This window comes from Narcine bancroftii, chromosome 1 (assembly GCF_036971445.1).
Source record: "Narcine bancroftii isolate sNarBan1 chromosome 1, sNarBan1.hap1, whole genome shotgun sequence".
In the NCBI taxonomy this organism is placed as follows: domain Eukaryota; kingdom Metazoa; phylum Chordata; class Chondrichthyes; order Torpediniformes; family Narcinidae; genus Narcine; species Narcine bancroftii.
The window spans coordinates 405,702,758-405,932,627 of NC_091469.1; the positions used below are offsets into that span (position 1 = coordinate 405,702,758).

The 229,870-nt window shown below is 39.6% G+C and overlaps 2 protein-coding genes, 1 long non-coding RNA gene and 1 pseudogene across 17 annotated transcripts; 2 read left to right on the top strand and 2 right to left on the bottom strand.

Annotated features, from left to right (window-relative positions):
* The first annotated feature begins 1,272 nt into the window (after positions 1-1,272).
* LOC138753220 (uncharacterized) lies at positions 1,273-4,395 on the top strand. The gene is made up of 3 exons (XR_011351040.1): positions 1,273-1,357; positions 2,073-2,216; positions 2,827-4,395. It is a non-coding gene; the product is annotated as an uncharacterized lncRNA (long non-coding RNA).
* Positions 4,396-10,853: 6,458 nt separating this feature from the next.
* LOC138751511 (ATP-dependent translocase ABCB1-like) lies at positions 10,854-146,538 on the top strand. 15 transcript variants are annotated; one of them, XM_069913846.1, is made up of 29 exons: positions 10,854-10,910; positions 43,311-43,453; positions 45,377-45,502; positions 61,735-61,792; positions 63,233-63,383; positions 70,876-70,924; positions 71,165-71,356; positions 71,463-71,634; positions 75,674-75,798; positions 76,020-76,194; positions 78,508-78,621; positions 83,611-83,721; positions 86,697-86,822; positions 89,829-90,032; positions 91,151-91,321; positions 92,069-92,230; positions 94,965-95,120; positions 95,791-95,937; positions 96,094-96,198; positions 103,910-103,987; positions 106,653-106,736; positions 112,875-113,078; positions 117,953-118,053; positions 121,222-121,362; positions 123,149-123,305; positions 124,854-125,051; positions 130,626-130,832; positions 131,897-132,043; positions 145,640-146,538. In XM_069913846.1, exons 3-29 carry the CDS (start codon positions 45,405-45,407, stop codon positions 145,835-145,837), a joined length of 3,831 nt encoding a protein of 1,276 aa, XP_069769947.1. In that variant the 5' UTR covers positions 10,854-10,910; positions 43,311-43,453; positions 45,377-45,404; the 3' UTR covers positions 145,838-146,538. The 15 variants fall into 15 exon arrangements, 14 of the variants coding, with proteins under 14 accessions (XP_069769947.1, XP_069769956.1, XP_069769952.1 ...); XM_069913855.1 differs by having other exon boundaries at positions 71,243-71,356; XM_069913851.1 differs by having other exon boundaries at positions 45,390-45,502.
* LOC138754204 (insulin-like growth factor-binding protein 5 pseudogene) lies at positions 57,395-58,205 on the bottom strand (annotated as a pseudogene).
* Positions 146,539-222,243: 75,705 nt separating the features above from the next.
* Positions 222,244-225,604, bottom strand: sp8b (sp8 transcription factor b). The gene is made up of 2 exons (XM_069915919.1): positions 224,161-225,604; positions 222,244-222,319 (listed from the first exon to the last, which is right to left on the bottom strand). The coding sequence occupies exon 1, from the start codon at positions 225,577-225,579 to the stop codon at positions 224,227-224,229; it is 1,353 nt and encodes a 450-aa protein (XP_069772020.1). The 5' UTR covers positions 225,580-225,604; the 3' UTR covers positions 222,244-222,319; positions 224,161-224,226.
* Between the last annotated feature and the right edge of the window lie 4,266 nt (positions 225,605-229,870).

Below are 229,870 nucleotides of genomic sequence, written 5' to 3' on the forward strand. Positions count from 1 at the left end.
CGCTTTACCAGGTGGTTGGAAGCAGTCCGGCTGGCAGACATATCCACAACCTCATGCACCAGGACCTTCATCTCGTCCTGGGTAGCATGGTTCAGCTTACCATTCCACATCACATCGGACAGAGAGGCCCAGTTCACCACACAACTGCCTACCATCCACAGTCAAATGGACTGGTGGAGCACATCCACAGGCACCTCAACCACTCTCATGTCCAGACTCCAAAGACCTAACTGGGTGGATGAGCTACCCTGGGCTCTGTTGGGTATCTTCATGGCACTCAAGGAAGACCTCAACATCCTCTTTGGATGAACTCATCTACAAAGCTCCACTGGTGGTCCCAGGGGTATTTGTTCTGTCCCCAGGTGGACAGCAGGACGATGCGGCAGCTGAGGGAAAGAGTCGGTAACCTGGCCCTGACTCCACCTTCCAGGCACGAGCATGCAAGGACCAACGTACCCAAAGACCTACAGGATTGTGAGTATGTTTTCATTCGCAGAGTTCCGCATCTTCTACCACTGCAGAAGACCTTATGAAGGCCCATTCTGGGTCGTTCATAACAATGGAGCCATGTTTGAGCTGGAGGTCAGAGGAAAGATGGAGGTTTTCACCATGGACAAACTAATGCCAGCACATCTGGTCCCTGCATGCCCAGTCGATCCACCAGCACCAAGCAAAAGAGGCAGGCCATCAAAGCCTGCAGAGACTCCTTCTCCGGGCACCAAAGAAAATACTGCCAGTTCTTGGGGGCGGGGGGAGGGGGGTTATGTGGCGGCCTGCCACCACAGTGATCAAACTGGTGCTTCAAGCAGCGAGCGAAACTAAAAGCCAGCAGAACGTGGAGCAGCACGGGCCCTAGCAAGCGAACTGGCAGACAAACGGCAAGGACAGATTAAAGGCCAGCAACTCCATAATGGCGTTGGCCCCGCTGCACAGCCAACAGACAGGGACAGCACGCAGGGGAAGAAGAGATTGTTATGCAAGAGAGTACTTGCGCATGGGGAAACCCACTTTTGTTATGCGGGTCGTTGCATTAGGAAAAGGGGAAAACAGCAGGAACGTGAGCTGTATAAAAACCAGGTCTGAGCCCCCAATAAAACACAGAGCTTAACCTGACTACACTCGTGCGTGTGTGTGCGTGTGTGTGTGTGTGTGTGTGTGTGTGTGTGTGTGTGTGTGTGTGTGTGTGTGTGTGTGTGTGTGTGTGTGTGTGTGTGTGTGTGTGTGTGTGTGTGTGTGTGTGTGTGTGTGTTTCTTTTGAGTAGTACGCGGCTACAACACCTAAGCTGTAACTTGAGAAGAAATTGAAGAAGCAGCAAAAGCAGACAATATTCACCGCTTCATTGAAAGTCTACCTGAAGTAAGTCATCATTGTTCATTTCTCTTTTTAATAGGGAAATACTTTATGTCTCATTTGCAAGTGGTTATTTTGTGATAATTAGATGTAGAAACATTCATATATATGAAATATGTGAGCATATTTAAGATCGAAAACAAAAATTCTGTGTAATGCTTTTACTCGATCAGTTGTTTTATACTTTCAAAAATATTTTGTATCAAACTGTTTGAAAACTGATTTTTATGAATAGAAACTGGTGCAGGCTGTACCAGCATTAATATGAGCTGCTTGGCCATCTTTGAGGAAATATTATACACAATGACAAGCTTTCATGGTTTAGATTATGATTAACTACTAAAAGTGCTTTTACAGGGTCAATAAAAAGATAATTAATGGAATGGAAAGAATAAATGTGGACTATATTTAACTCACCTATATAAAATGAAAGAACACAATTTAAAACAATAAATAGCACATTTCGAACTGATATCATTAAACCTACACACAAAGAGTGATCAACATTTGGAATAGATTTCAAGAGATATTGATTGAGACAGGTTTTGCAATGAATTGAAAACAATTTATTACACTGAGGTTCAACCATATGAATAAATTGTTGGGCATCATGACTTTCTTCATCTATAAGTATCTTGTATCAAACAAGAATAAATTTTGAAAGCAATAATTGGTAGGATTGTTCTTATGTTCAGTACATTTAACCCACATTTCTACATAGGGGTACAACACAAAGGTCGATAAAGGAACGCAGCTTTCTGGTGGTCAGGGATAGAGAATAGCCATTGCCCGAGCACGTGTATGGAAGCCAAAGGTTCTGATCCTTGACGAAGTGACTTCTGCCCTAGACAGTGAACGTGAAAAGGTTACAAATCTTGATCTTACACTTGTGTTAAGTAAATAATATAACATTTTTGTAACATTTTCAACTGTATACAATTTGATCTAATTATGTAAGCCCAGGAAGCTTACAATCTCTTTGACATCAAGATTTGATGTTAAATTATTGTTTATATTTCAAAGATATCGTATGCAAAGTTTTATCACAGCATTTTAAAAAAACTTCATGTTGACTTTTATGTTTCCGAATTTAATGCTAAAATGGCAACATTCAGTAGAGGAAAGAAACTTCACTCTGGGCCAGATATCTGGTGATTAAAATCAGGGTTCTGATCCATAAATTGTATTGTTAAGTTAGTACATTTATGTTATGAATAAATTAAATAGTATTAAATATTACTAAAACTGCTGTTTGCCATATATTTGGTGCTGTGCTCATTTTGAATATTGACCCTCAATTTATCATATTTACACCTAAGTGTTTCACTTTATTGGATACTATACTCTTTGAAATGTGAAATACCATATTTATTAATATATATTTTGGAGCTGATAATATTGAGGATGCATATTGTAAAACATGTTTGCTCTTCTCACCTACAAATTTAACATTTAGTTTCTTTGCCTTTTTACAGATTGCACAGAGCACCTTGGATGAAGCTTGCTGGGACCGAATTATTATCACTGATTATCAACAATCCAAAATGCTGGCATCATAGTTGGTATACAGAATAGTAGCATTTCAGAAAAGGGAACTCACAACCAGCTCCTGGCAAAAGAAGGAGTCTATCATGCTCTGGTCTATGTACAGGTTCAAATTAATGTGAACTTGAACAGATTTACTTTTAACAGCATTGACATTGAAACAGAGAGGCTGCACAGAGTTAGATAGATTAAGAGAATGAGCAAAGAAATGGCAAATGAAGTAAAATGTTGGAAAGTGTACCATCATGCATTTCAGTGGAATGAGTAAAAGTGCAGACTAATATTTCGATATGGAGAAAATTCAAATTTGGTACTGCACAGAGACTTGGGAGTCCCTGTGTGCAGGATACCTTAAAGGTTCACGTAAAAAATACATGCACTGCCCAATTCTCCATCCTACCCCAGATCCACAAGCCCAATTTTTCCAGAAGACACATCATGTTTGCGTGGTCCTGCAAGACTGAACAGGTATTTGCTTACCTCACTTTGTGTTGCCCCCACTTATCCGGTCCCTTCCCATCTACATGCACGATACTTCATGTGCCCTTCATCAATTCAACAAATTCCAGTTTCCCTGAACTTGACCATCTCATCTTTACCATTAGCATCTAATCACTAAACACCTCCATCCTCTACACCGAAGGCCTCAGAGCCATTTGCTTCTTTCTCGACAACAGACCCAAACAATCCCCCCTCAACCACCACCCTCCTCTGGCTGGAAGAACTTGTTTTCACTCTCAATAATTTCTTCTTCCCACTTACTCCAAGCCAAAGGGGTAACCAGGGGAATTCACATGGGCTCCAGCTATGCCTGCCTTTTTGTTGGCAGTGTGGAGCAGTCCATGCTACAAGGCTACACAGGCAAGGCTTTTCAACTCTTCCTCTGCTACATTGAAATCTACTTTGGTGCTCCCTCATGAATCCACGATGAGTTCATCAAGTTTATCCACTTTGCTGCCAGCTTCCACCCTGAACTCAAATTCACTTGGTCCATCTCTGGCAACACTCTCCATTTTCTCACTCTCTCTATCTCAGGAGGCAAACACTCAACAGACATCTTCTCCAAGCCCACCAACTCCCACAGCGACCTCGACAACCCCTCTTCACAGCCCGTCCCCTGTAAGGATTCCATTCCTTTTTCTAAATTCCTCTGTCTGCTCCCTGGACAAGGTCTTCTATGCCAGATCATCAGAGATGTCCTCCTTTTTCAAACAATGTGGCCTCCTTGCTACCACCATCAACTTGGCCCTAACTGCATATTCTCCATTACTCACACTTCTGCCCTGGCCACCTCTCCTACACAGACAATAAGGACAGTCTTCTCCTACCACCTCCCCAGTCGCCACATCCATCATATTCTCTGCCATTTCCACCACCTACTATGTGATCCATTTACATCTTCTCTTCTCCTCCTCTGACTGACTTAACATACACATGTAAACAAATAAAAAATGTAAACAAACTGACTGTGTAATACAGAGAAAAATAAAAATCAATAAAGTGCAAAAGTAAGAGTTCTTAAATAAGTTCCTGATTGAGTTTATTATTGAGTCTGATGGTGCAGGGGTTGCAGTTGTTCCTAAACCTAGCAGTGCATCTTGTGGCACCTATACCTCTTTCCTGATTCCTGATGGTAACAGAAGAACAGAGCATGCGCTGGGTGGTGTGGATCCTTGATGATAGCTGCTGCTCTCTTACTTCAGTGTTTCCTGTCGACGTTTTCGATGGTGGGGAAGGTTTTCCCTGTGATGTACTGGGCTGTATCCACTACCTTTTTCAGGGCTTTCCACTCAGAGGTATTGGTGCCCCCATTCCGGGCTGAGATGCAGACGGTCAGCATCTTTCCATCACACATCTGTAGAATTTTGCCTGGATTTCTGACACTGTGCAAAACCTCTGCAAACTTTCTTCACAATACCATTGGTGTGTTGGGTCCAGGAAAGATCCTCCAAGATAGTGACTCACAAGAACTTAAGTTTGCTCACCCGCTCCACCTCTGATCCCCCAATGATCATTGGATTATTTACCTCTGGTTTTCCCTTCTTGAAGTCACAAAACAGCTCCTTGGTTTTGCAAGCTCGTTGTTGGTGCCCCATTTAGCCAAGTTTATTATCTCCCTGACTCATCGACCCTTTTGATGCAACCACTACCATGGCATCATCAGCAAATTTACATATAGTGTTGCTCTCATACCGAGGCAAACAGTCAAAGGTATAAAGTGAGTAGAGCAGGGGTTTAACAGCACAGCCATGAGGTGCTCCAGTATTGGTGGAGATTGTAGAGGAGATATTCTTACCAATTCTCACTGATTGTGGTCTGGAGGAAAGGAAATCCAGGATCCATTTACAGAATGGGGTGTTGAATCCCAGGTCTTGTAGTCTTTACCTCCTCCTCTGGATGCTGAGTTCTTCCAGCTTTTCTGTGTTTTTACTACAATCACAGTTCTGCCAGCCAGAGGAGGGTGGTGGTCGAGGGGGGATTGTTTGGGTCTGTTGTCGAGAAAGAAGCAAATGGCTTTGAGGCCCTAGAGGATGGAGGTGTTTAGTGATTGGATGTTAAGGGTAAAAATGAGATGGTCAAGTTCAGGGAAACTGGAGTTGTTGAATTGATGAAGGGCACATGAAGTATCGTGCATGTAGATGGGAAGGAACTGGATAAGTGGGGGAAACACGAAGTGAGGTAAGCAAATACCTGTTCAGTCTTGTCATCTTTACCTCCTCCTCTGGATGCTGCAACATGTGCTGAGTTCCTCCAGTTTTTCTGTGTTTTTACTACAATCACAGCATCTGGAGACTTTTGTGTTTTACACCTTAAAGGTTAACCTCCAAGTTGAGCTGGTGGTGAAGAAGGCAAATGCAATTTTGTCATTCGTATCTCAATGAGTGGAATATAAGAGCAGGGATGTGATGTCAAGGCTTTGTAAGGCAATGGTGAGACTTCACTTGAAGTTTGGAATACAGTTTTGGGCTGATTTAAGAAAGGATGTGCTAATATTGGAGAGGGTTCAGAGAAGATACACAAGAATGATTCCTGCAATAAAGGGATCAGAATAGGAGGAACATTTGGTGGCTCTTGGAGTTAAGAGAATGAGAGGGGAGCTCATAGAAGCATTTTTAATGTTGAAAAGCCTGGACCAGAGGTGTCCAAAGTGGTCGATATAGACCTCTTGGGTGAGAGGGGGTTAATGGGACCATCCAAGGGGACAATAAGTCCCAGGGGGTTGAATGTGGGTCAATATCACCAGGGAGAGGAGTCAATTGAACTTTTGTGGTGAAAGCAGGGGCAGATGAACAGAAAATAGAGCCTATGGCAGTGGTAACACCTCCCACCCCACCCCCCCCCCCAGGTCTGGCACTGCCATCCCATTGTCTGCCCCCCATCCCCTGTCCAGCACTGGGATTCGATGCCTTGGAGTCGATGAAGGACCAAGTATTCCATAAAGGGGTCGATAGTCTAAAAGGTTTGAGGACCCCTGGCCTGGATAGAGTAAACATGGCAAAGTTCTTTCCCATGGTAGGGGAGTCTTGGACAAAAAGGTACAATTTCAGGATAAAAACAGAGATGCATCAAAATTTCTTTAGCTGAAGAGTGGTAAACCTTGGGAATTTGCTAGCATGTCAACTGTAGCCATTAAAAAAAATGGCAGCATTGCCAGTGCGAACCCATGGAGAATGGGAAGCAGAGACACAGCACATGGGGTTCAACTGCCCAGTTCTCCTGCCGTCAGCTCCATACAGGCTTAAATGGCCTACCAAAGGAGCCGACAGTGGTTTTAATTAAAATACCACAACTGCAGGGTCTTCACCCAAGACGGCAGCACCTGCGATCAGCAGTAGCCACAAGGGGTTGCAGACTCCAGGGAAGTGGAGGACTGGTGAAGGGCACCAAAAAAACATGGAGACCACCCACACCCCATCTAAGAAGGAAAAGCAGAGGAGAAGGCCCATGGGATGAAGGCCATGGGACAAAATTGGCTGAAGGGATACCAGGTATTGGAACTGGGATGTGGGAGGGTGCTGAGGGCACTAATGGTTCTTAATCATATCAGAGATTTGGATCTGGAGCTCAGGTTGCCGATGGTTTGGATGGTGATTCTGTGGAGGTTGCGGGAGTGTTGGAGGCAATTCCATGGAAAATCGGTGATTCTGGAGTGACTCCCTTTTGCTTCTCTTTCTCTGATTGTAAAAGGCGCTTCAGGCAATTTCTGGCATTTCAAATCTGCCTATTTACAACCAACAAAAAGCAATTGTGAATAAAATGACACAGTTTTTATTACCTGACAACTTGAATCTTGAATATTGGTCATTGGATGTATTTAATGCAGGGATTGAGAGGTACCTGAATAATCAAGGTATCAATGGTTATGGGGAGAATGCAGGGTAGTAGGGCTGGGTGAGACAATGGATCAGCTCATGATGGAATGACAGAGTGACTCAATAAGCTGAATGGCCTACTTCTGCTCCTGTTTCTTATAATGTTATAGTCATGGATTTCCTCAAAGTTTCATCCATTGCACTACTGAAACCAAATCAAGTTCTCTGGAAAATGAACCATTTTATCATTTGAAGATATTAAAACTTCAATCTGGGTATTTAATCAGAGTTCGCTAGTATTTAAATAAATTACAATCTGATCACCTGGACTATTTGATTGCATGCTTTGAAACATCAATTAAAAGGCTCCAATATATTGTTTTCTTTTGCCTTGTAATGTTCTTGATTCACAGTCAGATGAGAAAGGAAGGTACAGGAATTAAGGCTGAATTTATAGATTATGCACCGCTGGGAAAGATTAAAAACTTTACTATATCTGGCCCAGTTTGTTCTGAATGATGGAGTCTGGGGTCTTATCATCCACATGCTGCCTGACTATATGAAACTGAACAGACAATGAGAAGCCAGAAGGATTCAATGGGTCAGGCTACATCTATGGAGAGAAATGGCCAGTCAAAATTTCAGATCAGGACTTGAATCAAGACTCAGTAAAATCCCAATCCAAAGTATTGACTGATTATTTCTTTCCATGGATGCTGACTCCCCAATGGAGTCTCTCCAGTTTTTCATTACTTGCTCAAGATTCAAGCAAATGCATTTTTTTAGTTCATTTGGAACTGAGACCTGAAGGGGTGGCATCATTAGCCTATTGGTTAGCACAACACTGTTACAGTGCCAGCAATCAGGACTGGGGTTCAAATCCCATGCTGTCTGTAAGGATTTTGTACATTTCCTCCATGTCTGCATGGGTTTTCCCTGGGGGCTCTGGTTTCCTTTCACAATTCAAAACATATCAGAGGTTGTAGGTCAATTGGGTGGCTCAGGTACGTGGGCTGAAAGGGCCTGAGCCATGCTGTATGTCTAAATCTAAAAATAAGATTTAATGAACCTTATCTTGAATCCATTGTATTCAATTGCTTTATTATAAACATCCTTCCTATGTAAAGTACGGTAGCTGGGTGTTTGACAGTTGGCATGAAATTGGTGGGCTGAGGAACATGCTGTATTACACTATAATTCCTCTGTCATGAACTCAAATAAATATTTTAAATATTTAAATTTTAAGTTAGACATGCAGCACGATAACAAGCTCTTCTGGCCGATGAACCTGTGCCACCCAAATACACAAATTTGTGTATTTGAAGTGTGGGAGGAAATGAGAACCTGCGCCAGATTTGAACCCAGTTTGCTGTCACTGTCATAGGGTTGTGCTAACCACTACACTAACCATTCCACCCTCTTTTCTTTTTTTTTTAAATTTTTTATTTTTCACACCATAAATCACATTAGCCATGATATACACTATTTCTTTTTCACACATATACAGTGACTTTTTCTCCCCCCCCACCTCCTCCCAAGCCACCCCCCACCCCCCCCTCTCATCCATTTTAGGTATACAATCTAGGTTGCATTAAGCCAGTCAGACAATGTTGTCATTCAACAAAAATACACCAGAAATTCTACTGAGTCCATTCTTTTCTTTCCTTCTCCTTCCATCAACTCCACCCTCTTGATGTTTATTGAGATATCACTTCTATTCACATGCCCAGCATCGGTTTGATGTGGATTTCTTTCTCACTGAATGTCCAACCACATGAATGGCATGTCTTTGACAATTTTGGCTCCTTTCAATTGTCTTCCCAAAGATGTTGGTGTTTCTGTTTCTCCCGGCATTTCAGTTGTTGGGACTAGAGTGCTAATTTGTCCACAGAACAGATGTTTGAAATAGCACATAAGTTAAACAATATGTTAAGCGTTGATCTTTGGGGATATCTTGTCAATTTAATAATTGATGTAATTATTCTACATTTCTATCTGAAAGAAACAATGCTATTCATATTACACTCTTAATATACATATACATTGGTATCATGTGAATTTATTTTATGTATTTACTGTTATAAGAAGTTCTTCAGAGGCTATAGAATACAAAACATCACTCAGTAAATGTTCCTTACAGAAATAAATACAGTGGAGGGTCAAGTGTGATGACTTGGCACATTGAGATTGACCAATTATATTTGTAAGAAATCAAATTCGTTTATTATCATCTGTACATATACAACCCAGCGAAACAGCATCTCTCCATAAACACACAATACATTCAACATAATGATCAAAATTATATATATATAATATTTGGGATGAATTTCAAGGTTATTATCAGTCTCAAAGCCTGTGGCAAGAAAAAAGCTATTCCACTTCTGTCATCCTCTTTCTCTCCTGAATCTTTCCCTCCGTTGTGTCCCATTTCTTCCACCTTTCCTCTCTTTCATTGCATTCTTTGGTCTCACCCTTGCCTCTTTCCCCAGTCCTTCTGTCAACATCTTCCTCTTCTCTAATGGTATGTGCATAAATGGGAACTAAATTGGATGAAGAAGTGGAGGGGAGGTTCAGGAGATTTGCAAATGATACAAAGATTGGAGGTGTTGTGGATAATGTGGAAGGTTGTCGTAGATTACAATAGGATATAGACATGATGCAGAGTTGGGCGGAAAAGTGGCAGATAGAGTTAAATCTGGAAAAGTATAACATGATACACTTTGGAACTAAAAGGCAGAGTATGTGGTATGATTTTTATCATTGTGGAGCGTCAAAGGGATCTGGAGTCAAAGTCTACCAATCCCTCAAGGTTGCTGCACAAGTTGTTAGGGTGGTTTAGAAGGCGTATGATGTGCTGGCCTCCATTAGTCAGGGGGTTGAGTTCAAGAATCATAACATAATATTGCAGCTCTATAAAACTCTCGTTATACTGCATTGTGAGTATTGTATTTATTTCTGGTCACCTTATTACATGAAGGATCAGAAGCTTTAGAATGGTTGCAGAGGAGATTCACCAGGTTGTTGACTGGATTGAAGAAACTGTCTTATGAGGCAAGTTTAATAGATCTAGGGCTTTTCTTTTTGAAGAGACCGTGGATGAAAGTCGAATTAATAAGTAAATATAAAATTATGAGAGGCATCTATTTCACAGAGCAGCAATGGCCAATATTAGAGGGCACCTATTTTGGGTGAGTGGAGGAATATTTAGAGAAGTTATCAGAAGTAGGTATTATACACAAGAGTGGAGAGTATCTGAAATACATTCTGTGGGGTGGTGCTAGAGGCTGATATGTCAGGGACGTTTAAATGCACAGAAAGCCACACAACTATAAACAAAAGGAGGATCATAGGCTGTGAGAAAGGAATAATGTAAAGTAAATTTACATAGATTGGCAGAACATCATGGGCCAAATGTAATATGTTTTAAATTAAAGACCAGTTTAACAACAGATTGCATTTGATTTTGTCATTTGTCTATCAGAATAGTACCAGGTTAATCATTGACAAGGAGTATATGCAACTGTAACATTTACTTACATTTTTATTGCAACTTGTCAGATTAGATCCTGTACATTTCATCATATGTAATAAGCTATGACACAGAGAGATCAGAAGTTTCTTATTGACTTTAAGTAAATAAGTAACAAAACTATTGTAAAACTGGGGAAGTGATACTAGCTGTGTAGTATGGTGAAAAGGTAAGTGAATTTTGCTCCGTTTGTACAGAAATGTTTGTATTATGGAGAGGCAGGAGAAACAATAATAGTTCCACAGAGCCAAGAAGACAAAAAGGTTTATTATTATTATTTAAAATTATGAAGGACTTGAGTACATAGAAAGTATTCTATTGGAGAAAGGCTTATAATCAGAGGATACGATCAGAGGTCATTGTCAAAGAGGCAGAAAAGAGATATGAATGTGTGTTTTATGATGCAGAAGTCTGTGATAAGAACATAAAAATAGGAGGAAGCCATCCGACCATCGAGCCTGCTTTGCCATTCAATGTGGTCATGGCTCATCTCTACCTACACGCCTTTCCCCCATATCCCTTAATTCTCCTACTGTGAAGAAATCTATCCAACATTGTCTTAAATATATTTATTGAGGTCACCTCCTCTGCTTCAATGGGCAATTTACTACCTTGAATCTTGACACTATGCTCCCTAGTTTTAATCTCACATACTAATGGCAACAATTTACCTTCCTCAATCTTATCTATACCTTTCATAATTTTATGTTTCTATAATATTCCCCTCTCATTCTTCTAAATTCCAGTGAGTACAGTCCAAGACAACTCAATCTCTCCTCATAGGCCAACCCCCTTCATCCCTGGAACCAACCTGGTGAACCTCCTCTGCACCACCCCCAAGCCAATATACCTTTCCTTATGTAAGGGGACCAGAACTGCACACATACTCAAGACGTGGTTTCACCAATACTTCGTACAGTTGCAGCATAACACTCCTCCTCTTAAATTCAATCCCTCTAGCAATGAAGGCCAACATTCCATTTGCCTTCTTGGTAGCCTGCTGCACCTGCAAAACAACCTTTTGTGATTCATGCACAAGCATTCCCAAGTCCTTCGGCACATCAGAATGGTTCAATCATTTGCCATTTAAATAATATTCTGATTTTCAATATTTCCTTCCAAAGTGGATAACCTCACATTTGCCATAATTGTTCTTTATCTTGCCAGACCTTGCCCACTCACTTAACCTCTCTATATCTCTCTGCAGACTCTCCGTATTGTGACAGATTATGTTATATTTTACATTGTATGTTTTAAAGAAAATAAATTGTGGCAGGTTTTTTTTATTGTAGGTCACATACAAACACATCAAAAGAGATCTCATTTAAAATGTCAGAGCTCTTCTTAAGCCATACAGTTCAGACTCTGAGTGCCTTTGTAAAAACTTTGAAGAATGCCTATAAGGACTTCACAAGTAGGTGCTTATTGGACCTGCTGTGGAATAATGGATTATTGTTTTGGAAAGCAACAGATGAACGAACTCAGAAGATTAGGTACGGAGCCGCAGTCTGTCTTAATGCAGTTGGCTATTCTCAGAGGGTCATGTAGTTTTCTGTGAATGAGAGAGAGAGAGAGAGAGAGAGAGAATTCAGTTCTACAGCTCAGCACCAGCAGCTGGGACTGGAACATGACAAGCTGGAAAGCTTGTGGAAAAATGCCATTTTGAAGATGGCTTGTGAGTTCAAAGCCCTTATGGTCCATACAAGAGTAGATGACTCTCTGGATAATGTTTTGCCTGAGATAAGGGAAACAGAAAAGGAACTCTGTGGTCACTTGAAAGAAAGAGATTATCATCTGGAAATCCCTGATGGGGCAATTTTCTTTGGCAAGACACTGGCTGATCAGAAGGAATCCGTTTGTGTATGTGCAACAAGCAACAAATCTCTCTGAAAACTGACAAAAACCTTCCTGAGCAGTTACCATTGACCTTTCAAGCACCAAAGCCTGGTGAAAATTCATAAATGTTAAATTCTGTGCACAGTATAAGAATTGCCTGATACCAATTAACTTGGAGGAGTGAGAAGTGAGATTGGACTGTGAATCAAAGAACTTTTCTGAATTTACACACAAATTACATATATGTGCGCTTAGAATTAGAAGGGGGTTAAGTTAATAGTAATAAATTAAAGTTTGATCCTGTTTTCATGTTTAAAGATCATTAAAAGCAACTTTTGTTTCAGTAACATTTTGTCTTGGTGAATTTTTATTGCTGGTGGGATTTTGGGTCCTCTGGGGCCATAACAGTATCCTCTACATAATTTGTTTTTCCACTCAATTTAGTGTCAACAGAAAACCTAGTAATATGTTGATTAATTGGAGTTTATATTTAATGGTATTAATATTAATTGATATTTTACCAAGCTATGAGTAGATTGCTTATAAAGTAATTAATGTGATTTTCATTCTTAATCTTAAAAAATAATTAATAATGAAAATGGGAAACTGTTAATCAGAGCATTTTTATCAGTTATGTGTACATTCTGATATTTCCTTCTGTTGTGTCAATGCAACATGTATATGAGATTATATTGAAGTCAATAAATATATTTTAGAAAGAAAATAAAACTTAGTTACACTACAAATTGTCCCCTCTTCCAGATAATTTATGTATAGATGAATAGTTCCGGGCCCTGCAATACCCCGCTCATGACCGACAACCAACCAGAAAAACATCCCTGTACCCTAGCTTATGCAGCACCTTATTGAACACCTTTGAAAATCGAGGTAAACAAAGTCCATCTGCTCCCTTCTATCTATCGCGTGCGTTATATCCTCAACTCCAGTAAATTTGTCAAACAGTACCTGTATTTGCTGCATCTGCCTGATGGATCCATTTCACTCCAGATGCCTGGCTATTTATTCTTTAATGACAGCTTCAAGCATTTTCCAACTACAGGTGTTAAATTAACTGTCCTGTAGGTCCTTGCCTTTTGCCAACATCCATTTTTGAATAATGGTATTACATCTTCTGATCCATCAGGACCTGCCCAATCCAGAGAATTTTGGTAAATTATAACCAAAGTCTTGACTATAAGTTATGCTATTTCTTTCAGTACCCTGGGATGAATTCCATCAGGGACAGGGGATCTATCTATTTTTTGACCCTCAATTTTTCGACCCTCTTTTTTTCTGAGTATGACACATTTAGTGATAGCTATTACATCCACATCTGCACTTCCCATCCCATCCATAATGTCTGTCTTTGGCGTGTTTGATGTGTCATCCACCGTGAATACTGACACAAAATAGTCATTCAAAGCCTTAGCCATTTCCTCATTATCCAATCTTCCAAGGGTCTAAATATCTCTATCGCCAGCCTTTTGCACTTTATAGAATTATAATAATGTTTACTCTCTGTTTTTATATTTTGTGCTCATAGTATCTCATAGTCTACCTTCCCTTTATTTATTGCCAGCTTTGCAGTTCTTTATTGCCTCTTAAATGTTTCCAATCTTCTGGTTTCTCACTGCACCTGGCGACTTTTACCACACAAGCTTTAGTTTGATATCTTACTTGATCTTAGTTATCCAAGGCTGTCTGCCCCCACCCTTACTCTCCTTGCTTTTATCTGGAATTTACTTTTGTTGAGCACCATGAAAAATTTATTTGAAAGTCCTCCACTGTTCCTCAACTGTCCCTCCATATAGCCTGTGTACCCAGTCTACCCTCGCCAACTCCTCCCTCATTCCCTTGTAGTTTTCCTGGTTTAGGCATAACACACTAGTTTTAGATCAAACTATTGTAGCCTCCATTTGTATGACAAACTCAACCATACTGTGATCACTCTTCCCAAGAGGATCCCTCACTGCAAGATTGCTAATTTTACCTGCATTATTGTGTAGGACCTGATCCAAGATAACATGTTCCCTTGTAGGTTCAGTTACATGCTCTTCAAGAAAGCAATACCATATGCATTCTATGATGTGCTTCTCAAGGTTTGCTTGAACAACCTGATTCACCCAATCCATATGATTTACACCTACAAAGATTAGGGAAGCTGTTTTAAGAGTAATATTTAAAATATAATTAAATAATTGAAAAGAATGGAAAAGACCTAGCGTTTGACAAAATTCACCATGGTAGGCTTATTCAGAAAGTCATGAACCATGGGATCCAAGTAACCTTGACTGATTGGATAAGGATCTGAAAAATTGCACCAAGGCTGTCACAGATTTTATCAAAACAGCTGTGGATGAGTGTATCCCCACCAAATTGTTTAGGGATTTCCCCAACCAGAAGCACTGGATGAACAATGAAATTCAAAACCTGCTGAGAGCCAGATCACAGGCATTTAAGTCCGAAGAACTAGATCAATATAAAATGACCTGCAAAAACCTATCTCCCTGGCACAGTGGAGATTATGGATGAAAATGGAAAAAAAAACAAGGGACACTTGACAACTGTGTCAGGGCCTAAATTCTATAACCTGCTATGAAACCAAATCTGGTGAAGTAGCAGACCGCAAAGCTTTGCTCCCAGAGGAACTCAATGTCTTCCACACCCAATTTGATGACAGTAACAGTGAAAAACCATCCTTTCGTACCACCACATCTCCTGATGATCCCATTTTGTCTGTGTCTGAGGATGACATGCGTACTGCTTCAGAATAGTGAATCCAAGGAAAGCATCTGGCCTGGATGGAGTTCCTGGTTGAGTATTAAAATTCTGTGCTGACCAACTTACCAATGATTCACTGATATCTTCAATATCTCGTTCCAGCAGGGCCTGGTACCCACCTATTTCAAACAGGTGCCCAAGAAACATGTAATAACCTATCTTAAACACTATATGCCAGTACTTACATTAACAGTGATGAATTGTTTTGAAAGGCTGGTGTTGAAGCATATCAGCTCCTGTCAAAGCAGTTACATGGAGATGGTCCAGTTTACCTATCTCACTGGTTCTATACAAAGCTCTGCAATACCTGGACAGAAAAGGTGAAGATTGTCTTTATTGGCATTTAATACCATCATCCCTAAAAACTGATCTGCAAGCTTCAAGACCTAGGACTCAACATCCCACTGTGTAATTGAATCATGGATTTACTCACCTCCAGGCCACAATCAATAAGGACTGGCAAGAACATTTCCTCTACAATCTCCATCAGTACTGGACCACCACAGGGTTGATACGACAATAATACCATCTACAAATTTGCTGACGATACCACTGTAGTGGGTTGTATAAGGAAAAGTGATGTGCCAGCATACAGGAGGGAAATTGAAAACTTGACTGAATGGTGCACCAACAACAACCTTGCACTTAATGTCACCAAAGCTAAGGAGCTGATTGTTGCCTTCAGGAAAGGAAAGCCAGAGGTATACGATCCAGTGATCAGTGGGGGATCAGAGGTGGAGAGGGTGAGCAAATTGGGAGTCTTTATCTCAGATGATATTTGCTGGACCCAACACACTAATGGCATCATGAAAAAAACACATCAGCACCTGCACTTCCTCAGGTGTTTGCAGAGGTTTGGAATGACACCAGAATCTCTCGCAAAATTCTACAGATATGTGGAGGACAGTGTGCTGACAGGCTGCATGACAATCTTGAATAGGGACACCAATGCCTTGAGTGAAAAGGTAGTGGACGCAGCCCAGGACATCACAGGCAAAACCCTCCCCACTATCAAGAACATCTACAGAGAAAGCTGCTGTTAGTGAATCTACACCACCCAGTACACGGTCTGTTCTCGCTGCTGACATCAGGTAAGAAGTATAGGTGCCACAAGACACGCACCACCAGGTTGAGGAATAGCTGCTACCCCTCCAGACTTCTCAACCACAAACTCAATCAGGGACTCATTTAAGGACTCTTACTTTATGAACTTTATTGATTTTTTTTATTCTCTCTGTATTGCACAGTTGTTTTTTTTTAAAATATTTATTATTTGTTTATAGTTCTTTATTTGTTTACATGTATATGCTTTTTACTGTTTTTTTTCTTGCACTACCAATAAGTGGTAATTCTCTTTCATCCACAGAAAGAAGAATCTCAGAGTTTTAAGTGATGTCATGTGGGTATTCTGACAATAAATCTGAAATCTAAGTCTGAATCTGCCTTAATAGCACTGTCAAATACTGCCTCAATATCAAGAAAGTCATTTTCATCTCACCTCTGGAATTTAGCTCTTTAGCTATGTTTGATCGAATGCAATGATGAAGTTTGAATTTGCGTAATCCTGGCAAAGCCCAAATCCTGGGAGGATAAAACTGTTAATAATAGCTCTGTCAGTTTGCAGATAACTGAGAGTTGGATGCTAATTAGCCAAATTGGACTGGATACTGTACCTGATCAAATCCACAAACTGCTATGTGAATGCCAGTGTTGTCCCTGAATTGGTAGAAGGACTCGGCCTGAAGTGTGGCTTTTTCATCATGTCCTGGGTGGTGTGGATCCTTGACAAATGTTGCTGCTGTTCTCCAACAGCAGTGCTCCATGTAGATTTTCATGATGGTGGGAAGAGTTTGCTGTGATGTACTGGGCTGTGTCGATTACCATTTGCAATACTTTTGTTCAGAGGTATTGGTGACCTCATACCACCCTCTGATGTAGCTGATCAGCACGCTTTCCACCTCTAGCATTGACCTTTTCGATTTTTCATGTCTTATTCTTATTCTGATCCATTTCCCAGGGCCTAGCACATCCTTAAATGTTTTGGCAATGATAAATTAACTGAGATTTTGATATTAATTCTATGGGCATTACCATATATGCTATTGCCTAGGACGATACCAAAACTTAAACTTTTCTCCTTAAAATTGGGGTCGTCCTATACAAAGGGTATACAATTCTTAACTTGATGATGAAGTTTCAACACCACTGCCATCGACGACACAATCTCACACATGCCCCAGTGCTTCTCCATGGGGTCCATCCACCCAATCCAAATGCAGTTGGCTCTGTACAGGCTTTAAAAGGCTAACAGTGGTTTGTTTCAAAATATCCAAATAAAATTTAAACCTTAAAATTATAATTTATTAAAATATTGGTATTTTCTTTTAATAGTATCCATTGGTCAGCAGTAATTGCCAGATTTGGGAGGGTCATCTTATTCAAAGTGTATCGCTCAAAACCAACATTTTAGGTGGAAATTCCAGGGTCATCCTATACAAAAGTCATCCTATATAATGGCCTCTATAGTACATTAAGTTGATAAAGTATGAATTCTTGTAAATTTCTTTCTTTATTGTAAATTTTACATTAGGTTAAATTTTGAACAGACAAAATAATGTCACCATAGGTTTGGAAAAATTCCTTTCTTCAAATCAAATTAATTATGAAATATAAAATACTTTGATTTGTTTTTTAGCTTTTTGTGTGATACATGGACTAAAATAGTCCAGTTATTCCATGTTGTGTATCTGCAGATCAACTCAAAGTTTAGATTTATTGTCAGAGTACATAAATGACATCTCATACAATGGCAGCACGGTTGGCATAGTGGTTAGTGGAATGCCTTTACAGCACCATCGATCAGGACTGGGGTTCGAATCCCACACTGTCTGCAAGGAGTACGTACATTCTCTCCATGTCTGCCTGGGTTTTCCCGGGGGCTCTGGGTTCTTCCACCATTTGAAACATACCCAGGGTTTAGGTTAATTGGGGGTACATTTGGCAGCACGAGCTTATGGACTGAAATTCCCTGCTATTATACTATATATCTAAATTTACAAATTTACAAAAAAAAATTACAACCCTGAGATTCTTTTTCCTGTGGGTGAGGCAGAATTAGCTCTTATTGATAGTGCAAAAAAAAATTGTATTCAACATACACAATAAAGAGAGAAAAAAAATCAAAAAAATGCAAAGGTAAGAGTCCCTAAATGAGCCCCTGGTTGAGTTTGTGGTTGAGGAGTCTGATGTTGGAGGGATAGCAGCTGGTGGTTCAAGTTTTGTGGCACCTATACCTCTTTCCTCATGGTAGTTGTGAGAACAGAGCGTGTGCTGGGTGGTGTGGATCTTTGATGATGACTGCTGCTCTCTGACAGCAGAATTCTCTGTAGATGTTCTCAATAGTGGGGAGGGTTTTGCCTGTAATGACCTTGGCTGTGTCCACTACCTTTTGCAGGGCTTTATGCTTGGGGATATTGGTTTCCCTAAACCAGACGTGATGCAGCTGGTCAGCACACTTTCTACCACATATCTGTAGAAACTTACCAGGGTTTCCAATGTCATAACCAAACCTCTGGAAACTCCTGCAGAATTAGAGGTGCTAATGATCTTTTAATCATAATACCATTAGTGTGTTGGGTCCAAGCAAGATGCTCTGAGATAGTGACTCCCAATAACTTAAATTCAGTCACCCACACCACCTCTGACCCCCCAGTGATCCCTAAATCGCGTACCTCTGGTTTTCCCTTCCTGAAGTCAACAATCAGATCCTTGGCTTTGGTGACATTGAGTGCAAGGTTGTTGTTGGTGCATCATTCAGCCAAGTTTTCAATCCCCCTCATGTTTTCTGACTCATATTTTTTTATACAATCCACTAACATGGTATAGTTGGTCACACAGTCATAGGTGTAAATTGAGAAGAACACTGGACTAAGAACACAGCACTGTGGTGCTCCAGTACTGATGGAGTACTGCGCTGGGTGGGTCACATCTCCAGAATGGAGGACCATCACCTTCCCAAGATCGTGTTATATGGCGAGCTCTCCACTGGCCACCGTGACAGAGGTGCACCAAAGAAAAGGTACAAAGACTGCCTAAAGAAATCTCTTGGTGCCTGCCACATTGACCACTGAGAGTGGGCTGATCTCGCCTCAAACCGTGCATCTTGGCGCCTCACAGTTCGGCGGGCAGCAACCTCCTTTGAAGAAGACCGCAGAGCCCACCTCACTGACAAAAGGCAAAGGAGGAAAAACCCAACACCCAACCCCAACCAACCAATTTTCCCCTGCAACCGCTGCAACCGTGTCTGCCTGTCCCGCATCAGACTTGTCAGCCACCAACGAGCCTGCAGCTGACGTGGACATTTACCCCCTCCATTAATCTTCATCCGCGAAGCCAAGCCAAAGAAAAGAAGAGTCTGGGTCTTTATTCATTGGAGCGTAGAAGGTTGAGGGGGGATTTGATAGAGGCATTTAAAATTATGAGGGGGATAGACAGAGTAGATGTGAATAGACTCTTCCCCTTGAGGGTAGGTGAGATTGGAACAAGGGGTCATAAGTTAAGGGTTAGGGGCCAAAAGTTTAGAAGTAATATTAGAGGAAGCTTCTTCACTCAGAGAGTGGTGGCTGAGTGGAATGATCTTCTGGAAGAGGTGGTTGCAGCAGGGTCAGTTTTGTCATTTAAGAGAAGGTTGGATAAGTGCATGGATGTGAGGGGATTGGAGGGTTATGGACAGGGAGCAGGTAGGTAGCACTAGAGGAGATCACTTAAATCGATGTGGACAAGAGAGGTCAGCCTGTTTCTGTACTGTACTTGTTATATGGTTTTATGGTTTATTAAATGAATATAAAAAAAGCTTAAACTGACTTAATAGATTTTACCAGTTCATTATGAAGATAAAGGGTTCTGACCCAAAACACTGACAGACCATCTTTACCCATAGATGCTGCCTGACTTACTGAGCAGCACATTGTTTCACATACTGCAGCTACCCATTTCAATATAAATCCAAAATTTAAAGACGTGAGATTGCAGTGGTCACACTATTTAAGAGTAGAACAAATCACTAAAAGGCATCTTCAGGAAATGAGGATGTGCATAATGATTCAAGGTTTCTTTGCAATATAAATCTGTGATTTAAGTGAAGCACAATCTCTTTTAGAAATTGTGAATAAACTAAAAGAGTGGAGGGAAGGAAGGACATGTCTGAAACTACCCATAATAGTTGGTCTGAGAAGAATGTTTAATAACTTTGTTTAATTTTTTTTGTCCTTACACTTCAATAAGTTAATGCTGATAAACTGGGATTAAAATTATAATGTAACTCTGTACATTGGGGTAAATCATCAGTTTCCAGGATAATGCTGCTGTAATGCTGTATTTGATGGCATATAGGACCTATAAGACACCCACTGCCCCCCCCCTCTCATTTTTAGTGCGAAATTTTAAGAAAAATTAGTTTTAGTGTATTTACAGGTAAAACCTGGACTGAACATGCAGCTAGGACATCAGTAAAACTTGCTTTAATAATAATGCTGCAGTAAATAACAAGAGAAAGCCTTTCATAAGAGGACATTAAAACAAGTAACTATCCTAAACAAAAATGCGATAAAACATCAATGTTCTGTAACAAAGACTTTAATCGTCTTCAGTGCCTAAACATCCATCAGCACCGTCACGGTCAAAGCCCAAAAACTCAGCATCACTACTGCTGGAATCACTGTCTTCTAATTATGTAACTCACCAAGCAATTCACATTTGGACTAATGTTCCTGAGAACATTGCTAAGAATCTGGCATCAGTAAAGTGAGAGAAGAAATGTGAGTCATGTTATTTTAAACTGAGTGATAAGTACATGAACGTGCTGCCAGGGAAGGTGGTCAAAGCATGTATGATAGCAATTTTTAAAAGGCATTTAGGCAGACATAAGAACAGGCAGGAAACAATGCTGGAGGAACTCAGTAGGTGGGGCAGCATTGATGGAAGGCAAAAGAGAGTCGACGATTCAGACCAAAACAGAGGGATGCAGAGCATGTGCAGGCCTATGGACTTACAGTTGGTGCAGTCATAATGAGTCAAGAGGCCTGTTCTTGTCCTTACTATGTTTGAAAACACCAACACCATCATTTTGGAAAGATACCTGTAGTTAAAAGAGAATGTTCAGTAGGGATTCATAAATTTTGGCGTGATAAACAAATTAGTGTTCAAAAATTGAAGTTGTATGGAACTGTTAATTAATAATTTGTTGTTATATCATACGTGATATTCACAAGGAGAATAAAGTAGTTAATCCATTTCATGAGTCATACTTATCTATTTAACATTCCTTTGTCAAGTAAGGTGATACATGTATGTACTTGGTTAGAGATCAGAAAACCCTTAAAGTACATACTGGCAACAAGGAAAAGATGTCAAAGAATCCCAGAATGGACATTGAGGTAGAGGGATCTTGATGTACAAGTCCATTGCTCCCTGAAAGTAGAAATATACAAGTGTATAGATTAATAAACAAAGCAACCAGCATTATTGGTTTCATCAGTTGGCACCAGCGTAAATATCGGGAAGTCATGTTGAGGCTGAATAAAACTATTTTTAAAATATTTTAATTTTCATAGACTCGTAAAATTTCAACGAACCGTGTATTTTTTTTTACATTCATGTAGCATACAGAGTCTATATTTATCACCCTCTCCCCACCTTCGTAGAACTGCAAGTACAGTCAATTAAATTACATTGATACAATGAATTTTTTTTAACTCAAAATGAAACAGAAAGAAACATGTCGTTTGCGCCTTGTCCCACTTTAACTTTTTTAATTTTTAAAAATTTTTCACACTATAAACCATCTCTGACCAAAATACATGCAGACATTTTTCTCTTGAATATATACAGTGTCATTTTCTCCCCTTTGTCCCCCCTCCCTTCCCTCCCTCCCTCTCCCCCCTTCCCATTTATTAAAAGTTGAATCTATAAGATACATTAAACCCATTAAACAATGTCATCACTTAATAAAAATAAACAAGAAATTTTTATCTTTTACTTTTATATACTGAGTCAGTTCATTTTGTTGTCTTCTCCTTCTGTCATTTTAGGCAGTGGAGGTCCATGGTAGGATTTCTCTATTGTATTTCATGTACAGTTCCCATATTTGTTTGAATATTGTGATGTTATTTCTTAAATTATATGTTATTTTTTCTAATGGAATACATTTATTTATTTCTATGTACCATTGTTGTATTCTCAAATTGTCTTCTAATTTCCAGGTTGACATTATACATTTTTTTGCTATAGCTAGGGCTATCATAATAAATCTATTTTGTGCTCCATCAAAATCGAGTCCAAATTCTTTATTTCTTATATTACTTAGGAGGAAGCTCTCTGGATTTTTTGGTATATTGCTTTTTGTGATTTTATTTAATATCTGGTTTAGATCTTCCCTTCTCACATGTCCAAATTGCATGTATTGCTGTTCCTGTTTCCTTTTTACAGCAAAAACATCTGTCTGATACTGTTAGGTCCCATTTATTTAACTTTTGGGGTATGATGTATAGCCTGTGTAACCAAATATATTGTATCATGCGTAACCTCGTGTTTATTGTATTCATAGTTCCGGAGCATAGCTTTTCCCATGTTTCATTCTTTATCTTTATGTTTAGATCTTGTTCCCATTTTTGTTTAGGTTTACAGTTTGTTTCCTCGTTCTCCTTTTCTTGCAGTTTGATGTACATGTTTGTTATAATTTTTTAAAATTATCATTGTGTCTGTAATCACATATTCAAAATTGCTTCCTTCTGGTAACCTCAGACTGTTTCCCAATTTGTCCTTCAAGTAGGTTTTCAGTTGGTGATATGCAAACCTTGTATCGTGAGTTACATTATATTTGTCCTTCATTTGTTCAAAAGATAATAATTTATTTCCTGAAAAACAATTTTCTATTCTTTTGATCCCTTTTCTCTCCCATTCTCTGAAGGAAAGGTTATTTATTGTGAAAGGGATTAGTTGATTTTGTGTGAATATTAATTTTGGTAGTTGATAATTTATTTTATTCCTTTCTATGTGAATCTTCTTCCAAATGTTGAGCAGATGGTGCAATACTGGTGAATTCCTACGTTGCACCAATTTTTCATCCCACTTATATAGTATATGTTCAGGTATCTTCTCCCCTATTTTATCTAGCTCTAATCTGGTTTTTCCCTTGTTTGATAAAAATCTAATAGGTATCTTAATTGTGCTGCTCTATAATAATTCTTAAAGCTTGGTAGTTGTAACCTCCTTGTTTGTACCGTTCTGTTAATTTATTTAGTGTTATCCTCGGTTTCCCCCCTTCCCATAAGAATTTCCTTATTATTTTCTTTAGCTCCTTGAAGAATTTCTCTGTTAGGTGAATTGGTAATGATTGAAATAGGTATTGTATCCTTGGGAAGATGTTCATTTTAATGCAGTTTATCCTTCCTATCAGTGTTAGTGGTAAGTCTTTCCAGTGCTCTACGTTGTCTTGTAATTTTTTTCAATAATGGCTGATAATTTAGTTCATATAGATGGCCGAGATTATTATTTATTTGTATACCAAGGCATCGAATTGCTTGTGTTTGCCATCTAAATGGTGATTCTTCCTTAAACTTTGTGAAATCCGCATTATTCATTGGCATTGCTTCACTTTTATTTGCATTGATCTTGTACCCTGATACTTCTCCATATTCCTTCAATTTCTTATGTAATTCTTTTATTGATATTTCTGGTTCTGTTAAGTATATTATAACACATTATATAGGTTTGCATAGCACCAACTGAAAACCTACTTGAAGGACAAATTGGGAAACAGTCTGAGGTTACCAGAAGGAAGCAATTTTGAATATGTGATTACAGACACAATGATAATTTAAAAATGTATAACAAACATGTACATCAAACTGCAAGAAAAGGAGAACGAGGAAACAAACTGTAAACCTATCTGCAAATAGACTGATTTTATATTCCTTCACTTTTATTTTCTGTTCTTATCAGTTCTGCTAGTGGTTCTACAGCTAACGTGAACAATGAGGGAGATAGTGGAATCCCTGCCTTGTTGATCTGCTTAATTTACATTGGTTTGATATATATCCATTTACTGTCACTTTCGCCAATGGTCCCTTATATAATGCTTTAATCCAATTAATATATTTCTCTGGTAGGTTGAATTTTTGTAGTACTTTGAATAAATAATTCCATTTTACTCTGTCAAAGGCTTTCTCTGCATCTAAAGCAACTGCTACTGTTAGAGTTTTGTTTCCTTGTACTGCATGGATTAAGTTAATGAATTTACAGATATTGTCCGTTGTTCGTCTTTTTTTAATAAATCCAGTGTGATCTAGTTTTACTATTTTTGGTACACAGTCAGCCAATCTGTTTGCTAATAGTTTAGCTATTATCTTATAATCTGTGTTAAGTAGAGATATTGGTCTATATGATGCTGGTGTTAGTGGATCTTTCCCCGTCTTTGGTATTACTGTAATTATTGCTGTTTTGCAAGAATCTGGTATGTTTTGTGTTTTTTCAATCTGGTTCATTATTTCCAGGAGAGGAGGAATTAATAAGTCTTTAAATATCTTATAGAATTCTACTGGGAGTCCATCCTCTCCCGGTGTTTTATTGTTTGGTAGTTTTTTAAATATCTCTAGAATGTGTTAGGTGCTTGGAACATGCTTCCAGGGGAAGTGGTGAAAACACATAAGATAATATTTAAAAGGCATTTTCACAGACACATGAAAAGACAGAGAATCGAGGGATATAGACCATGTGTAAACAGATATTTAAATTAGTTTGATAGTTAAAATTTTCTACTAGGTGATGTGTCAGCGTACAGGAGGGAAATTGAAAGTTTAGCTGAATGGTGTACCAATAGCAACCTTGCACTCAATGTCACCAAAGCTAAGGAGCTGATTGTTGACTTCAGGAAGGGAAAGCCAGAGATGTACAATCCAGTGATCATTCGGGGATCAGAGGTGGAGAGCGTGAGCAAATTTAAGTTCTTGGGAATCACTATCTCGGAGTATTTTCCTGGGCTCAACAAACTAATGGTATAATGAAGAAAGCATATCAACACCTCTACTTCCTCAGGAGTTTGCAGAGGTTTGGTCTGGCATCTGAAACCTTGGGAAATTTCTACAGATGTGTGGAGGACAGTGTGCTGGCTGGCTGCATCACCATCTGGTATGAGGACACCAATATCTATGAGCGTAAAGCCCTCTAAAAGGTAGTAGACACAGCCCAGGACATCACAGGCAAAACCTTCCCCACTATTGAGAACAGGGAATGCTGCTGTTGGAGAGCAGCAGTAATCATCAAGGATCCACACCATTAAGTTCTCTCTTTCTGCTGCCCTCAGGAAAGACTTATAGGTGCCACAAGACACACACGATCAGCTTGATGAACAGCTGCCTCCCCTATACCAACAGCCTTCTCAACCACAAACTTGACCAGGAACTCATTTAAGGACTTCAGTGCACTTTATTAATATTCTCTATATTGCATAATCAGCTTGTATCTCCTTACAGTTTTTATTTGTTTACATGTATATGCTGAGTACAGATTTTTTTTTTGCATTACTAATAAGTGGTAATTCTGTCTGGACCACAGGAAAAAGAATCTCAAGGTTGTATGTGATGTCATGCATATACTCTGACAATAAATCGGAAATCTGGTCAGCATAGACATCATAGACCTAAGAATTATATTGTTCCATATTCTATTTGAGAATTCTATCTTATGAGAAATGAAAACTTCCTACTGCGTGCAGCTTTTAGTTTTCTATCCAGAATGGAGACTGCACACAATTTTGATCGGGATGTTGTTAAATTGAAGTTCAATGCTGATTGGATGTATCTTTTTTTATGGGGTGCATAGATTTATTAGACTGCAAATCCAACTTTAAAATATACTAAATAAAGATGTGTTAGATTTGTATTTTTTCTATTGCACTTTTAACAAAAGTTAAATGATTTGGAAAGTACTTCAGTATATTCTAATATGAGGGGATTATTATTCTGTTCTGCTCACAATCTATGTCAGTGATGTGAATTAAGGGAGCAAATCTAACATCTGAATCATAAAATACTGCACAGAAGGAAAGAGAGTCCATTCAGTCCACACAAGCATAATGTGAAAGAAATATAGTTAACCTCACCACTTCCCTCTCCAAATGCTCTGGAAATCCTTTCCTTTCTCATACCAATCAGTTCCCTTTTGTATGTGACAATTGAATCTGCTTTCCTTCTGAAATACTGCATTCTAAATACCAACCATTTCCTTTGGGGGAAAAAAAAAAGATCTCCTTATCACTTTTAGTTCATTTGAGTGTCACCCTCATTTCCTGTCCTCCAGGTTCTTGATTTTTATTTCAATTAGAGCAATTTTTCTCTGGTATCTGTATTTTCCATGATCTTTATACCTTTAGGAGATGTTCTCAACCTCTTCTGTCTCAAGGAACAATCTCTACTTTTTCATTTTTCACATAACTACATTAATGATCTTCAAAATAACTTTAGTAAATCTTTCCTGTATTCTGTCCGAGGATTATGTGGAACCCAGATCTGGCCAATTGTGATCTCTACAGTTTCATCAGAACTTCCTACTCCGGCCCTCTATTCGTCCATTTGTATAACCCTGAACTAAATTTTCATCTATTTTGCAATCTTCCCTGCCACTTTCAATGACTGAGACACAAATTCCCTCAGATCTCACTGACTCTACAGTCCTCTCATTTAAATTTTCTCTCATATTTTGTAAACCAAAATGTATGACTTCACAATTCATGGCATTAAAGTTTAACTGCCACCTTTCTGATAATTTCACCAGCTTCTGTGTTTCTCCCCAGGTCCTTTTTTATTAGCACACATTTCACTGCACCTCCAAATTTTGTGTCATCTGCAAATTTGAAAATTATGAAAAGTAGTGTGCCTGGTACCAATCCCTGGGGAATTCCAAAAATTCTGAGAAATCTTTCCCGTTGCAGGTCAATATTTCCATGCTTGTGGTTACAGCCTCTTTTATTCTCCGACCATCAGCTTGATAAACCTATTGCAAGACTACTGATAAAATGCCTTTTCTAACTCCATATATAATCACATCAACTGAACTTCCCTTTCTCATTGATTTGGCTTTATCAAATCTGAATGGGGTTGTTAATAATAAATTTGCATTTCGTGTTACATTAAAAATTTCAAATCTCAAGGGCATGACCCTGCATTATAGATGTTTGATTATTTTAGGTGTTTACCATGGTATCCCCTCCTCTCAGCACCCCTGAATGCATCATGTTATAGCAGCTACTACAGTAGATGCTACTAAACAAAGGCAAGCACACACAAATGTAGTCAACTCAACTGGTTTATTGCAGACATACACAGTCCTTTTATTCCCTGCTTATTAATGAGCTCGTTAGTGAACAGCTGCTGGTCCACAGTACCAGAAGGTTAAAGCTATGAACCATTAGCCCCCCCCCCAACCCCTTTAGGCAGGGGTTTCATCTGATCCACTCGCTGTACTTTGGCACCCAGCACTGCTAGCCCATGATGTGTCAGGTAAGTCTGTGAATTCACGATGGTGGTTCGCAATACTGCGCTGTGCGCCTGCTACACCACCCCCCCCCCCCCAAGAATCGTCACAATAACTTAAGATGCCAGATATGCTTGACTTAGGTGGATGTCCACGTCGCCTGGGTTGAGGGCACTGAACTGGTGAAGTATGGGCGGGTTTAAGTATGTCTACGCAGAATAGCTGTGGATGCCCTCTGATGTCTAATGTAAATACCACTCCATCTTTCTTAATCACACGAAATGATCCTTCATATGGTTTTAGTAACGGTGCCCCTGCAACCTGTCTTCGTACAAATACAATTCAGTGTTTAATAGTGATTGGGGGACTAGTTGCCTAGGTTTGCCATGCCAGTTGGTAGAGGATAGTTTGCTGTTAGCAATATCCTTGCGGAGTTGTTGCAGGACATCCATGTCTGAATTGCTTGTGAAGTGAATATCTCCTGGAACCATAAGGGCTGTACCATACATCAATTCTGCAGATAATGCAGACAGATCTTTTGGAGCTGTTTGTGTTCCTAGTAGAACCCAAGCAGGTTCATTGACTCAGTTGGGGCCAGTGAGTCAGGCCTTCAGTGAAGATTTAAGTTGTCGATGGAAACATTCCACCAGGCCGTTGGACTGTGGATGGTATGCAGTAGTGTGGTGCAACTGTGTACCACAAAAACAAGCCGAGGAAGCCCATAACGCCAAAGTGAACTGTGGTCCACAGTCCAAAGTTATGTGTTTAGGTACTCCAAATCTAGCAATCCAATTTAAGATGAACGCTCAAACATATGCGTCAATATCACTGACTAGTAATGGAATGGCCTCTGGCCAGTATGTGAAGCGGTCTACTACCATGAGAATATACCTCATGTCCTGTGATACCAGATGGTCCAACCAGATCCATGCGCACATGCTCAAATCTTCTGCGTTTTGACGGGAAAGACTGCAGGGGTGCTTTGGTGTGGTGTTGAATTTTCACAGATTGGCAGGATATACATGTTCGAGCCCATTGCGCAACATATTTTTTCAGCCTTTGCCATATGTACTTGTTTGACATTATTTTGACTGAAGTCCTGATGGATGGGTGTGATAGATTATGAATGTCATCAAAAAGACACCGTCTCCAAGATAATGGGACCAATGGTCGAGGATAGCCCAACGATATATGACAAAGGAGTTCTGGACTACCTTGTTGTGGTGCCACCTGTTGAATGTCAAGTCTAGTAATAGCTATACTGTATACCTGTATATCCGGATCTGTGGATTGTGCCGCAGCTAGTTCTACCTTGAATATGGCACACACTTGATCTAGAGAGCACATCTGTGACCAGATTATCCTTTCCCAAAATATGACATATGTCTGTAGTAAACTCCAAAATGTACGACAAATGTCATTGTTGTCTTGCCAACCAAAGATCTGTGATTTTGTTAAAGGCAAAAATGAGCAGTTTATGGTCTGTTAATATGGTGAAATGTCGACATTCCAAGATATAATGAAAGTGTCTTATAGCCAGATAAAGTGCTAATAGTTCTCGATCAAAGGTGCTGCACTTCATTTCTGCTGGTCTTAGATGATGACTAAAGAAGGCAAGGGACTGATAATGGCCATTGACGTATTGTTCCAGAACTGCACCCACAGCTGTTCCTGAGGCATCTGTGCTGTGCGTCAAAGCAGCTTCAGGATTTGGATGCAGAAGCATTGCTGCTTTGGCTAATGCCTCTTTGGTGATCCAGGTAATATTTTTGTTTGGAGCAGAGATTATGTCAAACAGGGGTCGCAGGATGTCAGCAATCCAAGGAATAAATCTGTGATAAAAATTTATCATTCCCAAAAACTTCTGTAGCCCTTTGACGGTGACAGGTCTGGAGAATGTACAGATGTCATCTACCTTGCCTGATAACAGAGATATGGCGTCTGCTGTAATTTTATGCCCTAAGAATTCTATAATTGACTTGCCAAATTGACACTTGTCAAGGTTAATTGTCAGACCAAAGTCTTGGAGCCGTTGGAAAAGGTGGCGCAAATGCAGGCAGTGATCTTGCTCATTTTGACTTGCTACAAGGATGTCGTCCAAGTAAATATACGTAAAGTCCAAATCTCTGCCTAGAGCATCCATAAACTGCTGAAAAGTTTGTGTGGCATTCTTTAAGCCAAATGGCATTCTGAGGAATTCAAAAAGACCAAACGGCATAATAATTGTTGTCTTGTGTATAACATTCTCATGAATCGCTATCTGATGATATTGAAAATATGCCTCAATGATGCAGATGGGCAGTAAAATCCTGTATGTTTGGAATTGGGTATCTGTCAGGTGTAGTGACATCATTAAGCCTATGGTAGTTGCTGCAGGGTCTCCATCAGTCTGTTTTCTTGGGTACCTTGTGCAAAGGTAAGGCCCAAGGGCTGTTTGAGTGTCGGATGATACCCAATTCTTCCATTGCTTTAGATTCTGCCTTTGCTTGCCGCAATTTATCAGGCACCAGATGACGAGCCCTGGCATGGACCGGTGGGCCTGATGTGTCTAAGTAATGAGACACACCATGGCCTGTTCTTGAGGCATTGAAGTTAGGGGTGAGAATATGGGGACATTTGTTGAGTAGAACAGTATATGCTTCCTTGTGTAATGTATGTACTCCGAGCTGTGAAACTCTCCCCTTGATGCACGCCAGTGGATAGGTCTTAAAGGTGGTGGCGTGATCTAATTTTCTGTGTTTTACATCTACCAATAAGTTGTGGGAACGTAAAACATCTGCACCCAAAATAGGTTGAGCGACAGAGCGAGGACACAATTCCAATGGAACATGGTTCCACCTATTCCGATTGTGACTCATCTAGTGGCGAAACTTGGAATGGCAGTTCCATTCATTGCTCCCAGGTTCAAGTGGTATTTTTTTATGTGTCCTTTCAAAATAAGGCGGTGGGAGTAAACCAAGTTCAGCACCTGTGTCTACAAGGAATTTGCGCTTACCCACATCGTCCTGAAGATACAATAGGCCTGTATGTACGCCAGTTGCCAAGGACACTGCTGGCAGCCGGCTCTCTCATTTCCCGACTTCTTTTTGTAGTAGGTACATGGCTGGACACTATTATGGGCATTTGTTTCCCTAGCGGCAATGGTAAAAACACCACTCTCTATGTTCCTCTTTTTTTGATTGGACTGCAGATACAGGATGCGGGAGATGCTTCTTCTGCAAAAACTGGATGTATTCGGGCAGACTCTAGTGTAGGAGTACGATAGAGCCTGTCAGCCTCTCGAGCCACGTCGTGGGGATGGCGGAAATCCATGTTACCAATGGGTATGGCAAAGTGAGCTGGAAGATTTGACAGAAATAAGGGTTTGAAAAGCAGACAATGGGAATGACCATCAGACAATGCCAGCATCTCATTCATCAAGTCTGATAGATTCTTGTCACATAGGCCTTCCATGTTCAAAAGATGCATGCCACGCTCATGCCTAGTAAGTTCCAATGTGGCAAGAAGAAACTGTCAGAAACTGGTGTACTGGTCTTCTGCTGGAGGATGAGCAATAAATTTGCTTACTCGTGATGCAATGACCGTGTACAATATACTCACGACATGCCAGAATTTTGTGTCTTCTGCCATTATACCCCAAAGACGAAACTGGTTTCAGCTTGAGGAAACCAAATTTGAGGCTGATGTGTTCAGAAAGGAGACAAATGAACCCCAATTGCATTAACTGCCATGGTGGCAGCAGTTGTCGCTGTTGTTGAAATTTCCTCCTTCTCCATAATGATTCAAATTCATTAAATCTTAACTTCAGGGTCACCAATTTATAGCAGATACTACTAAATAAAGACAAAGATAGTCAACTCAAGACTGGTTTATTGCAGACCTTTTATTCCCTGCCTTTTAATGAGCTCGTTAGTGAACAACTGCTGGTCCACAGGACCAGAAGGTTAAAGCTATGAACCATTAGCCCCCCCACCCCTTTAGGCAGGGGTTTATCTGATCCACTCACTGTACTTTAGTGCCCAGCACTGCTTGCCCACGATGTGTCAGGTAAGTCTGAGAACTGACGGTGGCAGTTCGCAATACCGCGCCGTGCACCCGCTACAACGTGATGTATTTAATTTAAATATCATTTCATCTTGTATTCATGTGCATCACATGGATGAAGGTAAAGGTTCTTTACTTTAAAATTGTTGTAAGCAGCACCATGAGGTTGCAAGTCTCCAATACAAATCTGCATACATTGAGTCATCCTCCTGCTGGCAGCCAAGTCTAATCAAACAGTAAAGCATTGCTAGTTGCATTGCAACCATGATCTCCCTTTCAATCATTACATCTCCCTTTCTTAAAACAAAAGTAGTTTACTTTTAACTAAAATATTTTCTTTGTATAACTCTGCAATTTTAACTTTAACACCAAGAACTTACATTTTCATTATTATCAACATTCTTAAACTTCTTTTGTGTGTTCACATTTACATACACTAAAACTTGAAGAGCAAATAAGATAGCACTACTTCATTCTATAACAGGAATCTTTAAATTTGCTTAATGAGACTCTTAGGAGGATTGACGTGTCTTGACAATCTCCTGATTGATAGACCTTGAATCTGAGTTGTTGCCTCAGACAATGTCTTCTTCGATGTACATTCAGGTTGTTCAACAATATCTGTATTTCCATCTACTGTGGCTGGTCCCATTTGAAGATCTCAACCATTTCTTCGTAGAACAGCACCTTCATCTGTCTGAATTGTGTATGATCTTGGCTAAACTTCACTAAGGAAAGTTCTCTTCTGAGTCTATAAGTTTGTTTCATCTTTTAGCCTTACTTGGTCACCAGTATTGAGTTCTGGTAGTTTTTTTGTTCCTCTGTCAAAGAAATACTTTTGCTTTTCTTTCTGTTGTTCTTTGAACTTCATCACTTTCTCCCCTTCTTTTGTTTTTAGAAGGTTCTCATGAATGGGTAGGTTTAATCTTAGGTTACGTCCCATAAGGAGTTGTGCTGGTGACATACCACACTCGAGTGGCATTGCGCGGTATACTAGCATGCTCTGGTAGAAGTCTGTTCCACTGTCTTTTGCCTTGTTCATCAGTCTTTTCACTGTCTGTACTGATTTTTCCACTAGACCATTGGACTGTGGAAAATGAGGCCTTGATGTGGTGTGTACGAAGTTCCATTCTTTGGCAAACTGTCGGAACTTTAAATTGCAAAACTGGGGTCCATTGTCTGTGAAGACCTCGCTTGCCACACCATGTCTGGAGAATATGGCTTTTGTAAATGTTATTACAGCATTTGCAGTGGTGGTGTTCAGTCTACACTCCTCTGGATACAGGGAGTCTGTGACTACAAGATAGTCCTTCCCTTGACATTCGAATAGGTCAGCGCCTACCTTCTAGTAAGGTCTGTATGGTGCTGGGGGTGGCATTAGTGGTTCTTCAGGATTTCTTGCTTGATATTTCCAGCATATTGTACAGTTTGACACTTCATTTATTATATCATTGTTGATTCTTGGCCAGTACATCACCTCTCATGCTCTTTTCTTACACTTTTCTATTCCGAGATATCCTCCATGAATCCTTTTTAGCATTTCTTTTCTCAGACTCTTTGGGATAAGGATTTTACTTCTTTGTAGATCATGTCTTCAACCACTGATAGTTCCGCCCTGCAGTTCCAGTACTCTGAAACATCAGGTGAGCAGTCCTGCTTCATGTTGGGCCATCCATCCAAGATGATTTTTCTCAGTTGTCTCACTGTTTCATTTTTGTTTGTCTCTGAGTTTATGAGCTCCATTTTTGCATCTGATATGGATAGTGCACTTGTGATCATGTCCACGAAGGCATTCACGTCTTCATCCATTTTGGTGTTTGTGGGCTCTCTCTCATGTCAACAGCTCTAGACATCATGTCTGCTGTGTACATTAGCTTACACAGAGTGTACATCACATTCAGTGTATAGCTTTGCAGCCTAACCATCATTCTTTGTATTCTAAGTGGACATTCATTAAATAGCTTTTGGAACAATGCAATCAAGGTCTTATGGTCAGACTCTGCACTGACTGCTTGTCATGACAAAAAATAATGAAATCTTTCACAGGCGTATGTGATGCTGAGCACCTCATTTTCAATTTGAGTGTATTGCGTTTCCGCATCTGTCATTGAGCATGATGCAAATGCAATGGGTTGCCAGTCATCATATTTTTGCAGAAGAACTGCACCAAGCCCACTATGTGATGCATCTGATGATATCTCGATGGGTCTCGCTGGGTCGTAAAACCTCAGAACTGGTTCCTCTGTGAGCAGTTTCTTTAGTTCCCTCCATGACTTTTCATGCTCATGATTCCACTCCCATTCAATGTTCTTTTCTGTTTGTCTTCTCAATGGAGCCATCTTTTCTGAGAGGTTAAATTGAATATACCTGTAGAATTTATCATTCCATTAAACCTCTGTACATCCTTTTTACATTGTGGCCTTGGCATGTTCCCAATGGTGGACATCTTTCTGGGATCTGGTTTGATGCCCTCACTAGAAAAATAATATCTCCTACAAATGTTAGTACTGTCACCCTGAGCTGGCATTTTTCTCTATTCAGCTTCAAGTTTGATTTCCTTCTTCTTGCTAGGACTTTCCTTAGTCTTTCATCATGCTCCATACTCATGGTTCCCCATACTATAATGTCATCCATTGAGGTATCAATTCTGTCCAGGTGCTCATACACCATATGGATAGTTTTGTGATGCATTTCAGGAGCTGAGGTAATTCCAAATGGTAACCTTAGGAACCTGTATCTGCCAAACGGACTATTGAATGTGCACAGTCTTGAACTTGCTTCATCCAACTTTAACTGCCAAAATCCTGATGATGCATCTAACTTGCTGAAAAACTTTGCATTTGCAAACTGTGACATGATTTATTCATGCGTTGGAGGCTTAAAGTGTTCTCTCTTTATGGCTCTGTTTAGATCTCTTGGATCCAGGCAAATTCTAAGCTCTCCATTCTTTTTGTCCACAACAATGAGTGAACTCCCCCACTCTGTTGGCTCATCTATCTTCTGAATCACATTCAGACTTTCCAACCTGTCCAACTCTGCTTTTAGTTGCTTTTGAAGCACAAATGGAACTTTTCTGCATGGATGTATTATCTGTGGCACACGTTTATCCACTCTGATCATATGTTCTCCTGGAAGGCAGCTTAGACCCTGAAATAGGTCATTATACACTTTCATGAGTTCATCATAGACTGTCTCTCCTTCACTTTCCACAATGAAGACTCTTTTTACCAGGCTGTTATACCTAGTATGGCCTGTAGATCCTTTGGTACCTCGATGAATACTAGCATGTGCTCTTTGTCCTTGTGTTTCATTTTGACTATGCATTCTCTTTACACTGGTATATCAGTCCCAGAATATCCGGTCACCTTCACTTTTGTTCCATATATCTTTGGTCTGGGTCTAATCTTCTTAAAATCAGTCTCTGATATTACATTAATTTGTGCTCCAGTATCCAATTTAACTGAAATGTATATGTCATTCACTTTTAATCTCCGCATCCAGTCTCTGTTTTCTTTCTTGTTTTCAATCCCAACATCTACATAGAATTCCTCTATCTCCCTTTCATCTACTGGATGAACCTTGCTTTGTTGCACTTGGTTCCGACAACAATGGGCATAATGGTTGTTTTTGTTGCCCATATAGCATGTTTTACCAAATGCTGGACACTTTTTTTGGTAGGTGTTGTGTACTGCATTGATGACATGGCTTTCGATTGTCCTTTTCATTTTTGTTTGTTGACCACACTTCTCTTTCCACTTTGGCATGCTTTTAGTTAAATTGTTTACGTCTGTTTTTTCTCACTGCATCCACATTGCAGCTAGTTTCACTGAACAGTTCTTTTGCCTGCAAGTTTACAGTTTCTGCAGTTCTACATGGCTTTTCCCAGGTCTAGATTTTACACTCTTAGCAATCTTACCCTTTGACTATTATCTGGAATACCACACATAAATCTGTCTTTTATCAGCGAGTCAGTCAATCCACCAAATTCATGCATTTTGCTTCTGTTTTCTGTACACATGTGAAAAATCTGTGCCTCTCAAACATCATGTTACATTTAGGTATACAGTATACCTTAAACTGTTCCATTATTTTTTCCAATTTCATTTTGTCTCCTTCTGCAGCAAATGTGAAGTTATTATACACATCCAAGGCTTCATCACCCATGACATGTAAGGAAACTGTCACTTTTACTTTATCATTTTTTCTTATCGGCTCCAACTGTTTAAATCTCTTCCAATTTTCAGCAACATTACCTGTCAGCTGAAGTTTCACTGGTGGATGTAATCCTTCCATTTTTCACTGTGTTAACTCCTCTTCACTGATCAGTTGTGGAATTTAGATTTTACTTTTTAAAGTATTTCCTTCTAATTTCCTTTATCCCACTTCTGACACCATGTTTTATCTTGTATTCGTATGTGTGTGTTCTTAAGACAACACATGGATGAAGGAAAAGTTTCTTTACTTTAAAGTTGATGTAAATAGTGCCATGAGGCAGGCCGTGAGGCTGCAAACCTCCATAACAGATAGTGCATACTGTGTGTCAGCCCCCTGCTGGCTACCAAGTCTAATCAAACAGTAAGGCATTGTTAGTTGCATTACAACTATCATTGCAAATATTAGCTGTTCTGATACTTCCTCTTCCTCAATTTCTAGCTCATCTGGAATCTCAACTCCATTTTTTTCTTCACGACAACTTCAGTAAGCATCTTTCTTCTCTGCTCTTTCCTCTCTTCCTGTTTCTATGCCAAAAAAATATTTATGTTGTTGTGTTTAGATTTGCTGGTCATTTTTTTCATGCTATCAGTTTGTCTCTCATTTATCTTTTCTTCCTCACTTTGAAATTTTTATAATCAGTCTATTGTTATCAACTTGGTAACTGTCAATTGCTCTGAATTTATCTCAGTCTTTTTGAGCATCCATTTTAGTTAATACTTATTGTCAGAATACATATGACATCATCTAAAGCCCTGAGATTCTTTTTTCCTGCGGGCAATGTGGAATTACTATTTATTGGACGTGCAAAAAAACTGTACTTGATTTACACATGTAAACAAATAAATAAAATGTAACAAACCAAATGTGCAATGCAGAGAGAAAAAAAAAATAAAGTGCAAAAATAAGAGTCCATAAATTAGTCCTTGATTGAGTTTGTTGTTGAGGAGTCTGATGATGAAGGGGTAGCAGCTGTTACTGAACCTGGTGGTGCAGATCTTGAGGCATCTATACCTCCTTCCTGATGGCAGTCGCAAGAACAGTGCGTGTGCAGGGTCATGTGGATCCTTGATCTATGCTGGCTGCTTTCTGATGGCAGTGTTCCCTGTAGATGTTCTCCAAGATAGGGAGGGTGCTGCCTGTGATGTCCTAGGCTATGTTCACTATCTTTTTCAGGGCTTTCCACTCAGTGGTATGGCATTCCCACACCAGACTGTGATGCAGCACATTTTCCACTACCCATCTGTAAAAATTTGCCAGGGTTTCCTATATCATAACACCTGAGGAAGTTGAGGTGCTGACTTGCTTTCTTCATGATGCCATTGGTGTGTTGGGTCCAGAAAAGATCCTCCAAGATAGTGACACCCAAGATCTTAAATTTGCTCACCTTCTCCACCTCTGATCCCCAATGATCACTGGGTTATACACTGTTGTGTTCCGAATAGGTTCAACGGGTTCAAAGAGAATAAAATCTGGATATGTAATGAACAAACCGTGTTATTTTTTTTTTACACACGCAGGGGAATTCACAAAAAAGCACACATTAACATAGCACATGTCACACAAGCATGTTATACGAAGATATGATGGGTTTAACTTCTTCAGCATCCATGACCCATAGACATTGTGCATTGTATAACTAAACAGGTACATACACATGAACCTGATTTCAGTGTCACCGTTGCTCAGGATGAAGGATGTGACCATTGCAGTCATCCCTCCAGAGTTGCCTATGGCTCACAGCCTGGAGGTCAGCAATGGTAATGCTAACAAACACATATACAGCAATAATACAGAAATAACTGCACATCAGGTGTGAATAAATCGTTTCTAAACATTCTCAACTCCCGATTGGGAGTTCGAAGGTTAAACACATTATCTCTATCTCTAGCAGGTACAGCACTCTAACAAACAGGAAATTAATTACGTCTAACAAGTATAGCAAATGAACATGGTCTCTAGGATTGCCCAAGGCTCAGGATCCAGGACAAGCACACTGCCCATGGAGCTGCCCATGGCCTGGAGTTCAGTGATGATCTCCATGCAGCAGGAAGATCAGAGAGAGGCTGAGCTAGTGACTGAACTTGCTCAGCTTTTTCAGTGCAGGACCTGTGCACATGGCCGCCTCACCTATAGGCAGATCTAACCCATGATTGGCACCTGGAGGGCAAATCACACATCAGCCGTACAGGTGGGCAGATCTAATTCTTGATTGGCAGGTGAGGTGACCTCTGAATAGGCTCCAGCTGGAGAGGTCACATGACTATCCATAATCCACATTCCAACCATATTCCAGATGGAGAGGCTACATGATCCTCCACAATCTACATTACATACACTTCTGTCTTTCCCTTCCTGAAGTCAACAATCAGGTCCTTAGTATTAGTGGCATTTAGTATGGGGTGTTGTTGGTGTCAGCCATGTTTTTAATCTCCCTGGTGAATGCTGACTCATCACCCCTTTTTATACAACTGTGAGGACCCCATAAATAGAGTGACCCCACCATTGCCAGGGGTGGGTGTTATCGGTTCTTGGGACTTGAGCCATCAATCAACTAATCCTGTCATATGTATGCGAGATGCTTCGCGAGAGTTCCCTAGGGACCAAGGGAATTGTAAATACTATAAAGAGTTCTCTAATTTTAAATAAAAGGGTTCATTCATTGGATTTGGGAAAATACTGGACTCTGGAATGAGGTGGAAGCTTGATTTCCATACAATGTGTACACAGCACAATCAATCAGCACATTTACAATATTTTGGCAATGAGGTAACAATGTCAGTGACAATGGAACAGCAGTAGGTTGTCCTCAAGCAGCAGCAGTAAAACTTTGAAGAAATACCAATGAGGCTTATTGACCTGTTGGTAGAGAAAAGTCCATTTGGGACTCAGCCGATGTAGAAGGTTGGTTTTCTTTCTGTTCAATCAATTTCAAAGATGCCTTAATGAGCTCTATCATCGAGTTATCATTTGATCCAGAGTCAAGTGCATTAGAAATTTGGTTCAAAAAGTATGAAGACTTATTTGCGGTCGACTTTGCCAAGTTCACTGATGCGTGGAAAATTTGGCTGTTGTTGTAGAAGTTAGGCACTTGAGGACACCAATACAACACAAACTTCATTCTGCCAAAACTTCCCCATGAGATCAGGGAAACACTTAGCATGTTGGTAGAGATATTCGGTGAGCAAACATCACTGTTCAACATTCAGTATCAATACCTCAAAATGACTAAGAAAGATACCGAAGATTTAGTGATATACACAGGTATGATGAATCGAGAGTGTGAGCATTTTAAATTCCCTACACTGATTGAAGATCAGTTTAAGGGCATAGTCTTTGTAGTGAGAATGCAGTCACATGAAGATACTGACCTCAGAACGTGTTTGCTATCGAAGATTGAGTAGGAGTTAAATATGACTCTTCAAAGATTAACAGCTGAATGCCAATGCTTAATTAATCTGAAACATGAGAGCAAAATGGTGGAAGCATCACACCCATCTTCAAGCAGTTGTGTCCAGTCAAATCAGCAGACCCCATTAGACAAAAATGTGTCCCACCCAGCCAAACTGCCTAGCACCTGTTGGAACTGCAATGAGTGGCACTAAGATCGTGACTGCCTGTACAGACATGAACGCTGCAGTAAATGCAAGTGCCTGTGGCATAAAGCAGAATACGGTAGAGCCAAATACAAGAAATATGTGAAAGTGCACATTAACGGCATCCCAGTGAGGCTTCAAATTGATAAAAGGTCAGACATTATCCTTATATCAAAGAAACTGTGGAAACTAATTGGGCAGCCACAGGTGACTCCAATCAAAAATACACATGGAACACTTCCGGGGGGATTAGGTTCAGCTGACTGTTCTATCAGCTTAAATGGTGCAGAAGAAAATGGAACATGTTATCTGGTAAAATGTCCTAACCTCGACCTCATGGGTCTTGACTGGATTGAAAGGTTGAATCTTCTTGACCTGCCTCTCAATAATATTTGCCACAAGTTGCAAGTGGCACAGACCTAACAAGCAGAAAATACCCCACAAATGTTGCTGGTACAGCTAAAGCAATGCCATGCAATGGTACTTCCCGAAGGCCTTGGATGTTGCAGTAAAACTATGGCAAAACTCTGTCCTCTCCCGACTTTCAAGCCAAAACAACCTGTCCCATGCACAGTACTGCAAGAAGTGGAGCAAGATTTGGAATAGCTGCAACATGAAAGAGTAATTGAACAGGTCAACTACTCATCATAGGCTGCAACTTTCATGGTGGTGAAAAAATTGAATGGCTCCATACGTCTGTATGCTGATTCTCAACTAATCTCAATGCAACATTGGACACCCATCAATACCCACTGCCATTGCCTGATGACCTCTTTGCTAAGCTGAATGGTGGCAAATGCTTTGCAAAGGTCGACTTAGCAGAGGCATATCTAGAGGTGGAAGTTGATGACAAATCTAAAGAGTTGCTAACCATCAACTTGCACCGTGGACTGTTCAGATACACGTCTACCATTCGGAGTGAAGACTGCTCCATCTTTTCCAGCCTTCAACTAATTAAGGCCATTGCTGAGTGCCTAAACACTCTGCCTTTCATTTCATCCTGCTCAAGACACACTCTCAGTCTGAACTACTACCATTGAAGGGCCCACTGGTTTTCTATTATAAATATCAATTTAAAATAATGAATGAACAATTTAAATACTTAGGTATTATTATAACCAAGAACATTAAAAAATCTTTTCAAATAAAATTTTGCAGTCTGGATAAATTCAAGCAAGTTTTAGATATCAACTCACTCTGTGATAAATGTAAAATGTGCGACGCCTCTTTGATACCAATGTTTCGATCATGCCCTAACTTGCAAAAGTATTGGACTGAAATTTTTAGAGCTTTTTCGACCATTTTTGGGATTACTTTGGATCCATGTCCGGTAATTGCAATGTTTGGCTTTTCCAGAGACAGAAAAATAAACTCTCCTCTAATTAAAGACAGGTTTTAGCATTCTCCACCCTACTAGGAAGAAGCACAATATTATTAAATTGGAAAGAGTAGTTTCTACCCACTCACAGACAATGGCTATTAGACATTACGTCCATTATAAATTTGGAGAAAATTAGGCATAATGGCACGCAAATCAATATTTCCTTTGATAGGACCTGGAGTCCATTTATTAATTACTTTCACAATTGGACTAATTCGGCGTGATGATGGTTGTTACAGGGCGTGCTTTGTTCGGATCTCCTGAGGCTGTTGGTTGATGTTATCTCTATTACAATATGAATTACTACCTTGGTTGGCATTGGGTTAGATTTTTTTTTCCTTTTCCTTTTTTCTTTTTCTTTACCTCTGATTTAACTCTATGTATAAATACATAATGGATTAGGATTTAAGTCCAAGTACTGTTGTCACTATAGTATATGCTATTATCTTAAATGTGCAAGCCAAAGAAAAGTAATAGTTTCAATGCAATGGATTTTCTAAACATTTGTTTTCTCTTCCAATAAAACAATAAAAATAACTTTAAAAGAAACACCAGGAAATTTGATTGAATGTGGATTTTTAAGAAAGCTACTTTTTTTTTTTAAATTTTTTATTTTTCACACCATAAATCACATTAGCCATGATACACACTTTTTCTTTTTCACACATTTACAGTGACTTTCCCCCCCCCCCTCCCTCCTCCCAAGCCAACCCCCCACCCCCCCCCCCCTCTCATCCATTTTAGGTATACAATCTAGGTTGCATTAATTCAGTCAGACAATGTTGTCATTCAACAAAGATACACCAGAAATTCTACAGAGTTGATGAATGATCTCAGGCATCTTATTTGGCAAATGAAAGCAAATGGAATGAGAGTCAGCAGCAAGTATGGAATTAGTACTGATTAATTAAAAGTATAAGTGAAAGAAAGAGTGTTTAAAGTGATTTGTTCTGTAAGTTAATGCTAGATCCATTTTTGGTCTAAATATATAGAGGTAATAGGGTTCTTGTTATATGAATCACAGAATTATACTGACTGCTACCAGTGTATCTGATTCAGCAATTGGTGTTCAGTCTATGAAGCTGCAGTGACTCCTGACCCTGTGAAATGTGGTCGTCCTAGACCCATTGATAGATTTGTCAGGCTGCAGACCAATTTGCTCCATTGCTGGATTCCTCACAAAAGTCCAGTCTTGTTGAGATTCTCCAGTTTAAATATCTTATTACTGTGTTGCCGGAGAATCTGTGCTATTCAGACCTTAAAGAATTGTGATGGGTGGGAGGGATAAGGCGGTGGGTGTGATGGGCATGAGATAGGCCCTCCGCAGTGTGAGGATGACATGCAATGATTCTGGACAAGAATTAGGGCCATTGTGAACTAGCCCAATTTAAACATTTTCTGAAGATACAAAAATATCTTTAGTAGTTGAATAGGGCACAGTTAGCATGGAGGTTAGCCCAATGCTATTATAGTGCCAGTGACCCATGTTCGAATCCAGTGCTGTCTTTAAGGGGTTTGCACACTTTCCCCATGTCTGCACAGGCTTCTTCGGGTGCTCTGTTTCCTCCCACCCTTCAAAAGGGTATGGGGTTTGTAGGTTAATTGGTGTATTTACATGGCACGGGCTTGTGGGTTGGAAGGCCTGGTTACCAGGTTGTATGTCTACATTTTAAAAAAAAAATTAAAAAGCTGTAAGCGATTTCAAGAGAAAATTAATTTTAAAAATTAGAATGTGTAGAAAGTTGATACATTTGTTCAATGTGGATAGGTGCAGAGTGATCCATTTTGGAGACAAAATGTACTTAATAGATGCAAAGGCAAGAGCAAATATATTTTCATAAATTATGATTATTCTGACTCTGTCTCCTGTAGAATACATCTATACTTTTTATATCAGCCACTTTTACTCTGCAATTTAGCTACGCCTTCTCATGACTGTACTGTCCAGTTAAATTCTTTATGAACTAATTTTTTGTTGATGGTTTCAATTTATTCCTCCTGACAAGTTAAAACACTCTTGCTTAGTTCATCCCCATTCAGCAGTGTTTAAAATGCCACATGATAGCTTCCGAAACAGAAAGTTGCCTTCAATTGAACCACTAAAGTGTGTTTTCAGTACTACAATTGAAAATAAATATTAACCCAGTTTGTTCATCCTTTTCTTATTGAATGTTTTTCTTTGATTCCAAAGTCTAAACTACAGACAGCAGTTCATGAGTAGTTTTTGCATTTGACCTTGGACTCTCTTCTACCAACTCCCACACTAAATTCCTGGCTTTTGCTGCCATTTCAAGGTACAAATTCAAGTCAGCAGAGTGGTAAACGTATTAAAATGTGAGTAGTGTGTTGTGTTTCGTATACACAAAATATTTAACAGTGATTAACAGGAAAATTTTCATAGTAACCTGTTTCTGCTGCATTCAGAAAGCCATGTACATTTTTTTGTGTGGCCATTACATAAATAACATTAAAACCATACACTTTCTACACCATTGATAGAAACTAAGGATGAAGAAAGCATAAGATCCAAGGGTATTTTCTATGGAACAAAGAAGCCAATGAGATTTAAAGGAAATTTTTTAAATGACTTGAATGTCTTGTGGAATATGAAATTTTTTGCCAGGTGGAGACAATGGAATTTCTAAGGCATTTTTTTTTAAACCATGGAAGTTAAAAGGCTACGGGAAGAGAATGTATTGGTTGGATGAGATTTAGGCTGCCCAACTGGCATAATCAAGGGATTACTTGAGGGATGACAAAGTGGGACATCTACTCACACTACCTGTGCAGTCTTTGTGGAGTTTGCACATTTTCCCTGTAACTGTATGGGTTTCTTCTTTTAAATTTATAATTTTTAGACTTCCAGCACAGTAACAGGCCCTTTCCGCACATGAGCCCATGCTTCCCAATTACACCGAATTGACCTACAACCTCCAGTAAGTTTTTGAATGGTGGAGGACATGGGGAGAATGTTTAAACTCCTTACCGACAGTGTGGGATTTGAACCCTGGTTCCATTGACTGGCACTGAAATAGTATTGTTCTAACCACTATGCTAACCATTCTGCCTTTCTAAGTATTCTGATTTACTCCCATGTCCCAAAGACATGCAAACTTATAGGTTCATTTGGTATTGTATATTGTCCCTATTATGTAGATGACTGGAAGAATGTAGGAGATTTAATTGGGTAGGAGAATAAAATGGGATTTGTAGCAGACAAGTGTTTGCTGGTTAGTGTTGACGAGATGATCTGAAGTCAACATTAGGCAGAAACTATTTATAAGCCTTTGATTTACCTTGTCATTATCCCGTAAAATTAAATTTCATCAATCTCTGACGTTAAAAGTCTTAGGTTCATTATACATTTATAATGTATAACAGCATAGTATAATATTAATGCTTGGATTAACCTTGATCTGGGTGTGGCTATAATTGCAAAAGCAGATAAAATGATTGGATTGCATGACAATAATTAAGTTCCAGTTATGGTGTGTCATGTGATTTTATATTACAATTCACAAAGAGGAATTGTCAGGTTCAACTACCTGTGATACATCAAAGACCAATATTCTACAGAGTTCCTGTTATTTGGGCTGTATTTTGCTGAACAGAACATTCTGAGAAGTAAGTCGTAATGTTTTATTCTGCTTAAACAATTTTTGTACTTTAATTTGCTGGAAGTATGGATTGATTATGGGAGGAAAATAGAGCTTCTGGGGCCTTGGTGAAAGCTGAGATAAGCAACATATTTCCAAGAATTGCCAAAGAAACAGAGAAAGTGGAAGAAGGACAAATAAAGGATTAGGAATAAGAGAATTCAGAATTTGAAACTTTTTCATAATTTCCTATAACAAATAGATAATATAGAGCATTTAAATAAACTCAGGAACTGAAATTGATTGCATTCCTGAAGTTTTAGCCAAAACATTACATTTCTAAGTTTCTTAGAGAATTTTGTGGGGAACTAATGTAAAAGTTTGGGTAGATCTTTACCTGTAACTTCTGATAATTTTCTTGCACATGACACATCAATAACTCTAAAGAGTCATTGAGGACTTTGAAGCTATCTTATTAAAAGAAACAAATAGTGTATTTGAGGATAAAGCAGGCAATATTAAAAAGGATAACAAACCCTAAAATAGAATCTATGCTATAATTTAGAGTTTATATTTTTTCAAATGTAAATTTAATCTTGTTTATCACTTCAAGAAGTTAAAATGTTAAGGAATATAAAATGTTTACTGACATAAATCACAGTTTTGTTTTCTAGTTATTTCACTTTACAATGGAATTGAATGGTTCAAATGTGAGCAAAGGTGATTTTAACAAAGGGAAATACAATGAATCACCCTTGGAAGAGCCATCAGAGATTGAAGTACAAAGGTAGGTGGGAATGATGCTATGATTGTAGTAATAACACAAAAATGCTGGAGGAACTTAACAGATCTCTCAGTATCCGCAGGAGGTAAATATATTATTTTTCACTAAAAAATAGATTTTATTCACAATAAATTATTTACAAAAGGAAAACCTTTCAAAGTCTCTTGCCACCCTTTGTTCCATATCCATACATTTCCATCACTATACATTGTTACATTCATTTCTATTCACACCATTACCAACACTGTGGCATGTTATCTGTTGTTTGAGGGGCTTCCCCTTGGTCTCAATGTCCAGATTTAAGGAGAAGTAATGCAGTGTCCCAAAACAGAGACCACGTGACCAATAGATTAAGACTGAGTATGCAAATTTGCTAAGGGGCCATTTTAAGGAGACCGCACAGGAGCAAACGATGCTTGGAAGAAATATTGTGTTCAATTGGCCTCATGTGTGGATATAGACAAACTGTCTGATTTCCACCTGTCTGTTACAGAGGAATGAGAATAGAGACCATCTGTCTGAATACCACCTGTCTGTGCTAAAGCAATGAGAATACTTCTCTGTGACCAAAAGAGTGAAGGTCACCTTTGTTTGACTGACCCACAGAAAGGGTTCTGAAGGCAGAAGATACACTGTGCTTGGCTGGTGATCAGAGTGAGAGTCACTTGAGTTTGGTTGATCCATGGAAAGGGTTCTAGAAGTTTTGTGAACATCACTTGCATCATGTCCCTGATGCCAAAGAAGAGGAGAGTTTTGGTTGGCACTCGTCTAAAGAGAACATTTCACTGGAAGCACCTCAAGAAGGGTTTCATGAGTTGTACACATTCTGTCAGCCCTGGTCTCTTTCACTCCCTTCGTGAACTGCTAATTTTATATAAAGCCTGTGTGTCTCACCCATCTGAGGCCTGAATGCCTCATCAATTTCAAGCCTAATGCCAACACTGAATTTCCAAAACAACTTTGAATTGGGTTTTGAGCTGTAGTGGCTTGGAGTATTCCGTATATACACACCAGTATATTTGCAAATAGTTGGGGGTTAAGTTAGAGAAGTGTAGATAAGTTTAGATAAATGTAAATAAGTTAGATAAGGTGTTATATCATTGTTTATTAATAATTAAAAATGTTATTTTAAACATAACACCATCTGGACTGATTTCTATTGCTGCTGCCTGGTATGTAACACCTAGCCAGAACCATGCAAGTTTGATCTGGGGGATCATATGCTCCAGAGCAGACAATGCGATTGTCAGTGGTTTTGGACAGCATTTTGTTGTCAATGTTTGACAATGATAAGGGTGTCTAATTCCCGATATCCTCTGTTTGAAGATGAGGCTGATGATGCCCTTCCTCGTGGACTCTTTCATACTGAATGCTGGGAGCATAACATTGAATACTTCAGGAAAGTCTGGACCATTCCGGTACCACAGAGTTATGTGGGACTCAGACCATAAGCCGTCACTCCTGGGAGCTTTAACCGATCTAAAGGAATGGATGGAGTCCATCAGCTGCCCAAAGGTAATTGGCTGGTTCTGAGTTTCCCACTTGCTGTTGTCTAAAACCTCCATGATAGAAGACAGGAAGATTTTGGAGGCCATTCACTCTGTAGCTTTCATGTCATACAGTTCATCATGAAAGGATTTGCTGATCCTCTTTAAGCCCATCTGCAGGGACATGACTGAGCCATCATCTTGAGACTGTGCATCACAGAGCTCCCTCTGTGGACCTTTTGAAATAAGAAGCATGAGCTCGTCTCATCCTGCTCCACTCTGAAGACTGGATTGGAAGATGACCTTAGAGAAGTGTGAGGTGAATAGCACAGGTTGCTGGCTCCTCACCTCTTGGAGTTCCTATCTTACATCCATCCCTCTTGACTGCAGAAGGATTCGCTACTGCAGGCCAGTTTGATGTTGGCTTAGTTCCCTCTGCCTTGCTCTCAAAATACCCTTGAGGATTAAAAAAAAACCTTATTTATTGTTCATACATGACATCACATGTAACCCTGAGATTCCTTTTCCTGAAGGTGTGGCCAAATTATCATTAATTAACAATGCAAAAAAATAAACTGTACAGAGCGTAAAACATATAAACAAAGAACTGTAAACAAACTGACTATGGAGTACAGAAAGGACACAAAGAAAATCAATAAAGTGCAAAAATAAGAGTCCTTAAATGTCTCTGAGCTTGTCATTGAGGAGTCTAATGGTGCTGGGCTACCAGCTGTTTCTGAACCTGGTGGTGTGAGTCTTGTGGCACCTATGTCTCTTTTCTGACGGCAGCAGCAAGAACAGAGCATGTGCTGGGTAGTGTAGATCTTTGATGATGGCTGCTACTCTCCAATAGCAGCGCTCCCTGTAGATGTGCTCAATAGATGGAGGGTTTTAACTGTGATGTCCTAGGCTGTGTCCATTACTTTTTGGGGGGGCTTCACACTCAGAGGCAGCCGATCAGCACACCTCTGTAGAAATTTGCCAGGGTTTCTGATGTCATACCAAACCTCCACAAACCCCTGAGGAAGTAGAGGTGCTGATGTGCTTTCTTCACAATGCCATTGGTGTGTTGAGTCCAGGAAAGATCCTCCAAGATGGTGACTCCCAAGAATTTAAATTTACTCACCCCCTCCACCTCCGATACTTCCTGAGGTGTGATAGCAAACATTCTTGTATGAAAGTCACATCTGCCTTGACTTTAGAAAGGCATTACAAGGTGTTTGCACATCACATTATGTGTTTGCAATTTTAATTTCCATTGTTGTTCAATGGAGACCCCAGTGTCGATCAGCCTGTCCTCATTACCCACTGCTTTGGTGCATTGCAGTGCTGATTTTGGGCTCATGAACAGGGGGTGATCTTCCTCTGGGAGGGGAATATCCTTGATAAAAGCTGATGATGTCATGGGGGGTGGAGGGGAATCCAGCAGTGCTCTTGATTTTCCATCCTCCTTGCTGGCTTGTAGTCTTCTCCCTTAATTGGCTAGCAATGGCCTCTATACTACTCCTGGTATCCATAGCATTCTCCATTGGCCATCAAAATAGATCCACCCATGCATCAACATGCCACCTCACACCAGATGATCTCTTCTGCTCCAATAATCCTCTCAAGGGCCTTCCTCTTCTTTCCACTTCCTTCTTGATGCTACAGCCTCTCATGGATCCAGTTGATCAGCTCAAAGTAGATCTTGATCTTAAGCCAAAAGGCTGAGTAGCAATCAACATTTCAGGCCTGAACCTTTTGTCAAGCAGGCAGGCATCTGAGTAAAAAGGCTGGAGGAGGAAGGAAGAAAGAGCAGGGGAAGAACCACAAGCCAACAGACAAAAGGTGGTAATTGGACATTGAAAGGCAGACAGGAGAGGAATGGTAAGAATTGATTGGGGGAGTGGTGGCTTAATAAATGCAGAGCTGGAGGAAAGGCAACAGAGGGAAAGAGACAATCATAGCTAAAGGAGCTGCATTTCCACCATTTGGGACCCTAAACAACCCTTTCAAGTTAAACAACTCTTCACGTGAATCTGCAGAAGTCATCGACCTCCATTGTAGTCTCCTCTACATTGGAGAGACTGGATGCAGACTGGGAGATCACTTCATTCAGCATCTTAGCTCTATCCACCGCAATAGCGGGGATCTGCCTGTACTAACCTATTTCAGTTCCCTGCCCCATTCACATGCTGACATGTCTGTCCAGGGTCTTATGCACTGCCAGACAAATTGAAGGATCAACACCTCGTATTTCTTCTATGAACCTCCCAACTGGATGGCATTAATATTGGTTTCTCTGTTTTTTTGTTACCTCCCCCCCCCCCCTTTGCCATTTCTATTTCTCTTTTCCTCTAGCTCTGTCTCTTGTATTTTCCCTTTCCCTCTCTGTCCTTTCCTCCAGATCTGCATTCACAGAGTCAGTTCCCTCCCCAAATCAATTCTTACTTTCCTCTCCTGTCCAATTATCACTTTTGATCAGGCACAAAACTTTTGTAATATACCCAATGAGACCTGCTGTGTTCCTCCAGTCGTTCTGTGTTTTTATTATCACCTTTTGTCTATTGGCCTGTGCTGCTCCCCTATCTTTCTCCCCCTTATCCCCTTGCCTTTAATTCAGACACATGCCTGAATTTGCTCATATCTTGATGGCGGGCTCAGCCCTGAAATGTTGGTTGTATATCTTTACCTTCTATGGACACTGCAAGAACTGGTGACTTCCTCCATCATTTTTGTATTTTTACTGAAGGTGGGTGAGATGTTAGTTAAATATTAAAATTATACAAAGAATCCAAATTTATGGATATAAAAGGAATGCATTGCTCTGACAAAACATTAACATCCTTAACATCACAGACATTTTTAATACAACATACAGGACTTTATAATCTATGATCAACTATTATTCTACCTAGCCTCACTGACCTGTACCCAGACTATATCCCCTCATACTCCTTCAAACCATCTACCTATCCAATTTTTTTTAAATTTCAGAATTCACCAATTCACCTGGCAACTCATTCCACACTCCCACCACTGTGTGAAGAAATTCCCCTTAATGTACACTTTAAAATTTTCCCCTTCAGCTCTTAACCCGTGTCCTCTAATTTTTAACTCACCTAATCTCAGTGGAAAGGCCTGCTTGCATTTACTCAATCTATACCCATCATAATTTTGTATACTTCTATTAAATCTCCCTCATTCTTCTACTTGCAAAGGAATAAAGTCCTAACCTGTTTAACTTTTGGTACTCAGTCTTCAAGACCCAGCAACATCCTTGTGAATCCCCTCTGCACACTTTCAATCTTATTGATATCTTTCCTGTGGTTAGGTGAATAAAATTGCTAATAAAATTTATGACGCTATCTACCTGTGATGTCACTTTCAGGGAATTATATACCTGTATTCCCAGATCCCTCTGTTCAGCCATCATCCTCAGTATCTACTATTATGTATGTCCTACTTTGATTTGTCCTTCCAAAGTGTAAAACCTCACACTTGTCTGCATTAAATTCCATCTCCCATTTACAACCCATTTTCCAGCTGTTCTAGATCCCTCAGCAGTTTTTGTAATCCTTCTTGTTACGTACCAGGACAGCAGCAATAGAAATTAGCCAAGACAGTATTATATTTAAAATAATATTTTAATTATGAATTAACAATAATATAACACCTTATCTAATTTATCTAAAATAATCTACTTAACTCCAAAATATGGACAAGGGTATGTGTGTGTGGAATACCCCAAGCCACTACAGCTCAGGCATAATTCTCGAAAGGTAGATAAAGTTCAGTCTCAGAAAATCCAGTGTTGACACGTACGCTTTAAATTGATGCAAAGAAGTTCACAAGGTAGGTGGGCGAGACCAGGGTGTCAGACTGCTTATAAACTCACAAAATCCTTGTTGAGTGCTTCCAGAGAAATGAACTTTTCAGACAAGTGGCACACAAAGCTCCCCTTCTCTTTTCCTAGGGGACAAGAAGCATGATTCCCACAAAGCTTCCAGAATCCTTTTGTGGGTTAGCTGAAATGCAGTATTTCTTCTGCTTGCACACTTTCATGGGTCAGCCATTCCAAGTGACATTCACAATGGTCACAATCCAACTGTAAAATTCCTCTGCTTCCAGAAACCTTTCATGGGTCAGCCATTGAAAGTGACCTTCCCTTTTTGGTCACAGTGTGGCATACTCATTCCCCTATAACACAGAGAAATCAGACAAATTGTCTTACCATGAGGCCACTTCAACACTGCATTACTTTTAAGAGCTTTGCTCCAAAGTGCTGTCACCTTAAAATGGCCCCTGAGCAAATAGTGCACTGTTGCTTTATTCTGTTGGTCTTATGGTCTCTGCACCTGTGTTCTTGGAACCTCCTCTCTCTTGAGAAGTATTGAATTGAGTACTCGATGTCCTAGACTGTTAGCTCACACTCTCTCAAACTTGCAGCTTGAATTGTTCTCTTAAATAGGAGCATGTAATATTTCCTCAATTTCCATAATGCCTCAAATCTTGGTGTCATCTGCAAACTTGCTGATCCAATTATCATCCAGATCATTGATAGAGATGACAAAGAACAGTAGATCCAGCACCAGTCATTGAGGCATACCATTAATCATAGGCTTCCATTCAGAAAGGCAATCGTCCACTACCGCTCTCTTGCTTCTTCTGTAAAGCCAACATCTTATCAAATTTACTAACATACCATGAATACTGAGTGGCTGAACCTTCTTGACTAACCTTCCATTCAGAACCTTGTCATAGGCCTTACTAAAGACCAGGTATGCTACATCAATGGCTTTTATTTCATCAACTTTTCTGGTAACCTTTTGAACAACTCGATAAAATTAGTTAAACAAAACGTGCCTTGCATAATATGAAATCAGTCCTCAACTATCAAAATACTTGCATATCCTGAAATAGGTTAGAACACCATGCAACATTTTGTTCTACTCCTGCCTTCAGGTTCAATGGCATATCATTTCCCAGATTACTTTTAGATTTTTTTTGAGCTACTTTCCAATCTTCCAGCACCTCACCTGTGGATAAGGATGTTTTATCTTGTATTTGTATGTGTGAGACAAAACATGGATGATGGAAAAGGTTCTTTACTTTAAAGTTGTTGTAAACAACACCATGAGGCATGCAATGAGGCTGCAAGCCTCCATTACAGATCTTCTTTCTGCAGCCTCTTGCTCTGGTCAGCCCCCTGCTGGCAGCCAAGCCTAATCAAACAGGAACTATAATCAAGGCCTTGCTAGTGGCCATGCAAACTTTATCTGTAAGGGGCCCTGCAATTTCTCTACTAGGCTCCATCAAGATTCAAGGGAATACCTTGTCAGGGCCTGGGATTAATCCACCATTATTTGCCTGAAGAGGCAAGCATCTCCTCCTCTTTAATTTATATAGTTACCATGACATCACTGTGTTTGCATCACTTGCATAGACTCTGTCCCAGTTTCCTGAGTAAATGCAGATGCACAAAAAAACAATTTAAGATCTACTCCATCTCTTTTCGCTCCATACATAGCCAACCACTCTGATCTTCAAGAGGACCAAATTATCCCTTACTGTCCTTTTGTATGCCAAAGCAAACTCGTGTCTTCTTTTATCCCTCCTTAAGTATTTTCTTGGGTTTTTTTTTCATTTGCTCCTTGTTGCCTAAACCTGCTATCCACCTCTCTTCTTCTTAACCAGATCCCCAATATCCCACCAAATCTAAGTTCCCTATGCCTGCTAATTTTGCCTTTAATCCTGACAGGAACATACAAACTCTGTTCTCTCAAGATTTGAAATCCTCCCACTTACCAAGTACATCCTTGCCAGAAAGCAACCTGTCCACAAATCCACACTTTCTAGATCCTTTCTCATTTTTTTCAAAATTAGGCATTCTCCAATTTAGAAAGTCAACCTGAGAACCAGATATTTCTTTGTCCATGATTATCTTAAAACTAATGGGATTATGATAGCTGGGCCCAAAAGTTTCTCCTATACACACTTCCGTCAACTGTTCTTTTTTATTCCCGTACTCTCTCGTTGGCAGCTCTATAAATTGATTTAGGAAAACTTTTCTAAACATATATGGTAAACACTACTCCATCTAGCCCTTTTACTGTATGAGAGTCCCAATTATGTGCAAAGTTGAAATCACCTGCTATCACAACTTTGTTTCCTGCAGCTGTCTGCTATCTCTCTGCAGATGTGCTCCTCCAATTCTTGCTGACTATTGGATAGTTTATAGTATAATCCCATTAATGTGGTCATTCCTTTTCCATTCCTCAGATCCACCCATACAGCGTAAATAGAAGACGCTTTTCGACTAACCTGTCTGAGCACTGCCTTGATGTGTTTCATCACTTAGCAATGCCACACCACCCCTTTTCATCCCTCCATCTTTATCCCTTTAAATTGGAGACCCGTGGCCAGTGTTGTGCCCCAGGGATTTTTACTGGATTTATTAATGATGACCATATATATTAGTGATGTGGAATGGAATATAGGTGGCATTTTTAATAAGTTTACAGATGACACCAAATTCAGTGGTGTTAGAGAGTAATGAAGTAGTTTGTATAAATTTATAACAGTAGGTGGACCAGCTAGGAAAATGCACAAAGAAATAGCAGATGGAATTTAACTTAGACAAGTGTGAAATAATATTATTGGGAAGTTAAGACAAGTCAGGACATACAAAGTGAATGGCAGGCACCAGGAGAGTGTTATTGAACAGTGTAGAGCTCGTCGAAAGAACCAAAGACTTGTTGATCCAAACCAAGGCTTTTATTAGCAAAAGACAGGAGCTCTTCACAGGTGCCCGACCAGTCCGGAATGATCCGACCTGGCTAGGGACACAACCCTTTAAGGCCCAGACAATAGGCGTGGCTTAGCTCTCAGCCAATCGTTGTAAGCACAGTCTAGATACAGTAACTATATACACTATGTACATTGGTAATAGATCTGTACTATCACAAACAGTGAGATCTTGGGGCACAGATGCATAGTACCTTGAAAACTAGAACTCAGGGTGACAGAATGGAGTGGAAGGTATATGACATACTTGTCTTCATTGGCTGTGGCACTGAGTACAAGAGTTGGGACATCATACTGAAGTTGCCAAACCTTTGATTAGGGTCAGATTTGCATGTAATTCTGATCACCACACTGCAGAACAATGAGATTAAATGAGAGAGAGGGCAGAAAAGTTTCACAAGAATGTTGTCTGGGTTGGGAAACTGCTTCATTATCTGTTTTCCTAGAGTGAAGGAGAATGTGACTGATGGATATAAAATTATGAGGGTAACAGATAGGGTAGATAACCAGTGTCCGTTTCCTGCAATAAAGGTATCTAAAGGGTGTTAACATTAAAATGAGAGGAAAAAGTTTTACAGAGGAACTGAGGAGCAATAATTTTCACACAAAGATTAGTTAGTATCTAGAATAAGCTGCCAGAGGAGTTGGTGGTGACTAAAACAGCAAAAATATTTAAGAATCAGAATTCGAATTAAAACACGTCATGAAATTTGATGTTTTGTGGCAGCATCATAGCGCAAACATTCATTTTATAACCATCTTACAACATACTAGAATTTTTTTTAAAGTACACAAAAGTAAGGCAGTGGCTTTGGTTTATTGATTATTCAGGAATCTGGTGGCAGCAGGGAAGAAGCTGTCCTTGTGCCGCTGAGTGCTCGTCTTTAGGCTCCTGTACTTTTTCTCCCAATGGTAGCAGAGTGAAGAGGGCATGGCCTGGGTGGTGGAGGTCTTTGAGGATAGATGCTGCTTTTTTAAGTCACCGCTTCGTGTAGATAACTTCGATGGAGTGGTCTGGTGCCTGTGATGTCTCAGGCTGAGTTAACAACCCTCTGGAGTTTATTCTTGGCCTGAGACTTGGCTCCTCCATACCTGGCAGTGATGTAACCAGCTAGAATGCTCTCCACAGCACACCTGTAGAAGCCTTCAAGAGCTTTTTGTGGCCTACTAAATCTCCTCAGACTCCTGAGGAGAGCCTTCTTTGAAATTGTATCAACATGGAGGCTCCAGGACAGATTCTTGGAGATACTGACACTAAGGAATTTGTAGTTGTTGACACTTTCAACTACTGAGCCCTCAATGAGGACTGGGTCGTGTTCCCCTGAATTCCTTCTGAAGTCCACAATCATCTCTTTAGCTTTGCTATCATTGAGCATAATGTTGTTGTCGGTACACCATTCAATGAGCTGATGAATCCCCCTCCTGTTCACTTCCTCATTGCTGTTTCTGATTATGGCAACAACTGTGGTGTCATTTTCCAACTTGTAGATGGCATTGGAATTGTGCCTGGATGCATAATGAGTAGAGCAGTTTGCTAAGCACACATCCTTGGGGCGCTTCTGTGTTGATGATCAGTGAGGCGGAGACGTTGTTTCCAATTTGAACTGACTGTGGTCTTTTGGCGAGAAAGTCAAGGATCCCATTGCAGAGGGGTACAGAGGCCTAGAGTTTGTAGCTTCTTGACGCGCACTGAGGGAAAATTGGTATTGAAGGCTGAGCCATAATCAATTAAAAAGCAGCCACATACATGAATCTTGATAAGCATTTGAATGAGCAGGGCGGAGAGGGATATAGAATTCATACAGACACCTGTAGTTAATATAGAAAAGCATAATCCTGGGAATAGGCACAGTAGGCCAAAGGATCTTTTTCTCTGTGGTATTTCTCTATGATTCTGAGGGGAGTTAAAGCCAGCACAAATTGGCCTTGATAGAATACTCCTGCTCCTAGTTATTTTGGTTGTGTCTTCCTGTGTTTTGAAATGATGAAGATCGTAAAACTTTAAAAGGAGGAATTTGTGAGAGACAATCTGGGAGAGAGGAAAGAGAAATGAAAGCTTTGGAAAGGAGAGTGAAGAGTATCAACTGTTAACTGAAGAATATAGACAAGAAAGATACTAATATTATCCAGATTTTAGACTTCATATTTCAGATTTATTGTCAGAGTACATACACGATGTCACATACAACCCTGAGATTCTTTTTTTCTGTGAGTGAGGCAGAGTTACCACCTATGGGCAGTGCAAAAAGAACTGTACACAATGTACACATGAGAAAAAAAATAAAGAAATGTAAAGAATTGTGCAATACAGAGAGGAAAAAAGCACCAAACAATCTTGTAGAAAAGTAAGAGTTCTTCAGTGGGTCCCTGATTGAGTTTTTGGTGGAGTTTTTGCTGTTCCTGAACATGGTCTAGGTTCTGTGGCACCTAGACCACTTTCCTCATGGCAACAGCAAGAACAGAGCATGTGCTTTTGTGTGGGTCTTTGATGATTGCTGCTGCTTTCTGATGGCAGTGTTCCCCATAGATTTTTTTCATTGGTGGGGAGGGTTTTGCCAGTGATCTTATGAGCCTTGTCCGCTACCTTCTGGAGGGCTTTGTGCTCAAGGGTACCTGTGTCCCCATACCAGATCTTGATGCAGCTGGTCAGCACATCTTTGTAGAAATTTGCCAGAGTTCTTGGTGTCATGCCAAACTACTGAGGAAGTAGAGCTGCTGATGGTCTTTCTTCACAATGCCATTAGTGCGTTGGGAAAATTAATCCAAGGGAAAAGTAGAAAGAATTGTAACTGATGTCAATTGAGGCAGCAAATATTTGGATGAATTGTAAATAGAGGGACATCTAATTCATAAATTAGATCAGCCATGATCGTATTGAATGGCGGAGCAGGCTCAATGGGCCATTTTTGGCCTACTTCTGTTCCTACTTCCTATGTTCCTACGTTCCTATGACAAAGAGAGGAAGGAAAAAAAAATTGGGAAGTGGAACTGGCTTGAGTTCAAAGAGAAGAAAACTGCAACTGGAATCTGGGATTTGATTGCAAGCAGGAGAGGAAGACAGAATGGGGAGGAAGCTTCACAGGGGTTCTTTGCTGGTCGGCCACAGTGAAGGAGTTAGAGACTTGCTGAAAAACTTTGCAAACAGTGTGATAGTACAGATCTACCACCAATGTACATAGTGTATATAGTTACTGTATCTAGACTGTGCTTACAGCGATTGGCTGAGAGCTAAGCCACGCCTATTGTCTCGGCCTTAAAGGGTTGTGTCCCTAGCCAGGTCGGATCATTCCGGACTGGTCGGCCACCTGTGAAGAGCTCCTGTCTTTTGCTAATAAAAAGCCTTGGTTTGGATCAACAAGTCTTTGGTTCTTTCGACGAGCTCTACAATTTTATTAGCAAAAGGTTCTTTTGTGGAGAACTAAAGGGAAACAAAACCACCTGTGGTAGTCGGCCAAATCTGCCATCCCAAAAAGTAACATAGCATACTAGTTTGTAAAATTATTATACCTTAGGTTTTTTGCTGCACTCATGGTCAAACTGTTTAGAGTCTTTAAGTTGGCCAACAGCTCAGAAGTGCCTGGTGGGATGGTGGGCGTAGCAGGCGCTACGTGCAGGGTGCTGGTCAGTTACTCCAGGCGTGGTGGGTGTAATCCGAGCCAGGCAGCTTGAAGCCATACTTGTCCATGCACCAACACAGGCCTCTCCGCTTCCCCTTCGAGGGCTTGCACTGCTTGCTTTTATAGAGTCCCTTGCGGTCACAGTTGGGGATGTACAAGTCGAGGGGGCTGAGAAAGACCGCCTTGTTCAGGCTCTGGAGCACCACGTCCATCTGTCTGCAGCACGGACCCAGCTCGGACTCGTGCTTGTGACCGGTCTGATGCCGATCGTGGGCCGTGTTCTCCGAGAATGAGATGACCTTGGACACCCGCAGTCTCTTCTCCCGGTCCTTCTTCAGTGCCTCCACCTTGTGGTTGGACAGACACATGTGCTTCTTCACCATGGGGATGTAAACATCCTCTGGTGCTTCTGGTGTTGCCAGCTCATCAAACGCTGGAGGTCCCTTCCTTGGCATGGGCTCGGGGTTGGGTGGGGTCTTGGCCGTGCTACACACACCGCGGCCATGGAGCAAGGCGTGTAGCGGCTTCTCCTCCTGTAGCTTCGGCAGACACTTGAGTCCCGCGGCGCAAAGCTCGGTGTAAACGCCGCAGCTCCAACCCTCGTCCAGGGCGCACGTCAGGCAGCAGCCGCAGCCCAGCTCCTTGACCAGCTGACAGCCGCCCGGAGGGGCCGAGCACACCAAGGTGACCTTGACATCGCACGGCGGGCAGTGGACCTGTGGACCCAGCGCCAGGCAGTAGAAGCCCCCTGACAACAGCAGCAGAGCTGGAAGGCAGCCCACCATGTTGAGAGGGTCTGGAGAACCCGCCTCCTCCCGCGGCTTGGACACTACACCAATTGCTTATTTGACTCTGGGTCAACTGATAGTTTGATCCAGCCAGATCTGGCCCTCCGTTGGGGACTTGACATTATCCCCACTACCCAGAGGATCTCATTAGCGACGAGGTCGCACTCGACCGGGATAAAGGGGTATTGCATCGCCACACTGGAAGTACAGGGCGTAACGGTCACCCACTTCAAATTATTCGTCTTTCCCCATTTGAGCGCCCCAGTGTTGCTGGGTTTAGACTTTGTGTCAGTTCCGAATGGTGTCCCTGCACTTTGGGGGACCCCACGCCCCCCTCTCGGTCTGCCATTGCCCCACCCCCGAAGCACCCGTGCAACCCGCCCCCGTGCCCCGGGGCCAATCCTGCGGCCTTTCCACACTCCGGATTGCGCCGCCAGCACTCTTCGCAAACCTCACCCCTGGCTGGAAGCCTGTGGCCACCAAAAGTCGGCAATATAGTTACAAAAACAGGCAATTCATTAGGAGTGAGGTGCGTAGATTGCTGGATGAGGGCATCATCGAACCCAGTTCAAGCCCCTGGAGAGCCCAGGTGGTGGTTGTCAAGAATGGGGAAAAACTACGGATGGTGGTCGACTATAGCCAGACCATTAACCGCTTCACCCTCCTGGATGCGTACCCCCTGCCATGCATCACGGATGTGGTGAACCAGATCACCCAATACCGCATATTCTCCACCATTGACCTACGTTCGGCCTACCACCAGCTCCCGATCTGCTGCAAGGACTGACCATTCACAGCCTTTGAAGTGAATGGGCGGCTATATCAATTTCTTAGAGTACTATTCGGGGTCACGAATGGTGTCGCGGTCTTCCAGCGGGAAATGGACCGGATGGTGGACCAGAACGGGCTAACTGCTACCTTCCTGTATCTGGACAATATCACCATCTGCGGCCATGACACGCAGGACCACAACGCCAACCTAGACAAATTTCTTCAAACTGCCCGTCAGCTGAACCTGACTTACAATTTGGACAAGTGTGTCTTCCGGACCACACGACTCGCTATTCTAGATTGCGTGGTGGAGAACGGGATAGTCATGCCAGATCCTGACCACATGCATCCCCTAATGGACTTACCCTCCCCCGGTACCCAGAAAGCTCTCAAATGCTACCTGGGCCTTTTCTCGTATTTCGCCCAATAGGTTCCACACTACGCCAACAAGGCGCGTTCTCTTATCAAGACCACCTCCTTTCCCCTCTCGACCGAAGCCAGAGAGGCTTTCGATCGAATCAAATCCGACATTGCTGCTGCGACGCTGCACGCGATCGATGAGTCTGTCCCATTTCAAGTCAAGAGCGATGCATCCGACTTCGCCCTGGCAGCCACCTTGAACCAGGCGGGTCGGCCTGCAGCCTTCTTCTCCAGAACCCTCCAGGGTCCGGAGAGTAGACACTCCTCGATCGAGAGAGGAGGCCCAGGCCATAGTTGAAGCGGTGCGTCGTTAGAGACATTACCTCGCTGGGAGGCGCTTTACACTGTTGACTGATCAATGCGCGGTCTCCTTCATGTTCAGCAACATCCAGCGTGGTAAGATAAAAAACGACAAAATCGCCAGATGGAGAATCGAACTCTCCACCTTTAACTATGACATCCTGTACCAGCCTGGTAAGCTCAACGACCCACCTGACGCGCTCTCCAGGGGGACATGCGCCAGCATACAGATGGACAGACTACAGAAACTCCATGAGGCGCTCTGACATCCAGGGGTCACTAAGTTTGCCCACTTTGTGAAGGCGCACAACCTACCCTACACAGTCGAGGAGATCCGCTCCATGACCCGAGCCTGTTCGGTGTGCGCTGAATGCAAGCCCAACTTCTTCCATCTGGATAACTCCCATGTTATCAAAGCCACCCGCACCTTCGAGCGTCTTAGCGTAGACTTTAAGGGGCCCCTACTGTCGACCAATCGTAATACCTATATCCTTACGGCCATCGACGAGTACTCCCGCTTCCCGTTCACTGTGCCCTGCCCAGACACCACTGCCACCTCAGTGATACAGGCCCTTCACAGTATTTTCGCCATCTTCGGATACCCCAATTCCATCCACAGTGATAGGAGGTCCTCATTCATGAGCGCAGAGCTGCAACAGTACCTTCTGGAGTGTGGTATCACTTCAAGCAGGACCACGAGCTATAACCCACGCGGTAACGGCCAGGTCAAGAGGGAAAATGCCACCATATGGAGAGCGGTTACACTGGCTCTCCAGTCTAAAGGTCTCCCCACCTCTCACTGGCAGGAGGTTCTCACTAGTGCCTTACACTTCATCTGCTCCCTCCTATGTACTGCAACAAATGCCACCCCCCACGAAAGGATGTTCCTTTTCCTGAGGAAATCCGAATCAGGAACCACTGTACCGGCATGGCTCACCGTCCCTGGCCCCGTCCTTTTGCGATGCCACGTCCGGCACTCAAAGAATGACCCCTTGGTCGACTGAGTGACTCTACTCCACGCGAACCCACATTATGCCTACGTTGAGTTCCCAGACGGGTGGGAGGACACTGTTTTGGTGCGGGATCTAGCTTAGGACACAGTAAACCCAGCAAACCCCCCCCAACCCAACCTTCCCCAACTCTTTATTCCCCAGGCCTCGTGCCGCAAAAGAAGGACCAACAGCACCCCAACGACCCGGGCCACCCTGCCGATAACACGACTGGGGAATTGAGCGACGGAGCAGTCGCACCTGATGAGCCCGCTGGCGACACCACCCCAGCGACCCCAATCCTGGCACCACGGCGGTCATGCCGGATGGTCAGACCCCCTGACTGCTACAGTCCTTGACCTACCCCTTCCTTTCATTCTCTCCCTCATTTTTTGTTTTTTTTTCCAGGGTCAGTTCTCCAAGAAGGGTTGAATGTGATAGTACAGATCTATCACCAATGTACATAGTGTATATAGTTATTGTATCTAGACTGTGCTTACAGCGATTGGCTGAGAGCTAAGCCACGCCTATTGTCTGGGCCTTAAAGGGTTGTGTCCCTAGCCAGGTCGGATCATTTCGGACTGGTCGGCCACCTGTGAAGAGCTCCTGTCTTTTGCTAATAAAAGCCTTGGTTTGGATCAACAAGTCTTTGGTTCTTTCGACGAGCTCTACAAACAGCATCTATAGTAAATCAGTCTGATTGTATTGATCAATAGTCGCTTGGCATTTTTCCATGCTGCAACCTGTTGATGAAATTATGTCAGATTGTCTATAGTTTATTGAGAGCAGGTGGAGTGCTGATCATTTGAAAACATTTCAAGTTGGTGAAAGCAAAGACAGAGGCTGTTTTTTTTTTAAGCACCTTTTCCAAATTCCTTTAGTATCCAATTACAAAATATATTGTTCACCCAAATTATAAAATTACTTTAATAAATATGATTTCACTCCCACAATGATACCCTTAAATTTGTCAGGCAATGAAATTGTAATTATCAGTCACATTTTGTGGGCTAAAAGTGTTGCCTGTGGCAAGTACAGTAGCATTCCTTTCCTCTAACATAAGAATTATTTTTTTAGGAAGCACAAAGATAAAAAGAAATCTCAAAAAATGTCATCAGTTGGCTCTCTTCAGATGGTATGTGAATTATTTTTGAAAATGAAAGTTCATTGCTCCATAGTTTCCAGGTGAGACAAAATTTGAGTTTTGCAAAATAGCAGCAAATGTTTGCAAAGTGGCATTGGCCTTCAGGACTAGAGACTGTACACAAAGGCTTGATGCGTTTTCAGAATTGTTTCCCTCTAATTACTTGATCGTGTTGTAAAAGATAAATTTATGTTCTACACTTGGGAACTTTATTTTCTTTACTCAAATTGTGAACAAAATGATATACTGTCTGCCTTTTGGGAGTCTTTCCAATTTTGACCAAGGTGACAAAATATTTATGTTAATCAATATATTTACCTTTTTCTGGCCAACATTATGAACTCTCATCATCAAAAGGGAGAGGAAAAAAAGCAACACATCGCAGTAGCAATTATTTTAAGTAGGGAAGCACATTGAGAAAGTAGTGGGATAAATGGATAAAGTACAGGTCTGATAATCCAACTGAATTTTTTGGTGAACTGGTCATTTGTTTAAAAAAAACAGCCCAGTAGCAACAGCAAATCACTTGCATCAATCTTTAAACAACAACAAACAACAAGGGAAGGCTTTATAAGCATTAAAATGTTTAATTCTCACCAAAAAATTGCTGGCCACCACCAACCCCCAACACGTCCCCAACGTCGCCGCTGATCACCAAAACCTCACAACCGCTGCTGCAATTCCCCAACAATGTACCCACCTCAGCCGTTGATCCCCAGGGAGGCTTCCAGGGCCAGTGAAACACTTAATGGAAAGTTGGCAGGCTCCTGCCTTCCTGTCGGCTTGTTCCAGCATGGGCTGTTCCAGTTTCTCACCCTGTTTCTTGATGTTGGAGGCTGACACAGACCCAGTCTTCACCTACACACACTCCCTCTCCCAACCGCCACCGTTGATCACTGACACCTCCCCGCCAATGTCACGCTCCTGCCCTGGAGCCCGAGGTCCTGCTCCTGCCCATGAGACTGCTCTCCTTGATGACGCCGACTTGCGGCTGGGAGATAGTGGCACACAGTTTGAAAGGCAAAGTTGGAAAGAAAAGGCAATAGGGGTAGGTAAAGAAGAAATTGAAAGAGAGAGAGGAGGGAGTTACCTGAAACAAGAACAATCGTTCTAATTTCATGTTGGATTAAATTCATTTCAACCTGTGAGGATTTTGGATAACTGAGGATTTCTGATTGTTTTGGATATTCTCATTTATCCAAATTTTTCTGAGGCAAATAATTGTCACTTCCTGGTCCAAAAAAATTTCAGATAAATGAGGATTTTTAATAATCCTATTTTAGATAAATGGATCTGTACTCTAGTTATACCTTCCTGCACTTCTGTTTGACATAATATGCCTGCATTTCATTTTGGTATTTTGCCTGACTGTTTTTACATAACTTAAACAAGGAAAAATTGAAAACTCATCTCTTTCACATGTCTTCTCAGTTTCGTTTTGCAGATAGCAAGGACATTTTATTAATGATAGTTGGACTCATAGCTGCAGTGGCTCATGGAATGTGCCTTCCACTATTATCAATTGTTTTTGGTGATATGACAAATGGCTTTATATGCCAGGCACAGTCTGCCAATACATCATGTGAGTAGATGGTCCTTTTTGTGGGTTTCTTGGGTGGTGCTGTCTTTGTTGTCAATCATAAGATTAGAAATAATTAAAGAAAATTAAGTGTTGAACGAAAAGCGGGTCAAATGATATAACTACTATGTTTACAACCCTGTTAACTTAGTGGTAAAGTCATTACTACAAAATGAGTAGTTAATTATTTCAAATATGCTAAATTAAAATTCAGAATGCTACCAAAAAAAATTAATTGGATAGGACTTCAAACTCCAAAAGAACAATGGACATGAATAATTTACTGAGGAAAAAAATGTTTTAAGAATGAAATAGAATATTGGATGTACTAACACAAAGAGAATTGAGAGTCCCTGGGATTAGTTTATCATTGAGGATGAATAAGTTATGTTCTTCAATCTTGAAATTTCACTTTAAAATTCCAATGCTGAATTATATCAGCTTCACCCCATTTACTGTATAATTATGGCATGTTAGATAACAAGCAGTATATTATTTGTACAAAAGCATGACAGGTTTATTCCATGAGGTGTTTTCTGCAATAAACATCAAATTGATTAATCATGAACATTTTCTCTTTAAAATATTTTAATTCAGTTTAACATATAAACTTACATACAAAGTTTTAAGGAAAACACAAAGCAAGTCATTTCATATACATACAAGGACAAAAAAAGGTGGATGGAACTACATGAGACAATTCCTTGATCCTCATGAGAAACAAGAAATTGACAATGTTTAACAATGTTAAATCCATATTTGCCAAATTAATCCAAATAAAGATTGATAAAAAGAAAAAAAGAGAAGAAAACAAACAAAAAAAACCCTAAAAACTAAATCTAATTTACCCCCCTCCCTCTAATCAAGGTAACCTTTGTAAAAGAAAAGGGATATTGTGGAACAGATAGTGACCTCTAGACATCGGACAGAGAATCTCCAAAACATTCAAAATTCTTAATTCTTAATTCTTCCAAACATGAATAGCCCCACATCTTTACAAATTGAAACTTTCTATCTTTAACATTGAATCTAATTTAATCCAAGCTTAAATAGCATATTGCATAATGTAAACACTGTGTATGAGTAGGAAGGATCTTTCCATTTCAATAAAATTGCTTGTCTGGCTATCAGTGTGGTAAAAGCTAAAACTTTCTCTTGAGTTTTAGGTAGAGGTATATCTGACTCATGTAAAAAACCAAACAAAGCAATTAATGAACATGGTTCTATTTTAATCTTAAAAATAGTTGTTAAAGTTTTGAAAATGTCTTTCCAAAATCTTTCTAGATTTGGGCACTCCCAAAATATATGGATCAGTGAAGCTTCAAAAATTTTATATTTTTCACATAGTGGATCAATATCTGCTTTAAAAAATAAGATTGTTTAAGTTTGGATGTATGTGTTCTATATACCACTTTAAATTGTAATAAGCATTACCTTGCACAAAATGAGGAATCATTAACCAAGCTAAGAGGAGAGTACCAATCTTCCTCTGGAAAATGCTATGTTCAAATCTCGTTCCCAGTTGTTCTTAATCCCAGCCATTGAGTCTGATCTTAAATCCAATAAATCATTATAAATATTTGATATTAATCCACTGTGGGGAAAAAAAAACATGTTAAATAATGAATCAAGAATATTAGTATTTGAGATTCAAAGAAAATCAGAAAGCTTGGACTGAACAAAATGTCTAATTTGTAAATATCTAAAAATTATCTGTTAGAAAGATTAAATTTGGCTGATAATTGTTCAAAATAGGCAAAGTTATCTCGAATACAAAGATCCTTATAACTTTGGATACCTAATCTATACTATTCCTAGAAATCTACGTCCAGCAGCAACGGCTGAAAAAGATGATTATCTGTAATGGGAATAGCCAGGGAAAAACTAATAAACCCCAAGAATTTTCTAAATTGAGTCCATATTCTCAATCTATTTCTTATTAATGGATTATGTGTTAATTTAGAAAAGGAAAATGGTAAAACAAAATGCTAAAGTTGCCAACATAGAAGTTTTTTTAAGCCTAAACATTTTTGATTGTTGTAAATTACATCAAATTGAAGCCATAGGGCATGAATATAACAATTTAATCCATTTAATGAAGTCTGGACGAAAATTACATTTTTCTTAGATAGCAAATAGATATTCCCATTTCTCCTGATCGAACACATTATCAGCATCTAATGAAAGAACACATTCTGTCACTGGGGTGGAGAATAAATATAAAATATTCAATGGTCGATGTTCGTGATGATAAGAATAGCAATTTACCCAATTAAAATCAATAGTCATTGATTTTGGGAGGCAATTTTAACAGTTGTTTGGATTCAGTTTTAGACTGTTCTTCTTCTAGATTAGCAACCCTTTCTAAATCTGCAGCTGTAATGCATTCCTTTCTAGCAAATTTTAGTATTACAGATGTTTGGTGCTTTTTAAATCCTACCAGCAGAGAATAATCTTTTTTAAATCTAATGTGCATTATTCTTATACCAGGATTGATTATTTTTTTAATTGGCAACCAATTAACCTCCTTGACCAAATCATGTGAACACTGAGGAATAGTTATATCTAATCATCCCCCAGTCATCTTATCTTTGAATTCTTATGACATTCTGTTTACAAAAAATGGTAATGGAAATTTAATACTACTCTCCTTGCAGATAAAGAATTTTTTAAATTTTCTGTAGAAACAAATACAGTTTTTCTTTTCTACTAACTCCTCCAACTTGATTGTTTGGGACACAATTAAAGCAAATTATTTCTTACACTGCTAACATTAAGAAGACTAACAAAGAAAGGTTAGAATGAATCAATCAGATCAAGCAAATTGATTTACAATTTTCTTAAAATAAAAATCAGGAATGACACAAAAGAAAAGTAGAACTTCACACTAAATTTGATCTTCTTTCGACCTATCCAATTGAACAGCAATTGTTAAGAAGTAAAGTCTTCTTTATATGCATGGAGGAAAAAAATCTAGTAAGTTATTAGCTGGACAATTAAAAGGAATTTCATCTTTAAAAAAAAACAAATAAATAAGATTTGGAAGAGAGATAATAAAATTTCAACAGATTATTTCAAAATAAATGATCCTATAAGAGAATTTTACTCTTGTAGCGACTACTCCAGTAGAACTACTTAATGAATACAGCATACAAAGTGTTGGTCAACAAAGAACCTTTATTTAAATTTGCCTCCTCTTTTGAATCCCTTCCGGCCCGGACACCCGGGACTGGAAGTGACATCACTCCATGCCTGCCACTCACCTGCAGGGTGCATGTCTCAAAGTAAAGACGACATGAGCCCTGCGCCATCTTGAAGGTGAGCACCCAACTCTCCAATGCACCGTGATCCACCCCGCAGCACCGCACGCATCCCCTCCCCCGGCCAGGTGACTGAGCGGTAACCAGGCCCGCGGCGCTGCATAGCTGCTCAGTGAGCTGCACAGGCGACAGTTGAGCCCACTGCAATACGTGGCTGCTCACCCCATTACATTTTAACCTTTATACCTCTGAATTTGACAATGATTTTGTTTCAATGTCAGAATTCCTAAATCAGTTGAATTTACCTGTGCTTTCTCAAGACAGACATGCAAGTCTGGAGAAACCTATTTCACAGGATGATATAGCTATGGCTATTTCCTCATTATAGTCTGGTAAATCTCCAGGACAAAATGGGTTTCCTGCTGAATTTTATAAATCTCTCTCCAAATGGCTTTTACCCACTTAAGCTTGGTGTTGGCAACTCAGTTAAAGATGAGAAGTTTCCCTTATTTAATGTGGCTTGTATTTTCCTTATCCTAAAAAAAAGAGAGCCAATGGAAAGAACATCTTTTTTATTACTTAATGTTGATATGAAAATTGTATCTAAAATTTTAGTGTATAGATTAGAAAATATTCTACCAGTAATTATCAACTCTGACCCAAGTGGTTTGATTATAAATTAAAAACTTTATCAAACATTCATCAAACAGAACATGACATTTATGTCTGGCTGTAAATATATTATAGCATGTGTGGTAAACAGTGTGACGTAAGAATCACACACACACACAAATTTGAGTCAAAGTCAAAGACTGATTTATTGCTCTTCCAACTCTGCTTATATTGACTCCCTGACTCTGATGACAGGAGTGACGTAATTGCAGTGCCGGCGTCCAACTGGCCAGCGTTCCTATGGGATGGAAGGTCACGCGGGACGATGGCCATTGATCCCAGTGGAGCCCTCGTGATTACCGCATTCTCCAGCCATTTTGTGAACCGGGTTGTGACTTGGTTTGAGGGTTATGTGCCAGACGAATCTGGTGCCCACCATCTTTACCATAGTCTCGATGGCTGGATGCACCAGGTTGCCATGTTGCCAGTAGGATCAGGTGGGGTTTGCTAGTGAAGACATCGCAGAGGAGCATCTGGTTTCTGCAGGTGATGACAAAATCCTCCAGCTGCAGCCTGGAACACGCCATCTTGTATACCAGGATCTCAAAGTCTTCATGTTTCCCTTGCAAGGGCTTAATAGTCTATGCCTTACGATAGGGCATGGAAGTACTCGAAGGCAGGACAAGAGGGTGCATTGGCCACCATGTCATTCTTGCCAGTTATGTGTTGGATGTTCATTGTGAATTTGGACACATAGGAAAGGTGCCTCTGCTGCCAGGACGACCACAGGCCAGACACTTTATGGAAGGTGAAGGTTAGTGGTCTGAACGGACCTTGAATTGCCTGCCTTCCAGGAAGTATCGGAAGTGCCTGACCACCAGGTACAGCACAAATAGCTCCCAGTCAAAAGTGCCGTATTTAAGTTCAGAAGGCCAAAGGTGCCTGCTAAATAAGGCCAGGGGCTGTCACTGTCTGTCGATTAGCTGTTTGAGGTCCCCTCTGACTGCTGTGCTGGAGGTGTCCACCATGAGGGCAGTCGGCGTCTCCAGTGTGGGGTGAATCAAAAGGGTGGCATTAGCCAGAGTATCCTTCGCCTTCTGGAATGCCTCCAAGCCCTTCTTGTCCCAGGCAGCATCTTTATTTTTCCCCACTGTGAGCATTATCCAAGCTGCTGCCAGTATGAATCAATGGTAGAAATTAATCATACTGGTGAATCGCTGCAGTCCCTTCATGATGCAAGGTTTTGTGAACATCCAAAGGACTTCCACCTTCTCGGGGAGTGGTTTTACCCTGTACCTGTCCATCAGATGCCCTATGAGTTAATCATGTCCTGCCCGAAGTGACACTTGGCAGGGTTGATGATCAGCCCGAACTCCTGCTGGTGGGTGAATAGTTGTCTGAGGTGAACCGTATGCACTGAATGGTTGTGGCTGGCAATAAGAATATCATCCAAGTAGATGAATACGAATAGGATGTCCCCACCACCATGTCCATCAGCTGCTGAAATGTCTGAGCAGCATTCTTAAGGCTGAAAGTTATTCTCATGAATTCGAACAAGCCAAAGGGGGTGAAATTGGCGGTTTTGGATGCGTCCTTGGGGTACACTGGGATTTGATAATGACCCCTGATTAAATTGACCTTTGAAAACACCCATGCCCCTTGTAAGTTGGGGATCAAGCCCTGGATATGGGGCACAGGGTATTTGTCCACTGTGGTGGTCTCATGAGGCATTGGTAATCACCAAATGGCCTCCACCCTCCTACTGACTTTGGGTCCATGTGCAGGGGGGAAAGCTCAGGGGCTGTCCAACCACACTATCCCCAACACTTCAACACATGTTCTGACATGTACCAAGTGCTGCCCTTTTAAGTCTGCCTGCAGGCAATGGGCACACAGGAAATTGGCTCCCAGGAGTGGTTGTGCCACTGCCACAACAGTGAAAGTCCACTTAACCCAATGGCCAGTAGACCATAGGGGATGGCGCAGGTGCCATAAGTTTGTATTGAGGTGCTGTTCACTGTCCTCAGTGCTGGGCCTGGCTTGGCGTTCCAGGTGTCGTAGGCCATGGGGGTGGGGGGGGCGGGGAGGACACTTATTTTGGCACCGCTGTCCATGAGGAACTGCCTTTCTGACAGAGAGTCTGAAACATGGAGGAGGCTGTCACAATGGCCAACCACCACAGCCATTAATGACGGCTGGCTGTGGCATTTCCCAGAAACGAGCAGAGTGGGCAGGATCGACGGGCTGCTGCACCCCATCATTGATGGTAATAACAATATGGCTGGGTAGGGGGTGTCCACTTGCCTCTCTGTCTGCTGTGCCCTTGTTGCCAGCTGGGGTCAGTGCTTGGCGAGCTGTTCCACTGAGGTGCCATTTTCTTTCTTCACTCCACAGCACCACCACCTGGGCTGCGACTTTCCTCGGGTCACTGAAGTCCTTGTCAGTGAGCAAGAGTCAGATATCCTCGGGCAGCTGCTCCAAGAAGATCTGCTCAAAGAGCAGGCAAGGCTTGTAGCCCTCGGCGAGTGCAAGCATTTCGCTTATGAGGGTGGAAGAGGCCCTTCCCCCAAACTGTCTACATGCAGCAAATGGGTGGTATGTTGGTGTCGTGATAGCCTGAAAGTGCAGGTTAGTAGCTCTTTGAGGACACCATATTTGCCATATTTGCCTTGTTCTGGAGGCTGCCGTAGGAAATTGACAACTCTCGCTCCCATGTCCTGGTCAAATGAGCTCACTATGTAGTAGTAGCAGATGTCATCATCAGTGATCTGTCGAAGGTGGAACTGGGCCTCACCCTGTTCGAACCACGTGTATGGCTGTGTCACTCAAAATGTTGGTAGCTTGAGTGAGTCTGCATGGAGAGCTGCTTGGTTTGTCAGTTGGACCAGCTGGCATCACCATTGTAGTGGTGATGACATGTGCGCTATGCGAAGTGTGGAGTAAGAACAACACATACACAGTCAATTCGAGGTTGAAGACTGATTTATTGCACTGCCAGCTCTGCTTATATTCACTCCCTGCCTCTGACGACAGGAGAGACGATATTGCAGTGCCGGCCTCCGACTGTCCGGCATTCCCATTGTTTCCCACCGTGTGGGAAGTCACATGGGGCGACGGCTGTTGGTCCATGTGGGGTCCTCCCAATCACCGCATTCTCCAGCCATTTTGTTGAGCCAGGTCGCAACTCAGTTGCAGGCTACTACAATATGACTCATTGATGAGTAACAAAATGCTCAGTGAACTACGATTCATGAAATGGCAAATATTATAAAAATGAAAAAATAAATGTGTTTTATAACATTTTATTGAAATAGGTTTTGTGATTCCTGATGCCTTTCCATGAGTAGATGTCGGAACATTTACTTACAATGGATGGATTGTTTATTTTCTAGCCTGCAATACTTTAACCTTCTCCAATCTCCTCCAAGCTGATTGATTCCATTCCTTGAACTTTTATTTTGGCTTCAGTTTGCCCTTGATTTCTAATTTCTGAATCCAAAGTTCAATTGTACTTTTGGTCCTTGACCACTACTTCACCAATTCTATGGGTAATATCAGTGTGAATAAGCAAAATAAAATAGCTTCTCTGCAATAATAATGTTTTTCTTAATGATTTATTACAGTAAATCAAACAAACTGTGATGAGACACCCTTTGAACAACAAATGGCTGTGTAAGTATCATCACAGGAATTTCACATTCAAATGATTGCATAGTGGGCAGATACATCATTTCCTCAATTATTGCATAAAACCTTCAAAGCTGTTCTGAGAGATTCGTTTACACTCATTATCAAAGATTACATCCTCACTCCACAAGATAGCAAGATTAAAAAAACACTTTGCATACTACTATCTCTATAAATGAGAATCTTTAGCTGATATGGAAATAATATTAATTGTTTCCTTTCTAGATTTTCCTATTACTATGTCATAATTGGAGCAGGTGCACTGCTGTGCGCTTACATTCAAGTTTCCTTTTGGGTTCTCAGTTCAGCAAGGCAGACACGAAAACTCCGAAAAACATTCTTTCATGCTCTACTGAGAAAGGATATTGGCTGGTTTGATGTTAATCCAGTTGGACAACTCAGCACACGTCTAACAGCGTGAGAATGATATATTTTTAGACTGTTTTTTTATTTGTTGTGAAGTGCCTTCTTGTAATTCACATTTTAACTGGAATGCAATATATTGTGCTCTTTCATTGATCAGTGACATCAACAAGATAAATGAAGGAATCGGTGATAAGATTGGACTATTGTTCCAGTATCTGGCAACATTTGTAGGAGGCATCATCGTGGGTTTTGCTAAAGGATGGAAGCTGACTCTAGTAATTCTGGCCGCCAGTCCCCTCCTTGCATTATCAGCTGTGCTGTGGTCCAAGGTTGGTTTGAAATGACAAAATAATTTTTTTAAATGTTTTGTATAAAGAGTGCTGTACAGAAGGCAAATAAAATATTTTGAATCTACTTATGATATGATACAAACAATAAATAAATACTCAGTTTGTTACTTTCATGGCTTCTCACCTTTTTGATTTTTTTAATTTTTAGTATCAGCATCTTCTCTAAGGGGGGACACCACAACTCCTATAATAAGGATGATTATTATTTTGCATTTCTTCTCCACGTATACTTCTGTAGATTCAATATTTTTCCAGGGAATCATTACTCCCTCTATTGGTCCCAATATTATACCGTGCAATTTGTGTTGAACTTCCCTTCCTCTCCATACTTAGTAAATCTATATTTAGATTAGTCTTCAGTCTCCCCTAAGTACAACGTATGTCATTGCCACAGAGGGCAGTAGAGGCAGGTTCATTAAATATATTTAAGAGGGAATTAGATATATTTCTTCAGTATAAGGGTATTAAAGGTTATGGAGAGAAGGCGGGGACCGGGTACTGAACTTTAAGATCAGCATTGATCTCGTTGAATGGCGGAGCAGGCTCGAAGGGTCGAATGACCTACTCCTGCTCCTATCTTCTATGTTTCTATGTTTGAGTCAGATAACCTATTTCCATTGATTAATCAGTAACACAAAACTCTAGCATATGAAGCACCACTCCTATCTCAAATAGCTCCCAATCAATGTTATTGTTTCAGCAATGGGCCATCTTTTACTGTGTGACTGCATGTTTTCTGCACGTTATTTGACAGGCAATAGGATTAAATAAATTAAATAGGGTCAAAAATTCAGCAAGCTGTTCAAAAAGTTCTGAGGAGCAATATTGCCCTATTTTAAAATAGATTTGCAAACAAATTACTAATTGAGAAGAATAAAGCAATTTAAAATATATATATTTGAGTTAAAGAAGAAAAAAAGTCACAAATTAAGAAGAATGTACATTTATATGGAGTGTTCAGGTCCTGAGGATATCTGAGAATTTATAGCCAAACCGAGTGAGGAAATTGGAGCTGGAGTTGGATCAGCTCCAGATCATTTGGGAGGCAGAGGGGGTGATAGACAGGAGTTACAGGAATGATGTCACACCTAGGAGGCAGGAGGAAGATAGATGGGTGACAGTCAGGAAAGGGAACAGGAACCTACAGTCAGTGCATGGCACCTCTGTGGCCAGTTCCCTCAAATCCCAAGACTAGTGAGTTTAACATCAGTAGTAAATAAGTTATTGGATGGTGTTCTAAGAGATTGGATATACAGGTATTAGGATAGCCAGGGACTGATTAGATATAATTAATATGGAAGGTTGAGTTTAACTAAAATTATAGACTTTTTTCAAGGAGGTTACCAGGAAAATAGATGAAAGAAAAGCTGTGGATGTTGTCTACTTGGACTTTAGTAAGGCCATTGACAAGGTCCCACAGGGGAGTTTAGTCAGAAAGGTTCAGTTACTAGGTATTTATGGGGAGGTAGTCAACTAGATTTGACATTGATGACATGGGAGAAGCCAGAGAGTAGTGGTGGATGATTGCTTCTCAGACTAGAGGCCTGTGAATAGTGGTGTGCCTCAGGGATGGCTGGGACTGGGACTGTTATTATTTGTCATCTATATCAATAATCTGTATGATAATATGGTAAATTGGACAAATTTTTAGATGACAAAAAAGATAGGATGTGTTGTGGACAGTGAGGAGGGCTTTCAAATCTTGTGAAGGGATCTGGACTAGCTGGAAAAATAGGCTGCAAAAATGGCAGATGGAATTTAATGCAGACAAGTGTGAGGTGTTGCATTTTTTTTTTGAAGGACAAGTCAAGAAAGGCCATACACAGTAAATGGTAGGGTACTGAGTAGTGTAATAAAACAGGGATTTGGAATACAGATACATACTTCTCTGAAAGTAGTGTCATAGATGGATAAGGTTGTAAAGAGAGCTTTTGGCATATTGGCCTACATAAATCAAAGTATTAGGCACTGGAATTGGGATGCTATGGTAAAAGTTGTATAAGTCTTTAATGAGGCCAAATTTGGACCATTGTGTGAAGTTTTGGTTACCCAACTACAGGAAAGATATCAAAAAGAGAAGATTAACTAGGATGTTCTCCAAACTTCAGGAACTGAGTTACAGTGAAAGATTAAACAGGTTAGGACTTTATTTCCTGGAGTGCATAAGAATGAAGGAAGACTTGAATGAGGCATTTAAAATTGTGAGGGGTATAGACAGAGTAAATGTAGGTAGATTTTTTCCATTGAGGGTAGGTGAGATACAAACTAGAGGTCATGGATTCAGGGTGAAAGGGGAAAAGTTTAGGGGGAACATTAGGGGAAACTTCATCACACAGAGAGTGGTTGGAATATAAAATGTGCTGCAGCTGAAGTGGTGAATATGGGCTTAATTTTAATATTCAAAAAGAATTTGGACAGGTACCTGGATGGAAGAGATATGGAGGACTATGACTGGGTGCAGGTCAGTGGGACCAGGTTTGGCATGGACTAGAAAGACTTAAGGGATTGCTTCTGGGCTGCAATGTTCTATGGTTCTAATTAACTCTATCAAAATAGTCATTGTTAAAATATAAGCAAACTTAACACTAACTTTGTGCAAAGCACTGATGCAAAAATATTGAAATAAAAATAACTAATTAGTCATGGTAATATTAGATTAGAGTTATGTGTAATGCACTAAAAGTGTCCCCTGCTCTTTATTTAAAAATGGGCATGGATCTTTTACAATTGAATAGGGAAGATGAAACCAGGATAGACATGTCCTTGAACTAAAATGGGTCTTCATACTAGATAAGGAGCTCCAAACAAACTCACACTTCTGCTTCTCAGCAGTGGGGCCCAATTATTAGTTTGATCATTAAAACAAATTTTCCATTCTTCATCCATCATTTTGCTGCAGTTTGATGTTATGCTTGGAGAATAAGCACACCTCTGACAACTCTTAATAAGTATGTGCTTTCCTCTCCTGGGATAGGTAGTCATTATGAAATGTCATTGTTTGTCCGCTTTGAGCAAATGTGGGTTTTTAAAAAAAAAAAAAATTCCTGTTGGGGTGCCTGATGTAATCTAACGTATCTATTCATTTGAAACATTAAATAATGACAACACTTTGTAAAATGAAAATATTTATTTATTAATATAGATGACTTAACTTCTTAAATGAAACAGGTAGATGTCAAATGAACAGTTATCCATTCATATTTTCCAATTATTATAAGGTATGATTTGTATTGCTGCACAGTGTTCATACATGGTCTGTATATTGGGTACCACATTCACCTCGGGTGATGTAGATTGGACATGAAGGGGATTCTATGAATTTATTAGAATTATATTAAGCTTTAAACTTTAGTTAATTAAACTGTAAGGACAGGTTAAATAGATTAGATTGTGTTTGTTTTTTTTTCTTTTCTTTTTTTCTTTTTTTTTAAAGGGATGGGATAGATCTAAGATTAGATTGTATTTGTGATGAGAAAATCAAACCATATTTTACATGAGATATTTCATAAAATTGATTGATTTGTGAAGATAGATACTATTGATCTGATGGGGAGCAAAGAAGAAGAAAGCGTCACTTTTAATCTGAGGACCTGACTTTTCAGGATGATGACCAGAACCAGTTCTGCACACAAATCTTTCAGATGAAGAAATGTTTTAATTTAAATATTTAGATTGACAGGTTTTATTTGTGAAGGATTTAAGAGGAAGCTGGCAAGGGAGTAATTTGATAAAACTGATTAGCTCTGAACACCTAAAATGGCAAGAAATAGTGACAGTTGAGGCCCGATGCTGTCCATCTATGTACTGAAATTTTAAACATTTTGAATATTGGAGCAGTGAAGTTGTTTTCAATGATCCAATCCTGTTCCTTAAATTTGGAAGGATGGTGTTCAGATTGTTAGCATGCAGGTTATCAATTTGATTATTTCAATATAACATTATCTTCAGAATTATTTACAATTTATGACAAGATGAATATTGTCAGACAAAAGCTAGTTTCAATATTTTCTATGTTCAGCTCACAGTCTCATTCACTAACCTGGAGATGTCAGCTTATGCAAAAGCCGGAGAAGTTGCAGAAGAAGTGTTGGGGGCGATCAGAACAGTAGTTGCCTTTGGAGGCCAAAAGAAAGAAACTGAAAGGTTTGCACAATGAACACTGATAGCTATCAAGCCTGAAATGTTGGTGATGTATCTTTACCTTTGCTACATAAAGCCACTGCTGAGTTTCTCCAGTATTTGTGTGTTTTTTCACTTAATCATGGTGTCAACAGAATCCTGTGTTTTACCTTTGACAGCTATCAAGGGGTATTAATGGTTCAGTTCTTGAATAAATCATTTCCTGTTCTTGATATATTTTAAAGGTACTATAAGAATTTAGGAGAAGCCAAAAAAATTGGAATAAAGAAGGCCATTGCATCCAATCTCTCAGTTGGGTTTGCTTACTTTATAATATTTGGATCATATGGAATTGGATTTTGGTATGGATCTACATTGGTCCTTCAGAACTCTGGATATACCATTGGAACTGTCCTGACTGTAAGCTCAATAATTATCAAAAGCAACTTTACAGTTTGATAAATATCTTTATAAGCTTATTCTAAATGTTGCTTATTCAGTTGTTTGACTTAACTTATTCTAAATTAAAAAGATAGATGTCAAATGAACAGTTATCCATTCATATTTTCCAATTAATGTGAAAATATTTTTAAGTGCTTTTGCTTTTCCATGTCCTAATGTTGATGGTAGATGCTGTTCTACAAATACCAGGATGTATGCATTAGGAAGAAATGTTTGTAGGTCATCCTTGTATGTCTGCAATTGCTATGTGGCTCATAAACAGTCAGATAAGGGAAAGAGGTAGACCCCACTTACACTTCAATTTAAAATTCAGTAAATTTAATTTTATTTTTGTGCGAGTACAAAATGGTCAATGAAGAATCAGCAGCTTTGTACACACCATTTTTTATTTCCATGTCTCCAAACTCCACTGATCAGCTTGCTAATTTATGTTGTATGAAAAGTACATGGTCGTCAGGTACATTTTTCGAACTTATCCATGTAATTTTACTTCATTAATGAGCCGACTAAGCTACCGGTTCAACTGGAAGGAGTATTATGAACAAAACTGAACATGTCTGTATATTCACATGGGCTCCATTAAGTATTTCAATACCACCCAAATGAGGATCATTGCCTTAACCTTAACGGGAGGGTGGAGATGGCAATCTCAACTCTTGGGAATGGCAGCCTTTCATTTTAACGTGCTTTACAAAAATTGAAAAAGTGTTGACTGAACCAAGATTTTTAAACTTTAGAAAAGTTATTTTTCATAATTAAAATTGTTTACAAATATCTGCTTGGATAATTAACAGGAAGCAGAGATTCCATCAATTCCACACTCTGCCACATAAGCTCTCGTTCATTTAAGTAAAGGAAAATTGACAGAGTGAATAATTCATACAATAGTCCAATGTGGTGATACGACCACCAACCTACTGCAGGGGGGGGGGGCGATCACTGTACCTGCAGGAAGACCACCTAATGGGCTGACTCCACCTGGCCGGCTGTCATTCAGCCAACCTGAATATAGATCTGAGCCGGCCCCTCCTGAGCCAGTCACATGGTGATCTACCAAGTCTGAAGTTCAGACTTTTACTGGAATAAAGACTGTTGTACAGTCTTTTGAGTTTTGTGCTTGCCTGCTGTTACCGCAGTGCATCACATCCAGCATTGCCAGTTTTCTATCTCCTACAAAGTTGCAAGTTACCCCCAATATTTTCACTTTTCCCAAATTGTAATAACCCTACCTCTCCTTCAAAATTATATCATTTACATTGATGACTTGGAGGAGGGGACAAAATGTGGTGTAGCCAAGTTTGCGGATGACACCAAATTGAGTGGAAGAGCAAATTATAATGAGGATGTGGAGAGTCTGCAGAGGGATATAGTTAAGCTGGATGAGTGGGCAAAGGTCTGGCAGATGGAGTACAATGTAAGTAAGTGTGAGGTTATCCACTTTGGCAAGAAAAATAAAAGAGCTGAATATTATTTAAAGGGTGAAGATCTACAGCATGCTGTTGTGCAGAGGGACTTGGGAGTGCTTGTGCATGAATCGCAAAAGGTTAGGTTGCAGGTGCAGCAGGTTATTAAGAAGGCAAATGGAATGTTGGCCTTCATCGCTAGAGGAATTGAATTCAGGAGTAGGGAGGTAATGTTACAACTGTATAAGGTACTGGTGAGACCACACCTGGAGTACTGTGTCCAGTTCTGGTCTCCATATTTGAGGAAGGATATACTGGCTTTGGAGATGGTCCAGAGGAGGTTTACTAGGTTGATCCCTGGAATGAAGGGGTTGACTTATGATGAAAGATTAAATCGTCTAGGATTGTATTTGCTCGAGTTCAGAAGAATGAGAGGAAATCTTATAGAAACATATAGGATTATGAAGGGTATGGATAGGATTGATGTAGGAAGGTTTTTTGAGCTGGCCGGGGAAACTAAAACGAGAGGACACAGTGTCAAGATTCAGGGGAGTAGATTTAGGACAGAGATGAGGAAAAATAGTTTTTCCCAGAGAGTAGTGAATGTTTGGAATTTTCTAACCAGGGAAGTGGTTGAGGCTGCCTCATTAAACATATTTAAAATTTGGTTAGATAAATTTTTACATGATAGAGGAATTAGGGGATATGGGGAGAAGGCAGGTAGGTGGAGTTAGGTCATAAATTAGATCAGCCACGATCGTATTGAATGGCGGAGCAGGCTCGATGGGCCATTTTTGGCCTACTGCTGTTCCTATGTTCCTAAATGTATATGCCGTGCTTCTGAAGAATTTCATATGTATGCTTTCAGATATTTTTTTGCGTCACCTTTGGAACATTTTCTGTTGGTCAAACCGCACCATATATTGAAGCATTCTCTAATGCAAGAGGAGCTGCATTTGAAATCTATAAAATTCTCGAAGAGGTAAGAAGAAAATAATAAATTTTGTTTCTCTGTGCTGCATGCTAAGACATTCCATATTAAATGACAGCAGCTTAAAAAGATTTTACAGCACTCTTAATGTGACTGATGAGAAAGCATTTGTGTATTTTTGGTCATAATGCAGAACCACAATGCATATTAGAGTATTTGTTTCTTTTTAATTTCCATCTGACAGATTTGTTGGTTTAAGCATGTTCGTTTATTGAGCTCCAGTTTTCTGTGAAAGATATGCAGGATGAAAATTTTATTTCATGATTTTATAAAGAGTGATGGAAACACTGAAGGGACCATGAAATTTAAACACCAGAAATTGATTCAAATATAGAACATGGAACATGTCAGCAAAGTACCGGCCCTTCAGCCCATGATGTTGTGCCATTCTATCGGTAGGAGCCAAAAGTGCTCTACTTACCTCTCTTGGGGGTTGATGCTGCCGGTCTGCGCCATGTTGCATCCGTGCATGTGCTTTTCTCCTCTGATGATCCTGACTGGGGACGGTTGGTGGATTCATGGGGGTTTGGGCACGACTGTCTCTTAGTTTGTTAGCCTGTCGACTGGGGTGGTGGGTTGTACAAGGAGGGTGAGTGAGGTTCGCATATTTTTTTATTGACCATTACTACCTTTAATTATAAACATTTCTAGAACGTTAAAGAAGATTGTTACAACAGTCGTTATTATTGGAATGTTACCTTATTATAGATCACTACAAGTATTTTGTGTGATAATCAATAGACCATTTAAAACTCATCTAGACTTTGTGATGAATCAATCAAAACGGGTCGTGAACAATAGCCCCACCAAGCCTCCAAAAGGCATTTTATGGATAGTACTCACTACGCTATCTTTTCCTCCTTCACAACCATCTAATTTTTATTTACCTCACGTCCATATTTTGCTTACATCTATGTGCCTATCTAAGATTCTTTTGAATGTCCGCATTGTACTAGCCTCCACCACCACCCCTAGCAATGCATTCTAGAAAGACAAATGGCATTGAATCTTACTATTAAATTTTATATCAGAGTGTGGCGACGCACCTGCTTGTAGTGGCGAGACAGCCCCGCTTGTCACGCGCAGTCGGCGGGGCAGCCACGGCAAGGATGGCATCACAGGATCTATTTCATCTTGTATTCGTATGTGTGAGTTCTCGAGACAATACATGGATGAAAGAAAAGGTTCTTTACTTTAAAATTGATATGAGGCTGCAAGTCTCCATTACAGCTCTGCATACTGTGTATCTCCTGCCCTGTGTCAGTCCCTGGCGGCAGCCAAGTATAATCAAACAGTAAGGAATTGCTAGTTGCCTTGCAACCACGATTACTATCATTACAAGGCTGTCTCTTCCGGTCACTTATGCACTTGTGTCATTGGGACGCAAACGTCAAGATGTTGGGGGAAGAACGGAATAAGGCTTAAAGGCTACAGTGCGAGATTCAAATAAAAGCAGTTGTGACACCAAAGCTCACAGCCCGTTGACTCAGTCTCTTCACTGCGCTCACTCACAACACGCTACATTGGTGACCCCAATGAGTCTCCACGCCCTGAAGTCTCAAAACAATGGAACAAGCAGCTGTAGGTGCCATTGCATTGAAACTGCCGACTTGCTGGATGAACAGGTCCCGCACTTGGTTCGGCCAAGTAGGGCCCAGTTCCAGATCAAACAGAATACCTCCGATTCTACAAGATACGTCTATGTCGTCAGTTCGCACGATCAGGATGCTGCCTCACGAGTCAATGACCTCATTCAGGAGCCGCCAGAGGAAAGTAAATACATGGCTTGGAGAAACCTCATTAGAACGTTCAGCTTCTCACGGCACGAGTGAGCAGCCAGGCTCCTGCACTTGGATGGCCTAGGCAATAGAAACCCCTGTCCTCGTAGACAAGATGCTCACACTAGTGGAAGGGCATAAGCCCTGCCTCATAGTCAAGCAGGTGTTCCTTGAGCAGATGCTCAAGGACATCGGGCTCCTCTTCGCCAACTTCAGTGACCCACTCAAAGTTGCAGTGCGGGCGGAAGTTCTCTACTGTTTGAAATGCGAAGCCTTAGACTCTGTCAACAATGTTTCACGGTCACCACCAAGAACAACGCCAAAGACTAGTTCACCACATGAGCAGGCCCAACCCTGTCAGAGGATGGAGAAGTCCGATTCCAAATTGTGTTTCTATCACCAACGTTGGAGGGTATCCACCCACAGATTCTGCCAGCCATGTTCGTTCCTGGGAAATGATGTGGCCAGCCACCATTAGTGGTGGCAGCGGGTGGCCAACCAAATAGCCTTCTCCATATCTGGGGCAGCATCTCAGGCCACAGGTTCCTCATGAACACAGGGACGGAGATTAGCATCATACCCCCTGTGGTGATTGAGACAAGCAAGAAACCCCATGGCCCTTCCCTTTGGGCTGCCAATTACATTGCCATCCAAATCTTTGGAAAAAGACGGATTCTGTAAGTTTTGGTGACAGCACATTCCAGTGGTCCTTCACCTTTACTTCGGTGGACAAACTCTAGAGCGGTATCTATTTCCTCTGGGCCCACTCCGTACTCGTTGTTCTTCAGGGCAAGCAACTATTCCACACTCAGACTTTCCACACGGTGCCCCTCAGCAGATCAAATGAACCATCCACCCAGCTTGCTTCATTGGAGACCAAAGACTGCCAGTACTGCAACCTCCTTTCAGACTTTCCCTCCATTCTATGCCCACTGTTCAAGGCAGCCATGCCCAAACATGGTGTCCAACCCCATATTTGCTACCACTGGCCCACCATCTCATTCACGTGCCCACTGCCTGGCCCCAGACAAACTCAACATCGTCAAAGAAGAGTTTAGGCACATTGAGGAGCTGGGCATCGTCCATCGTTCCGATAGTCCATGGGTCTCACCCTTCCACTTGGTGCTTTGGTATCAGGAGGCCCTGCGGCAATTACAGATGTCTAAATGATGCAACAACACTGGACCATGACCCAATTCCCCATATCCAGGATTTTTCAGCGAATCTTCATGGCGCAAAGCTTTTCTCCAAAGTTGACTTAATCCAGGGATACCATCAGATCCCCATACCCGCAGACGATATCCAAAAGACCGCTATCATCACCCTGTTTGGCCTACACATGCTGTTTGGTTTGAAAAATGCAGCACAGATCTTTCAGCGCCTTATGGACACGGTCGGGAGAGACCTGCCTTTCCTATTCATCTATCTTGATGACAAGGATGAGTCATGGGACTGTCTCTTCTGATCAGGCCGGAAGGTCGTGTACGTGCTTGTGTCGTTGGGATGTAAGGGGGAGAACGGAATAAGGCTGAAAGGCTGCAGCACAAGATTCAAATAAAAGCAGTTGTGATACTGGAGCTCACAGCCTGTTGTCTCAGTCTCTTCACTGCATTCGCTCACAACACACTACAAGAGATGAAAATATACAAATGTAAACATTATTATTAGATTTACAGTAATAATTCTTGAAAATAAAATTGTTTGGTTATTAATTCTTCACAAGGAAAGATTGACTGATGTTGGAGAGGGATCAGAGGAGGTTTACCAGAATGATCCCAGGGATAAGAAGATGAACATATGAAAGCATTTGATGGCTTTGGGCTTGTACTCACTGGGATTTAAAAGAATGGAGGGTGGCTGTCTTATTGAAATGTACAAAATATTGAAATGGCTTGATAAAGAAGGTTTGAATAGATGTTTCCAGTCATGAGAGAGTCTAAGGCAAGAGGGCACAGCCTTAGGGGAAAAAATAACATCCCTTTAGGACAGAAATGAGGAGTATGTTCTTTGGCCAGAGAGTGTTTTTTTTCCCCACAGACAGCTGTGGAGGCCAGGTCACTGAGCATATTTAATGTGTAAGTTGCTATGTTTTTGATTAGAAAGGGTGGCAAGGTTTACCAAGAATGGGTTTGAGAGGGAAGAATAAGTCAGCCATCATCGAATGGCAGAGAAGACTCAATGTGCCAAATGGGCACATATAAATGAAATATATTGGCTCTGAGCATCAAGAAAAGTCTTGGAAATTCTAGGTAAATATGATTATTTTAATTCTCCAAATGCCATTAAAACACATCACTCAAGTTTGTGCATCTGTCTTTTTATTTAAATATTAATGTTTTGAATGGATAAACTAACATAAATTGTACTGGATTACCCAAAACTCTAAAATAGCTAAACTAAAGGTTGCTTAAGAAAAGAACATCCCAATTTCAGCTTTAACTATGGCTGGAAAGTAATGAACTTTCAGATGGAACAATTCTTGGAGTTATTGAAGGGAGCTGCTATTTTAAAATGTGGCAGGCATTGCGGTCAAGCTTTTGAAAATCTAACTTCGAGTATTTAAAAAAAAAACTCTCATCTTCCCCATATTTTGTGTTTTTTTTATATATATATAAATAAAAGATACTGAGAGAAAAACTAAGGATTACAGACATGGTCTTGACAGAATGGAAAGGATAAAAGTAAAACTAAGTTAAATTGGTGATTAGGGATGACAGGATTAAAATTCAAATTCTGTAGATTGTAGAATAATTCAATGGTTCCACAGAACTGAGGACCTAGCAAGAATTTTATTGTTGTCTTGAGCCTGCAAAGTACTGGCAGATAAACCATAAACATAAATGTTTCCCCGCTGGTGAACTAGAGAGAAACTTCAGAGCATGTCATTTTGGTGATATATCGAAGAGTGTAAGATAAAGAATACCTCTATTAAGCAGTGCTACAGATCTAAGCAGCTGTGGACACTAAGAAAAAAATAGATGTTAAAGTATACAGTTTGGCAGCAATACAAGTACATTGGTTGTTTATTTTTCTCTCCGCTGTCTGCACTACTCTCTTGAAGTGCAATTCTGCTTTGATTTTTCTAAAAAAAAATCTATAATATTTTTAAGCTATAAATTTCTATTCCACAATAAAAAAGAAAGTCAAACATACAGACTTTGTACAATATTGCATTCCAATCTTGTTTTGGTTTTTCTCTTAGAAACCTGCTATAGACAATTTCTCAGAGGAAGGATACAAGCCTGATCAAATTAAAGGGATAGTGGAATTTAAGGATGTGCATTTTGACTACCCATCAAGACCAGATGTTAAGGTAGACGAACGTGTGAATATTTTGGATTGATAAGCGACATGAAACAGTTAATGGGTTTATAAAAATACTTGATTGGAGAAAACTCTTTCATAAGTTACCAGCATGGAAAAAATATATATGTATAGCTTGTCTGATATTTTTTTAAAAAACCCAGTGAATTACCCCCAAAGATTATAGATATACTACTGATTGTATTTCAACTATTCAGCAAATATCTCAAATACCATTCCACAACACACCAGGCTAAAGATACTTTCTTGTTTTATAGTTGTTGTGTTTATTTAGCTTATTTAGCTTATAACTGTCTCTCTTACTTTTCACATTCCCCCATGTCGCATATATATATTGGATTGTAATTGATTAAGTAATCATTAGACAGTGGAATGAGCAATTGGAGAGATAATAGCCAAGGCCACTCTCATTTTCAGTAAGTTTCATGTAAGTTTAATCAATATAACAAAACTGTAAAAGTGGCCCCACTCATTTTTAAAAAATATTATTCACAGTTAAAGCTCTGTCTCAGAAAACCATCAACCGTGCAGAATTTGCATTTTCATCTATTTTTGCTTTAAAACTATGAAGTGAGCAGAGCAAAAACTTATATTCAGAAACTTTTCTTGAGAAAATGCAGAAACTCATCTGACTCCAAGGAACCTCTGGAAACTTCAAAGTAGATGAGGAAAATTAAAGATTGTATTTGAAGCCAGGAGTCCATTCACTGGGAGCTCACAGAGTTTTGCTTAAGCTACAGAAGGAATGCACCACCTGTCTGCCCTATCAGGCTTTTCCTGTGAGAGTTTCCATATATAGTTTCCATATTTGCAATGTAAGTTACTAAGGGCCCAGAAAATGAGAGTTGAAACAATTTCTCCTCTACTTTGACATACTTATAAAATCTAATTGAGATTATCCTTAATATTATCTGCAAGATTGATTTCCTGTCCCCTTTTTGTCCTCCGGATTTCCTTTTATACTTTGTTCCTCAGTCCCTGAAACTCCTCCAGATATGCTGTCATCCTAGCTGCTTATACCTGCTCCATGTTTCCTTCTTGCTCTTGGCCAAAGCATGAATTTTCCTTATTATCCAATACTTGCATCTCTTCCCTTTAAGAGATAAAAACATCCATTTGAATCCACTGCCATCTATAAGAGTTTGAACATTCTCCCTGTGTCTGTGTGGGTTTCCTCTGGGTGCTCTGGTTTCTTCCCATCTTCCAAACACGTGGGGTTTACAAGTTAATTGATGTATTCGGGCAGCATGGGCTCATGGGCCAGAAGGGCCTGTTACCATGCTGTATGTCTGAATTATTTTTTTATCTTCTATTTTTTTAATGCTCCTTCAAGCAACCTGTTCTAATTAACTTGAGCTAGTTCTTGCCTTATACCGTCAAAGATAGCCTTCCCCAATTCTGAACTTTATTTTGTGATTCCACGCTGTCTCTCTTTATAACTATTGCTGGTCTCCAAATCCTCATCCAAAAATACTTCATCCCTTCTGAATTTCACAAGATGAATTAAGACCCTCTTCTATGTAAGACCCTCTACATAATGCCAGAGGAAACTTTCAAGATTCAAATTATTTATTGTCAAGTAATAAAGACAGAGCAATATTACACAAAATTTGTTTTGTCTGCTGTAAGGCAGATAGATTTGCCATCAGCAGAAATTGCCTGAAACACCTCTTACAGTCAGAGAAAGAGAAGCAAAAGAGTTTCCTGGACTATTTTCACCCCATCAAAACCTTTCACATGATGACTTTCCCAGTCAATATTTGGGAAATGAAAATTCCCTACCATGACAACCTAATTTGACTAACAGTTAGCAGCAATCTCCTAGCATATTTGCTCTTCAAGTTTCTGTATTGAGGTGCCTGTAGTACACTCTAAGAATGTGCTCATGCCTTTCTTATTCCTCAGCTAATCCACATCACCTAATTAACTGACATTAACTGTAATGTCATCTTTGATCATTGGTATGACATCATCCTTAAATAACGCAACACCTCATCCTCTTTTACCACCATCTCTGTCCATCCTGAAGCACCTGTACCCTGTCATGTTGAACTGCCTGTCCTGCCCCTCTCTTAACCAGGTCTCTTTAATGACTATCACTTCCCAGTCACATAGGCTTATCCATGCCCTAAGTTCATCCACCTTACCTGACAAGCATTTAGCATTAAAATATTTAAACCAACTGTTCTTCCTCGCTCTATGGATTTCTCCAGTCCACTAAATTTTCTCTCGTCACCCTCCATACCAAGTTCTAACCTCTCACCTGCCTCTATCCTCCATAGGAACCCAACAGCCACCAATCTAGTTTAAACCCACCTATGCAAATCTGCCCCACACTTGTTTTATGGAGAATAATTTTTTGTTGAAGTTTGCTAGTTCTACTGCTTGGGAATACATCATCAGTTCAAGAAAATGTAATTGATAAATTGAAAATTCCATCAAATAGGCATTATGTTGAAAGCAGAGTGAAAGTATGTGCTGAGGCATTACCATACAAACTGGACTACTGTGCCACAATCTCTTGGTGCCTGCCACATTGACCACCGCCAGTGGGGTGATATCGCCTCAAACTGTGCATCTTGGCGCCTCACAGTTCGGCGGGCAGCAACCTCCTTTGAAGAAGACCACAGAGCCCACCTCACTGACAAAAGACAAAGGAGGAAAAACCCAACACCCAACCCCAACCAACCAATTTTCCCTTGCAACCACTGCAACCGTGTCTGCCTGTCCCGCATCGGACTTGTCAGCCGCAAACGAGCCTGCAGCTGACGTGGACATTACCCCTCCATAAATCTTCGTCCGCGAAGCCAAGCAAGCCAAAAAAATTAAAATTAAAGGTGTTGAAGCAACTTCATTTACAAGCTCAATCAGCAATACTGCAACATTATTGTGATTCCGACACCTGCTTTACAGCTACTATCAATTTAAAAATCTTGAATATCTATGCTGTAATTCTTTCTGTAGATTTTAAAAGGTCTAAATTTGAAGATTAACAGTGGACAGACTTTGGCCCTGGTGGGAAGCAGTGGCTGTGGAAAAAGCACCACCATTCAGCTGCTACAGAGATTTTATGATCCACAACAAGGAACGGTGAGAATTTTGGCCATGGCTGTGTTCTCTAACTGTGAAAAGCCTACTTCAAATTAAACCTGAAAAAGAATTAAGTAATCTATCGTATTAAATTATTTGGAAATTACCCTAACTTGTTACATCTCAATTGTAATTTTTAGGGCGTAGTTAATGCACAGAAGTATAACAGTTCAGCAGTTCATCGCAGTAGTTCATTTCTTTGGGCTGTGTTTTTGAAATCAAATTTTCTTAATGTAAGCAACAATTATGTAGCTTAGCAGCTCAAGTCACACCACTATATATGTTGGATCAAGTGCATCGTTGTGAAATACCTTGGAGGTACAGATGAGCCATTTCCTGCATTGCACAAGCATGTACTGATATCAGTCCTAAAGTAACATTTTCACTGCATTGACCTGAGAACTTGGGTCATATTGATCCAAAGTGCATCTTTCATTCGTTACTTGCAGCCCAACACCAGCCTTGAAACTGCCCTATTGAAAGTAATGTCTCGCTGAGTAAGTCCTCACCCAGCACTTGGAAATAATCTCAGAAAGAAATGCCTTTAATGTATTTACTTGTCACCTCTACAGACGTTCTCCCTACTGTAGAGGCTCCCATTGCCTGTCAGGCTCACAACACTCAAGTAAACCCCATCTCCTGTTGATCACATGAACCACCTGATACCCTCACCCCTCATCTACCTGATCCTTTGATGCACTAGTTAAAAATGCAACAAACATCTGAAATTCTTTCATTATGTTAGAAGCATTAAAATAAATGGCTTAACACTTGTCATTCAATGATGTTACCATTATTGAGCCTTTCATACATGTCCTATGGTCACCACTGATCAGAGAATCATCTGGACCAGGCACATAAATACTGTTGCCGCAAGAGTAGATCAGAGTGAGTAACTCATCATTCAACATCATTAAGCCTCATCATTCAACATCATTAAGCCTCATCATTCAACATCATTAAGCCTCATCATTCAACATCATTAAGCCTCAGTCTAACTCAGCTGCAGCAACTCAAGCTCAACACAATCCAGGACAAAGCTTGATTGATATCAACCTGAACATTCATTCCATTTACCATACCTCACAGTATGTACCATCTACATCATTGGTTCTCAGCCTTTTTATTTCTATTCACATACCACTTTAAATATTCCCCATGCCATAGGTGCTCTATGATTAGTAAGGGATTGCTTAAGGTGGTATGTGGGTGTAAAGTAAAAGTTTGAAAACCTCTGTTTTAATTGTACCTAATTGACTCATTATGTACACAGTTTCATAACACCAAAGGAAATTACAATTTTTCTCAAGCAAAATATTTCAATAACAATTGGATCTAGAGCAGTAATTTTCAACCTTCCCTTCCCACTCACATACTACCTTAAGCCATCCCTTACTAATCACAGAGCACCAATGGCATAAGGATTAAAGTGGTATGTGAGCGGAAGGAAAAGGTTGAGAACCATTAGTGCACATAATTTCAATTTAGAAATATATCACTAATGCTTATCAACCTAGTTTTAAATCTCACCTCTTTCCACAACTCAGTTTCCTTTCTTTTTAAAATATTTTTATTGAGTTTAACATAATAATCAGATATACATGTTGTACTAATGTACAAAGGAATATCATAACATTTGCATATCACAATTAATATAAATACACTTTACAACAACTTTCATCCATAATTGTTAATGTGACATTATTTGTTAAAATAATTATGAATATCAACCACTTGAGTTACATTATACCAACACCCATTATTACTTGGTATAATATCTAAGTAATTGTTATGGTCTAGGACAATCATAATTAGACCATATATGATCAACTTATCTAAAAAACACTAAAACTAATATTAATCTAACTCCTCCCTCTGCCTTACTTTTTGTGGACTATTATTGTTTTTATTATTTTATTTTATATAATATGAAGGTTTGCATCATAATGTTGCCAAAAAACACTGAAATTCATGACTTGTTCAGGTCAATAAATTTTGATTCTGAAGCGAGCCCTCAGCAGCCCAAGGACAGCTTCTTCCCCGCTGCCATCAGCTCTTGAATAATCAATGCCTTACTTTTCGTGCACTATTTTTTAAAATTTATGTTGTAAGGAGGTTAATACGAATGTTTGCACTATGACGCTGCCAAAAAAACCACTGAATTTCATGACTTGTTCATGACAATAAATTCTGATTCTAATCACAACTCAGTTTCCAACAGCGCAGTTGAGCACCTTTGCCAGAAGGACCGCCACAGATTACCACAACCTTCTTTCTCAATGCCAGTTAGGAATGCCCAGTTAGTGCTTAACCTGCAGTAGAGCCCAGATTTTTTTTTCAGGATTGATTTTTAATTTATTTTTTGTCCTGGATAGCCTGGACCTGAGTCCAAATGATGAGTTTTTTTTTATATCTGGAAATTGCAGAACACCCTGGAGGACTGGAAACCCTACCTATTAGCATGACATTAAAGATTCCTGATAAAGAACAGTTCTATAGATTCAGAAACATTTTAAACACAGTGAAACCTCAATCTAACCCAGGTTTCGGGGAATAATTCTAAGCCCATTTTATAAGATAACTGCAATTTAAGAGAAACTAATTCTGTATTCTTTAATCTTTATCATTGGTCAAATAATAATTCCCTTGGGATATCCAAAGCTGCACATTATTTTGAGGTTTTTCTGTAATTTAAAATATGACTTGCATTCTGTCAAAACAAAAATGTGAAACAGATATAAACTGTGGTCATAATTTTCTATAAACTGTCTTATACAATAATGCAAAGTTGAGATTCACCTCAAATTTAAAAAAAATTATGCCTACCAATTCAATTCTTCCCCAGAAGAGTTGAAAGATTATGATAAAAGCCATGACCACAATCACAAACTAAGAGCAAAAATAAGCCAAATATATGGACTCTCATCCATTAACTCACAATGTTGTATCTAGTCTTGTAATTCAGTAAAGAAATGTCATTATTTTGTTTGTCTTCTTTGTTGCCAGATTACAGTTGATGGTCATGATATTCGGTTACTAAATATCAAACATCTGCGAAAATTCATAGGTGTGGTCAGCCAAGAGCCTGTACTTTTTGCTACAACAATTGCTGAAAACATACGATTTGGACAAGAAGATGTTTCAGATGCAGAAATTGAGAGGGCTGCAAAAGAAGCAAATGCGTATGATTTTATTATGAAACTTCCTGAGGTAAGGACAATAATACCATCTTTAAAGAAATATCTTCCACATCAAAACATGTTTATGTTTCCTTGTGTGTTTTTATATGTGAAGAATAATATAAAATATGGAGAAAGTTCTTCTTGAATGAACATGAGACTATTAGTCTTTGGTTTTTGTGTAAAATCATTTGGTATGCTTTCAATTGGCATTCCTGTTCATGTCATATGTGATGTAGCAGTGATTGATTTTGTGGTGCTATCATGTCATGTTAACAGTAAAGAGAAGCAGCTAGCATTCACACTTGTTAAGTCATCAGAAGATACCTGGCATAAATATTCCACCGCTATAGCTAATGTGATCCAGAAAGCCATGCAATAAGTCCTCTACCATCTTAACGAAAATTACCATAAAGCATGACTTCAAGTGGGGGAAGGTTAATTCCAGTAAAAAGTTTTGAGTTCTTCCCTCCATTCGGAACAGGAGTAGCTCTGGGCTGACTATTTGGTAGTGCTGTGGTCATTTTTAGCTCCATGAATTTCACCAATATCAGGCAGAGAAGCCACTAGTAAATGGAAAGTTTTGCTCCACCACTGTCAGGTGGCAGAATGGTTGTCTTGTGCTTGGAAAATGAATATACAGTATGTATCTAATGATGGATTTTTTTCATGTGCACAAATGGATAGGGAAAAGGGACTGTTAGACCCAGAAAAATTAATTAAGAGGGACGAAGGAGATGGTAAAATTCCCTAATTTTGCATCTGCAGGATGAATTACGATAGAAAATTTGAGAATTGTGATTCATAAAAATTTATACCAAGTCATAGTGTTATTTAGAATATTTATTTTAATTCTCTGATCTTGAATATCCCAGACCTCAATGAAATTGATCTTTCGGTTGGAAAATACTCAACTTCTGCTGAGCATGTCTTTTTTAATGATATCAGTGAATTGAGAAACTTTAATGAAAAATATTTCTAGACTGAATCCCAATCCAGACAGCCTTACAACTTGCACTTATTTTCTTGATCTCTTCTTGCCAAGGTGACTAGATGACATTTTGGCCCACCAGTAGTGAATTGTGTGAAGCAAAGAATTTTGCACAGTGAAGAACCATTTTTGTTTTTTTACTTTGTGCTTTTTTACAGAGATTCAATACCCTTGTTGGGCAAAGAGGTTCACAACTAAGTGGAGGACAGAAACAAAGAGTTGCAATTGCTCGGGCTCTGGTGCGCAATCCTAAAATCCTGCTGTTAGATGAAGCCACTTCTGCCTTGGATACTGAGAGTGAAGCTGTGGTTCAAGCTGCATTAGATAAGGTACAAGCCAATTTTAAATAAATGCAGCAGCTGATCATATCAAGTAAAAAAAAGAAAAACATTTGTGAGTTTGTTCAATATTACTGTTAATTAATATTTAATCTTGTGCATACGGGTTGTAAGAAATACCTGTGGAAGAGACAGGAGTGTTTACGACTGAACATAATGAAATAGGTTCTAGAAAACAATGTGCAAGGACAGATAAACAGTTAGTCCATCTCCTGAAAAATCTCACATGGTTTATTTTTTGTTCAATTCCCCTCCTTTTATTCACATTATAATTTTGAGGAAGAGACAATAAAAAAGATGTGTCTGAGTGGGTTTTCTCTGGGGGCTCCAGTTTCCTCCCACCCTTCAAAATGCACCAGGGGTGTAGGTTAATGGGGTGTGAATTGGGTGGCATGGACTTGTAGAGCCGAATTGGCCTGTTACAGTGCTGTATATCTAACTATATTTTTTTTAAATATATGTACCCTGTTTGTGCAAAATTTTGGCTGATAAGCAGAAGAACATCCTATGAAAATTCATTTAATTTGCTTTGTTGTCATTTTCTCTAAGAATGTGGTTAATGTAGACAAGGGTCCATCTTTTTGTTTTCCTGAAAATGACATGGAAACAATTAATTGTCATTTTTCTTGCATGTACAACTTTTAAAATCAAATTATAAAATTTAACATGAGCAATTATGTTTTAAGAAATAATGAAAATCTTGTAATTGTCACCATGATGCTTTGCTAACTTCCTCAGGCAAGTAAAGGACGTACTACAATCATCATTGCTCACCGCCTGTCCACAATTAGGACTGCAGATACGATAGCAAGCTTTCAAAATGGAGTTCTCGTAGAACAGGGGACACATGAAGAACTGATGCAAAATGATGGAATTTACCATTCACTTGTAGAAGCACAGGTACTATTTATTTGCTAAAGGACTCATCTCGTATTATTATAAGTTACAAACTAAGCAAATAAATCAAAGGGCAAGGTCCATCACGACCATTTCAAAACTATCAAAAATCCAAAATTAATTTAGTATTACTAGACAATTCTGCTCAAATGCAGATTTAAACAAATAAGTGGAATAAATATAACTGAGTGAGCAAAGAAGAATTTGGAAATACTAGAAATTGAGTATGATTTCAACATAAACATGGAAAAGAATAATAATCCACCAAAGTTACAATTGCTCAATAGAATAGTCGGGTTTAGTGAGTTAAGCAAAGGGTCTGGGACAGAATTACTGAACAGAAAGTTCAGAAACATTGATCAGATACAAAATGGATTAGGTAGAGAATTTCTAGAATCAAAAGATGTTCTGAATTCATAAAGGCATTAACAATAAATCACAATTTATTCTTGCATATTCTGAAAATATGAAATATGTAGGGGCCAATCCAAAGAATATACCAAATTATTATTTAATGAACATATGGGTTTTTGTAAAAATATAAAATGTTTGTTATAGTATTCAAGGAAGTCAAGACTATTAAGAAAATAGAGAAATATCTGGATCGTTAATGAAGTAGGTCTGGCAAAATACCTGGCCAGATCTTCCTGAGAGCAATAGCAGTTCGATGCTCAGAATTTGATACAACTTGCTTGATAGTCGATAAGATTTTTCTAAAAACACTCTACCACGAGACTCCATTTGAGATACAATTGGGAATTTTGACAGCAAATTTGTGGCAGGTTAGACCTGGCACAGGTTCAGTCATTCTATTAATTTTGCTGAAGAAAACTTCTGCATGTTACCCAAGATGCATATTAATGAGAACAGTACTTGTTGACATGTTTTAAATTGTTGCAACTTTCTTAGGAGTTACAATTTTTAATGTTTAATATTTTAAATGTAACAATTCAATTGCTTTATAAATTGTTTTTAAATGTTTCTGAATCCCAGGAAGTTTCAAAAATAATTATAATAATTTTGAAATCTTGTAATTTTGGGAGATGTGATTATCTAACTGACAACACTTCATCAGCATTTATTGGGCAAAACTTTATTTTCAGTTGGTCTTTTCAAGAGCATTATCATAGATAGATCCCAGACCTGATGGGATGTATCCCAAGTTATTGAACTGAGGCAAGAGAGGAAATTGCTGGTGCCTTGATGAAGATTTTTGCATCCTCAGTAGCAACAGACAAGATCCCAGAGAACTGGTTGAGTAGCTAATATGTTTCCTTTGTTCAAGAAAGGAAATAGGAATGATCTCATAAATAATAGACTGGTGAGCCTCACACCACTGGTTGGGAACTATTCAAAAGGATACTAAGGGAGAGGAATACAGACATTTAGAAAGGTATGGTCAGATTATGGGAAGACAGCATGGCTTTGTGTGGTACAACTCGTATCTTACAATTATGATTGAGTTTTTGTTGAAGTGATTGATCATGGTAGAGTAGAGGATGTTGCCCATATGTACTTCAGTAAGGCATTTGAAAGGTTGATTCAGAAGATAAAGATGCATAGGATCCACAGTGAATTGATGGTTGGATTCAGAATTGGCTTGTCCATAGAAGACAAAGGGTGTTATTATAGCTAAATGTCCATGATCAGTGGTCTGCAGAGATCAATATTGGGTCCTCTGTTGTTTGTGATATATTATATATAAATGACTTGAATAAAACAGTGGGTGGATGGTAAGATTTCAGATAACACAGAGATTGCTAGAGTTGTGGATGGTGTAGAGGCTATCAAAGAATACACCAGAATATAGACCTGTTACAAATAAATTTGCAGTGAAATGACAAATGGAACTTAATCCAGATAAGTGTGAGTTGCTGCTCTTTGGGTGGTCAAATGGATGGGGAATGTATACCTTAAAAGTATTGGTGTGCAAAGGGATTTGGGAGTCCAAATCCATAGCTCTTTGAACATGTCCACACATAGCATGATAATTAAAAAAATATATATGACATGCTTGTCTTCACTTATCAGGGCACAGAATATAACAGTAAAGCATTGCAACTATGTCAAACTTAGTTCAGTGACACATGGAATATTGTGTATAATTCTGGACACCCACTACAGGAAGGATGTGAAGGCTTTGGAATGAGTACAGAAGAGATTCACCAGCATTCTGCCTAGATAAGAAGGTATGAGATATAGAGAGAGTTGGACTGTTTTCTCTAGAGCATCTGAGGCTGAGTGGAGACCTGACAGATTATAAGAGCCATGGATAGTTTAGACATTCAGGTTAAAAATGTTATGTACTGGAGGACTAGCACTTAAAGTGAGGCAGAGGGAAAAGTTTAAAGCATATATTTGGGACAGAGCATCGCAGGTTCCTGGAATGGACTGTCAGGGGTACTGGTGGAAGCAAATGAAACAGTAACATGCAATATAAGAGGCTTCATGATATGCACATCGACATGCAAGGAAAAGAGCGTCATGTGTAAGCAGAAGTGTTTTATTTTAATTTGGGCATCATGTTCAGTCCAGACATCTTGGGTTGATCTGTCCTGTACTGTTCTATGTTTGAGAATTATGTCATTGTAATGTCCTAATGAACTTAGTTTTTTTAAATGGCCTCTGTTCAGAAAAAAAGTGTAAAACCCAATTGGCAGTTAACAAGGCCACAATTAATTAATTGATTAGTGTCATAATTAATTATAACTACTTTGTTTGTTTGATATATGGGAAGAAATTTAAAAGTACAGAGAAAGATGAAAAAGAATCAGATGATGTAACAGCAGCAAATGAAAATGAATATCCTCCCTGCAAGCGAACATTATCCAACTCGTCAAGTACAAAGAGTATATCCCATAATGAAACTAAATTGGAGGAAAGTAAGATGGAGGTAATACATATTTAATGTTACATATTCTTGCTGTCATATCATTTTATAATGTTGATTATAATTGATTTTTAAAATATTCATGAGTTGTTTTTGGTCAGGTAGTTATGCAATAACTATACTCACCTGGAAAGCTTCAGTTTGCCCTTCCTAAAATGTATGCTCTTTGGCCACATGGTTAAAAACCACCAAGGTTTCACTGCTGGAAATGCCTTGGCAGCTCCAAGAGAAGGACATGCTATTGATTGCCAACAAATTTTCTGGGCTTAAAATCTTGGCATTCTTTCATAGATCATTCATTTTAGGTTCCATTTGTAGCTATAAAGTTCTCATATTTACAAATTTAAGGAATAGAAGAAAGAGAAGGCCACTTACCTAAAACAAAACCCGCTTTATCGTCATCAAGGTCATCGAGGTTTGACCTGCCCTTCAGGAATTGGTTGCATTGAAGAAAGTGCAGAAGGAGTTTTATCCATGTTCCCTGGATGAATCAGTGGGCAGAGACAGTATTTAGAAGAATCAGAGGAGATTTCTTTGAAATGTAAATTTATCAAAGGGTTGACAGGTTAGATGCCAGAAGGTCATTCCAAATTGTAGGATATAGATTATTGCAGTTTACAGTATAGATACGGTATAAGTCAGATTGTGTTATTTTTGTCATTTTTCATAAAAGGAAGTTAAGCTCCGAGAAGTTTCACTTCTAAAACTATTCAAGCTGAATAAGACCGAATGGCCAGCCATAACTGTGGGAGTCCTAGCTGCAACTATCAATGGAGGAACTCACCCTGCCTTTTGCATTATATTTGCAAAGATCATTAGTGTAAGTGTGGAAATTTTTAAATCAGTTGCTCAACAATAGATTATAATGATAAATCATAAACCCTTAGCCCCTCAAGATCTATCTCCTGCATCTTGCTTATCTCTTAAAGTCCAATTTAATCTCTCAAAGTTCACTGATTTTGTTTCATTCTCCTAGGTCTTCACTAAAACTGACCCTAATGTGATCAGGAAAGAAGCTGATCTTTATTCCCTCCTGTTCTTTATCATTGGTGTAATTTCGTTTGTTACATATTTCTTACAAGTAAGTATCTCACTACACAAGTAATAAAGCTTTAAGGGAAATAATGTTTCACAATAAAATAATTGTTATACATGCAAAAATAATACAGTAAATGAATGTCTACAAGAAGTGATGGACAACTTCCACAAAGGGAAAGCGTTTATTTGGTGCATTAGATATACTTAAAACTTGTGTGGGGTACACCATTGCATCAACATGCTTGTCCCAAGTCAGGTCATTAAAGATATTTATTCCCAAGAACTTGAAGCTATCTACTCTATCAATTTCAGTGCTGTTGATGTGGTCTCTTCCCTCTCACCTGAAGTCACCTTGGCACCATGCCGGTTGACTTTTAATCTCTTTCCTTTATTTAATCTCATCATTTTTTAAAATTTCAATGTTATTGTTCTTTTTTAAAAAAAAAACTTTCCCAAAACCTTTTTTTTCCCCAAAAGAAAAGGGTTAATCAGAAATCAGGCAACTCTGCCAGATCCGTCTCCTGAACGTTGAAGGCAAAATCATCTTTAGTGTGGTGGCTCATAGGCTGCCAAGATATCTGCAAAGGAACTATCTGATCGATAAATCAATCCAGAAAGCAGGGATCTCAAGCTTCTCTGGCTATCTGGAACATGCTTGCACTATCTGGCATCAGATCAAGGTGACCAAGAAGGAGGGAACAGATCTGCATGTGGTGTTCCTGGACCTCTCCAATGCCTTTGGCTGTGTCCCTCATAACCTCCTCAAGACTGCTTTTGACTTCTTTGGGGTTCTAGTGGCCCTCACAAGCCTTGTCATAACCTACTTCCAGATGTACAGATATGTTTGAAAACAGCAGACTACACCACAGCTTGTCAATATCTGGAGATGGGAATCATGGCAGATTGTACCATCTCCCTGCTAGGCCTTCACCATGGCCATAGAGATGATCATTAGTACATCTCGATGGGTAGTCAGAGGGCAGCACATAAAATCTGCTATCAGAGCATATATAGACAATCTCAAAACACTGACCACAACCAAGCCATGGTACGCCTGTTGAGGAAGCTTCAAGAGAGCATCAAGCAGGTTTGGTTGAAGATCAGGTCAAGCAAATTCAGAGCATCTCCATGGTCAAGAGGAAGCTGATAAATCAACACTTCTTCATGGGCAATGAGACGATTCCAACAGTCTTTGAGAAACCAGTGATAAACTTAAGTCAGTGGCATAACACATCCCTCAAAGATAGAGCAGATACATCAGTGGCCTTAAGAGCATCAACAGAACCCTATTCCCTGGCAAGTTGAAGCTTTGGTGAATACAGTTTGGGCTATTTCCACACCTTGTGTGGCCACTAACCCTGTATGAGATTCCAGTCTCAAGCATGGAAAAGATGGAGAGACTGATCAACTCATACATAAGAAAGTGGCTTGATCTTCCCAGATTCCTCAGCAGCAAAGGGCTCTACAGCAAATGGGTCCTAGAGCTACCCATTTCCAGTCTTTCAGAGGAGTATAAGTGCACCAAAATAAGACTAGAGATGATATTAACAGGGGTGAGTGATCCATTTGTATCTCAGGCTGGCGTCATCCTGGATGAAATGGATTCCATCAGAAGCAACTAAGCAAGCAAAGGTGGCACTCAAGCATAGGGATGTCATGGGACAAGTGCAGCAAGGGAGGAATGGTCTTTGTCTAGGGGCCAGTACACTAGCCTGGAATAAGGCTTCTCCATCTCAGAGATGCTGCCTTGTGATGGAGGAGATACGTTGGCAGGAAGCGGCAGAAAAGTACACAAAGGTCATCACTCAGGCAAAGCAACGGCAATGGATGAGATGGGAGGGTGTGGAGAAAAGGACAATCTCTTGGAAAGAGCTGTGGGAGATGGAGACATTCAGAGTGAGCTTCACCATCAGGGCTGCATACGATGTCTTGCTATCTACCATGAATTTCAGCCAGTGGCATGGAAAAGACCACACATGCTCTCTCTGCCTGATCTCAGTAACACTAAAACATATTTTGGTTGGCTGCAAGACCAGCCTCATTCAAGGCTGATACACCTGGTGTCACAACCAGGTGCTAAGGTGTATTGAAGCAATGATGGAAAATGATCCTAAGGAACTGTTGAGCAGGCTAAGGGAGACCATAGTAAAATTGACCCCTAAACCACCATTGCCGGAGTCTGATCTTGATGTGGTGATTTTGGCTTGACCCTCATCTTCCTGGACAAAGGCTGTTAATGGCCAGTGGAATGAAGGGGGAGGTAGAGTGCTTACACTCATCTGCTAATTTTCCATCATTGCTTCAATACAATGCTCTGTACATGAGCTTCGCAGATGAAGCTTGGAGGTCCTCCTTTGGAGTTGTTCTAATGCCCAGTAATACCCAGGGCAGCTCATCAGCCAGTTCAGGCCCTCTAACTGAGCCATCAAGGCTGACTTGAGATGTCGATGAAATCTTTCTACCATTCCATTAGCCTGGGGATGATACGTATTCATATTATGAGTTGTTGTACTGAGCAAGCAAGTCAAGTCCATCCACAGCAAGGAAGTAAATTCTGGTCCTCTATCTGAAGTAACATACACCAGTAAAACAAAACGAGAGATCCAGGAGCTGAGAAACACCTGAGCGCAAGTGTTTGCAGTAGCATCTACCATAGACACGGCCTCAGGCCACTGTGTAAATCTGTCTATAAAAAGATAATGGTATCCTCATGAAACAGGAAGTGGACCAACAATGTCCACATGGACATGAGCAAAACACTGAATAACTGCCGGGAAGGACTGCACTGGTGAATTGGTACACCACTGAACTTTTGCTTTCTGGCAGGCAATGCAGGATCTCGCCATTTGTGCAACGTCTTTTTTAAGACTGTGCCACACAAACCTGTCCAAAACCATTTGAATGGTCAATCTAATTGATTGATGTGAGAGACCATGCACAGAGTCAAATACTGGGTGTGGCTGTCCCATTGATATATCACAGAGGAGTAGTTTGCCATGAAGTCCAAACTGGACATCTTTCAATTACAGGTTCATGTTTGCTGTCGAATAAGCATTCATCTCATAGTCATGTTCTTGGTCTGTGGCCAAAGCTGTGTAGTCAATACCTTGATCTACAGACGAAACCTCGAGTGGAACAGAGATGGAAAGTGCATCAACTACTACATTGTGTTTTCCAGAAATATGTAGTATTTTTGTGGAAAATTCTGAAATGATTGATAACTGCCATTGTTGTCGAGTTGACCAGGGGTCTGCAAACTTGGAAAATGCAAATGTTAAGGGCTTGTAGTTGGTGTACACAGTAAAATCTCTGCCCTCCAATAAATAACAGAAGTGTTGTATAGACAAGTAAATGGCCAAAAGCTCAGTATCAAAAGCATTGTATTTCTTTTCTGCTTCATGAAGACGGTGGCTGAAGAATGCTAACAGATTCCATTGCCCATTGATATATTGATGAAGTGCATCTCCTACAGCCATACTGGAAGCATCTGTAGAAAGGGCAGTGGCTGCATTTAAATCTGGGTAGTTGAGCCTAGTGGCATGAGCCAGCAAATCTTTCATCTACAAGAAGGCATTGTTTCCTTCTTCAGTTCAATGGATGGTTCTGGCGTTTCTGGACAGTAAATCGAAAAGAGACTTCATGATATGAGCTGCTCCCAGAAGAAACCACAGTAAAAATTTACCATTCCCAACAATTCCTGCAGGCTTTTAACCATAGCAGGTCTTGAGCACTTGGTAATGGCCTGAACTTTGGATGGCTGTGGAGTCATGCCTTGCTGAGTAATCCTATACCCCAAGAGGTCAATAATTTCTTGTCCAAAAACATATTTATCTGGATTTATGGTCAGTCCAAAGTTTTGAAGATGAATAAAAAGTGTACAGTGATGTTCCAAATGTTCTTCCTTAGTCCCACTGGCCACTAAAATGTTATCGAGGTAAATAAAGACATTGGTCATACCACATCCTAAAGCATCCATCACCTGTTGAAATGACTGAGCAGCATTTTTTAATCTGATGGGGTAATTATTGCAGTTTTTGGAAAGTCTTCTGGCATTACTGGTACATGGTGATAGACACACACCATCTATTATGGAGAAGATCTTTGCTTCATGTAAATTAGCCAAGAAATCCTGAATATGAGGTATCGGATAATGATCCGGGATGGTGGTGTTGTTAAACCACTTGTAATCTCCATGTGGTCGCCAACCTCCATTGTGTTTCAGGACCATACGTAATGGAGATGCTCATGGACTGTCGGGTCTACGAATTATGTCTAGTTCCTCCATCTTGGCAAACTCTTCCTTAACTAAATGCAGCTTCTCTGGAGGCAAGTGGCACACTTTAGCATGGATAGGAGAGCCCTTAGTACAAATGTGGTGAGTATCACCGTGCTTTGCAGTGAAGGCAGAAAATTGTAAAGTAGTAATCTCAGGGAAATCTTCCAACAGCTTGGAGAATTCATCCACTGGTTTACTTTCATTTTGAAGGCGCAGAGCAGGGGTATAGGCATCTGTCAGAGGAATAGTCTGAAAAGTAGTTCCATCTATTAGCCAACACCCTTTTGAGTTGATGAGGAATGAAGGAGCCCAAAGAAAATCTGCACCAAGCAAAGGTTGGGATACTGCTATTATAATAAATGGCCAAGTGTAGAGATGATTCTCGAACTTAACATTTATCTTCCTGGTGCTAAAGGTCGGAATGTTGGAACTCTTAACTGCTTGTAGTTGCAGGTCCAGGGTAGGATGGCATGTGTCAAAACAGATGGGTGGAAATATACTACTTTTGAACCCGTGTCCATCAGAAATTTTCGCTGGGACAACAGGTTTCTCGCTAACAGCTGCAGCCCTTACTGGCAGTTGGCCTGGGTGTTTCCCGGAAACTATCCGGGTGGAAGGCACTTGCGGGCATTTACTCCCCACACATTGGCTTGGCTTCGCGGACGAAGATTTATGGAGGGGGTAAATGTCCACGTCAGCTGCAGGCTCGTTTGTGGTTGACAAGTCCGATGCAGGACAGGCAGACACGGTTGCAGGGGAAAATTGGTTGGTTGGGGTTGGGTGTTGGGTTTTTCCTCCTTTGCCTTTTGTCAGTGAGGTGGGCTCTGCAGTCTTCTTCAAAGGAGGTTGCTGCCCGCCGAACTGTGAGGCGCCAAGATGCACGGTTTGAGGCGATATCAGCCCACTGGCGGTGGTCAATGTGGCAGGCACCATGAGATTTCTTTAGGCAGTCCTTGTACCTTTTCTTTGGTGCACCTCTGTCACAGTAGCCAGTGGAGAGCTCACCATATAACACGTTCTTGGGAAGGTGATGGTCCTTCATTCTGGAGACGTGACCCACCCAGCGCAGCTGGATCTTCAGCAGCGTGGACTCGATGCTGTCGACCTCTGCCATCTCGAGTACTTCGACGTTAGGGATGAAAGCGCTCCAATGAATGTTGAGGATGGAGCGGAGACAACGCTGGTGGAAGCGTTCTAGGAGCCGTAGGTGATGCCGGTAGAGGACCCATGATTCGGAGCCGAACAAGAGTGTGGGTATGACAACGGCTCTGTATACGCTTATCTTTGTGAGGATTTTCAGTTGATTGTTTTTCCAGACTCTTTTGTGTAGTCTTCCAAAGGCGCTATTTGCCTTGGCGAGTCTGTTGTCTATCTTGTCTGTGATAATAACACTAAGATGAGGTGTCCACAGACTGCTTGGGGTGTTGGCTGCTTGTAGGGAGTGATGTGCTAACAGCACTAGAGTGTGACACGGTGTCAATATTGAAGGGGTTGTTTGTGTAGACTTGTCTTTCGTTGCTGTGCTTTTTAGCCAGCCATAAAATGTCTGTCTCCATCACTACAGCCCTTGGGTCTTCAAATGAACACTTGAATAACAAGAGCCTAATATCATCTGGCATTCACTCTAAAAAGAGCTGCACAAATAACATATTGGGACTTTGCCAGCTGCCAGGAACAGCATTTCATCCGTTAGTTCTGAAGGAGCGTGGTCTCCCAACCAATCAAAATATAATAGTTTGACTGCCCTTTCCCTATGGGACATACCATATACATGTAATAAAAGTGCTTTTAAAGTGTTATACTTGCTGGTATATGTTGGATCCTGTAGGAAGTCACTGACCCTCTTAGTGACAGCTTGGTCCAGGGCACTGACAAGATGGTAATAATGAGTGGTGTCCAACTCGACTTTGCAAAGGTGAAATTGTGCTTCAGCCTGTTGGAACCACAGTTCAGACTCAGCTGTCCAGAAAGGTGGTAGCTTCACAGCAACAGCTGCAGAGTCCATGTTTGTCCAAAAATACATTTTTGGACTCATCGGTGTCACTAACTGTGGCCACTGGAATCACAATGGACACAACAAAATAACCACACAAGGCATTTCTGAAGTGAATCAAATGGATTTATTCTTCATCACCTGTGCAACCTTTTAAAAGCCCGAATCACACGCTCAACTTCTGTTGACATCATCAGGCATGGTTCGATGCTTTCTGGGAGTTGTAGTGCTGCCATAGCGCCACTATGCACTCATTATTGTCAGACATTTTGTTTTCTAATTGCCAATGAAATAGTCAATCAAACACTGCAGGCAGTGAAACATTTTGCCAATTGATATCCAAAACAGTTGTCAATTGGAGAAGTTCGAATGCTTAAAACTGCTATCACTTTATGTATTGTGTGTGCCTGGTTTTCTGTAAATACTCCAGGGTACACCAGCATCAAAAATCTAGGCTATTATTTCACCATTGTTCATGTCACATTAATGCATCATTAGGTCCTCGAGCCTAGAAATACCTACAATATTTGGTTGGACACACTTCACACCTCAGCCAGATTGATCCTCAGTCTATATGTGAAATGTTCAAGCACAAAATAGGCATTTATCCTTAGTCATGTGCAACAAGGTTATGCGTGCATACAGCATTCCTCTGCTGGAATTTGGTTCAAATGTCAACAGAACTTAATATTTGAATGGTGCGCAGAGTAAGGTAAAAACATCATGAGATGGGACCGGAGAAGGAGTCACCCAGTACTAAGGAGTAACAGAATGCAGATGTGACCTTGTACACTCAAGATAAGCTTGGCACTAACAAGAATGATGTGCAGCAGACTAACAGAGAAGGGTAGCAACAGTTTATTCATTGGACAATGTAATGGTATGATCATTTACTAAGTACGTATCCTGAGGTATAAAAAAAACACCACTTCCTGATAACGGCAGAATGCGCCTTCTCCAACTAACACTGTTAGTTGCAAGTGTTACAATCCGGCAATAAAGAACAAAGAACCTTGATTTCGACTCAGTCTGGTGTTTGACTCACTCATTCATGAACAAAGCACACCTAACAGCAGCCATTTCTATATTTCACATTAAGCACGTTATTATGTACAAATGGTGTAAAATTCAAGAAATATGAAAAAAATGAATGGTGCTTTGCATTCTGTCCTGTATGGAAAGGTCAGTCTTCATTGATTTAAATAAATACTGCCGGTAGATATGTTGTACTGATACCAATTCCAATCCAGGCAGCATTAAACAAACTATTTAAAATATGGAGTTCTGGTAATTGTCATTCTCTTTGTAGCAGTATTATTAATAAATATGTTGTATGAATGCAGAGCTTAAATAATGTCATACTTGCACCTTAAAATGTAAGAAATGCAGCCCCACTCCTGTCATTTCATTAATTAAGAATTTTCAACAACTTTTCAGAGTTTTTCTTTTTGGTAATTATAAATGGGTTTGTATTGTTATCTTCAGGGCTTTATGTTTGGGAAATCTGGAGAGACCCTCACAATGAAACTAAGACACATGGCATTCAAGGCAATGTTACGTCAGGTAAGTAAATATGACAAATGCATTTGTTAGTCCTGGAACCTATCAAATACATAATTGCAAAGAAGAAAGAACATGGAGAAGAAGGAAAAGAAATCTTGGCAAGAAGGTGGTTCCTTACCTTCATCTTCTGGTTGAGAAAGAAATTGTAATTACGACCCATTGATGGGCGCAGCTAAAGGACACAAAAGGGATGAAAGCTGTGGCTAATTATAATTTATGTCTTTATTATGATAAATCTCCTCAGCACCTCTCCAGTGCAATCACATCCTTTCAAAAGTGTGGTGACTAGAACTGCACATAATACTTCATCTGTGGTCTAACCATTGTTTTATAACTTTGTATCATAACCTTCTTGCTCTTAGATTCTGTGCCCAAGAGAATAAATGTAAATATTCTGCATCCCTTCTTAACCATTGTGTTGTCTGCAATGTCATCAAGATCCCTTTGTCTTAGCATTCCTTACCTCAGAGCCTATCTACACTCCACACTGTCACCCCTTATGCAGGGTCCCAACATGAAACATTGGCCATTCCTTCGGTTCCACAGGTAATGTTTGATGCACTAAATTGATCCAGCAGTTTGCCATTTGCTCCAGATTCCAGTCTCTGTAGTCTTTTAAGTCTCTGTTCCTCAATACTTCCTCACATTCATTGTATATTTCCCATACTTCTAGTCCTCCAAGATTTATCCATCTTTGTTTATGAAAAAAATGTTTAAAACTAACTCTTTAGTTGTAATTTGTTTCCATCTTCAACCTTTCTGATTGTCCAAGTATAATATCCTTCTCCAATGAGTCTTGTTTCCATTCTGTAATGTTCTATGGTTCTAAAATGGATACTGTATAGGTGAGAAGTATTTAAGAACTTCACCTACATCCTTGAGTTCCTTGGACACCTTTGTGCCCTTTCCCAGTTTATCTTCTCAACTTTGATCTGAAATGCTTTGGTATCTTGCTTAAATTTATTTCCTGGCCCCCTTAGCCATCCTAACTAAATACCGCTAATACTTTCTATGTTTTGCAGGTCCTCTCCTGTTTAAGTTCTCTAAACATTTCAAAAACAACCATTTTTTATTCAACCCTTGACATCCAGAAGAGTTACCAGAGCTTGTTGATTGGACCTTTCACCCTTCCACGATTACATTAACCGAAACCTATTGCTTTTATATTTTTTAATAACTCCATAATTTGGTAACAGTTTTATTCAACAGTAATTCCATTGAATGTATCACTCAGAAGAAATAGAGATCTAATTAGAAGTTATATATTTTATGGGAAGACAAAACAGCAAAAGTCTCCATAAAAGAATGTTGAGACATTTGTGTTAATGAAGTGAAAACAATGGTGTCTGGAGGACACAGAATACAGATTAACAGCCACCAGCCATATTACATTAGGTGACATACAGCTAATGAAAAGCTTTCCAACAATATTTTTGGGATACTTTCCTGGAATTTCATTGCCAGTCCAAAGTGTTAAGTAGGCTTCTCACTGATGATCTTGCATTTTATTCTGCCTTCAATAAGCTGCCACTATTATTTGGCATGTATAGCTGATACTGTCAAAGGAGATGAATTTCCAGGCAGTGTATCAAATATGACTGTTGTATACTGAAAAGGAACATACACAAATACAGCAAGATTGTTGACTATAGGGAAACAATTAAAAAATTCACAATTTACAGTAAAATTCCCATTACCTGCCACCTGCGGGGATCACGGATATCGGATATACAAATTTTCTGGTGTCTAACTAATACACCTGCATTAAGAATACACCATTTAAAAGATTAAAGAGAGTGCAAAATGTAAAGTAATTTGAAAAAAAAATCTATATTGCAGTGTTTAATTATGTAAAGTTCACTTTAATCAAATAATTCCCATTACACAAAATCTTAATTCGAATCCCGGTCGCTGGTACTGTAATAATTTTGCAGTACTGTAACTGCTACACTGACCATTTCACCATTATAATTAACCCCCTCCCCCAAGTTTACAGATAAAGCCTTACTAATATGCTTAATACAAATAAAAATAAAGACCTTTACTAGGCAGAAACGGGAGACACTTTGGGAGAGTTGCCCCAGCCACGAGTGGGACCAGCCAGCTCTTCATTCAGATGGCATAGACAGGCCCTCGGTGCAACTGACTGACTTCCACAAAAGTGTCCTGGTCAGACCTTTAGTCAAGCCGACTCACCTCCATGCAAGTGTCCCACTCAAGCTCTCGGTGCACCGTCCTCACGCTGACAACCCAGCTTACCTCCGCACAAGGTTCTCAGTAATGCCCTCGGCACCCTATCCACGTGCTAACAATCTGGTTCACCTCCACGCAAGTTGCGACAGCAAAAAGAATGTGCATGTATTGCCCATTCAGTAGGGCGAACCTGTGCACGTCCAACAAAGTCTCAACACTCCACTATGGGGTCCATCCATCCAGTCACATTTATCTATCGATCTATTTATTTATGTCCTATCTTTTTTGCCAGTTGTTTTAGTTTCCACTTGATTGAATGTCAGATAATGGAAATTTTACTGCATTTTGAATTTGACATTCAATATATTTTCATTGGATGTTAACTGTCCTGCACCAACTATTCTGTGAGAGTTTCATTTTGGAGATCGACTTCTCCCATATTGTCTGCCTCTCTCTCTCTTTCTCTTTCTAGGAGATTGCTTGGTTTGATGATAAGAAAAACAACACCGGAGCTCTAACTACAAGACTAGCAACAGAGGCATCATTTGTACAAACAGTGAGTAATGCATCTTTTAGCTGCATCGGATTTCTAAATCATGGGCTTCCAATGTTATTGAGATAATGATGAAAAATTGCTATCCCATTCGTTCCTGATTTTAACAAACAAAAGATAGATTTGATACAAATCCAAGAAGGTGCATCTTTCTGACGAAGTGCAACAGGAGTGGGGGGCGTGGCAAGATGGCGTAAGGATCAGACGTGCCTTCCAGTCCTCTCCTGACTCTATCTTATTGTTTTGTCTAGAAATGCCCGTTAAAATTCTTTAAAAGTTTAGATAACTTCAGTGCTGTTAATTTAACTTATGATGGTACAATTGGTGGAAAAGAGCAAAAAAAAACGACAACAGATAATCAAAAAACTACATTTTCCAAAAGTTCAAGTTTTGGAGTCTACCTACAGGAAAGACATCGAGAGTCAGCCTGAAATGGATCCCAGGAGAAAGGTATAGCTTTCGGATGTAGAGTTCAATATTACATCGGTAGAGCCCTCTAAAGAGGGCGCCAAACAGCCTTTAGAACAAAGAGTTACTCAGGTTCGCACAAGTGCAGTAGCATCTGAAGGCAATGTTATGAATGAACCACTTGTAGTAACATCAGTTGAAGTACCGGCTGGGGAAAGGCATTTGTCAACTGTAGCGGTGGCACTGCAAACTGCACCTCTTGAGATAAAAGAACCTATGATGTACTGGGAGAAATTAACACATTATGGACTGGGGAAAATCCCGGCCGGCGTCCTCCAGTCATTGCTGGAGAGGCTGTGGCTGGGGTTTCCACACGCAGCTATACTACAAGGAAGGCAACTGGAATGAAGGAAGCAACAGAAGACCCTTTGGTTATGCAGAAGAAGCAGGAATCTGTTGAGCCAGAATCTCTTCCAATTGAAAAGATTCTTGTGAATCTTGAATCTAAATTATCTTATACAATGCAGGGATTATCTAAGATTATGACTGAACTTGGTACTAGGTTCAATACTCTGATGGAAATAAATTCTCAACAGATGGCTGAGTTTGGAGCTTTTAAGCTTGAAGTGAGAGATAAATTTAATTCGTGTGAAGAAGATATAGACGAAATACGAGATCAAGTTTCAGATGTGACCAAAATGGTCGAAGACTTACAAACTCAAAATAAAAATTTGGTGAAAAAGATTGATTATTTGGAAAACCAATCCAGATTGAACAATATAAAGATTATTGGTTTGCCGGAAGGAATGGAGGGACCAGACCCAAGAAAAATTTTTACTGAATGGATTCCGCAGGTGCTGGGTCAAGAACATTTCCCGGAAGGTATAATACTGGAACGTGCTCACAGAGCCTTACGTAGAAGACCTATTTCAGGTCAAAGTCCAAGACCTGTTTTGGTTCGTTGCTTGAATTATTACGACAGAGAAATAATTTTACGAGTGGCTATTAGAAATGCACAACAGAGAAAATCACCCTTGATGATTCAAAATAATCGAGTTTTCTTCTATGCGGATTTGAGTCAAGAAGTTATGTTCCAATGACGGGAATTCAACTCTGCTAAAGAGTTGTTGTGGAAGAAAGGTTATAAGGCAACCTTTAGATATCCAGCTGTTTTGAAGGTTTTACAAGATGGTTACCAACCAAAGTTCTTTGATTCTCCAAAGGAAACTATAGCATTTGCTCAAGAGCTCCCAATAACTCAGTTTCAACAGAGACATAGTCCGCCGCGATCTCTAAGGAGACAAGAGATGGAAGAAAAGAGCTGTGCTCCAAGAAGGAATGGTTGTAATGGTGACTTGGCAGTTGGAGCTGATTAAAAGAAGAGTTGTTTTTTTTTTCTAATGTTTTTTTTTAAAAAAAGGAATATTAAATAATGATGATGTTAGTTTAAGATGAAGTGAGAGTTGGGGGAGAGAACTGGATGGGCACTATTTCCTGAAAGTCATCTGCTACGTGTGAGTTATCTCTCACCCATTTTTTTTTTGGGAGTTACCGCATTGCGTGGTTTAGACGGGAGGGGGTATTTTTAACCTCCTACCCATTTTTTTTTTCCTTTTTTTTGTATTATTAGATTAAAGAGTGAAGGGTTTTTTTTGTGTTTATAAAAAAAAAGCATAAGAAAGTATTTGATTGTTTAAAAAAACTAAAAATTGATGTGGTTTTTTTTGTAAAGTTTATTCAGTAGATAAGGAATATTTGAAATTTAAATGTGAATGGGATGGATAAGTTTTTTTTAATATTTTTTCTTTAACTTTAAGGTGAAAGGAGTGGTAATTCTGGTGTATATTATTTTGCTATTTTAGTTATAGAACGAAGGGAACAATGGTGAAAGTTATAAATTGAATTGTACAATTCTTAATGAGGCTTGAATTTTGTTTGTGGTTTATGCTCCATTTGTTGAAGATATAGATTTCGTTGTAGATGTGTTTTTATTATTTGGATATCTGAATTTTAATGTAATGATTGGGGATATTTAAATGTGGTATTGGAGCTTTTATTGGATAATTATTCAAGAGTAAAAGGGAAAAATGGTGGAAGAGTACTAAAATTGAATTGTACAATGTTTAATGAGGTTTGAATTTTGTTTTAAGATGGTGGTTTATGTGACTAATATGATGATAGATGTGAAATTAGTTGATATTTGGTGAAGGTTTATCTCTATAGAGAAAGTTATTTTTTCATCTTTTTTTCTCATGCTACAATTTTTTTTAAAGAATTGATTATTGTTTAAGAATTTTTGATAAACAATGTTACTAACTTTACTAATTTTTTATATTAAGTTTGAGTTAAATATATGTTTCATCTTAACTCTGTTTGTTAAATATATGCATTTAAGTTTGATTTAAATATGTTTTTTAAGTCTGATATCTTAGTATTAATTACTTTTCTTTTTGTTAGTATTTTAATCGGTTATGTTTTTGTATTTTTTTTGTAAGTGGTTTTTTTCTCACATATATTATTAACTTTATTAATTCTTCACTCTTTATTTTGGGGGGAAAGGGGGGTTGGACTAATTTGAGTTGGGTTATTAATGTGTAATAATTATTGGGGAGCGTATAGTTTATTTAGATTACTGATACTGTATTGTAATTTTATTATTTTGTTCTTAATTTTTTTAATGTAATTCTATATGTTATTCATGTTATAAAATCTTAAATAAAGTTTAAAAAAAAATAAGAGCAACAGGACCCTCTGCATACCATTTTCCCTCTCACTCTCGACATATCATTTTCTCTTGTACTCAACACCGTTTAGACCTCACCTGACAAATCTTCCCCCATACTGATTCTTCTCCAATGTAATGATGCTGTTCTTTCCTCACAAGCCATAATTCCAACTATGTTCTTCCATGAGAGTCTCTCTGTTCCCACTACCCAAAGCCAAGTTCTCTGGCCTTCCTCAGCATGATGGATTCTTCTTCTCCCCTCCCCTATTCTTGTCCTCCACTCTACAAAAACTCAACTCCTCACACACTAAAGATCTCTTCCTGCATTTTCCTGATGCCACCAGCCAATCGATCAACTGCAAGATAACAAATAGAGGCATTTGGACCTCTGCATTACTGCCTTTGATATGTCCCTCATAAATGTGAGGAACACTTTCTAGTTTGTGACCCTATGGGACTAGGGTTCTGCTACCTTAAAATTTTAAAGAAGCCTAATTTATGCAGATAAGCTGAATAATGAGCAAACATGTAATCAGAGCATGAATGGAATTTTATTAATGTGACCAATGAATTAAAGAAATCAGTCCAGGAACCATGTGCAAAACTCTTAACTCTGCCTTAATGTGAAAAGAACTTTCCTTTGCTAAATACTATTGCTTTTCTTTGATAAATTACCCTTCTTTGGTTGCATGAATTCAAAGTCCTGACTGCTGGCGACTAGCATCAAATCACACGAAGCAGAATGCAGATAAAATGCTAGTTTTAATAGGCTAATATATACAGCTAGGTCTTGAGGTCTTGCCTCTGTGCAAGCCTGGGCCTCAATGAGGGGGGTTGGTCTCCACCGGTTTATATTTGCAAGGTCACCAGGTGAGCCATCTGGTGACCTAGTGGTGTAATAACATTCCACCACACTCACCATTATCTTTGAGGCTTCACCCCTTCACCACTTCACAAAAATGGCTGCATAAAACGAGGAACTGTTGAATTTGGGCCTTGATGGGATTTATGGGTCTGCAGTGTGTGCTTTTTTTTCATACCATACTACTTCAACAAGTTCAGCCCTGCATCCTGTCCTCTGTGCCTCCTGTGCTTAGAATTGGTTGAGTTCTTCCTCTACTATTCGCTACTTCCTGACTCTCACCTTTTTACCAGTTCCATTCAGCTGTATTCAGAGAGTGGACTCTCAATCTATTCCTCAGGCAGAACATCCAGCCATGTTGCTGCAGAGATGGAAGTGAGGCTTGAGAGAAATCTGCCCTTTTTGACTGCATATGTCTTGTGAGGGATTATAAGGGGTGTAGTGTGCAGATGATTTTCAATTTTGTTTGAATGATAATGAAAATCACATGACTTTTGTAGGATCTGCCTCGTTCTGACCTAATTGAAAGCACTGACAAGGAAATCAATATTGTCTTAATGATTAATAAGCTAAATAGGTCAGTCAAATAGTGAACTAAGAGTTGCCTTCAATAGCCCTGAAAAAAGGCAAAAGGATCAAAATATCTAAATTGCTGTCTGCATTATATTAAATTAAATCTTGCACACATTCCTTAAAGCTGCCCAACATTTTTGAAAGTTAGTCTGACATGCCATTACATACTCTATTGCAGAAAAGGAATACCAGACAGGCAAATTAATAATTAAAAGGAAGTGCATAAAATCTCCTGGAAAAAAATATGACATGCTCACTGCTTCATGGGAACATCTGGCCAATGACCATTTCAAGTGGAAAAGATGTGTTCAGTATGTTATTGAGAACCTGAAATCTATGAATTGGAAGCCCTGCATAAATGACACTGGTTCATCTATTTATCCTGCCAGACATTTCCTGCTGCTTTTGTGAGAGGTCTGCAGATCCCCATTTACCTCTTTAGACACATTAGAACTCATAAAACCAAAGGAGAAGCAAATCATCCTCAAGTCCAAAGGACTACCTAAAATAAAAAAAATTCTCTAATAATGTGCAATAACGTAACAAGTGTGGATGGTTGCATAAAGGAGTCAGAAGTTATGATATCTCTGGATAATCCCTTGTCTCCAAGCATTTTTTCATGGTTAATTGTGGTGACTCAAATGTGAACAGCAGTGGATACTGCCACAGAAATTAGAGATCCCGATAGATGTTTGGATACCAGCGGTAGACAAGCATGACATGATAACCATGATTAGTCTCCAACTGGACATTGAAGAAATTAAATCCCTCCCCTTCAGCTGCAGAAAATTGCAAGATGAGCATTTGGAACTCCCAAAGGATTATATGAAACCTCACATACTTGTGAAGGCATGTGTTTGATCAATCCTGCTACTTTCAGAGCTAAGAAATTGAAATTCAATCAGACATTGTTGGTTGGACAGCATCAATGAGCGCAAGACAAGGCAGTGGAAGAACGCCATCTTATTATTCTTGGGTAGTTTACAGTTCATCGATATGAACATTGAATGTTCAAGTTTCAGATAATCCACATTCCTGGTGGTCTCTTCCCCACACACTCACCCATTCACCTAGTATTCTTCTCTCTTTGCTCAACTCTCCCATCCCCTTCTCTATTTCACATTGTTCCATCTGCCCATCCATCAGCTTCCATCTATTACCTATCACCTACAAGCTTCTATTGCAACCACTCCTACTCAGCCACCTCTGGCCACATATTGCTATATACTGGTGACCTTTCCTCTCCCCTCTCAGCTTACATCACTTGCTTCCACGATTGCTGTTCGAACTAGCGCTCTCTTTGTTGTTCCTGATTCAAGCATCTGTAGTCTCTTTTGTCTTCAAACATTTCTACCACACAATAATATTTCAGGATTATGCAAGAGAAAGGAAAGGTAGAGAGCAAGAGGCAAGAAGTCGAAAAAGTTGATTGATTGGTAGGGTTGATGAGAAAAAATACTGATGGAAGTATCAATAAATCCTGTGATTTGTGTACATCATTTCAACTTGCTTGTCCTATTGATTTTTAAAACAAAGGCAATGGAGAAATGGGATGCTTTTTTTTTAATTCCAGGCAGTAGGATCAAGACTAGGCCTGATAGCACAAAATGTGGCAAGCATGGGAGCTGCAGTTATTATTTCATTCATATTTGGATGGAAGATGAGTTTGTTAGTCCTTGCTATAGTGCCCATCCTTGCTGTGGCTGGAATGGTTGAGATGAAATCTCTAACTGGATATGCAAACCGTGATAAAGAAGAACTTGAAGCCGCTGGAAAGGTAAAATCGTCATATTCTGGATGGTACTAAATGACTTGATCGCAAGTTTTTTTTTTGATATGTGACTTTGATTTATTTACTTCTCCCTCGTGTACATGATGTACCTGCACATTTAGATACTCAGCCAACCATACATTGATGCTCATATAAAAATGGGAGATTAACAGCTCTGCATCTGGCTGCGGAAGGAGCTGGGGAATTCATGACCACTGATGATTTTATGAAGGTGGTAACAAATAATCAAAACTATAATTTCTGATCTAGATTAAGTGTACTTGGAAGCACAGAATTTTAAAATTATTTTCTTTAAATCTAATCATTACCATTATTCTAGCATTAAATTTTAAACCAAAATGTTAACAATTAAAGCCAAAATTATATTAAGAAGGGGTTTGCTGAAAATCATTCTTTGATTTTTGTTTTGGTCAATATTGCAAGCATGACTTCAGAATTCCTTTCATCTACTTTTTATGAAAAAAATTGCTTTCAAATATATATCAGATTTAGGAGGAAATGTTGGAGTTGTGAGGCAGAAATAGTCAGCATGGCTTTGCATCTCACAAATTTAATTGAGTTATTTGGAACTTAGCAAGATGATTGGTAAAGTGGGTGGCAGAAGTTGTCTAACTTTACTTTACCAAGGCCTTTGACGTGATCTAGCATGGTAAAGTGATCATGACGGTCAAATTACATGAGATCCCGGGTAAACTGGCCAAGTGGATACAGAATTGGATTGATGGTACGAGTCAGAAGGTGATACTGGATTGTTGTGGCGCGATCAATGACCATTTGCAGACACAAAGCAAGAGTCAAAGGCTTTATCGATCAAAAGACCTAGACTTGCCTCTACATGCTACTGGCTCACGCACAGGTATGAGGGAGGAGACTTGGTCTCTCGGCCTTTATTAGGGGATCTTATGGGGAGGGGCTACATGTACAGAAGGCGGGCCAGGCTGCCTAGACCAGTGAGGGAATGCCTGGACATGCCCGCAGTACCTTGTTCCACCACAAGAGTATTACTCTGATTAGAGTCCTGGGACTAGTTGTGTGCCATAAGGATTCGTTCTAGGTCTACTGTTATTTTTCAGCCATAATAAGGATGTGGATAACAATCCAGTTGGCATGGATAGTACGTTTCAGAATGGTACTAGAATTGATGGTGTAGTGGACAGAGAAGGTTATATCAGAATAACAATGTGATCTAAATGAATTGGGAAGATCTTTATGGAAGTAACAAGGAGGATAGATATATGAGAGCCAGTGGATGTACTGCACTTGGAATTTTAGAAGGATTTTGACAAAGAAGCACTTAAGAAGCTGATAAACAAGGTGGGAGCATTATTAAAAGATTGGCTGACTGGCAGAAAGCAATGAGTGTGAATGAAGTCGGCCTTTACATACAGGCTGTGGATGATGTGGTATTCCGCAAGATGCAGTGTTGGATCTGCTACTTTGTACATAAATCATTTAGAATCCTTGGCTTTTGCCAGATTTGCAAATGATACAGATTGGTGAAGGGGTGAGTAGTGTTAAGGAAGTAGGAATTCTGCAGAGGGTTTTGGATAGGTTTGGAAAATGGGCAAATAAATGGCAGATGGAATACTGTATGGGGAATGTTAGGTCATGCAATCTGGAAGAAGGAATAAAGAAGTTGGCTATTTTCCAAATGGAAGAGAATTCAGAACGTGAAGGTCCAAGAGAACTTGAGAATCCTCATGCAGGATTCCATACAAGTTAACTTTCATGTTGATTTGGTAGTAAGGAAGGTATTTGCAAAGTGTCAAGAGGACAAGAATATAAAAGCAAGGATATAATGCTTAGTCAAAACACATTTTGGAGTATTATGAGTAGTTTTAGCTCCCATGTCTAAGGAACAATGTGGTGGAATTGAAGAAGGTCCAGAGGAGGTTTATGAGAATGATCACAGAGATGAGAGTTTTAACATACAAGGAGCGATTGGTGGCTCTGTGATTCCCCCTCCCTTGGGTCATCTTATTAAAATAAGGCTTTAATTTGATAGTAAGAAAAAAAATAGTATTTGAAGATATCATATTTCTCTTTCATTCTTTGAAAATAAATAAATAAAATATCCTGCTTCCTCACAATCTTCCACCAATTTAATATCCTTTTGATTCCATAACTTCAAAAATTAATTATTAAGTGTAAAGGGGAAAATCTTAGTTTGATACAATGGAGTTTTACCTGAAATCTTGCCTTGAGTAGCTATGACTTCATTTTTTTTTACACCCCAAATCCATTAAATGTTTCAAACAGGTAAAGAATAATTACTCAATAATTCAGGATTTCATCTATAAATAAACTGATCCATCTTCTTCTCACCAATCTGAGATAATTCAATATTAGCCCATATCAAAGGTTTATCCACTTCAAACATCCTATTAATAAAATTGAACTGTGCTGATTCATCATAATTTTGAAAATTAGGAAGTTGCAAGCCTCCATATTTCCAAGTTAATTTCTCTAATTATATCCTTACCATTTTATCTTTCCATAAAAATTTCCTCACCAAAGTATTTAAATCCTTTAAAAAAATTTGAGGAATCTTACAAGGAATAGACAGAAAAAAATATTGAATTCAAGGAAAAATATTAATCTTAATAAAATTAACTTGTCCTATTAATGTAATCACTTAATCTTTCCATCAATTCAAATCATATTTAATTTCAGACAATAAAAAACAAATAATTCAATTCATATAAATGACTATAATCTGATCTGACCATTTAAATTTCACAATATGCCTACACAAAGAATAATCCATTTCAGATAAAGGCATAAACTCACTCTTTATCCAATTAATTTTATATTAATTGGAAAAAGAACCATAATCTTCCAATCTATCATGTAAGTTCCTCAAAGAGTTCTGAGGTTCTGTTAAATATATCAAAACATCATCTGCAAACAAATTAATTTTAAGTTCATCAGATTTCACCTTAATACCTTTAATATTACTATCTTTTCTAATTGCCTGAGCTAAAGGTTCAATAACTAATGCAAATAGAGCTGGTGACAAAGGACAGCCTTGTCTAGTCGATCTGGTCAACATAAAAGATGAAAATAACTGTCCATTTGTCACAACTCTAAAATAAAGCCTTAATCCAACCAGCCAGAGGGTTGAAGCCATTGCCATAGATGACTGTGGAGTCCAAGTCATTAATGAATTTCATGGCATTAATAAATTCCGATTCTGATAGAGTATAATTAAATAGAATCCTTGATTAGTAAGTGTGTGAAAGGTTATAAGACAGGTGAATGGGATAGAGATGAAAAATATTTCAGCCATGATTGGAATAGCAGCACAGACTCAATGGGTCAAATAGGCTTATTCTGCTCCTACATCTTAGGAATGGCAGATGAAATTTAATTCAGACAAGTGCAAGGGGTTGCACTTTGGAATATTAAACTAGGACAGGATTTAAGTGGTGAATGGTAGAACCCTGGAGATTATTGTAGGGCAAAGAGACTTGATGAATAGTTACATGAAAGTAATGGCACATGTTGAGGGAAGCATTCAGCACGCTTGCCTTCATTGGTCAGGACAATGAATACTAGAGCATGAACATCATGTCATAACTGTACAGGACATTGGTGAGATCACATTTGGGCGTATTGTAACCTGATTTGATCTCCGAACTATAGGGTATATATTATCTGATTTATGAAAATGCTACAGGGACTGATAGGCTTGAATTATAAAATGAGGCACGATAAGGCTGGAACTTTTTCCCTGGACTGTAGAAGGATTATAAAATTATGACGAACATAGGCAAGATAAGTATTTCAAACCTTTATTTCTCTAGGCTCATGAAATCTAATGTAAGAGGGCATGGATTTAATTCAAGAGGGTGCACCTTCTTCACATTGATGGTGGTGGATAATCACAATGAGCTGCCAGAGGAAGTGGTAGATCCGGCTACAAATGTGATGGTCAAATGAAAATTAGACAAGTATAGGGATAGGAAAGGTTTCAAAGGAAATGGGATGAACACAAGTAAAATGGGACTTGTCTGATTGGTGTGGACAAGTTGGGCTGAAGGGCATGTTTCTGTGCTGTGGATCTGACCTGATAATTATTCTTGTCCCCTTGAAGCCTTTTTTACTTTTGTTCATCAACAGGATGTGGATGTTGGTTTCTACAATGACATTTATTGTTCATCCCTAATGCCCATAATTGAGGAAGCATTGAAACTGAAATAGATTTTTGTGGGTCTGAGTTCATGTATTGGCCACATGAAAGAGAAGAGAAAACTCCTCAGAGGGTAAAACATGGAAGTCTGTAGACACTGTGGTTGAAGTAAAAACACAAAGTTGGAGAAACTCAGCAGGTCAAACAGTCTCTTTTATGAAGCAAAGATAATAATACATAACCGACATTTCAGGCTTGAGCTCTTCATCATGATATCATCAAGACTTCTGAGAGAATTATCTTCAATAGTTTTGTGGTATCTGTTGATGGAACTGTCATTTATTTTTAAAATTCCATGTATATTTAATCAGTTGAGTATAAATTTCCTAGTTGCCAAGGTAGGATTGAAACCCATGTCTCTGTTAGTCCAGAACTTTAACCTCTATCACAGTCACTTCATCATTCCAATGCTATATCCATTAATCACACCTCTGTAATCTGAAGAGTATTATAAAAAAAACTGGATTGACCTCCAATAGAAAAAGCAATGTTGTTGTTTAGATTAAAAGAAGAGGCTTGAAAACAAAGAGGATATAGATTCAAAAAGTAAAGCTGAAGAATATTAATAAATTTAGTAAAAATGGAAAAATTTTCTTAATTGGAGATAATAAACTTGAACTTCAAGAAATTATCTATTCTTAATTTCAATTTTTCTTTAAACATTAAGATAGCAACGGAGGCTGTGGACAATATCCGCACTGTTGCTTCGCTCTCCATCGAGTCAACTTTTGAAAGGCTGTACAATGAAAATCTCGATAAACCATACAGGTATGTAAATCAGAGAATAAAAGTAAATCTAATGGAGTCAGGAGAAATAGTTATTGAATCGTCTGAGAATACATGTCTAAAGCTTACTTTCAGAAGGATGTCAGTTTGAATTAAGACATTGTATAGCACACCACACAAATTTGGATGCACAACGTTTTTATCAGTAAAATTCTGCCTCATCCAGGCAAGCTGCATATGTCATATTTTTTTAAAGCTCAGTTCCTCAAGTCTGGCTTTATTGAGAGACCAATATTTCAAATAATCTCAGCTGTTTTAGCTATTATTAAGATCTTACATAATTGCAAGTGTGAATTATTTTGTAGTGAAACATCATCGTGTGTTCAGTCATCAGAATTCATTATCAGAATTAAACAACTAATGAATATAGAAAGTCCACTAATTATTTCTTTAAATTTAATATTGTTTTATAATATACTGATATTAGGCATTGAAGAAACAAAGTATTTTCCATCACATTCTCACATGTTGACAGTATCAAAAGATAGTTTAAGAACACACTGTAATCTCAATGCAAATATCCCCACAAGTTGAACTGTAATAGATCTCATTTTGTGCAGAATATCATGAATCACTATACAGGTAGTCCCTGGGTTGAAGATGTCCAATTTATGTACAACCCATAGTTATGAACTGGCAAGCCGAATGGAAGTAGAATGGCATCAGCTTCCGGTTCAAGCGTGGTTGAGTCTAATTTAACTTAAATTCTTTTTCTTAAACAGTAAGAAATCTGATTTCAATCTCATTTTTCAAAAGTGGTGCCTACCCCTCACCCCCCGCCCCCACTCACTTCGGCATGGTCCGCCCCCACACGCTCTGATGTTGTTCCCCCCCACCTCTCTGATGCAGCTGCCACCCCCGCACCCACTCCAATGTTGTCCTCCCACTCACTCCAACGTGGTTGCCACTCTTCTCCCCGCACCCATTCCAATGTTGTCCTCCCACTCACTCCAACGTGGTTGCCACTCTTCTCCCTGCACCCATTCCAATGTTGTCCTCCCACTCACTCCAATGTGGTTGCCACTCTTCTCGCTCCAATGTGGTTAAGTCTCCCTCCACACAAATGGAGCAAGCGAGCGGGAGGGAGGGTGGGAGCAAGAGGGATGAAGGGAGAGTGAGCGAGGGATGGGGAAGCAAGTGAGAGGGAGTGAGGGCAGAGCAAGCAAGCAAGGGGGGCAAGATGGAGGGGGAGAAAGTGAGTGAGAGGAAGGGAGGGGGAATCACAAAATCCACAGAGAGTGAGCAAAACTCATTCCTGCTGTCATTTTACCTACAATGCATAAAACGGGTCCAGCCAAACAAACAAGTAATAGTTAATACTTCAGGACGTTATGACCATATGTAGTTACTTTTATTGTTGTGTACAGTACTGTACAATTACCTGTATTATTATAATGTAATGTATTATTATGTTTAAGATGTTTTAGTGTATTGGGAAGTGTGTTATAGGCATAGAAAAGTAAAATATATACTGTATATACTAAGATAAATTTTGACTAACTGACCCTAAATAAGGACTTATTCTGACTTATATACAAATTTGAATTAAAGACAGACCTAGGTAATGGAACTAATTTTTAACACGGAGACTGCCTGTAATCTTTACCAGCAACAAGACTTTCAGTTTGGAATTTGGAATTGTCAAAGACGCTGCACATTAATACATAATTGTTGCAGTATTGATGTGTCCCATTTTGGGAGGCTTTATCTTCAAGTGAATATATACAGTAGTTACGATCATGGTTTCCCACTCTTTGATAAATTATGCTGGCAGTTAACAAAGTAACATTTTAAAATTCTCACATGAATGTACAGTAGAATTTCAAAAATTTCTGGAGTCTACTTGCTAAAATTCCGCAATATTTGCACATGGGAACTTGCAGGATCCTTGAGACAAGTTATTTGAATGCAGTTTCTAAGCCTATTTAAGCAGTCTGAAAGACTATTAGGGGTTCAGGAATGCACAAGAGATAAATCAAAAGGGCAAAATGAGGACATGAGATAGATCTTGCAGGCAAATTAAAGGAAAATCCTGAGATTTGCCAGGAATATTAAGATAAAGCGTGGCTTGGGAGGAAATTTGTCCTATTAAAAATGGCTGAATGTTTAAATGAATGTTTCACATTAGTCCTTACCAGGGAAAACATCATGAACACTAAGCAAGAAAGTTGGAAGGGATGCACAGGATATTCACTAGGATGTTGCTGGGACTTGAGGGCTTGAATTACAGAGGGAGTTTCAATAGGCTGGGTCTTTATTGCTTGGAGCATAGGAGGCTGAATGGTGATCTTACAGTGATGTATAAACTATTGAGGGGCACAGAAAAAAAAGAATGCTCACAGTTTATTTCCAAAGCTAGCCAATTCTAGAGCTTGAGGGCATTGCTTTGAGGCAAGGGGAAGAAATTTAAGAGAGACCTGAGGGGTAACATTTTTACTCAGAGGATGATCTACATTTTGAACAAGCTTCCAGAGGAAGCTATAGAAGTGGGTATAATTACAACATTCAAAAAGAATTTGGACAGATATCTGTATAGGCTGAGAAGAATATGAACCAAACTCAGGCAAATGGAACTATTCCTGAATATTAACTTGGCCAGTATGGATGAGTTGGATCGAAGGGCCTGTTCTCTGGTGTATGACTACATGACATGAATATCCCTGGACTAGAAGATATACCTGTATAGCATGTGCAAACAACAGGGATTTAGTTCACTTTGGTTTCATACTTGGTGCAGATATGTAGGCCAACAGCATGTTCCTGTACAATATTGTTCTGGGTACGGGTCATTTGGAAATATTGAATAACTTTGAAAGGTTTGCTGACTGTTGCAGGCTAACAAAGTAATATTAGGTATCGGTTTCATTCTGACCAGATAGGTCACCACTCAGAGCCTTGGCACTCAATCCATTAAGATACAGGTATCCGTACCAAGACAAAGTAACTTTAGGGAAATGCAGAACTCGGGAAAATATAGGTCAGTCCTCTGACCTTCCATCATTCTCTTTTACTCCATCCACCCATCCAATTTGATCGTGATTGTCTTACTGTTGTATAGCCTAGACTTGAAAAGAGTAAGCTAAATATCTATTTATTTAATGCTCGTTTCATTTTGAATTATGACAACACAGCATTGTATGTAAATTGCAGAAATGCGATAAAGAAGTCCCAGGTATATGGTTGGGCCTTTGCACTTAGCCAAGCTATCCAGTACTTCAGCTATGCTGCCAGTTTTCGATTTGGCGCTTACTTAATATCAAGAAATGAAATGGATGTAGAAAGTGTTTTTCTGTAAGTAATTTATTTTGCATCATATCCTTGTGTCTTTTAGGTCATGAGATTTTAAATTTTGCAAGTATCATTGTTTACATAATCTTTACAAATTTTGGAAATAGGTCTGATCGTTTTGTGAAATTTTCACCATTGGGAGGAGAATGGATGAACGATTACTGGAATAATGGAGCGACATCTAACTCTTGAGATGGAGCCAGATTCTTGAGCACAGAGTAGAATTAACATTCAATTGTGCAATTTATCTATGTTTTTATATGTATATAGTATTTCTGTTGGAAAAGCTCTGATGTACACACACAGTCCCAGTTATTGGTTGATTTGCTATTTGCAAGTCTACATACTTGCAGAATTAACGTTGGGTTCATTCTCATTTTTAAAAAAAATACATGTATCTAAATACTTACACATGCAATCATTCAAAAACAAATTATTGTCTGCATAAATAAAGTTACCTGTATCCAAATAATAGGTGTTGACCATTTTCCTGATAAATACTTAAAAGCAGATTATAGGCCTCCCGATTCCCCAGACAATGAACAGATTCCATTTTTACTGCTATCATTCAACTATGGGAAGAGAAATATATATTAAAAAAAAAATTACTTGGCACGGTAACTATGTTGCCACACGATTGTAAAGAATGGCATCAAAAACACACGAGACTGATAAGAAAGAACAATTCTGAAAAGTTAAGAGGGAGAAAACCAGTTTTGCAATTTGCAGGACCATACAATTGTAATACAGTAGACTTTTGATTATGGGACATCGTTCATATATGGAGGTGTCCATAGATATGGCATTCATAACCTGGGGACATCCTGTACTACTTGTAAATTAAACCTCATGTATTTCCTCCTTAAGTACACCCTCCCCCCACCTCCAGTTTAAATTCCATACAGAATATTTTTTAGGATCAACAACCAAGAAACCAAAAAATAATTTGTTACACAATATTATTTAATTTTAAGTAGTTAAATATTATAATGTGATTATTAATGCATGTTAATGCTTTTTTAACATTAAGTAGTACATTTATGATTATTTAGGGGATTAATTCAGTGCAAAGGAGAAGGTCTTCGTTGTATCTACATGTTTTGTTATCGATGGCATGTTTATATCCTTATTCCATAATCTGACAATGCCTTGCAATACATTGGGCCTGTGAACTATCAATAATTCTTTAAGAGCTGTCTCAGCCCACCCTTCCAGCTGAGTAAAACGATTTCACATCTCTGATATCTCCATTTTGGGGAACTCTAAACATGCACTTGCAAGTTGAAACTATTGTGGGAAGCTTATTGCTGGTACTCTCAAATATATTTCAGCCTCATTCCTAATAAAGCATCCTAACTAATTTGCTAAATTGTGGCAGGATTTGTGGGGCATTGAGCACTGACATTGGGATCAATGGTACAATCAGCTTGATGGTGTGCCCACTGTCTCATGGGCTTGCCATATGTGATTTCAGTTCACTAGATTCAAAAGATGGTTATTTATAATCATTTTGTTGTGAGACAAAAGCTAGTTTAGTATAAATAAATATTGCATAGAGTTTAAACCAGTGAGGCATATGCAAACCACTCCATTTTCAAAGGCTGGTATCTCAAACTCGGCATCTTCATTAAGTAACCCATTATTTCTTGCTGTTTTCTAAACTCTTGTGCTGGTAATTTCTATGAATGGCCATAATAACCCACTCTTAAAGCTTTAAATAAATATTTAAATAAATAAATAGAAAATTTTACTTTTTAATTTAGTTATTTTCTAAACTCTTGTTCTGCAGTGTTTTTAATGCTATTGTGTATGGCGCCGTGGCAATTGGGCAAAGCAGTTCCTTTTCTCCTGACTATGCAAAAGCAAAGGTTGCTGCAAACAATCTGTTTGCACTGTTTGAACGTGTTCCATCCATAGACAACTACAGCACGGAAGGACAAACTTTGGTTGGTATTCTATTTGCAAACATTAAACTGGAAACAAATTGATTTAGAATTTGAGAGTCAAACCAGGATCAGATTGCATAGATGAGTTACAAACTAGCTTTATGTAGCATTGAATCAGCGCTAATTTGAACTGTTGGTATCTAAAACTGCCTCTTCGTGGAATGATCCATTTTTTTTTGTTCCAAAGGATCACGGAGAGAATGCTAAAGATCCATGAAACATAGGTCATCAGATTTCTCCCTCATTGTATTGTGCAGGTATTGGTTGGGTTTCATGGGAGCCTATGTTATAGAATTCACAAAACTGCAAAAAAAACTTCACTTTACCATTCAGTCCAATAGTGTAAGGTTGCTATTGTTTACATTATGATCATACTAATTTATTTGTTTATGTTAATAAAATGGAAATTAACTTGGTCAGGATTTCCAGACATCATAATGTTTCCTTCAGGGATTTTTTTTAACTTTTATAAGAGGATCTTAATAGATTGTTTTTCTTTTATCTTAGGAAACTGATAGAAAATATATATACCATCTAAATTATGAATGAACATTTAAAAGATCTATTGAATTAAATCCTGGCACAGATTCCTTTGTTGTAGTTCAGAGCTTTATTCTGAGGATTAAGACAAGCATTGATAGTGTTTAAATAAATAGTAAAAATATCTATTCAATCATAACTGTTGATCTATTAAAATGTTCAGAAATTAAACAGTCTTCTTGCAATTCTTTAAATTTTAAATTTAGACATACAGCACGGTAACAGGCCATTTCGGCCCACAAGTCCATGCCTCCCAATTTACACCCAATTAATCTGCACCCCCAGTACATTTTGAATGGTGGGAGGAAACTAGAGCCCCTGGGGAAAACTCACGCAGACACGAGGAGAAGATACAAACTCCTTGCAGAGAGTGCAGGATTCGAATCCCTGTTCCTCTCGCTGGCACTGTAAAGGCATTGCGCTAACTGCTACACCAACTGAGCTGCCCTTAATTTTTAATTTCTATTTATTGAAAATAGTAAACAATTGGACACTAGTCTTGTATATGAGACTGGGTAGTGGCAAATCAACTCCTGATTTAGATGTGCTACATCAGTTTTCATATTATTGATGATAACTGTTTGCTCTAGATGGGTAACAATCATAAGATATTGTTTCATTGTGCTTTGAGGGCTGCAAACTCTGCAAATTTTCTGTTTCTGTGTTTATCCTGGGATCATTACTCCTCTTTTGCAATTGTACACCTTGCTAAGCAGCTCTAAAAATGTGTTAGCACTAAGTTGCTAATCAACTGTGGTCTCAGATATATATATTTCTTTCTGATTTTTACATTTTTTTGCACTTTAATAATTTTATCTGTCATAAACCTGGATTTAGTAAAGTATAAAATATATTTAATAGGTAGCAGAGAATGAATGTGGATTTGTTTCAACGAATTTTGAAGACTTTTCAATTTGATTGCATAATTTTTTGCAGGGCAAAAAGCCCACAACACTTTGCATGGGGCAACTTAATCATGATAATCATCTTGGTTTGTGTTTATCACAGGACAAATTCAATGGTGAACTGCAATTCTCCAATGTTTACTTCAGATATGAGAGTCGGCCAGATGTATCAGTGCTTGAAAAGTTGTCAATCAAGGTTGGAAAAGGACAAACATTAGCACTAGTTGGCAGTAGTGGATGTGGTAAAAGCACCTCAGTGCAACTCATTGAAAGATTCTATGACCCATTGAAGGGACAGGTGGTAAGGTCATACTCTTTTTGTGCTTTTAAGTGGAAAAGAAGCTTTAAACACTCTATTCTCTTTGTTCCTTATTTGTATTTAAGTGAAATAATAAAGATAATTTGGAATGTGTTACCACCGAAATGTCTGCACCTTAACAGTCGATAGCCCCCTCTTGTGGTGCTGAGTATAAAAATGTACACTCCAAAATGGGCAACACAAAACTGCATACGCTGGAATCTTCAGGGCCAGATTAAGCTAGTGAGGGGCGAGTTGCATATGCTATAAAGGGACCCTAAATTTTAAAAGAATACACAAAAACATTAAAACGTATAAACCCATGCCTGTGCTTTTTATAACAACAAGAAATAATCTATACTTGTGCAAAGCAATTTTTTTAAATGTATTTTCACACGGTCATGTTTCATACACACAGGCGAGGGATATCTTGTGAGTGAACAGATTATTGAAATGAATTTATAATCAAAGTGTGTACATTGGATACAAGAAAATAGAATTGAAAAGACAAAAAAAAAGTTGTATTTTAGAATTCAAAGGATTCTGTCAATAATTTTTAATTTTACAATTGGAATGTTCACATACCTCTGGGAATGGGCAAATTGAGCTGTGAAGATTCACTGCTTAAAATATACAGGACCGCTTCGGCACCTTGTGGCAGTGGGAGGGAACAACGCAGGAGTAATGGCCATCCTCATTACCCATAATCCCCCACACAGCTGGAACTGTTCTGCCAGCACCAGGGAAATGCAGAGCAGTTCCAGCTGCATGGGGGGTTATGGGTAATGAAGATGGTCATTGACACCACACTCCCTTTAATTACTGAGTTAAAATAATAACCCAGATTAAAGGTGATAATTGGTTAAAATCGCTCCCTTAAACACCCAGCCGTTCATAAAAGTTGAAGGTAATATAGCACTATAGTAATAAATTAAGTGCATTACTAGAGTAATAGAGCAAGTATTTAGTGCCGGGCCTCTGAAAATGTGGGACCCGTAGCATATGCTACTTTTGCTACTATGTTAATCTGCGACTGGGAATCATATAATGCCTGGGAAGGCATATAATCGCAGGAGGAATTCAGCAGGGCACTTAGCTTCCATGGGTAGAAATGTTCAGTCAATACTTTGGGTAGAGTCCTTTCATCAAAAGTCCAAAATTATACCAATAACTTGTGCCCAAAAATGTATCATAAGATTGTTATCTTACTGCATCTGTCTAAAATTTTCTTTGCACAATTTTATTGGAGGTGTCAATCTGAATTAAATAAAACATACCATTACTGCAATGCTGATGAGGCAGTTTCAGATAAAAATCCATAAATCCATCTTTCATTTTCATATTTTTAAAGTTACTTTTACTTATCTGGTAAAATATATTTTTTGTTCTGTACTTATACAAAAAGAAGTAGTTCAGGTTAAAATCATACAATGATCAGTATCACTTTGGAGCATTAGATAGTTTTGAAGTCAAAATGGCATTTTGCCATTTTACAATGAGTCAACATCAGAAAGGTAACAACGTTATGAAGAAAGATGTTAACTTCCAAAACTGCAACACATGCTTGTCAAACATGGAAGTCTCACTCTAAGTCAGTTCTGCCATATTCAGTCATGATGATGGACATGTAACTACCATATATATGGGTGTAATACTCACATTTTGAGAACAAATTTTTAAGGTAAAATTTAGGGAGATGACTTTTACATTCATACTATTTTTGACCACAGTAAGTATCTGCATTGTTTGGGGCATCAGGAGCTCAAATGGGTGGGCAACCAGAGCCTAGGTCAGGATCTCCAGTGGGTGGGTGGTCTGAGCAGTGGGAACTTTGGTGGGTGGGTGGCTGGCTGAGGTCTAGGCAAGAGTCCATGGTCGAGGCATTGGGAGCACTGGTGGCCAGGCTAAAAATGGTGGGGGTGGCCACTTTTACATGCGATTATATAAAAAGACTAGATTTTTGAGTCAAAAATATGGTGGTCGTATTTTATATGGTATCGACTACATACACATATACAGTAATCAAAATAACATTTTGTATTCTGTCATCCTCAGTTTTGATGCTGTCCGATATTTGAGCATAAGTTCAAATAGGGACACGGATGTAAGAAAAATATAGGGTTAAGGCTGTGCTTGGGAAGGTTTAGATTGTTGTGCAGTAGGTTCTCTTACAGGTTATATTAGTATGGTTATGAATAAATATGTCTTTAAAAGAGATAGATTGTGGGGGGTTACAAACAGAGTTAAAACTTCACAAAAGACATCTCATTTAAAATGCAAGAGCTTTGCTGCAGATAGATGTTGAGGCTCCAGTTGATTTTGCAGAGACAATGGAACTACTTTGGAAAGAATTTCAAAAGGAGGTGTAAATGGAACAGTCCAGGCTCAAATACTGATAAGATTTTTTAAAGATTGGGTTTGAGCCTTGGGTGAGGTCATTTGGTTTTTACAAGCAGAAAGAGCAAAAAATAAACAGGCTACAAAATGGCAAGCTGACAGGCTTGTTGAAAACCCCATTTTGAAGAACGGTTGTGAGTTCTGAGTTCAGCCTGTTCAAAACCCTTGTAGTCCTTACAAGAGGAAATGGTTGGCTAGAGTGTTTCTCCTCAAATAAGGGAAACAAGAGGAACTCTGGTGACCTGGAAGAAGAGGCTATCATTTGGAAAACCCATGATGGGGAAAGTTGCTTCGGCAAGACACTAAAATGACTGATTGGATGAAATCAGTTTGTGTGTGTCCAATGAGCAACAAATATCTCAATGAAACCAACAAGAATCTTCTTGAGCAGTAACCATTTAAGCACCAGAGCCTAGTAAAGTTTCATAAATGTTAAATTCTATGCACAGCATAAGAATTGCCTGATATGGGTAAACTTAGAGAAGTGAAATATTGCAGATTAGTATTAAGAACTTTCCTGAAAATATACACATTACATTCACATCCACTTAGACTTAGAAGGGGTTAAGTTAATAGTAATAAGTTAAAGTTTAATCTTGTTATTATGTTTAAAGAAAATTAGAAGCAACTTTTGTTTAAGTAACCATTGACTTAGTGAATTTCTATTTCTGCTGGGTTTTGGGGTCCTCTGGGCTCGTAAGAATTTACTGAAGTCAGCACAATATTGTGGGCTGAAGGGTCTGTTCTATGCTGTGATGTACTATGTTCCATGCTCCATGTTCTATGATCATGCATAACTATCTTCAAAGAGCAATACTTTATCCGCAATTTGTTTTCAGCCAATTTTTTATATTATTTGGGCTGAATGTAACTAATGATATTGATCAAGGGTTCAGGAAGAAACCAAGACAAATCATTTATAAGAGTAGTTTTCTGAAGACAGTTGCACATGATTCAGTCTTGTGTCTTATGCTCAGTTATTGGACTGCATCCCCACTGAGAATATATATTTTGTTTTTAACTGTGCAGCACGATCTTGACTGAATTTGACGGAACTGACTGAGAAATTGTTTGACTTTTATAGAGTGCTACTCTCTATGTTTGACATGCATGTAATTAAGCTATTCCAACACAAATATTAAACAACAGCATCTTCTTGATAAGGTGAAAAATTGCCCATGTTTATACTATTCGCAAAAAGCAGAACAATTCCAACTTTATGTAATTGCAACCCCAGTGTGGCATAAAACAGCGTCAGTAATATTAAAATTAGTGGAAGTCAGTGGGATGATTCCATTTGCTAGAAGCATATTTATTATAAAGAAGGTCAACAAGAAAATTTGCAGTTACTGGGATCTAGTGCAGTACATTTTGGGCTTAGTTCAGGAATTCCAAAAATCAGCTAGATGTTGAATAAAAAGTGGGGGAGGGGAAGGGGTAAGAGCACAGAGCGACAGGTAAGAGGAAAAAGGTGGATACAGGTGGGAGAGTAGAAAAGAAAAGAAACTGAGAAGTGATATGGGGAGAGGGGGAGAAGATTAAGAACAGTAGCTTTCTGATATTAGAAGGAAGGAAAGGAGGTGGGGAGCAAGAGGAGAGAAGACAGGGGTAGATAAAGAAGAGAACAGGTGAGGGGATTTTTTTTAGCATTTAAGAATTTAAAAAAATCATGTATACAATCAATAAAGCTAAAAAGAATAATATAAATGTGGTATATATATATATATATATATATATATATATATATATATATATATAAATAAAACTATCATCCCTCCCACTGACCAACCCTCAAAGAAAGAAAAAAAATTTTTAAAAAAGTTGGGAGGATGGCAAAAAGAAATATAAATCTCAATACAAATAATAATGGAATTGAGGATTACCAACTAGACGGACTTTCAGAGAGTCCTAACCAGGCGAGGGGGGTGAACAGAAATTGGAGAGGTTGATGTTGATGCCACCTGGTGGAATATAAGTTGTTGTTCCTCCAATTTCTAGGTGTCCTCAACTTGCAGTATATAAGACCTTGTTCAGACAGGGTGACAAAGGGGTGTGAAATTTAAGGGATTGGCCTCAGGGAGGCCCTTGCTTTTGCAGTGGACAGAGCAAAAGTGGTGAACAAAGAAATTTGCTTCTTGTTGGACTTTCTTCCCAAGAGAGCACCCATGCCTAAGCATTTTTAGTTGTTTCATAATTAACCTTCCCTCCACCACTTCCCCAAATCTGCATAAAGATCAGCTCCATTTAGCAGCATCCCTGGTAATAAAGTTTGTGACTATTTGAAGCAAGGTTCAGCCTTCTGTCAATTAGTAAGGGAGATAATCAGCCAATAATCATCTCCCAAAGATAGAATCTAACCCTAATTAATAGCATTAGTTCCATTGCAAGAATCTATTCACCATTTAACTAGAAATTCAACATTGACTAGAAATTTAACTGTGTTTTCCTTGTAAGCATTGCAGCTGTAAGAAGGGATTGGTTTTCTGAGGCCATAATTTTTTCATCTTCTCCATGGTGGGAGTGTGATAAATCACTCTCAGTGCACTTAGAGAAAAAGAGTTCCAACATCACTCAAGAAGCACAAAAGAAACCAAAGAGCCAAGAACCAAAGTAATATTCATTCTCTCCACTGCTGGTGGCTGGTGTAAGTGACAACTTTTACCACCATCTAGAAGATCTACACAGTTACCCAGCAAAATCTCAACAGCACATCTCAAATTTCTACACTTGCTCGACAGGGCAGGAAAGCAAGTGTTTGGGACTACTAGTAATTCTAAGTCAAACACTATCCTGCCTTAGACTTTTTTTGTGTTTCATTAATTTTAGTTAGGCTTTTGAACTCCCTATATAACAACAGAGTGGGAATATCAACACAGCATATATTATTACCATTCAAAGCAACCATCTAATACCTTCCAAAGACGATGTAGAAAGGCAGCAATGAATATATCCCATGAATGAAAATAATTCCAAATTTGGTCTTATTCACATTAATTAAACATTATTTTCTTTACCATAAGAATTGCTATTAAAGATAACATTGTTTATTATCTAAATGGAAGATAGATCCAGCAAATGTGTTGATATACCAAGAGAAACGGTGACTTATTATTCAGTCATGTCAATATAAAATAAATAAATGATAAAGAAGCTGATAACAATTTTTTATTTTAATTTTAGTTTCTAGAAGGAATTAATATCAGAAACTTGAACATCCAATGGCTTCGATCACAGATTGGAATTGTATCCCAGGAGCCCATGCTCTTCAATTGTAGCATTGCTGAGAATATTGCCTATGGTGACAACAGCAGGATTGTGCTACAGGAGGAAATTGAGATGGCAGCAAAATCAGCAAATATTCACTCTTTTATCCAACAGCTCCCTGATGTAAGTTCATCTATTTTCGAACAACAAAAATCATAAATATCTGACAATCATGTATGTAAACTGCAGTTGCTGTGTCAAAGCTTTATCCTGTTTCTTTTGCTAAATAATTGTTTGAATGCTGCAGTAATATTATTTTCCTTTTGTGACTTTTTCTTGCTATTTTAGATCATGGAACAGCTGTCATTAGCCTGTGCCAAATCTTACACGACCATATCAGCCACCAGAAAGGCTCACTGGAGCAGATGTGTGCTAGTGGTAGCTCTATAATAATGTATTTTCATGGGCCACTTGATCTTGTTCTTAATAAAAGCACTCAGAAACATTTTTTTTTAATCAAATACTTGGTCAGAGTGTGACAACTATCATGTTGCCTATTATATTGCTGGATATTACCATTTATGGATGATATTTATTGATTTTATTTAAACAAAACAACAAAATTGCATCATTATTTTATGTTATGTACTCATGCTGGAAGAAATTATGTAAAGAAAGCACTCAAGAATCTATTGTGATCCCACCCATGTAAAATGCAAGTTTCCGAAGCTGAATGTATGGAGCCGCAATAAAACTGACAGTAAATCTCGGAATCAAAAGCTCATCTGACTCCGAGCTGAACCCCTGAATCCTATTGTCAAGTCTAATTTAAAGTCTCTTTGGGTTTTTCAGCAGTGTTTGCAATCTATAAGTCATCATCCATCTGCAGAGCTATCTGCTGGGCTAAAAATGATGAAACTGTAAATAAATGGTGGAGATGAACCTCCACTGTTATAACTTGTTCAAATTTATTCAGACTTTTGTCACTTTTATTATGACAATATGGTTTTGTTTCCAAATTGCTAAGGTGGACTCTTTGGCTTAAATCAGCAATTTAAAATAGTCTTATCTGTTACAAAATTGAAATTTAAAAAAATGAGTGAAGCTTACTCTATTCCAGTAAAAGAAAATGAAACATGGTTATTGAAGTGTATGGAAAGACAAGTGCTGTTAAACATATCTGGCATATCTTTTGGAGTATTATGCAATTTGGATTAATATTTTATTGAAATTATTTTCATATGCAGATGTACAACACCAGAGTTGGAGAGAAAGGAACTCAATTATCAGGTGGACAAAAACAACGTATAGCAATTGCACGAGCCCTCATACGCAATCCAAAAATTCTACTGCTTGATGAAGCAACATCTGCACTTGATTCAGAGAGTGAACAGGTAAGATAATTTCTTAGAGCAAAAACTAAAATTCATTTGCGATCTCGGGACCATCAGGGTAGGAAGAGGGACTCAAAGGATCGAGGGACACATTAAGAGGAGGGAGTGGAGAAAATCAGCTGAGGTGAGTGAGTGAGGTTTAAAAAGCATGCATAAGGCAGCTGAAGGGTTAATCAGAGTGTTGATTTGTGGGAGTGAGTACTTCAGATAATTAGCAGGGACAAATAAAAGGAGGGGAAGCTGAAGAAGAGTGCCCAGTGTGTGAGTGGTCCAGAGTAGGAGTGGAACTTTGAGGCTTTGGCTTGAGAGGCTTCAGAGATCAGAGGCTGAGGAAGAGCTTGCTCCCAATGAGGTAAGCCTGGTAAGATTCTTTAATTTAATTAACTTGGGAGTAGATAATGGAGACAGTAGTTAGAGAAGTCCAGTGCTCCGATTGAAGGATGTGGGAATTCAGGGACAGCACAATTCCTCCTGAAAACTACACCTGCAAAAGGTGCATCAAGCTGCAGGTCCTAACAAACCAAGCTAAGGAACTGCAGCTGGAGCTGGATGAATTTTGGATCTTAAGGGAAGCAGCGGTAGTGATAGACAGCAGTTTCAGCAAGGCTGTCACCCCTAAAAGTCAGGAGACAGGTGACCAGGAAACTGTCAGGACAGGGAAGGAGGAGAGGCCAATAGTGCAGAGCACCCCTGTGGCCATTCCCCTCAACAAGTATACTGCTTTAGATTCTATTTGGGGGGGATGGTTACATCTCCAACACAGAGGCTGGCACCTGGCTCAGAAGGGAAGGGGGGAAGAAGAGGAGAGCTATGGTAAATGGGACTCACTGGTTAGGAAGGTAGATAGGAGTACCTAAGATCAAAGCTCCGGATGGTATGTTGCCTCCCAGGTGCCAGGGTCAGGAAGGTCTCTGATCAAGTTCATAGCATTCTGGAGGAGGAGGGTGAGCAGTAGGATGTTGGGGTCCATGTGGGAACCATTGGCATAGGTAGGAGTAGGGATGAGGTCTTGAGGAGGGAATATAGGGAATAAGGAAAGAAGTTAAAAAGCAAGACCTCAAGAGTGATAATCTCAGGATTGCTGCTTATGCCACGCGAAAGAGAGGATAGGAACAGAAAGTTATGGCAGATGAATGGGTGGCTGAAGAGTTGGTGCCAGGAGCAGGGGTTCCGATTTGTGAAACATTGGGAACTCTTTTAGGGAAGATCTGTCCTGTATAAAAAGGATGGTCTTCACCTCAACTGGAGGTCACTAATATCCTGTTTGGCAGGTTTGCTAGGACTGTTGGAAAGAGTTTGGCAGTGGGGTGGGAATCAGAATGTGAGGACAGAGACTAGGGTAGAAGTTCAAAAGCATGATGCTATCTGCTCTGAGTATGTGGAAGGATAGCAGGGGTAAAAACAAATGTAGCCAGTTAGAGGCTTTCAAATGTGTCATTTTCAATGTTAGGAGTATTAGGAATAAAGGAGATGAACTTAGAACATGGATCAGTATGTGGAACTACAATGTTGTGGCTGTTACTGAAACTTGGCTGGAGAAAGGGCAAGATTGGCTGATTCAGGAACTGGGGTTTAGTTGTTTTAAAAAGAAAAGGATGGGAGGTAGAAAAGGTGGGGGGGGGAGGGGTAACATTACTGGTCAGGATAGTATCATGGCTACAGAAAGAGAGGATGCTGCAGAGGGAGTGTTCACTGAGTCGGTGTGGGTGGAAGTCAGAAATAGGAAGGGAGCTATCACTGTGCTGGAAGTAGTCTGTAGCCTAACAAATAGCCTATGGGACACTGAGGAGTAGATAAGCAGATAGATTTTGCAATGGTGCTGGAAATAAAGTGTTGTAGTTATGGCTGTCTTCAACTTCCCTGATATTGACTTGGCACCTCATGAATGCAAGAGGGGTGGATGGGGCTGAATTTGTCAGGTGTGTACAAGAATGACTCCTGACACTGTATGTGGACCGGCCACCTAGAGGAGACCAGACTGGATCTGGTTCTGGGAATGAGCTGGTCAGGTGGAGGACCTCTTGATGGGGGACCATTTTGGTGAGAGTGACCACAACACCCTCAGCTTCAGCATAGCAATGGAAAAGGATATAAACCAATGGTTCTCAACCTTTCTTTTTCCACTCACATACCATTATAAGTATTCCCTATGCCATAGGTGCTCTGTGATTAGTAAGGGATTGTTTAAGGTAGTATGTGAATGGGAAGAAAAAAGTTTGAAAACCATTGTTTTAAATGCACCTAATTGACTCATTATGTGCAAGGTTTCATAACTCTAAAGGAAATGGGTCAATGACAATTTTTCTCAAGCAAAATATTTCAGTAACAATTGGGTCTATAGCAGTAGTTCTCAACTGTCCCTTCCCTCTCACAATGTCCCTTCCCTCTCACATACCACCTTAAGCAATCTCCTTCTAATCACAGAGCACTTGTGGCATCGGGATTACTTAAAGTGGTATGTGAGAATGACTGACAGAAGTAGTCAAAGTAGGAATGTGCTTAACTAGGGAAGGGCTAATTATGAAGGGATGAGGCACAAACTAGCAAGAATAAAATGAACACAAATGTTTAAGGGTGAAAGCACAGAAGTAATGTGGAATAAGTTTAGGGATCACTTGTACTGTTTTATCCCACTGGGACAAGGAAAAGATGGTAGGAAAGGAGAACCATGGCTGATGAAACAGGTGAGGCAACTAGTCAAGAGGAAGAAGGAAGCATACACTTTAGATACAGGAAGCAGGAAATAGGTAGGGCTCATGAGAAGTAGCCAGGAAGGACTTAGGAGAGCTCGAAGGGGGCCATGAGAAGGCATTGGCATGTAGAATTAAGGAGAACCCCAAAATGTTCTATGTGTATGTGAAGAACAGGATGACGATATTGAAGGTGGGGCCACAAAAGGATAAGGGAGGATGTGCGTGGAGAAAGAGGAGGTTGGGGAGGTCCTAAATGAATACTTTGCATCAGTATTCACAAGAGAAAAAGACCTTAATCATGGTGAAGTTGAAATTGAACAGGCCTGTGTGCTGGACAATGTGGAGATTAAGGAAGAGGAAGTGTTAGATCTTCTTAAAAGCAACATGATTGATAAGTTCCCGGAACCAGACTCGATATATCGCAGGCTGCTGGTTTTTTTCCCTCTAAAAAAATTTTTTTTAGCCTTTTTGTTATTTAGCCATCCTGGTTGTTTTCTTTTCCTAGGTTTCTGTAGGAGTCTATAACCCCACCGGAATTTGTATCTGTACAATTTAATTGACTGTTTTTTCAGTAGGGTAAGGGTGGGGGGTGGGGGGATGGGGTGATGGGGAGGTTTGGAAGTAGATAAACACAGACTCTGTATATTCTATGAGTGTTGAATGATTAGACTGTTTGTGTGAATTTTGCAAGTTTATGAAAAACAAAACAAAATATTTTTTTTAAACTGGCTTGTAGGAAGAAAGCAGAGGGTAGTAGTGGAAGGAAAGTATTCTGCCTGAGTGGAGTGCCGTAAGGATCTGTTCTGGGACTCCTGCTCTTTGTGATTTTTTTAAAATAAATGACCTGGTTTAAGAGGCTGAAGGATGGGTCAGTAAGTTTGTGGATGACACCAAGGATGGAGGAGTTGTGAATGGAGCTGAAGGTTGTAGAATGTAACAAGAGGATGTAGACAGGATGCAGAGTTTGGCAGAAAAGTGGCAGATGGAGTTCAATCTGGAGAAATGTGAGGTGATGCATTTGGGAAAGACCAACCTGAAGGCTGAGTACAGGGTTAATGGGTGATTACTCAAGAGTGTGGATGAACAGAAGGACCTTGGGGTTTAAATCTATATATGCCTCAAGGTTGCCGCACAGGTTGATGGGATAGTTAAGAAGGCCTATGGCATACTGAGATTCATTAATAGGGGGACTGAATTCAGGAGTAGAAAGGTTATGTTACAACTCTACAAATCTCTGGTAAGACCACACTTAGAATATTGTGTTCAGTTCTGGTCACCTCTTTATAGGAAATTTGTGGAAACTATAGAGAGGGTGCAGAGGAGATTTACCAGGATGTTGCCCAAATTGGAAAGCAAGTCTTTAGAGTGTAGAAGGATGAGAGGAGACTTGATAGAGGTCTATAAGATTATGAGACGTATAGATAGGGTGGACAGCCAGCACCTGTTTCCCAGGACAGAATCAGCAAACACTAGAGGTCATACATACAAAGTAAAGGGAGGAAAGTTTAGGGGAGATATCAAAAGTAAGTTTTTTTTACACAGAGTTGTGGGTGCCTGGAATGCCTTGTCAGTGATGGTGGTGGTGTCTGAAACATTGAGAACATTTAAGAGTCTCTTAGACAGACACATGGATGAAAGAAAAATAGAGGGTTGTGGAGTAAGGAGGGTTTAATATTTTTTTAAAGGAAGAAATATATGGGTCGGCACAACATCGAGGGCCAAAGTTGTAGTGTTCTATGTCTATGTAGGAAATTTGACTCAGAAACACAAAATAGGAAGAATACTTTGCCAACCAGTCAGATAGAGTAAGAGGGAAGCTAATTTTAGGAGTAGGCTCTTCATTAGATTTACACCAATGGTTCTCAACCTTTTTCTTTCCACTCACATACCACTTTAAGTAATCCCTAAGACATCGGTGCTCTGTGATTAGTAAAAGATTGCTTAAGATGGTATGTGAGTGCAAAGGGAAGGATGAGAACCACTGCTGTAGACCCAATTGTTATTAAAAAAAAATTCATTAGCCCTTTTCCTTTGATTCGTTATGTGCACCATTTCATAACTCCAATTAAAACAGCGGTTCTCAACCTTTTTCTTTACACTCAGATACCACTTTAAGTATTCCCTATGCAATAGGTGCTCTGTGATTAGTCAGGGATTGCTTAAGGTGGTATGCGGGTGCAAAGAAAATGGTTGAAAACCACTGTTTTAATCGTACCCAATTGACTCGTTATGTGCACGGTTTCATAACTCCAAAGGAAATGGGCCAATGACAATTTTCTCAAGCAAAATATTTCAGTAACAATTTGATTCTAAACTTTCTCTTCCCACTCATGTACTGCCTTAAGCAATCCCTTACTAATCACAGAGCACTGATGGCACAGGGATGACTTAAAGTGGTATGTGAGTAGAAAGAAAAAGGTTGAGAACCACTGTTTTACACCCAACATCTTAATCTCACTTTTGCTTCCCAGATGTTGATTGGTCTGCCAAATATTTGTAATATTTTGTCACTTAATTTACAAGTCCACTCTGATCAGCATATCTCAACCCAGCATTGCTTCTGATCTACCTCCCCGGATGTCTGATATCAAATCTGAGTACAAATGTCCTCTAATTAAATACTGAAAAGAGTAAACAGAAAGAAATTTGCCCTCAAATTGTTGCATTTTGCTTATAAAGAAGTAACTCTGCATTCTTCTCCCCTTCTGAAATTAGGTTCCATTAACTTTGAATTGCAGAAGCAGGATACAACTTCAGTAAATCCTCAAGTTACATTTTAGACTAAGCTTTTGGTTGTGTCTCATAATGTCTTAATGCAAGTCCAAGTGTCTAATGTTTTCAGATAATATTTCTGAGAAGTGCCAGGAGCATGCCGTACTTCATGAAAGGCACTATTTAAATGTCAATCTTTAGTTACCTGTTTGATTAATTTCACTCTAGTTGCCTTTCTATCATTGGGCATTCGTGCTGCTAACCTCCTGGCAACCAGGTTAATGGATGAGGCAACATTTGCATTACATGGGACCTCCATTAGTACTGCTAGATCTGGAAGTTTTGTTTTCTGCAACCAGCTGCAAACCAGATGTTAAATTGCTAGAACTTATAAGCTGTTACACAGGAAGTTCAGTTTTACCCTGACAATTTTACATTGAGCTCGAAGTTGCTTGGAGACCCATATCATGTAAAAATAGATTCCTATACAACTTTGGAGGTCGTTTACAAGGCAATTTTTCATTCTAACAAAAATTAAGAAATAGTTTGTCTCAAGGGCATCTTCAAAAATAAATATTTCCACAGACTACATGATTTAAGCAGACTACTTGATTTACACAGGGACTTCAAATTTACATGGTGTACCAATACATATCATTCAGGAATGACAACTGACATTGATTGTAATCTGATAGATCTGTTTTGTTAAATGTACTCGATTGTTGATGACATAATAGTCACAACATTCCTATGGATTCATGGAACTCATAGAAGGTGAGATGAGCAAGAGGTTGGTACACAGAAGTACAGTTAGTTAGTATCGCTATGTTTCCAGGATTGTTCTGGTGTCTCACGATTAGCACATGAGAAAAGTAGTAGAGTCTTTTAAATAACCCAGGTACTGTCCTCTGTCTGTCTCTTCAGTAATTTGTTTATTCAGTAGGAGCATCGGGGCAGATCTTCAATTGCCCCAAGGTACTGGTCACCTACTGCTAACAGTGATTTTCCTTCCTCCAATGTCCAAGATATAACCTTTCACAGGGATTATAGCTCCCCACACATCAGCACGACTCAGTACTTTGTTGAGTAGATTTTGATGAGGGCTTTCTTTAGCAGTTGAGTGTTGACAGTCACTGAAAACACCCCCAGACTCACTGACTGTCAAAGCTGCCATTGTTTTTGAATATTTGTCTTTTTGTTTGTAAGTATTTAAAAACAATCAAGACACATTACAGATATATGTACATATATATCTATCTATATAGATATATATATATAGATAGATATATCTATATCTATATAGATATAGATATAGATATATACATATCTATATCTATATCTATATAGATATAGATATAGATATATACATATCTATATAGATATAGATAGATATATATATATATTTATATATATATCTATCTATATAGATATAGATATATATATCTATATATATATCTATCTATATAGATATAGACATATATCTATATCTATATCTATATATCTATCTATATATATAGATATAGATATATATATATCTATATCTATCTATATATCTATCTATATATATAGATATAGATATATATCTATATCTATATCTATATATCTATATCTATATCTATCTATATATCTATCTATATATATATATCTATATCTATATAGATATAGATAGATAGATATATATATATATATATGCAGGTACACGATCCTTTATTCAGAACCCTTGGGGGACAGTAAGTTCCGAATTTTGGATTTTTCCGGATTTCGGAAAGCCCACCCAAATTGTGCTGCTGTATCCACCCCCACTCCCTTCCAGTCGTCCGGCCATCTCCCCCGACCGCCGGTCCCTCGGCCGCCTCCCCCGACCGCCGGTCCCTCGGCCGCCTCCCCCGACCGCCGGTCCCTCGGCCGCCTCCCCCGACCGCCGGTCCCTCGGCCGCCTCCCCCGACCGCCGGTCCCTCGGCCGCCTCCCCCGACCGCCGGTCCCTCGGCCGCCTCCCCCGACCGCCGGTCCCTCGGCCGCCTCCCCCGACCGCCGGTCCCTCGGCCGCCTCCCCCGACCGCCGGTCCCTCGGCCGCCTCCCCCGACCGCCGGTCCCTCGGCCGCCTCCCCCGACCGCCGGTCCCTCGGCCGCCTCCCCCGACCGCCGGTCCCTCGGCCGCCTCCCCCGACCGCCGGTCCCTCGGCCGCCTCCCCCGACCGCCGGTCCTTCGGCCGCCTCCCCCGACCGCCAATCCCCACTTGCCAGATTTTGGAGCTTTCTGGATTTTAGATGACCAGATAAAGGATTGTGTACCTGTGTGTGTGTATATATATATATATATATATATATATATATAGATCCACACATCCACAAACCCTCCTTTAAAACACTTTAAAAAATGCAACTAAATCTCTGGTCAGTCATTGTTCTGCCCCATTCATTATAATGTGGCTGCTGTGTTTTCTCTAGTTGAAATTAATGAAGAGTCTCCAGGCAAATTTCATAGGAAGAAAGCTTGGGGAATGTGTAGAAGAAGGCCAAGATAAGCCAATCAGTGGAGTGCAAATTTCCCAGAGCTGGTGCTCTTTTGAGGGAATACCTATTTAAGGGTGAATCACCTGACAGTTCCAAGTGAACCCTAGTGCCTGTTCTGCATGATCTTGACTTGGACAAAGTGGTTGTTTGGCTGGCAGGATGGGTTGAGCAGGTGTTTGCAAAATTAAATCTTGAGTGAAATATCTAAACTAGATTTGGAAACTCCAAACGAATTACCACCAACTAAGCACTCTCTTCTAAATCAAGTTATTGGTCAAACTGCAACATTTGAGAGTGTAATTTAGACTGATGTTTCAATGCATTCATGAGAGCTCTCTGAATCAGAAGTTTTGTCTTTGAGATTAGACATTATACCTATCTGCTCAGCTATGTATTAAAATCTTTATGGATCTGGTCAAGAAAAATCATTATGTTAAACTGGCCTTCATTAGTCAGGAGATTGAGTTCAGGAGTCATGAGGTGAAGTTTCAGCTGTATAAAAAACATTTGTGATGACCAAACTTGGAATATTGTATTCAGTTCTAGTGGCCTCATTACAGGAAGGATGTGCAAGCTATGGAGAAGGTGCAGAAGAGATTTATCTGAATGTCTGAATTGTAGAAAATGCCTAATGGGGTAAGGTCAACAGAGCTAGGGGTTTTCTCTTTGGAGTGAAGAAGGATGAGAGGTGATTTAATGGAAGAAAAATAATCTCGTGTATGTTCTCTGACAATAAACAGAGGAAAGTTTAGGGAAGATATCAGGGGTGTTTTTTTTTACACAGAGAGCAGTGGGTACTTGGAATGCATTGGGTGGTAAAATAAGGAGATTATAAAGACACATGGATACAAGAAAAATACAGGGTTATGGGTGTGAGGTAGGGACAGTTTTGATTGTTAAGTAGGTTTATATAGGTCCACACAATGTCATGGGCTGAAGGTCCTTTACTGTGCTGCAATGTTCTATGTACTAAGTTTTTTTTATATCTCTTTACAAAGATCTTTCACTCAAGCAATGTAACCCAAACTAATCTTTCCTCTCAACTATCATTTACAATATTTTGTTTTGTGTGAATTAACTGTTGTCTCAGAGAGATGGTAGAGCTGTTGCCTAAGAGCTCTAGGGGCCTAGGTTCCAGCTTGGTGCTGTCTGTGTGGAGTTTGCAAGTTCACCCATTGATCACCTGGGTTTCCTCTACTAGGTGCCCTGGTTTCTAATCACATCCAAAAATTACTAGGGATATTCACTTAATTGGCCACTATGCATTTCCCGTAGTGTGTAGATGAGTGTTGGTACCTTAGGACATGGCCAGTGGTTCGGCTCTTGAGGGAAATGTGAAAGGGATTAAATGGATTAAGGTAGGATCATTGTAAAATGAGTGTATGCCGGTCAATGTGGATGTAGGCCAAAGGCCTTGCTTCTGTGCTGAAAGTCTATGACCCATTCTTGAAACAGGTTTACAAGGCTTTCATTATTTCAAGATTTCAATCCACAACTTATTTCTTACAAATTGTCACTTTGTGAAGTAGTTAAGACATGCTCACAGCAAAATTGCACAAGCAGCATGGAGGTGAAAGACGTGATCTGCATGTTACCTTCCACAACATCCTTTTACAGTGCAGACTTCTATTATCAAGCTCATCCAGATTCTTTCCAGATTCTCATCATCTGAAAAAGTATGATTCTCATTCAGAAAAACATACCGCAGGTACTCCCTGACTTACAACCTACTCAATTTGCGTCCATCCACGCATAAAACCGATTTTTTAAAAATTATAAAAATATAAAATTCACATGGTTTATGTTCTATTTGACAAACTATAACAGGGACCCAGGGCATATAAGAGCCAAAATGTGCATACTTACCTTGTTAGTCAGTGTTCCGGGCTCCATAGGCTGAACACGACCATCTTGATTCCTGTGCAAATGCACAAGTCTTTGGTTGGCGCATACACAGTGGGTTAACATATTAGAGTTCAATTGGTGCAGGTGTGTTGGGTTCTATGGCACATGGCCAGAGATAACCACCCTGATAATATTGAATTCACGCCCTTAACTCTCACACATGCACCGATGAACTGCAATACACGAATCCACTGTAAATGCACCATCTGAAGACTTGCATATGTGTACAGGAATCAAGATGGCTGAACTCAGCCTAAGGACCCCGAAATGCAGACTAAAAAGGTAAGTACACATATTTTGGCTCTTACATGCCCTGTATCCTGTTATAGTTTGTCAAATACACCATTTGATTTAAAAGTTTGCTTTCAGACTTCGGTACTCCATATGCATAAGCAAAATTCCAACTTGCATCTATTCCAAGATATGACTAATCCTTTGGTCCCAATTGTGGTCAAAATTTGGGGACTACCTGTACATATCTCCAGAATTTTGTCCTGATCATGGATAACTAATGATGGGTGTCCAGAGCAATCATTTAATACCAGACATCAGTGAAGTTTAACTGGGGTGTTTTGAGATGCAGATGTTTCTCTCTACTAGACTACCAGCTGTATCAGATCAGATCAATTCAGATCGGATACTATTTATTGTCATGTAATAAATCAGAAAAATATTACACCTAATTGGTTTTAGTCTGTCATAAGGCAGACAAAGGTTCGCCATTAGCATTGCACAGCACGCCTTAGAGTTAGGGAAAGAAATGCCAAAGAGAGTCCCCTCAGAGTTACCATGTCCATGGATTTGCCTCCAGCACTCCTGTATCTGTGCAGGACACCAGTTCAGTTCAAACCATCAGCAACTCGAACCCAGGACCAAACCTCCGACACAATGAGGAAGCTTTCAGCACCAAGGCCTATTCAGGAGCCCTCCTTGCACTCAGAACCCTCTCGAATCTAGGTTCCAAAACCTATATCAATGAATTAGTCTCCAACAGTCCACAGCTTGGTGTGAGTCCTTTGACCTCAAGTTGCCAGCAGTCCACAGCTTGTGTAGCTCCCTCGCTTGCAAGTCATCAACAGCTCACCACCTGTGTTTGTCCATCCTGCAGCTGTAGAGACTCTTGCTGGTCCACCAACGCGATCTCCATCCTTAGGGTTGTCTCACCTGCTTCTCTCTCTCAACAAGGGGTGTTCTCCCCATTACGGCTGCCCTACACCAGTCCCCTGGAATCTGCAACCACCAGTGTCAGATTAAGATATTGTAGGGCCTGCAGAATTTATTTTCAATAGTGCTGGCTGGAGCATGTATGTTGATGGGGAAGTGTGACGGCAGCACATGAAGTGCCGTCTGGTGCATGCTCAATGAGGGGGAGGTGTGACTGCAGAGCCCCTCCCCACCCCCCACCCCCACCGAGAGAGTTCCTGAAACTAACCCTGCATGTCCATTTTGGTAAATTTGTTGTCGTCTTAATTATTCTTAACAAGATGATGCTAGCCTTCTCAGATCATAATATATTCAGTGATTACCAGTGTTGTATGTAGGGAACATAGCACCAATGGCAAGCACTGAAATTGCACCTTCTCCCACCATTAAAACTTAATTACAGCAACAGCTGGCTCAATGCAGGATCAATGGCTGTCTTCATTACCCGTAATCCCTAATGCAGCTGGAACCACTCTGCATTTCCTATTGCTCTCTGCAGCATACAGCACCCTAACATGTAAATGAACTAAACCAGTCAGCTGACTGAAGGGCTGAGGTGAGGATTTTTTTTTGTTCTGCTAAGGCATGTTTCTGTTTACATTTTCATTTTGATCTTTGTGTAGCGGCTATGAGATACCAATTAAAGTGATGAATGGCTAAAATTGCTAACCTTAAATTTAAGGTTAATGATTTTATCCAATTATCACCTTTAATAAGGGTTATTAACACAGACTATCAATGTGGTATCTTATAGCCACTGCATAAAGATGAAAATGAAAAAGTTTCTCGTAATTTATAGTACATTTATCTGGGGCACGAAACACATGTGCTTTTGCTACTACGTTAATCCGGCCCTGGCAACCTCTCGTGGCCAATAATGAACACAGGCGCTGCCATCTTGGTCTAGATCCCGCAGTTGCAGAATTTAAAATAAAACACTATCGACTCCTTTACCAGGCCATTTAAAGCCTGTATGAAGCTGTTGACAGTGGTACTGGGCGGTAGGACCCTGCAGGAAAGTGCTGTGTCTTGGCTCACCACTCTCCCCGGTCCACACCAGCAGTGGTGCTACCACTGCAGTGGCTCCGGCACCACCACCATTTCTTTTTCATTTGAGGTCATTTGTGTCCAGATTACACTAATGTAGTGATTAGAGTAGAAATCCATTGCTGCACTTAGCAGATCCCTGCTCCTCACTGGTCCTCACCAAATTCCATTTTAAAATCTGCCCCTCACCGTGGCTATATTTTAAATCATTTTTAAGTGCTTTAGCTGTCTTTTCCTTTACTCTAAAAATCCTCCCCAATCTCTCTGCCTCTTATTCCCTCCATCCTTCTCCACTTTTGGATGGTTTTTGGATCCATTTCTCAGACCAATTGTGCATTAATCTTTTCAATCATGATTTGGTATTCATTCATTTATTAGTAAGAATGATGAGTCAGTGAACAGAGATAAGGTGCAGTCATTAACGGACTGGTGTAGAGCCAACAACCTGATTCTGAATGTTAATAAAAGAGATGTTGTTGACTTCAGGAGGGCCTGGGGGTCACTCTCCACTGACCATTGATGGCTCTACCATTGAGGTCATCAGGAGCATCAAATTCCTTGGAGTGCACTTGGTGGAGAATCTCACCTGGTCCCTTAACACCAGCTCTATAGCCAAGAAAGCCCAACAGCACCTCTACTTCCTGCGAAGGCTGAGGAAAGTTCATCTCCCATCCTCCATCCTCACTACATTCTACAGAGGATGTGTTGAGAGCATTCTGAGCAATTGCATCATCACTTGGTTTGAAAGCTGTACCATCTCAGACCATAAGGTCGTGCAGAGGATAGTGAAGTCAGGGGAAAAGATCATTGGGGGCTCTCTTCCTACCGTGATGGACATCTACAACACACATTGCACCCAGAAAGCAATAAACTTTGTGAAGGACTTCACACACCCCTCATGTAAACTTTTCTCCCTTCTGCCATCTGGTAGGAGGTACCATAACACTTGGGTTGTTATGTCCAGATTGGGCATCATTTTTTTCCCCCCAATCCATCAGGCTCCTGAATTCCAAGAATATGTGTGGATAATGTACTGTGGACTTTTATTGTACATGTCTTAATATTTTAACTTCTACATATGTAAATCTGCTCCATGGTTCTGGAGAAACACTGAAACACTATCTCATCTTTACCGTGCAATGCATGGTATGAATGACATATAAAGGTGACTTGACTAATTCTACATGTAAGGTTTTCCTCTATAATAAATAGCAAATATAAATATTGCAGTTTTGTGTAAATAAAAATCAACAGTTGATCTTTAATGAACTTAACTCCTCCCCCCACAAAAATATTATCAAGGCATACTTGCATTTTCTTTTTGAATGGGGAAGCTTCTTCTAAAATATTCTGCTTCTATTGCTCCAATCTCATTAGAATTTGTGGGAACATCCATATATGTATAGTATAACTAAAACCCACTCATGGAGAATGCATTCTGAAGAGATTGTATAATTCGAAATATGTTAGGAAAACTACAAGTAAGTAAGCCCTTTAAAGCAAGTGCCTTCTCTTTCAGGTTGTTCAGGAGGCCATTGACAAAGCAAGGGAAGGAAGGACGTGTGTGGTGATTGCTCACCGTCTGACAACTGTACAGGATGCTGATGTGATAGCCGTTATTCACAACGGTAAAGTGATAGAGCAGGGTACACATGAACAACTGTTAGCAAATCATGGGCCTTACTATAATTTAGTAAATGCCCAGATCATTCAATAACTTGTGTTGTGCAAAGTAATATTTTTTTATGAAATGAAACAAAATGTTTAATATTCCAAACCATTGGAGAGCTGAGGGTTTATCATAAGAGTTAACACTCCATCTAATTAATTAAAATATGACAAGTTGGATGATATGACATCACCTCTGAGAAGTAAATAACAAAGGCAGCCAAATCTTAAAACAATTGATGCAAACCTTTATGATGTACTGTTTAATACTCCACCTATCTGCAGGCAGAATGTGCTTAATGATCACCATCATGGGAAATCTTGGCAGTAACATTTTTTTTTGGAGGCAAGCTATTGAAATCACTTCCTGATCAATTTTAATTTCCCTTCTTCCTGAAATCTGGAAATATTCCAGGAGAAAAATTAAGACCCTCTTTTCTGCTGTTATTCTAAGCAGTTTTTTTTAAAAAAAGGCATGTTACTTGGTGGTTTAGAGGAAAATTAAGTGTTTGTTCAATGATGATTCCATGAAGTTTGTGTGAAGGATATAATGAAAGACAACATTGATCCATAATGTAGCACAGGAATTACATGGGATTCTTTGAAGAAATGTTGGATGCCAATAAGGGGGAGGGCACTTTATAATTTGGCCCACAAGAGTGTTTTGCTGTCAGATGTTATGTGTGTGCACAAATATCGATTGGTTCTTTATTGTACTATAGCATAAATAAAGAAATCATTTCAATCTTATCAAGGCTCGACCTTATCAATCAGATATTTGTCCTTTTCAGGGTTTTTTTCATGATTTTATCAGTTTTGAAATGAGTTTTTAATTGATCTCCAGGCTTGCTTTAAAGCAGTAATATTTAGAGGGTTTCTGACAGAAGATCTTAAATCTGACCTTCACAAGATCAATTAACAGAAGTAGGCCATTCAGCCCATCAAGTCTACTCCACAAATCCACCCTGAGCAAAACCGTTCTCCGATATAGTTCCAAGTTCCGGCCTTTTCCCTATATCCCTTGACTAATTAGATACCTATTAAACTGCCCCAATGATTGGGCCTCCACAGCTGCATGTGGCAATAAATTCCACAAATCCATGAACCTCTGGCTAAAGAAATTCTCCTCATCCTTGTTTTAAATGGGTACCTTCTATTTCTAAGACTGCGCCCTCTTGTCCTTGATTCATCCACCAAGGGAAACATCTTATTCACATCTACTTTGTCCAATCCTTTCAACATTTGACATGCTTCTATGAGATCCCCTCTCATTCTTCTATACCATCCTACAACTGCTAAACATTCCTCATATGTTAGCCCTTGCATTCCAGGAATCATCCTGCTAAATCTTCTCTGTACTCTCTCCAACATCATTGCATCCTTTCTAAGATAAGGAGACCAAAACTGCACACAGTCCTCCATATGATCTCTCACCAGTACCCCACAGAGCCTCATCAGCACCCCTTTACTCTTATACACTATTCCTCTTGAAATGAATGCCAACATAGCATTTGCTTTCTTTACTGCCAATCCAGTCTGGTGGTTAACCTTTAAGTTAACCCGCACAAGGATCCCCAAGTCCCTTTGCACTTCCGAATTTAATTTTCTCCCCATCCAAATAATAATCTGCCTGTCTATTTCCTCTTCCAAAATGTACACCATACATTTCTCAACATTGTATCTCATCTGCCATTTCTTTGCCTACTCTCCCAAGCTGTCCAAGTATCTCTGCAACCTTTCTATTCCTTCAACACTTCTTACTCCACCACCTGCAAAATTAGCTACAAAATCATCCAATCCATAATCTAAATCATTGATATAAATTCTAAAAAGAAACAGCCCCGACTCTTGCAGAACATCACTAGTAACTGGCAACCAACCAGAACAGGATCCCTTTATTACCACCTTTGCTTTCTGCCTATCATCCAATGCTCCACCCAATCTAATATCTTTTCTGTAATTTTGTGGGCTCTCATCTTATTAAGTTATCTTTTCTGTGGCACCTTATCAAAAGCCTTTTGTAAATCCAAATACAAAACATCCACAGCCTCTCCCTTGTCCATCCTAATTGAGATTTCCATAAAAAGATTCCAATAGGATCTTCCCTTCATGAAACCATGCTGGCTTGGACCTGTCACGTCATGCACCTGGAAGTATTTTATAATCTTGTCCTTGAGGATCAACTCCAATAAGTTTCCAATAATATCAAAATGATTTTCTGCTCAACTCTGCTTTCCCAACCTTCGTGATTCCACAACAATTCATTTTGTACTTATTATTACATGGGATAAGGAGTAGGGCACTTAGTTGTTATAAAATGTAGATCAAATAAATAGTGAATAATTTATATTTGAACTCCATTTAAATCTGCATTCACACGGTATTTATTGGTCTTGGAGTTTGAAGTTTCTGTAAATTCAATTTCAGCAGCTTTTTGGAATCAGGAGTTTCAGATTTCCACTTGAATCAGAGGATAGCTACCAAACCCAGTCAGCACTTTAGAAGGGAAATCTAGTTAGTCCCCTTCTTGGCTCAGCACTTTTTTTACTTCAAGTACCTAACTACTGGTAATTCTTTTTCAGAAAGCCATGATTGAATCCACATTCACAATGCTGGATTGAACCCCTTGGTACTATCTTAAGTTTAAAACAAATCAATTTTCTTGCTGCATTTGTCACTTTTTACACTCTTATACTTTGTTTTTCAAATGTTACAGTCAGTAGTTCTCCAGGTTATGTGTCTCTCAGCAATCTTACTCAGACGAGCAAATGTAATAACCTATTCTGGGTACCAAAATGTTGTGTTATCATTGATCTTAATCAACAGTCTTTACTTAGATGTGACCAATATTTCTCAACCTAGCATGGACAAGATGCCACCAGGTACAGAGCATTGGTCTATATAATCAAGACTAATAGCCACAAGACTAATAGCCACAAGGATTAGAGAAGAAAATATGAGGAATGCTCAAGTAGCTGTTCAAGCTCAAAGGAATCAAATGTGAATTTATGGAAAATGAAGGAATTTAGCTTGAACTTAAAGCATTAAAAGCAAGAAAACCCAAAAACATTGCAAAATGGAGATCATTCTTGGCTGTGATGCAGTTTTGTGCTAGACACTTGTCAGATCTCGCAACGATCCTGATACAAAAAAAAATTGAATTGGATCTGAGAGAGTCTGTGTAGTGAATCTTACATCATCCCCACAAAACATTTTTGTGGAAATTTGCATCTGATAAAAAACAAATTTGTGGTGTTGTAGTTGTATAAAGTCACATGATAGATGGTGGGCAATTTAAACCAAAAGCAATTGTATTTGTATCACACTCACTGAGAAAGAGCCAATAAGAATTATCATTGAAGTGAAAATAATTCATCAAGTGTCTTTTTGGTTAATATGTTGTTGGGAATTTAAGTTTTCCACTAACAAATCCTATGTTCAGAATGCAGACCTCCCATTTTTTTTAAAATCGCAATATGATTACAGGATGAGACAGAACCTTGAAATGCAAAAATATTATACATGTATTACCAGGGTTACCATGTACAAGTCCAGACACACCGATTCTCAAATTAAAAGCAATAGATAATAATTTTCTGGTAACTTCAATGGAGATTGACTCAAAGACCCAAAACTATATTGTCCTCAAGTAAGATTACCCTAGAGACACTAAAACTCTTAGTTTCATGGCTATTAAGACAATGTTACATCTAACAGTTGTAGAGTCAAGTCACCCAGAGCAACTTAGCAGAGTTAGAAATGACCAGAACATCTTTTTCAAATAATGCACATTATTTAAATGATACCCACTTCAAATTAATTAAAGTTAAACATCTATGGGTGGTGCAATACTGCACCAGATGATTCAAACTTGACCTCTGGCACTATCACTAGGTCATTTCATGTCAGGCCTTGCCTTGAGATGGACTACGGAGCGGATGGAAAAATGGGAACTTACCTTTCAGACAGCAGCCCTAAAAGGCTACTCCAGCATCCCATTCATATCCAGAGGCACCTCGTAACGCCCTCCAGATCCAACGGAGATGGGGCGACTGGTGCCATAGCACCACCCATCATAAATATGCAGCAGAGCAATGGCCGTCTTCCCTACCCATAATCCCCCCCATGCAGCTTAAACCACTCTATGGTTCCCAGAACAGTTCCAGCTGCATGGGTAGGGAAGACAGCCATTGCTCTGCCATGTTTTGAGCCACTGAGAGTGGCCCCAAAGGGGCCTGGTGTGACTGTCCCAGCCTGCACCGGCCATCCCGCCAGTCCCTGCTGACCCGACTGCCCTGATGGTCCATTGCCTAGATGACCCCCACTGACAGTTCCTGCTGCCCGACTCATCCTGCTGTCCTGAAGGCTCCCACTGCCCTGACGGTCCTTGTTGACAACTCCACTGCTCCGACGGTCCCTGCTGACAGCTGCCGCTGCCCTGCCGACCCCTACCACTCCGACTTGGAGGGAGAGGGGTGAGTGGGGAGATGAGTCGCAGGCTGATGGCATCATCAACCCACCCCTAAACAGCCAGTTAGCGTGGCTGTACAGATTGATTGGCGGAGGGCTGTGCTGTGGAGAAGGTTGGAATTCCCAACTCGTAGACCGTCTCCGTACATTCAGAAAGGTGGGCAATTATGCATTTTGGTGGAGTTTCTCACCTTTAGACCTCAACTTTTGGGCTATCTGAAATGGCCTTATGTGAAGTTTCTATATTCTCCTTGTGGCCTTAAATGCTCCTGTTTCTTTTCAGATTCTAAAGACTGTCTAGTTGTGAACTGACTACTTTAAATTTTCTCTATCCTGAATGAGTGGTAGGTGAATCAGGGTAGAGTTCAAAGGTATGTGAGAAGGAACAGACTACATGCATTACAGTCATCAGGATCAATCTACTTCCTTCTATAAAGATATATAGTAAGTCCTGCAGTCCCACAGAACATACTATCAAAAAATTAAATGATCCAGAGAGAGAAGGTAGCATTGTATCTCAGTTGGTTCAGTAAACAAGGTTGGGTGGAGTTCAGACAGGAGTAAGGATGCATGCTGCAGAGGCAACTGACAATTTTACATTAGTAAACACAAGGAGATGTTGATGATTCTTGGTGAAATGTTTGGAAGTGCATCATGCAGAGATAATGCAGCATGGATGGTGAAGTGGGAATAATTCCCTGAAAGTTGCATCACAAGTGGATAGGGTTGTAAAGAGAGCTTTTGGCATCTTGGCCTTCATAGATCAAAGTATTGAGTATAAGAACTGGGATGTTATGGTAAAGTTGTATAAGTTGGTGAGGTCAAATTTGGAGTATTGAGTCCAGTTTGGTCACCTGGCTACAGGAAAGATAGAAAGAGTGCAGAGCAGATTTACTAGGACGTTGCCTGGCCTTCAAGAACTGAGTTACAGGGAAAGGTTAAACAGGTTAGGACTTTATTCCCTGGAGCGTAGAAGAATGAGGGGAGATTTGATAGAGGATGAAGATTGAGGGAGTTGATGAACCAGAGAGGGGAAACATTGGGTTCGGGGAAGCAGCTGGCACAGAGATTGCAAATTGATGTGGGTTGGTTCTGGTAAACGGTGCATTCGTGGCAGGGTGGATCTCAAACAGACTTGAAAAGAAATGGCAGGATGGAGTTCAAGTGGATGCCCATCAGCCATGATAGGGCAGAGGGTTATGAATGGATCCTGTGCCCTCCTGATTTATTATGGTAAACTCAGGGTGGACTTTGCAGGGTAACACATATAGCAGACCTGAAAGGAATAGGTAAGGGTGCCCCCTCCCCCAAGTGATAGGAAGATGGCCGAATGGACCATGCAAAGTGAATGAGGAACAAGGATTGGCAGTGCAGATGGCTAATAAACCAAGGGTTCCACAAGAGTAATTGCATGAAAGGGGAGCAGGATGGAGACCATGAAATGTGGAAGTTGACATGCCATTACACTAGAAAGGGTTAAGTGTGAAGAGAATTCAGAGGATAAACGAAACTAAAGCAAACCAGGCACAGGGGTAACGGGGGGGTGGGGTTCGGATTGGTTCTGGTGAACTGGGTACGGACCCGCCAAGCTGAAGGGCCAGCGGACCTGAAAGGTATACCGTCCCGAGTCGACGTGAAGGGATACGGCGAGGGAAGGGGGAATTCGAGCTGACATCAAAGGGACATCGGAGAGTGATCAAGGAGAGACAATTAACAGAGCAAACCTAAACAACGAATCGGCGTCAGTAAATTGATACAGTGGAGACTGGAAATGAACCGGGAAAAATGTTCATGTTTGCAAGGTAACAAGACAGCGCTCAGGAGGGGGGTGACGCGCGATGCGGCTGAGAGGGCAGAGGGAAGCGAGAGTGAACCACGGTGTGTGGGAGGCGGCAGAATGATTCGGACTGCTTCGTCAAACGGGATGGGGACCTGAGAAGGCGGACGAAGCGAAGGCCGGGGGGCGGGGAGAGAAAGAGAGAGAGAGAGAGAGAGGCGAGGTCGCTCGGGATTGGTTTTGATCGACTGGATGCGGAAACGACCCCCTGGGGTTCAGCCAGACTTGGGACATGGGCCATGAAAAGGCAGAGGGAAGCGAGAGGCGGCTGTGACGGTGCAGGGTGAAGCATGTGAACCGTGACGGGACGATCAACCTAACGGGTCGCCCAACGGTGCTTGTTTGCACAGAAGTGGACTGGGAACTCGGTCGGGGTGCGAGGTGACAGGACCGTGTACCAGAAAGAGTTGAGCGTGAGGAGTTTGAATGGATGGACGGAGCGGAGGCGAACCAGGTTGGGCTCGGGTCGCAGGAGGCTGGAGAGCGGGGTTCAGATTGGTCCATGTTCACCGGGAGCGGACCTGAAAGAAATACAGCAGTGCGACCAAAGCGGACGTGAAAGGGACACGGCGCGGGGCACGAGCAGGAGGACGTCGGGACAATGAACCAACGGGTGCGCGAAAGTCATTGGATGGAGGAAGAGTTGGAGATCCGAAAAAGGCCAATGAAACGGGCTGTCAGAAATAAAACTTCTCACACATGAGTCTCTTTAAAACTGATGACACGACAAGCTTTATTTACAAGTCTGCAGAGTTGGACTCAACTGGTTTCTCACCAGTTAAGCCCCGATACATACAGTGCATTGATTTTTATACCTTTATTATTTGCCCTTCCCCTTCTTATTAATACTGTTTTAATTGGTTAGTATTACAAAAACATTCTAAGTATAACTGCATTATTAATTATCACGTTCGTTACGTACGCTGTGAACTCTACATTCACTGAATTCTGTTTCTCACACTTCTTATCAATCCTTTGTCTCCTGCATGTCTCTCACTATGACCATGAAAAGATAGGTTTAAAAAAACATATTCAGCAGCTCCTTCTGTCCTTGACTGCTAGTAAACTCTCTGTCCGTCCTGGCTTCCCTGTTTATGATTAATCATCACATTTTAACTTAAGTCTTTTTAACCTAAATTCTCTATATCACACGGGCCAAGGTGCGGCTGGAGCCCAGGCCGACGTGAAAGAGCGGGCGGATAGGAGTTAAACCAGGGGCAGGAATGGATGCGGTCCCGGCCGGGTGGAGCAGACCTTCCCGGTGGAGATTGGATAATACAAAGCCGGCATTGCCTCAGAAGAATCAGAATTTTATGGTCATGGACATATCACGGATTTTGTTATTTTGCGGCAACTATTGTTATAAATGAAATTTAGAAAATAAATAAATGCAAAAAAAATGAGGTATGTCAGTGGTTCATTATCCAGTCAGAAGTCTGATGGCAGAGGCGGGGGGGTGGGGTACGTTTTTGTAGTCTTCGGGCTTCTGTACCTGCTTCCTGGCGGGTGCACTGAGAAGAGGGCATGGTCTGAGTGGTGAGGCACCTTGAGGAGAGAGGCTGCCCTCTTAAAACAACACCTTTTGTAGGTGTCCTTGGTGGATTGCGGACTGATGCCCATGATGGCATTGGCCAAGTCCACAACTCTCTGTCGTCTTCTCCAGTCCTTTGCATGTGCATCTCCATACCAGACAGTGATGCTGCCAGTTAGAATGCTCTTCCTGGTATGCCTATAGAAATGTGCAAGTCTGGTGGCATACCAAATCTCCTGAAACACCTCACGAAGTATAGCCAATGGCTATCCTTCTTTGTGATTGCAGCCATGTGGATGCCCCAGGACAGATCCTCAGAGATGTGAACATCCAGGAATTTGAAGGTCTTAACCCTTTCCACTGGTGACTCCTCAATAAGGATTCCTTCATGTTCCCTGATTTCCACCTCCTGAAGTCCACAATGCTTAGTTTTGCTAAGTTGATTGCAAAGTTGTTGTTGTGACACCACTCAACTAGCTAATCTATCTCCCTCCTGTATGCAGTGAGCTGAAGGGCCTGTTTTGCTCTGTGAAACATGGCCACTGGGGCACGTCAGTGATTACAGTTATCAGTTTTGTTTGTGTGCTAGCACACTTATTCAACCATCTTTTCCAAAATCAAGTGTAGTTGAGATATCAGTGTGAGTCGTCAAATAATTACTGAAAATTAATCAAATTATAGAAAAGAACATTGATTTCCAATCTCCATAGTACAATACCACATACCACAACAGGTTAGAGCTACAAATACAAACAAGTGAATTGTCAGATGCAGTGGGAAAAATAGTCTTGAGTGTCATCCAGGCGAGTCAATGCATACCTAAATACAAAAGATAGTGTAAAAATAACAAAAGTGTAGAATATAGAAAACAGCAAACAAAGGAAAGCAAGCAGTGAGTTCATGGAACTTATACAGATTAAAGAGGGGGAGCAAATAAGAGTGGATAAATCCCTGGGGCCTGACAAGATATTCCCTCAGACCTTGAGGGAGGCTAGTGTAGAAATTGCAGAGGCTCAAGCAGAAATATTTAAAATTTCCTTTGCATTTTGGACAGCAAGGAAGGTTTTCAAAACTTGCAGAGGAATCTGGACCAGGAAAAGTGGGGTGAAAAATGGCAGATGGGATTTAATGCAAACAAGTGTGAGGTGTTGCATTTTGGAAAGGCAAACCAAGAAAGGACATACACCGTAAATGTTAGGGGACTGAGGATGTGGTAGAGCATAATTCCCTGAAAGTGGGATCACAGGTAGATAGGGTTGTAAAGAGAGCATTTGGCATATTGGCCTTCATAAATCAATATATTGAGTATAGGAGTTGAGATTTTATGGTAAAGTTGTATAAGATATTGGTGATGCCAAATTTGGAGTATTGTGTCCAGTTTTGGTCACCTAGCTACGGGAAAGATATCAATAAGATTGAAAGACTGCAGAGCAGATTTACTAGGATGTTGCCGGGACTTCAGGAACGGAATTACTGGAGAAGGTTAAACAGGGACTTTACTCCCTGGAGCATAGAAGAATGAGGGTAGATTTGATGGAGGTTATTAAATTTATGAGGGTTATGGACAGAATAAATGTAGGTAGGCTTTTTCCACTGAAGCTAGATGAGATACAAATCAGAGAACTTGGGTTAAGGGGAAAAGTTTAGTGGGAATATTAAAGAAAACTTCTTCACACAGATAATGGTGGGAATGTGGAATGAGCTACCAGTTGAAGTTGTGAATGTGGGCTCAATTTTAACATTTAAGAAGAATTTGTATAGGGCTATGGACTGGGCGATGGGATTAGGCAGAATGAAAATTTACCATATACTAGAAGTGCTGAAGGGCCTGTTTCTTTGCTGCAATATTCAATGGTGCTATAATGTTACAGATTTTTTTTAAAAATCATTAAAGTGTATAGGCTGCAATGAGGCAGGAGTTGAGGTTTAAGAAATAATTAGAGGTCTTTTTAAGTGTCTAACGACAATGACAAAGACCTGTAATTGTCTGAATCTGGTAGAACATGTTTTTGCATTCATGCATATTCTGCCTCACAGTAGAAAATATGCTCCAAACATCATTGTGTTTAGTTCCTCCAAATCTCAAGAAGTGACTGAAAAAGGTACAAAATTAATTATGATTCAAGACAAAGAAAGGTAAATTTTAACTAACACTATTGAGAAACACAAAATCTGCAGATGCTGGAATCTTGCCAAAGAAAGAATTGCTGAAGGAATTCAGCAGGTCAGACCCCATCCACAGGTAGAAATGGTTTGTCAATGTTCTAGGCCTGAGCCTCTTGACTAAGATTGAATTGGTGCAATTACATGTATAAAGGGTGAAAGAAGCTGGGGATGGGGCCCACAGGTAGAAAACAGAGAGAATAAGGCAGAAGGTGTGAAGGGTGGAGAGACCAGTAGAGGGAGTGGGAGTGAGGAAAGAAAAGTTAGAGGAGAAATAAACAATACAAAGTACAGATATAGGGAACAGTTCAATCAGATAATGGTGGGTTGACCTAACATTAGAGAAATCAATTCAGGTTGTCCAGGAGAAATATGATGTGTTGTTCCTCACCTTGACAACAGATGAGGCCAAGGAAACAGATGCTACTGTAGGAATTTTTGGGGAGTTAAAATAGTTGATTACAAGAAGTCCAAATTATGATCCACAAACACAGTGTAGATGTTTTGCGAACTGGTCACCAAATCTGTGCTTCATCTTACCAATGTAGAGGAGGCCGCATCAATTTCAATAGGTTAGATTGGATGACGTGCATGTAAAGCCATGCTACACCTGATAGGTCTGTTTATGGTTTCTGATGAGGGTGTCGATGTAGAGTTTTGCACTTGCTTTAGTTGCAGCTGGAAATGTTTAACGGGGTGTAAGGGTGGATGGAGAGGGTACAGTGGATTAGGGAGTCTCAAAGAAACTTGTCCTTTGAAAAACAGGTAGAGTCAGGAAGGGAAGATAGGCCAGTAATGTGTTTGCATTGAAGTTGACAGAGGTGTCAGAGGCTAATATGATGAATGCTAAGACTGATGGCTGGGAAATGAGGACCAGAGGGACAGTCTCCGGGGGCAGGTGGGGTAAGGACACAAATACAAGCTGTGTGTGTGTGTGTGTGTGTGTGTGTGTGTGTGTGTGTGTGTGTGTGTGTGTGTGTGTGTGTGTGTGTGTGTGTGTGTGTGTGTGTGTGTGGTGTGTGTGTGTGTGTGTGTGTGTGTGTGTGTGTGTGTGTGCTATCACTACCCAATGAATCTGATACTCAGACAAAAACATGGAAGAAATATCTTGCCAAATTATTTCTGCAAGAGATAAATAAGGAAATATCAAAAAAATGTAACAATTGGTTAATTCAAGAATTTGATCCAGAGGATGAAACAATATCACTGAATTCAGTCAAGGTATGACAATAGATTGATATGCTGCAAGCAGCCAGCAGCATTTCCCTTTGAGAAGATCTAAAAAACTGGAAAAACTGAGTTAAATCTGTAAAATTGTACACATAACCATATAACCATTTACGGAGTGGAAACAGGCCAGGTTGACCTTTCGAGTCCGCACTGGTTCACTAGAATAACTCCACTAGCTCAAACCTTCTGCTCTCCGCCAATAACCCTCCAACCCCCTCTCCTCCATGTACATGTATGAAGTATTACTTTATTAAATAAAATTGTGGTCAATATGACTAAATTATGTTTTAAGCAGTTCAATAAATATATTTTAGAATTTTAATCAGAAAGTTAAAGCCCAAAAAATCTTGGAGCAGGAGTCAATCCCATGTTTTCTATTGTATTCAAACACTCCTATTCTTGTTTCTCCATCAATTTAAAAAGTGTTTTTTTTTTAAGTTTAGCAAGTATATGGGGTAACTAATCTTGGAAATGGTTGCCACCTTTGTGCAAATGATTTGATCAACAATTTAACTAAGAGGCTCTGTACTGGGGCAGTATGAGGCCACTCAGCTCCTCGGGCCTGCCTTGCATGAAGTGCTTTGTCCCTTTGGATGGGAATGGAAATAGCAATGAATTTCTTTCAACATTGCAGGAATTAAGTAAATATGTATTTGTTCAGCTGTGTTTGTTTTGAATAATCCCAAATTCTCCTGCTTATACATTCATTTTAAATGTCTCCACTATGTTTCAGGTGAGTAGGGAATATTTAGGAACGATATCAGAAGTTTTTTTTTCCCACAAACACTAAGGAGCAGTAGCACAAAATGCAGATGGAAAAACTGGTATCTCAGTGCTCCAACTACTGAAGTCTAAGTGTAACCTCAGGCACTATCTTTGTAGAGTTTATATATTCATCCTGTGATTGTGTAGCTTTCTTCCAGGTACATCCCAAAATCGTGAACTAATTGTCCACTGTAAATTTCTCTGTGTGTGGGTGAGTGGCAGAGTAGCAGGGGAGGAGGACCTGCTTGGAATGTGGGGAGTAAAGGACGCAGAGAAATTTGTGCAGGGAATTCGGATTGCTCCAGAACAAACATGGAGTTGATGACCTGAAACAACCTCCTTTGTGATGCAAAGACGTATGGAAAATATTAGTTGACATAAATTTTACCTTTTGCACAAATAATAGTCAAGAGCAATTATTTGTATGTCTTGCCTTAGAAAATCATGCAGTGACTTTTGTTTTTACTCCATTCTTCATGTAACAACAATTCTCTGTGTGGTATACATAGAGACTAAGACTTTTAAAATGAATGTACAGAAAATTAAGGGCTTTCCATTTTTAGTGCTATGGGTGATGATCTGAAATTAGAAGCAGGTCTAGACAGCATAGCACAGAAAGAGAAATGGATTACATGGTATAATTATCTAGTTGGATCCACCACAATATCAGCTTCAAGATTCCCAACATCTCTTAACTGCTTCATAGCTATTCTGTTGAGGCTAAGTAAGTACCAGTAATATGTATTTTGTATATTTTATGATTATAAGGCTTCCTAGTGTTTAGTTGTGTGTACAGATATTAGTTTTCAAAATTAAACTCTGAAATTTTTTTAATGCTTCCATTGGCCAATCAAAGCATGCAAAATCTCATTGCATTTTCTTATAATTTCATCCAAATGTCTACTCCCATTGTAAAAAGAAATCATTCTGTCAGTATCATTTAATGGCAAATACAATAATGACAAAGAATTTTTTCTATAAATATAAATAAAATGTGCATAAGCATCAAAATTCTTGTTGCAGCCAAACAGGTACTTTCTTACAAAAAGCAATGATAACACCATGCACTAAATAATCATATGGAAAGATAACAAACATAAAAGGTAGAATGACAATACAGTTATAGTTAATATTATTATGAGCCCAGAGGACCCCAAAACCCAGCAGCAATAGATATTCAACAAGACAAATGGTTAACAAAAGTTGCTTTTAATTATCTTTAAACATGAAAACAGAATCACACTAATTTATCACTATTGACTTAACTAACCTAACTTAACCCCCTTCTAATTCTAAGCGCACATTTATGTAATGTGTGTGTAAGTTCAGAAAAGTTATTTGATTCACCATCCAATCTCATATCTCATTCCTCCAAGTTCACTAGTTGCAGGCAATTCTTATACTGTGAACAGAATTTAACATTTATAAAGTTCACCAGGCCTTGGTGCTTGAAAGGTAAATGGTTACTGCTTAGGAAGGTTCTTGTCAGTTTTCAAAGAGAGATTTGTTGTACGCTGGACACCCAGCCAATTCAGTGTCTTGTTGAAGAAACTTGCCCCTTCAGGGTTCTCCAGATGATAACCTCTTTCTTTCAAGTCACCACAGAGTTCCTTCTTGTTTCTCTTATTCCAAGTGAAACAATAGACAGCCAGTCCTCTCCTCTTGTATGAACCACAAAGGCTTTGGCCAAGCTGAACAAAGCAGTCACAACCCGTTTTGCAAATGGGGTTTTCCACAAGCTTGCCAACATGTCCTGTTCCAGTCCCAGCTGTTGTTGCTGACTTTAACTCTGTAGAAGTGATCTGTGTGTGTGTGTCTCTCTCTCTCAGAGAAAGCCTGTTTCTCTCTCTCTACTTGCAAAACCACATGACCCTCTTAGAACAGCAAGTTCCCCTCCAGACAGAATGTGGCTTTGATGAGCTCTTTTATCTGTTGCCTTTTTGTAAACAACAGTCCATTAGTGAAGTCTCTTGGGCACTCTCCAAAGCTTTTGCAAAACCTGTTGGCCCTAACATGTCTAGTATGAGCAGAGCTCCAGTATTTGAAATAAGATCTGTTTTAAAGTGTTTGTACGTGACCTACACTAACAATACCTTCCCCAATTTATCTCCCAAAAACATATCTATATACTCTGTCATAGTATAAGAAAGTAATGTTTAAATAGCATGGACAGTTCTTTTGTGTGGTGTTGGATTAATTTGTAATTGGGGTAATAAGAGCCTGATAGCCATAGGAATATATTTTAAAAATTTTCTTGGACCCAGAGGTACTAGACTTCGTTTCTGAATCTTCTTCATAAGGGTAGCAGTGAGAAGAGGATGTGACCTGGGTGATGGTTTGCTGAATGATGTTGGCTGCCTTTTTGATGCAGCACCTCACATGGTTGGCTTCAACGGTTGGGACATCAGAGCCTGTGATGGACTTGGCAATGCTTGATACCCTCTTTTTCCTGGGCACTCAACTTACCAAACCAGACTGTGATCCAACCAGTCAGAATACATTCCGCAGTGCACCACTAAAAGCTTTGAGTGTATTCAACAATGTAAAAATTTCCTTAGACCTCTTATAAATTAGAAGTACACGTGTGCTGGCTTCAGGAGAGGTCCTTCAGTATGTGGATTCCCAAAAACTTGGCTCTAACCCTTTCTGCCCCTGTCCCATCAATCCAGATAGATGTGTGGTCCATTGCATTCCCCTTCCTAAAAATCGACAATATGTTCTTGTTGTTGACATAGAGAGCAATAATGTTGTTCTGGAATTACCAAACTAGATTCTCGATGTCAATCCTGTATTCTGACACTATTTCTGTAATTCAGCCAATGATGGTTTCACTAGCAAATTTATAGATTGTGTTGAAGCCAACTTGGCCACACAGTCATGATTGAACAGGGAATAGAGCAAGGGGCTAAGTGCACTGCCTGGGGTGCTCCCTCATTGATGGTCAACATGGACGAGGTGATGTTGCTGACCTGCACTGATTGGGGTCTGCCAGTGAGGAAGAAGCAAACAGAGTTTTATATCCCTCAGTTTTATCATAGGTTTTGCTGGTACGACAGTGCTAAATGCCAAGCAGTAATCAATGAACAACAACCTGATGTAGATACTCCTGTAGTCCAGATAATCTAATGCAGAGTGAAGAGCGAGCAAGATGGCCTCTACCATTAACTTGTTGTGATAACAGATGAACTGAAGTGGTTCCAGTCCTTCCTGAGATAAAGTTGATTTTAAGTTTTAAATTTATTTACAACATGGTTGAAGCTGATTCCAGCCATTTAAATGCAAGCTGCCCAATTACACCCAAATTAATCAACAGCACTCTATGTTTTGGAGGGTGGGAGGAAACCAGAGCATCCGGAGGAAACCCATGCAGATATGGGAAGAATCTACAGCAGGGGTCTCAAACTCAATTTACCCGGGGGCTGCAGGAGGTAGAGTCTGGGTGAGGCTGGGCCGCATCAGGTTTTCCACAAGAAAAACTCTTGCAAAAACATTCCAATGTTATCAAATGTCTTTATTTTTATTTTTTAACACAAAATAAGATGAAAAAAAAAAAAAATTAACAATTCATAAGAAAAAAAATAAAATCAATCAGTAATAAATAAAAAAATGAAAATTATAATAATACAGCAGATATAGAAGACTGAAGAAACCACATATAGTTGCTGACTGGAGAAATGTAATTATTATTATTCAGATACAAATGTCTGTATTAACAGTTCTTTAACCTTTAACTTTCTGAACATGAATGGAACATTGAACATAAACTGTTATGAACATGTCTTCTTCTGCCTACTTCTTACTGCTAGAGATCTGGCAGCACTTCCTCTCGCATAGCCGAGCCACATTTGGCTTAAGGGAGGAGGCAGTTGAGACCCTCAGTAGAGCTTGAAGATGCTCGTCAGTAAGTCTGGACCTGTACTTGGACTTATTGAAGTTCAAGGTAGAGAAGAGCTTTTCGCACAAGTATGTGCTCCCAAAAAGACACATGGTTCGCTTGAACATTCGGGAAAGCTCAGGGAAGCTGGGGGGCAATTCTCTCAAAAATTGCCCAAGCTTGTCTGCTTTTCCACTCACCTCCCTGAACTTAGTTTTGAGTTCAGAGTTGCACTGCAGGTCAATGAGCTCCATTTGAAGCACAGGAGGGGCATCTTGCACATCAAAGGAGAAGGGGTCCGCAAAAATTTGAAATGTGGCTCTGTGCATCTTGAAGTCTGCAAATCTGTGATCAAATTCCTCCTGTAGCTTCAAAATGACATCCACATACTTCTCACCACTGAATAGTGTGTCTGAATCCATGAGTGCCTTGCATGCTGGGAAATGGCAAAGGTTTGTCTGAGAAAGCTAGGCTTTCCATAACATAAGTTTCACAGAGAATGCCCTCACGTTGTCATAGGCAGCACTGACAAGTTGCCCCTGGTCTTGTAACTTATTGTTCAGTACATTAAGCTCATGTGTAATATCAACAAGAAAAGCTAAGTCCATGAACCATTTGGGATCACTTAGCACGGGAACAGCAACCCCATCTTTCTCCATGAAGGCTTTCAATCCGCTCTCAACTCAAAAAACCTCTTCAATATGTTTCCCCTGCTGAGCCAACGTACCTCGGTGAAGTAGAGCACATCCCCATAATCTGACTCCATTTCCTCTAAAAAAGTACGGAAACTTCTGTGCTTTAAGCTTCTGGATCTGATTTGGTTGATGAATTTCACAACGACAGACATCACATTGTCAAACTTCAGGCATTTGCTGCAAAGAGCCTGCTGATGGATAATGCAGTGCAGAGCAATGGCCTCCTCCACACTCTCCTCTTCCAGTTTTTTTTAACAAGTGCCACCAGTCCATTTTTCCTCCCTGTCATTGATGGTGCTCCATTGGCTGTTATTCCAACAAACCTCTTCCATGGCAAACCGGCATTCTCAATGGCATCACACAGCTGGTAAAATATCTCCTGAGCGGTGGTCTGGCCATGCATTGGAATTACTGTGAGCAACTCCTCTGTGACTTCAAAATTGTCCTCAACACCACAAACATAGATTGCGAGCTGGGCAGTGTCGGTGATGTCTGTGGTCTCATCAAGAGCGACTGAGTGTACACTGAAACATTTTACTTTCTCACACAGTTGATCATAAACGTCACTTGACAGGTCAGAAATGCGCTCTGCCACGGTGTTGGCAGAAAGGCTGATGTTGGTAAACTGACCTTTCTTTTCTGGACAGACAATACTTGCAGCCTGTAATATGCACTTTTTGACAAATTCATCTTCTGTGAATGGCTTTCCTGCTTTAACAATCATCTCACTAACCACGTAGCTAGCTTCGACTGCTGCATCATTCTCTTTGGTTACTTTCTTAAAGAAATCTTGTTGCCTCACTAGATATGTTTTAAGATTAGCTCTCTCATCTCCTTGGTATTTTGCATACTCCTCAGCATGTCTAGCTGTGTAATGACGTTTCAAATTGTATTCTTTGTGCATTGCAACTTTCTCCATGCAAATAAAACACGTCGGGATACCCCTGTGCTCAACAAAGAAATATTGCACTTCCCACTTTTCCTGAAATTGTCTGTGCTCATCACCAACCTTTCTCTTCACTGCAGGCTTTGAAAAATACATGTTTGGGGCTGTGTAATATATATAATTCCACTTGGTGTCACTGTTGCATTGAAGTTTCAGTGTTTAGCCGATGCGTCTTTTCTGCTTCTTATCTGTCCCGCTGAGCAACAACTTCCGGGTTCAGACTGGACGCCGAAGCGCGTGAAGCGGGAGCGGCCGTGGAATTGCGCATGTGCCGCATGCATATAATGACAAATAGAAAATGCACACAAATATGCTTATATTTGCAATAAGCCCAGCCGATGTCCTGCCTCCGAGAGCAATATACCCCACCGTGATTGGTAGGTTCGTTCAGCTCCGCACACAATACTGAAAAGTGCCAATCATGTCAAACTCGCGGGCCGCACTAACATTAAACTTTCATATTAAGGCGGGGCCACAAACTATCGTCCCGAGGGCTGCAGTTGGCCCGCGGGCTGCAAGCTTGAGACCCCTGTTCTACAGACTCCTTACAGACAGATTTGAACCTGGGTTGCTAATGCTGTATTAGTCTTGTGCTAACCATTACACTAACCATGCCACCAGATTTGCTCCATAATGAACCACTCAAAGCACTGAATTGTGATCGACATCAGTGCCACTAGCCGATAGTCATTGAGGCAGGAAACATTCTTCTTGGGCACTGTAAAGGTGGGGACTTCAGATCACAGCAGTGAGAGATTGAAAATGTCTGCAGAAATTCTAGCCAGTTGGTTCACACAGGTGTTAACAACACAGCCATGATGCTTTCCGAGAATTCACTCTCCTGAACATTCTGTGCTCGTCAGCCTTAGAGACTGGGAGCACATCAGGGGTTGCAGTGGCTCACAAGGGTTTCCCTTACAAATTGAGCGTAGAAGGTATTGAGACTCTAGCTTGGTTAGGGTTGCCCCTTGTTGATGTTGTACCTGGTCTTTCTGTATATTTCTGAATTGCCCAATCTGAACACCACCAGTATGGTCTTAAACAGTTCAAGTTTATTATCATTTGACTGTTCGTATAAAACTACAATAGTGTTTCTCCTAACCTCAGTTGCACACACGTACAAGCATAATGCTCAAAGTGATCTTTATTTACACGGGACACAAAAACACAATTGAAGACATACACACACATATGCATGCAAACCAGTAACACTCTGATGCAAGTTAGCTGAACTATACCAATGTTATTTTGAGGGTTCAAACAAACACCCCTGCCACCCCTCTCCTGACAAGCAGGCATGGCACACCAATTAAAAAAATAGTTACTTGTAGCTATCTTCAAGTTACAACAGGCAAGACATGATAGTCTTTCCTGCGTGAATGCCACAAATAGCCCCCATCCTTCAATGGCATACGCCTTACAATTAGTCTTCTAGTATCGTCCACAGCTCGCAACCTGAAGTGGAATGGTTCCAAAGGTGAAACAGAATTAACTAGCCCATGTGCTGGGTTTTTTCCTGCACAGCTAATGGGCTGGCCCATGTAGTCTCACATGACTTTGGGTGATGAGGAGGACCAATGGGAAGGTTTATTTACCTGGGGGTGGGGGAGAATCCTGACATTGATTTTAACAGGGAGAAGTGACTTTCAACCTGCTTCCTGTCTGGGTGGTCAGATGACCCTCCACGTGCATGCACATGGAAACTCCTTTGTTAGGACCAGCTTTCAGTCTCACCTATTGGATGATCCTATGATTCCATTCCTTCTACCCCTTGAAAGTCACAGCAAGCATTCATTCTATCTACAGACTAATACAAACCCTGGGGATATGTTGTTAAATTAGACACAAAACAGAATAAAATTATACCAACTAATATGAGCCTGATATTTGTTGCCCAGTGTATGACAATGGTCCACAAACTTCCTACTGTCCCAAAAGGCCTTCTGCTTCCCCATGGTGTGAAATGATCAAGGAACCAATCCCTAGATCATTTAATTTTATTCACCAACTCTCATATAAGGTCAACCAAGTGAATGATATTACCCGATTCATCTGGAATGCAAGTGTAGCACTCCTTACCAACAACAGTACAGTGTCACCCATGTAATTTTGCAAAGCCACCATCCAGAACCTCTCCGCCTCAGTAATTGCCCACTTGCATCCTGCCCACTGTAACCTGAGTGCTCCACAGGTTGTCAAGGTGGTGAATGTATGGCATTACGTATCTCAAACAGCATCAGCTATATCATACCATAGGGAGCCATGGGTAGATCCAGGACTGCATATCCAGTAAGTACCCTTCAGCAATCGGGGGAACCTACCTTCACTAGGCATTGGTGTGGGTACTGTTGTTCACGTATACAGTTTCTGCTCACATTCTGATGTCCCCCAATGAATGAGCATAGCTGCGGCTGACATGAGGAGAACCCTATCCAAGGTGAAACCACACAAGGCAGTGTGACCAGAGAACATACCAGTTTGTGTACTGAAGAACTATTCACTGCAGCAGTTCATCATCCCCATCGGTTTCAAGACAGCTACCATAATTTTGTTATCCAAGAGGGCGAGATTAACAGACCTCAAAAACTGCTGATAAAACAAATCAAACTGCACCACCCAGAGACTTTAGACCCATTTCAATTCACCTGAGAAGGAACTGTTCCTTTGACAATGGTATTGTAGAGAGCACCAAGTTCCTTTTAGTCTACTTAAGAAGTGACCTACCCCGGATGCACAACGTCTCCTCACTTGTCAGGAAGGCACAACAGTGACTGTACTTCCTTTGAAGGCTGAGATAGACAATGCTACTGGCCACCATTCTGTCTACTTTCTACAGGAGCTCTATCAAGAGCGTCCTGGCCAGCTGCATCATAGTATGGTATGGCTGCTGCAGCACATCAGATCAGAGGCCAATGCTCAGCACCATAATAGCATCAGAGAGAAGCTCTGGGGTCTTCCTCCACCACCCCCATGGTGTGATTAACCGTGATCATTATTTAAAGTCAAAATCAGGAAGGACCCCTTCCACCCTTCCAGCCAACCCCGTTGGAAAAAAGATTCAGAAGTATCAGAGCTAGAACCACCAGGCTGAGGAACAGCTTCTTACCACAGGCAATGAGAATGCTGAATGATTGCCTAAACAGCTCTCTGTGATTCTACCATTTATTAATATTATTTACTATTTAATAATAAGGTACTGCGTATATGTGTAATTTGTCTACATCTCTGTTATGTCTGTATGTGTGTTTTGAATTGTTCTGCTCCATGGACTGGAGAATTCTGTTCCTTCAGGTTGTATTACAGTTACAGTTTCAGTACCCTGTATCTGAAACACTTGGGAGCTTTTGTTGTTCGGTTTTGGGGGATTTTCGGTTTTTAGAACTTTGGATACAGGGTACCCGACCTCTATTGCAATCAGATGCCAAGTAAACTGAACACATTGAGGCTCACAATCCACATAATTCCCATTCTATCGAAATAATGAGATTTGTGGAAGAAAATGAAAGAAAATCAAGGAATATTTTATAGATATTACATTCATTGTATGAACATGTAAGTCTGGGCAGCTGCTTTTTTTCAAGATTCGATAAAAAATGTAAGCAATTTGTTCCAGGTGTTTCATCAAAACAAAGTCACTAATTTACAAGTCCATTTCCTCATCCCAAATAGTTCCTTCTCAATTTACTCGACCAATTAAAAGGCAAAGTTGCCATGAAATCTGAATCCTGTTTGTAATCCATAAAAAAAATTTGCCAACTGGTAGTACAATCTTCATCGTCACTGGGTAACTGATTTGTTGATGTGTAGCAGAAGGAAGTCATTCCTGGTCCTCCAGAAGTTCATGATCATCTCCTTTATCTTGACGACTTTGAGACTCAGGTTGTTGCTAGCGCACCATTTCATGAGATTTTCCACTTCTCCTCCATATAGCGACTCTTCATTGTTGCTGATGAGGCCAAGTACTGTTGTATCATTTGCAAACTTGATGACACCATTGGAGCTGGATCTCGTGATGCAGGCATGGGTCAGTAGCATGAACAGGAGCCCTGAGGTGCACCAGCCCTGAAATCCTTGTCCTGCCTATGTATTGTTTGTATCCATATGTGTTATGTCTGGTTGGATGACTTCATGTTTTGAACTGAGGACCAGAGAAGGCTCTTTGGTTGGTTTGTACCTGTACAATGAGAGGACAATAAATTTGAACTTGAGAAGTGTGGTTTTTGTTTCCAGATAGAATATTAAAAGCATACAGCTCTGAGGTGTGCCAGTGTTCAGCGTGATAATACTCAATATTCTGCCACCAACTTGAACAGACTCTCGTCTTTCTGTTAGGAAGTCTAGAATACAGTTACAGAGAGGGTGTTGAGTCCAAGTGAGGACAACTCCATCACCCACTGGAGAACGATCGTAATGAATGCCAAGTTGAAGTCGGCCTGGTGTATGAGGTATCTTTCTCCAGGTGGGTCAGGATGGATTGAAGGGACAGGGCTATAGCATCGTCTGTGCAGCAGTTTCTTCTACAGGCAAATTGAAATGGGTCCTGAGTCTTTTGGAGGAGTGCTTCCATCAGTCGAATAATTTCATAATGGTGGAAGTCAGTGCCACAGGGAAGTAGTAATTGAAGACTCTTATTGTCATCCTCTTGGGTACTGGGATGATGGTGGCTGTCTTGAACCTTACAGGAATGATGGAATGCTGTGATGAGATGTTGAAGATATCCATGAAGACCTCCGTCAATTTGTCTGTGCAGTCCTTCATTACCCGACCAGGTATGTTGTCTGTTCCCACAGTCTTGTGTGGGTTCACCTTGGATAGGGTTCTCCGCATCTCAGCCGTGGCTATACAGGGGCCCGTTCATCAGGGTGACATGGAGCTTTCTTTGGCATCATCCTGTTCTTCTCATCAAATCATGAATAGATATTCAGTCTGTTCAAAAGGAAGGTGACATTTTCCTTAACTTGCGAGGTTGACTTGTGTTATGTTATAGTCTTGACACCTTGCCACATGCACCTGATGTCACTGTCTGTGGATCTTCTGGGTCTAAGTGTTCAATTTGCTAATCGTTGCAAATTAATTTGTATTTGAAATGATATCTTCAGAATTAATAAAGTCATAGACAAAATCTAAAATATCAATGTCAGATTTGATTCCTTTTCTTTTTCTCTTTATAAAGAATTTGTTTATTTCTTTGTGTTCATGCAATTGCCTAACAGCCACCACTAGGTTGTGCCCTTAAACCATCAAAGAGTAACAGACCTTTCCATTTTCATGAAGTACAGAGTAGTGAAGTATGGAAAACACAGAACAATAGCAGCAGAAGATGAAGTCACGGCATTGGTGGGTTTATAGTGAATGTCAGTAGACCGTTTGTTTCCTGAGATGGAGGCAGAGATGTCCAGAAAAGGGAAAGTGGCATCAGAAATGGTCCAAATTTGAGGATGGGATGGGTGTTTGTCACAAAGGTAATAAAACTGATAAATTCCACACAAATGCAGCAGGTTCCAGTAGTTTTGGAATAAGAACTGTTCCATGCAGCCAACAAAAAAGACAGACGTGGCTCGGACCCATGCAACCTGCCTGTAGTTCACTGACAACCTTAGTTCACTGACAACAATATTATTGATGCAAGAAGGTAAACAATAAGTCTGCAGATACTGAAAAGCTGAAGAAACGTACAAAGTGCTAGAGGAACTCGGGTGAAAAAGGCACAAAGTGGGTGTTGTGTTAATAAGGGACTCCTGTTCGCAAGTCTGATTTTAGCACACAATTCTGATCCTAATTATTGATTACAGTAATTTAAACTGTCAGGTGGTACTAAAAAGCTGGCACCTGCAGGTTTAGTATTTTAAATGAGATATATATGAGTTCCTCAAACCCACTGTTACTAAATACTGCTTGATGTACAGTGGTAGATTTCAGGACAGTTCCAGGAACAAAAGGAAAAATGCCCTGTCCAAGAAAACCCCAGCATGTTGTGTTGTTCATCTTGCTCCTATGTGCTTACCCCATTCACCTTCCAACATGGATTTCTGAAAGGTAAATCATATTTGCAAAATTTTTTGAAATGTTTAAGGTTACAACTGACAGGAATAGATTAAAGTAAACAAATTGATGTTCAAATTTATTGCCACATGTACTAAGGTGCAATGATGAAGCTTTAGTTATGTGCAATCCAGCTAGGTATCTCATTCAAAGTACAGCAAGCAAGACACAGTTCAGAAATAGAGTTACAGAGTGAAATCAGTTAATAGAGAGCAAAGGCAATGTTTATTTAATGAGTGTGAAGTTCATTTAGGAGTCTGATAACATCAGGACAGAGACTATACTTGAATCTGAGGTGCATGATTTCACACTCGTGAATCCTCTTCCTGACTGAAGGGACACAAAAAGTGTCTGGCCAAGGTGGAGTGAGTTTTTTTTTTAAACTTTATTTTAAATTTTACAAGATAAATATATAATAATCCTCTACAAATACAAATAGACTATTAACTACAACCCTACCCCCACCCCCACCCCCATTAAACTAACAAAAATCCCAAAAAAAGAAAAAACCCTCCCCCCTCACCATTTGGAGCTTAAAAGAAAATTATATTAAATGCTTTAAGTTTGGAGTGCCATTCAATTAACTTCTAATGACACATGCTCTAAATACAAATTCCACATATCAATAAAAAAGATAAATTATTTTGTGAATTATATGTTACTTTTTCTAAATATAAACACGATTGCATTTCATTATACCATCTTTGCAAACTCAATTGAATATCATTTTTACATGTTACAGCAATACATTTTCTTGCAACTACTAATCCTAATCTTATAAAAGTTAAATGTGGTTTAGTCATTTGTGATTCTATAAAAGGCAAATTAATATAACCCATTAAACACATCAACAGATCCAATTGCAAATCTGTTTTGAACAAATCTCTCAAAAAATTTTATAATTTCCTCCGAAAAATATTTAACCTCACATGACCAAACTGAATGTATAAAAGTACCTTTCTGCTTCCTACACCTAAAGCACAAATCTGTTAAACTAAATCCATATCTCTTCAATTTTTCAGGCGTCAAATATATTGATGCAGAAAATTATAATTAACCATATTATACCTAATATGAATTAACTTTGTAACACTATCTACACATATTGCAGACCATTCTTCCCATGTCAAAACAATATCTAAATCACTTTCCCATTTCTCTTTAACTTTATTAATATTAACCTTTTCCATCTTCTCCTGTAACAACCTATACATATCAGAAATAAAACCTTTTCAACTTGATCCCAAATTAATAACTCTAATTTCATTTGACCTGTAAAAATTAAATCCTGCCCATAATTCTTCTTCAAAAAATTATGACGTTGATTATAAACAAACAAAGAATTTGCCAAAATACCATACCTCTCTTGTAACCTTTCAAATGAACAAAACTTCCCTGCCTCAAAGCTATCTAATGTACAAAGTAATCCTCTAGTCTGCCAGTCCTTAAAATGAAGATTATTTAAAGAAAAAGGAATTAATTTATTTTGATATAATGGTGCCTTTATAGATATCTTCCCTTTAGAACCAATAAGTAAATTTCAGTTATACCAAATATTCATTATATATCTTAAAACAGGAAACTCAAATGTTTGTAATAATATAGAATTCTATTTATAAATAAAACTAGCGATATTATTTTCAGAAATCTGATCCATCTCTATCTTTGCCCATCTTGGAGGTTGTACTATATCAAATAATCTATTAATAAACTTCAATTATGCTGCTTCATAATAATTTTGAAAAATAGGTAACTGCAAACCTCCTAACTCATAATGCCAGGTTAAATTTTGAATAGAAACTCTTGACAATTTACCTTTCCATAAAAATAATCTAATTGCTTTATTTATTTCCTTAAAAATTTTTTTGGTAGTAAACATGGTATTGATTGAAAAAGGTATTGTACATGAGGGTATAAATTCATCTTTATACAATTGACCTGTCCAATTAAAGTCAATGGTAAATCTTTCCACTTATTTAAATCAATTTTAATCTTATTTAATAATGATATATAATTTAAATTTTATAAATCTTGATACTTTGTATTTGCATTTACTCATAAATACTTAATTTTAGTAGACCATCTAAACTTAGTTATTTGCTTACTGTCTGAATAATCTTCATCAGCTATTGGTAAAACCTCACTCTTTTCCAAATTAACTTTATAGCCTGATAACTTACCATATTGATTTAACAAATCTTGTAATAACTTCAATGAACTTTTTGGATTTGTTAAATAAATTAGAACATCATCCGCAAACAAACTAATTTTATATTCACTTCCTTTTTCAGTTATCCCTTCAATATTCAAATTCTGTCGGACAGCTTAAGCCAAAGGTTAATAGATTGGCTAATTATTTACCAAAGCAAACAATGTAGGGGAAGGAGGACAACCCTGTCTTGTTGAATGAGATAAATTAAAAGAATCTGAAATCTGACAATTCGTCATTACTCTTGCTGTAGGTCCAGCATATAAGCTTTAACCCAACTTCTAAATAATGGACCAAAGTTAAATCTTTCTAATACTTTAAACAAATATTTCCACTCAACTCAGTCAAATGCTTTCTCAGCATCTAAAGATATTACCATTGGTTGATTCAATTGCTGATTTGCTACATTGATTAATGAAATGAATTTAACTATATTATCCACTGAGTGTCTATCTCTAACAAAACCTACTTGATCAATATGCACCAACTTTGGTAAATAATTAGTCAATCTATTAACTAAGAATCTAGCCATGATTTTATAATCAACATTCAGTAATGATATTGGTCTATATGAAGCCACTTTCAAAAGGTCCCTATCTTTCTTTGGTATAACTGTAATCAATGCTCTTGAAAAAGATTCTCAGAATACACCCATTTCTGTTGCTTGTTTTAATACATCCTTATCTAATGGAAATAATAAATCATTAAATTCTTTATAAAGCTCTGTTGTAAATCCATCTTCTCTAGGAGATTTCCCATTTGGCATCGAATACAAAGCTTCCCTCAACTCTAAATCAGTAAAACCAGCATCTAATTTTTTTTTTATAATGAACTCATTTAAAATCAGCAAATCCAATTTAGGTTAAAAAAAAAAGAATCAATTTGTTCTTCCCCCTGACTACCCTCTGATGTATACAAATTTCTATAATTTTTTTAAAAAATCCTTGTTTATTTCATTCTGTTTATGTAATTCCACCATTTTTCCTAACAGCATTAATTGTCCTTGATACTTGTTCAGCTTTAAGTTGCCACGCTAAAATTTTATGAGCTCTTTTCCCCAATTCATAATAATTTTGTTTAGATCGTAATATCTTTTTTTTCATATCTATATGTTTGTAGATTATTAAAACGTAATTTCAATGTAGATAATTGTAATTTATCATCTTCAGTACATTTCCTCTCTAATTTTTTCACCAAACTTTCAATTTCCTTTTCAAAAATTAAACTTTCTGAAAAGTATTGTTTCTTAATCTTAATCCATCCTCAACATTCATTGGAGCAACTTCATCCCTAACATCGAAGTACTCGAGATGGCAGAGACCGACAGCATCGAATCCACGCTGCTGAAGACCCAACTGCGCTGGGTAGGTCACGTCTCCAGAATGGAGGACCATCGCCTTCCCAAGATCATGTTATATGGCGAGCTCTCCACTGGCCACAGTGACAGAGGTGTACCAAAGAAGAGGTATGAGGACTGCCTAAAGAAATCTCTTGGTGCCTGCCACATTGACCACTGCCAGTGGACTGATATCGCCTCAAACCATGCATCTTGGTGCCTCACAGTTCGGCGGGCAGCAACCTCCTTTGAAGAAGACCGCAGAGCCCACCTCACTGACAAAAGACAAAGGAGGAAAAACCCAACACCCAACACCCAACCCCAACCAACCAATTTTCCCTTGCAACCGCTGCAACCGTGTCTGCCTGTCCTGCATCGGACTTGTCAGCCACAAACGAGCCTGCAGCTGATGTGGACATTACCCCTCTATAAATCTTCATCCGCGAAGCCAAGCCAAAGAAGAAATAACTAATAATTTGACCTCTCAAATAAGCTTTTAATGCATCCCATAAAATAAATTTATTTTGCATTGAATCTCTTCATTTGTCTGCAAATAAAAACTTACTTGATCTCTTAAAAAATTAACGAATTTTGGTCTCCTCAATAACATCTCATTAAACCTCCAATAATATGCAGCTACAATTACTTCAGCATCCAAACATTTAGCTAACAACAAGGAATGATTTGACAATAATCTACTTTTATACTCAGCATAATTAAATCTCCCTTGAACAGAAACCAAAAATAAATCTACTCTAGAAAAAGAATTATGCCGGGCTGAATAAAAAGAAAAATCCTTTTCAGTTGGATTTAATTTCCTCCATATTTCCACCAAATTCAAATCTTTCATCATCTCAATCAACCTTTTTACCATTTTTGATTTTTTTTAGCTTTTGGAGATTTGTCTAACAAAGGATCCAAACAACAATTAAAATCTCCTCCTACCAAAACATTCTCATTTGACTGATTTAAGTTTAAAAATATATCAAATATGAAAGCTTCATCATCTTTATTTGGTGCATATATATTAATTAATGTCCAATGCTATGAAAAAAATCTTACAATTAACTACTAAAACTCTCCAAGCATTGGCAGGAAAGGAATCCAAACTAAACAAAACTCTTTTTTATTTACCAATATTACCACCCCTCTAGATTTAGAATTATATGAAGACACAATCCCTTTTTAGTTTCAAATGTTCTTTTTCTGTCAAATGTGTTTCTTGCAAAAATGCAATATCTACTTTTAATTTTAAATATAATCCAAAACACATTTCTGTTTTATCAGATGATTTAATCCTCTAACATTAAAAGTTGCAAAATTTAAAGTATTAATTAAATCTTACAAAATGGCATCCAAACTTACAATTAGCTCCAAAAAAAACCCCTTATAACAACTAAAAAAAAAGAAAAAAAAAACCCAAACTTACCCACTATCCCCCCCAACCCAAAAAAAAACTGTAAAGCAGTAACACCCCTTATTAACTGGGTGCAGTGGGAAATGACTTCGGATTTGGCTGGGTCCCCATCATCTCCCCAACCGGATTAATAGAAACTTCCTCTTCAGGTATTAGATGTTTCCAATATTTCCTCTTGCAAAACCATCAGTCGTTCAACTTCCATCTTTTTTTTCATCTTGCCCATTTCCAGCTTTACTTAGCGTCACCAGCTTAGAGGAAAAATTCTTTATCAATTTAGAATCTGGTAAAGTAAAGTAAGGATTTTCGAAGAACTGAGATTGATATTGCCCATAAAATATTTTTTAAATTGCTGGGTATCTAAATGTAGATCTATACCCTTTCTTCCATCAGACCAATTCAGCAGGATTAAACTCATTTTGTCTCATAACTACCACCTGACTCAAATCTGCATTAAAAAATTACTATTTTGTATAGTCAAAGGACCCTCCATACGCTCTTGTAAAATTGCTGCACATAAAATCATTTCTCAGTCCTGATATCTCAGACATCTCACCAAAACTGGACAAGGTGGTTCCCCCACTATTGGTTTTTCCCTTAACGCATGATAAGCTCTTTCCAACTTCAGTCCCTCTGGAAAATACTCTGGACCAAAAGTTTCAACAATCCACTCTTTAAAAAACTTTGTTGGATTTGTCCCCTCAAAACCCTCTGGCAACCCTACTATTTTTATATTATTTGGTCGACTTTGATTTTCCAAAGCATCCATAAAACTAATTATTCTTCTCAATTTGCCATCCTGCCACCACTCCTTCAACGTGATCCACTCTATCTTCTACATTCTTCATTTTATTTTCAACTATATCCACTGCTGTCAAACATTTATTGACATCCACCTTCATTGCAGCAATCTCACCAGACTTGTCAATAATTTTAAGTCTGATCAACATTCTGAAAACTAGTAGTCATATAATCCATCTTACTTTCATTCTGCTTGGTTATTGTTTCTAACATTACCATCACGTCAGAGGCTGGCGTAGGTAGGGCTTATTGTACTAGGTGTCTTATAAGGTGAAGGTAATGCAGTAGGAGAACCTTCAACTTTAGCTGCTGCCATTAAAAGTTGAGTATCCTCCTCTTCTAGATACTGCAGTTCCCCTTCCACCTCTTCCTGTAAACTTTTAGTCTCTCTGGGTTGGCTACGGGGCTGCAAACCACCCCATGTCGAACTGATTTATTCAGCCCGATGCTGGGCAGCGGCCCCTGCAGCCCTCACTCTTTCTAGAGTCTCGCACATCTGCCCTGCTGCCCTGGTCCCAGCAGCGACCGCAGTGCGCTGGTAGGATGCTCCTGATGCGTCTCCAGCTAGCTGTGTTAAAGGCGCTGCTGCTAGTGAAGCTTTGCATCCCCCGACCGACTCGTGCTCAGCCACACACTAATCGGCATGCTCAGAGCAGTGATATTGCACACATTGCGCTGCTCACGGAGTGACGCCAGGGTTGTCGCAGTGGCACCATCTTGTGCCGATCCGCACAAAGATGTCGCCGCCACGTTTAGCCATACTGAAGAAGATTGCTGGGACTTTGGATTCATCTGTAATTGAGAACGAGGTTCCAAGTCTTCGGTAGGCCCAACTTTTTCTGATTATTCCAGAGGTTTAAAATGTAGTTTTTTTTTATTGATGAACTTTGCCTTTCTTGACCACTTTTCTTCTCATATCATAACCAATATTTTCATAAAGTTTTCAAATATTTTCTAAAACTTTAAATTCGGGCTTTAAACTTTCCAGTTGAGGAGAGATGAGTTCCCACGTCTTCACCCTACGCCATCTTGCCACGCCCCGGTGTTTTTTTTTTAACATTGTTGCAAGCCTCTGTTTTTTTTTCTTTTGGTAAGTTTGGTGGTTGGAACAGGATGCAAAAACACTCACAGATTTCATAACAATATTTTTACAGATGCAGAGGCACCTGAGTCCATGCCATAAACAGAGGTAATAGTCTCAGTTAAGAACCAGAACAATGAATTGTTTATCCCACACCTGTTCAGAGAGTACTCATCTGATTAGTGAGTCTATTTTTGGGATGTTGAAACTGAAATCAGTATTGATCAAGCAAGTGATCTAAAAACAGAGTTAAAATTGTTCTGTGAAATGGACACTTCTGCTGTTTCTCTGTCAGGGAAAACAGTGAACTACCATTGTAATGGTCATTCCTGATTGACCCATATCTGGGTAAAAGAAGCAAGAGAATTGCTTCATTGGTCCATGACCATTCTGACCCTTACCTGGATTCTTGGAAGCATCATGGAAGTCATGTTTCATTTCTCCTACGCACAAAAAGAGGAGTTTGTGACAATTATTCATATGAAAGAACATTTCTCTAGATATAACTTGACAAGGATTCGTGAGTTTTGAGCAGTTTGATCACTGTGTGTCTTATCTATTTCATAATTACTTCTGAACATCATTTTAAAGGTTCTGGGTTTCAACACAGGATTTATAAGACTGAATTTTGAATTGACTTGCAAGAATTTTGCCTAAGCGGTATTGGCTTGGGTAATCCACACACACACACACGCACACACACACACACACGCACACACACACACACACACACACATATACATACACACACACACACACACACACACACACACACACACACACACACACACACACACAAATGCACTTATATTTGTGTATAGTTGGGGTTAAGTTTAGATTTACATTTAATGTTATATTCTTAGTAATTCTTAACTAATTTTTTTTTTTAAATAACATTGTCTTGGTGAATTTCTATTGCTGCTGGTCTATGACATAACAATATGCTGGATGCTCTTCCAAGGCAATGGGAAGCGTAAATGGGGTCAAAGGAGGAGACGGCACTATATGTGTTGGTGGGAGCTATGTTCACAAACTTCTGCAGTTTCTTGCAGTCTTGGGCAGAGCAATTTCTGCACCACACAGATGCACCTTGGTAGGATGCTTTCAATGGTGAACCTGTGGAAATTGTTAAGGGATGCAGATGACATGCCACATTTTCTCAAGTTTTCTTGGCCATTAATTCAATGTGGATGGACCAGGACAAGTTATTGGAGATGTCTACTCCTTGGAATTCAAAGCTGCCTCATGTCTCCACCTCAACACCTTTCAAGTGTTGACTTGGCAGACCAAGTGTGAGTGTCATCCCTCCTGCAATGTGGTGCATTGGACTTACAGAGGCCTTTGATGCAGCTGAAGAGATCGCTGAAAAATATTTGAGTGTGCATTATTTTGGTGAAGGTTTTGATATAGACTGAGAACTGTTTAATAGAAAAAAAAGTACAAAAAGTAGGAATCAATATAATTTTTAGTTTGGTCACTAAGACAAGTAGGGTGATGCAGAATCCGTACCAGGGTGCCAGTTCACAATTATATCAATGACTTGGATGAGAGAATCAAGTGTAACATGTCATGAGGCAAATGTGGGGTCTGGGGTGATAAAAATAGGATTTATGGAAATCCTGATTATCAAGAAAGTTCCGCAGATTACGATCAACCATGATCCCAATGAATGGATCCAATTATGAGGAGTTGAATAACCCTCACCTCTTTCTAAATCTAATGTTCTTATAAGTTTAAAAATAAACAGAGAGTGTTAAGAACAGGACAAGATGATGGAAGAAAGAATAAGAAAATAAAAGGAGTCCATATCAGCACCAGGTTTTGAGTTAACAGTTCCCCTGACTGAATCTCAAATGGAGCAATATATAATTTAATTGCATTTCATTACAGACAGGCTTTCTGAAATTTAACTATGTTCTTTGCTCACTTGCAACCTCAGAACACCTCCATGTTGCTTGTGTCGCTCAAGATAACAATGGAAATAAATGATTCTGCACCTTGTTCCTTTCAATTCTCAATCTGGATACAGGACTGTAGCCCATAATGGCAGCAATTCTTTTCCCCACAGACGTTGTTGAATCTGCTGAGTTCCTCCAGCACTTGGGTGGGGGGGGGGGGGGTTATTTTATATTTCCACATCTGCAGTCTCTTGTGTCTCCAAAGCAGGAGACTCACTGTTTTGATTTGAACAAACAGTTGTGCAAGTCATCCAGGTATCAAAGCAATAATTATAGCCCCAATAGTTCTTCACACAATCTTCACTGTCCTTCCCCATCACAATATCTGTTTGGTCATAACCCAAACTTAAAGCAAGCTACAAAATAAACATTTGAAAATCAAATTTATAATTGAAATCCAGCCATATTGCACATAAAAGACAACTAACACTCGAATTCCCTGTTAATTCAGCTCAGTAGTTCTCAACCTTTTTCTTTCCACTCACATCCCACTTTAAGTATTACCTATGCCATCGGTGTTCTGTGATTAGTAAAGGATTGCCTAAGGTGGGATATGGATGGAAAGAAAAAGTTTGAAAACCACTGTTTTAATCATCCCCAATTGACTTGTTATGTGCATGGTTTCAGAACCCAAAAGGAAATGGGCCAATTAGATTTTTTCTCAAGCAAAATATTTCAGTAACAATTGGGTCTAGAGCAGTGATTCTTAACCTTCCCTTCCCACCCAAATATCACCTTAAGCAAATATTTACTACTCACAGAGCACCGATGGCATTTAGCATTTTTGGTGCATTTCACAGCATCTCCTTTGAGACAACAGCATGGCTGCTGGACACCTGCTCCTCTTTGAAAGAGGATATTTTGCTGAACGAAAATCTCATGCAGCTTGGACTTCAAGATCAGCCTACCCCACTTACCAGCCCAGCTGGCTGACAGATGAGAACAGGAGCAATGGCAGAGAGGCAGTGATTGGATCACAGCAACTGAAAATTGAATAGACGGCAGCTGATTGATGCTTGACAGAGCTGCGGATGTTCCTGGTGCAGCATTTCAACTGTCTGAGCTATCCATTTGAGGATGAATTGGGGACTACTGTGACATACTCACCCCACTCGCCTTGGAGATTGATATTCAAAGCCACAGTGGCAGAAGTGCAAGCTTACATGACTACAGTGTGAGCCCCCCCCCGCCCCCACTGTGGCACCCACACCTTGAGTGGCTGTAGTCTGAACATTCACAGCGGCACCTACACCTTTGGTGGCTATTGCTTATGCTGCTCTGCAAAGAGAATATCAACAATCAGATTAATATAAACATTGCATCAAGATTGAGGTGAAAGAAGAATAAGTTAAACTGTTCCTTCTTTCCACAATGGAAAGAGCCATTTCAATCACAGTGCAAAACAAAATTGTTAAAGGAAATGTGGCATAAACTTTCATTTTAATAAGTTGCTCTATACTTCTATGGGATAGATATATGCCAAAGTGAAAATTGCCATGAGCAAATTCAGGTCTCAAATGTATGTAATAAATTGATTTAAAAAAACCTGTATGACTAACAGGGTAGTTTTTGGGATTTGTACCAAAAACTCAATGCAAAATAATTCCATCAGAATCAGAACTAATTGTCATGAATGTGTCACCAAAAAAAAAAAAAAATCGTTCAGAACCAATATCAATCATCTGTTGTCCTTGACTTTGATAATCATGAATTCTAATGTAAAACAAAAGTTATATGTTCCTCTTTATCACTTGCACCATCTCATCACTGCCTCCAAGACAATGAATGCACAGAAATTCATGAGCAACTTTTCATTCAACGGCAATGTGCTCCACTCTGACACATTGCTATTGAATGAGGAAACCACGTCTCAACTTTCAGTGCAGAATTCTTGTCCCTTTTCATATTGTAAAAATATTAGGAGGAGAATTGTATGTGGTAAAAATCTGATTTAAAAAATGAAAAACATACTGAAAATACACAAATATAAGGAGACAAAAAATGGGATCCGGTGAAAAATAGCTTCACAAGCCTTTTCAGATCTCTCAGAGTATTTGTAGCACCAAAATATGTTTCGAAAAAAATTCTATTCTTTCTGAAAGACTGTTGAAATAACCAGAGTCTCCAGGTGGTGCTCATGGAGTGAACACGTTTTGGTTTTTGCTCCATAAAATATACTATTTTTAACCTGTATCCACCTTTGAACTAACTTCACAGAAGTCAGAAAGATCTTTATTATTTCTCTATTTATACTTGAGTATGAAAATTTTGAAGAAATGACTGAAGGAAAAGCTACACGAGCTAAAACCCGGGCAGAAGAAGGTGACGGCCGAGAGAAGAAACAACCAGACATTAAACTAAGTGAGATGACCTTCAATTACTTTTTGAAATTTTTTCGTGAAGAATTCAAAGATATTTGTCGCAAAAAAGACCTAGCTGAACTTCGTACAGCTTTAATTGCCTCAGAAGCTGAAACCAAAAAACAACATATCTTAATTGCAGCTCTTCAGACTGAAGTACAACAAAAAGAGATTAGACTGGCTGAGGTCGAACAGAAACTTTCCAAAGCAATTAAACAGCTAGAAGCGCTCCAGCTGAAAAGCATTGATTCAGAGAACCGTTCCAGAAGACAAAATATTCGTTTGGTTGGAATTCCTGAAGGCATTGAGAAAGGAGATCTCCTGACGTTTTTTGCTGAGCTATTAAAAGAAGCATACCCTTCCGAATTCCCTGCTGATCCACCGCTACTCGATAGAGTACATCATATCTGGAACCGAAATGCTGAAGCTTCTAAACCCAGAGTGGTGATGGTCCGTATGCACTACGTGAGTACAATGGATAGATTGATTCGTACAGCCAGAAGACTTGGAAATGTGACTGTTCGTGGCTTTAGTCTAAGAGCCTATGAAGATTTTAGTCCGGAGGTAGTACAGGCTCGAAGACTGTTTAAAGATCTGATGTCCGAATGTTTTGAGAAGAAACTGAAACCTGCGCTCCTGTATCCTGCGAAGCTCAGAATTTCTCCGGAGAACCAAGCTCGTCAAATATTCGACTCCGTGTCTGCAGCACGGAACTACCTGTCGGCTAATTTCCCGTCTAGCGCAACCTCTCAGCCCGAGTGACCGATAAAAAATGCGGTAGATATTGGTCTTTTTCAGGTTAATAGTCAGACTCTGATTTCTGACCATTCGAAAAGTAATAGATCATTGTAGCTCTAATTATCCTGTTCATCTCTAACACATTTTTATATATTTTTTCTCCTCTGTGAGAATTTTTTTTTAATATATAAGTGTATGTTTAATTTTATATTAATCTATACTAATAATATGATTATATTCTTTACTATTTTATTTTTGAGTTACTGAAAATGGCGATTTAAAAAATTTTTTTGTTTATTAAAACTTTTCGCGTTTTTTTTTACATTCGCCATTTTCTCTTTGTCTTTCTCCATAAAATCCTTCTTATAAGTTTAGGTGGTGGATCTTACCTTAATATTAGGAGCTGCCGTCTGAAGACATGGGGGTAGGTTTAGTGTTATTTCTTCTTTTTTCTCTGATCGCTCTCTGGTCAGATGGGGGGCTTTTTGGGTGGGGGGTGGGTTTTGTTTTTCTTTCAGGGGTTTTTATGTTTCATTTTCTTTCGTTTTTTCTTGATTTTTTTTTAGAACTACAGATATGGCTGACACGTCGTCATTTCCGGTCCTTCCTTATATCTTAATTCTTCTTCCAGGCACATGGGTCCCTGCTTTGGTTAACCCTTTATATACTGGAGGGTTGACCTAAGAAATGGATCAAAACATTAATTTTGTCTCTTGGAATGCTAATGGTTTAAACCACCTGTTTAAAAGGAGGAAGGTCTTTAAAGTATTCCAGAGACTGAAAGCACAGATTATTTTTTTACAGGAGACTCATGTGAGGAAGGAGGATAATCTGCATTTTTTTAAATCTTGAAAAGGCCAACAATTTCATGCCAACTCAGGCTCTAAGACTCGAGGTGTATCTATTTTTATTGATCCCTCTATTACATTTGTTCAACATGACATCACTGTAGACCCTAATGGCAGATTTTTATTGGTTACTGGGTTATTATTCAATATTAAGGTTGTCGTGGTTAATGTTTATGCCCCGAATGTAGATCACCCTGAGTTTTTTAGATCTTTGTTTACTATTTTACCCAATCTAAATGAATATCATTTAATAATGGGTGGGGATTTTAACTGTTGTTTGAATCCCCTGCTAGATAGGTCGAAACCTTCACAGTTCCTACTGAATAAATCGGCTACATATATTAACTCTTTCCTTACTAACTCCGGAGCTGTTGATATTTGGAGATTTCTTCACCCGAAAGAGAAAGAGTTTTCCTTTTTTTCTCATGTATACCACTCATACTCGAGAATTGATCACTTTTTTATTGATTCACGTTTTATTTCACTTGTAACTGCTTGTAAGTATGACATTATAGCCATTTCGGACCACTCTCCATTACAACTCTCTCTTAAATTCAAAGACTCTGTTTCTACTATTAAGCACTGGCGTTTTGATGTTACATTATTGCAAGATTTAGACTTTGTTAAATTTATGAAAGAACAAATTAACTTTTTTTTTCAACAAATTACACTACGGAAATTTCTTATGGAATATTGTGGGATACATTCAAAGCTTATATTCGTGGTCAAATTATTTCTTACTCAGTAGCTTTGAAGAAATGCATCAAAAACAAGACTCATCTATTGGTTGAGAAGATTAAAGACATTGACAAGAAATATGTGACTGATCCTACTGAAGAACTTTACAAACAAATAATTGAACTGCAGATGGAATATAATTTGTTACTTACATCTTCGATTGAAAACCAGTTAATTAGATCTAAATCTGATTTTTATGTGCATAGTGAGAAATCAGGTAAACTGTTGGCTAATCAACTGAAGAATATTTCAGTTAGACGCCAAATTGTGGAGATTCGTAAACAGAATGGAGAACTGACTGTTAACCAGGAAGAGATAAATCAATCTTTCCAAAATTTTTATACATCCTTATATAGTTCAGAATCCCCTCAAGACCTTAGTAATATGTTTAATTTTTTAGAACATTTGAAACTCCCAAAAGTATTACCTCAAGATAACTTAGAATTAAGTAAACCCATTACAGATTCTGAGATCAATAATACTATTTCCTCACTGAACTCGGGGAAAGCACCAGGTCCTGATGGATATTCTGTGGAATTTTATAAAGCTTTTTCTTCTACTCTCTCTCCCTGGCTTATTAAGATGTTTGATGAATCTATCACATTGGGTAAACTACCACAATCATTTTACAGAGCTACGATTTCTCTAATCTTGAAAAAAAATAAAGACCCGACCGAATGTTCTTCTTATAGACCAATTTCTTTGTTGAATGTTGATTCTAAGATCTTCTCTAAAATTCTAGCGACAAGGCTAGTGAAGATATTACCATATTATTATCTCTGAAGTCCAGACTGGATTCATTAAAAATCGTTATTCCTCCTTTAATATTAGAAGATTGATGAATATTATTTAAATCGTTATTCCTCCTTTAATATTAGAATATTGATGAATATTATTTACACCCCTTCACATAAGTCCTCAGAATGTGTTATTTCATTAGATGCTGAGAAGGCCTTCGATAGAGTAGAATGGCCTTATTTATTTACAGTTCTTGAAAAATTTAATTTTAGTCCAATATTTATATCTTGGATTAAACTTCTTTATAATTCCCCAGTTGCCTCGGTTTTTACTAATACCCAAAGATCGCCATATTTTCGATTATTTCGGGGCACCAGGCAAGGGTGCCCCCTTAGCCCTTTATTATTTAACTTAGCTTTAGAACCTTTGGCAATTGCTATCAGAGAAGCACCCAATATTACTGGTATTATTTGTTGCAGGGATATTCATAAAGTATCACTATATGCAGATGATTTATTGCTATATATTTCCAATCCTGAAAATTCTATTCCTGCAGTTTTATCTTTATTAGCCCAATTTAGTAATTTTTTGGGATATAAACTGAACTTAAATAAAAGTGAATTATTCCCTTTTAATGGATGGGTTCCTATTTATGATAGTTTGCCTTTTAAAATAGCTAGAGACTATTTTATATATTTAGGGATTAAGATTACTAAAAAACATAAAGATTTGTTTAGGACTTATTTTTTCCCTCTATTGGACCTGATCGGTAGTTTACTTACCAATTGGTCACCATTATCCCTATCTATGATAGGCCGAATTAATGCTATTAAGATGATGATCTTACCTAAATTTTTATATATATTCCAAGCTATACCTATTTTTGTTCCTAAATCTTTTTTTGATAGGGTCGATTCTAAATTGTCTTCATATATCTGGCAAAACAAGAATCCTAGATTGGGAAAAAAATATTTACAGAAATCTAAACTGGAGGGAGGATTGGCATTACCCAACTTTAGAATTTATTATTGGGCAATTAATATTAGTTACTTAAGGTATTGGTTGAATTATTCAGAATTATCTCTAAATCCCCATTGGGTAAATTTAGAAATTAAACTGGTACAAAATTTCTCAATTAGTTCTATTTTGGGAGCTGCTCTCCCTTTTACTCTTACTAAACTATATAAACTCATTGATAATCCAATGGTTAAACATACACTACGTATATGGTTTCAATTCCGGAGATTTTTTGGCCTAAGTTATTTTATCTTGGAAACCCCTATTGTACTAAATTTCTCTTTTCATCCCTCTCTAATTGATCAAGCTTATTTACTCTGGAAAGTTAAAGGTATAACATGCTTTTCGGATTTATTCTTGGATAACTCTTTCATGTCATTTGAACAATTATCCATGAAATATGATTTACCTAGATCTCATTTCTTTCGATATTTGCAGATTAGGAGTTTCTTAGTTTCGACTTTACCCTCTTTTCCCAATCGGGAGACTACGACTGTTTTAGAGGATATACTATATTCAAAATTCCCTCCAAAAGGTGTGATATCTAAATTATATAATATAATTACAAAAATAAATTCTGGGACTTTTGGAAAGTTTAAAAATGATTGGGAAAGAGAACTCAACCTTCATATTTCCAATGAAAATTGGAACAAAATTCTGTGACTGGTAAACTCCTCTTCTTTATGTGCAAAACGTTCACTGATACAGTTTAAAGTTGTTCATAGAGCTCACATGTCTAAAGATAAACTCCATCGTTTTTATTTTCATATCGATCCTATATGTGATAAATGTCAATTGGAAATAGCTTCCCTTACACATATGTTTTGGTCCTGTCCCTCTTTACAGAATTATTGGAAGGAAATTTTTTCCATTATATCTACCGTTTTGAATATTGATTTACAACCACATCCCATTACTGCAATTTTTGGATTACCTATGATAGATTTGACTTATTTATCTCTTCCTGCGGATCGTATGATTGCTTTTCTTACACTAATGGCTAGAAGATCTATACTATTGAATTGGAAAGAGGTTAATCCTCCCACTGTTTTCCAATGGTTTACCCAAACTATACTATGTTTAAATTTAGAGAAAATTAGAAACTCTGTCTATGAATCCCCTTCTAAGTTTGAGTTAACCTGGCGACCATTTATTCAATATTTTCATTTGTGGTGAGTTGATCTGGCTCTGTTTTCTTTTTATGATTATGTATGATAATTGGGCTGTTAGATGAGATCGGAGTGATCGGCGTGATTTAGCTATATCGGTAGGTTTTTTTTTAAGTTTTTAATTCAGATTTGTTTTTTCTTCCTTTTTGGGGTTTTTTTTTCTCTCTTTTTTTATATATTTTTATTAATTATATCATTTTTTTTAGAGATAGTTCATACTCTAAACTGATCTAAAATTTTTTTATGATATATTTTTATTCTGCAATATTATTGTTTAATATCTCTGTATTAATTCGTTATTTACTATGTATTTTTCATATCTCTTTGAACTGTATGTGTTTATAAATTATAATAATAATAAAAAGATTGGAAAAGAAAGAAATAACCAGAATCGTTGTATTCAGTCTATGGTCCCAATATTGCACATATCTATAAGATGACATTTTTAGGCATCAAATCAACAATCTAAACCAGTCCATGGACTGGAGACAGAAAAGTGTGGTGAATTATTTTAACTGCCCAAACTAATATAAAAGTTCAAAATATTGTAGTGACTGAAGCTGAATCCCTTGTATCCAATTGCATCCTGCAATAATTGTGGAAGTTCCACTTACATTTTTCTGATGGATTAAATTGTATCTGTCAGGGAATCCTGCGCATTTAACAAAATCAATCTGACAACTGTAAACTACTGATTGTGTTCTGAATGGAACTAATATTTTCAAAAGGTACATTCTTTACAACAGATCCCACAACAATAAAATAATAATTTTGATTAGGCCCTATGGTTTGAGGTGACCTATTCCAACTATAGATTAGTTTACAACTGTGCCTTAATGCATAGCACTCTTGCCTTTTTCGGTTCAAGTCCCACTCCACAGACATAACCATAAATGTCTTGACTAATACCCTGACAGAGTAGTGAGAGATGGTGCTGCATTGCTGGTGGAGCTACAGTTCAGATTCAAGGCCTATCTATTCTCTCAGGTGAATACAAAAGATCAGTTACACTATTTTGAAGAAGAACACAAGCAATTTTTGGTGTCCTGGCCAATATTTATTGCTTATTCAATATTATATTACATCTCAGTTCATAACTTTCACTTTGCTGAGTGCAAATTAGTTTCCAAATTCTGTACCACAATAAACACACATAAGACTCAAAATACTGCTGAAAATCTGAAATAAGGTTTCCAGTCCAATAATCTTTTGTTCAGGTTTAATGCAAATATGGCGTAAACACACACAATTCCTTGATCGAAGTAATTTGTGCAGATTTTAAGTAATTGATGTGAAACATGAAAATCTGCAGATGCTGTGATGAACACAGAGATGCTGAAGGAATTCAGCCGGTTTGATATTGATCTCCAGTACATCGTAACAATTACCATTTTCCAACTTGAAAATTATCCATTCCTTCACAGAGGCAATGTTTAAATGAATTAACATCCTATATAGTGCACCTGAAACATATGAAAAAATATGGGGCTTCTTTTCGGCCTTATTACCATCATTACACCTTGGCTACTGAATTATTATGAATACCTGTTCTCCCTTACTCCTATTATCTGCCTAATGTAGTAATATATAACTTAGGACCTCATACTATTTTTCAATTGTGAACATAAGAGAAATTTCTACCGTACCAGGGTTGCAGGTCAGGGGAGCATTTTGTTTGTTCATTTGTTTTTTTTTATTTGTGTTTTTTTTTTCTTATGTGTATCTATTTATAAAAATGTGGTCATTTTGCTTCAATAAAATTAATTTTTAAGAGTTAATAAAAGATTTAGAAGCAAAAAAAATTTTTAGAGAAAAAAAATTTAAAAAGAGAAAGCTGGATTGCTGTGTCTTGGATGGAATCCTTGAGCTATGGTTCTGGAATGACCAGAGAACAGCAGCCTTGCAGTTCTCTCTGGTTCAGATGCAGCCCCAGGTAATAAATTTGCGAGTAAGATAGTCGGGAGAATGGGTCTCAGTAGGTTAACTCTCAGTCTAACCCCAATGCTGGCCTGTTTGCTATGCTTCGGTCTTCTCGCTTCCAATGGCCTCCCAAGTGTCTCCCGTGATTCGTTCAGTAGTTTGCTCCATTCTGGCTCCCTTCGTTCAGTAAGGTAAAACTGCTCAATAACTTATCAATCCTACCTGATTGTGCATTTTCAGTCTGTTGGGCCTTCTTCAGCATCTGGGGAGTTTTGGAAGCTCATGACGCCTACTATCTCTGCAACCACTTTTATCAGACTCTAGGATGCAGGCTTTCAAGGTCCAGGGGACTTATCAGCCTTTAATCCCATTTGTGTGCTTACTGTTTTTCTGTCTATAATGATTCTTTTGAGTTCTTTCTGTTATGAGCCCAAAGGACCCTAAAACCCAGCAGCAATAGACATTCACCAAGACAAGTGGCTTTCAAAACAAAAAGTTATTTTTAATTAACTTCAAACATGAAAATAGAATCAAACTTGAACTTAGCTCTATTCTTATACTATACTCTATAGTAACCCAGATTATCCCCTTCTAATTCTAAGCGCACGTGTATGTAATGCGTGTGTAAATTCAAGAAAAGTTCTTTGGTTCACAGTTCAATCTCACTTCTCCTTCTTCCAAGATCTCTGATTGCAGGCAATCACCATACTGTGCACAGAATTTAACATGTATAAAGTTCACCAGGCTTTGGTGCTTGAAAGATAAATGTTTACCGCTCAGGAAGGTTCTTGTAGGGTTTTCAGAGAGAGCTATTTGTTGCACCAAGACACAAGAGCAACTTGTCCGTGAACTACTCTTTGCAGACGATGCCGCTTTAGTTGCCCATTCAGAGCCAGCTCTCCAGCGCATGACGTCCTGTTTTGCGGAAACTGCCAAAATGTTTGGCCTAGAAGTCAGCCTGAAGAAAACTGAGGTCCTCCATCAGCCAGCTCACCACCATGACCACCAGCCCCACCCCCCCACATCTCCATTGGGCACACAGAACTCAAATCGGTCAACCAGTTTACCTACCTTGGCTGCACCATTTCATCTGATGCAAGAGATAGACAACAGACTCGCCAAGGCAAATAGAGCCTTTGGAAGACTACACAAAAGAGTCTGGAAAAACAACCACCTGAAGAAACACACAAAGATCAGCGTGTACAGAGCCATTGTCATACCCACACTCCTGTTCGGCTCTGAATCATGGGTCCTCTACTGGTATCACCTACGGCTCCTAGAACACTTCCATCAGCGCTGTCTCCGCTCCATCCTCAACATTCATTGGAATGACTTCATCACCAACATCGAAGTATTCGAGCTGGCAGAGTCCGCAAGCATCGAATCCATGGTGCTGAGGCCCCAACTGCGATGGGTGGGTCACGTCTCCAGAATGGAGGACCATCGCCTTCCCAAGATCGTGTTCTATGGTGAGCTCTCCACTGGCCACCGAGACAGAGGTGCACCAAAGAAGAGGTACAAGGACTGCTTAAAGAAATCTCTTGGTGCCTGCCACATTGACCACCGCCAGTGGGCTGATATCACCTCCAACCGTGCATTTTGGCACCTCACAGTTCGGCGAGGAGCAACCTCCTTTGAAGAAGACCACAGCGCCCCCACAGAGCCCACCTCACTGACAAAAGACAAAGGAAGAAAAACCCAACACCCAACCCCAACCAACCAATTTTCCCTTGCAACCGCTGCAACCGTGCCTGCCTGTCCTGCATCGGACTTGTCAGTCACCAACAAGCCTGCAGCAGACGTGGACATACCCCTCCATAAATCTTCATCCGCGAAGCCAAGCCAAAGAAGAAGAAAAAATTTTGTTGCTCCAGGACTTCCACAACTGAGATACCATCATTAGTCACCTCAATGTCTCACTGATTAAATTTGCCCCATCAGGGTTTTTCAGGTGGTAATCTCTTTCTTTCAGGTTACAACAGAGCTTCTTCTGTCCTCTTATTCCAAGAGAAACATCAGACAGATAGCACTTCCAGCCATCCACTGCTTTTGGAATTTTTCATCAGTTCTTCCTGAATTGCACTGTCACACACACACCAGCTGAGAGGGCTTCTCTTTTCTCTCTCTCTCTCTTTCTCCAACTGAAACTTCCAAGAGAAACATGTGACTCACTTGCAAAACCCCCACCTTCTTCAGCAAACAACAGGAGTTCTTCCTTCTGCTCCCATATATTGTTATCTTAGGTAAACAAAATCCAGAATTGACCTTTCTGTGAGCACTTTGCAGAAAGGGTACTGATAGACAGCATGACTCCAGCAAGACAATGGTCAAGCATTTTATGATGTCAGTTCAATTAACACCTACTTGTGAAAGGTGCTTACATTCTCCAGAGATCTTGCAATGTGAATTCTTCAGTCTTTCAAATAAGATCTGTTTTAAAATATGTGAATGTATGTGACCTACTCTAAATATTATAAATTCTCCCCAGATATTAATATTGTTACACTTCATCTCATTGACTATCTACTGTTTTTGGGGGGGAAAGGACACTCAACTATGTTGGAGGAACTCAGCAGGTCATGTAGCATGGTTGTTTCCACATATATTTAATTTTGAGATACAGCTCTGTTACAGGCACTTCTGACACTTGAGCCTGTTCTGACAAAATACACCCCTGTGACCAATTAATGTAACCCTGTACATCTTTAGAATGTGAGAGGAAACTGGAGCACCCAGAGGAAATCCATGCAGACACAAGGAGAATGTACAAACTCATTAGTGCCAGATTCAAATTGGGTCAGTGGCTCTACATTGTCCTAACCACTACTAACAATTGTTCAAAGAAAGTCCCATGAACACACTCCAGGAACTCAATTTTAAGATGACATTGCCAATTTCATTGGTTCAGCCTCAATGAAGATTAAAGTTACCCATGATTATTGCAGTACATTTCTTAAAAGTTTCCATTAGTGTCATAGATCGTGTAAATTATTCACTGTGTGGTTCCTACCCCAGTTAGACCTCTCAAAATGCAACACCCTCACATTTCTTTGTATTAAATTCCATCAACTATTCCTCTTCCCTTCTTCCCAACCAATCAAAATCTTGCTGCAATCTTCGACAACAATCTTCACTATCTATAATACCAGACACTATAGTGTCATCTGCAAACTTGCTAATCAAGCAATGTATTTTTTTTTCATCTCAGTCATTAATACAGATGACATACAGCAATGGGCCCAGCACTGAACCCTGTGACACATTACTAGTCACAGGCCTCCAGACCAAGAAACCACCTACTGCCCTCACCCTCTGTTTTCTATAACATGAAGCTAACTTTCTATCTCACCTTGGAGCTATTATTTCTTGATTTATGCCCTGTCCCATAGCTTAGATATTGTTATGGGCCTTTCTCACTAATGATTTCATTCCATTGCTATTTCTTATTTTCAGTCAAACTGATTCTGAGCCAAGATCATTTCTCACTTCTGCACTAATCTCCGTAATGGACTGATTAACTTATTTAAATTGACAACTGGCTTCTCCCAAAAGGATTATAGCAGGCAATTTAAAACATTGCAGTTAAATAAGAAGTTGTGAAGGTTGCATTTTGTCCCATTTTTGTCTACTCCCCTTTGAATCCAAACAATTGCTATCGTATCAGCTTTCCTTTTCCAGTGAGAAAATGTCTGATTATAATATAGTATTATTCCACAGCTTCTAATCCTTGAATGCTCATCCATAAGTTGATTGCTCTCTTTTATATCCATTCCATCGATGTTTTACATAACTATGTTAAAGCAATCAAATGTGTGCCTAGTGTGTGTGATCATAACAATAATGTATAATATAACAGAACTTCTTCAATATTTTGGCTCAATATAGCTATTCTTATTACCTCAGTATCTGATTTATTTTAATCACTGCAATAAAACATTGTTGTGAAACCTTTTACTTTGTGCCAATTAGAACTTTGAGAAGTCTAATTTTCTATTCATTTCATGTTCCTTTTCAAATGTTCACATGCAAAAACTTTGCATTCCTCGACATTAAATTCCATTGGGTATTATTATTTTGTCTTATTCAGCCCATGCCAACCAAAATATCCCACCCACACTAGTCCCGCTTCCCTGCCTTTAGCCCATATCCCTCTAAACCTAACCATGTATCCATCCAAATTTTTCTTAAATTTTGCAATAGTACCTGCCTCAATCACCTCCTCCACAAGCCGCATCAAAGCCCTCATTATCTTGGGTATAAAAAGTTATCCCTCTGGTTCTTTTTAAATCTTTCCTTTCCCCCACCCAACCCCCTACTTACTCACCTTAGACCCGTATCCTCCAGTTGTCAATTCCTCTACTATGTGCAAAAGTCTCCCTGACTTCCCTTGATCTATTCCTCTTACGAATGTGTATAGCTCACTAAGACCACCCCTCAATCATTTTCTGGGTTGAAGCTTAGTATATTTTTTACTCACAATTGGGAGTCATCACTACATATAATTTATGGATGAATAGCTTAGGATGATGTCTATTCCTTCCACTCTTTGCAAATGGCTCCCACCTGCTCCTGTAAATTAAGACTCAAGGTGGTCATTTCCTTCCTAGATATTCCTTCTCCATTTGTGAAGCTTCTTGTGTCAGATGTCCCCATAAATTATGGGAGAAGTTATGTTTTTTTTCTCAAGGAAGTTTCAGAACATACATGAAAACTTTTTCCTGTCTTTCAAGAAATCTCCTTCTGTGTCAAAGCTGGCAATAATGTTTCAGGGGTGTGATGTGATTCACCTCTAACTTTAGAGATATATTTAAGGCTTCATTACTTCTTGATTCAATCATCACACTGTTGAAAAAACCCAGTGAAAGGTCTTTCAGCTTGGTTTGTCAGTGTGAACCCCCATGACAGCATCCTAGAAGAAGATTTTGAAATAATGTATTGTCACACAGGGTAAAATAAATCATATAATACAAAAGTTACTGTAAAATGGAATGACTTATGAGACATGAAGAGAGCACATTTTGAAGTCCAAATATATCAAACATATACATTGCAAGGTTTTATTTTGTGATTTTGCAAATGATATTTTCTTGGTGTAAACAGTTACAAGCTGCTTGCCTGGTGTGTCGGTATATTTATAATGCTAAGTCTGTAAATTGTAGACAGCGTCATGGTTGTCAACAATTGGGAAACCTCATCCATAAGTCACCATAAATTTGGATTGCATAATGATGTGGTTGGAAAGTTTTGTTTAAGTTTTATTTTAATTTCAAGGTTAATTTAATAGCAAGGGTCAAAGTATAGGCGTACCATCAGATACATTCGACAGGAAATTGGCAGTAGCAACATTCTTCCTGGAAACATAGAAACATAGAAGATAGGAGCAGGAGTAGGTCATTCGGCCCTTCGAGCCTGCTCTGCCAGTCAATGAGATCATGGCTGATCTTAAAGTTCAGTACCCCGTCCCCGCCTTCTCTCCGTAACCCCTAATTCCCTTATACTGAAGAAATATATCTAATTCCCTCTTAAATATATTCAATGAACCTGCCTCTACTGCTCTCTGTGGCAATGAATTCCACAGATTCACCACCCTCTGGGTAAAGAAATTCCTCCTCATCTCAGTTCTAAATGGTTTGCCTATTATCCTCGAACCATGGCCCCGGGTTCTGGACTCCCCAACCATTGGAAACATCCCTTCCACATCCATTCCGTCCTGTCCTGCCAGAATTTTATGTCTCTATGAGATCCCCTCTTAATCTTCTAAACTCCAGCGAGTACAATCCCAAATTGCACAATCTTTCCTCATCAGTCATTCCTGCCATTCCAGGTATCAGCCTGGTGAATTGCCTCTGCACTCCCTCCATTGCAAGAACATACTTCCTCAGATAAGGTGACCAAAACTGCACACAATACTCCAGGTGTGGTCTCACCAAGGCTCTGTACAGCTGCGGTAAGGTATCCTTATTCCTATACTCAAACCCTCTTGCTATGAAGCCCAACATACCATTTTCCTTTTTACCCGCCTACTGTACCTGCATGCTTGCCTTCAGTGACTGGTGCACAAGAACCCCTAGGTCTCTCTGCACTTCCCTATCTCTCAATCTATTGCCATTCAAATTGTAATCTGCCCTCCAGTTTGTATTACCAAAGAGGATAACCTCACATTTATCCACATTGTAGTGCATTTACCAAAGAGGATAACCTCACATTTATCCACATTGTAGTGCATTTCCCAGTATCTGGCCAGTGCCCCAATTTTTCCAAATCACACTAGAGCTTCCTGACCCCCCTCTTCAGTGCACACAACCCCTCCTAGCTTAGTGTCGTCTGCAAATTTGGAGATATTACATCCAATCCCCTCATCTAGATCATGAATGTAAATTGTGAACAGCTGGGGTCCCAGTACAGATCCCTGTGGCACTCTTCTGGTCACCACCTGCCACTCAGAAAATTAGCCTTTTATCCCAACTCTCTTTCTTCTATCTGCCAGCCAGTTCTCAGTCCACATGAATACCTTGCCCCCAATCCCATGAACCTTGATTTTGCATGCCAGTCATTTATGTGGGACCTTATCGAAGGCCTTTTGGAAATCCAGGTACACCACATCCACTGGCTCTCCCCCATCTATTTTACCTGTCACCATCTCAAAGAATTCCAATAGATTTGTCAAGCACGATTTACCTTTTGTAAATCCATGTTGACTCTGTCCGATCCCTTCTCTGCTAGTCATATGCTCCGCTATTACATCCTTAATAATGGATTCCATCATTTTGCCCACTACTGATGTAAGGCTCACCGGCCTATAATTCCCCACTTTTTCTCAATAAAGCCCTATCCTTCCACATCAGTCAACACAAAATGAGTGAATGTTCTACTAAAAATAGACTAATAATAATCAGAGATGGGACATTGCCAAATGATTATCCTGTACTTAAATTTCAATCTCCAATTTGTCTCACTATTTGATCAATGCTATTGCATATAGTCAGTACCTCCTCTATTAGACCCACAAGGAAAACTTGAGTTATGTAACTGTGTGTTACTTTAATTCTCTGCCCTATCCGACTCTGATTTATTTTTCATTTTTCTTGTTCCAATGAAGCCCAGTATAAGTTGCCACAGAGACATGCAGTGAGGAAAGAGGCTCTTCAGCTCATTAAGTTAGCTCCCATTTACCCTAATCCCATTTTATTCTCCCTTCATTCCCAAATTCTACAACTCAGTGCACACTAAGGGAAATTTACAATGCGCAGTTAGACCAGCCTTGGGACTGTCCTTGGGAGAGACAAATGGAGCACCTGGAGGAAAGTTATACAGTCTCGGAAAGAATGTGACAACTCCACACAGACCCAGAGGTCAGGAGCAAACCCAGTTTGCTGAAGCTGAGAGATAAAAATTCAACGAGTTGCACCACTCTGTTGCCTCTTTGTAGGCTGAAAGGACAGCAGCTCAACATCCAACTTGATCCAGGATTGAGTTAATCATTTCCTTATTATCAGCTTTTCCAATTCCACTGCCAATTCTGAAAGATCAGCAAAATGTAATACCATTGGGATATGCTCGAGACAGATCAATTGCAATTAACAAACCTTCGCTATCTTTTCTCAGCTGGCGCTAATACTGACTGCATCAACACACTATTGCAGACACGCCTTTTGTTCTCTCGACTCCTTCCCCTTTGCAAATTAAACCATTTTTGATTTCTAAACTGACAAAAGTCATTGACCTGACAAGTGTATTTTATTTTTATCTTCATGAATTCTGCTTGATTTTCTATATTTTCGGTTTGGTGCTTTTATCTCAGATTTCCAGCTTCAATAGTTTTAATTTTCAATTACCACCAATGCTTCTTTCAACATTCCCAGCTCATTTCCACCAATTTTCAAATAGACCATCCTAAATGCTCTTCCTGATCTTTGTGTTATCTTGCGAACTTAGCTCATTCTTTTCTATCATTATAAAACTGCGAAGCTCCTTACTTCCATCAATAATTATTTCTTTCAATCCGTCCCTTAAAATCTCATACAAAGTAAGTGTTAAAGTGAAGAAACTAAAATATTGAGACATATTATCTGTTTGCAATGTAACTCTTAAAAATCAAAATTAAATGGTAACAGCAAGACCACATATGGCTACTAATTAAAGATAAAGTTCATTGTGATTGGATTGAAGGTTTTGTGTCAGATTGTTGTAAATGAAGATTGGCAGAAAGGATACAGTAGTTTTTTTGGGATTTACATCATCTTTATTATCATAATTCATTCTGTCCTAATTTGCCATCCTGATTTTTTTTCTAAATTTCAAACTCAATTTTTCTGCATCCTTATTCATTTCTCCCCACTAATGTCACCTTCTATTGTCAATTCTCATCTATTGTCATTTTTTTTTTACACATAACTGTCATGTACATGTACACTTTACCATTTTCTTGTCATACCAGTTAGATGCAAGCGTTCAGAGCGCAATCTAAATTGACGACGTAATCAGTTTTTCAACCAAATTACAGTAGCAGGTCACTGTAAGAAGTGACAGACATTTTACAGCAATTTTATTTTTTTTTTTATTTCAACTCTCAAGGTTTCTTGAAGCAAATAATATCGTATTTAAATGAAACCCTGTTTTTTCACTTCACATTTATCATCATTTTTTTTGACTGGAAGTGACATTAGGAATCAACTGTGCCAAAATAAAAACAGTACTCCCAGATCATGAGCATGCTTTTTACCTGCACTTCGTGCAGCTTCCTCAGGCATTTGCAATTTAATTGCATCCTTTGCTTCCTATATAGCTTACAAGAAAGACATATAACCATAGAACATTACAGCACAGACACAGGACCTTCAGCTCTTCTAGTCTGTGCCAAACTATTATCCTGCTTAATCTCACAGACCTGCACCCAGACCATAGGCCTGCATACCCCTCCCATCCATGTACCTGTCCAAATTGTTATTAAATATTAAAATCAAGCCCATATTTACTACTTCAACTGGCAGCTCATCCCACACCACCACCACCCTCTGTGTGAAGAAGCTCCCCATAATATTTCTCCTAAACTTTTACTCTTTCACCCTTAACCCATGTCCTCTGATTTGTATCTCATCCACCCTCAGTGGAATAACTCTACATACATTTACTCTGCCTATCCCTCTCATATTCATACCTCTATCAAATCTCCCCTCATTCTTTGACATCCAGAGATTAAAGACCGAACTTGTTCAACCTTTTGCTGTAACTTAGTTCCTGAAGTCTGGAGAACATTGTAGTAAATCTTCTCTTTACTCTTTCAAACTTATTGATATCTTTCCTGCAGCTAGGTGACCTGAACTGCACACAATATTCCAAATTGGCCCTCACCAATATCTTTACCATAACATCCCAACTCCTATACTCATTACTTTGATTTATGAAAGCCAATATGCCAAAAGCTCGCTTTACAACCCTCTTTTTCTTTGGCTTGGCTTCGCGGACGAAGATTTATGGAGGGAGTAAATGTCCACGTCTGCTGCAGGCTCGTTTGTGGCTGACAAGTCCGATGCGGGACAGGCAGACACAGTTGCAGCGGTTGCAGGGGAAAATTGGTTGGTTGGGTGTTGGGTGTTGGGTTTTTCCTCCTTTGTCTTTTGTCAGTGAGGTGGGCTCTGCGGTCTTCTTCAAAGGAGGATGCTGCCCGCCGAACTGTGAAGTGCCAAGATGTACGGTTTGAGGCGATATCAGCCCACTGGCGGTGGTCAATGTGGCAGGCACCAAGAGATTTCTTTAGGCAGTCCTTGTACCTCTTCATTGGTGCACCTCTGTCACAGTGGCCAGTGGAGAGCTCGCCATATAACATGATCTTGGGAAGGCGATAGTCCTCCATTCTGGAGACGTGACCCACCCAGCGCAGCTGGATATTCAGCAGCGTGGACTCGATGCTGTCGACCTCTGCCATCTCGAGTACTTCGACGTTAGGGATGAAAGCGCTCCAATGAATGTTGAGGATGGAGCAGAGACAACGCTGGTGGAAGCGTTCTAGGAGCCGTAGGTGATGCCGGTAGAGGACCCATGATTCGGAGCCTAACAGGAGTGTGGGTATGACAACGGCTCTGTATACGCTTATCTTTGTGAGGTTTTTCAGTTGGTTGTTTTTCCAGACTCTTTTGTGTAGTCTTCCAAAGGCGCTATTTGCCTTGGCGAGTCTGTTGTCTATCTCGTTGTCGATCCTTGCATCAGATGAAATGGTGCAGCCGAGATAGGTAAACTGGTTGACCGTTTTGAGTTTTGTGCGCCCGATGGAGATGTGGGGGGGCTGGTAGTTATGGTGGGGAGCTGGCTGATGGAGGACCTCAGTTTTCTTCAGGCTGACTTCCAGGCCAAACATTTTGGCAGTTTCTGCAAAACAGGACGTCAAGCGCTGAAGAGCTGGCTCTGAATGGGCAACTAAAGCGGCATCGTCTGCAAAGAGTAGTTCACGGACAAGTTGCTCTTGTGTCTTGGTGTGAGCTTGCAGGCGCCTCAGATTGAAGAGACTGCGGTACCGGATGTAAACAGTGTCTTCATTGTTGAGGTCTTTCATGGCTTGGTTCAGCATCATGCTGAAGAAGATTGAGAAGAGGGTTGTTGCGAGAACGCAGCCTTGCTTCACGCCATTGTTAATGGAGAAGGGTTCAGAGAGCTCATTGCTGTATCTGACCCGACCTTGTTGGTTTTCGTGCAGTTGGATAACCATGTTGAGGAACTTTGGGGGGCATCTGATGCGCTCTAGTATTTGCCAAAGCCCTTTCCTGCTCACGGTGTCGAAGGCTTTGGTGAGGTCAACAAAGGTGATGTAGAGTCCTTTGTTTTGTTCTCTGCGCTTTTCTTGGAGCTGTCTGAGGGCAAAGACCATGTCAGTAGTTCCTCTGTTTGCGCAAAAGCCGCACTGTGATTCTGGGAGAATATTCTCGGTGACACTAGGTATTAATCTATTTAGGAGAATCCTAGCGAAGATTTTGCCTGCAATGGAGAGCAGAGTGATTCCCCTGTAGTTTGAGCAGTCTGATTTCTCGCCTTTGTTTTTGTACAGGGTGACGATGATGGCATCACGAAGGTCCTGAGGCAGTTTTCCTTGGTCCCCACAAAGCTTGAAAAACTCATGCAGCTTGACATGCAGTGTTTTGCCGTCAGCCTTCCAGACCTCCGGGGGGATTCCATCCATACCTGCTGCTTTGCCACTTTTCAGTTGTTCAATTGCCTTATATGTCTCATCCCGGGTGAGGACCTCATCCAGCTCTAGCCTTAGGGGCTGTTGAGGGAGCTGGAGCAGGTCGGAATCTTGGACTGAGCAGTTGGCACTGAAAAGAGATTGGAAGTGTTCTGACCATCGGTTGAGGATGGAGATCTTGTCGCTGAGGAGGACTTTGCCGTCTGAGCTGCGCAGCGGGCTTTGGACTTGGGGTGAGGGGCCGTACACAGCCTTTAGAGCCTCGTAAAAACCCCTGAAATCGCCAATGTCCGCGCTGAGCTGGGTTCGCTTGGCGAGGCTAGTCCACCACTCATTTTGGATCTCCCGGAGTTTGCGCTGAAGATGGCTGCATGCGCGACGGAAGACTTGTTTCTTCTCTGGCCAGGACGGCTTTGTAAGGTGAGCCTGGTGGGCAGCTCGCTTCTTTGCCAGCAGCTCCTGGATTTCCTGGCTGTTATCGTCGAACCAGTCCTTGTTTTTCCTGGAGGAGAAGCCCAGTACCTCTTCAGTGGATTGCAGTATGGTAGTCTTCAGCTGATCCCAGAGGGTTTCAGGGGACGAGTCCATGAGGCAGATTGCATCCTCGAGCTTTGCTTTGAGGTTTGCCTGGAAGTTTCCTCTCACTTCGTCTGACTGCAGGTTTCCAACATTGAACCTCTTTCTGGGGGTTTTACTGTTCCTGGGCTTTGGCTTGAAGTGAAGGTTGAGCTTGCAGCGAACCAGCCAGTGGTCAGTGTGGCATTCTGCGCTGGGCATGACCCTGGTTTGGAGCACATCTCATTTGTCTCTTTCTCGCACCAGGACGTAGTCCAGGAGGTGCCAGTGTTTGGATCGGGGATGCATCCAGGTAGTCTTCAGGCTGTCCCTCTGCTGGAAAAGGGTGTTTGTAATGACAAGCCGCTGTTCTGCGCAGAGCTCCAACAGGAGGCACCCATTGTCGTTGCACTTGCCGACACCATGCTTGCCCAGGATTCCTGGCCAGGTTTCTGAGACGTTGCCGACGCGAGCGTTGAAGTCGCCAAGGATGACAACCTTGTCGGCTGTAGGGGTGCGTTGAATGAGGTTGCGCAAGTCCTTTTCTGTTGGTTCCGCCTGGAGGGTTGGAGCATAGACACTGATGAGGGTGATGCGACGTTTGTTTTGAAGGGGGAGTCGCATGGACATGATCCGGTCTGAGTGGCCTGTCGAGAGGTTTTCGAGTTTGGAGGCAATGGAGTTCTTGACCATGAAGCCTACACCAGATAGGCGTCGTTCATCCAAAGGCTTGCCAGACCAGTAGAGTGTGTAGCCCGCGCCGCGTTCTTGGAGGCTGCCTACATCTGCCAAGCGGACTTCACTGAGAGCGGCTATGTCGATGTCAAGTCTGAGGAGTTCATGTGCAATGAGGGCAGACCGACGTTCAGGTCGGTGGCTGTCAGCCTTGTCTAGCATGGTTCTGATGTTCCAGCATGCTAGCTTGAGTTTGTGAGCATCTTTTGAGGGGGAGGACGTGGAGGGGGAGGACGTGGAGGGGGAGGTCGTGGACCTGTCCTCGGGCCTGCGCAAAGGAGCTTTTAGGTGGAGTGCAGTGCGCGCAGTACTGGCACCACCCTTTACACCCATGGTTCGTGTGCCGTGGCCAAGCAAGCTGGGACGTGGCAGCGAGGTCCTTGGGTCGTAGGCTTTATATCGGAGTGGCCTTCTCCTATGCAGGTTTCTTACCTGGGCTGGAGGGGTCTGCCTCCCCTCCTAGGTTGGTCCATACTGCCCGGACCGGGGCCGAGGCCGCTGCTACTTTCCCTGTGCCCAGACCGGGGCCGCCGCCTCCTACTTTCTGCCTGGACTGGGGCCTCCGTCTGCCTCACTCGACCGAGGCCGGGGCCGCCGCCTCCCCTTTGCTCTTGCCCGGATCGGGGCCGCCGCCGCCTACCCTCTGCCCGGACCGGGGCCGAGGCTGCCGCTGCTTTCCCTGTGCCCGGACTGGGGCCGCCACCTCCAACTTTCTGCCCGGACCGGGGCCTCCGCCTGCCTCACTCTACCGAGGCCGGGGCCGCCGCCTCCCCTTTGCTCTTGCCCGGATCGGGGCCGCTGCCGCCTACCCTCTGCCCGGGCCGAGGCCGCCGCTGCTTTCCCTGTGCCTGGACCGGGGCCGCCGCCTCCTACTTTCTACCCGGACCGGGGCCTCCGCCAGCCTCACTCGACCAAGGCCGGGGCCACCGCCTCCCCTTTGCTCTTGCCCGGATCGGGGCCGCCACCGCCTACCCTCTGCCCGGACCGGGGCCGAGGCCGCCGCTTCTTTCCCTGTGCCAAGACCTACCTATGAAACCACTTTCAGGGAAATGTGTGTTTGTATTCCACATCCCTGTGTCCTACCGCACTCCTTAGTGTCTTTTCTTGGTTTGTCCTTCAAAAATGCAACACCTCATACCTTACTGCATTAAATTCCATCTGCCATTTTTCAGCCTATTTTGAAAGCCTTCCTTGCTGTCTGCAACACCTCCAATTTTTGTGTCATCTGCAAACCTGCTGATCCATTTAACCATATTATCATCCAGATCATTGATATACTGTAGATGATAAACAACAATGTTCCCTGCATCAATTCCTGAAGTACACCACTAATTACAGACCTCCAGTCTGAGAAGCAATCACCCACTAACAACTTGCGGCTTGTACCATATATGCAATGTCAATCCAGTTTACTACTTCACCATGAATACCTAGCATCTGAACCTTCCTACTATCCTCCCATATGTGACCTTGTCAAAGGCCTTACTAAAGTCTATGTGGACAACATCCACAGCCTTCCTTCATCAACTTTCTTGATAACCTCCTTGAACCCCAGTCACTGGGTCTGTAACAGTGTTGCTCTAACCACTACACAAATTGTGCTGCCAATTATGCATGTAATCCTAATGCATGGCTGTTATGGCATTTGATTTTGTTTGGCATTCCACTATGTTTCAGCTATGAGAATTTAATCATGATTGCACTTGCATTTTTAGGATAAAGATTCCTCTGTGCTCTTCCAAGAACAGAGAGTTCTCCAAATATTCCACTCCCCTACAACACCGTAACTTCTTGATTCTCATGAATGCTGTTATCACAGGACAGCTGCTTCCTTTATCTTTCTGACAACAGCACTCTCTTTGGCCCCAAACTCTCCAATCAGTCCAAATAATTTGTCTCTATGGATCATATCTGCTGTATTTTCAATACTGATTTCTCATCTTTAAAGGCACTCCTTAACCTTATACATTCTATGGAATTCAACTTAAATTTATGCAGTCTATTTTTTCTTATATTATTCATGGCAATCAAGTAGCATTCTAATGAATCTATGCTCTATTCTAACAAAAGCTTTGATAACTTGAGAGATTTGAATTGAATGTTTATTGTCACATGTGGTGAAATAAAGTAAAAAGCTTCTTTTTCCCTGCTCTCCAGACAAGTCAACTCATGCAGCATTTAGTGCAATAAAAACAAATGAATAAACAAATACATAATCAACAATATAGAGAGTTATGTTACAATAAATAAAATAGGGCAGAATGTAGAGAAAAGTACAAAAGCATAGTGCAGATTTCAAAGAAAAGTACTTTTAAAAGAATAGTGCATCATCTTTTGCCAGTGAGAGATAGCAAGAAAGAAACTGTTATGGAACTATTGACCCACCAAACACTACAGCACAGAAACTGGCCCTTTGGCCCTTCTAGTCTTTTTTTATGCCTAGTCTCTCTGACCTGGACCTTATCCCTCTATACCCCTCTTATTCATGTACCTGTCAAAATTTTCTTATATGTTAAAATTGAGCCTACATTTACCAATTCAGTTTGCAGCTCATTCTACACTGTCGTCACTCCCTGCATGAAGATGTTCCCTCTTATATTCGCTTTAAACTTTTCCTCATTCACTCTTAACCCATGTCCTCCAATTTTTATCTTACCTAACATTGAGTCTGAAATTTCTGCCTCGGCCACAGGAGAAAGAATCTCAGGGTGTGATGTTATGTATATACTCTGACAATAAATCTGAAATCTGAGGTTCATGCTTTCAAGCACATGTATCTTCTGCCTAATGAAAGGAGTGAAAAAAAGAGTATGGCTTGATATAGTTTTCCTTGGAGTCACCAAGTAAGTAGATTTTATTTGTTTTCATTGTGATAAACTTTGCTGCATTTAACATTAACATAGAATTGACGGCACTACAAAAAACTGCAAAAGTGATCAAAAGATTTTAAAATAGTTTTCACATAAAAACAAATCTAAAATATGACCTGAATGATTTCTGATGTGAAAGAGATGGAGAGAGCTGTGAGAAAGTTCATGATTTCACATATTAAGTCAAGATGAAGAGCAAAGCACTAAAAAATATTGCCTCTCTCTCTCACACGTGTTTGCGCACACACACACACACACACACACACACACACACACACACACACACACACACACACACACACACACACACACACACACACACACACACACACACACACACACACACACACACACCTACCAAACTCAATCAAATAGATTTTAACCCCTCTTTCAGAGGTCAAACCTCCAAAGATAAGGTAGTGCCCTTCATTTCTATTCTGTAATGATTATTATATTTTGGGGAATTTGTAAGATTTAGAATAGGTTACTTACATACACACATTTTTAAGGAGATCTTATTTGAAAGAATGAAGAATTCACATTGCAGGATCTCTGTTATTTCACCAGTAGGCACTAATGCCTCATAAAATGCTTGACCATTGTCTTGCTGGAGTCAGGCTGTTTATATCTTTCTGCAAAGTGCTCACAGAAAGGTCACTCCTGGGTTTTGTTTATACTTAAGATAATAACTTGAGCAGAAGGAAGAACTCCTGTTGTTTGCTGGAGAAGATGGGTGTTTTGCAAGTCACATGAGTCACATGCTTTTTACTGGAGTCTCAGTTAGAGAGAGAAAAAGAGAGGTCACAAGCTCTCTCAGTCAGTGTGTGTGGGACACTGAACAGTGCAATCCAGGAAGAACTGATGAAAAGTTCCAAAGCAGTGGATGGTTGGAAGTGCTATCTGACTGATGTTTCTCTTGGAATAAGAGGAACATAGTGGAGCTCTGTGATGGCCTAGAGGAAGAGGTTACCATCTGGAAAACTCTGATGCGGCAAGTTTCATCAGTGAGACCTTGAGGTGACTAATGTTGGTACCTAAGTTCTAGAAATCCTGGACCAACAAATCTCTCTCTGCAAACCCTACAAGAACCTTCCTGAGTGGCAAACGTTTACCTTTCAAGCACCAAAGCCTGGTGAACTTTATACATGTTTAATTCTGTGCTCAGTATAAGAATGTCCTTCATCCAGAGAACTTGGAAGAAGGAGAAGTGAGATTGAATTGTGAACCAAAGAACTTTTCTTGAATTTACACACACATTGCATACACGTGCGCTCAGAATTAGAAGGGGGTTAATTTGGGTTACTATATAGTTAAGTATAAGTATAGAGTTAAGTTAAAGTTTGATTCTATTTTCATGTTTAAAGTTGATTAAAAATAACTTTTGTTTTAAAAACCACTCGTCATGGTGAATATCTATTGCTGCTGGGTTTTGGGGTCCTTTGGGCTCGTAACATTTTAATCTAAGACAGAGAGGAATAGAGAGCTGCCACCTGCACAATAGAAAGGCTCATGTAAGTCCAGAGCCTCATCACACTGGATTACACCATCTCTTCCTCCTGTGCAAGGAGCAACAGCACAGAAGGAATAAGAAATCTGAGGTTATTCTTATAATTGCAATGACCACTCCCCTTTGATTTTTCATGAGCTCTTCAGTAGACCATTGACATCTGTGCACATGTATTAACATCATTTGAGCAAATCCTATGTTAAATTATATTTTGTTTTGCACTACCATAATATCAAGGGAGACGTCTTCCTGCTCCCTCCCAGAAGCATCATTTGGAGATGAGCTACCGGGAGGGGAAACAGAAAAATGAAGAGGAGAGGGATGATGATGATAAAACTGTAGTTGTGCACCTGAAAATGGTTGGGAAACAGGCATTGCAAGGGAGGAGCAGGCTAGGTGGGAGGGATACATGTCACAGGCAGATGCAGTAGGAAATAGTAGGCTGAATATAGTACCAGCCAGAGGAAATCTAATGCTTCCCCTCATGAGGGCACCATTATTCCTAGTGAGATCTCACAAGTAGCAAACTTACCTAGCCATCCTAGATTAATCCTTAAATTGGCTCTAGGCAGCCGATTGTAGCACATCCATCTTGAGCAAGAACCTTTCAGAGGTTGCAGGCCTAAAGTGTTCACTGCTTCTTTCCACATGTACTACCTTACCTGCAAAAGTTTTCCAGCATTCGAATATGAATATGCCATTATATCCATCATGCAGCTTTAGTAATAATGCTGTTTCATTCCCATTGGTATTGAGCAGCCATTTAAAAGGTTCAAAACCTCAGACCTGCAGAGTGAAATTGTTGCAAAGAAAATGTATTTTGTGCAGCAATTGCAAATAATCATGAAAGATAGTGATTTAATTGCTGCTGACATTGCAAAGTCAGAAGGCCCTTTCGAATTGCCTTGTAAAATGGGGTTAACCGGGCAATTTATTCAGTTAAACATCCTAGGATCTGGCTATTTGAAAGATTTGAACTGGGCAAGCCTGGTCAAAATCCACCTGAGTCCCAGACAGGTGGTCACGGAACTCGGTAAAACTTACTGAGGCATCCTCCCCTGCTGGTAAAACTGGTGACATAGCGCTTATGTGCGTGCGTCACAGAGAACCTTTGGCTGGCCCAATGCAAGATCAAAGGCTGTCTTCCCTATCCATAATTCCCCACGCCACTGGGTAGTGAATTATGGATAATAAAGGTGGCCACTGAGCAGTCACCATGAACAAGAGCGGCACATCACGGCAGCAACACCCCCCTCCCCCCCCCATATGAGGCATCCCTGTCCCCCCCCCCCCCCCCACCCCATTTGCAGCAGAACCCCACCTTACTCCTGTTATTTTTTGGTCTGGTTGTGGGTGGTTTCCATGCCTGATTAGGGCTTTAACTATTGGGCATCTGGCAACGCTGCACCCCTGCTACCGAGTCAAGAATTAAATGGGGAGAGTATGGTGGGAGGGGGGGGGCAGTGACTGATAGCTGGAAGCAGGGGCAATAGGCAGGGAGGGGATGCTTAGAACTTTACTTTAGCAGAAAGGGAACAGAAAGAACACAGGGCACAGAGGATTCTCTGTGGGGCTGCCCGTGAATGTGTAACACATCGATCACAATGTCATCGCAGGAGCGGGATCCCCCTTAAATTAAATTTAGCAGGTAAATTAGCCTGCGGTTTAAAAGGTGTGGGAGGTACCGAGAGCCCAGTAATCTCACCCAGGTCCTGGGAAGGCTACCTGGGTGCTGCAGTTTGTCACTCAATGACATGCAATGGCATGTGGGAGGGGAGTTCATGTGTTGCCTTGGATTACTGATGAAAATTGGTGAGGATTAATGCCTGGAGGGGGCTAATTCACTTGCTTTGGAAAATTTTATTTTACAAGCTTTTTATGATTCCCTCTCATCGTATTCAGCCAATGCATCTTCTGCTCAGCTAGACAATGGGCCTGTAGACTCTTAGCAAGGTTTACATGGTGACCCCCTTCTTCATTCTAATCCTTTCATTCTTACCTCTTGACCTTCTTGCTCTGTCTCCTTTCTCTGCCTTTTTTGGCACTGGCAGCTGTCATTTGATTGTACAGCATGCCACAGACTGTGAGAGTCTCACAACTTCTCAGCATATACAGCAGTGTGCCCGAGGACTGCTTCGGGGTTCCATATTTCATCTTGGGAGATCTATGGTGTTTTTGACTCTAGTCCTGGGGGAGAACAACTCTTACTCTATTTGTGCTCAGCTGCTCAGGTTTGAGAGTGTGCTGGAGTGAGTACCTTGAGGAGTAAAAGCAGGGTTACTAACTGTATCTGTCCAGCAATCCATATTCCCTCAGGATAAAGGAATTACTCGTGGTCCCTGCTAACATGACAGTCATCATCTGGAAAATATTGTGATCAACAACTACCCAAGAAAGTGGAGAACATCCTATTCATAAAATGGCCCAAATTATCAGTGGAGTCAATGGCTGCCTCCATTTATGGAAGGCCGGGATTGCTGTGCCCAATACGTCATGTGGTCTTTACTGAAATCAGAGGGGACCAGCCATTTCTACGTGAATACTGAGCATCAGTGACCTCTGTGATGTAGCAGTGAGCAACAAAGTGGAAGGTACAGGAAAGATCTGCTGCAGCCATTCAAAACGATCCAAAGGCTCGGAGCCAAAGAGTCAATGTTCCTTTTCCCCTTACAGGGAGAGGAAACCAGATACAAGCATGTCTGAAGATTCTCTTGTGGAATGTCAATATCTCTTTGATAAAAAGCCTTGGAAAACTTGAGCCCTTGAATTCATTGTACTGCTCTAATCAGTCGTATTGTTCCTAAAGATTCTGTTGAAGTAGGTTCTTCATTGGTGTATCTGTGTCTTCTGACCTTCATCCACAAATCAGTGATGGACTGGGTTATGACTGGGTTGAGGGCAGGGAAACTGAGGCATCTGAGTGCATTGGAAGTGAAGCATTTGGAAATCAGTCTTGTTCTGTTTCACTCCATAACAAATGTTTACTTTGTTCTGAACTTATTTGTTAGTGACTTACAGTCAGCTTAAAAGAGAACCAGGAGCAGACCAGATCCAGGTCTGCTCTATTCCACAATATTGCAATTTCTTGGCCACTGGTTTCACTTCTGAAACACCCACTGAAACAAATACCTCAGCAAATAAATCCTCACTTTTAACTCAAGCCCAGCAGTCAGATTGTGGAGATTTGAGCAGGCAGAAATTGGAGATGCTTTAACAACTGACACCATTTGTTACATGGCTGATGCTGGGTGCAGCTCAGCCACACTGATGTAAGTCACTCAGGGAAGTATCCACTCGGGATTTGTGACTGGCACACTTTTACCTGGAAATGATCTTTAACAATGTAAACCAGGTAAAATTAAAACTGGATCACACACTGAAAAAAGTATGCACTGTGTGGTTGAGTTACCAGGCTCCTGAGACAAATCACAATGAATGTGTCTAACAATTCCAAAATGAACCTGGAAACCATGACATCCAACTACTTCCAGCTCATAGAGTTCTCCAACGTGGAAACAGGCTCTTTGGCCCAACCTGCCCTGACTAGTCAAGCTGATCCCATTTCCCTACGATCAGCCTATATTCCTCTGAACCATTCCTATCAATTCAATTCTCTGAATGTCTTATAAACATGAAAATTCTCCCAGATTCTACTTTTTCATATCTTATTCCAAATATCCACCATCTCTGTGTGACAAAGGTGTTCCTCTAGTCCATTTTAAATCTTTCTCCTCTCAACTTAAATCTCAACTTAGATCACTTATCTTGGGAAAAAGAATATTATTATTCACCTATCTATGCCTTGTCAGAATATTATAAGCATCTATGTGGTTCCCCCCCGCCCCACACCCCCACCAACCCACCTCGCCCCCCCCCCCTTCGCCCCATTCCAACTTCTTACATACCAGGACAAAAAATAATCATCTTAACCATGTTCTCCTTATAATTCAAGCTCACCACTCCTGGTAGTGTGAATCTTTTCTGCACCCTTTCCAACATGATGATATGTTTCCTGTAGCTGGGTGACCAGAACTATGCACAATACTCCATGTGCCTCTCACCAACATTGTGTACAGTTGTAATATGGTATCCCTGCTACTATACTCAAAGCCCTGACAGATGAAGGCCACCCTGTCTACTTCTGTCACCACTATCACGGAAGTCTTGATAATTTCGATAATCCATCTCTTTCTATAAATCCCAGACCTCCACAGACATACTCTATGCTCAGGAATGATCGAGAAGAAATTGTTAACACATCTGTTGCACTTTGCTAAAACTGGAGTCCATATGATAGAATCCATTTGTTCCAGCATTCACTATCTACAATTCTTCTATCTGCCATGCCGTCTATTTTATGTCATCATCAAATTTGGGTACTTGACTTGAAATCCCATTATAGTCATTTATCTATAATCTGGATTGTTATGGACCTAATGCATAACATTAACAGCAGCCTGCCAATTTGAATAGCTTCACATTATCAGATCTTTCTATTTCCTGCCACTCAGACACTCCTGCCACAAAGATAAAAAATTTGAAAATATTCTTAGGCTTCAATTTTGGCAACTCATCTCTTTTTTTCATAATTCTCGTGGAAATCCTTGTAAGTAACATCTATGAACATTTCTTGATTACTACTTGGATCATAGAGGAAAGAGATGTGAAGGAAGCAGACTCAGTACATATGGTCCAGTTGAAATATTAAAGTGACCAAAATTATGATTGGCTGAATACCACAAGCCAAAGGATGAATCCACTTAAAATTGAAGTAGATTCTGAGTTAGAGGCTTGAGATGGGTAACTCCATTGTGCCGAGGCAGAGCAGTGAAAGCAGGGCAGATCATTTGCTGCATCCATCCTTGCAACCTATAATCCCTGATGAAGGTAGTTGGTTCCATGTTCAGGAACACTCAGAAAGGTTGAGTGTTTTATCTCAGTCAAAATTGTAGTTTTATGAAGGGCTGATTAGTAGAATTTGTTAACATCCTGCAGGTGCTACTATCTAACCACCACCACCACTCCCCATCTGCACCAGTCATCATCCCCCATCCTTCCACCTTTCACCAATTTCTGAGCATCTTAACAGTGCTGATTCATCTGCAGAGACATTTCTGACATCACAGGCAAGTCAGAAGTCATTTATCACAATGGGGAGTTTTCAATTCGACAAATACTGCACACTAATTATGTGGAAATTCTTCATTCAGTCTCTGAAATGCTGGAAAAAGTCTAATTTGGCTATAAACAAATGTTATGTTATTCACAAAACAGTTTTTCATGCCAGCAGGCATGCTTGTAATTTGTTTCTTTGGAATACCCTCTTTGGAGTCTTCTATCTCCAAGCACATTTGCCCACCTGCCTTCACAATGGCATTAAGGAAATAATTATTGTCCATAGATTGATATTACGTGTAATATTTATGTCAGAAACACTGGTCGAGGGAAAAATGTTCACATCCATAACATATACCATCTAATAAAGGGGTTAAAATTCCGCTTTTTTAAAAAATAGCTCAAATTGCAATGTGCACATCTTAACTGGAAAGGCCAGAAATAACCCTGATTCATATTAATTGGGTGAACTATGAAAGCCTGTCACATGACCCAAGACCAGTGTACTGATAGAAAAGAATATAATTGGCCATGCGATTGAATGTAAGTAGAGGTGGTTATGACCTAAAATTATGACTGGGTTGAGGGCAGGGAAACTGAGGCACATGAGTGCATTGGAAGTGAAGCATTTGGAAATCAGTCTTGTTCTGTTTCACTCCATAACAAATGTTCTGAACTTATTTGTTAGTGACTTACAGTCAGCTTAAAGGAGAACCAGGAGCAGAACAGATCCAGGTCTGCTCTCTTCCACAATATTGCAATTTCTTGGCCAGTGGACCTTTCGCATATTGGTATAAAGGTTGATTTAGGTAACTGACTGGAATGTGAAAAAAATGGTCTGGATAAAGAATGTACTTATTTTACCCTTTGAAAATAGACATATCAAAGTGCAATTCCTAATCCTTTACGTATCAGTTCATTACAGGTTCCAATATGACACTGTAATAGAATTTAAAATAGGCAGAGAAATGTAAAAATAGGCATGGAAATAGAAATATATTATCATCAGGAGCTTTCTATGACATTCACCATGGTAGTCATGGCTTTTAAATTTAAGAGTAATTTGGAAGTATTTCAAGATAACGGCTTGTGGTCTGATGTAGTATTTATTATTATTATAAGAATAATCTCCAGGTGCTATTAACGTTCCAGGCTCCAGGAGAGGTGAAAAAATGTGGTCAGGCTGCTTCTGCCAAGGCATCTTGTGAGATCACAGGATAGTGTTACTCTAAATTGCTTTGCCAAGTTTGTAGAAATGTTCATAACTATGGAGTAATCCACCCTTAGCATTTTTGTACGTAAATGATATTGTTCAAGCCATTTACCACTCCAGCTGAACTTATGAAGTAAAGACAATGCAAACAAATTCTAATGCACATTTAAGAAGAACGTAAAATTTGATATACATGCACTTAGAATCAAAAAAAGTAGTTCTCATTTATAACGTGGACCAATATAACAGATATATGTGTACTTTCAGCAAACATTTGCAATCATTTGAATATTGAAGCACATGAAGTTATGATAAATTATTAGCCTGTTTTATAGTCTTTAGTGTTCAAAATAATCTTATTTTGATACCAATATTATAATATTTAGGGGAAAACAAATGGCTAACGTTTCAAGCCGGAATACTTCATCACATTGATGAGTGACTGTGGTCAAAACATTGACTATTCTTTTTCTACAATTGATGCCATTGGCCCATTGAGTTCCTCCAGCAGATCATCTGTTGCTCCAGATTCCAGTAGCTGGAATACTCTGTGCGTCTCAGGTAAAACAAGTTAGTGCGAATCAAAAATATGATCACATTACCAATCTCGCTAGCCAAACAAAACTCGTCAATGAGACCACATTGATTGGATAGTTGGTACCTACCTCTTCTACGATGCAATCTCTGCCACAACCAGGAACAGACCCACCTCTGTCCTGAATGTATGTCAAAAGTTAACATTCATCAATCAACCCAGCATCTTGCTTATTTTGGCCTATTCTGGTATTTCCATGCTTGTGTTCTTATAAAGTTTTAATTTAATCTTCTGTTGTCAATTACAAATCTTACGAAACAAGGCATTCCCATATTATACAATTGTTTTGCTCATAATAAAAAGATGTTTTACAGTGAAATAATGTATGGATCTCTGATCTTGATAGCACCACATGAAATTAAAATGCAGTAAAACCCTGGGTATCCAGCACTTATGAGGATTGGTGGATAAGTAAGTTTTCCAGTTACTTGAGATTCACTCTTATAATGCCTAACTAATACACTTGCATTAAGATTAAACAGCTTAAAAGACAAAAATACCTTACTGTACAAACTTCACTTGCATGAATGCATAAGCCTTAAAGAATTTTACTTTATTTTCAGTCACATTCTTTGAAAACTTTTAACCATTGCCACCCAAAAGAGGATTTACCCCTCCCCCTCCCCAAGTTTGCAGATAAAGCCTTGCAATTTTGAAAAAAAGATTACTCAATATACTACAGTTAGAGCTGCAGATAGTGCAGTGCTATTACACCATCAGCGACTTGGGTTCAAATCCAGCACTGCTCCAGTTTCCTCCTTCCCTTCAAACATGGGTTGTTGGTTAATTAGGATATTTTGGTGGCACAGGCTCATAGGCTGAAAGAGCCTGTTACTGTGCTGTATGTCTTAATTTGAAATGTATAAAAATAAATTAAATATGGACGCTCAAATGATACTTCATGCATAAGGAATAATAGACAGGAAATTATTGATTGAAAATGTTTAATTCCTTGCCTGAACAGTTTACAAATATTCATCAAATTAATAATCAAAAATACAATTTGGAAATTAGTTCTACATTTCATGCAAACATTTGGATTCCATAAAATTGGTTGTAACAGTCATCATATCAGAAAAGTTAAATTGTGTGAAGATGAATATTTTACCTTGAACACAATACCTATTTCAATCATTACCAATTTTTGTACCAATAATGTTTTTTCAAGATTTAAATAAAAGTGTAAGAAGGTTTATTTGGTGAGATAAAATGCCTAGGATGGCATTGGAAAAACTAACATGGAAATATGATCAGGGAGTCTACAATTGCCCAATTTTAAAATTTACTATAAAGCAGCTCAACTCAATTTTTGTCCACCTGTTATCAGATTGATGAACAGACATCATGGGTACAAATTGAAATTAGTAAAATTGGAGAAAATAATTCTGAGCATATTTTTTTATAAATGGCACAAAAAACTGTTGAGGGAAAATTTTACACCAATTTTGAAACATACACTTAAAATATGGAATGGAATACATGTAGAAAGGGAATGAAGAATTATCAGTTGGCTAGAATGTTATTAAAGCAAAATCCTTTTATTCCTTTTACGGCCAATAATGTTTATTTTGACATTTGGTATAATTGCGCAATAAAAAGGATAGAGGATTCTTTTTGTTGAATTTTGACCAATTGAAAGATAAATATTTTATACCATATAATACTATTTTTGCTTATTATCAGCTTAAGTCATATTTAAAAGGAAACAGTGACAAATTTTAGACTAATGGATCAAAGTCCATTTGAATATTTAATAACAGATATGTTTATCGAAAGATTTATTACTAATATGTATATAAAATTTCAAGAGACTATGCAGCAATAGGATTTATTTAAATGTAAACTGAGTTGGGAAAGAGATTTAAATATACAAATTCAAGAAGAAGTATGGTCAAAATTATGTCATGAAAGTGTAACTAATACAATTAATGTTAGATACCAAACGGTACAATATAATTTTTTACATCAATTATATTATACTCCACACAAATTACAGAATTAATTCAAAATGTTCTGATCAATGTTTTAGATGTAATAAGGAAGTAGGAACTTTTCACCATGCAGTTTGGCAATGTGAAAAAGTAGGAAAATTTTGAGAATATGTAAGTATTTTATTGGGACGAGCTATGAAGGTGCAAGTTTTGAAAGATCCCAAATTATTTTTATTAAGAGATAGTTTTGATTTGAAGTTAGATATTTATCGGAAGAAGTTTTTTTTTAAGTGAAGCAATAGCAGTAGCAAAGAGATGTATAGCCATAACGTGGAAATTAGACAATAATGTGGGGTTGAATAAGTGGCAAATTGAATTACTAAACTGTACACCATTAGAGAAAATAATGTATAATTTATGGAATCAACCAGAAAAAAAATTGATAAGACTTGGAAACCTTATATGGATTTTATTGCAATGACTGCATCTACAGGATCCGTCACGCCCGCACCAACTCACCTTAGTTAATTCAAGGTTCAAGAACGTTATGTAAATTTAAATTTAATTAGACAAAGGGATATATGATTATCAGCCAGGCTTTTATTTCTTTTCTTCTATCTTTCCTACTTTTTTTTGGAGGGGGGAGAAAATATGAAATTATGTATTGTTTTTGCATTCCCGTTTTTTATTAATTATCATAATATAGATAAATACTGTACTTGTATTGATGCAAATGAAAAATCACATTTATTTAAAAAAGGAAAAGTTAAAAATGGACTAAAATAATGTTATTTTAACAATGCCTGCCCACTTTTCAAGCAAACTGTGAACTGTAATTGATTTTTAATTAATAATTGCATTCATTTCTGGATTTCCTTTTTTTTAAGCTTAAATGGTTTTCAAAACTGCATTTAGCACATTTTAATTTTTTTTATATCAATGTAATCAGCATTACAATTATGGCAATGGAAATTACCTTAGCCCAACAGACCAGTAGCAACCTTACACTGGTCCATCGGAGCATCCAATTGCCTCTTAAATTATTCCAGTACTTTTGTTTCCAGTGCATTACTTCTTTGTTAAAAATAAAAGTAACAAAATCAGTACTAAGGCAAAACACTCCGGCATTATAACTCCATTACAAATAAAAGCATATTGTATCTTCTTTTTCACCTCTCTAATGTTTTTCATCAAGAAAGAATGGATAATGGGGCCACACCGCATTTGATTTAGAAATGTTATTTTTCTTGTGAAACTGTCAAAGTCCAGTTCATCTTCTCCGTCTCATTCTCATACATTGACAAGGTAGCATCTCAATGATCTTTTATTCTGTCAAGGTTGAAATTGTAAGCTTTTTGGATTTCCTAATTAACTGATCATTTTCATTCTACGATTAGTCTATTTTCTCATCATTTCCTCCAGTTCTAGAATGTTTACATCGTGCATTGGCCTTCCTGGATTTTGGACAGTTTAATTACAACTTACTTTGATAATATTTTTTAAATTCATCTATTTTATTCAATGTTCTAATAATTTGTTGATTGGTGATCAAATCATCATCTTCAGTGTCTCACGAAACACATTTTCAATATTAACTTTAGTTATTAATGGTATATATTTCATGCATTATACATTCCAACTTCACAATTACAAATTTAATCCGTCACTATTATACCCACTTACATATTTTGCCCAGGTATAACTGTTAAGGTGCCATCTCCAAATCTATTTTCTGCCCTAATTTGAAACCAGGCAGCTTTGATATATTTGCATTAACATTGGTTCTAAGATCTATCCTCAGGAAAACTTATTTAATATCTCCCCTCATTCTGGCATAATTCCTTCAACAAGTACTGACTATTTTCTACTCCTCAATCAGTTTCCTTACCCATTCTCAGGACCAAGCTTAAATGTGTGGCTTTGCACATTCAATTGGTTTATCGGTGCAATATTGTCAAATGCTATGAGGTCTATACTTATCATATCATAGTTAACAAAGTTATCAAGTGCAAATGAGAGACTTTTCTTTGTTATAACTCCATTGAAAAAAATCAACAGATGCATTTCTGACTTGGAAACAATAGAACCATGGAATATTACAACACAATAAACAGCCTATATGTCCCTTCTAGTCTGTGCCAACCATTATTCTGCTAGTCCCATTGACCTACTCCCATTCCATAACCCTCCAGACCTCGCCCATCCATATATCTATCCAATTTATTGTTAAAATTTAAGATCGAGCCAACATTCACCACATCAGATGGCAACTCATTCCACATTCCCACCACTCTCTGAGTGAAGAACTTCCCCCTAATATTCCCCCTAAACCTTTCCCCATTCAGCTTTAAAAACTACGACTTCTCATATTTTTCTTTCCCAATCTAAGTGGAAAGAGCCTACTTGCATCCACTCTATACCACTCATAATCTTGTAAACCTCTAACAAATCTCCCCTCTTTCTGTGCTCCAAGGAATTAAGTCCTAACCTGTTTAATCTTTCCCTATAACTCAACTCCAGAAGACCCAGTAACATCCTAGTAAATCTTCCCTGCACTCTTTCAATCTTATTCATATCCTTCCTAGAGTTAGGTGACCAGAACTGCACACAATATTCCAAAGTTGGTATCACCAATGTCTTAAACAACTTCAACATAACATCCAAACTCCTGTACACAATACTTTGATTTATAAAGGCTAAAATGTTGAAAGCTTTCATTACAACCTTGTCCACTTGCGATGCCTCCTTCTGGGAATTATGTATCTGTATTCCCAGATCTCTTTGCTCCTCCACACTCCTCAGTGCCCTACCATCTACTGTGAATGTCCTACCTTGATTTGTCCTTACAAAATGTTTGTCTGCATTAAACTCCATCTGCATTTTTTTTGGCCCAATCTCCCAATTGGTCCAGATCCATCTACAAGCTTTGAAAATCTTCCCTGCTGTCCACAACGCCTCCTATCTTTGTGTCATCAGCAAACTTTCTAATCTAATTTACCACATTATCATCTAGGTCAATGATCTGGATGATAAAGATACCTCCAGTTACTCTTAAATCTTGTTGATCTTCTAATATATCTTTCATGCAAAGCATACAAGGAAACAACTGCAGAAGCTTACATGTAGAGTGTCTGTGTACATTTTATTATTTTTAAAAATCAATATGGAATACATCAAGAAAAAGGAAAGAAATGGTGAAATATAGCAGACTAGCCAAGACAGAGAAAAAGAAAACCGTTAATCTGGTAAATCTGAAATCTGAGGTGTTATTTGGATTAATACTACATTAGGGATGCTAGGATTTCTACACTTATCTTAGATTCTATAGTTAGAATTATTTTTTACTCAGTGCTGTAAAAGTGCTAATAATAATTGTTTATGTTATCCCATTTGAGACAGCATTTCTAAGTCAAAACACATAAAATCTACAAAGAAAACCTTTTTCTGAATGTATATCTCTTGATAGAAAAATCCCTTTCTTCAGATGCTCAGTCCTACCTTTCACTTGATTTAATTTTAATGCAAAATTACAATGAGTGCATGTTAAATATATTGCATGTTGTAATATACTGTAGGGTATGCATACCAACATTGATGAGGTTTAAAGCATAAAGTCTCACGTTACAGAAACAATCTCATTGCTGCCGAAATAAGATTCACAAAGATTTAATGTGATATGAAATTTTTAGTTATTTAACAATTTATTAGCAATTAGCTATAAACTTCATAAAGTCAGATACTCTACAAGATAACTATTAAAATGCTAGCACTAAAATCATGGGTGTGATTTAAAATGCTTAAATAAGAAATCATAAAATGTGAATTTTAATTTATGATTTGTATTTCATCTGCTCTTTTAGTGATGTTTTAATGGATTTTCTAACCTGTTTAGTTTAGATCAGCCACTCTCAACCTCTTTTTGTCTATGGCCCCCCTCTCACTTTATGGGGCCCCTTCCCTGTGAAGTAGTCAAGTTTAGTTGGTTTCTTCCGCACTTCTCTCCTACATACTACATTAAAAAAAGTAAGAAATATGATTTCAGTCTCTCCCCACCCCCCACCCCCCCCCCGCTTAAATGTGCTGTAGTCCCCAGGGAACTAACTGTATGGCAATGGCCCGTTTAGAGAGATTTAATGTTGGCTCATTAATACTGACAAACATACTATCAGAGCCAAAGGAACTTAGACTGCATCAATATTTGGGGTATTAGAGTGTGCATAGAAATAAATAAATGATTCCAAAAAGATTCTCATTTATGCCAAGTATTAATACTTTCATTCTCAAGATTTTAATATATTGAGTATGGATGTCCTTTTTGCATACTTATAATAATTAGTTCATTTTTAACATGCATAAATATTTGCAGAAATATTCCATATCCATATGTTAAAGAGTGATATAATTCATCACAATATTATAACTGACTCAGTTATATAATGCATAACACTATATAAAGTTAGATTGGAAAATAAATCTGTTTTTGTTGAAACTGTGATACGATTATTTTTTAATGAAACAGTCAACATGCAACACTATTAGGGTGCCATCAGAAGCACAGCTGGAGAAAAAAAAAATGATGTCCCTAATAGTTTGTTGAATTTTCCAATGACTTTAAATCAAAAGTAGCATATTTGGTACTATTCAGTAATACTTTGGCCATTACAGTTTGTTTTCTTAGTTTGATAACTAAGTATATTTTAAATATTACCAAGGATATTTTATCTTACAATATTGTGGCAATTGTGCATTTTTATTTAAGTGCTTTCTCAGATTAATGTATTTACATCTAAATAGACTAAAGCTGAGTTATAAAAAACACATATCCAACAACACAGAAGGCCTACCTGCAAGCTAGAGTAAGATTGTTGTGTCCAATGCATTAAGTGTACAATTAAATGTTTTCAAAAGATTTACTTCCTGAAAAAAGTTGGGGATTATGATAGACAACTTCAACCTGATCCCAAAGATTCAGATTTGCTGTTTTGCGTACGAAATTGGAAAAACATTAACTTTTATTCCGTTTAGCATATTTAATTGAATAATGATGCTGACACATTGCGTGAGTTTAACTGACCTCAAAATGTTTTGTCCCAGATTTTCATTTGTACTCAGCTATCTCAGTGTCCAACAATAGTCAGCTAGTATTGGTGGTTCCATGCTCACAATGTCCAAGTGAAACCTTTCACCATGTTCGCCACTGACTGCACCAAGTTCAGCAGGGAGGAAACCCAAATTTTAATGCAGAAAATGAATTTTCAATGACGTGGTTTTGTATACTTGATTTTTAAAAAAAGTTTTAAATTTAGAAATACAGCACAATAACCGACCAAATCCGTGCTATCTCAAGCCACTTTCAGGTGCTTGGACGCAGATAATGCGCCGGCAGACGCGGCTGGGTGAGTGCAGCTGGAACGTTCAGGTGGCTGTGAAGAAGACGCCTTTCTGTCACCTGAATGTGCCAGCTGAAGTAGAGCCGTGACCGAGCGAACGCCTGCTCCTGTGGACTGTCGCCATAGTCCCACTGCTGCTTTCAGGTGCAACGGATTCTCCGAGCAAGAAAATAATACCTACAGGAGGAGGGTTAGGTAAGTGCTCCTCCTGGCTGGGTTCTCCACTTTCAGGTGGCCACCCAAAGCCGCATTGGGGTATTCTGGCCATCTGAAAGCGGCTTAATTTACACCCAATTAAACTACACCCCTGGTACATTTAGAATGGTGGGAGGGAACCGGAGGCCCCGCGGGAAACCCACAAAGACACAGGGAGAATGAACAAACTCCTTACAGACAACGAAGGATTTGAACCCCGGTCCAGATTGCCGGCACTGTAAACGTGTTTGCACTAACAGCTACACCAATCTTAACTCCCCTTAAAATATGACAGGAAATCACAAAAACATGTTATATCTTACAAACAGTACGTGATAGGAAAATGTTAAAGTAATTTTCGTGATCAGCGACCAAAATCCTTAAAATACACCTAAAAGTGCCCAGGAAGCAAAATCTTCGTTGTCCAATATTATCATGGCAACCCTTAATTGTAGTATCGGGGGAGAACCGCGCAGTGACGCTGTCCAGCCAGGATGGAGAGTTCTTGTCATGAGTTTTTCAGTGATTTCGACTTCGCGCTATCTTGACTGGTTTCTTTTTTAAAAAAAATGCGCAAGTCCAAATTCTGGTTTATGCTCAAACAAGCTGTGAATCTTAGTTTACTTTCCATAAAATGAATGGGGTTGCCTGGTTTTTGGAGCATTAGCCCGTCTGAATAAACAGCCTCCAGATTAATAATTAGAATTTTAAATATTGAGCTATTCGTTCTCAACAAGAGGTCTGTGAATCATCTGCAACCACGTGTTGCGTTAACTTTTCCCAAGTTATTTCTCTCTAAATGGCTACGGTTCTTTGTATATTCCTGGTGGTCTAATAAAGAATTAATAGCAGGAGGGTTTTCTCAGGATGGTTGACGGTCTGCCGGTACTGATTGCTGAAAGGACTGAAAATGGTTTCAAACCATTAATGTTGCAACTAAATTGGATCATCGTAAATAATTTGCGCCGATCGGTTTGTTATTATTCTCTAAAATGAGACAGAAATTTACTGGACTTTGCCTTTAAATGTCCACTTTAATATTTGCTGAGACAGGTAGTCATGATGTCCGCTCAGAAATTTGGGTTTCGAAAGTATTTGATCAAAAATTATAATTTTATATAGTATGGATAAAGTCAGAAATGACTGGCCATAATATTAAAGAGAAAATTTTTTGGTTGAGAAGTATTTCAGCGCAGCTGAACGAGAAGCGCGAATTAATTTAGTTTGGGTTATGGGGTGAACAGGAACAATAATTTATTTGAAAATTGTTTATACTGAATAAGGAAATGTGGTGATTTCTACGACGGACCAGCAATCAGACAATGAAGACTTTATATAAAATAATTCGTGCCTTTGAAAGTTTGATCTTGATAATGAAAATAAAGATAAAAGACAAATCACCCCCCCCCCCCCCCCCCCAACAAGCGCTGTCTTTCTCTCACAATGACGAAGAAGGAACAGTCAATATCACCTGCATGCACACATTACCATTGTCTCCACAGCGAGTTCAGGCGATTAGCGCAGAAATGTGCAGGGTTTACGGAAACGTGTGACAATCTATTTCTCCTACACACACGCACGCTTTAATTCAAATCGCAAACTTGCAGACAAAACCAAACTGAAAAAGCGTTGTCAGTCACAGATGAGAGTTGTTTCTGACTCCATGTCGCCCGGGGTCGACACCGTTCTAATCCTCCTCGGGCAGAGAAAGCCGATCCCAGCAGCACCACGAGTGATTCGGATCCAGCAACCATTGCATACTCTCCAATACAATGAACAGGCTCTTCAGTTTTCATCCATTATTCTCCAAACTTTGCTCAATTAAAGCAAATTTACCATTCTCTAAATTAGCTGTCTTAATGGAAAATTGTCTTATTGTTGCTTAAAGGTTAATTTTATAATGATTTAGGTTGCATGAATAAAAATCAAATTGGGCGAAAAATCTAAACTTTGGAGCGATGTGTTTATTTTAGAACGTGTAAACAGCTTTAAATCTACATTAATGCTGTTTTATAGACTAACTTTTTGTAACAGGACAATTTCAAAGTGCTTGCATTAGATGGCCTTGCGAAAAGAAAAGTAGTAATTTGCCCACGAGTTGGAAATTTACTTGTTGATGGACAACAGGTTGACCTAAAGGGCAACAGTGATCTCAGCTCTTCCTTGATCTGTGAGCTGTGATCTGCAACCTTTGGTCTCAAATCAGATAAGAAACCGTTTACTTTCTACTGCCTCTGTACCATTCACTAGATACACCTCGTATTACAATATAAGTAGCTTTATATTCGATTGCGAATGTACTGTGAAATAAAATATAGCGTTCACAATGTAATCCGCTCAAAATGATATAAAAATAAATTGAAGAAATTGCAAGATCATTATTAAAATATGACATTTCAATTATGAAATTACAGAATGTATAAAAAATGTGTCCAAAGTTTTATATTCCGACAAAAATAAAAACCATGGGAAGGTAGAGCAATAATTGACGACGCCATAAAGACTGTCATACAGGGATAATGGTTTAGAACATGACTTGACAATTGATTGTTTCACAGTGAGAATTCTAAGATGGAAAGAAAAGACAAACTGGTGAAATATATATTTATTATTATCGAACTCTTACCGCAATCAACCGCATGCATAAATACAGACGGGTGAAAAATGTTGCTTTTACAAACATATTGTATTTAAATAACGGACTTACACAGTTGGCCTGGACAGTGCAACTTTACCATCAGAAAAGCAGAAGCACAAGTGTGATTGGGAACGAAAATCAATTTAGACAGGCCCCGATCGAATATATAACTTTTATTTGAGAGCTTTCTGTAAATGTCCTCAATTTGTCGTGACACGATACAATGGCTATAACTGAGCCTCCAAGGCCAAAGCCCATCGCTATTTGTTAATTGATAATTACGAAGACGGCATCTTATTCTAAACAGCACAATAAGTATTGTAAAGCCTGGAAATAGTTCTTTGAAACTTTTACCAACTGGAGTTAACGATATTCAGATAACGTCCCTGATCCGTTTCAGCGAAATCCCAAGCCTTTGAACGTTTCCAGATAGATAAATAAAGCTTTTAAAATGAACAGAACCCTTTGATATCAATGGTTCGATGCAGCGTGGTCACTTGAGATTGTACTTAGGTCGTTTAACATACAAATGCCTTCCTGTTAATGCACACAATGCCTTGAGCAATTTAAAAGGAAAAGATTGTTTGTGAAGTAAATTTAACTTTCAGCAGTTTAAGTGGAATATCAAAGTAATTTGGAACAATAGTTGATCTGCTGGTTCACATTTTCTGAATTATTTAATTCGACAAGACAATATTTAGTCTTCGGTCAAACGAAGCAATCTGTAACTAAAGAAAACAACGGATATTTACATAACCAATGGAATTTATTTATATGAATATGCCACTTTATACTGTAGAGCTCCTCACAGGTCATTGAAAATCACTCCTCTTACCACCTTTCTGCACTATCTAAACTAGTCATTTTCAAACAAATATATTTATATCTGAACAATTGCAGCAATGCACGGAGCAGATAAAATAGATTTAGAATGATCCTTGAGATACGAGTAGGCGTTTGCAAACGCCTTTCATCTTACCTATTTTTTTTTTGCAAAATTGTTGTACCTAAATCAGTGTCTGATAGTTTTGCTGTTCATATATTACTCTATTTTGGTGCACAGATTTCAGGTCCAATTAATTCTATGTTTGTACCGACAGACAAAGAAAATGTATTAAATACAGCCTAGGGACATGCTCTCTGTGAAGAAGAGAAATGAACACTTCAAAAGTGCACAGATCACGACAGAATTCGGAAATCCATGGTAGCCTCGCCTCTTTCGGGCGTTTTGTTTAACGCTGACTTTGATAAGTGCACCTATTCGGGTTTTTTTTACAAGTCTGTTTTCATAAAATTGTTTGGTCAGAAATTACGTCTCCAGTTTATATGCAAGTTTAAATACTTTACTTTTTTAAAAAAAAGAATCAAATACACGCAGACAAAAGATTAGATCTAAGTCCAGGATTTATTCTATATTTTGGGGTTTGCTGCAAACCCACTTGTTACGAAATATATGAGAAATTTTGCTTTAAACTATCTGACTGCCAGTATATGCAAATAAGTAGATACATGCTCCATTAAATAAAATAAAAAGCCATTCAACATTTACCATACATGGTCTGCTGCATTCGTCGAGATGTTATTTTTTTCACAGATCCAACAGAAAAAAAATCAAAAGTTCTCAAAGTGCGCCTTAAGATGCACCTTAAGATATATTATTTCAGAAAATCGCAATGAATTCTTCAGCAAGATCTCACAATTAATTTTGACAACAACCCCAAAAAAAACCCTTAGATTTACCCTTATATATGTTCAATTTTTTCAGAAGAATTTACAGGAAAATACTGTACAAAATCGTCTCCTAGACAAATAACACCTCGCACCCAGATACTGGTGGAGCGATTATTTAATAATTAACTACATGTCCCCAGTTTTACAAATCCTTGCAGATATTTTACAAAGTTGATAGGCTTTTCATTCTCGCTGCACAACGCTGTCGACCGTATTTGAAATCAATTTACCACTCTGTGATTTGACAGCGAAAAGAATAAGTATCTTAATGTACATGTTCAAATATTGTCGAAGAATTTACAGGGATAAAACTGTACATACTTTCCAATCATGGCTACGAGTACTGGATCTTTTCCAGGTAGTTCGGGACAAGAAGAATCAGGCGAAAGCGTTATTATTGTAAGTTTGGAATATGTTGACAATTCAGATAAACCTTTCCGCCTATAAAAGCTAAAGTTCTTGACGAACATTGAACGACAGGGGGGAAAATAACGAGACCAAATGTCTAAATTAAAGGGGTGATAATTACGTCGAGCGATCTTTAAAAGCTGAAACCCTGTGTAATTCGCCGGCATGGGAGAAAATACTGGATTTCAAAGAAATATAAAATAAAATGTTTGGGCGCTGGTAAAGATTTTTAGTTAAATATTTTGCAAACGGCTGAACTGGATTTGCAGTACAAAGCAGGTAATGAGGTAACTACCTGGATCATTACACCGCACAATTTGGGGCCTGGGATCTGGTGAGATTTAATCACGTTTCGTTTTGTCCTGAGCTATCTGACCTATTTGGGTGCATTCGCGATCATTTATTCAAGATCCCTCTTTGTTTTACTTACATGTGAACCTCTTTAAGTTTTAAGCCTACTTTTGCTTTGTTTCACGGACGATGCTTTCAAGCGCCCTCACTCAAGACCATTATTGTGACCGTTGAGCGCGGCTGCCGAGTTGCCCTGGGCTGCCGCCTGCAACAGCTCAGGGGAGTGACAGCGTGGGGTGCCGGGGACGCTGTGCTCACTGTCGGTGTCGCTGTCTTTCTTGCTGCCGCTGCCCCCACCAGCTGCGCCGGCCGCCGCGCCGCCACCTACCCCGGTGGCCTGGTGTGTCTTGACGTGTTTGCTTAGGTGGTCGCTTCGCATGAAGCGCTTGTTGCAGACGGGGCAGGCGAACCTCTTCTCGCCGGTGTGAGTGCGGAGGTGGCGCTGCAGCTCGTCCGAGCGGGTGAAGCGTTTGCCGCAGAAAAGCCAGTTGCAAACGAAGGGTCTCTCGCCCGTATGCCAGCGCAGGTGGGCTTTCAGGTGCGATGTCTTGCCGTAGACTTTGCCGCATCCCGGGATATGGCAGCTGTGCAGTCCTTTCCTCCGGAGGCTGGCCCCAGCCGGCCCCAGTCGCTCAGCCTCCTGGCAGTTGGGGCAATCACAGGTCGCCCGTCCCGAGTAGCGCCTGGCCGAGGAGCGCGGAGATCCGCCCAGGGTGGCCGGGCTGCCCAGCATGGAGTTGGCGGCCAGCGGCGAAGGGGCCGAGTCCTGGTAAGAGGGAGGTAAAACGGGCTTGAAGCCATCCTGGGTGATCAGGTGCTGGCTGCTGGTCAGAAGGTGAGAAGAAGCACCGTTGATGCCGGCTGTGCTGAAGGCCGAATGGCTGAGACCGGAATAGTCCGAGTTGTAGCCGCCCAGAGGGGAATGGAGCGAAGATTGAAGTCCGCTGGAGTGTAAGGAGGACGGCAAGGCCCCGTTGGAGTTCTGAACGTCAATCCAACCTGCTGTGCCCGGGTGCACATCCCACCAAGTCGATGCTCCGTTCCCCATATCCCCAGCTATCCCGGGATGGGTTGGTTTGAACCAGGACTCGTACGGATGTGCCATCCCAACCCTGGGGTAGATGCCTTGTAAACTGTTTTGCAGACTGTCCACTGTAGTATGAACTTTGGAAATGAAGACCGGTTGGGCAGCGTCCTGGGAGCTACTGGAGACGGGAGATTGAAAGACCGAGTACTCGTTCCCAAAGGGCGACGTGGATGAGGTGTTGGAGGTGAGGGAGAAGGCGCTGCTGCCCGATGAACAGTTGACACTGAATGAATCTGACAGTCCTGCCCCGTTCCTGGAGCTTGAGACCCCAAAGCCGGAGAGGCTGGAGCTGTTATTGCAACTGGACGCTGATCTTTTCCAGGGATGAAATCCTTTTCCAAAGGACGCGTTGTCCGACAGAGAGGGAGACGGGCTCGGGCTGCCGATTTTATTACAGGTAGCAGCCAACATTGCCAGAGGAGTTGATCCCAGCCTCGGTTCTTCCTGCAAAAAGTACAAATACCAAAAAAAAAATGCACACAGTTGCAAAACAAAAACACGTTGGATATTAGCACATTAACACGGCGCTTCACAACCAGCTTGCACTGGCACGTTGAAAGTAACACTGTTCATTTAAATATTCTCAAATCCTTTCAGCAAGAAGCAAAACTGGTAGGCAAGGTGTTGTAAACACTTGTAGCTTCCACATGATATTGTCTAGTGTTTTAACGCTAGATGCAAACTTACAAAGTAAAGAGACGGAATTCGGCCTCAGCCAACTCTAGAATTTGTATTAAAAAGAACAGAGCTAACATACCTGTAAAACCTGGGGGGGGGGGGGGGAATCGTGATTTAAAATGTCACAGGTAACTGCGTTAAGGCCTCCCTCTGCCTGTCGGTGGGATCGCGCTTTGAGGAAGTTTGCACGGATGCCCTCAAAGCGATGCCAAACTACAATGTGGCTCTCCCCCTCTTTTACCTCTTACTTATATAAAAAAAAACTCAACAGGAGACTGATAGCCCTGCCTTGACTGGGACTTTTTTAAACACCTCGATCCCTACAATGAAGACCTAATTAAACCAGCAAGAAAATCCTTAGACTCACCCCCAGAAGTGAAGTTGCCATCACAAAAAAACTGCCCTCCTCAGATGATCTCTTTTTTTTATTATTTATAAATCAGAGCACTTTTTTTAGAGGTGTGCAATACAATGATCAGTTCCGCCCATTCAACCACAATTGTAGCGCCTCTCGCCTTTGAAGTACCGCTAAACCGCCTCCAGCCAATCAGCTTCGGCATTGTCGTGACACAAAGCAGTATGACGTCTCCCAACGTCCTCTTCCACTCAGCTCCTTAGGAGAAACGAGTGTACGCGAGACTGGATTCTTGCCTAAATGGGTTATTTTATCCCAATAGCATTTTTCCTTCGCTGTTTTCAAGGGTTTCGTCGTCTATTTCACTTGCAAATACAAAAATCTCAAGATGCAGGCAGTCGTTTAATCGTTTACATTAATTCTTAATGTCATATCTAAGTCTTTACCAGTATTTATCACTATATATTTGGAGTTCGGAATTGAATATAAAACAACGTGTTTGCTTTTCACTGACCGTATTATTAAAGATCTTAAATCAATCTAGTTTGAATTCATTTTTTTTATCAGTTAAAATATTGTTTTCTGATAAGTGATCGGGTTTAATACTATTTAAAATCCTTTGATACTTTCGCATTCAGCCCACAAAAAAAAAGTTCCGCTGGAAAAGTCCTGCATCCGATTGCGAATGACACCCATTTGAAAGAATATCCCTTTCCTCGAAACAATGCTTGAAGTCAAGTTCCACGGAAGTAATTACTCCTTTAATTAGTTCTCCTTGTTTTGACTCGGTTTGTAGTTTTTTTTCACGACCTATTAAATTAAAATGTAAAAAAAAAGCAGCGTGTTAAAGAATTTGAAGGGAATCACTTCCGCCATTGATGTTTGACTGCTGTACATAAACGCCCGCTGATTTTTCACTCATAAATAACAAACACAAGGCTATGAAAGCAAGTGAACGAAGTCGAGGTGCCCAGGTTAGACAAACTGCATTCAATCTGTAAAACTCGATTATTTTTCCAGCAATTGCTTTGTCGATTTCATTTGCAGAAAATTGCACCGAAATGCACTTGTGTTTCCATATTTAATGTAAAGATGGTTCAAAGTAATCTTTTGTTGAACTGATCGTGTTCATGAAAATTAATGTCGTGTTTATTTCAGCTTGTTGATGGTGATGGTTTTAGCATGTTGAGAAGGCGTGACCGGACAGCCCAGAAGGAGGAAGGGGTGGGAAAAGGAGGGAACTCCGTTTAACAAATAAAAGAATTAACTTTGCCTTACCGACCTCTTTAATTATATATACTTCCGTGTCGTTGTGTGTGTGTGTGCGCGCGCGCGCGCGTTATCTTCAGAATTGTTGGCATAGTGTAGATTGAAAGTAAATGCACTTACGAACTATATTCTCCAAAATGGCATCGTTCAATATTTCAACCCTCTCTTTGCCAGATTACTGTTGATGATCTTCTCTGTTCAAATGTATGTTCTACCAGACTGATTTTAAAATAATTTGCAAATCTGTGAGTAAATGACATGCTAACATTTTCGAAATATAAAGTAGACCATCGATAAATTAGACTTTTAATCTGCTAGTTTAAACAAATATATCGATATAAGCTGCTCTGAAACGTAAAATATGAGGCAAAAATATTGCTACTACCAAAGATCAGTCAGCAAATTAGCAGGCAGGACATTACAACATTCAATGTTTCCTGGTTTAAAAACTAAAGTGTTGTTAAAATATATTCCTCCTGGAAAGTATTGGTTGTGATTGATGTCGTCTACTTTTTCATTCTTTTTTGACCTACACAAATGAACTGTTCAACAGTTCTTAATTACGTACAGTTATATCTCAGGTATATTTTTAATGAATATATCCATTCCGGGTCATACATGGTTAAAAGCTTCCCTTTAAACACACGGGTACTTAAATGTCGTGAGTATTCATGTGTGTGTGTGTGTGTGTGATGTATGCGTGTGCATGAGTGTGTGATATATACATATACTTTATATGTGTGTGTGTGTATGTGTGTGTGTGTGTTTGTGTGTTAAATATAAACTTATTGAATTCTTGAATTGAGGAAAGTTTTATAAATTAAACTTATAGGAGCCATCCAAGTGTATGCCCCCAATAAACTATAGAATTTAATACATTCATTTTGTACACAAACGTTCTCCGTTGACACTTGTACTATTGGACGTATTTTAATTAAAAATCACGCTAAAGGCGAGGACACATGTCTGCAGAATTATGTTTCTCTTCAAAACTACAGATAAATGCTATAAGCTCAACAAACGTTGGCTGTGTTCTATATATAATTTTTCTCTCTGCCAGTGGTTTTTGCTCCATTTTACTTGTTTCACTTCTGAGATCAGGTATTTCCTCATGCACTTTTTTTTTTAACCCACAGCAACAAGCCCAACGGGTAGTAGTCGATCTGCGTCTGATAGTCGAACTAATCAGAATTATCACCGATGGTTAATAAGAAGTAGCCTGTTATATCTAAACCACTCTTGTTTGACATTTCTACTCTTAAGTTTACCTGTAATTCGAGCATTTGCACAATTATTGCACCTTTGTTGTCTTTCATTAGGAAAACCAGAAGATGAACTGACTCAAATACCTCATTTACTTATTACAGTATTCGTAACATGAATAATGTGAGTGACTATGTTACAAATGAATTATTTTTATCAAACTTTTTTTTGCAGCGATAGGCCCGTGCAAATTGTTTTTTTTTTAAAGTTACATCCTAAGGTTACTTTGTTCATTCGTAGAGAATGGAAATAATTTAGGAGAAAATATTTTCAAGCAGGTGTTTCCAGTGTCAGAAGCGAGACTTATCATTCCAGCGAAGGCAAGTTCTTCCTTAATAAAGAAAGAATGCATTAACATTCAGCATGCGCCTGCAGCATAAATTTCATTTGAATTTCAAATTTAATAAACCAGGAGGTTTTTAATCATCCCCGGTTTTATTTGTTTGATATTAACATGCTTATTGACCGGGTCTGTTGACCAGTTTGATCATTACAGGACAGCAAAAAGTTAATTAAAACGACCACAGCTCCTTAATCATATCATCTGTCTCATCCATGTCGGTTGCTTTATTACAAGCTATGATTGATAGTTGTACAGATTAATTTCTCTGTTTCTTCGATTTGGAGAACAGCTTTAGGTATCTAATTTACATCCGTGGATCAACCGGAGCCACATCTGGACGTATCTATTACTTGATTCTGTGGCATGAAATGCGGAGATGTTCAAAAATCTACTGTCCTGGACGTTTTTCGCTGTCTGTGGATAACCTCGACTGTTAGCAAAATTAAGGTTCCGCTTCGGGTTCTGACATGATTTAGGTAAACGCCTGAATCAGGTGGTATTAATGAGACTGGATCGGTGCATGGACGGTTTGTAAAACACTTCACGCCCGGAATATCAGTTATGAAGCTTGTAATAAATTTTGATCTGTTGGCATCGTAATTATCCAGTACACATTGTCATATGTTTATCTTGTGCTTCCAAGGAGAATAAAATCACTTACTTAGTGACCTCTCTCATATTTGTTCCTCTCTCTCGGTGTGTGTATTTGTCCAAGGTTCCTGTCACTAAGCCCCAGTTCCATCCTCACTATTTCCCTTTCAGTATTCTCTTTAATTCTCGATTCCGCCCGTAAT

What these genes read in the sequence shown, in the direction of transcription:
- LOC138751511 (XM_069913846.1), top strand. Translation starts at nt 45,405, where the DNA reads ATGGAATTGAATGGTTCAAATGTGAGCAAAGGTGATTTTAACAAAGGG. An exon ending in TTCAAGCTGCATTAGATAAG is followed by an intron (nt 91,322 to 92,068) that starts GTACAAGCCAAT and finishes TAACTTCCTCAG; the next exon opens with GCAAGTAAAGGACGTACTAC. An exon ending in ATTCACTTGTAGAAGCACAG is followed by an intron (nt 92,231 to 94,964) that starts GTACTATTTATT and finishes ATATATGGGAAG; the next exon opens with AAATTTAAAAGTACAGAGAA.
- sp8b (XM_069915919.1), bottom strand. Translation starts at nt 225,579, where the DNA reads ATGTTGGCTGCTACCTGTAATAAAATCGGCAGCCCGAGCCCGTCTCCC.